This window comes from Artibeus jamaicensis, unplaced genomic scaffold, assembly GCF_021234435.1.
Source record: "Artibeus jamaicensis isolate MK-2021 breed Jamaican fruit bat unplaced genomic scaffold, CSHL_Jam_final contig_511, whole genome shotgun sequence".
NCBI lineage: Eukaryota > Metazoa > Chordata > Mammalia > Chiroptera > Phyllostomidae > Artibeus > Artibeus jamaicensis.
The window spans coordinates 4,324,885-4,609,324 of NW_026521866.1; the positions used below are offsets into that span (position 1 = coordinate 4,324,885).

Here is a 284,440-nt window from a genome sequence, read left to right on the forward strand (position 1 = left end):
ATGATATAATAGTTATAACAATATAATTTATTATTTAATTTTCAAAGACACCTTTCCTGTGAATAGCATCATATCCCTAGAGCTTAACATGCAAAGGATAAATAGCTGATAAGATACATGAGGTCTGTCTGGGAAAAGTCCAGTTATTGTTAATATAATGAGAACAGTTTGTACGACATCGGTGTAATCTGGTGGCCAATGAGACTGAGCTAGTATGTGCATGTGTGAACAAAGATGACTTCACTATACTAGCCAGTGGGGGTGGATGCCATTGAGTAAGCATGGTACTGTGTGGCTATTGCATTCAGAATGACTGAGCAAGTAGAGCAATGAATCTGCATCAAATTTTGCATTAAGCTTGGACATTCCTCCACAGAAACTATTCGGGTGATTTAGAAGGCCACAGCAATGGCCAGCTGGTGACTGGCAGCTTCACCACAACAACGCATCTGCTCATCATCATGTCTGGTGCAGAGTTTTTTGGTGAAACATCAAATTACTAAGTGACTCAGCCCCCTACAGCCCAGATGTTGTGCCCTGCAACTTCTAGCACTTCCCAAAACTAAAATCACCTTTGAAAGGGAACAGATTTCAGACCATCGATGAGATTCAGAAAGATACCATGGGCAGCTGATGGCAGCTGGTAGAAATGTGTGAGGTCTCAAGGTGCCTACTTTAGAGGGGACTGAGGTGTCATTGTCCTATGTACAGTGTTTCTTGTATCTTAGATCTTTTTCAGTAATTGTCTCTATTTTTCATAGTACGTGGCTGGTCACCTTCTGGACTGATCTTGTAATGTATTTTATTTTTAAGTACATTTGAGTTTTGTGTATAATCATTAAAATGTTTTGTTAGTAAAGTTAGCACTTTAGCATTACAATGTAAGAAAAATAATCCTTTATAATAATTCCCAAAGGTCTTCCTTTTGTTGAAGGACTTGTTTTAGACCTGTAGATGGGTTTAGGTTCAAAGCAAGGGGTCTTACTTAAGGCTGGGTCTGGCTCAGAATCATATCTTCTGATTTCAATCATAGAAGTTCCAGGGTTTAGAATGGGATAATGAATTGAGACAGATTCGCACTGCAACTTAATGAATATTGTGTATCTTCTATGTCCAAGATACTTGCTAAAGATTGGAATATGTAAAAATGCCTTTCTATTTTTTATAAGAAGGTAATCTGCACACAAACTGTAATTCTAGTGGGAGAAGACATTTACAGGATTAACAAAAGCTAAAGAGGATTCAACTTTTTAATGAAAGGTTGAGACAGTATAGTAGGCATAAAAGAAAGCGACTTTAGCTGGCAGGATTTTGAAGGGATGTGGGATTTCAAGAGTCAGAGTAATGAATGAGAACAGAGGATAGGAGTTCCAGGATGATGGCTTATGAGGTGAAAGAGGACAAGGGTGTTTTCAGGCAAGAGAAGGAAAGAGTAAGGTTCATTTGGGGAATTCATGGGAGATTAATGTGGAATCATATCTTGTCATGTTAGTAGGCTTTGGATGTTTGCTGAAGTGAAGAGTTACCACTTGGGAGCATTTGGCAAGGGGAGCCATCGGAGAAGTCTGCCTTTTCTTAACTGGATAGGCATCACTTCCAATTCCCTGGAAGACACAGTTAACTATTCAGCTTTTGTAAACTCAATGTCCAAGGAGATTTAGAATGCTCTTGGGTGCTACTCTTCCATTTGAGTTGGCAAATGAGGTTAGATAATACCGAATATTTGTTGAGTACCTCCATGTGCCTCCATGTGCTATTGCTCTTTTAGATACCTTATGCAAATTAATTGATTTAATTCTGACAACAAACCTCTAAGTCAGGTGCTTGAATTATCCCCATTTTATATATCAATGGGCAGAGGCAAATCATCTGCCCAAAGCTGCACAGCTAGAAAGTGAGAGCCAGGATTGAGATCTAGGCAGTATGGCATCAGAGTCTAGGCTTTTCTGCTTGCAGATTACTTTGGATTGTAGAGCCCTGTCACTAGAGTCTTGCTGGGTGTTGTGGCAAGAGCTTTGGTAACTTGATTTTTATGGGGGAAGGACATTTACTGAGTTGGGTACAAGGGCTAGAGTCTGGAACATAGAGACACATTCCAGTAGTTCATCTCCAACATATAACCATGCTATAGAGGAGTTAAAATACCCTGTGAAACAAAGGTGGTTTGTTATACTCAAATAGCATCCTTTCAGTTCTAGAGCTGAGTATTTTTCAGGATTCAGAACATCTTGACATTTTCTCCACTTGTCTTTCTTCATTGAATATGGAGAAAGGTAGAATAGGGGTAATTAATTACACTTTGTAAATGATAAGCAGGGAGGTTTCAAGAAGAGATGTTGAGAACTGGAAACACTACCGTCGTCAAGAAGCCAGATCTGACCAATTAAAACAAATGTTGGAGTAGTGCACAGGACCAACCTGATAACATGAAAAAAGCCAATACAGTGTGAAAGTAGAGGCAGTTAAGGGTAGGAGAGACAGAATGGTCTTTAGGTGATAAAACAAGGAAGGGTGGTTTGTGGTTGAGATGGAGAGAGCATTTCTAAAGGCAGAGAAGAACCAACCAAGAGGGTATCTAGGAATGATGGTTGAGTAACATTTTAGAGGTGGTAGAGTGATCAAATAAACATGCTTTCCCCCCACCAGGCTAAAATTAGGATTTAAATTCAAATATGCCTTTTCTTTTTTTCCCTTCCCAAATGCACCATACATCTTAACTGTTGAATGAATGGCATTAAGGACTTAACTTTGGAAAAGAGACTACCTCTGAGACTGGAAGTTTTGAGATAAAAGAAATGAAAGGTGTGAAATTGAATTACTTATATGGTTTCAGTGACATAGTAACTAGTTAAGGCCTTGTGCTGAGCAGATTGTCGGCGATGTGCCCTCTAAAGAGGCAAGGAAAACGTAGGCTTAATTAGGGATGAACTATGTCTCATAGCCTCACCTTTCCACACCAGGCCAATAAATACGCCATTTTGTAGCTAGATATGAAGCTTGGATCCCCAGGAATGATTTCCTAATTGGAGCCTGTTAGCATTGGGTAACGTGGGCAAATCGTGAGATTTCAGCATCTGCGGAATGGTTATGGATACAAAAGATCTGCGTCAGTTCATTGAGTAAGCACGAACAAGTGGCAACGATACTGAACTCGAAGTAGTATCCAGTTATCACCAGAAATATTTCTGTGTATAAGTTGGGTAACGTTGGTTAGGCTTCCCAAACTGAATCTTGTAGGCATTACTTTCAAATTGGCTTAAGTCTCTCAACGGGCCGCTTCCGGTTTCATTAGAATAAGAAAGCAGCCTGAGGCACTGGTGAGTTCCTCCCGTGCTGCTGAGCGCGCTTCCCTGATTCAAATCTTGAGCGCGCTGTCCTCTTCCAATCGTTGGAGTTAGCACCTGCACAGTCCCTCCGCGCTGTCCAATCCAAAGCCGCCCCTGATTCTGTGCTCTCCGTTCCTGTCGCAAACAGACGTAAATCTGAGGGACTCCCTACGGCCAGTTCGGGCGGTGGCTAGTGCCGAGGGAACGCGCAGGCGTACTTGCAGCACCTTGAGACGCCTCTTTTTCTAACTTTACACGGCTTCCTGAAGTAAAGGTTGAGGGCTTGGTGAGGGGGATCGGGCTTCTGTGTCTTGACGTGAGGTTGGGCAGGAGGCAGTCAAATACAGTTCTGGACGGCGATCGGCTGCGCGGACAGCGGGGCAGGGACGGTTTGGGAGAGGTTGGGAATGGGGCGCAGACTTCCGGGTGGAGGCTGTGGTGAGCCTACTTTGGGCCGCTCAGTTCAATCATTAAAGCGGTCGGGTCGCCACAATTGAATTTCGCTCATTGAGTTTAATTGGACGCCATCGTGTCTGACATTCACGGGTCTGAGATTCTTAGCCAAGCACTAGAGAGCGGCTTTGAAAGAAACGGGCTTTGATTTTATGGGGATCACGCCCCGCGTTCCTCAAGGTGATTAACAAACGCGCCTTGCGCCTTGCTCTTGTTGCTTCGTGTGTGTGATGGGCGGTTCTGTTTCTCCTTTTTCTAAGACTTTGACCCAGGAAATTACATAGCTAAATGTAGAGGGGGTCTGCTAGACAGGTGTCCCTCATTATTCACTTCTGTTTTGATTTCTGCTAAGCCACACTTACCTACATTTCTTGTATCTGATTTCATTATGAATAAAACGTGAAATAAGTCAGTGCTTAATGTCATTCTGTTTTTGCCATTTCTTTATTTCAGACTTTGTTGAGTAAAATACCCCCTTTGGAGGTAGTCGTTTGGAGGACAGCTCTTTTTATGACCGAGTTTCCATTTGCTGTTAACCACTTTGAAATTATTCGATTGGAGTTTTTACTGCGCCCAGATCAGCTCCCTTTTCAAATTGCTGTTTTGTGGATAAAATTTGCAGTAAGTTTTGAAAATACACTTAATTCCTACATAATTATAAGATATATCATAAAATGCCATGGTTAGATATTGGATATTTGGGAAGTGTGACTGTCTTTTTTCCACAGCACATGCTTTTTAAATGTGTTCAATTGTAAAGGTAGCCCTACCATAAATGATGTTTTATATATCCGGAAGTGTAATTAAAACAACTAAATATTAATGAACTCAAATGCAAAATTTTGAGGTTACCACTTTAAGGAAATAGCAAGAGAAATCTCAAAGATGGCTGCTTAGTTCAAGTATTAAAAGGAAAGATAACATGATATTGATTACACTTTAAGTGATGGAGAAGGGGTGAGTAGTGCAATATAGAGGGAAGTCAGGAAATTTTCCTTTTAGGGAAGCTTTAGGAAGGTGATATTTCTACTGATGGTGTAGAACAAGTGTAGTCCTTCCTTGAAATGATAGAATACATCTTAAGGAATCTTACACTAGGTTGTGTTACTTTATTAAAAATATATTTTATTTATTATGCTATTACAGTTGTCCCATTTCCCCCCTTCATGCCCCTCCACCCTGCACACTCCCCACCCACATTCCCCCTCTTTAGTTCATGACTATGTGTCATAAGTTCTTTAGCTTCTACATTTCCCACACTACTCTTGCCCTCCCCCTGTCTATTTTCTCCCTACCATCTATGCTACTTATTCTCTGTACCTTTTCCCCCCTCTCTGCTCCTTTCACTCCCCTGTTGATAACCTTCCATGTGATCTCCATTTCTGTGGTTCTGTTCCTGTTCTAGTTGTTTGCTTGGTTTGCTTTTGATTTAGATGTGGTTGTTAATAACTCTGAGTTTGATGTCTTTTTACTGTTCAGGTTGTTCATATTTTTTATTTTCTTTTTCATAGATAAGTCCCTTTAACATTTCATATAATAAGGGCTTGGTGATGATGAACTCCTTTAACTTGACTTTATCTTAGAAGCTCTTTATCTGCCCTTTCATTCTAAATGAAAACTTTGCTGGATAGAGCAATCTTGGGTGTAGGTCCTTGCCTTTCATGACTTGGAATACTTCTTTCCAGCCCCTTCTTGTCTGGAAAATCTCTTTTGAGAAATCAGCTGACAGTCTGATGGGAACTCCTTTGTAAGTGACTGTCCCCTTATATCTTTGCTGCTTCTAGGATTCTCTCCTTCATTTTAATCTTGACTAATGTAATGACGATGTGCCTTGGTGTGTTCCTCCTTTGGTCCACCTTTGGGATTCTCTGAGCTTCCTGGACTTCCTGGAAGTCTATTTCCTTTGCCAGATTGGGGAAATTCTCCTTTATTATTTGTTCCAATAAGTTCTCCACTTGTTGATCTTCCTTTTCCCCTTCTGGTTCCCCTATAATTCCGATATTGGAACATTAAAGATGTTCTGGAGGTTCCTAAGTCTCTCCTAATTTTTTGAATTCTTGTTTCTTCATTCTTTTCTGTTTGGTTATTTTTTTCCTTCTGGCCTACTCCATTGATTTGAGTCCCAGTTTCCTTTCCATCACTATGGTTCCCTGTACATTTCCCTTCATTTCACTGTAGCCTTCATTTGTTCCTCTAATTTGTGACCAAAATCAACCAATTCTGTGAGCATCCTGATCACCAGTGCTTTGAACTGTGCCTCTGATAGGTTGGCTATCTCTTGGTCGCTTAAAAGTATTGGCTGTGGGGCTTTGAATTGTTCTTGTATTTGAGCTTTCTTTTTGGTCTGGTCACACCTGTTATGTAGCAAGGGGTGGAACCTTAGGTGTTCACCAGGGCTGGGAAACCCAGTCCCTGGGTTGTAACGCTGTATGTGGGGGCAGGGTCAGAGAGGGAACAATGGCGCTTGCTCTGCTCTCTGAGATTTCAGTCCCCTTTGCCGCTTCCCACAAGCAAACTGGGCCTTTCTTGTGCTGGTTCCTGGGTGGGTGGGCTTGTGTATGTCTAGGACCCTGTGGGTCTCTCCAGTAAACTCTCCTGTGAGGCTGGGACCCTCTCCTGGCAACTCAGCCACCACAAGTGTTTTCAATTGGTGCTTTTAGGCTTTATTTTCTGGTGTTGGGGCCCTGGGTTGTGAGGTCTGTCTCACTGCCTGTTTTCACCTGGTCTATTGGCTTGCGAATGTGTGACTGTGGTCAACCAGCCACCTTGTGCGCCTCACTGGGTCTCCTTGTTGCCTCCTCGAGTCTGAGGTCTGCCAGCCACCACTTTTTCCTGCCTGGACCCTTCTCTGCTGGCTACCGACTGCCCCTCTTACCAGTCTGGATGAATGGTTGTCGGACTTCCATACAGTTCAATTTTCTGTCTGTTGGTTGTTTTTTTTGTTTCTAAATTTTTGTTGTCTTTAACTTTCGTTGTGCAAGGAGGCACAGTGTGTCCACCTACTCCTTCATCTTGGCTGGATGTCCAGGTGTGTTACTCTTGCAAGCATAGCAAAGCTCTGTCCAACCACTTAATGCTGTATCATAATTGATAGGGATTGTCAGCAACCTGAAGGGAGCTGCCTTATTTATTTTAGCATTTCTGGTGCCCAGTAGAGTGTCTTTCATGATTTGTGTTTGATAATGATTGTTGAATGAATGATCTTTGCTTAATACATAAATTTTCTTAGATTTGACTCCTAACAGGAATAACCCTTAAAAAGTTTTGTATGTGAATGCAGTTTTTATATCTGTAAATAAATAGCAGAGTAATTACAAGTCTAGACATGGGACGGCTAGTTGGAAGACTCATGGAATGATTTAGATTAAAAGGTAATGAGTGCCTTGACTTGTGTGGCTCAGTTGTTTGGAGCATTGTCCTGTAACCAGAGGATTGTGGGTTCAATTCCTGGTTAAGGCACATACCTAGGTTGTGGGTTTGGTCCTGGTCCAGACATGTACAATCCCTGAGTAGGGTGTGTACGATCCCTGGTACTGGCACGTATGGAAGGTAGTTGATCAATGTTTCTCTTTCTCCCTTTCTGTCTCTGAAAAAATGAAAAATAAAGACATGCCCTCAGGTGAGGATTAAAACAAAATAGTGATGGGTGACAGGTGTTGGGAATATGTAAATGGGTCTTAGCTTTAGAGATATATTTGGACTTAGAAGCATTATAATTTGGTAACAGAGCAGAAAGGATCAGATGGTCCCAGGTATCTGTCTAGCATGTATAGCAAGAGAATATGGATAATATATATCAAAACTAACGATAATAGGAAGAGTGTTGGGGGGGAGGGTGATCTAGTTTTATATATTTTGGCTTTGCAGTACTTGGGAGGTAGTCAGAGTTAAGATAGATGTCAAAGAGCCACTTGGAAATAGAGGTGTCAGTTTTAGAATAGAGGAGGTCTGTGCTGAGGTGATTTAAAGTTGAGTGAGATGGCATTAGTGCAGAAGGAAGAATACTCCGGAGCCAGACTTGTCTGGGTGTGAATCCTCTCCTCCTATATGCACTGTGTGGCTGCCCTGGAAATGTCTCTTAAGCCCCTTTTTTGGCCTCAGCTTCTTCAATAGTAGGGAAAATGACTACCTTGCAATTCTGGTGGAGGAATTAGAGAAATGTATGTATCGGGTTGGCCAAAAAGCTTATTTAATTTTATTCAGCACCATGGTTCTAGTAATGCTTAGCTCTCTTTAACTTCATTTGAAACAATTTGTTAGACTGAATTGTTACGGCTGTCTTATCAGCATGCATTTAAAAAATTTATCAAAATTGATGAATTTTTGTGCAACCATTTTAGTATTGAAGGTGGAAGAAATATGCAACATTTTTTGGTGTTATTATGCTTTATTATTTCCAGAAAGGTAAAAACACAAGAAATGCAATAAAAGATTTGTGCAGTGTATGGAGAAGGTACTGTGGCTAATTGAATGTGTCACAAATGGTTTGCAAACTTTCTTGGTACTAGTGAAATTTTGGCCAAATAATTCTTTGCTCTGGGGCTGTCTTATAAATTGGAAGATGTTTAGCAGCACCCCTGGCCTCTATCCACTAGAAGCCAATAGAGAGAGATAGCCGACATAACTAGAAATATCCAAATTAAAAAAGTTATTGGTGAGAATGAAAAACTGTTTCCTTTTTTTAATGGAGGAAATCATACGGACTTTTGTCCCAACCCCATACATTTCATGACAAGATCTGAAATCAGAATCCTGGCTATCCCTAATATAAGAGGAAGAGGTGTATAAGTAGTAATTTTGGATTTTTCTAAGACTCTTAGCTGTGAATGGAAGGTGAGAATTGGTGGCAGGAAGTGCAAATGAAAGATGGAAGACGTCTGATCATGTTTATAGAAATCAAGAAGAGGAAATAGAAATATTCAAGAGGAAAATGCTGGGGCATTATTTGAGAGGAGCGTACTTACATGATAGTTAGTGGTAAATTTCCTGTGTGTTGACATAGTTTGAAAACATTCATTTAACAAACTTACTGAGGGTCTACTCTGTGCAAAGCACTGCCCTGGATAGGAATTCAATCATGAAACAGGGCGAATCCCTGCCCTCCAGGACTTAATATTCTAATAGAGGGGGAAATAGTTAAACAGGTAAATTATACAGGGTGGGGCAAAGGTAGGTTTACAGTTGTGAGTACATGAAAAACAGAGTTTATTCTTGTATTATTTATTGGTTGTTGTGTTATTTTCCATGTAATTGTAAACCTACCTTTGCCCTCGCTATATAGCATGCCAGATGGTACTGAATATTACAGAAAAAAGAAAACAGGGCAAGGAAATTGTAGTGCATTGCTTAGACTATATAGATATCTGAGGGAAGACCTGACAGGTAAGTAGGCATTTATACCAAGACCTGAAAGAAGTGGAAAAGCAAGATGCGAATATATCTGGGGTATCAGTATGCTGGGCAGAGGTAAGAGTAAGGGCAAAGGCTCTGAAAGCAGGAGCTTTAATATGTTTTGGTGACAACAGGGAGGATAGGATGGCAGAAAGGGAATGAAGAAGAGAGAAGAGTAGTAGGAGACAAAGAGATTATCCTGTCTCCATTGGTCATTATAAGGACTAACATTACTCTAGATGGGAAACCCGTGGAGGGTTTCGAGCTAAAGAGTGAAAGTACTTGATTTACCTTAGCAGCAGGGATGTTCAACATTTTGGCATTTCTGAGCCGTACATTAAATACACAAACAGTAACCAAAAACTGATGAGCAGCAAAAGGTTTTAAATAAATTTACAATTTTGTGTTGGGCCACATTCATGGCCATCCTGGGCTGTGTGTAGCCTGTGGGCTGCAGGTTGGTCACCCTTGTCAGGGATAACTTTAGTGTGGGGTGAATAGACTAGGGGAGGAAGACTAGAGGTATGGAGATGGAAGGCTGTCATAGTGAGTATTCAGGCAGGAGGTTGTGGTGGCTTGACCAAGGTGGCAGCAGTGGAAGTAGTAAGAAATGGCAGGTTCTGGTTATATTGTTACAGCATGACGATTATCATTTCTTTAACAAGCTTATTGATTTTAGAGGTGGGGAGGAGAGAGAGAGAAACATTGATTTGTTCCACTTTTTTATGTAATCATTGATTGCTTCTTGTATGTGCCCGCAACCTTGGTGTATCAGGATGACACTCTAACCAACTGAGCTACCTGACCAGGGCCATTGTCATTTGTTTAGAGATTGCATATGGGGGTGTGTGAATATGAGAGAGAGGAGTCAGTAATGACTAAAGTTTTGGGGTTGAGCAACTAGAGAATGGAGCAACTAGAGAAAGGTCGCAGGTTTGATCCCCAGTCAGGGCACATACCTAGATTGTGGGTTCAATCCCAGATTGGGCACATGTGGGAGGCATCTGATTGATGTTTATCTCTCTCCCTCTCTCTAAAATCAATAAACCTCTCCTCAGGTGAGGATTTTTTTTTTTTTTTTAAAAAGTGAGTCTCATTTTGCTTTTTGGGGAAGATTGGAGATTAGAATTTTTTTGAGGAGGTTGGAATGAAATGTAGTCAAGATCTAAGTTTAGGTGCCTGTTAGATATCTAAGTTAAAATATCAAGTAGGTAGTTGAATATCTGAGGTTTAGGAGAGAGGCCCAGGCCATGTCACTGCATTGGTGAGAGGGGTTGGGATCAAGTACAAACAGGAGAGTTGGGTTTCTGACAGGAGCATGGATACTTCTAAGTTTTTTAGCTCTCTAGTGGTCTTAAAACTTTTTCTATTTTGTAATTAAATTAGTTCATACTACTGAAAATCTATACTTCAGTGCATTTTTCATTGACCCTGGCACAGCCCTTCCTTTTTGTCTGTCTTACCAATTGTGGTAGCTCTTTGAATACCCTTTCAGATTTGAAGCCCTCTCCCTACTGTAGGTTGATGAGATAGTCCTTTTCCTGGGCTGCAACATACATGTCAGACTTCCTAATATACAACTTAAGGCTTTTAGGATCTGGCTCCATGGTTTCATTTATTGTGTTATATTATATGCCCTTTGCCAAAATACACTGATGCACTTGCTGTTGCTACCACACTCTAATAACAAATAGTTATTAGAGTGGATTTTGGAGTCACTCCTGGATTTAAATGTTACTAATTGTACAGTCTTGGCTAAATACTAGTTAAATTTAGTGTCGGAGTTTTATTCTTTATTTGTCAATGAGGATCAATGACTTGAGGTAGTAGGTATGCAGTACATTTTAATTTCCTTCCTCCTTTGCTTGTGTTTATCTGTCATCTTTAAAAGCCCCCATTAGCCCTGGCTGGTGTAGCTCAGTGGATTGAGCAAGGGCCTGCGGACCAAACAACTGTGGTTCGATTCCCAGTCAGGGCACGTGCCTGGGTTGCAGGCCAGTTCCCAGCGGGGGCCAATTCCCAGCAGGGGACGCATGAGACTCAACCATACATTGATATTTCTCTCCCTCTCTCCTTCCCTTCCCCTCTAAAGACAAATAAATAAAATCTTAAAAGCCCCTGTATCTTCAAGGTAAAACACCAATACCCTCTCATTTATTAAGCCTTTTCTAATGTATTGATTTTCTTTACTGAAGTCCACATAGCCCTTGTAAGCACTCTGACATACTTTTGAGATTGAGTAATATCTCCTCTGAGTACTGTGTTAGGGTCCAGTTGAACCAGTTGGCTAATATGGGTCAGTAATATAGGTTCTTTGCCATTGTTTTCTAGACTTAGTTTTTTATATACCACTTTTACCATTTGCCTTGTCCATGTGTCAAATATGCTTTAATTTAAAATTTTTCTTTAAGTGGACTCACTCTTTAAACTGTTTGCTTATCCTTAACAATAATCTCTGAAATCAAGAGCTATATTTTGCTGGTTCTTTTTTTTATTTCCTATTCCATGTTAGAATGGGTACCCTTCTAGTACACTCTTAAGTATATCCTAAAGTCATCTGTGTGCCATCAATGTTGTCCCTTCTTTGCTTCTTTACTGGATCAGTTTGTGATAATTCCTGTTTTTCGCTATAGCAGTCTAAGAGTAAGTTAAGCTGTGTTGTATTTCACTATTATGTTAATATAGTTTGATTTTTATATTCTCAGCTATAAAGTAGCAAAGTATTCTGAGAGTTACTTTAGCTCAGAATGTATCTCTTCTTAGTGCTCTTTCCAAATTATGATTTTTTCCCTATGATTTATTATACTTGTACTCCTATTTGCTGAAGTTTTATAGTAATATTTGATTTATAGAAACTTTTATTGTTGCAGTGAGATGGAAGATTTTCGAGGTATAGCTGACGAGTCATTTCCAAGCTTTTTAACCAATTCATTACTTGGTAACAGTGGGATTTTGGAAAATGTCACGTTTTCTTCAAATCTTGGCTTGCCTGTTGCTGTTTCAACACTTGCTAGAAATAGAGCCAGCACTGATAATAGGTAAGAATTGTTTGAGCAGATGATTGTTTTTTCAGGTCCAGAAACCATCCAATATACTGGTACGCCTGTAAAATTTCTCAGTCAAGCTTGAGTTTTTGCTTTATCTGAGGGAGATGGTCACAGTGATGGAAAATTAATATGGAAAAAGATGAAATCTTATTGTCTCTTTCCCAATGACATTGCCTTATCAGTAGTGAATGGGTGAATTTGGGATTGAGTACCAGTGACCTTTGGTCTAGTAATTATTTTTTCTATCCATAGTGTTTTGACTTTGTATTAGTACAGCCTTAATGGTAGCTAGTAATTTGAGTTAAATATGGTATGTACAATTTGCCCATGCTTAAATATCTAACCGCTTTTCTGTCTTCCCAACATAACATTTGGTAAAGAGCATTTTGTTTACCTTTGGAATGAAGAGGCTAGATTAACCCTGTAAAATTCTTTTAGCTTTAAGATGTCTGAGACTCTTGTTTAATACATACATGCCCCATTGCTGATCCATATCTGATTTGCACATAGGATGATGGTTTTGAACATTGAGGCTCAATTTGTTTTATCACCTGGTTGGTTTCATAATCAGTATGGCTTATGTCACAGTGAATTTTAAATGTACATAATTTAATTAAAAACAGTTTTGTTTTGTTTTTGTGTGTGTGTGTGTGTATAGGTATTCTGATATCCAGGCATCTTATTTAGGAGAAGGGAGGTTTTCAGTTCCATCTGAGTCATCTCCCAGTAGCCAGAGTGAAGCTGAACCAAGAGCAAAGTTACAGCTTAGCTTCCAGGATGATGAGTAAGTTTGTACCTCCATGTTGCTTTTACTGTATTAAAAGTGAGTCTCAGCCCTGGCTGGGTGGCTCAGTTGGTTGGAGTGTTGTCCTTATACACCAAAAGGTCGCAGGTTTGATCCCCAGTCAGGGCACATAATCTAGATTGTGGGTTCAATCCCAGATTGGGCACATGTGGGAGGCATCTGATTGATGTTTATCTCTCTCCCTTCCTTTCTCTAAAATCAATAAACCTCTCCTCAGGTGAGGATTTTTTTTTTTTAAAAAGTGAGTCTCAGTCTTGTAGAAAATGAAAGTCCATTGTGTCTCACTTTCTTCTATATAAATATTTATATTAAACACAAACACTTAAGTCTTTTAAAACACTTTTTCTGATTCTAGTAGTAATGTATGCTCATTGAATAAAGAAAATACAGAGGAAAGAGAGTAGCTGTTGATTACATTTTTTATGTATGGTCTTCCAGACTTTTTTCTTTTTCTTTTTTCCCAGATATTTCAGTGTTCATGGGTGTGTGTGTGTGTGTGTGTGTGTGTATACATACCTATATATTTTTTTAATAAAAGAAGATTAAACTGTACATACTGATTATAACCTTAAAAAAGTTAATACATTGTACTCATCTTTCAGTTACATTGTGTATTTGTATCATAATATTAACTGCTGTACATGTTAGGCATTTAATTATTGGAATTTTGCTGTTATATATTTAATGAACTTCTTTATACATAAATACTCCATACCTTACAGATTATTTTACTTATTAAATTAAATTTCTAGGACTGAAATTGCTGAGTTAAGTATTTAAAGACTGTTAGAAATTGCCACATTGCTCTTAAGAACATTTATGCCAATTTATAATCCCACTAGAAGATAAGTGAGAATGCCTCCTTTTATGAGCTATCCCCTATATTTGGTAGTACTGTTTTTAATCTTTGATTTTAGAAGCAAAAAAGTTTATACACATGCATAAATGCATATTTAAAAGTCCGGAAGTCTGTACAGCAAAATATAAATATAATAAATCAATATCTATTGATATTACATATAATTTTAAAGTTTTCTGTGTGTTAATTTATAATTGAGTATTTGTGGATCAAGCATACTTTTTTCATTTTTTAATCCTCAACTGAGGACATGTTCATTGATTCCAGAGAGAGAGGAAGGAAGAAACACTGGTGTGAGAAACAGCTATCAGTTGCCTTCCTCAAACCTGCAACCTAGGTATGTGCCTTGACTGGGTATTGAACTGGCAACCAACTGAGCCACCCAGCCAGGGTTGGATCAAACATACTTGAATGTTTATTCATTATTTTTATTTGTGTTGTGGCTGGCCTCTTGATAACATTTAGATATAAGCCCTTTCTACATATCAAAGATGTCAAGTCTATCTGTATGCATCCATTCATTGTGTATTCCTGGTAAGTGCCTATTATGTGCCAGATACTTCTCCAGGTATTTAGAAATTACTCGTGAACAAGACCAACTTTAAGAAAAACATTAAAATATACCAACTTTATAGCATTTTATTAGAAGGGAAAAGTGGCAGAAAAATAGAATATGTTAAGGAGGGTTATTAGGAAGGGAAGGGAGTGGTCAGTGTGAGTCTCATTGAGAAGGTTTAAGATAATGAAGTTCAAAGGACATCATGAAGTCAGTTTCACTGAAGTGATATTGGTGATAAGACTGTGCGTGGGGGGAGGCAAGGGTAATATTGGAAGTAACTACCTGACACTCTTTGGAGATGAGGAGGTCTGGGGAAGTGGTCTTTTTGACCTCTGTTGATGGAAGTTAGTCTTAATGAAGTGAAGTCCTAGATGTATTGTGTTGGCCTCATTTTCAACTCCTAGATTGGGTTTCTCCTCTTCCCCACTCACTAAATTTTAATCGACATCAATTCAGAGATTTCTGTGCTTTATTCTAGATTATTAATACTTGGGCAATTTCCTATTTTTATCTCTTTCTGATCCTATTTTGGACTACTTGGATTGATCTGTTTCCATTGTTTTTTCCTTTTTTTATTTTAAAGAAAAGACAGTTTTGTAGATTAAGTTGCTAATTTTTTCTATCCCTCTATTAAATCATAGGCAGTCATAATTTTGAGAGCTTTTTTCCCTGGTTTCTCATTTTTTATAAGGGCTCCTTTTTGTGGATGCAATAGCTACTTGAGTGTTTCTGAAGTTTGTAAATGAATTTTTTCAAAGTTCTATAAATTATTCCTTGTCTCTGGGGTTATTTGTTCATCTTTATTTTTTCCTCTCTTGAGATGCTCCTCCTCCAAATGTATCTGATTGTGGCTGTCTTTTTTTCTTTTAATTAAATTTAAAAATATATTTATTCATTTTAGAGAGAGAAAAAGGGAGAGAGAAAGAGAGAAACACCGATGCGAATCACATTGATTGGTTGCCTCCCATACATGCCCTGTCTGGGGGTTGCACCTGCAGCCATTTGGTGTGTGGGTCAGTTGATTTTCTGTCAACTGACCCACACCATCCAGGGCAGTAGCTGTCTTCTAGGCTGCTAGTGTAGACATGCTCAGCTGTCAGGTGTCATTTTTGTTAGGTCTCTATGTGAGTAGGGCAGCACTCCTGGCAGGCTTCACATTAGGGTGAACTGGCTGTGGTGGGGGTGGGGAGCATGTTTCACGCTACGGGTTTAATGCTTTGTTCTGGGCCTCTGTTACCATCATAGCTTTATTCTGCACAGGTGTTTTTGTATGCTTTGTCTGGAGAAGAACCTTTTCCCCAGGTGTTCAGTGTTATGTTGACACCGTCATTTTGTTTGTGTGGGTTGAGAAGCAGGAGTGGAGTACTGCCTGACAAAGGTGGTCTTGACAGATTTTCAGTCAATCCCTCTCTGCTGCTCTCACTTCCACCCTCCTTCTGACTAGTCAGGAGATATTACTGAGGTTCTTCCAGGAAGATTTGTTTTCTGCTGCTGGATGCTTTGTTTTTATCCTGGACCACAGCTTTCTTTTCCCCTGAATCTCCCATCTGCTTTTCTCAAGCAGAATCAGAGGTAAGGTTGGGCTAGGATTGGTGGATCTTATCTAGATTGCTTCACTTATAGCTGTCCTTACTGGTATTTTAATGGATCCCTGGAGGTTTGACAACTTTACTGGAAGCTTACGACTTAATTTGATAAATTTTGATGGGCTAATAAAAACAAGGGATAGGTGTAGGTTTGAAGAAGATTTTAGGAGTGGTAGTAGTTAGAGTGCCCTTAACTATCTCTGTTATGCTAAAGTTCTCATGGTCACACTACATGCTTTTCTCAAGGGAGGGCTTTAAAATACAAAAATTAACCAGAATGTCCTGACTTGTTTTTTATTTTTTATATTTCATGTCACTGTCTTACTCCCACTACTTTTTCTTTTTATCTTCTCTCTCATATTACTTTGTATCCATTTATATGCTTTCTGCCTACCCATCCCTTCTTTTATCAGCTCTGTTTGATTGGGGTGAAACTTTCCTATACTGGCCTATGAATGCACCATTGGATTAAGCTAGTGGCTTTTAATTTCAGCCCCAATAAAGAGGTGGAGAAACTGGGAAATAAATTAGAGTTGTGGAGTTGCTATAGGCACAAAGGGTTAGAATTTGGAACATATGGAAGGGCTACTTTATTTTCATCCACCCTGGCAGACCTAAGCTTGGCCCTAGATATTAGTTAGTCGGATGATAAATTTGTTCAATTTAGAGGCTTTTTCCTACGGTTCCATCCTTACCCCTCCTCCTATTGGTGAAATGACTCTGTGAGCTGTGACAGACCCAGGAGCTTTTGCTGCAGTAGATTGGGAGGAAAACTGCCTTTAAGGAAAAACATTTTCATCTAGACATAAAACAACAGTTGTAGATAGAAAAATGAAGACAAGAACAGTGTCAGGGGCTAACAATAAAACTTTTAAAGCATTTAGTAATTCAGGTAATTAGCTATTTGGCAAGTCTAGCAGTATCCTTTGAGTCTCTTGTTTTTAGAAAGCTGACTTTCTCTCTAGATATGATAGATTCAGACATCCTTATTTGGGAAAGAAAAAACCCTCATCACTTGAGAGGCATAGTAACAGTGTGATAATGTATTTGGTTTTGGTAGACTGTCTGTCACTGGACACAAAATGATGGCGCAGTTCCTAGGAATACCCACAGTATGACCAGTTGTAATTTCTGGCTGGTCCTAGAAGTGTTTCTTTTCATTGTATTTACTTTTTTGTGAGATAAAATGCATAACTGATTAATTGATGTTTTATAGATTTACCCAAGGTGACTAACATTTCATGATCAATCTGTTCCTTAATTTAAAAAGTTCTGTCTCTAGGAGAAAGAACCACATAGAAAGTCAACATTTGTCGGATACTGTCCTCAAAGAGTCGACTTTTCCCAGCGATATAGCAAAAACAGAAGAGAAGGAGACTAAAACTGCAGAGTCCTTTCAGAGTCAAGATCCTTGTGTTAGGATTTTACCACTGGAACAAGTACAAGGTCCTGAAGTATAAGAAATTATTTTTTAATGTATATATTTTATTTTCCTTTCTCATTTCTCTGACTTTGGACTGGTATTTATCTTAAGCTATAACTTAACAGTTATATTTTAAGCTGTTAACTGAAAATGCTTTGGTTTGATAGTTACCTATTAATATTATGTTTATAATCCTTTATAGGAAAAGGTCTTTTAAAATCAGTTTCTTAATTGTCTTTACTGATTAAGCTGAAATCTCCTTTCCTTTGGAAATCACACTGATAGCCATAGCACACTTTATGTTCAAGACAAGGAGGCTGATTTTAATATACCTTTTACATTTTTCTTTACTAATTAATTTATATTCTTCTTAACAGTCATTTTTGTCCCTAAACTTATTTTTATAAGAATTATAAATTCTAAAAATATTTTTTCTAAGATAACAAAATTGAACACTTTGAATTATATGAAAGATTGCTTCCAATTAGATCTGAGGGAGAAACTACAAAAATGTGGGGAAAATTGTACAGGGCTTCTCCTGTCAGATTGCTTTTAAGTATTCTATATTCTCTTTTTCAAAGAAATAAAGACTAGAATATGAAAAGTATGTATATGCTTACATAACAAAGATACCGTGTAACTTCAACCTGATTCAGTATTCAAAAGGCCTTGCTTGGGCTGTATTATAGGATTGATGAATGAATGTACATTTACGTATTTATGTTAAAAAATTGAAGGATGTTTGTATTTCTCTTTATGGAAAATGTCAAATATGTATGAAAGTAGAATTCTGTTAACTCCTCACATTCATAAGCAAAGAAGAAAAAGTAGATAAATTAGACTTCATCAAATTGAACTTTTGTGCTTCAAAAGACACTATTCAAGACAGTGAAAAGGCAACCATAATTCAGGAGGAATATATGAAAATCTTATATACGGTAAGAGACTAGCATTCAAATACATATAAAGAAGTCTTACAACTAATACAAAGACAACCCAATACTGTGTGTAATGGGCAAAGCATTTCAATAAACATTTCGGTAAAGAAGTTGTAGCCCTGGCTGGTGTGGCTCAGTGGATTGAGCAATGACCTGTGAACCAAAGGGTTGCTGGTTTTATTCCTAGTCAGGACACATACCTGGGTTGTGACCTAAGCTGTACCCCCAGAAGCGGGGTACATGAGAAGCAACCACACACTGATGTTTCTCTCCTTTTTCTCCTTTCCTTCCCCTCTCTCTAAAAATAAATAAATAAATATATATTTTTAAAGTTGTACAGATGACCAGTAAACATGAAGAGATGCTCAGCATCTTTAGTCATCAGGAATATGCAAATCAAAATCATGAGATACCATTTTGCACTTACTAGAATAGCTATAATAAAAAAGACGGGCAATAGCAAGTGTTGGTGAGGGTATGGAGAAATTGAAATCCTTTTCCATTGCTGGTAGGAATATAAAATAGTATAGCTGCTGTGAAAATACTGGATTGGCCAAAAAGTCCATTTAATTTTTTCTGTAAAATAGAAGACAAATTTTTAATTTTTCACCAATAATTTTTTTATTTGGATATTTCTAGTTATGTCGACTATCTCCCTCTATTGGCTTCTAGTGGGTAGAGGCCAGGGTTGCTGCTAAACATCTTCCAATGCCTAAGACAGCCCCAGAGCAATAGTAATGTCAATAGTAATCAAGAAAGTTCACTAATGACATGTGACACGTCAGTCAGCCACAGCACCTTCTCTACACTGCAAAAATCTTTTGCATCTGTTGCATTTTTTTACCTTTTTTGAGATGATAAGCATAATATATTAAAAATGTATCTCTTCCATCTTCAGTATTAAAATGACTGTAAAAATTCACCAGCCGTCACCATACAATCTAACAAAATTGTTTCAAATGAAGTTAAAGACAGCCAAGTTCTACTAGAGCCATTGTATGAACTTTTTGGCCAATCCGATAGTTAGACAATTTTTTCAAATGTAAAACACAGCATTACAATGTTTGTGATTCAGGAATTCTAGTCCTAAGTGTATACCCAATGGAAATGAAAATATATGTCCATACAAAAACTTTAACATGACTATTCATAGCAGCATTAGTCACAATGACCAAAAAGTGGAAACCACCTAAATGTCCATTAAATGATGAGTGTATAAACAAAATAGTCTATGTCCATATAATGAGTAGTATTCAGCCATAAAAAGGAGTGAAGTATTAACAAGTACTCTATCGTGGATTAATCTTGGAAACATTAAGCTAAGTGAAAGAAGACAGACACAAAGGGTCACATTTTGTAGATTTCTATTTATCCATAGGTAAATGTGTGGATACATAATAGGGAAATTGATAGAGAATGCAGATTAGTGGTGTCTAGAGTCTGGGGGAAGGGAGAATGGGGAGTGACTATTGATGGGTATAGTGTTTTTCCAGAGTAATGACACTATTTTAGAATTAGATTAAATATGGTTGCACAACCTTGTGAATATACTAAGAACATTAAATTTTACACTTTCAGAGGGTGATTTTATGATCTGTAGATTTTATATCAGTTAAAAACTTCTACATACCTATCCCACAGTTTCATTTACTATAAGATTTTGTCATGTTTGATTCATCTCTTCTGGTTTTTTATTACTTTTTTTCTTATATTACTTAAAAATTTTAAACATTTTGTTCCTACATATTTCAGTGTACATCTCTGAAAATATGGACATTTTCTTCCATACCGACATGCTATCAAGACTGCTAACAAACTTAATTTTTTTTGTTATCACATAATACTCTAGTTCATATCCAATTTACTAATCTGTTTATTTGGTTGAATTTGGGTTCAAGAAAGGTTATATTATGGTACATTTGTTGTTATGTCTCAAGTCAGTGCCTTGTTGAGATAGGCTAGGTCAGTCACCCTATAGATTGCCCCAGTATTTGGATTCTGTTGCTTACTCATGGGTGTCATTTTTCTTGCTTCTCTCTTCCCCATGTCGTCTAAAGCAAAAGCTAAATTTAAATGTTGCTTAGATTCATATTAAATTATTTGGGCATGTGTATAATTTTTTTTTAAGATTTTATTTATTTTCAGAGAGGGGAAGGTAGGAAGAAAGTGAGGTAGAGAAACATGAATGCGTGAGAAACGTCAATTGGTTGCCTTTCACATGCCCTCCAGCTGGTGACCTAGCCCACAACCTAGCCCTGACCGGGAGTCAAAGTGGCAACCTTTTGGTTCGAATCTGGTGCTCATTCCACTGAGCCACACCAGCCAGGGCTAATTTTGTACACTTCCCATTCTAATAGTTTTCTAACTTAACTGACCAATGGTGGCTTCCAGAGCATCATTTATATGTGCTGTGGTCTATTTAAAGGGAAAAGTGTTTAATAGTTTGATATTTTTAGATGCTGTTGGCTATTTGGTTGATAAAATAACTTGGTCTTTCACTTTTTGTTTTTGCTTTTTTAAATAGACTCATCTGTTGGTTTTCGTTTACAATCATGGATGAATAATAAGGAGAACAAGGTAACTTTATATGTTTGTTACCAATTTCTGGAGTTATTAGGAGAGTGAAAGTTCCTATTTCACATGTAAATGCTAATTGGTACTGATAATAGAAGTCTTCTACTTGCGAATAGGAAAAATCCAAGGTTCTGCTTCAAGTAACTAGAAAGTGGAAAGTAGTGCTGGCCCAGGGACTGTATTTTTGGGCTTCTTGTGTCATCAGTTTTGGTTGCTGGTTGCTGGTTCCCTCTGCTTGCTGGTTCCCTCTAGGATGTTGGCTCCATGAGGGTAAGGAGTCCCCTTTGTTTTGTTTAGTGTCTACTGAGTGCATGGCACATAGTTGGCACATACTTAATAATTTGTTGAATGATAGGGAAGCTGTCTTTATTTGTAGACAACCCAAGCCCACACTCTTAACATCCATGATAAAAAAGAAGAGCATGATCTTTCTTTGGGATAAATTAAAAAAAAAATGGGAGACAACTCTAATGAGCTCACTTGTCTCATGTGTCTTTCCTTACGTAAATCACTGAGCCAAGAGGTGGGTTGAGGTAAAGCACTCTGATTTATGACATGGACCGTATGTTTACTTGTCTGTGTGTGTATGTGAGTATCAGTGTCTGTATGTGCACTGATAGAGCATATGACTGATAACCCTACCAGGACCACATGAAGCGAAAAGACGTGGGCTCCCCAAAGGTAGGGGTGTTAAGCACTTAAACAGTCAACTGGGATTTTAGGCCTACAGGGTCATATTTATATGACTTGTTTATAAAATATAAGCTAAGTACTTTTAAAGCTTATAAAGAAGTTGCAGTTTTTGTTTTATTGAAGAATTTTTAAGATAGTTTTTATATAATGATTATAAGAGTTCAGAAGTAAGAGTTATTTCCCTATGCCAGTTCTATTGGAACACAGCCACACTTACTTGTTTCTGTATTGTTCATGGCTCTTAACAGCTGAGTTGAAAAGTGTGACAGAAACTATGCTGGCAAAACCTGAAATATTTACTATTTGGCCCTTTACAGAAAATAGGTAAATTTGTTGACCTCTGCTCCATAAGCTTGCTCCTTGTATGTCACCACTAGTAAATTTGAAGTATGAGATATACTTTTTTAAAGATTTTATTTATCTTTAGAAGGGAAGGGAAGGAAAGAAGGAGAGAAATATCAGTGTATGGTTGCCTCTCGTGGGTCCCCTGCTGGGAACTGGCCTGTAACCCAGGCATGTGCCCTGACTTGAGAAATACTTTTGATAGGATGTTCAGGTGTAGTCAAACTGAAATTGAGCTAGAAAGCATGATTTCTTTGAACTTTAGAAAAATATGGTTTCTAAAGAGAGAACATAACTTTGTCCTTTGAGAAGTAATTTATTTGCTTAATGGTTGAAGAACTGGCTTCCTGAAAACATTAGAAATCATTGATAATAAAAGAGAGGGACCATAAAACTGGAAACCAGCAAAACAAGTATAGAAACATGAGATATTTAATAAAAGAGGTTGAAGTAGTTAACAGTTCTATAGTTCTAAAATTACATTTGGCCTTTTGAAAGCAACTGCGAGGCCGATGTGGCCCTCGGTGAAAATGAGTTTGATACCCCTGACTTAAACTGTAAGAACTACACCAGTTTAGCAGAATAAGGATGTTTTCTAGGGTCGCTCTAGTTCAGTGGGCCCATATGTAAGGTAACAAGCATGGCAGAGTAGATTGAGTTGTCAGTAGCATCCATATCCAAAAAAGGCAGAGGTGTTTTACATATTGATCTTCCTCATACAGATTTTTTCCTAATTTTTAATTATGAAATATTTCTACACATAGAGCCTATGTTCCACAACAGTAGCCTCTGGTCCCCCTGGTACCTTAGATCTTTATGAGCTCATGTGGTGTGTGTTATTGCAGCACTGCTGTTTACAAGTGTGCAGTTGCAGGGAGAGCCCATGTTTTTAATCTTAAAAATTGGTGTGCATTTTGCAATCTAATTCTGAAATTCATACCGTTTGATAAATAATATGATTGTGAAATAAAATTGACACTTAGAAGGAAATATTATATTGTATTCTGAGCCTGAGTGTACTTAGGGGTACATGGTCCCTGGGTTGAAGGACAGAGAAACCTTTTTCCATTGTAGGTTGCTGAGTCCAACTTTGCTATTATTTTCACTTCCTGTTACAAGCTTGTGTTGCTGAAATTTAGTTATATATTAGTTACCAACTATATTACTAGATCTTATGAACATGTGCATATTTTGAGATACTAAATTTTAAGGATGTGGGTCATGGGAGGAGGTGACAACGGGGTAGGAAAGAGGTACTTTTAGAATTATGTTTTATTGATTATGCTGTTAGAGTTGTCCTGATTTTTCCCACGTTAGCACACTCCACCCAGCACTCCCCACTTCCTCAGGCAATTCCCTCCACCATTGTTCATGTCCATGGGTCATGGGTATAGCTTCTTTGGCTACTCCATTTCCTATACTGTACTTTACATCCCCAGGGCTGTTCTGGAATAGCCTATTTGTACTTCTTTTTTTTTAAGAGATTTTTAAAAATTCTTATTTATTTATCTTTTGAAGGGAAGGAGAGAATGAGAGAAATATCAGTGTACGGTTGCTTCTGGTACATCCCCTGCTGGGAGCTGGCCTGCAACCCAGGCATGTGCCCTGACAGGGAATCGAACTGCAATCTTCTGGTTCGCAGGCCCGTAGCTCAATCCACTGAGCTACTCCAGCCAGGGCCTATTTGTACTTCTTCTTTTTTTTTTTTTAAATTTTTTTATTGATTATGCTGTTACAGTTGTTCTATTCCCCCTTTCATTCCCCTCCACCCTACTCCCCCATCCCCACCATTACCCCCCCCTTTAGTTTATGACCATGTGTCTCAATTCCTTTAGATTCTATATTTCCCATGCTATTCTTGCCCCCCCCTTCTATTTTCTATCTACTGTCTATGCTACTTATTTTCTGTACCTTCTCCCCCCTTCTCCTCCTCCCACTCCCCTGTTGCTAACCCTCCTTGAGATCTTCATTTCTATGTTTCCACTCCTGATCTAGCTGTCCTTTTAGTTTACTTTTATTTTAGGTGTGGTTGTTAATAACTGTGAGTTTGTTGTCCTTTCACTGTTCATGTTTCTTTAACTTCTTTTTTCTTAGATAAGTCCCTTTAACATTTCATATAATAAGGGCTTGGTGATGATGAACTCCTTGAATTTGACCTTATCTGAGAAGCACTTTATCTGTCCTTCCATTCTAAATGAAAGTTTTGCTGGATAGAGCAATCTTGGTTGTAGGTCTTTGGATTTCATGACTTGGAATACCTCTTTCCAGCCCCTTCTTGCCTGTAAGGTCTCTTTTGAGAAATCTGCTGACAGTCTGATGGGGACTCCTTTGTAGGTGACTGTCCCCTTAGCTCTTGCTGCTTCTAGGATTCTGTCCTTCATTTTAATTTTGGCTAATGTAATTATGATGTGCCTTGGTGTGTTCCTTCTTGGGTCCAACTTTTTTGGGACTCTCTGAGCTTCCTGGATTTCCTGGAAGTCTATTTCCTTTGCCAGATTGGGGAAATTCTCCTTTATTATTTGTTCAAATAAGTTTTCCACTGGTGGCTGTGCCTTTGCCCCTTCTGGTACCCCTATAATTCGGATGTTGGAGCGTTTAGAGATGTCCTGGAGGTTCCTAAGACTCTCCTCATTTCTTTGAATTCTTGCTTCTTCACTCTTTTCTGTTTGGCCATTATTTGCTTTCTTCTGGTCCACTCCATTGATTTGAGTCCCAGTTTCCTTTTCATTGCTCTTGGTGCCCTGTTCAATTCCATTCATTTCAATTAGTTTCGCCTTCATATATTTGTCTAATTTGTGGGTATAATCAACCAGTTCTGTGAGGATCCTGATGACCAGTGTTTTAAACTGTGCGTCTGTGAGTTTTGCTATTTCTTCATAGCTTAGATCTATAGGCTCTGGGGCTTTGAGATCTTGCGCCATTTTTGGTCTGTTCGTTCCCTTTAAGTGTGAGAAGCGGCGCCTTGGACTCCCAGGTCGCTGGGTTGTGATGCTGTATGTGGGGGCGTGGTCAGAGCGGGGGAAATGGCGGTACCCTCTGCTGTTTTGCACAGCTGGGTGAGGAGCAGCGCCTTAGGTGGTTCCCCTGGGCTGGGCCACTCAGAGTCGCTGGGTTATGATGCTGTATGTGGAGGTGGGGTCAGAGCAGGGAAATGGCGGCACTCTCCCTGCTGCTTGCCGCGGGAACCTGCTGGGTCCCGGTCCAACCGCCCACTCCCTCGCCTGTCCACCTGCGCACAAATGCGCGACCACAGTCAACACGCAGCCCCGCTCCCCCGCTGTCTCCTCCGCAGTCGCTCGCCTGGTCGCTCGCTCCATCGCTCACTAGGTCCAACCCTGCGCCTGGATTCCATGCATCTGAGTCCGTCTGACCGAGTCCTCCTGTGCAACCCCGTTTCACCAGCCGCTGGTTTCGCCCCTTACCAGTCAGGCTGAAGAATTTGTTGTTAACGGACTTCCGAAAAGTTCAATTTTCCGTGTTCTGGCTGTGTTTTCAGTTGCTAATATTTAGTTGTCTCTAAACTTGGTTGTGTGAGAAGGCACGGCACATCCACCTATGCCTCCATCTTGGCGGAAGTCCCTATTTGTACTTCTTAATCCTCTCACCTCTTTACCCATTCTCCTCCTCCTCCCTCCCATGTGGCAACCTTTCAGTAACTAACTTCTTTTCTCTTGGTTTTAGGATTCTCTTTTTATCTTTACCCTTTGGCCTTTTAATAATTATGTGTCTTGGAGTGGGCCTCTTTGCGTCCATCATAATTGGGACTCTCGGTGGTTCCTGGAGCTGCATGTCTATTTTCTTCCCCAAGTTAGGGAAGTTTTCTTTCCCTATTTTTTCAGATAGATTTCCAATTTCTTGCTCTTTCTCTTCTCCTTCTAGCATTCATAAGAGGTTAATGTTGGACCTCTTAAACTTGTCTTAAAGGTTATTTATACTATCCTCATTTTTGGGGGATTCTTTTTTCTTGTTCTTCTGCGTGGTTGCTTTTTTTTTTTTTTGGCTACTTGTGTTCCAGAGCATTGATTCGATTCTCAGCTTCACCCATTCTACTGTTTTTTCCCTGTTAATTGTCCTTTATTTGTTTTTTTTAAAAAGATTTTATTTATTTATCTTTAGAGGGGAAGGGAAGGAGAGAGGGAGAGAAATATCAATGTATGGTTGCCCCTTGTGCGTCCCCTGCTGGGAACTGGCCTTCAACCTGGGCATGTGCCTTGACTGGGAATTGAACTGTGGTTGTTTGGTTTACAGGCCCGTGCTCAATCCACTGAGCTACACCAGCCAGGGCAAATTGTTCTTTATTTCAATTGGTGTATCCTTTGCTTCTGAGTGAGTCTTTTTTATGCTGTTAAGGTACTCACTAAATTCCTTCCGCATCCTCATAACCAGTGTTTTGAATTCTGCATCCGATAGATTGCTTATCTCCATTTTATTTAGCTGTCTTTCTGGACTTTTGATCTGTTCTTTCATTTGGGCCATGTTTCTTTGTCCCTTTATTTTGGCATCCTCCATGTTTGTTTCTATGTATTAGATGGAGCGGCTTTGACTCCATGTCTTGGTAGTGTGGCCTAATGTAGTAGCTGTTCTGTAGGGTCCAGTGGCACAGTTTTCCCTATCACCCAAACTGGGTACTTGATGTGCAGTTTTCATGTGGGTTGAGTGTACTCTACCCTTGTAGTTGAGTCTTGGTTGCTGTTGGCAGGTCAATGGGAGGGATTTACTCAGGGCAGTCAGCTGCAAGCATTTACTGTGACCACTGTTGATCAACCTCTGCCCTCCATGGAGGATCATCTATGCAGGGGCAGTGTGGTGGTGCCCTAACATGGTCTGTACCTGTTCACTGGGTACATTGCATCCTGGGATTTCCTGGGTGGTATAGGCTCAGGTCCACCCCCACCTTGTGTTTTGCCTGAGCTGTAAAGCAATCTCAGATGACTGTTACTTATGCTGGACTAGGTGACTCCCTGTGGAAGCCAAGCTGTGACTCTACTCTGGCTGCCACTAGGTCTCACTGAGACCAGCTGTTGCTTGTTTAGTAGGATTAGGAGCCAAGACCAGCCATTCTTATGTTCTTATGGAAAAGCAGCCTGGATGGGCCTGTAAATTGAGTGGAGTAGAGCCTCTGTGGATCTCCAGGATGGGTCAGACACTGTTAGGCAGGTTGATGGAGTCCCAGATATGGCACCAGCCTACAGACTGTACAGGGGCAGGCTCAGCAAACAGACAATGTCCTCTGCTCGCCCTGATGCCAGAAACCTCAGTCTCTCCCTTAAAACCACTGCTGCCCTTCAAGCAGCCACCCCGGTCCTAGAGCTCAGAGGGAGTGAGTCTGAATAGGTAAGTCAATGTGTGGGTTCCCCACGAGGAACTGGTGAGGGCTCCTGCAGCCTCCTTCACTGATTTAATCCCCGCTGGTTTTTGTAACCAGAAGTTGTGGGGACTTGTCTTCTTGGCACTGGAATCCTGGGCTCTGGGGCTTGGTACGGGACTGGGACTCCTCAATTCCAAGCTGTGGGTCCTGAATTTTTATCCAGGTGTGTATGGGGCCAGCCCATTCTGCATCTGTGTCCTTCCTACCAGTCTTAATGGATGTGGTTTCCTCAATTCCATAGTTGTCAGACTTCCATTCAACTTGATTTCTCATGTTCCTGAGTTATGGTGGTTCTATATTTTAGTGTAATTTTGCTGTGGTTGTGCAAAGAGGTGAGCCATGTCTGCCTATGTTGCCATCTTTACTGGAATCCCCAGAAGAAAGTTAGTGCATGCAAAACAACTAGGCTTTCATTGCCTAAATTGTGAATTACAGATACTGAGCATATTGGCCGTCCTTTTTGCAGCCTTGTGCTATGGTGTTCAAAGCAGTGAATATACTTCTCTTACATGCGCTTTATTTCTTACAGATTGCTCATCATGATGCTGGAAAACATTTTGAAGATGAGAATCCAAACAATGACTTAAGCCATGCTAGTTTAATAGAAAATGAGAAACTTATGTCACTTACAAGCTTAGAAGATTCTTCTGGTACTGTAAAGTAATTTGTGTTTTCCTAGCCCTTACGTTGCTATTTCATGTCTCTCTGTTTCTTGATTGCAATAGTTTTTATGCCAGCTTTTTGTTTCTTTGCCTTCTCCTTTACTTCTTACTCACCAGCACTCAAATGGCCACTTTTGTTAAGTGATGGAATTTTAAAAATATTTTTATGTATCAATCCTGATACGCTTATCCGAGTTTATTATAATAAGGGTATGAAGTAGTAGCTCTAGGTTCACCACAGTGTAAAGCACTATGTTGAGAAATTGGGTGAACCATGAAATATTTAGTCTCTGCTTTCTAAAAGACCTGCCAAGTAAGAAAAGAGATGCATAGCTAAACATCCCATTGTGTTATGCATATCTCAACAGTATAACTTGTACGTAAACCATGGGAGGGTGAGTAATTCTGATTGGAGAAAATAACTGAAGCGTTACTGAAAGAGGGTACAGTTTTTCCTCTTGAGAAGGCCTGTGAAAGGCTTAATGTAGACATGGGAAGAGAAGTACATTACAGGAAGCAGGAACAACTTCAGCAAAAAGCACTATGGGGTAGAGGGCATATAGAACATGTTTGGGAAATAGCCAGTGGTTTTGTGTGACAGATTTACAGTACTTTTAGGAGTCTGAATTTGGGAATAATCCAGAAAAGTAGTCTGGGGTCAAATTATTCATGACTTTGAAGGCCAGGCCGATGGACTGAGTGGGATCAATAGAAACTAAATTCAGGACAGGTTTTGATGTGATAGTTTTTTAGATAATTTTGAATGGTGAAGTTGTGAATAAGGAATTGTCGACCTGAATTTATATAGATATTTGTTTTAGTAGGCTAGAGTCTTAGAGGTAAGTTAACTAAGTCAAATCTTGTGAGCATTTTTAAGGCTCTTAATGTTGATTGCAAGATTCTCTTGAAAAGGCAGTGATAACTTACAATACCATTACTAGGGAATAAGTGTTGTAGTTTCCTTTGTCCCTGCTGCCTGTTTGTTAAAATTAAAAAATATCACTGCTCCCGACCCCCCAAAAAAACAAAACCTAAAAATCAACACAAAACTACCAGTACTGTTTTATTTATTTATTTTCAACTTTCTGGTTTTGGTACAGGTTGAATATTTTTAATTATACCTATTAATGCTCAAAACTCTGATATGTTATTTTTTTCTTAATTTCTTCTTTCTCAGGATATCAGATATCGTTTGATGTTTCACTTTACAGTTACTGATTAATTCACCTTTTTAAACTTTTACGATGGGCTTGTCTATCCTTTTTTGATAGAGTTACCCATTCGCTGCCACTCCATCTTCATTTTCATTTTTTTAAATTATATTTTATTGATTATGTTATTACAGTTGTCTTGGTTTTTTTCCCTCTTTCTCCACTTCCACCCAGCACCCCTCACTCCTAACAGGCAGTCCTCCACCCATTGTTCACATCCATGGGTCATGTGTATAAGTTCTTTGACTACTCCGTGTCCTACACTGTGCTTTATATCCCCATGGCTATTCTGTAACTGCCAATTTGTACTTAACCCCCTCACCTCTTCACCCATTTTCCTCTCCCCACTCCCATGGGAACCATCTTGTAACTAACGTCTTTTTTCTTGGTGCTTTTAAGAGTCTCTCTTTATATTTTAACATATGTTAAAATATATGTTATATGTTAAAATATATGTTTATATGCTAAAATATAACATTTGACATGTTATATTTCATATGTAATATAACATTCCACTTCATTGGGCCACTTCATTTTCTGAATAATCCACCCTTTTCCCAATTATCTTTAATGCCATATTTATTATACCCTAACTTATGGTACATGCCAGGATTTATTTCTGTGTTGCCCTATCAAAGAAAGTTAAATATTTTATGAAGTCTGCCCGGAAAGTATCCAGCCATGTACTATGAAAAAGAGACATTTATTGAAGAAAATAAAAGACACAAGAAATATTGTACATAGGACAGTGATGTCACAGTCTCTTTAAAATTAAGCACCTTGGGACCTCAAGCAGTTCTCCCAGTCACCATTACTTGCCCCATTATATTTTCTTGAATCTCATCAATGGTCTGAAATATCCTCCCTTTCAAAGATAATTTTAATTTGGGGAAAAGCCAGCAGTTGCAGGGTGCCAAATCTGGGCTGTAGGGAGGCTGAGTTATCTGAGTGATTTGATGTTTTACCACAAAGCTCTGCATGAGATGTGATGCATGAGTGGGTGTGTTGTAATGAAGCTGCCAATCGCCAGTTGCCCAGTGCTGTGGCCTTCTGAATCATCAGAATAGTTTCCACAGAGGGATGTTCAAGCTTAAAGCAAAATTTGATGCAGGTTCATTGTATTTGCTTAGTCTCTTAAATGTAACAGTCACACAATATACAAGCTCACTCAGTGGCACCTGCTGCCCCCAATGACTAGTACAGTGAAGTTGTCATTGTTCACACATGCACATTCCAGTCCACTCTCCATGGTTGCGAGGTTATATCGATGTGTCACAAACTGTTCTTGTCATATTAACAAAGGCTGGACTTTTTCTGGACAGACCTTGTATAAACACACAATATAATATTATTGAGCCATAAAAAAAAGAATCAAATCTTGCCATAACAACATGGATGAACCTTAAGGGCATTGTGCTAAGTGAAATAAGTCATTCTGCAGAGGAAAAAGCAAAATTTGAATCAGATTTGTGGTTCTACTCAGTCATTTTGAATGCTATAGCTACACAGTACACATGCTCATTTATCAGCATCAACCACCGCCATTGACAAATACAGTGAAGTCATCATTGTTAATGCATGTGCATTCCAGTCCACTGTCTTTGGCTGCCAGGTTCTATTGATGTCACCCAAACTGTTCTTGTTATATTAATAATGGCTGGAATTTTTCGGACCAACCTTGTATATTGGAATGCTTATAATAATTCATAGACTGAAATTATAAGATTTTCATGTCAAATGTTAAAACAAATTCACATAAACCATTGACTTATATGTGTTATCAACCTTTGATTAAATTATAGTTAAATCAGTACTTTAAAGCCTGTTCTGTTTTTCCTCCATTTATTAATAGATGGTGATATTGATGATGAAGAGTTTTATGATGATCATTTGGAGGCTTATTTTGAGAAACTGGCAATTCCAGGAATGATATATGAAGACCAAGAAGGACAGAAACTTCCAGAAAAGAATTTTAAGTTACCTATAGGTGATTCTAGTGAGGTATGTTCCATTTGTTATGGGTTTTCAGAAATTCAGTGTTAGAAAGTTATTAATGGTCTCTTTGGATATTAACATAGAACTTAAGCTTTTGTTTTATTTGGACTCTTTTTCCTTTTTGTAAACTGATGATAAACACTTTTTCTGCCTTCTTTTACCTTTTCATTCACATACAGAAAAATTAGAAGAATAGTACACTGAACATCTGTAACATCCCATGTCTAGATTAACTGATTATTAATATTTTTGCCATTTTTGCATTTTCTTTGTTCCCCCATAAGTGCTTTATTCCTGAATCATTTGAAAGTAAGTTGCAGATATATGACATTTTACCTTTGTACTTCAGCATTTATCTCCTGTAAATAAGAATACTTTGCTATAAAATTTCAATTGTTATCTAACTTTGACACAGTAATTTAAAGTAATATACAGACTATATTCAAATTTACTTAGTTGTCTCCAAAATGTTTTTTATTTTTATTGTTTTCTGATCCAGATTTAATCAGAATTACACAGGCATTTGGTTGTCGTGTCTCTGTTCTTTCAGTTTGGTGTAGTCCTCTCAGGTCATTGAACTATTTGTTTATGTTCATCCAAGGACATGTTTATTGATTTTACACAGAGGGAAATGGAGGGAGAGAAACAAGATATTGGTTATATCTTGTATGACGTGTTCTGACTGAAGATCAAATCCTCAGCCTAGACATGTGCCCCGACTAGGCTCTAATCTATGACCTTTCAGTTATTGGAAGATGCTCCAACCAACTGAGCTACACTGGCCAGGGCCATTAATCTATTTTGTAAAATCTAGACCTGTTGTTTTGTAAAATGACCCAATTTTCCTTCTCCTGATTGCATGAAATTTGGAAAGAAGTCAAATTAAACATTTTATAAATAAACAGATTAAGATTTAATATGGGTGATGTTCTGTGCATATCATAGCATCACTCGAGATATTTAAGTCTGTTTGTCCCAATATTGGTGAAGCCGTGTCTGATTATCTTGGTTAATATGTTGGCCAGTATCTCCTTAGGAAGGTGCCTTTTCTCCCACTTTGTTGTAGTAAGTCATTGTGGATGAAGGTCAAGTGAACATTGTGATTCCTGAATGGTTCTTTATGAACTGGTTTTATTATCATTTCTGAGGCCTCCTAGAATTAATGTTTACATTGGTGATTACATTAACTATCTGGTATTCTATAAAGATGACATTTTCTGCTTCCCATATTTTACCCATAAAATGTTTTTAACTTTAAAAATTCATAAAGCTAAGATACTCTTTTAACAGGCAAACGAAAATGGTAGTTTAAACTGTAAATCTCAGTCAGAAAATAACAGCTGTCTGATTTCTCATGTGTCACACTCTTCAAGAAATTCTGAAACAACTCACAAAGAGTCTGAGGAAGGGCATGATTTTTGTCTACCTGGGATCAGTAAGTATTGATATAATTCCTTTGTTCTTAAATTCTACTTGACTTTGCATTTTTACAAAAATACTAATTTTTTTGGTATGATTTAATATGTATTAACCTTTTTGTGTTCCCCAAAATCCTGACAATTTAAAACTTTTCAGAGTGCTTTTTTTCCCACATTTACCATCGCCTCATGTTGTTGATTACTTTCTCTCATGCCAATTGCTATATTTGTCGTGTGAATGTTAAGTATTAGGTTTACATAAAATAAAATGAATAGCAAAAAAAGGTTATTACATTAGATTACTGAAACTGACTTTGCTTTATTATTATTTTTATATATTTTAGGTAATTCTATAGGTAATAGAAACAGTAGAAGGCATGATGGTGTGTTACCATTTTCCTCTAATACTTTGAGAATTGAAAAAGAGAAAAAAAGTGCAGAAAGTTCGAAGGGTAGTGTTTTGCATTGTGACAAAGTAAGTTTATTTGTATTTTCTTTAAATTTTTTATGCAAAGATACAGTCTTTGTATAATAGCATTTTTATTTATTTTTAAATAACTTTACTTTTTAAATAATTGACAAACAGTATAAGTTTCAGATGTACAACTGTGATTTGACATTTATATATACTATGAGTAATAACCCCAATAAATCTAGTACCCATCTAGCACCACATATACTTAAAACAGTATTTTTTTTAAATTTTTTATTGATTATGCTGTTACAGTTGTTCTATTCCCCCTTTCATTCCCCTCCACCCTACCCCCCATCACCACCATTACCCCCCCTTTAGTTTATGACCATGTGTCTCAATTCCTTTAGATTCTATATTTCCCATGCTATTCTTGCCCCCCCCATCTATTTTCTATCTACTGTCTATGCTACTTATTTTCTGTACCTTCTCCCCCCCTTCTCCTCCTCCCACTCCCCTGTTGCTAACCCTCCTTGAGATCTTCATTTCTATGTTTCCACTCCTGATCTAGCTGTCCTTTTAGTTTGCTTTTATTTTAGGTGTGGTTGTTAATAACTGTGAGTTTGTTGTCCTTTCACTGTTCATGTTTCTTTAACTTCTTTTTTCTTAGATAAGTCCCTTTAACATTTCATATAATAAGGGCTTGGTGATGATGAACTCCTTGAATTTGACCTTATCTGAGAAGCATTTTATCTGTCCTTCCATTCTAAATGAAAGTTTTGCTGGATAGAGCAAGCTTGGTTGTAGGTCTTTGGATTTCATGACTTGGAATACCTCTTTCCAGCCCCTTCTTGCCTGTAAGGTCTCTTTTGAGAAATCTGCTGACAGTCTGATGGGGACTCCTTTGTAGGTGACTGTCCCCTTATCTCTTGCTGCTTCTAGGATTCTGTCCTTCATTTTAATTTTGGCTAATGTAATTATGATGTGCCTTGGTGTGTTCCTTCTTGGGTCCAACTTCTTTGGGACTCTCTGAGCTTCCTGGATTTCTTGGAAGTCTATTTCCTTTGCCAGATTGGGGAAATTCTCCTTTATTATTTGTTCAAATAAGTTTTCCACTGGTGGCTGTGCCTTTCCCCCTTCTGGTACCCCTATAATTCGGATGTTGGAGCGTTTAGAGATGTCCTGGAGGTTCCTAAGACTCTCCTCATTTCTTTGAATTCTTGCTTCTTCACTCTTTTCTGTTTGGCTATTATTTGCTTTCTTCTGGTCCACTCCATTGATTTGAGTCCCAGTTTCCTTTTCATTGCTATTGGTGCCCTGTTCAATTCCATTCATTTCAATTAGTTTCGCCTTCATATATTTGTCTAATTTGTGGGTATAATCAACCAGTTCTGTGAGGATCCTGATGACCAGTGTTTTAAACTGTGTGTCTGAGAGTTTTGCTATTTCTTCATAGCTTAGATCTATGGGCTCTGGGGCTTTGAGATCTTCTTGCGCCATTTTTGGTCTGTTCTGGCCCTTTAAGTGTGAGAAGGGAGCCTTGGACTCCCAGGTCGCTGGGTTGTGATGCTGTATGTGGGGGCGTGGTCAGAGCGGGGAAATGGCGGCCCCCTCTGCTGTTTTGCACAGCTGGGTGAGGAGCAGCGCCTTAGGTGGTTCCCCTGGGCTGGGCCACTCAGTCGCTGGGTTATGACGCTGTATGTGGAGGTGGGGTCAGAGCAGGGAAATGGCGGCGCTCTCCCTGCTGCTTGCCGCGGGAACCTGCTGGGTCCGGGTCCAACCGCCCACTCCCTCGCCTGTCCACCTGCGCACAAATGCGCGACCACAGTCAACATGCAGCCCCGCTCCCCTGCTGTCTCCTCCGTGGTCGCTCGCTTGGTCACTCACTAGGTCCAACCCTGCGCCTGGATTCCGTGCACCTGAGTCCGTTTGACCGAGTCCTCCTGTGCAACCCCGTTTCACCAGCCGCTGGTTTCGCCCCTTACCAGTCAGGCTGAAGAATTTGTTGTTAACGGACTTCCGAAAAGTTCAATTTTCCGTGTTCTGGCTGTGTTTTCAGTTGCTAATATTTAGTTGTCTCTAAACTTGGTTGTGTGAGAAGGCACGGCACATCCACCTATGCCTCCATCTTGGCGGAAGTCTAAAACAATATTATTGAGTATATTCCTCATGCCATACTTTACATCCCCGTGGCTATTTTGTAACTACCAATTTATTCTTCTTAATCTATTCACCATTTCACTTCTCCCCATAACCCCCCATTATGCTGGCAACTGTCAAACTGTTCTCTGTGTCTATGAGTCTGTTCCTGTTTGGTTTGTTCCTTTATTTTGTTATTTAGATTGTGTATATAAGTGAAATCATATGGTATTTGTCTTTGTCTGACTTAACTCACTTCACATGATACCTTCCAGGTCCATTATGCTGTTGTAAATGGTAAGATTTCATTCTTTTTTATGGCTGAGTAATATTACATTATATATATCTACCACTTCTTTATCCATTTGTCTGTTGATGGCACTTAGGTTGCTTCCATGTCTTGGATATTATAAATAATGCTACAGTGGACATATGGGTGGATATTCCTGTTTGAATTAGTATTCTAAATTGTTTTGAATAAACACCCCAAAATGGAATTGGTGGGTCTCTTTGTCTCTTGTTGTATAGCCTTTGTTTTAAACTCCATTTTATAAGTGTTGTTGTACCAGATCTTTTTTTATTTCTATTTTCATGAAGTATCTTTTTCTATCCTTTTACTTTAAGTCTGTGTATGTCTTTTGATCTGAATTAAGTCTCAAGACAATATATGGTATGGGCATTGTTTTCTCATCCATTCAGCCATCCTGTGTCTTTTGATTAGGGTATTTAATATATTTGCATTTAAAGTAATTGTGGATAGATATGTACTTCTTGCCATTTTATTGCTCATAGTTTTGGTGGTTTGTTTCTTCAAAAGGATGCTTTAACATATCTTGTAATACTGGTTTGGTGGTGATGAAGTCCTTTAGGTTTTTTCTTGTCTGGGAAGATCTGTTCTTTGATTCTAAATGAGAGCTTTGCTAGGTGTAATAATCTTGGTTGTGGGTCTTTCCTTTTCATCACTGAATATTTCTTGCCAATTTCTTTTGGCCTGAGAAGTTTCTGTTGAGAAATCAGCTGACAATCTTACGAAAGCTCCCTTGTAGGTAACTAACTGCTTTTCTCTTGCAGTTTTAAGATTCTTTGTATGTCTTTAACCTTTTGCATATTAATTATGATGTGTCTTGGTGTGGGTTTCTTTGGGTTCATTTTGTTTGGAACTTTGCATTTCCTGGAATTGTATGTCTGTTTCCTTCACCGGGATAGGACACTTTTTCATCACTACTTTTTTTAATAGTTTTTTAATTCCTTGCTTTCACTTTTCTCCTTCTAGCACCCCCCATGATATGAATGTTGGTATACTTGAGGTTGTCCTAGAGGCTTCTTAATACTATTCTCATTATGTTGGTTTCTTGTTTTTTGATGTTCTGATTGGGTGTTTTCTGCTTTCTTCCAAATTTCTGATTTGATCCTTTGCTTCATCTACCTTACAGTTATCTCCCTGTAATGTATTCTTCATTTCAGTTATTGTAGTCTTAATGTGTTAGTGGTTTTTTTCTTTCCTACATCTTTCTTGAAATTCTCACTAAGTTCATCTACTCTTCCCCTAAGCTTGTTGAGGATTCTTACAGACAGTGTTTTGAACTCTGTGTTTGGTATATTCTTTGCATTTTATTTAGATCTTTTCCTGGAGTTTTGTTCTGTTCTTTCATTTTGGATATGGTTGTTTTGTTACCTCATTTTTGCTGCCTTCCTGTTTTGCTTTTTATATATTAGTTAAAGCAGCTACATCTTCTGATCTTGGTAGAGTTAGCCTAATGTATTAGGTGTCCTATAGGGCCCGGTGGTATATCTACCCTGCTTACCTGAGCTGGCTGCTCCAGATATAGTACCCTCCATGGTCCGTGTATACCGTCCTGTTTTACTTGAGCTTTAATTATTGTTGGCATTTCAGTGGAAAGGATTTACCCCTAGGCTGATTGACTATAGCAGAGAATCTGCTGTGCAAGGGTAACCCCCCTAGAGCAAGACTTGCTGCCAAGTTGTTGCGGAGTGCAGTGTGTCACTCAGGGAGTTGGTTGGCTGATGATTCAGTATGGTGAACCTGTCCAAAAGTTGTCTACTTGGGTGCACTGGCTCTGGGGCCTCCTGTGAAGTGTAGGTCAAGATCAGCTGCCACTTGGGGCTACCTGGTATGAGCTAAAAAGTCATCTGCAGATGGGCTCTGAGGTACCCTAGGAGAGGCCAAGCTGCAAACCAAGGCTGGCTGCCTCTAGTGCAAGGCCTACAGCCAGTTGACAAGAGGTTCAGGGTGCACCAAGGGCAGATGCTGCTTATTTTGAGTTTTTCAACCTTTTGAGAGATTTTAGGAAAATCTGAGCATGAGCCAAGACAGGCTGTTTGTATAGGAAAGCCATTGGCAATGGCTTGAGTAGTGGATCTACAAGTTTGATGGTGCAGGGTCTCAGGGAATCACTGATGCAGGGTGACCAGTATTAGGCATTTTGATGGAGACTCAGATTTATTGCCTACTTTCCAGCTCTGTGAGGGAAGGGCTCAGCAAAGGAACAATTGCTTCTGTTAGCACTTCTGTCTGGGAGATAGCTGTCCCTCCAGCCCTTGCCCTGAAGCCAGAGAATTCATTTTCTCCCCTTTTGTCCCTGGCTTATTATGAGATACTCCCTCAGTGATGGGGCTAAGATACAGTGAATCTAAGTCCATGCACAGACTCTTTAAAAGGACAACCTGGGACTCCAGAAGCCCTCTGCCTCACTGAGCCATAATTCTGTCTGGTTTTCATAGATAGAAGTTATAGAGACTTTTCTTCCTGGCACTGGAACCCAGAGTCCTGTGTGGAGCTGGGACCTCTTGCTCATCAGGGAAACCTCTGCAGCAGTGATATTCTTCCTGATTTTAGTATATGTGCTGCTGAAGTGAGCAGTCTTTCCCAATTTTTAATTGCTATACATGGATGTGGGACTAGCCTGTTCTGTGTCTCTGCACCTTTTACCAGTTATTGTGGCTTCTCTATATCCTTAGAGGACTTCTGTTCAGCTAGATTTTAGTCACTTCTGAATGATAGTTGCTCTGTAGTTTAGTTGTACTTTTTGATGTGGTTTTGGGTTAATTTTAGTACCATGTGTACCTAGTTCTCTGTCTTCACCAGAAACCTTATTGCCATTCTATTTTCTGCACTCACACAGCTGGGAGCATACAGTATTTAACTTTTTGTTATTGACTTATTTCATTTAGTATAATGTTTTTAAGATTCATCTATGTAATAGCATGTTTCAGAATTCCTTTATAGCTGAATATTTCATTGAACATATATACTTCATTTTGTTATATCCATTCATTCATCAGATACTTGGGTTGCTTTCACCTTTTAGCAACTGCAAAATGCTGCTATGAAGAAGAGTGTGCAACAACCTCTTTAAGACATTCCTTTCAATTTATTTGAGTGAACACTCTGAAGTGGAATTGCTGGGTCACATAATAATCCTATATAAAAACTTTTAGCATCCACCATACTGTTTTCCATAGCTGCTATATCATTTTAAATTCCTATCAGCAATGTGTAAGGGTTCCACTGTTTTCACATCCTTTGCACTCATATATATGTTTTTAATACATTACTTAGTTTTAGTTTTTGAGCTTTATAACAAGCATTAGTTTATATACAGTCTTCTGTGATTGGCTTATTTCATTTAGTATAACTGAGATTTTCAATATTGTTGCATCTATCTTTAGTTCTTATAGTTTCCTTAATGTATCTGACTCCATTGTGGCTGTTGTCTTTTCCTTTATTTCTAGGTAACATGTAATTCCCCTTTTTGTTTTTGTGTAAAGTCAATGAATGGTTTTTTATTAGTGTTTTTTAAATTTTAATTTTAACTATATATGTATAAATTAGTGTGTTAAAGACATGTATAGTGTTGTACAATCATCACCAGAATCTATACCTAAACCCTTTTTTTTAGTCCCTACGAAAAACTGTACCCATGCAAAACTAACACGTCCTTCACCCTAAAAGGCCTGTGTTACCTCTCTTCTACTTTCTGTCTCCATGAATTTGCATGTTTTAGGTACCACATATAAGTGGAATCATGCATTGTTTGTTACATGTCTGGCTTTTTGTTTGAATAAATATGAGGTTTTCAGTGTTCATGTTGTAGCATATATCAAAATTTAATTCTTTTAATGGCTGTGTATTCCACTGTATGTATATACCACATTTTATTCATATCTTTTTTTCCCTGAAAATGTTATTTATTTATTTTTAAAGAGAGGAAGGGAGGGAGAACGAGAGGGAGAGAAACACCATTGTGTGCTGTGTCTCATGTGCCCCTTACTGGGGACCTGGCCCACAACCCAGGCATGTGCCCTGACTGGGAATCGAACCAGTGACCCCTTGGCTCACAGGGTGGTACTCAATCCACTGAGCCACACTAGCCAGGGCTCATTTATATATTCATTTGTTGATGAATATGTGGGTTGTTTCCATCTTTTGGTTATTGTGAATTGTGTAGCTGTGGACCAGTGTTTAAATATTTGTTAAGTCTCTGCTTTCAGTTCTTTTAGATCTATATAGCTAAGAGTAGAATTTGTGGGTCATACAGTAGTTCTGTGTTAAATATTTTTTAGTGTACCACAGGTGTGTCAAGCCAGGGAGCTGCTTAAGTGTTTATGATATTCCAAAAAAACCCACCTGGTGGATTAGCTGATGTGGACACCCTGTTTATTACTTATGTCACAGGGGAGTGCACTGATGATGGTGGGTTGGTGTGAAAGAGACCACACCTCCTCCAGTCTGAGGCTTGTTACAAGGGGTCCGAGACAAAGGATTCATTTGTCCTTTTCATGATTTTAAATTACATTACCGAAGTTGGTACGTGCAGAAAGAAAGGTCAAGAAGCAGTCACAGGACCAGAAGCTGCTCCCTCAAGGAGACAAGGAGGGAGTTACTTACAATCCATTGCCAAAACAATACACATTTCCTCTGGTCAGGAGCCCCCTGGCCAGACCTCATCACGGGTTGTGGAAGGTGTCACTCTTGACATACACCACACTGAAGAACTTCCGTACTGTTTTCCATAGCAGCTGCACCATTTTATATTCCACATTAAGAATGTAAGCAGTACTTAAGGTCTCCAGTTTCTCCATCCCATTTAACAGTTGTTATTTTCTCTTTTTTATTATAGCCATCCTAATCAATGTGAAATGGCATCTTGTTGTGGTTTTGATTTGGATTTTCCTAATGTCTAATGAAGTTGAGCCTTTTTTCATATGCTTATCAGACATTTGTATGTCTGTGGAGAAATGTCTGTTAAGTTCTTTACCTATTTTTCAATTGGCTTGTTGGATTTTCATTGTTGAAATGTGAAAATTCTTTACATCATCTGATATGAACCTGGTATCCAGTATTCAATTTGTAAATATTTTCTGCCATCTGTAAGTTGTCTTTTTCTCTCTTAGAGGTTCCTTTGATTTAAAAAAAGATTTTATTTATTTATTTTTAGAGAGGGGAAGGGAGGAAGACAAAAAGGGAGAGAAACATCAACATGTGGTTGTTTCTTGCGCACCCCCCTATTGGGGACTTGGCCTGCAACTCAGGCATGTGCCCTAGACTGGGAATCGAACCATTGATTTGCAGTCTAATGCTCAGTCCTCTGAGCTTAACCAGCCAGGGCAAAAGTCCTTAATTTTGATGAAGTGTGATTTACGTTTGCTTTTTCTTTCTGCTATTGGTGTCATATCTGTGAAATTGTTGTCAAATTCAATTCATAAAGATTTTCCTCTGTTTTCTTCTAAGAGGTTTTTTTTGTTCTTTTTTGTTTTTGTTTTGTTTTTTTACAGTTTTCGCTGTCACATTTAGGTAGCTGATCATTTTGAGATAATTTTCATTTACATTGTAAAATAAAGACCCAATTTTATCTTTTACAGCTGGATATCCAGTTTTCCTTCTGATTCCTTTTATTTTTCTTTTCTAATAGCTCTGACAACAACTTCTAGTACAAAGGTGTATAGCAGTGGTGAAAGTGGCCATTTTTGTTAAAGGAGAACTTTCAGTCTTTCACCATATTGGGTATGATGCTAGCTATGGGTTTAAAAAAAATAAGTTTTATCAATTTCAGCAATTTTCCTTCCGTTCCTAGTTTTTTTGATTTTTATAAATTTTTTATTTAAGTATAGTTATCTCTATTTTCTCCTCACCATGCCCCTCCCTGCCCCACCCACTACCACATCTCACCCTCAACCCTTCCCTTTTTGGCTTTATTCATGTGCCCTTTATACATGTTTTTTGATGGCCTTTACCCTATTTTCCTCCATTATCCTTCTTCCCACTCCCCTCTGGTCACTGTTAGCCTGTTCTCAATTTTAGTGTCTCTGGTTATATTTTGCTTGCTTGTTTGTTTTGTTGATCAGGTTCTTGTTAAAGGTGAGATCATATGGTATTTGTCTTTCACTGCCTGGCTTATTTCATTTAGCGTAATGCTCCCCAGTTACATCCATGCTGTCATGAAGGATAGGAGCTCCTTTTCTTTTCTTTTTTTCTCTCTCTCTTTTTTTTTTTTTCCTGCTGCGTAGTATTTCATTGTGTAAACGTACCGTACTGCCCAAAGTAATTTATAGACTCATTGCAATCTCTGTTAAAATACTGATGACATATTCACAAATACAGAACAAACATTTCAAAAATGTATTCAAATTTTTATTCATTAAATATTTCAAATTTATTCAAAAATTTATGTGGAACCATAAATGACCCAGAATAACCACAGCAATTTTGAGAAAGAAGAACAAAGTAGGAGGGATCACAATATCTGATATCAAACTATATTACAAGGCCGCTGTAATCAAAACAGTTTAGTACTCGCAAAAGAACAGACACATAGACCAATGGAACTATTCTTAGTTTTTAGAGTTTCTATTATGAAAGGGTGTGGAATTTTTTGTATCAATTAAGATGATCATGGGGTTTTTCTCCTTTTTTCTATTAATATGTTTTTACATTGATTTTTTTTATGTTGAACCACCCCTGTGTTCTTGCATATATCCTACTTGGTTCTGGTTAATAATCCTTTTTATATGCTATTGGATTTGATTTGCTAATATTTTTAGGATTTTTTAAAATTTATATTCATAAGGGATATTGGCTTATAATTTTCTATTGATCTCTTTTGTTGTCTTTGATAACAGAGTAACTGTGTTCTTATTCAATGAGTTAGGAAAGTGTTTCTTCCTCTCTTATTTTTTTGAAAATATTTCTGAAGGATTGGTCTTAATACTTTTTTAAATATTTGGTAGGATTCAGTGGGAAAGCCATCTAGTAGAGGAGTTTTCTTTGTTGGAACGTCTTTGATTACTTATTCTAACTCTTGTGTTAGTTTTGTTGAGGCTTTCTATTTCCTTTTATTTGGGTTTTCAAGGAATTTGTCTTTTTCTACTAGATTATGTGATTTGTTGGCCTGTTGTTCATAATATTGTCTTATAATGTTTTATGTCTGTAAAGTTGGTAGTAATGTCCCCACTTTACCTTTCTGGCTTTACTTATTTCAATCTTCTCTCTCTGCTAGCTAAATTATGTCCAGTTTTTGACAATCTCACAGAACTAACTTTTTATTTCATTGATTTTTCTGTATTTTTCTATTTCTCTGTTTTATTTATTTTTACTTCAGTCTTTATTATTTCCTTTGCTAGCTCTGAGTTAATTCTTTTTTAGTTTCTTAAGGTATAAAATTAGGTTACTGATTTGAAATTGTTTTAATGTAGGCATTAACAGCTATAAAATTCCTTAAGAGTAGTGCTTTTACTGCATCCAGTCAGTTTTGGTATGTTGTGTTTTTGCTTTCATTCATCTTTCTAAGTATTTTCTAAATTATTTTGTAATTTTTCTTTGGCTCATTGTTTTATATTGTTAATTGATATATTTTGTGGATTTTCCATTTTTTTAAAATTGATTTCTAACTTCATACTGTTATGGTTGGAGAAAATACTTTGTATGATAGTTATTTTTTATATAATTATTAACACTTGCTTTTTGGCTTATCATACAGTTTATCCTTAAAATGGTTCTGTGTGCCCTTGAGAAAAATCTGTATTTGTTATTGAGTAGTCTGTATGTCTATTAGATCTAAATGATGTATTCTTTTAAGTTCTGTATTTCTTTATCATCTGACTGCTTGTTGTATCTATAGTTTCACATGGGATATTGAAGTTTCCAACTATCATTGTCAAACTAACTACCTATTTCTCCTTTCAGTTCTGTTAATTTTTGTCTCATACATTCTGAGAGTCTGTTTTTAGTTGTATAAATGTTTATTATATCTTCATTTTGTATCAGAACTTTTACTAATGTTATAATGGCCTTTTTTTGTCTCTTGTAATATTTTTTGATTTAAAGTTTATTTTATCTGATACTATTATAGCTACCCCAAATCTCTTTTGCTTACTATATGCATGGAATATCTTCTACCATCCTTTCACATTAACTGGACTTTACTGGCAAAATTTTTCTCTGATAACTGTAAGTGTTGAAATAGTCTCCAGAGTTCCAAAATGATTACTTAAGAAGTTTTTGTCAGTACAGTAGAATTGTCTATGTGGAAAGACAGTTTCCTAATACTTTCTTGTCTGCCATCTTCCCTGACATCACCTCTCATTATCTTATATTTTATCTTAAAGTTTGTAGGACTTTAATCAGAATTCATTTTGAAAAAAAAATCCAATCCTTCTGAATGTTTTAGGTAAAGTATAGATTAATATATATGTTTCATGGACAAGAAAAAATTAAAAACCAAATGCTTTTAATATACCCTGATTAGTCTATTTTCTTAATGAGTCTGTTAATCCTTTAATACTTAGTGTAGTTATTAATATATCTTATATTGTATTTTACTTCATATAATATGTTTTATGTCATTTTCAAATTTTTTATTATAATATTTCTTCCTGCTCTCTTCTCTCTGTACTCAGTTTTTCCTTTTTGTGTAATTCGTAAGTTCTGTTATAATTTTTTTATAGATTCAAACATAAATTTTTCATATTTTAACACTTTTGAAATCAACATGTCTTTCAGCTACTGATATGTCATAGCTTAATATTTTCTTCTTTACTGGTGCATATGATAATGGAAAACATTGAAATCGGTGGTTTAGACTCTTCAAAAAATGCTATTTTTCCATTTTTTGGAGGGTATACTTCCTTTTACTTAGTATGAGACATACTTTTCAGCTATTATTTGAGACAGTATCAGCACATTACTATCAGGGTGCTTTGTTATCTCATTGTTTCTGTAGACTTCAGTAAGATGGGACTTTAAAATATAGACAACCCTTGAACAACACAGGTTCGAACTTTGTGGGTGTACTTAGATGCAGATTTTTTTCAATAAGTATGCAGTTGGTTCTCTGTATCACAGGGTTTTATGTTCTCAGGTTAACCAATATTTGATTAAAAGCAGTGTTTTCAGTTTCTAGTTGGGAATTTATGGATGCAATTATATGGATTGTTGTACACCACTTATGTGAAGGAGTATAACAGACATAGAGTTTGGTATCCATAGGTGTCCTACAACAAATCATCTGTGGATACCAAGGGATTATAGTTAAATTTTGGGAGAGTCAATAGTTATGTGGGGATTTTCAACTACGTAGTTGTTAGTGCCTGTAACAGCATGTTGGTAAGTGTCAAACTGCACTTTGATTGTCTCCTCTTGAAATCCCACCTCCTAAGAGACCTGTAGGTTGCTTTTATTTTTTCCCTTCTCACATTTCCTAATCTTTTTTTATTTTATTTATTTTTAGACAGAGGGGAAGGGAAGTAGAAACAGAGGGAGAGAAACACCAGTGTGTGGTTGCTTCTTGGTTACCCCCTACTGGGGACCTGGTCTGCATCCCAGGCATATGCCCTGACTGGGACTTGAACTGGCAGCTCTTTTGTTTGTAGGCTGGCGCTCAGTCCACTGAGCCACACAAGCTAGGAGATTTCCTAATTCATTTTTTTAAATTTTTTTAATATATTTTATTGATTATGCCATTACAGCTGTTCTATTCCTCCCCTTCATTCCCCTCGACCCTGCACACCCCTCCCCCACGATTCCCCCCTTTAGTTTATGACCATGTGGCTCAAGTTCTTTAGATTCTATATCTCTCCTACTATGCTTGCCCTCCCCCCTATGTATTTTCTACCTACCATCTATGCTACTTATTTTATGTACCTTCTACCCCCTTCTTCTCCCACTCCCCTGTTACTACCCCTCCATGTGATCTACATTTCTATGGTCTGCTCCTGATCTAGCTGTCCTCTTAGTTTGCTTTTGTTTTAGGTGTGGTTGTTAATAACTGTGAGTTTGTTGTCCTTTCACTATTCATCTTTTTTATCTTATTTTTCTTAGGTAAGTCCCTTTAACATTTTATATAATAAGGGCTTGGTGATGATGAACTCCTTGAATTTGATCTTATCTGAGAAGCACTTTATCTGTCCTTCCATTCTAAATGAAAGCTTTGCTGGATAGAGTAATCTTGGTTGTAGTTCCTTGCATTTCATGAATTGGAATACTTCCTTCCAGCCCCTTCTTGCCTGTAAGGTCTCTTTTGAGAAATCCGCTGACAGTCTGATGGGAACTCCTTTGTAGGTGACTGTCCCCTTATCTCTTGCTGCTTCTAGGATTCTCTCCTGCATTTGAATCTTGGCTAATGTAATGATGATGTGCCTTGATAATTGGTGATGTAATGATAATTGGTGTGTTCCTTCTTGGGTCCAACTTCTTTGGGACTCTCTGAGCTTCCTGGATTTCCTGGAAGTCTATTTCCTTTGCCAGATTGGGGAAATTCTCCTTTATTATTTGTTCAAATAAGTTTTCCACTCGTTGATGTTCCTCTTCCCCTTCTGGCACCCCTATAATTCTGATTTTGGAATGTTTAAAGATGTCCTGGAGGTTTCTAAGCCTCTCCTCATTTTTTTGAATTCTTGTTTCTACATCCTTTTCTGTTTGGTCATTCTTTTCCTCTTTCTGGTCCACTCCTTTGATTTGAGTCCCAGTTTCCTTTCCATTACTATTGGTTTTCTGTGCATTTCTATTCATTTCAATTAGTTTAGCCTTCATATGTTCCTCTAATTTGTGACTCAAATCAACCAGTTCTGTGAGCATCCTGATCACCAGTGTTTTGAACTGTGCATCTGAGAGTTTTGCTATTTCTTCATGGCTTAGATTTATCAGCTCTGGGGCTCTAAGTTCTTCTTGAGCCATGTTTTGATCTGTTCATGCCTGTTATGTATGAGGAGCGGAGCCTTAGTTGTTTACCAGGGCGGGGCTACCCAGGCCGCTGGTTTGTGACGCTGTAGGTGGGGGCGGGGTCAGAGAGGGACAATGGCGGTCCCCTCTGCCGCTTCCTGCTACTGGGGCCTGCACCGTCTGTCTCACTGCTCCCTCCTTCACCGGTTTATCTGCACGCAAATATGTGACCATAGTCAGCCCTCAGTGGGTCCACCCACTTCTCTACACCTGGGATCCGCCTATGGCTGCTGACGTGCCTGGGTTGCAACGTGTCCGCGTCCGGCCATTGGATCTTTCCTGCCTGACCCCGCTCTACTGCTGGCTCTGCCCCTCTTACCAGTTTGGCTGAAGCTTTCCTTGTTGTCAGACTTCCATGAAGTTCAAATTTTTTTGGTTTTGGCTGTGGTTTTGTTGCTAAAACTTGTGGTTTTTAAACTTGGTTGTGGGAGGAGGCATAGTGCTTCCACCTACCCCTCCATCTTGGCAGAAGTCAAGATTTCCTAATTTTTAACTGTTGTTGAGAGTTAAACTTTCAAAGTATTAAAAAAAGACCTATTTTGTGTTTGGGTAAAAACTGTTAGAGAAACTGCATTGGTCTTTTTGTTATGTTTTTAAACAAATCCCAGTGTGGAGGGCAGGGTTGTCAAACTCATTTTCTCCAGAGGCCTTATCAGCCTGGAGGTAGCCTTCGAAAGGCCGAAATAATTTTAGATTGTATAAATGCAACTACTCTTTAACTGTTAAGGAGTTGAAATTATATTTGGCCCATTAAAGGCAATCATGAGACTGATGTGGCCCCTAGTGAAAATGAGTTTGACACCCCAGGTCTAGGGCTAACTTTTAATATATAACAGCAAGAGAGCTGCTTTGCTATGTAGAAAATGCCATCCCAGAAGTAGGTCATCTACAAATGGTTTAGCACCAGGTTTCCCACCAATGGTCTCTTGCTTGTGGGGAGAGGGAGTTGACTGTCCAATGCCCCATGCCATTACCCTGTCATTCTGCCTGGATTATGTTATGTCTTGGAGGTTTTCAGTTATAATCTCATAAGTGGTATATAGCTTTACCCCATTGGCTTCTCAACCCAGCACATAAAGGGTTCAAGTGCACTTCATTAAAGAGTAGAGCAATTTTGGAGCCTATCATCACCTTTCTTCGAGATTGGTGTAAGCCACTTTATTGAGGAGAGAGCATTTCCCACATTATGGTTCTTTTTAATCTGTGCTAGTATCCTATGAAAAACAGTTACCTAGTTTTAAGTGGCGTTTGTCTTTTGTCTTTTTTTCTATTAGGATAGTCATTTTAAGTGTTCTTTTTAGAAGCTCTCTGTATTAAGGATCTATTTTGTCCTTATACATTTTATTTCTTTATTTGGCTCAACAGAAATTTATTTTTATTACAGTTCTGGAGAAGTCTAAGATCAGAGTTTTGTCAGGGTTTGTTTCTCCTTATGCTTTACTTTTTGGCTTTTAGGTGGCTGTCTTCTCCTTGTGTCTTCACATGGTCTTCATTCTGCTCATCTTCATGCATTTTATTAAGTGTTTGTATTTGTTTTCCAGGTCCGCCCATACAAATTACCAAACATTTTACTACCTTAACACAACAGAATTTTTTTTCTCTTGTAGTTCTAGAGGCCAAAAGTCTGAAACCAAGATGTTGACTTGCTATTCCTTAGTTATGGCAGCATTACTTCAGTATCTACCTTTGTCTTCACATGGCTTTTCCTTCTGTGTCCCTTGAAGTGTTCCTGTTTTCTCTCTTACAAGTACATTGATTTTTGAACAATGAAGAGGCTGGAGTGCCAGCCCTACCCCCCCACAGAGTAAAAAATTCTTACATCATTTTTTGTTTCTTCCTAACTTAACTATGTCCTTTGGTATCTCACAGTGATTGGTTCCAGAGCTGCACAGATACCCAAATCCAAAGGTGCTCAAGTCTGTTATATAAAATGGTACCTCACAAATCTTACAATTGGTTCCCAAATGTATATGAAAAACATTGTATTCAATTTTTGATTGATTAAATCCATGGGTGTTAATGAAACCCAGGGATATGGAACATTGACTATGTATTTGGTTGAAAACAATTTTTTATATAAGTGGACCTGCGCAGTTCCAACTTGCGTTGTTCAAGGGTCAAGTACACACTACTTGTTTGGTTTAAGGCCCATTCTAAATCCAGAATGATCTCATTTCAAGACCCTTAATTATATCTGCAAACCCCCTGTTTCCAAGTAAGGTCTCAATTTACAGGTACCTTGGTAAGACTCCAGCATATCTTTTTGGGAGACACAGTTTAACCCATGAGAGTGTTAACACTTAAAAGATGTTATTTACTGAAGAATACAAAATTATCCACCCTTATTTTCTCCTAGTACTTTTACATCTAAACCTATAAGCCATATGGAATTTATTTTGATACAAGGTAAAAATATAAGTTTATTTTTTGTATAACATTGTTAGAAAATCACCCAGTTAATAAATGGTGATGCTAGAATTTAAACCTATGTCTTTATTTCAAAGTTAGCATCTTTTTTCTAATAAAGAACTACTTCTTTTAGTATTCCAACTTTGTCCATGAGGCTGTTTTTCTTACACATCTTAGAAAAAGAATGCTATTATAGGCTTTATTGGCCTTTATCATAGCTGAATATCTAAGAGTACTGTAGGCACTTGAGACCCTTTTTAGGAGTTATTATTCTAGGAATAAATAAGAAGTGCCATTTTGGAAAGTATGTTGGAGTATCTTGGTCTTGAAGGACTGAGTTAATTTGCTGTTTCTAATGCAATTGCCATTGGATTCCTCAGGGACTTTTGTAGTATTTGCTGTTTTACTCCTATTAAAAGATGTTAATATCTGTGTTTCGAAGGACTGTTATTCACATTAATTTTATGAAGCTGGTCACACTAGTTGGCTTCTCATCCTGCAGAGACATTTAGTGGTAACAATAAAAATTAAATTGATGTTTCTAACATCCTGTAATGAAATGAATATGTTGGACCCACTTTCAGTACCTGAATATGTTGATTTATGTTTGCCACAACCACAGTATCAATTTTGGTTTTTGTAAATTGAGTATCATTGTGTCTTACATTATCTAGAATAATATAATGTATACTGAATAATCTGTTCTTTTATATAATAAACATTTTATGTCACCTACATAGTTTTTCCCCATAAAATCTTAGAGGGAGTTATGAAAAACAAAACTTACTTTAGACTCTTTTATTGCTTTTTAAAGGAAAACATAAGAGAAGAAGTTCTGGAGAAGACTATTAGGGTTGCTAATGCAAAACCTAATGCTGATTATTTTCATGACACAAATGTCAGGAAAGATGATTTTGACTTGATAAACCCTTTCAAGCTGAAGTCAGAGTCTCCTCATCAAAGTAAGCATTTGGCATCAGCTACAGACACTGAGATTCCTCAAGTGTTTATTCAAAACAATATGAATCTAGCATCTTTGAATCCCATTAGTGACAAAAGAATGAATTCCACTATTTTCCAGTCACCAACTAGTAAAAAACAAACATGTGAATATTATGAGTCTGTTGAAAAGAGTAAAGACCATAAGTTGGCTTCTTTTTTAAAAAAATAAAAGTTAAGAAATATATAAAATGTGAGTGTGAGTGTGTGTGTGTGTGTGTGTGTGTGTGTGTTTTGAATAGAATATATTTCTTCTTTTTTTTTTTTTTTTGGAATAGAATATATTTCTAAGAGGAACTTGCCTAATCTTCATATTAAAATATTTATATATTTTATGAATTTAAAAAATGGTATCTTTAAAATGAATATTGCACTGAAAGTGAAGAAGGAAGCCCCTGCCCCTCTCAAAGTAGAATCCAAAGGAAAGGGTTTGGAGGCAAAGAAGCAATGCTGAAAGGTGACCACAGACACAAAAAATGAAGATCCACACATCACTCACTTTTTGAGAGCCCAAGATACTGTGGCTTGGGAGACAGCCCAAATATCTTTGTAAGAGTACCCCCAGGAGAAACAAGATTGATCACTGTGCTATCATTAAGTTCCCTCTGACTACCAAGTCAGGTATGAAGAAGATAGAGGAATATTTGTGTTCATTGGGGATGTCAAGGCCAACAAGCACCAGATCAAAGATGCTATGAAGAAGCTCTATGGCACTGTCATAGCCAGCACCCTCGTTAGGCCTGATAGAGAGAAGGACACATTTTTGGCAGGCAGCCAACTATGGATCGTGCCAACAAAATTGGGATAATAACTGAATTCAGCTGGCTAGTTCTGAATATAAAAAATTTTCACTATAAATAAATAATAAAAAATAAAAATGGTATCTTTAGTCACAGAACTGGTCCAAATATACCTTTGTAAGTCATCTCTTTCTTTTTCCCCGAAATCTCCATTGGAGACTTTTACAGTAGTTAAGACTGGTTTATCCACCATCAGATACTTTTCTTTGGGGGAAATGAATTTCCCTTTTTTAACTAGTTTTGGGCAGATTTTAGTACCGTGGATAACTAAGATAAGGCAACTAAATAAAACTTTAAGAATGTTATGTCATTTTACTTGTTATAAAAATCATTGGATATTTTTGGAATTTGTTCTTTTTTTAGAATCTGATCTACCACAGAGTGTGGTTTATCAAGATGAAGAAGGTAGTTGGGTCACTGACCTTGCCTATTACACATCCTTTAATGAAGAGCAAGATTTAAATATGCCTTTAACTGATGAGATGAATGAAGACTTCAGAACTGGTTGTAAGTGTCTATTGATAACCACTTCATTGTACCATTTTCCTGGTTTCTGTTGGTGTTCTAATAGTCATATCAAATCCTTTCTGGAATATACAATAGTTACCTCTTCACTTTTTTTGTAGGCACAAAGATTTAATTTAATGCTAATCATTACAGAGTAAGCTGAGACCTTTCTTTATGCAGGGACAGTGAATCAAAGGATGAGCATATTAAGAACATAAATGAACTTTGTGGAATAACAGTCAATGGAAAATTGTAGTAGGTCTGCAAAATATATGATATGTTGCTGGGCTGCTAAGGCCTCTGATCCCTAATACTTCTGAACTGGGGATGAGGAAAGCATGCAGTGGCCTGTCAAGTCAAGTCTTACTTTTAATAGGCTCATTATGTTCTGGAGAAAGAAGGTATTCTAACAGCTCCTTGTACTGAACTCTGAAACATCTGATGATGTGTGAGTACAGAGATAAGGCATTTTTCTGTCATTAAGAAACTGTCCATCAGCTAAGAAGGATAAGACAAGAATACAAAACAGCAGCACCATAAGAAATACAAAACAGTCCAGCCAAGATGGAAGCCTAGGTAGAAGCACTTTGCTTCATCGCACAACAAAAAAATGGATAACAGAAAACAACCAGTAGTGCCAGAAAATAAAATTGTGTGGAAGTCTGACACAGAAGGAGTTAAAGAAGAAACATTCATTCAGACCATTAGGACGGGTGGATACGGGTAGATGGGACAGAGAGGATGTGCAGCAAGGTGGTAGCTGTTGGACAGAATTTTCCACATTTGTGTACAGATTGGCTGGGAGGGACAACTGGGGAGTGAGACAAAAAGCCCAACCCAAGGTCCCAGTTCGAGGAAATAAAGCCTCATGAAGTCTGGCTGTAAAAATCTGTGGGGGTTGTGATGGGGTTAGAAACTCCCAGTCTCACAGGAGAGTCCTTTGGAGAGGCCTGTGAGATCCTAGAATGTACACAAGCTCACCCACCTGTGAATCAGCACCTGCAAAGTCGCAATTTGATTGTGGGAAGTGAAAGAGGTGACAGAAAGTAGGGTGAGAGCGGAGCAAGCAGCTCTGACTGGTCAGTTCCTTCTCTGACATCTTCTACATATGTGCTGTGACAGAGCCAAGTAGGTTGTCCGACACTGACGAATACCTAAGGCTCTGTCCCTTCAAACATAACAGGTGCATAGAGACAAAGAAATAAGGCCAAAATGAAGGAACAAATGAAAACACCATCAAAAGAACTAAGCAATGAGGTGATAGACAACCTATCAGTTGCCGAGTTCAAAACACCGGTAATCAGGATGCCCACAGAAATGATTGAGTATGGCTGCAAAATAGAAGTGAAGGCTATACAAAGTGAAATAAAGGAAAATACACAGGGAACCAACAGGGAAAGGAAGGAAACCAGGACTAAAATCAACGACTTGGAACAAAAGGGAAGTACAAACATCTGACCAGAATGGAATGAAGAAACGAGAATTCAAAAAATGAGGAGAGGCTTAGGAACTTCTGGGGAAACTTTAAACATTCCAACATCCAAATGACAAGGTAGCCAGAAGAAGAAGAAAACCTAGAAATTGAAAGCATAATGAAGGAAAACTGCTCTAAACTGACCAAGGAACTAGACATGTGCATCCAGGATGCTGAGAGAGTCTCAAAGAATTCCCAGGAAATTCTGGGACCATGGGAACCATACATAAGGGCCCATCATAAATACATTACCCAAGATTAAAGATAAGGAGAGAATCTCAAAACCAGCAAGAGAAAAGGAGACAGTTACCTACATAGGAGTTCCCATAAGCTGATTCCTCAAAAGAAACCTTGCATGCAAGAAGGGGCTGAAAAGAAGTATTCAAAGTCATGAAAGGCCAAGACCTACATCCAAGATTACTAACCCCAGGAAAGCTATAATTTAGAATGGAAGGGCAGATAAAGTGCTTTCCAGATAAGGTCAAGTTAAAGGAGTTGAAGTCCTGGCTGATGTAGCTCAGTGAATAGAGCATGGGCCTGTGAGCCAAAGGGTTGCTGGTTCAGTTCCCCATCAGCGTACACGCCTGGGTTGAAGGCCAGGTCCCCAGTAGGGGGTGCTTGAGAGGCAACCACGCAATGATGTTTCTCTTCCTTTCTCCCATCTTCCCCCTCTGTCTAAAAAGAAATAAATCTATTTTTAACAAATGAAGGAGTTCATCATTACCAAACTCTTACTATATGAAATGTTAAAGGGACTTCTCTAAGAAAAAGATTAAAAATTATGAATAGTAAAATGACAACAAACAGATATTAACAACTGAACCTTAAAAACTGAGTTAATGACTAGAAGAGGAACAAAATCACAGAAATGAAGATCACATGGTGGTTATCAGTTTAGAGAGGGAGGCCGAGAATGGGGCAGGTGGAAGGTACAGGGAATAAGAAGCATAATTGGTATGTACAAAGGAGGCAGTGGACGGTTAAGAATCATATAGGAAATGGAGTAGCCAAGGAACTTACATGTGCAACCCATGGACATGAACTAAGGAAGATGGAATGCTGGTGGGAGGGTGGGTGCAGATTTGAGTGGGATAAAAGGGAAAAATACTGGGATGGCTGTAATAGCATAATCAATCAAATATACTTTAAAAATATACAAGTAAAATGCTTTGGAGTTTAGAAGTGAAATAACTTATTCTTGAGTAGGTAGTAGAAGGATTTCACATAGGTTGTTTTTGAAGTAAAGTTTCAAGAAGTAAATATTTGGGTGTGTTAGAAATTTCAAATGGAATGGAAACCCACTGAAAGAGAATGAGATGAGAAAGCATGGATATGTTTTGAAAGTGATTAATAGTTTAATGTGGCTGGCATTTATGGGAAGATATGCAAATGGGAGGGCTGTATAAGATGGTGAAAGGAAGCTGAAGGGGAACAGTAGGGTTTGGGAGTGTGTAGAGCTTTGATTACCCCAAAATACAGGGCTTGTTTGGTAAGTAGTAGGGAACCACTGATGAGTTGCTTTTCCAAGTTGCTTTGGAAGTCCTCTGGCAGCAACGATCAGGTGAATGAGAGATGCCTTAGGGTGTTTTAGAAATCTAGGTGTCATTGTGAGAATGAAAAGAAAGTAGCTAATTAAGGATGTGGAGATAGAATGGTTAGAATTTTGTGGCTGGATTTCAGTGGATAGTAGAGTCAAGAAAAGATTGAGATTGGTGATCTGTTATTTGGGGGAATGCCGATACTATTAAATGAGATGGGGAAGAAACTAGAACTTCGGATGATTGTGTTTTGAGTGGGGAATATTTGGTAGTTGGAAATATGATTCAGAAATTGGAGGTAAAGCTACAGTTAGAGCTTATTCAATGATATCTTGATTTAGAAAGGACTAGGGTGCACATTGGTAGTGAATATTGATTTTGTCAAGTCAGTGGTATTGGATTTCTTAGGTGTTGCTGGTGACAGTGTAAATTAATAAAAACATTATGCAAACTTGTTTGGCAGTATCTTGTGAAGATGAAATTTATAAACTTTATACTTTATGACCCAGTTAGTATATATACCCAGTATATGAGGTGTATATATGCATCAAAGACATATACTAAAAATGTTTGTAGCAGAACTGTATATGAATACCTTAGTTCTACACTAGAAACTCCAAAATTCCCATTAACAGTGGAATGAAATGGATTGTTTTTATTCATATATTTCAGTGCTATGTAGCAGTGGGAATGAATGATGTATAACCACTTGTAGTGTGGATGAATTTCATAAATATGTTGAATAAAATAAGGCTAAGAATGCGTACTATGTAATTCTTTTTGTGTACAGTTCAAACATACTCTACTCTGTGAAGTAAGAAGCAAAGGTAGTGGTTACTGTGGAAAAGGCATATAGTGTCAGAAAGAAGCTCCAGAAACCTTTTGGGTGCTGTCAGTGATTCATTTCTTGATGTAGAGTGTTGATGTGTCTACACATGTGTTCATATTGTGCAAATTCATTGAGTTGTACACTTACATATACTTTTCATAGGTATTTTATGCTTTGATAAAAAGTTCTTTACTCATCAAACTGAAAAAAAATAATTTTAATTCATATTATAGATTAAGGGCTCATTTCCCTAATCTATAAATAGTTCCAATAAATAATAAGAAAAAGACCAACTACTCAGTGTACAGTTGGGAAAGGATGTAAACAGAGTATAGAAAAGGAAATAAAAATGATTGTTAAATATTCAAAATTGTTCATTCTCACTTATAGAAAGATGCAAAGTGAAACCAGTCCAAGATGGTAGTTTTCAGTTATTTCATTGGCAGTGATCCCAAAGTTTGGTAATACAACTATGTTGGTAAGAGTGTGAGGGAAATGAGTATTCTGGCACTTATAGGTATAGCCTCTAGGTGTGGCAATATTTCAGCATCTAACAAAATTACAAATGTATATTTTATTCAACCAAGCAGTTCTCCTGGGAATTTATTCTTCAGATACACTTGCATTAAGGGTATATGATGTATGTGTAATGATATTACTCACACACATTGCTTATAATAAAAGGTAGAAAGCAACATGGATGTGCAAAATAGGGGACTAAGTTAGGTACATCCATATAAGGAAATTTTCTGTGGCTATAAAAAAAGGCAAAGGAGCTCTTTCTGTACTGCTATAGAATGATCACCAAAGTAAAGTCCAACACAGAAAAGCATATAAAATATTTTAACAAATAACCTTAAACATAAATGGATTAAATGCTCCAATCAAAAGACACAGAATAGCTGCATGGGTAAGAAAGCATGACCCTCACATATGCTGCCTACAAGAGACCCATCTCAGGACAAAAGAACATCACAGACTGAAAGTGAAAGGCTGGAAACAAATTTTCCAAGCAAACGGACAAGAAAAAAAGCTGGGGTAGCAATTCTCATATCAGACAAAACAGACTTCAAAAAGAGGCCCATAAAGAGAGACCCAGAAGGTCACTTCATAATACTCAAGGGAAGAATCCCCCAAGAAGACATTAACTTTGTAAATATATATGCACCCAACATAGGAGCACCCAAATATATCAAGAAAATCTTAGAGGACTTCAAGAAAGATATTGACAGCAGCTCAATTATAGTAGGGGATTTTAACACCCCACTGACAAAAATGGACAGCTCTTCCCAACAAAATATCAACAAAGATATTGTGGCATTGAACAATGCCCTAGATGAAATGGACTTAACTGATACATATAGAGCCCTTCATCCCAAAGAAGCTAAATACATTCTTTTCAAATACACATGGAACATTTTCAAAGATAGACCACATGATAGGACACAACACGAGCGTCAACAAATTCAAGAAAATGGAAATCATACCAAGCATCTTCTCTGACCACGGGGGACTGAAATTGGAAACCAACCCCAAAAGAAAAAACCCAAAGCACCCAAAGTCATGGAGACTGAATGGTATGCTATTAAACAACGAATGGGTCAAGAGTGAAATCAGGGAAGAAATCAAAAAGTTTCTGGAAACAAATGAAAAAGATCTCACAACAGCCCAAAACTTATGGGACACAGCCAAGGCAGTCCTGAGAGGGAAGATTATAGCAATACAGGCCTACCTAAAGAAGATAGAAACATTTCAAACAAACAACCTAACCCTACCCCTGCAAGAACTCAAGGAACAACAACAAAGACAGCCCAGAGCAAGCAGAAGGAAGGAAATAACCAAGATCAGAGCAGAACTTAATGACATGGAGACTAAAAGCATAATTCTAAGGATCGGTGAATCCAAGAGTTGGTTTTCTGAAAAGATAAACAAAATAGACTAGCCATTAACTAGGCTCATCAAGAAAAGAGAGAGGACATGAATAAACATAATCAGAAATGAAAGAGGAGAGATTACAACTGACACCACAGAAGTAGAAAGGATTGTAAGAAATTACTATGAAGAACTGTACACCAAGAAATTTGAAAACCCAGGGGAAATAAACACATTTCTAGAAAAATATAATCTTCCAAAACTTAATGAAAAAGATGCAGAAAAGCTGAGCAAACCAATAACAGCAAAAGAAATTGAAGCAGTAATCAAAAAACTCCCATCACACAAAAGCCCTTGACCAGATGGTTTCACAGGAGAATTCTACAAAGCATTTAAGGAAGAGCTAACTCCTATTCTTCACAGACTATTCCAAAAAATCCAGAAGGATGGAAAACTCCCAAATTGTTTTTATGAAGCCTGCATCGTCCTAATTCCAAAACCAGATAGAGACACAACAAAGAAAGAGAACTTCAGGCCAATGTCGCTGATGAACATAGATGCTAAAATTCTCAACAAAATATTGGCAAATCACATCCAACAATATATCCAAAAGATCATACACCATGACCAAGTGGGATTCATCCCAGGGATGCACGGAGGGTTCAATATTTGCAAATCAGTAAATGTAGTACATCACATAAACAAAAAAGCAAAGACAAAAACCACATGATCTTATAGACACAGAAAAAGCTTTTGATATAAGGTACAACACCCATTTATGATAAAAACACTCAGCAAGGTGGGAATAGAGGGAGCATTCATCAACATAATAAAGGCCACATATGAGAGACCTACAGCCAACATCATATTCAATGGGTAAAAACTAAAAACTTTTCCAATAAGATCAGGAACAAGACAAGGATGTCCACTTTCACCACTTTTATTCAATATATTTTTGGAAGTTTTAGCCACAGCGATCAGGCAAAAAAAGGAAATAAAATGTATCCAAATAGGAAAGAAGGAAACAAAACTGTCACTGTTCACAGATGACATGATAGTGTACATGGAAAATCCTTATAGACTCTACCCAAAAACTGCTTGAACTAATTAATGAATTTGGCAAAAACAGCAGGTTACAAAGTCAGAATCCATAAATCAAAGGCACTTTTGTATACCAACAATGAATCAGCAGAAGCAGAAATCAAGGAAAAGATCCCATTCAATATAGCAAAAACAAAAAAAAAATATCTGGGAATAAACTAACTAAGGAGGTAAAAGACCTGTATGCAGAAAACAGCCCTGAAGAAAGAAATCGGGGAAGACACAAACAAATGGAAACATATATCTTGTTTATGGATTGGTAGAATTAACATCATCAAAATGTCCAGACTACCCAAAGCAAATTACAGATTCAATACAATACCTATTAAAGTACCAATGGCATATTTCACAGACATAGAACCAACACTTCAAAAATTTAGATGGAACCATAAACGAGCCCGAATAGCAGCTGCTATTTTGAAAAGAAGAACAAAGTAGGAGGGATCACAATACCTGATATCAAATTGTATTACAAGACCACTGTAATCAAAACAGCCTGGTACTGGCGTAAAAATAGGCACATAGACCAATGGAACGGAACAGAGAGCCCAGAAATAAACCCAACTCTTTACAGTCAATTAATATTTGAGAAAGGGGGCAGTGACATAAAAAGGAGTAAAGATAGCCTCTTCTACAAATGGTGTTCGGAGAACTGGACAGCTACGTGCAAAAAAATGAAACTTGAGCACCAACTTACACCATACACCAAAATAAATTCAAGGTGGATAAAAGACCTAAATATAAGCCGTGACACCATTAAAGTCCTAGAGGAGAACATTAGCAGGAACATCTCAGATATTTCACGCAGCAGCATTTTTACGGATATGTCCCCTAGAGCAAGGAATGTAAAGGAAAGAATAAAGAAATGGGATCTCATCAAAATAAAAGGCTTCTGCATGGCTAAAGAAAGCAGTATTAAATTAAAAAGACAACCAACTGTATGGGAACACATATTTGCCAATGATACCTCAGACAAAGGTTTAATCACCAAAATATACAAAGAAATTTACACGACTCCACTCTAAGAAGACAACTAACCCAATTAAAAAATGGGAAAAGGACTTGAACAGATACTTCTCCGAGGAGGACATACATAAGATCCAGAGACACGTGAAGAGATGCTCAATATCGCTAGCTGTCAGAGAGATGCAAATTAAAACCACAATGAGATATCATTTTACACCGCTCAGGATGGCTATCATAAACAAAGCAACAAACAACAAATGTTAGAGAGGGTGTAAGGAAAAGGGGACCTTAGTTCACCGTTGGTGGGATTGCAGACTGGTACAACCATTATGGAAAACAGTATGGAATTTTCAAAGAAAACTAAAAATGGATCTGCCTTTTGACCCAGCAGTTCCACTGCTAGGATTATATCCTAAGAGTCCTAAAACATCAATTTCAAAGAACCTATACACCACAATGTTCATAGCAGCACAATTTACAATAGCCAGGAGTTGGATGCAACCTAGGTGCCCATCAGTAAATGAATGGGTCAAAAAATTGTGGTACATATACACAATGGAATTCTATGCAGCAGAGAGAAAGAAGGAGCTACTACCCTTTGCAACAACATGGATGGAACTGGAAAGCATTATGCTGAGTGAAATAGGCCAGGTCCTGAAAGACAAATACCATATGATCTCACTTTTAACAGGAAGCTAAACAAAACAAACAAGCAGATTAAAAACAAAGATACTGAAATAAAGAACAAGGGGACAGTGACTCTAGGCGAGAGGGGAGGAAATTTAAGGGGATAAAAAGGGGAGGGATTTGGAGGAACAAGTATGAAGGACACAGGGACAAGAATTAAGGGGGATGGAAATGGGAGAGAGGTGGGGAGCTTGGGGCAGGATGGGCTGGGATGGGAGAAAGAGAGAAAACTACTTGAAAAATAACTAAGTAAAGTTTAAAAAATATTCCAACATTTGCGTAAAAGGGAGGAAGAGGGGAGGCACACAATTGTTAATAAATGCATATAGTGGAGAGAGTTTTTAAAAAAGAAATGGATTGCAGGTATCTCTGTCTACTTGAACTCAAAAATCAAATTGAAATAGCTGGGGTTTCTGGGTACTTAGACACTGGTTACTTCTGTAAGTGTGGTATGTGGGGTGAGAGATATAGGGGAGACATTTCAGTGTTTATTCCCTTTTATGTAATTTGGTTAACTTTTAAAAAGTCTTTATTGAGGCATAGTATACATGCATACACCTTTTGAATTTTGAATTATGTGAGCATGTTATTATTAAAGGAGAAAATAATAATAGAGGAATTTAATGAAGCCATACTTGTGGTATGACTAGCATGAGTGGTAAGGAAATGGAGAACATGAGTATGGAAAACTATTTAAATCTGATAGAAGCTCAGTGGATTGGGGGGGGCGGCACGGTGCAGGGGCTTTTGGGGCCCGTCGGGGGGGGCCAGAAACACAACATATCCTCCCCCCCCAAAAAAAAAAAAAAAAAAATAATAAATCTGATGGAAGAAAACAAAGGATCAAGGGAAATCCAGGCCAGAGGAACATATGAATGGAGTGGGAGACTTAATAGAAATAGGAGCCTTTTAATAGGAATGGGGAAGGGAATTTTGAAAATGTAAGAGTAGATAGATACTCAGAAAAGAATGGCCCAAAGGTATAATTTTTATACTTCAAAGCCATTTTACATTATTTTAATATTTTTAAATACATGTTATTGGTTATGCTATTACAGTTGTCCCATTCCTCCACCTTTCATTCCCCTGTGCCCTGCACACACCCCACCCACATTCCCTCCCTTCAGTTTGTGTCCATGGGTCATATGTATAAGTTCTTTGGCTTCTAAATTTTCTATAGTATTCTTAACCTCCCCCTGTCTTATCTTCTACCTGCCATTTATGCTGCTTATTCTCTGTACTTTTTTCCCCATTCTCCCATCTCCTCCTCCCCACTGATAACCCTCCATGTGAGCTCCATTTCTGTGATTCTGTTCCTGTTCCAGTTGTTTGCTTAGTTTGCTTTTGTTTTTCTCTTAGATTTGGTTGTTAATAAGTGTGTTTGTTGTCATTTTACTGTTCATAGTTTTTATCTTCTCTTTCTTAGATAAGTCCCTTTAATATTTCATATAATAAGGGCTTGATAATGATGAACTCTTTTAAATTGACCTTATCTGGAAAGCACTTTATGTGCCCTTCCATTCTAAGTGATAGCTTCGCCGGGTTGTTATTTACTTTTCCCCTTCCTGCTACTATTCTGAAGTATCAGGCAAAGGCTTAGAGTGTGTAACAGACAGGTAGGTAGTCTAGAGTCTAAACTGCAGACTTTTCTGAATTAGCCAGTATGTTTAAAATTCTCTTTAATTCTAATACGTTGAGCAGGAGCATATGCTTTCTAGTTTGCCATTGTCCCACCGTTTCCTATTGTGATACACCTGGCCCTCTTTGCTTATTCACCCCTAAGGCATTTAGTTTGTGGCCTTGGCTTAGAGGTTGATTTGTGTCCATTCATTTCCCTAAAGTGAAGTGAGTTGCTCATAGGAACTTTGTTGACATAGGAACTGGTGACCACCATCCCCCTTCGCCCAGGCTTTGGGGTTTGCTGGGTTGTGGAACTTTTCCTTTCTAAACCTGGGACAGTTATGGGCAAACAGGTGATTGGGCACCCCTGCTGACATCTTCATGGTGAATTTATGGAATTGTCAGTTTTGATTTGTCCAGGTGAAATCCCAAGGGTATTCATGGGGAAATACATTAACTCGGGTGGGCCAAATCTTTAGAGCTGAAATTAATGTGACTCTTATAAAAACAAATAGCTTACATTGTAAACCCCTGTTGTGAATTGGGGTACATTAGTAGCTGATGAAATCAATTATAGTAGGGTATTGATTAGCAAAAGTTTGAGAACTGTGGACTATGTACTTAATGTAGATGCATCAGTTGTGTGGTAGAAAGCTTTCACATAGTTTTCAAAATTTTAATTTTTTTAGTATTTTATTTCCTAACTAGCTAAGTTTTATTTATATGCTAATATTTAATTGGCATCAGTATAATTTTATATACCTATTCTTTTTAAGCTGAGGCAATGGATTTGATTGCACAACATGAAGAAGAATTTAATAAAGAGCACCAATTCATGCAGGTTTGTATTTTATTAACAAATCAAATTTTAACAATTTTCATGTATTAATTTAAGTGTGGCAAAATTTTTATTTTTATCCAAATAGAAATAGTATGGAATTACTCTTTTCTCATACTTAGATAATTTCTGCTTTTTTATTCACAATCTAAATTATTAGTTTAAAAAAAACTAGCAAACTGAAATAATATTTAATTTGCTTAAAATCACCATATTTCCATAAGTTTTTAACCATGTTTTAAAATGCGGCAATTCTATTTATTTTTATTGAAAATATCTTTCTTTCTAAAGATTTATATTAATGAAAATCAGTGTTTGATTAAGCAACATATTAAAATAATGCATATTATAAATCAAGTTTTAAAAACTAAATTTCTCTTCTTCTGGCCTTCATTACCTGTATTAGCTGGTTAAACTTGAATTTGTCCAAAAAAAAATTTAAATTTTCGTAGCTAAGTTGGGTTTTTTCGTCTTTGTTCTATTTTTTTGTTTTGAATATGAGAACAGAAAAAAATGCTTTCTGGGGAAATAAAATGAAACAATAACTTTCTTTCTAGGAAGAAAATATAGATGCCCAGAATACTTCATTTGCACTAGGGGATGTGTCATGGGGAACTTCAATTAATTACAATTTGTTGAGGAAAGCACATAGCACATCAAATTTGAACAAAGATGATGCCAGTTATTTGCGTCTATCTTTAGGAGAGTTCTTTGCTCAAAGATCTGAAGCTCTTGGTTGCCTTGGTGGTGGTTACAATGTGAAAAGAGTAAGTATAATACATGCGGGAAGTGGTTAAATTGACTAGTCATTATATTTTGGATTTTATGATGGATTTTAAATTTTATACCTACAGCATAGTCTCTCTACAGCAGAGACAGAATGGTGACATGTTAGAATATTTGATTTAATAGACTGACCCAATCTTAGGTCTGCCTTATAACCAGGTCTATGACCTGGGACAATTTATTTAACTCCTCTATGCCTTAATTTTTCAATTTCTAAAATGGAATGTTACTTTATAGAGTTTTATAAGAATTAAATGTGATGGTGCAAGTGAAGTATTTAGCATGAAACCTATCATACAGTAATATTGAATACCTATTACTTGCTATTGTTATGTGATTGGTTGGTTGGAGGAATTTAAAAGTTGGATTTTTAAACTGTTGTTCAAAAATATTTTGAGATATAGGAGTGTTTGAAATAAGATGTTAAGCATGTAAGAAACTAAAATCACAAGCAATAGTGATAAGTTCTGTGGAGAATGGGTAAGGGTAAGGTGCTGCTTTAGCTGTGGTGTTCAGGGTGACATCTTAGGAGATGGCATTGAACTGGGACCTAAATGATGAGAAAGAAGGATGCAGTCATCAAAGATCTTGATGGAACCTATTCCTACTACATGGAGACCATATATATGAAGGTAGGAACTGGAGTGCCATATTGGAGGAAGAAAAAGCAGGCAAATAGAGCTAATATGAATTTATAGAACTTAAGTTTGAAACTAAACTGTGGTGGGGTGGGGAGAGTAAGGGAAGGCAGGATGGACTAAATGGTAAAAGTAGGCAAGGGCCAGATTATGAAGAGCCCATGTAGGATTTGGATTCACCTGAAATTAACTGGGAAGAAGTTCTTGGAGGCAGGGGGCAACTTTGTTGTGGTGCCGGGGCGAATCTCTTGTGGGTGACAGAATGCTACCATATATGGCTGGGGCCTCAGTGGAGAAGGTCAGTGAACCATAGAGGAAGAATAGAAACAGTCAGAAACTTAGTATATGGGAGGAGATGTGATGAATTCAGGGTTCTTGGATGATATTAAAGAAACAAAAATTTAGAGATTCAAGAGTTCTTTCAGAGTTATTGTCAAAGGACTTGTTGATAAATTCCATATAGGGAATTAGGATTATTGGACAGTGTTTACTAATACTGGATTTCACTAAGAGTATAATTTAAAATAATAGCTATAGTGTTAGAATTCATAGTTCATTTACAGTTTGAAAGTGAACTGTGGGTCCCATCTGTGCAGTGAATTAAAAAATGAAAATACTTTAGAGAGGTGGGTTTTTTACTTCCAGGATCAATTGGAATTTTTGACATTGTGAGTGAAGTTGAAGAGTGACTGAATTCCTGTTACACAGTTGAGCAAAGCACTGGATCATGGAAAAATGGACCTATCATTTGATATTTCTATTTTAGTACTAGTTGTGAAATGTTACTTGGATTGAAATTGCTCAACCAAGGGAAGAAATTTCCAAGTGAAGACTGACTAAAAATGGAGTGCATTAAATGAACTCACATTTTTAAAAAGATTTTACTTATTTTTAGAAGAGGAGGAGGAAGGAAGGGAGGAAGAGATAGAGAGAAACATTGATGTAACATCAATTGGTTGCCTCTGGCTTGCCCCCAACTAGGGAACCTGGACAGCAACCCAGGCATATGCCCTGACTGGGAATGGAATCAGTGACCTTTTTTGGTTTGTGGGACAACACCCAACCCACTGAGCCACAGCAGCCGGGGCTAATGAATTCACATTTTAGGTCTATCATGTGAAAACTTTTCTGATAAAAGAAAGGTGGGAATTTCCTGCCTTTTAGCAAGCTCATAGAACATAAACATTTCTGAAACTTTCATCCATGTCAGTAAGAAGGTATCTAATCTTAATATAGATTTTTGTATTTATTGCATACAATACTCATACACTATAAATTCCTGGAAGGCTGGAAGTTTTATCTTTTCTTGCTCATGTTTGTTAACACTTTCAGCACATAATAGATGCTTAGTAATAATTACTGAAGGAACAAAGAGTAATTTCTTGATTATTTTATTTGGGTTTCTTAGTAAGGGCAAGTTACTTGACAATATTCTGATAATTAAAGATAACTAGCAGTAAGGAAATAAAAGGTTCTGTTGGACTTTTAAAGTTCACCTTTACTAACTTAAGTTTAAATAGAAAGAAAATTATGTTGTGAAGTAATTTAGCTAGGTTACCAATATTAAATAAAACAATATAGGATTCCTCAAAACAGTTGAAAATTAAGAAAAAAATTCACATGTTTATTTTGTAGCCATCATTTGGTTGTTTTATTAAATCACCAGAGAAGAGAGAACCTGTTGCTTTAATAAGAAAATCTGATTTATCAAGAAGTAATTTGGAGAATGATACGGCTCATCTTAACCATGATCTATTTTCAGGTAATGAATTAAATGAAGGAATTTTTTGTAGCCTGTTTTAAAACTCATAAATTAAGTAGTTGTGTGACTATGTTCTTAATGAGTGAAAATGTATTAATATAAACCACTTAGAACTTTTTTAGTATTATAGATTTGATAATATAGTCCCACATTGCCTTTTAAACCTAAATGGGAAGTAAGTCATCCAAAATCCATGTAACTATGTTTGTAAAAATTGAAATAAGTGAAATATAATTTATTCAAATAGGCTAGTTAACTTTAGCATATTAAACAACTGAGTTAATGAATTATAGTTATTTACAATTTAGGTAGACTTTTAATTAGAGGTATTTTGAGATTTAGACTATGATGGTCTAAATATTTACCTATGGTAAATATTTAAAATTAAATTCTTTTGGTTAATATATAATGAGCAAAATGCTACTTTTTGGTAGTATAATGCGTGGGGCTATATAGCATATAAAGTTTAATAAGATATGCTCCAGTTCTTAAAGATCCTGTATTCTATCTAATAGGGGAGTTGGAATAAATAGGCTCCACATATATAATTAGTGGAGTTTCTACTATTGTAAAAAAGTAATCATTAAAAAAAATTCAGCTTATTGTGTATTTGTGAAATGTTTAGAGCTGAAAATATTGAATGAGTTTGTCAGTATTTGCAGGGGAGAAATTGAAATCCACTTTGTTCGAAGTTTAGACTGTGCAGAATTTAGTCAAATTAACAATGCTTGGTCCTTTGTATTAGTGACTGTACATTTATTAAGTTTTTCTGAGTATGACTGATACGTGGAGTAAAAGATTTCTTCCATGGCCATTATGTTGAGTGATCCTCAACTTACAGATTGTTTCTGTGAGATAATGTGTAGGTATAAGTTGAGTATTGTATATTTCCTACAGGAGATTTAAAAGAACAATCCAAGCCACAATTAAGTGAAGGATCAGTTACACTTCAGGCTGAAGAACTGGAGAGTATTTCACAAGTAGATGAAAATGATGTCACATTAACTACCAATGAAGGCATAACAGAGGTATCATAAGCCTTTCATGAAGGACGGGTAAACCCACTTCAGTTCTTGCCTAAGATCAAGACAAGGTCACATGTGAAAAATATATACAATATTTGTAGGGTGTTTTTCTTTTGTTGATTCAATTTTATATGTCCTTTAAATTTTTTAAAACATTTTAATCAGTGTAGAATGAACATATGAAATAGTTTATGAAACAAACTTTCAGTCACTGAGTTATCACGACTTGTATACCAGATCAAGAAAGAGCCAACAGTCTGGAAACCATTATTTGCCACTCCTGAACACTACTTCCTCCTGTCTGACCTCAGCAATATGTTAATGTCACCTATTTTAGAACTTTATATACAAGAAATTATGTGGCATGATTCTTTTTCTTTGTTTTTTTTCACACGTTTGTAGATGGAACTGTGTAAGAAGCTTGTTTTCATTACTGTGTAGTATTCTCTTATGAATATTTTTCACTTGATATATCCATTCTACTGTTGATGGATATTTGGGATCTAATATCTGTGTATGTCATTGTGACATGGTTGAATATTGTAGCTTTACAATTAAGTTCTGATATTCAATAGACTGAGTCCTCCCTTTTATATTTGTGTAAAAGTATCTTAGCAATTTTTGGTTGTTTGAATTTTTGCATATATTTTATAATCAAATTCTCACCTTACATGAACCAACCAACCAGCAACTCAGTTGAGCTTTTAATTTGGATTGCATTTAATCTATAAAACAATAAAATTGACATCTTTATAATATTGAATCTTCTTATCCATGAAAATGATACATACTTCAATTTAAGTTTCTAATTCTCTCTCTATTTTATGATCCTTTTGTGTAGAGATTTTTGTACATCTTTTGTTAGATTCCTAAGTTGTTGAAACATTATTTTCATATTATCTTCCTTAACTTCATTTTCCATTTCTTGTGGCTAAACAGAAATATATTTTTTAAATGTACTCACCTTATATTCAGCCACCACGCTAAATTTTTTATTACCTCTAATAAATACCTGTAGATTCATTGGTGTGTGTGTGTGTGTGTGTATCTGAGAATTACAGTTTTATTCCTTTCTAATTAATTTTTTAATTAAATTATCGTTCAATCACAGCTGTCTACATTTTCTCCCTGCCACTCTCTGCCCAACGCCAGCCGAATCCACCTCCCTCCCTTTCTTCCACTCTCCCCCTTGATTTGGTACATGCGTTCTTTATAGTAGTTCCTGAAACTCCTTCTCCCCTCGGTGCCCTCCCCCTTCCCTCTGGCTATTGTTAGGTTGTTCTTAATTTCAACTTCTCTGGTTATATTTTGTGTGCATTTTTCTTTTGATATTTATGTCCCGCTTAAAGGTGAGATCATATGGTATATGTCGTCCCTCACTGCCTGGCTTGCTTCACTTAGCATAGCTCTCCAGTTCCATCCATGCTGTCACAAAGGTTAGGAGCTCCTTCCTTCTCTCTACTGTGTATTATTCCATTGTGTAACTATACCATAGTTTTCTGATTCCTTCATTTACTGATGGGCACTTGGGTTGCTTCCAGCACTTGTCTGTTGTACATTGTGCTGCTGTGAACAGTTGTATGCATAGGTTCTTTTGCATTGGTGTTTCAGGGCTCTTAGGGTATAATCCCAGCAGTAGAATTTCTGGGTCATATGGCACTTCCAATTTTAGTTTTCTGAGGAAATTCCATACTGTTTCCACAGTGGCTGCACTAGTCTGCATTCCCACCAACAGTGTACTCGGGTTCTCTTTTCTCTACGACCATTCCAACACTCGTTTGTTGATTTGTTTATGATGACTACTCTGACTGGTGTGAAGTGGTATCTCATTGTGGTTTTAATTTGCAGCTCTCTGATGGCTGGTGCTGTTGAGCATCTTTTCATGTTTCTGGGCCCTCTATATGACCTCCGTGGAGAAGTGTCTGTTCAAGTCTTTTGCCCATTTTTTAACTTTATTGTTTTTGTTTTTGTTTTTAGTCTTCCTGTAGTGGTGTCATGTAAGTTCTTTATATATTTTGGAGATCAAACCCTTGTCCAAAGTATCATTGGCAATTATGGTTTCCCATATAGTTGTTTCTCTTTTTATTTTAATGCTGTTTTCTTTAGCCATGCAGAAGCTTTCTATTTTGATGAGATCCTATTTGTTTATTCTTTCCTTTATTTCTTTTCCTTTTAGAAGACATACTAGTTTAGATGTTGCTGCATGGAATGTCTGAGATTTTCCTGTTGATGTTTTCCTCTCAGATTTTTATGGTGTCACAAGTTATATTTAATCTTTTATCCACTTTGAATTTATTTTTGTGTATGGTATAAGTTGGTGATCCAGTTTCTTTCTTTTTTTTTTTGCATTTAGCTGTCCAGAGGTCCCAACACCATTGGTTGAAGAGGCTATTTTTATTCCAATTTATGCTTCTTCCCCCCACTGTCAAATATTAATTGACTGTAGAGACGGGTTTATTTCTGGGCTCTCTATTCTGTTCCTTTGGTCTACATGCCTATTTTGATGCCAGTACCAGGCTTTTTTTTTTTTTTTATTACAGTGGCCTTGTAATACAGTTTGATTGAGGTATTGTGTTCCCTCCTGCTTTGTTCTTCTTTCTCAAAATTGCTAAAGCTCTTTAGGGTCATTTATGGTTCCATATAAATATCTGAAATGTTTGTTCTATATCTGTAAAATATGTCATTGGTACTTTAATAGGGATAGAGTTGAATGTATAAATTGCTTTGGGTAGTATGGCCATTTTGATGAGGTTAATTCTTCCAATCCATGAGCATGGTCCATGCTTCCCTTTGTTTGTGCCTTCCTCAATTTCTTTTTTTAACTGTTGTATTGTTTTCTGAGTATAAGTCTTTTACCTCCTTGTTTAGGGTTATTCCTAGGTACTTTATTTTTCTTGTTGCTGTATCAAATGGGATTTTTTTCCCCTGATTTCTGTTTCTGATGTTTCATTGTTGGCATACAAAAATGCCTTTGATTTCTGAGTATTGACTTTGTATCTGGCTGTTTTTCCAAATTCATTTACTAGTTTGAGTAGTTTTTTGATGGAGTCTGTAGGGTTTTCTATGTAGAATATTACGTCATCTGCAAACAGTGACAGTTTTGTTTCCTCCTTTTCAATTTGGATGCCTTTTATTTTTCTTGTCTGATTGCTGTGGCTAGGACTTCCAGTATTATGTTGAATCAGAATAGTGAAAGTGGACATCCTTGTTTTCTTCCTCATCGTAGTGGGAAGGCTCTCAGTTTTTCTCCGTTGAATATAATGTTGGCTGTAGGTCTCTCATATATGGTCTGTATTATGTTGAGGAATGCTCCATTTCCCCTTTTTTGAGTGCTTTTATCATAAATGGATGTTGTACCTTACTAATTGCATTTTTTGCATCTATTGACATGAACATGTGATTTTTGTCTTTTGTTTTGCTTATGTTGTGTGTCACATTTATTGATTTTTTAATGTTGTACCATCCTTGTATCCCTTGGATGAATCCCACTTGATCCTCATGTATGATCTTTTTAACATATTGCTGGATGCAGTTTGCCAATATTTTGTTGAGGATTTTAGCATATATGTTCATCAGCGATATTGGCTTAAAAGTTTTCTTTCTTTATTATGTCTTTATCTGGATTTGGGATTACGATGATGCTGGCCTCATAAAAAGAGGTTGGAAGTTTCCTGTCTTCTTGGATTTTTCTGAGCAACCTCTGGAGGATGGGGGTTAGCTCATTCTTAAATGCTTTGTAAAATTCTCCTGTGAAACTTCCTGGTCCAGGGCTTTTGTGGTTCAGAAGCTTTTCGATTATTGTTTCAATTTCATAAGCTGTTATTGGTCTGTTTAGGCTTTCTGCTTCATTTAATTTTGGAAAATTGTATTTTTTTTTTTTAGAAATTTGCCCTTTTCTCCTAGGTTTTCAGATTTCTTGGCATGTAGTTTTTTGTAGTAATTTCTTACAATCCTTTGTGTTTCTGTGGTATCAGTTCTGACCTCTCTTTCATTTCTGATTGTGTTTATTTAGGTCCTCCTTTTTTCTTGATGAGCCTGCTTAAAGGCTTGTCAATTTTGTTTATCTTTTTTAGAAAAACAGCTCCTGGATTCATTGATCCTTAGAGTTGTGCTTCTAGTCTCTATGTCATTTAATTCTGCTCTGATCTTGGTTATTTCCTTCCTTCTACTTTCCCTGGGATGTCTTTGTTGTTGTTCCTCAAGTTCTTGTAGGCATAGGGTTAGGTTTTTTATTTGAAATGTTTCTATCTATTTTAGGTAGGCTGTATCACTTTGAGCTTCCCGGTCAGGACTGCTTTTGCTGTGTCCCATAAATTTTGGATTGTTGTGAATTCATTTTATATTGTTTCCCGAAACTTTTTGATTTCTTCCTTGAACTCATTCTTGACCCATTCATTGTTTAATAGCATGCTATTTAATCTCCATGAGTTTGAGTGTTTTGGGTGTTTTTCCATGAGGTTGATTTCTAGTTTTAATCTCTTGTCAGAGAAAATGCTTGATATGATTTCAGTATTCTTGAATTTGTTGAGGCTCGTTTTGTGTCCTATCATGTGGTCTATCTTTGAAAATGTTCCATGTGCATTTAAAAAGAACGTGTATTTTGTTTTTTGGGGATGAAAGGTTCGGTATATATCAGTTAAGTCCATTTCATCTAGGGCATTGTTCAATGCAACAGCATCTTTGTTGATATTTTGTTCGGAAGATCTGTCCATTTTTGACAGTGGGGTGTTAAAATTTCCTGCTATAATTGTGTTGCTTTCGATATCTTTCTCAGACCTGTAAGATGTTCTTTATGTATGTGAGTGCTCCTATGTTGGGTGCATATATATTTACAATGTTTACATCTTGATTGATTGATTGATTGATTCTTTCCTTGAGTATTTTGAATTGACCATCTGGGTCTCTTTTTATGGCTCTTTTTTTGAGGTTTGTATTTTTCAATATGAGTATTGCTACCCTGGCTTTTTTTCCTATCCATTTGCTTGGATTATTTGTTTTCAGCCCTTCACTTTCAGTCCGTTTAGGTCTTTTGTTCTGAGGTACATCTCTTGTAAGCAGCATCTGTGTGGGTCATGTTTTCCGATCTATTCTGCTATTGTGTGTATTTTTATTCGGGCATTTAATCCATTTACATTTTATGTTATTGATAAGTACTTACTTACTCATTGCCATTTTTTTATACCCGTGTTCTTCTCTCTTTCACTGTTTTTCTTCCAGTTCTTAAAGCAAACTTTTTAGCGTCTCTTGCAGAGCTGGTTTAGAGAAGGTGTATTTTTTCAGGCTTCTTTTGTCTGGGAAGCTCCTTCTTTGGCCTTCCATTTTAACTGAGCCTTGCTGATAAAGTAGCCTTGGTTGCAAGCCTCTGGTTTTCATTACTTGGAATCTTTCTTGACATTCCCTTCTGGCTTGGAGCATTTCCATTGAGAAGTCAGCTGCTAGTCTTATTGCGTCTCCCTTTTATAGTATTTTCTGTTTCTACCTTTCTGCCTTTAAGATTCTCTCTTTATCCTGAATTTTGCCATTTTAATTATGATGTGTCTTCAGGTGGGCCTCTTTGGATTTTTCTTGAATGGGACTCTCTGTGTTTCCTGTATTTGTGTGACTTTTTGTCTCATCAAAGTAGGGAAGCTGCCCATCATTACTTTTTCAAACAGGTTTTCTATCCCTAGCTCTTCTTCTTTGTCTGGTATTTCTATTATACAGATATTACTATGTTTCATATTGTCCTACATTTCCCCTAATCCCTCTTCATTCTTTTTGAGCCTCTTTTCCTTTTCTTGCTCTTTCTCAGAGCAAGAAATCAAGTGTTTTTTTCTACTTTGTCCTCCAGTCGCTGATCCAATCCTCTTCTTCATCAAGGTTGATTTCGATTTCTTCTGCTGTGTTCTTCAGTTCCAAAATTGTATTCTTCATTTCCCCTTGGCCCTTGTTGATAGTTTCCATTTCCTTTTTCATGTTGATGTAGTTTGCAGTGAGTTCATTGTTGTTAAGTCTTAGTTTCTGGTAATTCTCTGTGAGCTCATTGAGGTTACTTATAGTCATTGCTTTGAGCTCAGTATCTGATCGTTGACTTGCTGCTATTTCATTTAGTGTTCTTTCTGAGGCTTCCTCCTTTCCTTTCATTTGGGGATTGTTTCTTTGTCTTCCCATTGTTTGTGAGACTCTTCTTGTTTAGCCTCTGCTTAAATTGATCATTTCTAACTCCCTGGGTTTATGGCGTGAACTTTTATGGTAGAAAACCTGTGAAATTCAGTGGTGTACTGTCCTTCATTTCCTGAGCTCATCGGTTGTAGGCTATTGTTTATGTTGCCTCTCTGTATCTCTTTGGTTTTTTATTATTGGTAGGTCTCTGTTTGGTGGGTCCTTTCTCTACCTGCTTTACTGAAAATCACTCCATCCACCACCTCTTGTGTTCTGTTGTGCAGGTTTGGGCAGGTTGTGTTGAAGCTGGTTTCTTCCCTGTGTGCCGGGTTTTGCGGATTCTCTCTTGTTTTTGTTCAGTTGTGTGTTCTGATTAATTTCTCCACTATTTAGTTGTATTTCCAGGTATATCCTAGATTGAGGTTGGTGTGGCTTCCACTCCTTTCTTCACCTTCTTCTGTTGTTATGTGTTGGTGGTTCCTTTGTTGGTGGGTTTCCTCTTCCAGGAGGTATCCGTGTGTTCACAGCTTCCACCTACTAAGTTCTCTAGAGTAGCAAAGTCAAGTTTGTTCACTGTCTCATCTGTTAGCATGACCCCTCTTTGGGTCGCTCTGGTCTTTTCACAGTTCCAGATTTTATTTTGTCATGTCTGATTTTTCAATGTCCTCCACAAAATTTGGTGTCCAATCTTCATATATGCTGGGGTAGTGTTGACTGTTAGCCCTGTTCCTTGAAGATTGGCTAGGTGTTCCACCTGTGTGCAGGGGGAAGTGGACCCCACTCCCAACAATCTTGCCACCACCTTCCCTTTCTTTTTTCTAATTTTTATACCTTCATTTTCTTGTCTAGCTTTACTTGACTGCACCTTGGAACATTAAGTAGAAGTGAATATTTTGTGTTTCCTTGACTAAGTGGGAAAGTTTTTCGGTATTTTATCTTTAAATGTTAAGTACACTATATTATTATAAATTTAGGAAATTTCTGTCTAACATTTGTTTGTGAGTTTTGTTTTAGTTTTTACTTGTAAGGAGATTGAATCATGTCAAATAATTTTTTTTTATTTCAAGGATGTGACCATGAGGTTTTTCTTTTGGTATTGAGGTGAATTACATTAAAACATTTTTGAATATTATAACTACATGGATTAAAGACCAGAGACAGAAGTGTGGGTCTCTTAGCAATACAATTATCAAAGAAAGCAAAAAATTTGTTTGCAGTTTTGAAAGATAAGGATGAATTCAATTGCATTGTTGAATTTACTGCTAGTTTTTGGTGGTTTAACAATTCAAGAAATGTTTTTGATTATGTAATCTGAAAGTCAGTGGTGAGTCTGAGTGCTGATTAAAAGGCAGCAGAAGAATTTTTGGAAACTTTAGATAAACTAAAGCTTATCTACATGAAAATTATTATCCACAATAAATACTCAGTATGAATGAAACCTTCTTATTCTGGAAACAGATGCCTGAAAGGACTTTGATCCATGAGCAGACCAAGTGAATGTTGGGTTTCAGGGCTTATAAGGAAAGGCTGGGTCAGTGTTTCAGTGTTGCTGGCTACAAATTGAAACCCTAAGTGTTCTGGCCTAATGAGAACTCCAGGGCCTTCAAGTATAACAGTAAACACATTGTCAGTGCCCTATGGGAGTCATAAAAAGTCATGGGTGACCCAGTACCTTCTCTAAGATGCCCTCCTAAATAGTGATGCCAACAAAATTGAGAAGTAGTGTTTGGAGAAAAACATACCTTTCAAGATTTTGCATATTGTAGATAGCACACTCAGACATCCTTCTTTTATTGGTGTTCTTCATCTTAATATCAGTGAGGTGTTTCTCCAAACACCACCTCTTTGATTTAACCAATAGATCAAGGAGTTACAGTGGCTTTAAGGCCTACTACCTGAAGAGGACCTATTCTGAGGTCTTTAGTCTTTATTTCTCCATGCTGGAAACCTGCGTTGTATGGTCTTTCTCCCCAGTTGTTCCTCCTAGTTTATCTGCATGTAAATATGGGACTGCCTGGTCCACAGGCCCTCGCCTCCTCCACCTGGTTGTCCAGCCAGTGCCTTCACGCATATCCTCTCTGCTCCAGCTGCCTGTCTCCCCCCCTTCTACCAGTCTGAATGAATGTTTCTTTTCCTTAGTTGTCTGACTTCCATAGGACAACAGTTCTGTTTTTTTGGCAGTTCTTTTTTTTTTTTAATTTGTTGTCATCCTATTGGTTTTATGAGGAGGCAAAGTACATCTACCTATGCCTCCATCTTGGTCAGAAGTCCTTAGTGTTGTATTTTCCTTCCTTAATTATGTTGTAGATTTTATGTTAGATCTTTCATTTTAGGTGTTTATGTTTTGATTTTAGATTTGGTTTCAGAGGTTGAGCTGATTTAAAGATGAGCCACAGTCCTCACCAGGATCAGTTTAATTTTGTTTCTCCTTTCCTCCTAGGGTGTAGCCTTTTCTGGTCTTTTCCTAAAGTGAAATGTTGACCAGTTCCGCTCTCTGCTGCAATTGGAATATTCTGAACTGAGGTTTTATACCCTTCCTCTGATAAGATCAGCTTTGCTTAACTTCTTTTTGAAGTTTAATGAGCTACCTTTTTTTTAAGCAGCAGATCTATGGAGAAGTATCTTCCTTAATGGACTTACCTTTTTGTCATTCTTTCTTTTGAGTTTTTGCCTCAGAGTTTAATTAATTAATTAATTTTGAATCTCTTTGATGCCTTTTAAGGGGTATCTCTGAATATGCTCTCCAAATCTTACTGCTCTCAGTAACAGTTTGCATAACTTTGTCTGCTATTACTGGAGGCAGAAGTCTTTACTTGTACATCTGAATATTAAATTAGCTCATTTTTTTCTGGTTCCTTTTTAGTTTTCACCCATGATTTCTGTTTATATCTTGCCTATAAATTATTCCAACAATTTAATGAAATTATCAGGAACTGTACTTGGCTGTCACCCTACCACATTGGCTTCTCAATCTTCTTATCTTAATGTTTTGGTTTTAAATTATTCTCTGATTCAGGTTTAGCATAGTTTTACTCAAGAAGGTTTTTTTTTTAACCAATTGATAATTAGATTATATACATAATTCACTACTGGATTAAAGTTGTTAACAGCTGTCTTGTTTCTTTAGGATGTTCAATTGTTATACCACTAATTTCTTGGTGCTGTTAAATCTTATGTAGCATTTATAAATAAAAATTATATCTCTCTTTCCACTCCTGATCTAGCTGTCCTTTTTTAGTTTGCTTTTGTTTTAGGTGTGGTTGTTAATAACTGTGAGTTTGCTGTCCTTTCACTGTTCATGTTTTTTTAACTTCTTTTTCTTAGATAAGTCTCTTTAACATTTCATATAATAAGGGCAAGGGGGGTTAGCAACAGGTGAGTGGGAGGAGGAGAAGGGGGGAGAAGGTACAGAAAATAAGTAGCATAGATGGTAGATAGAAAGTAGATGGGGGGCAAGAATAGTATGGGAAATATAGAATCTAAAGAACTTGAGACACATGGTCATAAACTAAAGGGGGGAATGGTGGGGATGTGCAGTGTGGAGGGGGAATGAAGAGGGGGAATAGAACAACTGTAATGGCATAATCAATAAAAAAATTAAATAAAAAAAAATTAATATGTGCCTGTCTATGGACCTGAAATAAATTTATCTGATGTAAATTTTCTCATTCCTAGGACACTTTTTTCTTGAACAACAAACCCCAAAGCTGCAAAGGCAAGCTTCCTGAGGGTGGAGATTCTATACTCAGGATAAGCACGATTGCTTCAGCTATTGCAAATGCATCAGTGAGTGCTGATTCTTCCCAACTTGCTGCTGTGATTAAGGCACTTTCAAATAAAACTAGAGAGAAGACTTTGCAGGAAGATGATAAACAAAAGGACTCTTCAGTTTTGTCTCATTTCTTATGTAATGATTCGGAAAGAAGTAATGGATCCAGTGTATTTGATATGGAGAAATACCTTAAAAAAACAGAAATTAGTAGTTGCAAGAGTGGACTGGAGAAGATTTCAAGAGCTGATGTATCTGATATTTGGAAAGATTTATCTTTACTAAAAGAAGGGATGACAAAGGACATCCATACAGTGGACTTAGGTGCTTCTAGTATAAGTATAAGGGAATCAGAAGAAAATACAGTAGCTATTTTTTATGGTGAAAATGGAAAGAGTGAAAACCAGGAATCACTTAGAACAATAAATTCTTCCAATTCAGTTCTTACTAGTATAAGAGAGTGTGAGAGTACAGTGGTTGATGTGAAGACACATTCCATTGGTGACAAATTACCAGATATTGGTAACAGTGAAAAAGTTACCTCAATATCCATTTCAACGTCTAATAATTACTCATTAGTAAAGAGCCCCAGAGTAACATCCCTTTGGCTGTCAGAAGAATGTGAAGAAATGCAAAACAATAGAGGAAAACAGAGGCAAAATGAATATGTTAGTGAAGCAAGTAACTGTGAAAAGCATGTGACTTTTGGAAACCATTTCTTAATCCCCCCTAAAAATGTTGGTAAGTATCGGTAATTGATCACATTCAGAAAACTATGCAAGCTTTTTTTCCCCCATTTCATTAAAAAGTACACCTTTCTGATAGATTTGAAAAATCCTCCTGAGCATGGTGGACATAATTCAGAAGATGACCAGGATAGCTTCAGACCTTCCACTTCTCCACTGAGTCATTCTTCTCCTAGTGAAATTTCTGGAACAAGTTTGTCAGGGTAGGTACTTTTAAAAAAATAATAATACATGCTCAGTATAAGAAAGTTGGGCCCTGGCTGGTGTAGCTTAGTGGATTGAGCGAAGCCCTGCGAACCAGACAATCGTGGTTCGATTCCCAGTCAGGGCACATGCCTGGGTTGCAGGCCACTTCCCAGCAAGGGATGCACAAAAGGCAACTATACATTGATGTTTTTTCCCTCTCTCCTTCCCTTCCCCTCTAAAGATAAATAAATTTTAAAAAAAACATTCAATTTAAAAAAAAAAAATTTCAATTAAAAAAAAAAACGAAGTTGGGAAAAAAGTATCCAGAAGACAATTATAGGTTCATCATTCAAAAGGAACTATTGTAAGTTTCGTGAATTTCATTCAAGCCATTTTTGTGTGCAAATTTTTAATATTCTTGTTTTTCACTTATAATAATAATTTTCCGTATTTAAAAGATAATTAGCCTTGGCTGGTATGTCTCAGTGGATTGTGTGCTATCCTGAGAACTGAAAGGTCACCAGTTTGACTCCCAGTCAGGACACATGCCTGGGATGCGAGCCAGCTCCCCAGTTGGGGGTGTGCAAAGAGGAAAGTGATGGCTGTTTCTCTGGCACATTGATGTCTCTCTCCCTCTCTTCCTTTCTCTCAATGAATGAATGAAGATTAGTAATGTTACACATTGAATAGTGGATCTTTAGCGTTTTACATGCTTCTGGTAGATACAGGTTGATACTTACTATGTACTGTTTCTGCCATTTTAGTGATAGAGGAGGTGGATGAATTTGCTTATAAAAGTTTTCCTGTGTTTTGACCTTATAAACATGTAAACTGGGCTTTGGCCACTTGTTACCCTTTATATGACCCAGCAATTTGTGTTGAAGGAAATAGGTTTCTATTAACAGGGTTCCAACCTAGATGGGGAGCTCAGAACACTCCTGCTCAGAGCCCTTCTCTTCCACAAGACCCAGAAGTTCCCCGTACATTATCTATCCATCAGCCAGTCATGCAAACAGGTCTCCATCCTCTCTGGCATGTGCACTTGTTGGTTTCAGAGTCACCATCTTCTCTCAGAAGCTCTTCTTCATCTGGAGTGTGCTGCTCTCAGTCTCCGTGTAGTGGTCCAGGACCCAGGTGCTATGCATTATTACCCTGAGGTTGGTGCCCAGGGAGGCCCATGTCCCAACATGGGACTCTTCTTTCAGCAGTAGGCTTTTACACATATGGCATCTATGTATCTGGTGGGCCTGGCATCTTCCTGGCCCCACGAGTGTTCCTATCCATGTAGGGAGCAGGGCCAAAGGCCCAGAATATCCAAATGCCAACAGCCCAGAGAAAGAGCTTACACCAAGTTCCAAAATAAGTGTTTGACTTCTCAATACCAAGTGCCTGTACCAACAGTGTGAGAAAGAAAAAGCTTTTCTGCCCTTTACTTTATAAGGCCCTCCCAAAATCAGGGTGCGGGAAACCACTGAGAGTGTCTAGCTTTTCCTAGGGTGAGTCAGTATTTACCTTTTTTGTCAGCCCCTGGTGTCTTTGACCCTCTTTCAACTGCTATCTGTGTCCAGGCAAAAGTTTCCCAACCACACACAGGCGCACATGCATCTGTCCATCCAGGGTGGGGCATTGGGCCTCCGCAGTTCAAGCAGGGTCTGTTTGAACCACCCCTGCCGCTATGTCATGAATAACTCTGCCAATGCAAGCTCTCACAGTCACATTGTCTTTGTTTACAGTCTTTTTCTTTGCCCTGGGCAGCTGCCTCCTTCCACAGCCCATGCCTTCCAGGAAGGCATGAGTTGTGTTAACCTGTCTTTGTTATGCAGTGTTCCTTAAGTAATTTGCCTTCTGTTCTGTGGGTACCCTTCTCTTCCCACCAACATTTTGCAGGACTGGGGCGGGGTTCCCTTGGACCTGCAGTCTCCACTGTTTTCCAGGGACCTCTGGTCTGGTCTACCCAATTGCAGTTGGTTTCCTTAGGATAGATATTTAGAAGTGAAATTACCAGGTTGAGCCTATTTGAAGGCTCTCCATATTAGCAAATTATTTCTAGAGTGTATTAAAGACTTGTACTCTTAACTTCACTATGTGGTGAGAGTTTGGATTTCATTGTTTTGTGATCATAATTTTAAATGTAACTTTGGACTTTTAAAAATCTTATAGTATTTGCATTTTTAATACTAGTAAGATTGATAAATGCTTTTTCTTTTGGAAGAAAAAAGATTTTATTTTTAGGGAGAGGGAGATAGAAAGACAGGGAGAGAAACATTATTGTGAGAAACATTGATTGATTGCCTGTATGTAGTATGCACCCTGACATGGGACTGAACTTGTAACCCAGGTATGTGTCCTGAATGGGAATTTGGAATTGAACCAGAAACCTTTCATTTTATGATACAGTGCCTAAGCAGGTGAGGCATACCTATTCAGGCAGTAAATGCCTTTTTAAGAGTTAGAATCAGAATCCTGTTTCACAGATTTTAGGGACAAATTTATCAGGATACGTGTAAACTACTTCAAGTTATAAGAACTTTTTAAAATACAAGTTTTTGGAAAGGCCATAAGTTAACATTATTCAAAAGTTATGAATGTTTATAGGTATATGTGTGTATGTATATATAATTTTTGAATAGTGTAAATTGTTTAAAAATGTATTTTATGTGTATTCATGGTTAGACGCTCATGTGTGTGTGGGCATATTTCCTTTCATTATGCTTTTCTCATCTGCCTAGTTCATCAGTCCCCTTAACAGAGAATGGCAGTTATTAGTTTCTTAGGTATTGGTTTAGGGTTTCTTTATGCATTTATAAGCAAATATATATGTGTGTGTTCTTTTTTAGGTATGCTTTATTGATTATACTACAGTTGTTCCATTTTTTTCCCATTTTATCCCCCTCAGTCCTGCATTCCACCTCCCACCAATATTTCCCCCACCCCTAGTTCATGTATATGGGTTGTACGTATAGCTTCTTTGGCTTCTCCATTTTGTATACTATTTTTAACCTCCCCCTGTCTATTTTGTGCCTACCATTAATACTTCATATTCCCTGTACCTTTTCCCCGTTCTTCCCTCTCCCCCTCCCCACTGATAACCCTCCAGGTGATCTCCATTTCTGTGATTCTTCTTCTGTTCTAGTTGTTTGCTTTTTCATTTTTGTTTTGTTTTTTAGGTTCAGTTGTTGATAGTTGTGAGTTTGTTGTCATTTCACCGTTTGTATTTTTGATACCTTCTTTTTCATAGATAAGTCCCTTTAATGTTTCATATAATACGGGCTTGGTGGTGATAAACTCCTTTTACTTGACTTTTCCAGGAAGCACTTTATCTGCCCTTCCATTCTAAATGATAGCTTTGCTGGGGAGAGTAATCTTGGATTAAGTGTCTGTCTTTCAAGCCTTTGAATACTTCTTTCTAGCCTATTCTTGCCTAGGTTGTCTAGCATTCATTGCTTAGTTCTATATTTGGAGCTTTGATTTATTCTTTCATTTAGGCCATATTTTTTTTGTCTCAGTGTGCCTGTTATGTACTAGGCAGCAGAGCCTTAGATATTTGCCAGGGCAGAGCAACACACTTTGCATTGTGATGCTGTATGTAGGGGAGGGGTCCAAGTGGGAGCAGTGCCACTTGGTAGGCTCTCAGCCAGCTTTCAGTCACTTCTCCTGTTACCCACAAGCAAATTGGGCCCTTCTGGTGCTAATTTCCAGGGAGGCATGTTTGTGTATATTCTAGGACCCCATGGGTCTCTCCAACGATCTCTTCTATGAGGCTGGGAGTTTCTCTTGTTGCCGCAACCCCCATAAGTTTTTACAGGCATAGGTTTTGTAGTTTTACTTCACTGCACTGGAACCCTCGGTAGCACGGTGTGTCTTGCTCCCCAGTTGTTCCTCCCTGTTTATCTACAATGAAATGTGGGACTGCCTGTCCGGCAAGCTGCCACCTCACCTGGTCTGCCAGCCACCGCCTTACCGGCCTCTGTCCTCCAGCTGCTGCCTTGCAGTGAGACCTCTCTGCCCCAGCCACCCATCTCTGCCCCTCCTACTGGTCTGGATGAATATTTCTTCTTTAATTCTTTGGTTATCAGACTTTCATACAGTTTGATTATTCTGACAGTTGTGGTTATTTTTTTGTTTTCAAATTTATTGTTGCCCTTCTTTTAGTTGTGTGAGCAGGCAAAGTGTATATCTATCTATGTCTCCATCTTGGCTGGCAGTCCTAAATTTGGATACTTGTTCCCTTCTTGCCTGTAAAGTTTCTTTGAGTAATCAGCTGATAGTCTTATGGCATGTCCTTTGCAGGTAACGCTCTTTTCTCTTGCTGCTTTTAAGATTTTCTTCTTACCTTTTATCTTAGGTAATTTAATATGGTGTGTCTTAGTTTGTTCCTCCTAGGGTCCAATTACTTGGAATTCTGAGGTTTCTGGACATCCTGGAAGTCTATTTCCTTCGCCAGATTGGGGAAGTTCTTTATTATTTTTTCAAATAAGTTTTTAATTTCTTGCTCTTCCTCTTCTCCTTCATGTACTCTTATGAATCAGATTTTGGAAAGTTTAAAGCTGTCCTAGAGATTCCTAAGCCTCTCCTCATTTTTTTGAATTGCTCTTTTTTTTATTCTGTTCTGGTTGAACGTTTATTTCTTCCTGTGGGAGCGACTTCCCTCGCAAGTCTGCCCACGTGCCACGGATGGAAAGTAATAGTGACTGAGATATGATGTGATCTGCTTGGGGAGGAGAAGTGAGCAGTGGCCAGTTTCTCAGGGGAAAAGGCCAGCTGCGGCCAGTTTCTCCAAGGAGAAAAAGGCCTCCAGCCTCCTCCTCCAGGGCTTTTATTAGGTTTTAATACACAGGTTATTAGGTTCTAATACACAGGAATTCAGGGCAGCAAGGATCAAACAGTAGATAACATTTCAAAGAAATCTGAGGGCTTACTATGAGTCTGAATCTGTCAGGAACAGAGTTTTAGGGTTTCCTGCTTGAACCCTTAACATATGAATGAAAGCACTCTTAGCAGAGCAGATTTCACAGGTTTATCAGCAAGTCTTTGTGATGCCAGATTTTTCCCAGGACACGCTCTAGCAAGGCAAGGAGCTGCACCCTTCCCCATCAGGTATTCAGGCTTAAGGGCATTAGAGCCAGGAAGCGCTTCTCCGACAGAATATGGGGATGCAGGCTATCTCAAAGCTGGGGCGGGGGGCGAGAGTCCATTGCTCTTTGTTGCAGGCCCCCCCCCCCTTCCTACCATGAAGGCCTCCCAAGTGATTGAGTCTGGCTTAGGTTGCCCCCTGCCCTGAGGGGTCTTACCCATCATTGACTTCTGACCAAGTTTTGGGGGCAGGGAGAGGAAACTGAGGTTGCGTTTGCTACCAGAGACAGGCTTTGTCTCCTGCGGCCTGTACTCCCAAAGGTCGTCCCTTGCCCTTAGCCACAAGGGGTCGAGATACAATTCCTAGAACGATGGCAAAGCAGTCTACAACATCTTCTTTCTTTCCAAATTGTTGATTTGAGTTTTAGTTTTCTTTCCTTCACTGTTGGTTCCCTGTATATTTTTATTTATTTCACTTTTGTATATCCTTCACTTTTTCCTCCATTTTGCTACCACACTCAGCCATTTCGGTGAGCATCCTGATTTATCATTGTTTTGACCTCTACGTCTGATAGGTTGGCTATGTCTTCATCACTTAGTTCTGTTTTGGGGGCTTTGATCTGTTTTTTCATTTGGGCTGTATTTCTTTGTCTGGGAGCACCTGTTACATTGTAAGGGGCGGAGCTTAGGTATTCATCGCAGCGACATAACCCAGGTTGCTGGGTTGTGGTATTGAATGTTGGAGAAGAGTCAGAGAGGAAACAATGCCACTTGCTTGGCTCTTGGCTGGTTTCAGTCACTTCTTCTGCTATCTATAAGCAATTTGGTCCTTTCTGCCGCTGATTCCCAGGTGGGTGGGGATTTGTGAACGTTCTAGGACTGAACCTGTGGTTTTCTCCATTGAACTCTTCTGTGAGGCTGGGACTTTGCCCAGCCGCTGCAACCCCCACAGGTTTTTATTGCCCGAGATTTTGAGGTTTTAGTTTTCCACGGTGGAAACCTGGGTTGTGAAGTCTGTCTTGCTCCTCAGTTATTCCTCCTGGCTTATGACACACAGATGTGAGACTGCCTGGTCTATAAGCTGCTGGCTTACCTACCCGATCTTTCGTCTTGCCACAGATTGTCAGTGCCCTGGCTGTCTATCTCTGCCCCTCTTACCAGTCTGGACAAATGTTTAACTTCTTGGTTGTCGGACTTTCATACAGTTCAGTTTTCTGGCAGGTCTGGTTGTTTTTGTTTTTAAATTTGTTGTCCTTCTTTTGGTTGTGCGAAGAATAAAGGAATATTTACCTATGCTCCATCTTGATCATAAGTCCAAATATGAATATATATTCTTGTTGTCTGACTTTTTTGTGGTCAATATATGGTCCTTTACACACTTAATTTTTGCTATGTAGGATTACTTATTACAGCTTTATCTGTCTTCTTGTCACTTTGGACATGTGAAAATATGTTGATAGAATAAATTCCTGGAAATGAGATTGGTGGGTCAAAGGGTACATATAAAATTGTATTCATATTTAAATTAGTAAAACTCCCTAATTGCGTTCTGTTTTTCCCCCAACAGTATAGTAGAGATGTATTTTTCATAGCCTCACCAACAGAATATCAATTTTTTTGATTGTTGAAGTTCTTGATAGGTGAAAAAACATAGTATGTCAGTATAACTTTAATTCATATTTTTTGTGCATGTGATGAACATCTTTTCACTCATATTTATATTTCCATATCTGTCAAATAACTATCATGTTGGTTGCCCATTTTTCTCATGGACTGTTAGTCTTTTTTGTGTCCATTTCTAGGAGCCCTTTGTGTATTAGGAAGAACAGATGGTCCTTTATTTGGGATATGAGTTATAGTTCCTAGTTTTTAGAAATCTTTCTAAATTGTATTTTTTTACTACATAGAAAGTTCATTAAATTTAACTTATGAATTTTTTTCTGTGGCTCTATAAAGACTATTTTATGTTTCTATATTGAAAGATTTTAATAACTAGAAAAATTTACCTAAACAATGAAATTATCAAAAATGTTTAATACTATAAAATATATTGAAATTATATTTTATTTCGATGTTACCTATTGTTTTCCAAATTGCCCTTGAACTTTTGCATGTTCATCTGAAATGGTGTGGGTAAGCTAGAGCTAAATATCCCTAGAGATCTTAATTCTTTCCTATCAATAAGTCCTAAATGCCTCATTTTGAAACAGTTTTTCGTATACACAGTCACCTCTTATTTAACAGTTCATTTCATAGTTTAGAGGGTTTTAGAAGTCATCCAGCCCAACCATATTTGAAGATCATCTGACTTTGATGTCATCTACTGATTTTTCTCTTTCCTCTCTCCACTAATATTTGCCTATAAAATTATCAAAGTATTTATCTTTGTACTGTTAATAAATATGCTTTTACCTCAGACACTTGCTTTGCCAGTTTTGAAATGATGTTCTTTGATTCTCAGCCGTATTAGTTTCCCAATAACTGCTGTATCAAAGTACCACAAGTGGGTGGTTTAAAACAGCAGAAATTTATCGTCTTGTAATCTGTAGGCTAGGAGTCCAGGGTCATGTTCTCTTTTAAGCCTTTAGGGGAGGATCCTTCCTTGCCTCTTTGAGGTTATGGTAGCATGAGCCTTTCATTGGCTTGTGGATGCATCACTCTCATCTCTGTCTCAGTATTCATACGCTTGTTTTTCAAGTGTCCAAATTTCTTCTAAGGACATCATTTATGTTGGATTAAGGGCCCATCCTAACTTATTACAGTGGAACCCAGTTCTCAAACTTAATTTCTTCCACAAGTCTTTTTGAGAAGCAATTTATTCAGAAACTAAATCATTTTTTTATTAGAAATAATGTATAAGTTGTATTAATCCATTCTAGATCCTCAAATGATTCTGTTTAACCTTTCTTATATACAGTATGTGTCAGAGGTACTCTTTAATCTATAAACACTTTAAAAACAAAAAGGACATGAAATGTAAATGAAAATTTATCAACAAGGAAATAAAATGTAGAGTAAAAAATGAAAAATTTTGTACACTCCGGAACTTACCTTTATGTTGAGAGCTGTTGACTTCTGAATATGAAGAGGAGGGGTGGAAGGATGTTATTGTTTAGAATGAGACTCCCTTCTATAAAAACATCAGGTAGCTAGCTTGTTCTGGGCTTACTCAGCCTCTGTTTCACTAAAAAAGTATCCAGTGATGTTTTTGCCAGCGTTTTAAGACTTGCCTGAAGTGAAACACTGCATTGTCATTGAACATGTTTATTGTGTGGTTTGCTACTTCTTTGTCAGGGTGATATTTCTCAATAAAACTTTGCATTTCTCCCCATTTCTTAAGCATTTCCTTGATTAATGACGTAGGAATATCCTGTCTTCTCTTTTTATCTACCCTCTTTAATTGAACAAATTAAGTTTTAGAACAGCGGTTCCATTGTATCAGCATGAAATGGTTGTTAGCTTGAAAACCAAAGTTTTCTTCAACAATCAGTATAGTTTTCAATGAGCAGCTTGGTCCAGAACCAAATGGTTCAAGATAGGAAACTAGGTTTGACTGCATGTCTGAAATGACCCCATTTCCAAATAGTGAGGCACATTCTGAGGCACTGGGACTACTGTATTTTTAGGACTATAAGGTGCACCAGACCATAAGACGAAGCTAGGTTTTAGAGGAGTACAATAGGGGGGAAATTTTTGAAGCAAAAAATGTGGTAAAATATTTAATAACCTATGACCCCACCCCACCACTGCCCCTGCTTCCACATAAAGCAAGTCAGGTAAGCTATATTCAGACTATAAGACAGGCCCCCATTTTCCTCCCAAATTGGGGGGTGCATCTTACAGTCCAAAAAATACAGTAAGTCTCCAATGTATTTTGTTTTTAATTTAATCTTTATTGTATTTATTCCATTACCATTTAGTCCACTTATACTCCTCCCCCTCCCCCAAGCAGTCCACCACACTATTGTCCATGTCCATGAATCCTCTTTCCTTTTTGCTCCATCCCTCCACCTCCTACCCATCCCCTTCACTCCCCCCCCCTCCGCCACTAGCTGTCATCCGCTCTCCATCTATACGTTTGTCTCTGTTTTTTAGTCTGTTCATTAGATTTTACATATGAGTAAAATCATATAGTATTTGTCTTTGACTGCCTTATTTCACTTAGCATAATTTTCTCCAGGTCTACCCATACTGTTTCAAAGGATAACACTTTTTTTCTTTTTTATGGTTTAATAGCATTCCATTTTGTAAATGTCTCATAGTTGTTTCATCCACTCATCTATTAATGGACACTGGGGCTGCTTCCATATCTTGGTGAATGTAAATAATGCTGCAGTGAAACATGGAGGTGCTTGTGTTCTTTCAAATTAATGTTTTGGGTTCCTTCAGATATATTCCCAACAGTGGGATTGCTGGGTGAAAAGGCAAATGGCCATTCTGAAAGATGTGAGATAGTATTTCATTGTGGTTTTAATTTGCATTTTTCTTCTGATCGGTGATGTTGAGCATTTTTTCCTATATCTCTTGGCTATCAGTATGTCCTCTTTGAAGTGTCTATTCAGGTCCTTTGCCCATTTTTTAATTGGTCAAACATATCTTTTAGGGGAGCAGAGAACAACTCAGCACATAACACTGTTTATTACCAGTGAGAATTAGTGAACTTATTTTCATGTTTTCTCCCTTTCCACTTTTGTTTTAGTTACATAATTTCTACTTTTTTGGATTTATCAGTGTATTTCATTTACATTTTGATTTATCACAGTATCCTACACTTGTTTACTTTTTGTTCTAGAGTTAAATATATCCATCAGTTGTTTCTTCTCTTAATTGACTGAAGAATGTATGTCCTGTGGAAGTTTGCTCAGAGAGGGTCTGAGGGGGCAATATTGCCTATACTTGTTTTTTTAATCCTCACTTGAGGACATGCTTATTGATTGAGATGAGAAGGGAGGAAGAGAAACATCAGTGTGAGAGAGAAGCATTCATCAGTTACCTCTCATGTACCCCTACGGAGGCCCAAACCCACAACTTAGGCATGTGCCCTAACTGGAAATCAAACCCATGACCTTTTGGTTTATGGAATGATGTTCTAATCAATTGAGCCACACTAGCCAGGGCTCTTATACTCTTTTATGTTCAGAAGTTTATCTGTGAACTTTTGTAATAGAAGGATGGCATGGCTGTGTGTAAAATCTTCGGCTTTTACATCCTTTCCTTAAGTTTCTTGTAGAGATTGCTCTACTGTCTCTGGAAAATATGAGGCTACTCTTTTTGATTGCCTTGATCTTTTTGTACGCTAATATCAAAGATGCTTTATCCTTTAAGTCTAGTGATTTTTTTAGGCTTTGTTTTTATGTTGACTCTTCATAATTACTTTGCCCAGCCACAGAATATATGCTTCTGCTATGTGGATCCAAGTGTTATTTTTTATTTTTAAAAAAGTTGATTTGAATTATTTGTTAATATGTTAGTGCTGCTCCATCTCCTTCCTGCCTCTGGGAACTTTAGTAATAGATCTATTTTCCTTGACTTCTGCATTTATTTTCCCTTTGATCCTTTCTTTAAGAACTTTTTATTTTAGCATAATTATAGTTTCTTAGAAGTTGCAAAGATAATGTAGAGAGATCCTGCGTACCCTTCACCCAGTTTCCCTAGGTATTTACATTGTACATCATTATTGCACAATATCACAATTAGGAACTTGTCATGGGTACAGTGTGTGGATATTAGTGTCATTTATCATATTCAGGATTCGGTGTCTTTTTATCATAGGTGTGAATTTGTATAACCACCCTCATAATCAGAACTTTGTCGTTTTCAGAACTTTTCCATCACTACAGTGATCTGGCTCTTTCTTAATCTCTGTTTATTTCATTTGCATTTTATATTTTTTAAAGATTTTATTTATTTATTTTTAGAGAGAGGTAGTGAGGGAGAAAGAGAGGGAGAGAAACATTAGTGTGTGGTTTTCCCTCACGCGCCCCATTCTGGAGACCTGGCCTGCAAACCAGTTATGTGTCCTAGACTGGGAATTGAACTGTTGACTCTTTGGTTCACAGGCACGCACTTAATCCACTGAGCCATACCAGCCAGTGCTGCATTTCATATTTTTGATATCTTGATTTCTTAACAGTGTTTTCTGTAATGTCTTTTTTTCATAAACATTATGACTTTATCTTATTTTTTTTGGTTTTGATATTTTTAAGTTGTGTGTGAAAGCACGTAATAAAAACTGTAAGTAATATATATATACATATATATATATATATAAAGACTTTTATTATGATGATTTTTTTCATACTTCCCTTTTTTATATGATCAGAGAAAAATTGCTGGGCTGGATGGTCTCACTCTTGAACCCACCTGTTTAAATTCTTGTACTCCCAAGAAAATATATTTATTCATTAAGTATAGGAAACATATCTTAGGAAATACTAAACTTTCTCATGAATTTGGCGTATGGCCAGATATTTGGAATTCGGACATCATGTTTACCTTTCTAAAATGCCATGGAATTGGTAAGCTTACTCCATATAGGTAAGCTAGCCAAGTACCTGCAGTCTCACCTCTCAGCCTGGAACAAAACAATAGGGATCTATGACAAAAGGCTAATTTATAAGAGGGTAAATATACTCTGAACTAAAATTGTTGAAGAACATTAAGTGATGTTGTGTGGCTGAGTTGCTTAGCATACTTTTTTTGCTTGTTTGTTTTTTACTGCTATCGTTACCAAAACTGATACTAATTGAGGTCTCTTGGCCAGTATCTGGCACACAGATTAATTTGTGAATCCTTTCAAGAGCACAGTTTAGCCTACCAGCAAGCTTACTGTCAGCATTGTTTCCCCCACTAACTAAATTTTAGTATTTCACAGAATACATTCACATTGTATTTTTTTAACATATATTTTTATTCTATTTATTTATCTTTAGAGAGGAAGGGAAGGAGAGGAGGAGAGAAATATCAATGTATGGTAACCTCTCGTGAGTCTCCTGCTGGGAACTGGCCTGCAACCCAGGCATGTGCCCTAACTGGGAACTGAACCTCAATCATGTGGGTCGCAGGCCCATGCTCAATCCACTGAGCCACACCAGCCAGGACTCACATTGTATTTTTATTAGCATAATAATTAGCATACAATAAAATGCACAGATCTTAGAGGTTCATTCAGTGAGTTTTTGACACTTATATACTCTGATTTAAATACCACCCCTATAATATACATCACCCTTTTGACAACTCCTTGCCTTTTTGCAGTCAATTCTCCTCCTTCCCCCACTCCCACCCTGGTACCCACTTTCTGTTTTATATCACCATAGTTTAGTTTTGTCTGTTCTTGGATTGTATATGAATGGAATCATATACAGTCCACACGTGCTGCTAAACAGTGGAAATATGAGGTCTGTCCAGAAAAGTCTAGCCATTATTAATATAACAATGAGAGAGAGGTTTGCATCACATCAATTTACCTGGCAGCCAAGGAGAGTGGACTGGAATGCGTATATGTGAACAATGAGAACTTTACTAGTCAGTGGGGGTAGTAGACACTGTTGAGTGAGTTTGTGTACTAACTGTGTGGTTGTCCCATTCAAAATGACTGAGTGATAACCCTGGCTTGTGTAGCTCAGTGGATTGAGTGTGGGCCTGCGAACCACACAATTGCGGTTCGATTCCCAGTCAGGGCACATACCGGGGTTGCAGATCAGTTCCCTGCAGGCCAGTTCCCAGCAGGGGACACATGAAAGGCAACCATACATTGATGTTTCTCTCCCTCTCTCCTTCCCTTCTCCTCTAAAGATAAATAAATAAAATCTTTAAAAAAAAATGACTGAGTAGAACAATGAATCTGCATCCAATTTTGCGTGAAGCTTGAACATGCCATGGAAACTATTTGCATGATTCAGAAGGCCACAGCTATGGCTAACTGGTGATTGGCAGCTTCATCAACAATGTGCCCACTCATGTATCACATCTTGTGCAGTTTTTTTCGTGAAATATCAAACCACCCAGGTGACTCACTGTACACCACCCCCCTAACACACAAACACACAGCCCAAATGTGGTGCCCTAAAACTTCTGGCTTTCCCAAAGCTAAAATCACCTATGAAAGGGAAGAGATTTCAAACTGTGGAAGAGATTCAGGAAAATATGATGGGGTAGCTGATGGCGATTGGGAGAAATGTGTGAGGTCCCAAGGTGTGTACTTTGCTACACTGAAGGGACTGTGTCATCATTGTCTTATGTACAGTGTTTCTTGTGTGTTGTTCCTTCTTCAATAAATGTATCTATTTTTTATATTTCATGGCTGGATACCTTCTGGACAGACCTCATACGTTTTGAGAAATGCACTACTAGATGATTTTGTTGTTGGACATACAGGATAGAGAGCACTTACACAAACTTAGATGGTATAGCCTGTTATATACCTAGACTGCTTTTATAGCCTATAGCCCCTTGGCTACAAGCCTGTTCATCATGTTACTGTATAAAGTAAGAGATTAAATGAAGCACAAGAGAAAATGATGCAATTAAGAGATGTGGTAAACATAAGATGTATGAGACTGCTCCTTCTATAGTGTGTCATACTATATTATATAGCAAACATAAGTAGAAAAGAATACACTGTAAAGTAATAATTAAAAATATATAAACCAATAACATAATTAGTATCAAATGTTAGGTACTATACATAATTGCATGCACTATACTTAATATTATTGGCAGCACAGTAGGTTTGTTTATCCAGCATCACCACAAACACATGAATAGTGTGTTGATATCACTAGGTGATAGGAATTTTTCAGTGCCAGTATCATCATGGAAGCACTGCTCTCGTAGATGCAGTCTGTGGTGGATTGAAATATTGTTATGCAGTGTCTAACTAGTACCTTTATTGTGTGTTTAGCTTCTTCTACTTTATGCTTGTTAGATTTCCTATTGTTGCATGTAACAGTAGCTCATCATGTTTATTGCTGTGTAACACTTCATTACATGAGTATGTCACATTCTGTTTATTCATTTTCCCAGTACACAGTATGTATGTATTTTTACCAGCTTCATTTTTATGTTCCTTTTAATGCCTCCCCCTACCTTCTTCCCTCATCAACTTTAATTAAATGTGTTCGTATCTTTTAGTTGATTTTCCTGGATTATTATTACCTCTGTATACACAGCTCTTTCTTCAACTGGGGAAAGCTTTATTTTCTTTCCACTTATTCCCTTCTTTAGGGTACACTGGTTGCCTGTTACTTGATAACTCCCTTCTCTGGTCATCCATGGCTATTTTCTTTTCCCTAATTTCTTGATATATTCACTCTGTATCATGGGACAGCTGTTCAGGTGTTTATCTTCTGTATCATTAATTTTCTGCAGCATCAACTGCTTTCATTGCTGCCAATGTAGACCTTCGTTTTGTATTCATTTATTTTATTGAAAGCCTTGTACTTTTTGTGGTAAAATGGATTTGATGTTTTTATTCTACTTTTTTTCTGGTTTCTACCAGCTCAGGGTCCTTTAACTTTTTTTTATATTCATGGTGAAAGTTTGGTCAGAATTTTCATCCATTCACTGGCAACATTTTTTTAGTGAGTATACTTTATTTGGTAAGTTGTATTGCTCATTAGTATTCTTGCTAGCTGGTCTTCTAGAATCTAGCTAGTTTCTAATAGGTTCATAGAGCTGATGCAGAGCTTCTAATTCCAGACTATTTTTTGAGTCTCTGTGTGGCTGGTACCTTGACTCTTTTCAGATTCCTTTAAAGTCTGACTCAACTTAAATTTCTCTTTTATTTTCATGTGTTCTTACAGTTCACTTTTTATTATTTGAGATAATTTCTAAATGCATTTATTCCTTTCAACCAAAGGAGCCAAACTAATAATCTCCATCACCAGTAACCCAGAAGCTCTTTCATGCCATAACATGGTTCTCTGTGAATATGTATGCATGTGTATGTGCATGTGCATGTAAGAACCCCATTCATACTTGTATATAAGGTATGTAAGGGGAAGTAGAGACAATAAAATCAAAACTTTGAAAACAAACACACAAAAAACCCATATGTCATGCCGTGTCTAAAATAGGCCTCAGAGTTTGGTTAATATTTTCTCTCCATTTGTTAGAAATTCACTAGCTAGTATTTTGTCAATGCTGTCTTATTTGGGGTTTTTATAAATCTGAAATTCAAAGTAGGATTTTCTCTCTGTGTCCACTTCCCAGCTGAGTAGTTTGAACTTTATGCAAGAAAATGATGGGGTGAGTTTCAGTCAAATAAAGGGCTAAATTGAAACTGCTGGTACGTGGCTGAGTATTCAGTGGGTGCAGCAACTGTTTCCAAAGATGGCTGCTGGGACAATATTTCTTATTGAGTGTGACTTTGCCTCATCTCCTCAAGAGGTGGAACCTGTTTCCCCTCTCTTTGAATCAGACTGGGTTGGCCTTGGAATGGGTATTAAGTAATGACATATGGTGTGTGTATTAAACAGAGGTAGGATCTTACTGTGTATTGTTTGTAATTTTTTAAAAGATTTTATTTATTTTTAGAGAGGGGAAGGAAAAGAGAAAGAGAGGGAGAGAAGCATTAATGCGTAGTTGCCTCTCACGTGGCCCCCACTGGGGACCTCGTCTGCAACCCAGGCGTGTACCCTGACTGGTAATTGAACTTGCGACCCTTCAGTTTGCAGGTTGGTGCTCAGTCCATTGAGCCACACCAGCCAGGGTAGTATTAAGTTTTTCTTAGGATAAATTTGTAGGTATAGAACACAGGTGGCAGAGACAAGGCTTGTGGACCATATCTAGCCCTCCACCTTGTTTTATGTCGCCCAGCACCTTGTTTCTATCTGGTGGTAGCATGGGGTTCTTGCTTAACTGTTGAGTAGTTACATTTATACAGTCCTAAAATTATATTTACCCTTTGAAGGCAGCTGGGAGGCTGATGTGCCCCCCCCCCCCACCAAGAAAATGAGTTTGGTTCACCCAATGAGTGAGAATACCCATGGTATTCTGTACCCCTGGTATAGAGTTATTTAAGTCAAGGGGACTCTGATATGTATAGTATTGCTCAGCCAAAAGTTGTACCACTTTATATTCCCATCAGCAGCACATTATCTACATGGTTTTTAAAAAATCTTTACTCTTTGAGGGCAGAAGTTTTTTAACGTTCTGCTCATTGCTCTATGTTAGGTATTCAATCAAGTTTTTCTTGAATGAATGGCTAACATTGTTATGTGACTGTATATGAAATTTATTAATGAAAATGCCACATTTTTTCCACAAAGATGTTCTTTATTTTTAGAGAGAGGGTAAGGGAAGGAGAAAGAGAGGGGGAGAACATTTTTATTTTACAGTAGCTTATCAGGTGCTTCATTTAATAGAAATATAATTTACAATTTTAGATAATTAAGGTTAAAAGAAATGAATCTGTGATTGAGTTGTTATAGTATATTACTGCTGGAGCAAAGTCTGTAAATTAACAAGATTGTAGGCAAAGTAGGATTGGCTTTTGCTAGTATAGATGTTGTTAAATAACAGAATGGACAGCTCCAGTCACAAAGTGTTCTCTCTTTCAGGTGTGCTTTAGAATTTTTTGGTTCAGCAGCTCATTATCAGGAGTCCCCCTGCAAGAATGAGTTGTCTCAGTTGATGGGTCCACAGGCTAGTGTGAGCAGGCTGACTTACATGTCTGAACAAGAGAGCACCTGCCCCACCACAGCTTCAGATCATGTCCTTGAGGACTGCAAGGTGGGCAACCCTTTTATTATTTCTTTAGTAAGGCTTCTGATTATAAAGTGTTACTGATATAGTGCTCAGACTGGTCTGTATAGTATCTTTTGCTATTTTATCTTTAAAATGGAATTGGGCGGAGAAAGGGAGAGAGGGAAGGAGGGAGAGAGAAAGGAGAATCAAACAGCTACTCATGTTATATAGGCACAAGAGGTACAAATATTTTAGTATCTGCCCTCAGAAAGAGCTCAGTTTGGTGGAGGACATACGCAAGACATACTTTGTAATGAAATGCACAGTGATAGACCTATGCTGTGGGTACTCAGGAGGTAACTAAAAATATGACTAGGGTGTTGATGGGAGGGATAGTAAATGTACTGAGGCCATATTTTTCAGACTACTTGGAATTAGGGAAGAAGGAAACAAATGTGGGAAGGAATGGAATTGTGAATAGAGACTGCATTTGAGGGACTCCCAAGAAGTTTGGAATGGCTGCAGTGAAGCATATACTTAGGAGAAAAGATGAGAGACCAACTAAGAAGGGTCTTAGATGTAAAATTTGTGAATTTGAAGGTTCTTAAGCACAACACTGACATGATCTGTGTTGATGTTTTCAAAGTTCATTGCAGTAGCAGTGTGGAGGAGGCATTGAGAGGGACAAGGTGAGAACCAGGAAGACTGACATAAGGCTGCTGTGGTCAGCCAGGTGAGAGTCAGTACAGGCTTGGACAAAGGTAGTGGCAGTGAGTGTGGAAGAAAAGCAGGTCTAAGAGATTTATGTGGCAGAATATTATCTGTGTGTGTGCGTTGTGAATGTGACAATATTATAAATAAGGTGAATATCACTGTTGTTAGTAGGTAGTAACAGGCCTCTTCCATAAAGCTGTTAATAAATATATCAACTAAACATCACATCGTGCTGGACAAACCAGTTATACCCATTTCATTGAAAGCTGTCTTTTAGATGGTGCTTTTAGATGTTGGGTCTCTATGTTTTTAGCATAGTGGTTAAGAGCTGAAATGTGGAGTCAGATGGCCTCTATTTTGCTACTTTCAGACTAATACAGTCTTCCTAAATCTGTTTCTTCATCTGTAAGGAGGGACAGTGATGTGAGGACAGGACTTGGCAGCAAGAATTTACCCACTTGATACATACTGGCTCTTGTTATTTATTTATTTATTTTAATTTTTATATTTTTATTTGAGAGAATGGGAGAGAATGAAAGAGAGAGAAATACCAATTTGTTGATCCACTGATTTATTGCATTAATTGGTTGATTCTTGTATGTACCCTGATGGAGGATGAAACCTCTGACCTAGGTATAGTAGGACCATGCTGTAACCAACTGAGCTACTCAACCAGTGCTTGTTATTTATTTTTACTGATTGATGCATGGATGCATGACTGGCAAATAAGTTGTTTCTCAGTGTCTTTGTTTCTAAAGCTTTGGTCCAGAAGAAATTTTCAAACCAGATACCAAAAATAATCAGTGAGAGTTAAGTACATCTTAACCTCTGTGTAATGGTTGAAGATGTCACCGCTAAGTTGAAACATTATAAAGAAATAAGTATATAATCATTGACTAGGGCTGTTACTTCATACTTAAGAAAAGAGAACCATATAAGTTTAGATGTTAGAAAAGATTTTGGTACTCATAAAAATTAGCATTTTCAAACACAATAGCAATTTAGACAAATACCATATTTTTCAGACTGTAAGATGCACCCCTCCTCCACCCCCCCAGTTTGGGGGTGGAATGCAGCGGCAACCCTGCTCCTGCCTCTTGTCACCCCACTCCACCACTACCCCCCCATGAGCCAGGCAAGCTACCTTTGGACTAGAAGATGCACCCCCTTTCCTCCAAAATTTGGGGGTACATTTTATAGTCTGAAAAATACAGTAATAGGGATGGGAGAGTCTTTAATTTGGATTTGTGTTGATTCCTAAACTCAGTGTTGATGTCATTTGAAAGCTTACTCACCTCCACCCCCATTCATTTGTTATTAATTTACTTAGATTTTTACTGTAGTGTAGAGGGAAAAATCCCTAAGTTTGTACAAAGTTAGTTGTCTCTTGTCCTTGTAAATTTTTTCAGAAATATGATTGGTGTATACTTCCTCTTTACTCTCCTTAATTATTTCCATAAAACAATGAGTGCAATTTTTTTCTAACTTCTAATCCTGCATTTCACAGCTGCAAAACTGTTTCATGTGTAAGTGAACTTTTTTCCAGAGTTAATGTTGTTTAGATCTCTGTATTATATTATTTGAGAGTGTATCAGCATGGTTTGAATTGGTAATAATCTATAAATTATTTCTATAAACATTTTTTGTCACATTCAGAGTGATATCACCAGTGAGTTGAGCACCACAATTATTCGAGCCAGTCCAATTCCATCAGAGGAACAGGCTGTGGAAAAATTGAGAGAAAAAGATCCATTTCAAAGTAAAGGAAAAGGAGCATTATCCTATGTTATTCAGAAAAATTCAGGTACAGAAAAAGTGACTGAAACTACTTCTCTGAGTAGCAGACCTGAAGACATAAAACCTGACTTTAGATTTAATAAAGATCTTTCCTCTAAAAGTGGACATCTGTTGGAAACCACTACAAGAAGTTTGACTATGAACTCCAGTGAATTGGACCAGATTGGCCTGGGTCATCTGACCAAGTCAGGTCTCAGCCACCCAGTTGTGTCAGCAATGCCATGCTTTCCTGTGCCACTCCAGGCATCTGTGAATGAAATTGAGAGAGTAACTTCCGACGATACATCAACTACCAACAGTGCATTGAGTGGCCAGGTGGTGCCTCATCAGATGACCTCTGGAAACCAGTGTGCCCCTATTCCCAGCTCTGTGGTTTATGGCTCTGCTCCTGAGATGCAGAATATGCCCACTTCATTTCCTACACTCTTGACTCGACATTCTTTTACCACAGCTCCCTTTCCCTGGCAGTATTTGGGAACACTACCTGCAGCTGGAAATGTTGCTTTGCCTCAGTGCTATGCCGACAGCACCACAATCTGTGGGTTCTCAGGAAACTGTTCTTACCCTGCTGTCACTGGAGAGCATGTTCAGAACTCTGTGGCCATAGACATTTGTCTAGGACAAAATACTGGCTCTGGATTGATAGGTACCTCTTCTCTTTGTAACCCACCTTCTAATACCGTACATCAGAATCTTCTTAATACAGCAAAATCTTTTCCAGTGCAGTCTTTTGGTACAAATTGTGGAATTGAACCATGGGATTCAGGAATGATGTCAGGATTAGGTGAGATGCTTTTTCTGTTATTGCCTGTTGTTGCTTGCTACTTAAAATGGAATTTTCTCAAATGAGACCATAAAACTAGTTTTGTTTCAAGAAGATACTGAGGGCCCGAATTTCTTATAGGTTTTCTTCCTTTGTCCTGAATTTGGAACACAGACTATACATATTTCTGGGCAAGGGTTCCTGAAGTGGCCTTAAAAAATAATGAAAACTTACTCAGATGAAACTCCTAATACCTTTGTCTTTCTACCTCTTTTATGTTCTGCACTTGTGTTCGTTCTATTATTCTTTCAGCTAGGAAACATGCAGTTTAGAGTCACTTCCCTGAGGAGGGGGAGTGAGTCTCCTAGCTTTTAAGTCTTAGCAGGTTACTGTTGTGGTAGTGTTAGACAGCACCCTTCCACTCTTGTCTGTAGTAGCTGAACGGCCCCCTGATTCTCTTGTTGATGGATACTCTGCTATGCAGAGCTGGATGCTGTGCTTTTTCTGACCCTCAGCCACTGGTGTACTGTCTTCAAGGAAATTCCAGAGAAACTTTGTAAGGATGGTAAAAAGACTGGTTGTATTAAAAATCCAAGTTAGAGCCTCTGTCGTTTTTTTATTAGGTTAGGCAATGGTTTATATTTATGGGAGAAAAAAGGAAGAGATTAGTAATAGGTAATAACATCTGAGAGTTCACTAGCTTTAATTGTTCTTATTTCTTAGCTGGATTCAGCAGGAAAAAATTGTCGACCAGCCTATGCTGAGGCTTATGTAATATGAAGGATGCTTAAAGATATGGGGCACTTTATACCGTAGCCCTGGCTATAAATAAGTAGTCTTCTATGAAAATTTTCACGTAATTAGTTATGCATTTAATCGGGTATTATCTCTAATACCCGATTTCTTGCATTTTGACTGTGCTTTATCTTTACCCAGGGCATGTAAGGGTACCTGAGGAGTTGAAGTTTCCTCACGCTTGCTGTGTTGGCATTGCTTCACAAACCCACCTCAGTGTGCTCAACCCAACTGCCCACTGGTTGCAGGTCAGCATTGGGGTTCTCAGTGTCAGTGTTAATGGTGAAAAGGTAGGTGTTTTATTAACTTTCTGTTTGACTTAGTAATTGCATTATGAGTAATGCCAGATTTCTCCTTTGTCTAGTACTTCCTTTTATTTTGGGAATATGTTTCTTCCCTTATACTTTGCACAGAATCATTGCAGTGGTATCTTTCTTGGTCCCCCTTCGTCATAGTATTTCTAGTACTAGAAGTGAAATCTGAATATGTTTTTTATTTTCTACCTCTTGTTATTATTTAGTCATTATACTTCATTGTTATTTATTTATAAAATTATGTAAATGTCCTTTTAGTGCTATTTATATCACTGAAAGCTCTTGAGTTTCTGGTTTTGCTAAATGTGATTGAATATAAGTTATCATTTATCAAAAAACCAAAGAAGCCAGTTACTCTTAGGGCCTATACCTTCATTTAGTAAGCACTCTTTTTGACTAATTTACCTGATTATGTTTTTACATGACCTTTTGAAATACCTGGAAATACAGTTTTAACATTAACTCTTATAGTGAGGGTCTCATATGACCAATAACGGCTGCTACAGTTCCAGAATCTAAATCTCCTATTATGATTGCAATGACCATTTGACTGTTAGTTAGTAGGGAGGGTAGGAAATATAGACAGCAGCTCCTGTTCTGGAGCATCCTGGTTTTGAAACTGCTACTTGCAAACTAACATTGGTGGATGGACCTACTTTCTCCTTTTACATCCTAGTAATAGCCTTTATTTACCTGATAAAATAAGACCATCTCTACCCAACCTCTCCTTTTTCCCCTAACTTTCCCCCTCTGCTTTCAGATCCTGAGGTTAGATAAAAAGCTGGTGGTTGAAGAAAAGGGTTGAGGGTAGAAGGTGAGATTTCTCAGGAAGTAGTGTTGTCTCTGGAAGTGGGAGTAGAAAAGAAGATCCCCATTTACAGTGAGAAGGGAGGGTTTGGAGTGAATCACAATCATAGACTTAAAGGCCTGACAATGAATATTACAGATTGGTCTAACCATCTGCATTATACCAAAACCTAGGCCCTGGGGCCATGTATAGGGCTGTGAAGTACTGCCATTTTCAGTGTCCTTTTCAAGTAAAATGTGAGTATCAATAAGTGTGTTTGCTTTAAAATAGACTAGGAGCCATAAATTGAACCTATCTTCGTAAGTCTTCATAAAGTTTGACGAGTTATAAGACTTGGATTTTTAAAGAGGTAATAAATGTGTAGATTTGGTAGTCCGAATGACTGAGAAAAGGGATCTTAAAGTAGTTGATTCTACTTCTTGATTTGCAATGTATAGCCCTTTTTTTTAACAAGTCATGTGGTTCTTTTTTGTTCTTTAAGGTGGATCTTTTAGCATACCCTTGTTTAGTTTTCAAGAATAAAGTCATCATAAGACCTCATGCCACAGAAGAGATCAAAGTACTTTTCATACCGTCTGATCCTGGGATTTTCAGATGTATTTTCAGTGTTGCTTCTTGGCCATTTACAGTAGATGCTGAGACAGCAGTGCAAGCAGAAGCCTTGGCAAGCAGGGTCATTCTCACTGCTATTGCCGAGACCCCTGTGATTGAGGTAACTATTTGTAACTGGGTCTTTGTCATACCTGGCATTTTAATGAAGGCCATTTACCTGGAGAAGTAATATTTGGAGGAAAAATGAATTTGTGTGTAAGTATGCCACAAAATTAATTTCCTGCAGACCATTGGTTCTTAATATGTTCTTATTCCAAAATTAAAATTATTTGTTGTTTTTACAGAAACATAGATATACTTAGTCAGATGTTTGTAAAGCAGAGTATAGCATTAAACCTTATTTTCCAAGTGATTTTCATTTTATAATTTGATACTCACTTAGCAAAGTGCCTTGTTCATATTCCTCTTCCTTTTCTGTACCTGAAGATTATTTGCTAGCTGAAAAAGTTTATTTTCTATAGTCATCTATTTTCTAGACTTGAAAGAAATAAGGTCTACAAAAAACTGTACTTGAAAAATAACTAAATAAAATTATTTTTAAAAATAAAAATAAGTAAAAAATAAAAAAGAAATAAGGTCTAGCCCAGTTAAGATAATAAAGTAGCTACTGGGTTACATGCCTCTTTAGGACAGTGGCTCTCAGTCTTAGCTACACATTGGGATACCTTTGGGATTTTAAATGCATCCAATGCCTGAGTCCTACTGAAACCAACTAAATCAGAACTGGGGGATGGAGGCATGGCTAACTATCAGTAATTTTTAGGTCTCTCCAGATGCCTTAGTTCACAGACAGCTGTACAAAAAGTGTCTTGTTCTTAATTGATTGTGAATGAAATCAAAATATATTGAACAAGATTAAGGAATGTGGGAAGGAGAGATGGGGAGGGTACAAAACAAAGGAAAAGTAGAATTGTTAATGATAATAAAAAATTAGTTGATTCCTAATATGTGAACTGAACCTGTTTGTTTAACCATACTTTACAGGTGTTACTGAGCTCCTACTAAAGTTCACTTGTTTCATAAGCTATAATTGTGATTCTGTTTAGAAGTAGAATATGGGGGAATTAGGGGCAGGGTAGTTCCCAAGGAAACTGATGAAAGTCATTCAAAGTTTTTTTCACAGTGCATATGCCTTTTCCAGGAGGAATGCTTAGAAACTTAGCTTCAGAATTTTATCTCCTTGGGCTTAGAGGAGGAGGTACAGTTTTAGAAGTAGTTCTCATATTATAAACTTTTACAGTCTTTTTATTTTTTCATAAGTGTCATTTTCCATACTTTTCAAATCAGCTCTGTAATGCTTGCTGTTATCTGGGGCTGGGTTTTTCAGCCTTGGCACTGTTGACCTTTTGGGCTGGGTAATTTTTTGTTGGGTATGGGGACTATCTTATGCATTATAGAATTTTTAGCAGCATCTCTGGTGCCTACTTGTTAGATGTCAGTTGTGCCTCCTTTTCCTCAGTTTTAACAAGTAAAAATGCCTCCAGATATTACCAGATTACCCCCACTTGAGAACGTATCTCATGAATTTTCTGCATTTCAATATATTCTACTATACTAGACTTCTGAAATAACTTACTGTTTTGTAGCAGACATGAAAAATCACATCTAAGGCATATTTGAAGTTGTCATATTTTAAGTGGCTTATATGAGCAGTGTTTAGTAGTGAAAAGGCAGTGACTCCTAAAACTGTTCATTGGAATCTTCTGATGACCTTCAAAATCTACTGATATCTGTGTCTGCCTATCCCCCAGAGATTATTATTTCACTGGTGTGATTGGGCTTCGAAGCCAACATAGGGATGGTTCAGTGTTAGAACTTAGAGGAATAATTGTGCCCTCAAGACCAGCAGGATTTGACTAGGGTCATATCTATCTATCTATCTATCTATCTATCTATCTATCTAGATTTAAATATTCTATTTATTTTTAGAGAGAGGGCATGGGAAGGAGAAAGTGGGAGAGCAACATCAATGTGTGGTTGCCTCTCATGTGTCCCTTAATGGGAACCTGGCCTGCAACCCAAGCATGTACCCTGACTGGAAATTGAACCAGCAACCCTTTGCTTCACAGGCCCGTGCTCAATCCACTGAGCTACACCAGCCAGGACTATAATATAATATATTTAAGATATATATTTAATACATATACATATGTGTTTGTGTGTGTGTATGTATGTATGGTTTTGTTTTTGAATTACAGCTTACATTCAATATTGTTCTGTATTAATTTCAGATGTACAGGTGCAGCATAGTGGTTAGAAAATCATGTACTTTATAGAATGATTCTCCTAATGTTTCAAGTACCAACCTGACACCATAACTAGTTAATAACTATATTATTGGCTGTGTTCCCTACGCTATAATTTACATCTCTGTAAGTGTTCTGTAACTACAAATTTGTACTTCTTACTCCCTTTACTCTTCTCATCTAGTCCCCCAAATCACTTCTATCTGACATCTGTCAGTCTGTTTTCACTATCTGTGGGTCTGTTTCTATGTTGTTTGTTTATTTTGTTCTAATTTGAAAGGCTATATGAACTCCTGTGTTCACTAAAGCATTATTTACAATAGCCAAGATATGGAAGCAACCCATGAACCCAACAGTGGATGAGTGGATAAAAAGAAAAGCTGTGCTACATATACACAATGCAATATACTACTCAGACATAAAAAAGAATGAAATCTTGCCTTTGCAACAGCATGGATGAACCTAGAGGGTTTTATGCTAAAAGAAGTAAGTCAGAGGAAGACAAATACCAGTCTTCTTTTGATTTTGCTTTATTTTAGGTTTGGCTAGGCCAAAAAGTTTTATGAGTCTATAAAATATTATTCAGCACTTCTGCATGTGTATGAGTGGTCTGTGTTAGATTGCTCTCCTTATTTAAAGAAATCAATGTGTTATGATTATAGACACTCCTTTTAAACTTTGATATGTCTATCTTGATATCACTTTAAACATTTTTAGTATTGTCAGAAGTTTCAGAAGTCAGTATTGTAATATAATTCTTTTTTTAAATTTAATTATAGTTCAAGTACAGTTTTCTGCCTTTTACTCCCATGCCAGCCCAGCCACCCAGTGCTCCCCACTTCCCTCTCATTTCCACACCCTTTAGTTTTTGTCCATGTGTTCTTTATACTTGTTCTTGTAAACCCTTTCCCTTTTCCCCTGAAATTTCCTTCCCTCTCCCCTCTGGTCCCTGTCAACCTGTTCTCTATTTCAGTGTCTTTGGTTATATTTTGCTTGCTTGTTTGTTTTGTTGTTTAGGTTCCTGTTAAAGGTGAGATCATATGGGTATTTGTCTTGCACTGCCTGGCTTATGTCACTCAGCATAATGCTTCCCAGTTCCATCCATGCTGTTTGCGAAGGGTAGGAGCTCCTTCTTTTTTTCTGCTGCATAGAATTCCATTGTGTAAATGTACCATAATTTTTTGATCCATCATTCATTTACTGCTGAGCACATAGGTTGCTTCCAACACTTGGCTATTGTAAATTGTGCTGCTATGAACATTGGGGTGCATAGGTTCTTGTGGATTGGTGTTTCAGGGTTCTTAGGATATAATCCTAGCAGTGCAATTGCCACGTCAAAAGGCAGATTCATTTTTAGTTTTCTGAGAAAATTCCATACTGTTTTCCATAGTGGTTGTACCAGTCTGCAATCCCACCAACAGTGAAATAGGGTCCCCTTTTCCCCACAACCTCTCCAACACTTGTTGTCTGTTGCTTTGTTTATGATGGCCATTCTGACCGGTGTAAAGTGGTATCTCATTGTGGTTTTAATTTGAGCACCAACTTATACTATACACCAAAATAAACTCAAGGTGGATAAAAGAGTTAAATATAAGCCGTGACACCATTAAAATCCTAGAGGAGAACATTGGCAGGAAAATCTCAGATATTTTACGCAGCAACATTTTTATTGATATGTCCCCTATCAATATGCCCCTATCAAGGGACATAAGGAAAGAATAAACAAATGGGATCTCATCAAAATAAAAAGCTTCTGCATGGCTAAAGAAAACAGTATTAAAATAAAAAGAGAACCAACTGTATGGGAAACGTATTTACTAATGATACCTCAGACAAGGGTTTAATCTCCAAAATATACAAAGAACTTACATGACTCCACTCTAAGAAGACAAGCAACCCAATTAAAAAGTGGGCAAAGGACTTGAACAGACAGTTCTCCAAGGAGGACATACAGAGGATCCAGAGTCACGTAAAAAGATGCTCAATATCACTAGCTGTCAGAGAAATGGAAATGTAATAGAATTCTTTAAAGGGAGGCCTATATATTTCAAAAATTGCCATTTGTCTTACAATCTACTAGTTCTTTCAAAGCAGTTAACATGTTCCTTTGTTCTGTAGAATATTTGAGTACACAAACTACCTCAAAAAAAAATTTAACATTTATTTTTTTAGAAATAGCAGTTGTAAAATACCTTGAGGAAACTTAGGTAAGTTTACCTTTAATCCTGACTCTTATAGCTGAAAGGGCAGTGATATGAACATAAGCTACGATACTTATTAATAGATTGCTTTTTATAAATTTTTTTTTCACAATTAGGTAGAAACAGAAAAGAAAGATGTTCTTGATTTTGGTGACTTGACTTATGGAGGCTGGAAAGCTCTCCCGTTAAAATTGATAAATAAGACACATGCCATCGTGCCAATCAGACTTACTATTAATGCTGTAAGTACTAAAATACAGTAAGAAACATTTTACAGAGCATATTGATTTTGAATTTTGGACTGTTAATATCATTCTTGGTTAATACTTATGAAAGTAAATGGTTTTTTTTTTCCCTAAGGATTCTGTGAATAAGCATAATGTTTTACCAACTATTGGCTTTCCTAAAACTTATTCTTCTACTTTTGAACAGAATGCCATAGCCTGGCGCTGCTTCACATTTTCCAGGGAACCCGTCCCTGTTCCTATGAAAGCTCTTCCTTATGCTGATATGATTGCTTACCTGGCAGCTCCTTCTGTGATCAATCACATGATGCCTGCCAGTTATGATGGACAGGTAAGCTGGGTGGATTGACGAACCAGTTTGGCATTAAAAAGGAAGTTTCCAAACTACTTTTCTTTCATTAAGATTTTAATCAATGCCAGTATTCATTTAATTTTTTGTTTCTTTACAGGACCCAGAATTTTTGATTATTTGGGTTCTTTTTCATAGTCCAATGAAGCAGATCACTTCTTCAGGTATCATGTTTATGTTTTATCAGAATTTCTTTGTATCTGAGTAAATTACAAAGTTGAAGCTTATTTTCTTTGTTACTAAATATTAAAATATATACTTTGAGTAATTTGTCAAATATTTTATTTTTAAAATGGGACAGAGAACATTGCTATTTTGGGTCAAATCCTTGTAATTTTGGGTAACTCAAGTACCAGTGAAAACTTGTGGGAGTCTTTTCTGTTAATTGATTTTATCATATCTACCAATTGAATGTTTTCCTTTTTGTCTTTTCTCTGCTGCACTTATTTTTATTTCTCTTTGTTTAAAAAAATCATCTTGCTTAAGACTTCTTGTGATCCCTGAGAGCAGTGTTTGGCCACTCATGGCATTTAGAGTTAAATAACTCTGGTGTCTGAAACTAAAGGAATGAACTTTTTATAGAGATTCTAGACTCAGCAGAAGAATTCTTGGCAAGAGTCGATATAGAAGTTGATAGCCCGAACCCTACACCAGTCATTAAAAGTATTAGTCTTCGAGCTAGAACAGGAATAGCCAGGATACATGCTCCAAAAGACTTACAGGTACTTTAAACTCTTCTTTTGCCATTATTTGATGTTCAGGTTGACTAATTGTGATGATTTTTTAAAATGCCTGTTTCACCCCATCCTCTAGACTATGCATTTGTTTGCCAGTGTGACTTCCTCAACAAAGCAGCACTTACCTTTGAAAAATGCTGGGAATATTGACGTTTATTTAGATATTAAGGTAAGAATTTGTGTTGGTGCTATGACATAGTATTCTCTTAGACTGTGAAACCATAAGTATTTCCTCACATTCTGAAGGTACTCTGCCACCTCCCTTGTCAGAGTGTCATGTGGAGCAAATGTAAGAATTTGTGCAAGTGCTTTAAAAACTGGGTATTACCCTACTATAAAATACATGACAAGGAACTTTAACATGTAATGTTTCTTATAAGAACCAAGTTTTTGATTAATTTCCTAAAAATTCGTGTTCTCCTTTTGCTAGGTAAATTTGGAGGAGAGTAATTGATACATAGACATTATTTCTGAGACATGTTAAGAGGGTAGTGACAAGAAAGTTGGGGATGGGATGTAAGGTAAAGTTTGCTATGGAAGAGGAAGGAAAAGGAAATAGCATTTTCAAGAGAATAAGATAAGATAGGATGGTGTGGATAAGGGGAGGGGAAAATAACCTGTTATAGTAAATGACAAAGGCACATAAGAGTAACTGAGTAAAAGCCATATTTGCATAAGTCGTCATTTAGCTATAATTGTATAAATATTTAGATCCCAGATCAAGGAAGTCACTTTTCAGTGGTTCCAGAGACTCTGTTCCTTAAACCTGGAGAAGAACGTGAAGTTATCGTTTCATTTACTCCAAAGGATCCCAAAGCCTCTGAAGAAAGGTAATATAAAATTGTTTATAATGACAAGTTTTTACTCACTTCTCAAAACAGCCAATTAGCTATGCTTCAGTCCGCAGCCTGAATGATAGAATATGTGTTTTACCTCACTTAACAGATTATAGTCCTGTTGTACCTCTTTGATTTAGCCTCAGAGTTTCTTCTTTTGTTTACTAAAAATCTTTTATTAAACCAGTTGACTAGAGATTTTAAAAAAATCACTATTTCCAATTATATTCCAACAAAAGTAAGTAATAGAATGTCAGTCTTGATGTTTATCGTGAACTATTTTTCTCTCTCGAAGGAAACCATTGTTTGACCTTGTCTGTAGTTAGTTTAGAGTACTTTTTTCCACTCCTTCTCTGGGTCTCGTACTTTATGGCACTCAAGTCATAATGGGTGAATATCACCATACAATGATCAGAGCACCACTGTCTCTAGTATTTGAACTTGCTTGATAAATTTAGTGTCCTGAGACACATACATGACTTATCTACTGCTCTATTGGCAACCGTCCTGCCTGATTTCAGAAGCTGTAACCCTGCTGTCAGGTGAAAAGTCCCCATGTCTAGGGAACCTTGGGACCATAAGCCACTAAGGAGACAAAACTTATCCTCCTGGCAGGGGCACAGCCTGTGCCCCCTTTCCTTCACCCTGCTTGGTCCCTGGAGGATGGCTGGATAGTCAACGGCAGGGAAGATTCCTCAAGGAAGGAACAACCTAAGACAGGCACAGTTGGAAAGGGGCCATCAGGGATGGACTTAGGGGACTATAAAAGGGGGTGATAGACCTTCACTCCTCAGCTTTACCATAGCTTGAGTCCTCATTCTATCTGTAAGAAGTCTCCTCATCTCTTGGCTGCCTTACTTCCCTCACCTGACTTAAGCCTAAAACAGTGTCAGAGGTGGGTGCAGCCCTGTGCTCGAATGGATGCTTAGGGGGGGCAGTCAGGCTTAAGAGAGAATGCATAAAATCCTGTGAAACCTGCTTTGCTAAGAATGTCCACAATTTAAATGTTAAGGGTTCAAGCATAAAAGGAGTTTTTTTTCCAATGTTTTATGGCCCTTTGATGGCACTCTATCTGACCCTGACTCAGAATAAGCCCTTACAGTTTTCTGAATGTTATTTATTGTTTGATCATTACTGGTGAACAATGATTGATGAGCTTTATGTATAAGCCCTGTGTTCCTATGCAAACTAAATCAGATAAAAGCCCATTGAAAAAAGAGGTTTAACACCCTTCTCCTCTGAGAGATTGGCCACCTTTCCTCCCCAAGCAGATCATGTCTTGGTAGACTTAGTCTTGTTCTAGGCTAGGGGAGCTCTGCGGGCAGAGCCTCCCCACACTGCTTAAGTTACAGAATGCCTTAGAGGTTTCAGTCTGTTACTGTGGCCTGCAGCACTTGGCCTCAACTTCACTGTGTTGACTCTTTAATCAAGGAAGCATTCCTCAGCTCTTTCTGTATTCTTCATAAATATTTGTTAATAGTGTTCCTGTAGCCCCATTAACTTCTTTCTCACCTCAGTAGATGGCATTGTCACAGTCTCTGTCCTTATCTGTAGTCTCCTCTATAATAGAAGCTTTAATGGTAGGAAGGGCATTGTATCTGCAGCACCTGGTTCAGACTCTTGAACAAAGGAAACATGTAGGAAATAGTTGTCAGAAGGACTGAATTCTGGACATTCAACTTAGATTATTTTCTTTGTTAGAATCTTGAAAATATTCGTGCATCCATTTGGACCTCAGTATGAAGTAGCGTTAAAAGGTGAAATAGTTCCTTCAAGGAATAAACCTCTGGCACCTGGATCTTGCTGTTCAGATATTCCATCAATTTTATCCAGCAAGCAGTTTTTGGCTTGGGGTGGTGTCCCTCTTGGTACAACACAGTAAGTATGCACACAGAAGCCTCTAAATGCTGAGGTTTTGCTGTTATCTACCTAATGTTATTCTCCACTGTGTTAGTTGTGACCATGTTAATATTTTTAGAATTGAGTAAAGCTGTCTTTTATATTCCTAATATTTCTATTGTAAATTCCATTTTTTTAATTAATATTTTCACCCATTTTTAAATGCAATCTAAAAAAATGGTTTTAAATTTTCTTACCCTTTTTTGGTCAAGTCTTTGCTGATTTCTAAGTTTAGGCAATTGACAGTATCTTTGTTCCTTTTCTGAAAATCACTATAAAGAGATAGGAATTAAAAAATAATCAGACATTGCATTCTGTTTAACGACTTTACAAACTAGTCGGTAAATATTTTGTACTATAAAGTGAAGGGTATAAGGGGAAGATATATTCTGTTACAGGTTATGTGAATTTATATCTCAAATTTTCTTCTATTTATTTTGATTATACATTATGGATAATTGAGTTAATAAAATTAATTAGCATGTAATATATACTGTATATAGTAATATTTTTTGTTCGTATACATAGCAACATAATTAAATTTTTTTATCAACCTCATGTCAGAATTTTTAATAACCTAGGTAATTATTAAACCTCAGTGTTTATTCTTTTATATTTTATGCTTTTGTGTTTCTCCTGTTTTTCCTTTACATCTCTATGGTACCTGAGAGATAAAGTTCTGGCTGAATCTCTACTGTAGGTGTGAAGAAATTACTTCAAAATTACAGTTTTTTAAATGCAAAAAGGATTGCCTTGAACCTCCTTACCTTAGAGTTTATACCACTGCTTAATTACAGTATTTTGCCATGTGTAATATGCACCCACGCTTCAGGAAAAAATTCCTTCATTTCGATTATTTATGTATTTATATTTAGATACTATTTTTTATATTATAAAGAAATTTTAGCATTTAATTTTGAACATATGGTACAAGAAATATTAGGGGGGCGGGGCAGGGGAGAGCAATGGGGAAAAAGATGGGACAACTGTGACTGAACAAAAATTTAAAAATAATAATAAAAAGATTTTATGTACTGGTAACAAATTTATGATACTTACCTATCATAGAGGGCCAAGAACTCTTCATCACTGTCAATATCAGAAGTATCACCTTCAATTTCTATATTACTGGTGTCTTCTGAAGAGTCATATTCATCATCCTGCTAAATTTCATCATCCTCAGCTCCATCCATAGCATTGCTGATGTTGTATTTTTAAATAATTTCACAACCACTTCCTTCTTGACACTGTTACACGATCTTAAGATCCAATCACAAACTTGGGTGAGGCATGTTTACTTGATCCTACCTGTAGGCGTTAAATCTTTACCAGCTGACTGCATCCATGATGTACATTCTTTTTCTTTTCTTTTTTTTTTTAAATTTTATTGATTATGCCATTACAGTTGTTCTATTTCCCTCCTTCATTCCCCTCCACCCTGCACACCCCTTTCCCACCATTCCCCCCTCTTTAGTTTATAACCACGTGTCTCAAGTTCTGTAGATTCTATATTTCCCATACTATACTTGCCCTCCCCCCTATCTATTTTCTAACTACTGTCTATGTTTCTTATTTTCTGTACTTTCTCCCCCCTTGTCCTCCTCCCACTTCCCTGTTGCTAACCCTCCATGTGATCTCCCTTTCTATGGTTCTGCTCCTGATCTAGCTGTCCTCTTAGTTTGATTTTGTTTTAGGTGTGGTTGTTAATAACTGAGTTTGCTGTCCTTTCACTGTCTATATTTTTTATCTTCTTTTTCTTAGGTAAGTCCCTTTAACATTTCATATAATAAGGGCTTGGTGATGATGAACTCCTTGAATTTGATCTTATCTGAGAAGCACTTTATCTGCCCTTCCATTCTAAATGAAAGCTTTGCTGGATAGAGCAAGCTTGGATGTAGGTCTTTGGATTTCATGACTTGGAATACTTCTTTCCAGCCCCTTCTTGCCTGTAAGGTCTCTTTTGAGAAATCAGCTCACAGTCTGATGGGAACTCCTTTCTAGGTGACTATCTCCTTATCTCTTGCTGCTTCTAGGATTCTCTCCTTCATTTTAATCTTGGCTAATGTAATGATGATATGCCTTGGTGTGTTCCTTCTTGAGTCCAACTTCTTTGGTACTCTCTGAGCTTCCTGGATTTCCTGGAAGTCTATTTCCTTTGCCAGATTGGGGAAATTCTCCTTTATTATTTGTTCAAATAAGTTTTCCACTGGTGGCTGTGCCTTTCCCCCTTCTGGTACTCCTATAATTCGGATGTTGGAGCATTCAGAGATGTCCTGGAGGTTCCTAAGACTCTCCTCATTTCTTTGAATTCTTGCTTCTTGACTCTTTTCTGTTTGGCTATTATTTGCTTTCTTCTGGTCCACTCCATTGATTTGAGTCCCAGTTTCCTTTTCATTGCTATTGGTGCCCTGTTCAGTTCCATTCATTTCAATTAGTTTCGCCTTCATATATTTGTCTAATTTGTGGGTATAATCAACCAGTTCTGTGATCGTCCTGATCACCAGTGTTTTGAAGTGTGCATTTGAAAGTTTCGCTATTTCTTTGTCGCTTAGAGTTATGGGGTCTGAGACTTTGAGTTCTTCTTGAGTCATGTTTGGTCTGTTTGCGTCCATTAGGTATGAGGAGCGGCACCTTAGGTGTTCACCAGGGTGGGGCTACCCAGGTCGGTGGGTTGTGATGGTGTATGTGGGGTCGGGGTCAGAGCAGGGCAATGGCTGTCCCCTCTGCTCCTTCCCGCCACTGGGGCCTGCGCAGTCTGTCTCACTGCTTGCTCCTTCGCTGTTTTTTTGTGTTTTTTTTAGATTTTATTTATTTATCTTTAGAGGGGAAGGAGAAAGGGAGAGAAACAACAATGTATGGTTGCCTCTAGTGCATCCCCTGCAGGGAACTGGCCTGCAGGGAACCTGCCTGCAACCCAAGCATGTGCTCTGACTGGGAATCGAACTGCGATTCTCTGGTTCACAGGCCTGTGCTCAATCCACTGAGCTATACTAGCCAGGGCTCCTTTGCTGTTTTATCTGCACTCGAATGTGTGACCTTGGTCAGCCTGCCACCTTGCACCCTCATTGGGTCTGCCCTTCGCAGCCCCACACCTGGGATCTGCCTGGGATCTGCCAACAGCGTGCATGTGCTGGTCTGGCCGAGTTTTCCTGTGCAACCCTGCTCTGCCAGCCGCTGGCTCTGCCCCTCTCACCGGTCTAGCTGGAGGGTTCATTGTTGTTGGACTTTGGTAGTTTAATTTTCTGTGTTATGGCTGCGTATTTGTTTTACTAAAACTTTGTTGTCTTTAAACTTGGTTGTGTGAGAAGGTACATTGTTTCCACCCACGCCTCCATCTTGGCAGAAGTCCCAATGTCCATTCTTTTTCTTCAATAGGGCCTTAAAGGGTTTGTTGACGGACACATCAAGAGGTTGCATTTGGCCTGTTAGCCCACCAGGCAAGTTGGGTTTTCGATCAATGCTGTGATTGCTTTTTCACTTTGTGTAACATTGCCTTTGGAGTGATCAAAAACAAGCAAAGCTGGAATTCTGATTACCAGTAATCCTCCAGGCCTTCCTGACCAGACCTTTTTGAACCAGATTTTTATGCCTTCTTCATTCATCCACCCTGTTTCATGCACATTAACAATAACTCCATTTGGATTCTTTCTTTTGGAAACGTTTTCCTTTTAAACATGATCATGGGTGATAGCTTTGTTCCATGTGTGCAACAGCCTAGAACAGTGAAATATGTTTCCCCATGACCACTAGTTTTAACAGCCACAGTCTTTGCTTTGACATCCACAGTTCTGTTGAATGACACAACAAATGTGAGTGGGACCTCATCCATATTGGCGATTTGGGACAACTCATTGTAAGTCTTTCAAAGATTGATACCATAAGAATGAAATTCCAAAACTCGATTCTCATAAGCTGCTGGAAGTTTTGGGGCAAGTTTTGTTTCTGTCTTCATGCTTAAGCCTCCTCTCTTCATAAAGTTAAATCATCATTTAGGTTTCCTTGAGAAATCATAAATTTTTTCAAACATATTTTATTCATTATGCCATTACAGTTGTTCCATTTTCCCCCATTCATTCCCCTGTACCCTGTACATCCTCTCCCCCCACAGTCCCCCACTTTAGTTCATGTCCATGTGTCCTAAGTTCTTTAGCTTCTACATTTCCCACACTATTCTTGCCTTCCCCCTGTCTATTTTCTTCCCACTGTCTATGCTACTTATTCTCTGTACCTTCTCCCCAACCTCTCCTCCTCCCACTCCCCTGTTGCGAACTAACCCTCCATGTGATCTCCATTTCTGTGGCTCCACTCCTGTTCTAGTTGTTTGCTTAGTTTGTTTTTGTTTTTTGTTTTTTTGTTTTAGGTGTGGTTGTTGATAACTGTGAGTTTGTTGTCATTTTACTGTTCATAGTATTGATCTTCTTTTTCTTAGATATGTCCCATTAGTATTTCATATAATAGGGGCTTGGTAATGATGAACTCCTTGAACTTGACCTTATCTGAGAAGCACTTTATCTATCTTTCCTTCCATTCTAAATGAAAGCTTTGCTGGATAGAGCAAGCTTAGATGTAGGTTCTTCCCTTTCATGACTTGGAATACTTTCCAGCCCCTTCTTGCCAGTAAGGTCTCTTTTGAGAAATCCTCTGACAGTCTATGGGAACTCCTTTGTAGGTGACTGTCCCTTTATATCTTGATGCTTCTAGGATTCTCTCCTTCATTTTAATCTTGGCTAATGTAATTATGGTGTGCCTTGGTGTGGTCCTTCTTGGGTCCATCTTCTTTGGGACACTCTGAGCTTCCTGGACTTTCTGGAAGTTTATTTCCTTTGCCAGATTGGGGAACTTCTCATTTATTATTTGTTCAAATAAGTTTTCCACTTGTTGTTCTTCCTCTTCTCCTTCTGGTACCCCTATAATTCGGATATTGGAATGTTTAAAGATGTCCTGTAGGTTCCTAAGCCTGTCCTCCTTTTTTTGAATTTTTGTTTCTTCAATTTTTTTTGTTTGGTTATTTCTTTATTCCTTCTAGTCCACTCCATTGATTTGAGTCCCAGTTTCCTTCCCATCACTATTGTTTCCCTGTACATTTTTCTTCATTTCACTTAGTGTAGCGTTCATTTTTTCATCTAATTTGCAAACACATTCAACTAGTTCTGTGAACATCCTTATTGCCAGTGTTTTGAACTGTGCCTCTGATAGGTTGGCTATCTCTTGGTCACTTAAAGTTTTGGCTCTGGGGCTTTGATCTGTTCTTCTGTTTGAGCCATCATTTTTTGGTTTGGTTGTGCCTGTTACATATGAGGGGCAGAGCCTTAGATGTTCACCAGGGTAGGGCAACCCAGTTGCTGAGTTGTGACGTTGTATGTGGGGGCGTGGTCAGAGAGGGAACAGTGACACTTTTTCTGCTTTCTCTCGGATTTCTGGGCCCTTCTGGTGCTGGTTCTTGACTGGGTGGGCTTGTGTACATTGTAGGACCCTGTGGGTCTCTCCAACAAACTCTCTTGTGAGTCTGGGAGTCTCTCCTGGCAACTCCGCCCCCGCACATGTGTTTAATTGAAGCTTTTAGGCTTTATTTACAAGCACTGGGGCCCTGGGTTGTGCGTCTGTCTAGCTGTCCATTTTTGCCTGATTCATCCGTGCACAAATGTGTGTCTGTGGCAGCCGACCACCTTTTGCACCTTATTGGGTTTGCTGGTTTTCTCCCTGTGCCCGTGTCTGCCAACCAGCACTTTTTCCTGCTGGAACCCCTCTCCCCGGACCTCCAACTGTGCCCCTCTTACCCGTCTGGATGAATGGTTTGTTGTTGTCGGACTTTGGTACAGTTCAGTTTTCTGTCTGTTCTAACTGTGTTTTTGTTTCTAAATCTTTGTTGTCCTTAAAATTGATTGTGCGAGGAGGCACAGTGTTTCCCCCTATTGCTCCGTCTTGGCTGGAAATCTATAATTCTTTTTTCTCATTCAATTCTTATACCTTATAGTATCGTCTTGGTTGAAACAGAGATCCCAGTTTGACACTCCAGAATCCAATTCTTCACCTGCTCCACCTCCAGCCACTTTGGAGGTTTCCCTGGCATTGCCTTCTTCTGTCCTGGCATCTGAAGAAGCTTTTCTTACTGTTGCCCCACAATCTGTTGACACTTCCTGTGGGAGGAGGTCTGAAATTTCTCTCAGCAGTTCTGTTTCTATGCTTTTTAGCATATGTAATAGCTTTTAGCTTAAAGATTGAAGTGTAGAAAAACCATTTTGACATTTTCCAATGGATTTTCCAATAATTTCTTCCACCTAAACTGTACGAAGAGAAATGTCACGCTGTTCACTTTATGCTAATATTCTGGGCATTACCTATCTTATCAAGTGGACAACAATAGGTGACCTATCTTACCAAGTGGTTAACAATCTGCATTATCTATCTTATCAAATGGGTAACAATCTTGTCATCTATCTTACTCTGTGGATAATAAATAATATATAGCTCTTCATTTTTTGTTTCATCACAGGCTGAAACTGCTTTCCTTGCAAGTTAGTCTCAGTTCAATAAAATCAATGATCTTATTCCAGGGTATTATTCTGCACACAGATATTGTTATTTCTTTCTAGAATTAGACTTTTAACTCATAAGCATCAATAAAAGAATTAAAAGCAGTATACATACAGAGTTAGTACTACCCAGGTATAATGCACATCCTTATTTTTCCCTCAAAAATTTGGGCAAAAATGCACATTAGACACAGTCAAATGTGGTACTCATGTAGTTATCTGTATCTTGTCTTGTTCCAAAAGCAGCTTTCAAAAAGACAAAATAAGATAAAAACAGTTAAGTGAGACATGACATCTGTGGGAGAACGAGACACAGCGTGACCGCTGAAGTCCTATTGGGAGACCCTGTGGACTTGATGTGAGTCTTGGGCTTGGTTCTGACAGGAGTCACAGCATTGAGAGGTTATGAACAAACCAGTTACTATGTGAGAGAGTATAACCATTTCTGTTGCAGACTTCACAGAGATGTTTCTTCCAGGGGTCCTTTTAAAGAGAAATTTGTATAATGTAGTGAATCTCAAGGAAAAATAATTTCATAGTAAATACTCCAGCAGGCTGCTCCCTTTTTGAGGTGCTCCGGTACAGATTAGATGCATCACACTTGAATACCTAAGTGAAATCGTTCTCTGAGTGCTAAAGCATGAGGTAGTTTGGTTTTGAGATGGCTTAGGCACCTAGAAGATTTTACAGACTTCATGTTCTTTAAGCAGCTGTCTGTGAAGCTTTCTGTCAGCTATAGATGTTTGAAAATCCTGAATAACAGTAACTGTGAGGTAATATTCTTTCTTTGGTAGTTCCTATATTATTGGTTATATATATGATATGCTTTTTGTGGCCTATTAAGAGGGAATCGAGATTGACATATATATTGAAAGAAAAGGTTGAACAAGACATTACCTAAAGGGAATGTTTTTCTTGTTCTTTATAGTTGAACCAGAATAGTGTTTATGTGTCAAAATTTTTCTCAAAACATTAATTTCTGGTCTGATCCAGTACTTGTACAAATAGTTGATTGAGGCCTTTCCTTTAAGTCTGTGGTATTGTAAGGTAGCCAAAATAATTAACTTGTTTAGCTCAGCCACCAATGTTAAAGTTTTAAAAAACAAAAGGAAAATTAACTTTGGTGTGCCTTAGCAATCGTAGCACTCTCCTACAACTGTTTTTGTCCATTAAGTCAGAGACAAAAGAAAGCTCTTTAAGAGGCAATCATCATCCTTGTGTTCCTGACAGAATTTCCTGCCTTGTGATAAAATATATAATAAATTATCAATATGGTAGAAATGGCTGTTCTTAAAATTCAGCTGCTCCTCAGATGCCATACCATCCTGAAATCTCACCAACAAAGTTAACATGCATTAATTTTATTTTTAAATCAGAAATTATATTAGTTAAGTTTAAAACAGGGACACTGTTTTCTATGTGTTTTTGAACTTGTCAGCAGCATTTTTTCCTTGGCCTCTGCCTGAGTGGAGGGTCTTCACGGTGTGTTTTACTTGACTTCACTTCCTCATGGAGATTCACAGAAGTCCTTCTAATCTAACAGACCTGTAAGTAAATCACATGCCAGTTCAGGGAACTGATCCAAAAACCCTTTTGCGTCCCCTATTTACTAGAGTTGTTTAGATGTTTTATCTCAGCATTAAGGAGTTTGCTAGTCCTGTGAGATTAGCGCTACTTTTGTTGATGGTATAGCACCACATGGATGGCCAAAAGCTGACTTTTGTGAAAGTAACAATTCCAAAGCACTGGATGGGTATTCAACATGTTGATGTATGTATTTAGGGTAGCATCTAGCTGATTTATGGATTTGCATTTCTTTAGTTCTCCTCATCCTTATCTTGGTATCCTGCATAGAAAATTCAGGTAGCATCTAGCTGAATTATGGGTTTGTATTTCTTTAGTTTTCCTCATCCCATCTTGGTATCCTGCATAGAAAATAATTTTTCCAGTCACAAGTAGCTCTTGCCACTTCTCTGTCAGGATGTTGCAGCAGACTTCATGATAAAGAATTGTATTCCCTGCTTAGAAAACAATCTTACTTTCCTTTCCACTGTGAAATATTTTAGGATGCAGACAGAGGCTGTGACTCAGCGGTTGCTCAGAGGACTCAAATAAGCCGGGAGATGCTGCCGCGCTACTGGGTGCCTTTCTGTGTAGTACTTGCATACTTCCTGCCTTCCCTTGTAGAAGAATGTGCTTGTTTATAGAGGGGAATTTGAAGAGTATGGAGGAAAAACTAATATATAATTGGGGAGGGGCAATGTTCTCACTGACTTCAGTAGTTTTACCTCATTTGCAAATAGGAATGATAATTAATAAATTAAAATTTTGTTTTCCATAGCTAAAGTGGCCCAAAGTGGTTTTTCATTTGAACTTGATATTATTAGATTTCTAAAGTTCTGTATTTCTGCTTTATATTTATTTAATCACTCCAGTTTCTCATAACTCTACTTACATACTTTTAGCTATTTGTTGGTAGGGATCTTAGGATATTTTTATTTTTGTATGGAATTTTTAATATAATTAAGGTGTTAACCCTTTTTATTTTGTATGGTTCCTTTTAAAAACTAGAAACTAAGCCCCACCAGCTTAGTAGAACTGCTACTTGAAAGTGACAACGTTTCCTTAAAAAGAAAAATACATAAACATGAAAATTTTTCAAATGATTTTATTTTTTTCCCAGCCAGTATAACTGTTGGAAGGCTTTTTCTCTCAAGTATGCTGATTAGAGGTCTTATATTCCATTGTGAGGTAAAGGTCAAAATATGTATCCTCTAGAGATGAAAGGATTCATGTACTTTCAAAGATCGAAGGACTTTTTTCTACCAGCTATCTGCCATTAATATGTCCATTTTAAATGGAATGTAACTTTTCAAAAGTAAGTTTTAATTCATTGTATTGTTTAAAAGGCTTCTTCGTGCAAATGAGCCTCTCAGAGTGAAAGTTACGGGCAGGGTGCCTAGGATCCCTGTTTACTTGAATACTAGGTATTAGACCCGAGTGTAGTATTGACTTAATGAATTTGTTAATCTGGATTTTCATTGGACTTCTGGCTAAGATGGAGGTGTAGGTAAATACAGTTTGCCTCCTCATACAACCCAAAGAGGAACAACAACAAATTTAAAAACAAAAAAAACTTCCAGAGAATTGATCTGTATGGAAGTCCAACACCACAGAGTTAAAGAAGAAACATTCAGACTGGCAGTAAGGGTGCAAAGGACTCTTGGATAGGTGGTGGAGGCTGCAGGACTGGGTAGTAGAGGCAGCCTCTGGCAGTCCCATATGGTCCCATATATGTGTGTGGATAAACCAGGAGGAACAACTGGGGAATGCGATAGAATGTGCACCCCAGTATTCAAGCATGGAACCCTGTGGGGTTGCAGCTGTAGGAGAAATGCCCAGCCTCATAGGAGAGTTCACTGGACAGTCCCACAGGGTCCTAGAACGTGAACAGACCCACCCAGCCACCCGGGAATTAGCACCAGAAGGACCCAATTTGCTTGTGGGTAACAGGGGCAGTGACCAAAAGCAGGGCAAGAACCAAACAAGTGGTATTGTTCCCTCTATGATCCCTCCCTCACGTTTAGCATCACAACACAATGAACAGGGATCGCCCCACCCTGGCAAATACCTAAGGCTCCACCCCTTTCAGTGTAACAGGTATACCAAGGCAAAGAAATATGGCCCAAATGAAGCCCTAGAAAAACAGATCAAAGCTCCAGAAAAACAATTAAGCAACGGAGAGAGAGCCAACCTATCACATGCAGAATTCAAAGCACTGGTAATCAGATGCTGACAGAAATGGTTGAGTATGGTTGCAAAATAGAGGAAAAAGTAAAGGCTATGCAAAGTGAAATAAAACTATACAGGGAACCAACAGTGAAGGGAAGGAAACTGGGACTGAAATCAATGGTTTGGAGCAGAAGGAAGAAATAAACATTCCATCTGGGGCTGTTCCCAGCCCCAGAACAGAATGAAGAAACAAGAATTTTTTTAAAATGAGGGGCTTAGGAACCTCTGTGGCAACTTTAAACGTTCCAACATCCAAATCATAGGGGGAAGGAGAACTTCCCCGATCTGGCAAAGGAAAGAGACTTCCAGGAAGTCCAGGAAGCTCAGAGAGTCACAAAGAAGCTGGACTCCAGGAAGCACATACCAAGGCACATCACAATTACATTACCCAAGATTAAAGATAAGGAGAGAATCTGAAAAGCAGCAAGAGATAAGGGGATAGTCACCTACAAAGGAGTTCCCATAACACTAGCAGCTGATTTCTTAAAAGAAACCTTGCAGGCAAGAAGGGGCTGGAAACAACTATTCCAAGTCATGAAAGGCAAGGACCTTCATTCAAGATTACTCTATCCAGCAAAGCTACCATTGAGAATGGAAGGGCAGATAAAGTGCTTCCCAGATAAGGTCAGGTTAAAGGAGTTCATCATCACCAAGTTCTTATTATATGAAGTGTTAAGGGGATTTACCTATGAAAAAGAAGATGATCAAAACTATGATGACAACAACCTCACAACTATCAACAACTCAACCTAAAAACAAAAACAAACTAAGGAAACAACTAGAACAGGAACAGAATCACAGAAATGGAGCTCACACGGAGGGTTATCAGTGGGGAGGAGGAGATGGGAGAATGGGGAAAAAAGTACAGAGAATAAGAATCATGAATGGTAGATACAAAATAGACAGGGGAAGGTTAACAATACTGTAGGAAAGGGAGAACACAAAGAACTATGTGTGACCCATGGACATGAACAAAGGTGGGGAAATGCTGGTGGGAGGGGCGGTTCAGGGTGGAGGGGAATAAAAGGGAGAAAGAAATGGGACAACTGTAATAGCATAATCAATAAAATGTACTTTAACAAAAAATTTTTTAAATCTTTTACTAAAATATTTGGATATGGGAATAACATCTGGATTTTCATCGATTAATGTTGTGTAAGACAGATAATACCTGTATACATAATACAAATAATATGAGCAGCTAAGGAGCTATATTAGGAGCAAGATTAAATCAAAAACCTTCTGATAAGATGAGTCTTTGGCATGTGTTTTCAGAAATGTAGGGTTCTAGGATTGTGGAGAGAGAATTCCAGGCTTTTAAAATGGCATAAACAATTAGTCATTTCTAAGTAGTACAGTTGGTTTTGGCTTTGTTTTTTAATAATGGTAAGCAATACCCATGGAGGAAAACCTCATTTAAAATGTATAATCAGCCCTGCTGTGTGTGGCTCAGTGGATTGAGTGCTGGCCTGCGAACCAAAGTGTCACTGGATCAATTCTCAGTCTGGACACATACCCTGGTTGCAGGCCAGGTTCCCAGTAGGGCGCTTGTGAGAGGCAACCACACATCGATGTTTCCGTCCCTCATTTTACTTCTTTTCCCCTCTCTAAAAATAAATAAAGTCTTTTAAAAGATACGATAAAATGTATAATTGTTTCCAGGCTTCAGAAACTAGCTTTAAGAAATAATTCCACGACTACAATCCAACACTTACGACTGCTAATTAGAGGACAAGATCAGGACTCCTTTCAGGTTTGTAGAACACTTCATTTGTTCTGTTTTATATTCTGTCTAGATCCAGAAAACTTACATATGCATACCATTTTGTGTTGTCTTTGAATTCTTTGTGTTATTGGTATGTTGTATTTGTGCTAATGCTTTGTTTTATACAGTTATTATTTTTAAATCGTAGCTTCAACACACTTTTGGTTCAGAAGAGCGATTAACTAGTAACTGTGAGATCAAAATTCGTCCAAAAGAAGATATTAACATCTTTGTACTATTTTCACCTACTCGATTATCTTCCATGTTAGCTAAACTAGAAATTAAACAACTTGGAATTCGATCACAGCCGGGTATTAAGTTTGCGGTAAGTAATTTCACTGCATTTTTTTTTTCATTTTATGTACTCCATTTTTATAAATCAAAATACCTGATTCTCTGGATTTATAGATTAGAGCATACTTATTTATTTTTAGAATTGTTAGGTTGTAAAAGTAGCCACCATAGTATTTATATAAGTCATAATCTCTTCTAATGGATTTAAGTTTCATTTCAGTTTGAGAACTTTGAAATATACCTATTTTTTCAAGACCACATTTTTTGGCAAATGCACTTGAAACTGCTTAAGATACTGTCTTTCTAAGTAAATTTTATTCAGTCAGTTAAAAATATCTATTAATGTGATTTCTTAAACTCTGTTTTGGATAGTGGTAAACAGAGAATGGAGTTTTTATATTTTGTTTCTTCCATCATAATTTTTTTAAGAATTTCAAGTTATTTCTTAGGTACATTGAACACTATAAGAAAAAAAGTGGTAAATCATTGAGAAAAGGAAAATGAAATTGAAGATTCACTAATGTTCATATCTTCAAACTGCACAGTTGTTTGGTAGTGGGGCTGGGACTAAAATTATGGTTCATTTCCTAGTGAGAAAAGGGAATGGGATAAATGACAGGATTAACAATACCTAAAAGGTTTTTCTAAATAGCTACTACTGACAAATTCAGCTTTATTTAATGTTAGGGCTTGACATGTTCTCTCTAGGACCTTCTTTTGACCCTGTGAAGTGTGGCGGACAAAATTGCCTAAAGATACAAATGGTCGTTTTTATTTTACTTCAGTTTTTAAGTACATTTTATTGATTATGCTATTACAGTTGTCCCATTTCTTTCTCCCTTTTATTCCCCTCCACCCTGAACCGCCCCTCCCACCAGCATTTCCCCACCTTTGTTCATGTCCATGGGTCACACATAGTTCTTTGTGTTCTCCCTTTCCTACAGTATTGTTAACCTTCCCCTGTCTATTTTGTATCTACCATTCATGATTCTTATTCTCTGTACTTTTTTCCCCATTCTCCCATCTCCTCCTCCCCACTGATAACCCTCCGTGTGAGCTCCATTTCTGTGATTCTGTTCCTGTTCTAGTTGTTTCCTTAGTTTGTTTTTGTTTTTAGGTTGAGTTGTTGATAGTTGTGAGGTTGTTGTCATCATAGTTTTGATCATCTTCTTTTTCATAGGTAAATCCCCTTAACACTTCATATAATAAGAACTTGGTGATGATGAACTCCTTTAACCTGACCTTATCTGGGAAGCACTTTATCTGCCCTTCCATTCTCAATGGTAGCTTTGCTGGATAGAGTAATCTTGAATGAAGGTCCTTGCCTTTCATGACTTGGAATAGTTGTTTCCAGCCCCTTCTTGCCTGCAAGGTTTCTTTTAAGAAATCAGCTGCTAGTGTTATGGGAACTCCTTTGTAGGTGACTATCCCCTTATCTCTTGCTGCTTTTCAGATTCTCTCCTTATCTTTAATCTTGGGTAATGTAATTGTGATGTGCCTTGGTATGTGCTTCCTGGAGTCCAGCTTCTTTGTGACTCTCTGAGCTTCCTGGACTTCCTGGAAGTCTCTTTCCTTTGCCAGATCGGGGAAGTTCTCCTTCCCCCTATGATTTGGATGTTGGAACGTTTAAAGTTGCCACAGAGGTTCCTAAGCCCCTCATTTTAAAAAAATTCTTGTTTCTTCATTCTGTTCTGGGGCTGGGAACAGCCCCAGATGGAATGTTTATTTCTTCCTTCTGCTCCAAACCATTGATTTCAGTCCCAGTTTCCTTCCCTTCACTGTTGGTTCCCTGTATAGTTTTATTTCACTTTGCATAGCCTTTACTTTTTCCTCTATTTTGCAGCCATACTCAACCATTTCTGTCAGCATCTGATTACCAGTGCTTTGAATTCTGCATGTGATAGGTTGGCTCTCTCTCCGTTGCTTAATTGTTTTTCTGGAGCTTTGATCTGTTTTTCTAGAGCTTCATTTGGGCCATATTTCTTTGCCTTGGTATACCTGTTACACTGAAAGGGGTGGAGCCTTAGGTATTTGCCAGGGTGGGGCGATCCCTGTTCATTGTGTTGTGATGCTAAACGTGAGGGAGGGATCATAGAGGGAACGATACCACTTGTTTGGTTCTTGCCCTGCTTTTGGTCACTGCCCCTGTTACCCACAAGCAAATTGGGTCCTTCTGGTGCTAATTCCCGGGTGGCTGGGTGGGTCTGTTCACGTTCTAGGACCCTGTGGGACTGTCCAGTGAACTCTCCTATGAGGCTGGGCATTTCTCCTACAGCTGCAACCCCACAGGGTTCCCTGCTTGAATACTGGGGTGCACATTCTATCGCATTCCCCAGTTGTTCCTCCTGGTTTATCCGCACATAAATGTAGGAGTATGTGGGACTGCTCCCCACTACCTCACCTGCCCAGAACTCCAGCTGCAGCATGTCTTCGCTGCCTGCCTGCCTCCACCATTGCTGCCAGTCTGAATGAATGTTTATTCTTTAACTCTGTTGTTGTTGGACTTCATACAATTTGGTTTTCTGGCAATGGTTGTTATTTTTTGTTTTTGAATTTGTTGTTTTTCTTCCTTTTGTTATGCTTGAAACAATAGGTATTTTCCTATGCCTCCATCTTGCCCAGAGTCTGTAAATGGTCATTTTTAGAAGTAACATTTTACACATGAGCCCCAGACACAATTTCATATATTGTGTCTGGTTTCATGTAAGGATCAAGTGGTTTGTGGAGTGGACTGAATGAGTTGTATCTTTTAGACTATCCTGAATATGCTGTAAATATTTTCATGTTTGTTAGCCAAGATTTTGAGGTTATTCCTAAGGAAGAATCTCTGATGATTTAGGGCCCAACCATTTTATGTGACAGTCAGTCAAGCCTGAGGTTCAGGTTAGTGTCCTCTTAAGACCAACCAGGATCCTAATCCAGTCATATTGGTGGCAAATGTCACCCTTCTCTGAGAGTGGGCTGAGTGGGATTTGAAGTGTACAGAATATGGCTCTTATCTCACCAGAAGACTTCTTAGACCATTAACTTTGATAATGTCTTTGTGAAGACAAGTAGCCTGGTGTAGTTATGGAGGAGCACTTTAGTAATGAGAGAATCAGGAACAGTCCTCTTTTCTTCACACTCACCCTGGATCAATTACTTAAAATATGTGCTTTACTCCCTTATCTGAAATGCATATAATTTTCACCACAATTTCCCAGTTTGGTTCTGAGAAGGAAATGAAATGATTTCTGCTCTGTATATACAGCATGGTGGGACTACAATAAATGTATTTATTGCATGCTGAGTATATGCCAGTCACTCTTCTTAATGATTACATGGTCCAGGAAAGGTTCACATTCAGGGTACCTGACTATAGAGCTATCTGTGGGCAGGTTGTAGGCATTCACACTAGCTCTTCTTTTCTAGTGCTATAGAATGGCAGTGCTCAACCAGAGGCCATTTTACCTTCCAGGGGATATTTGGAAACTTCTGGAAATATTTTTGGTGGTCATAATTTGGAGTTGGGAAGATGGTGTGTCTGGCGTCTGGTGGGTAAAGGCCAGAAATGTAGCCAGACACCCTATAATGCTCAGGGTGACCCTCATCACAGCAGTCTGGCTCAAAATGTTCACAATGCTGAAGTTAAGAAACCCTGCTCTAGAGTAATAGTTTTTTCTTTTGAATCTTTGGGTTTACTAGCATTAGTTAGATTTTATTATATTTAGTCATTCTTAAGCTTTTACTTATTTGTGATTTCTTACGCTTTGAAAATACAGATAAAATATTTATATTGAGTCTTTAAAAATAATAGATTTTTCCACCAAAACATTTCATTTCAAAATTTTAGAATGCTGGAAAATTTAAAGAACTGGACAGTAAACTCAGATACCCCACTACTTACAATTAATGTTTTGCTATATTTCTTTTATACATGTCTAACCATCCATCAATTCATGTATTTTTTTAAATGCATTTTGAAGTAAATTACATCAATGCATTTCACTCTCAACTCTTATTAAGTAAGGACATCTATACTGTACCAGTCTTTTTGTTCCTGTATTATTTAAGGTTGGCTTTTATGAAAATGAGGTAATTATTCTTAGCATATTGGAAGGAAAATAATTTTGTACCTCTTTGAGGTGTTTTTCTCTTAATACAGAGTCTTTAATACAGTGTTGGGCTGGAAGTGAGATAACTTCCAAAGTACACAAAGAACAATAATGTTAATTATATTAACTCTAGTGTATATATTTTCTTCTCTGGCCTTAATTTAATCTGATTTCTACTTATATAAAGATAATTTTGAATGTATGTATTTTCTGTTCTTTCAGATACCTTTGTCTGGATATGGAGGAACAAGTAATGTTATTTTGGAAGGTGTTAAAAAATTATCTGACAGTTACATGGTAACAATGAATGACTTAATACCTGGCAAGGAGAGTAGAATTGTTTTTTCTGTTTGTAACACCGGCTCTCGTGCAGCTTTTGTTAAAGCTGTAGGTTTTATGGATTCTCAGAAAAAAGTTTTCCTGGATCCTAAAATATTAAGGATTTTTCCAGATAAATTTGTGCTTAAGGAAAAAACACAAGAAGTAAGTATAAAAGTCTCTGCACTAAAAATATAAACTCATTTTTAGGTTAAATTAGTAAGTGTGTATTTAATGGCCCAAAACTGGAAAAAAAAAAAAAACATTTGAAATATATAGAGGAATAAAGGTACTTATCTTCTTGGAAATGCTATACATTTGCATTCATGTCTACATTGACTGTTAGGCTCATATGACAGTTTATTAAGAGTGAAATTACTTACCCCCCAAATATTTAATATTCAGTTTGACTGTTTTCTTGGCATCAGGTTGTTACCATAATATATAATCCACCAGACAGTGATAGCAATCACAAAATCGCAACAGAACTGTCCACTATATACTTCTTTGGCGGAGATGAAATTTCACGACAACAATATCGAAGGTAGGTTACTTATCTTAGATAGTACTGGTACCTTTTAAATAGAAATAATGAAGACTTAAAAAATTGTTTGAGATTTGGAATTTATAGCACATTTCATTACTTATTAGTGGACCAGTAGATGAAAACAATCTTGGTAAAATTTGTGTAGCCGATAAGTAGAAGTGCCTATAGGAAACTCACCCATGTTCACATAGGACTATCTCTGTAGTGATGGTTGATGATTTCAGAAAAGGCTTAAAAATTACTAAAAGTATGTTGTTTAAACACACCTAATTTGGAATATTTCTAAGAAGGTTGTCAGTTATTTGAAAGGAATTTTAGAACTGCGTGGGATGTTTAATATGACTAGCTACTTAAAGCATGTACTTCTAGAAAATTTGTTACATCTAATTTAAATATAGCTTGTTATGCTGAAATGTCAAGTTTAGGTATTTAAGTTTAGATATAATTTAACATAGGTAACATTCTTGTATGCTGAATTCAGAATTCTTATATTATCAAATTGTGTTCCCTAGCCTAGAAAACTAAATATAAAATAATTGTGAAGTTCATGATGTTTCATCTGGTAGTAGTAAATAATTAACTGCCAGTAGAGGACATGTTATATGCATATGCCAGTCTTTCCTTCTCCCAATTTTTGTGCCCTGCAATGTTTTATTGTGGTGCAGAATTTAGAAAATTTTGTTTAATTTTTAATCTGTTGAGGATAATTGGAATGTTTACACAGAGAGAGAGAGTATAGTGATAAGTAGGTACCTAATGTGAAAATAGACCCAATTGAAGAACTCAACTTTGAACCTGGTTTTGTTTCTCAATTATGTATTTTAGATATAGAAACAGGCATTTGGAGAAATTAGATTACCAGATTTTTTCTTTTCTCCACTGGATTATAGAAATCAAGGTATTGTTTTGGAACTCCAGTTTGCCACAGATTTAGAGTAGTAAGATTTCACTTGCTTATGAATATCTGAGTATTTCAGTGAAATTTACATTTCAGTTCTCACACATTCTCTAGAAGAGGCCAGATAAATGTAGTTATATGGTAATTTAGATGTTTCCCTTTCATATCTTAATTTGTATCATTTTCTTGGCATACTCTTTTTTTTTCACCTGAGGCAAATTTCTGTTACTAAATTAAATATTAAAAATATAAGACCTGAAGGAATCTTAAGTTCATTCTTCTTTCTACTCATGTTAGGGAGTTCTTTTTCTGATGTTAATATTTAACTGAAACTGATGGATGTACTATCATAATTTTTAAGGGAATCTCCAAAACAGATTTCTTTTTAAATTACTTACTAGGATTAGTACATGAGATCTGTGTACTAATATATCATGCTGTTAGTTGAATTTGCCAAATGCACTAATAAAAACAAGGTCATTTCATATGTAAAACCACCTTTGAATGAAAAAATCTCTCTTTGCAGGGCTCTTTTGCATACACCAGGGATTGTAGAACACATATTTCCAGAGCATAGTATGCTTCAAAGCATTGACTTTGCTGAAGGATTTCAAGATGAGCTGCTAGTAACTGAAGGTAAGAATTTCATCATGTCTTAAATCTTTGAATCATTTGTAGTATTTTCTAGATCCATTGATGTGGTAAGAAGGAAGAGTATTAGTTTATGGCAGCAGGCAGAGTTTGAGCCATTGTTTCTGCTATATTACTTTGGACATATTATATCTCTGAAATTCATTGTTCTGTAAAATGAGAGCAGTAATAATAATAGCTAACTTCTCATTTATATAGTTTAAATGTTAGATATCATTAATATATTTTTGCACCTATTCTGTGAGTGGAGTTTTAAACAGGAGGAAAATGGTTATTATTAAACTTAAATTAATTACTACTCAAGATTTAGTGTTTACAAACTTAAACTCGTTTAGAGATTTCGATCCTTTTTTGCCTACTTTACAATTTTGGAGGATGTGATCATGGCAAAATCCTGAATAGTGGTGGAATGACTAACTTAGATATTTAGTTCTGTTTGATATTAACAATTTAAAGATTTAATGGCATTTATTATTCACACAAAAATATATGTATTCAGGCATACAAATTGTATAAAAGTGTACAGATTTTCCCCACACAGTATTTTTTTATCAAAGTAAGAGGAAATTATATAAATGTCCAAAAGAAGGGGATTGTTTCATTTTGCAATATACTATTTTGAAGCTATTAAAAACAGTGATCTAATTCTATATTTTATTGAGAAAAAAATTTTTAAGGTTTGCATAGTAAGATCTTATTTTGGTATAAAAATAATTTTGTGTTTTTATATAGTACATAGGTAAAATTATAGGAGCATAGAATTTTACTTTGTGGTGTTCTCCCCACTTTTGTTTTTTAGTTTTTAAATGATGCAATGTGGATATACATTGATTCTGAAATATGCAATGATAAAATAAAAGGATACTTATACCTATGTAGAGGTGATGTAGTCTGTATTCTTTCAGCAATTAAGAGTTTAGAACATCTGCTCAAAGGGAAGACAGCAATAGGGGTTAGTTAAAGATAATAAAAAGATTAGAAGTGGATTTTGCCACTTCTAATCTTACGTGTTAAGGCAGCAGAGTATGGAAGGAACCTTGGATTTGAAGTTGAAACTCAATTCAAGACCCATCTCAGCCACTTCATCTCCCCTGAGCTTCACCTTTCTTATTTCTTACCTCTAGAAAGATCCCAATAAAAGAATTAAATTAAACTGTGCTATGTAGTTGAAACAAACATTTAGTAACATATTGAAGCAATAGTGAAGACTAACTCAAAGTAGGTAGTTGGAGTTTGTAGTGGTTCAGAACCTGGCACAGTTTCTTAATTCAGTAACATTTCATTAATAGACTGGACATGCATTGAGAGTACAGGGTGTCAGTGTCTAGAGGTAAAAGATGCGGTGCTTGTCCTTTAGAGGCTTTACAGGCTCTGGGGAAGACAGATAATTAAGGTACAGTGTGAAAAGTGCTGTGATAGAGCTGTGTTTAGGATTCTGGGAGAGCACAAAAGAAGGGTGCCCCATGTAGAATGAAGTGACTGTAGAGGAATCTTTTTTCTTTATAAAGATTTTATTTATTTATTTTTGGAGAAAGGGGAAAGGGAGAAAGAGAGGGAGAGAAACATTGATCAGTTCCTTCTCATATGGCTCGTATGCACACCGACCAAGGACTAAACCAGGGCAGTCCAGACATATGCCCTGACCTGGAATCAAACTGGCGACCTTTCAGTCTGCAGGATGATGCTCAACCCACTGAGCTGCACCAGGCAGGGCTGTTGAGGAATCTTGAAGAAGCAGATGGTGAAGGGAGAGGAAACCTCATACAAAATCAGCAAATGTGTTTGTTATATTAAGGGTTATGTTTATAAACCCAAGAGATAAATAAGTAGCATGCCAAATTACCCATCTAAGATGGGAGTTGAATTGGGGCTTTGGAAGTTCTTTGGAATGACAGGCTCTACCTCAAGGAATACTGGGTGTTTCAAGGTGGTATATTTATTGTACAAAGAGAGGAAACAACCCCACTTTATTTTGTGTTGTTTCAGTAGATCACCGACGAGAATGTTTCATTTGAACTTTGTACATGATTATTTTGAATAATTTTTGTTTAAGCATATTACTATTATAAGTATTTATAATCTTGCTTTTGTAAAATGTGTAATTAGTGGCAAGTCACAGTTGATTTAAACTTTTACAGTCATATATTGGCTACTATAAATTTCAATTTGTATTTAATTCTTAATATCTAATTTATATGTAGAATACAAACATGTTCTATAACATTTCAAGTATATGTAAATTCAAGTGGACTAATCTAGAAATGTTTAACCCCAACACCATTTTATTAGTCTACAATATTTAATTATATAATATTGCCTGGTTTCTAGATTTGCAAGTTAAATGTCTGTAAGACTGCTACTTATAAATTTGCTCCTAACCTCTTTGTGCTTCAGATACTTTATCTTTGATGTTAAGATATTACCTATCTCAAAGGGTTGTGAAAACCAACTAGGTTAATATATACAAAGGGAATAGAACATTGCCTGGCCCACAGTATGCTTTATATAAGTTTGTGTCACATCAAGTCCCTGTGTGTCCGTCCATGTCGTGTCATCGTGTGTGTGTCCCTCGCCCCATCACCACCACAGATAAAAGTGAAACTACCAAGACATGAGCTGCTTGGGGAGGAAAGGTGGCCGATCCCTCAAAGGGGAAGGGCCAAGAGCCCCTTCCTCAAGGGGCTTTTATTGGGTTCATTTGCACAAGGATACAGGTAAGGATCAAACAATAGACATCATTCAAAGAACTATGAGGGCTTATTCTCAGTCAGGGTCAGATAGCTAAAGAGCCATAAAACTTTGAGGAACAAACTTCTTGCTTGGACCCTTATCATTTAAATGAGAGCATTCTAAACAAAGCAGGTTTCACAGGATTTTACATATTCTTTCTTAGACCTGATCACCCTGGGGAACCCGCCCTTTCCAGCACAAGGCAGTACCTCCTTCCCCATCATAGGTTTTTAGGTTTAAGTGGATTAGAGCCAGGAAGCCCTTCTCCCAGAGGGAAATGGGGACTCAGGCTATGTCAGAATAGCGGTGGTGGGGGGGAGGGTTGGGGGGGTCCAACACTTCCTCTTTGTCACAGCGTGCCCCCCCCCTCCATGATAGCTTCCCAAGTGATCATGTCTGACTTAGGTTGCCCCCACTCTGAGGGGTCTTACCCATCTCTGACTAACCATTCAGGCACTGGGGGCAGGGGAGGAAGCAGAAGCAGCGCTTGCTACCTGAGACAAGCTTTGTCTTCTAAGTGACTTGCATTCTACAGGTCGCACACTCAGCCTTAGCCATGGGGGACAGTTACAACTCCTGAAACCAGGCAGAGTGGTTCCCAACATTTAGGTTAAGTTGCCAAAGGTTACATAGCTACTAATTGTCAAGGTTGTAGTTCAAATCCAAAGCCAGAGGCTGGACTGTTAATCATTGATGCTTGCTGAACTACCTATAATTTTATGCTTGTCAATAATATTAAAAATTAAAATGTCACCTACCCCCAATCTAACAGAGTCATGTTTTGTGGCTGGTAGACATACACAAGTTTATCTCGTATTTTGTGGTGTGATTATATGGATTTATATATTTCAAACATTGTTTGTATTTCAGTGTATGATCTTCCCCAACAGCCTAATGATGTTCAACTCTTTTATGGAAACATGAGTAAAATTACACTTTCAATAATTGGAGAATTCAGAGATTCCAGTTCTAGGAGAGAATGTCTTCAGCCTTCTTCCAAAGCTAACTTAGAATCAAAAAGGTAAAACAAACAAAACACCTGTCAACAGATTTCAAGGTTATTTGATTCATGGCATAGTTGATCTTTTCCCTGTACTTCATTATTTTTTTTGTCTCAAAGTGTTTATTTTACCTTTCTTTTTTTTTCTTTTTGGTTTCAGTTAAAATAATTTCAAATTTACAGAAAAGTGAAAGATACATTCAGAGAACTTCCATATACTACCTGTACTGAGATTCCCCAGTTAATGTTTTACCACATTTACCTTATTATTTTTCATGTATAAATAGCTTTTTTCTGAACCATTTAAGTGTACGTTGCAGGCATGATGATCAACTAGCCTTAAATTTCTTAAAAACACAACTGTTACAACTGTTACAAAATTATATAACCTTGGTAAACCCATCAAAATTAGGACAGTAATACTGAAACGGGCAGTTCTACAATCTAGTTCACAGATTCCATTAAAATATCCCCAGTTTCCCAATAATGCTTTTCATAATTAAATCAAGCAAATAATCAAGACCCTTTTCTCTTTCCTCTTTGGTCCAGAATTTAATCTAAGGTCACATTTTGCATTTATTTAGTCTGTATCTCTCTCTCTTTTTTTTTTTTAAAAGATTTTATTTATTTATTTTTAGAGACAGGAAGAGAAAGGGAGAGAAACATCAGTGTTTGGTTGCCTCTTATATGCCCCCTCCTGGGGACCCAACCCACAATCCAGGCATGTGCCCTGACTGGGAATTGAACCAGTGATCCTTTGGTTCACAGGCTGCACTCAATCCACTGAGCCACACCAGCCAGGGCAGCCTGTCTCTTCAATAACTTTTAATATAGAACTTCCTCTTTCCTTATCATCTATGACTGAGATAACACAGAGGGTTTTATTACCAAATTAGATCCACAGAATCAAATATATAAGTTTTACTAATAATTAGAATTAAGTTTTACTAATAATTTGAGGTGAAACATGAAGAAATCCAGATTACTAGTGGTGCCTCCTAAGTCCTTTTTGCAATATTAATTCTCCACTCTGGCTCAAACTTAATGCAAGTTGTGCATGTGATATATCACTAACAGAGAAGGTAGAGTGATATTGATCATGAAAGTTTGCTATATTTTGATAAAGTAATAAATCTCAGATTTTTAACCATGAATAATGTTAGACAGACCAGGAATATAACATTAAAATGTTCTGTAGATAAGGACATTAGTGTGTTTGCTAGGAGATGTCATTAACAAGATGATATCTGTATCACAGGTGGCAAACACGAGCTCCACTGGCCGAATCTTGCCCTCCACCTTGTTTTATCCGGCCTGGCACCTTGTTTCTACCCTGAGGCAGCACCGAGCTTTCGCTTAACCGTTAAGGAGTAATTACATTTATACAGTCCTAAAATTACATTTGACCCTTTGGAGGCAACCTCGAGGCTGATGTGGCTCCCAGTGAAAATGAGTTTGACATCCCTGATCGGATTTCACCAAGTCGGTTTTTTTTTTCCCCCCTGGGCATTCCCTGGTAAAATGGAGAAAATAGTTTGTAGACCAGCCGATAGCCCTTTTCTTAACAATGACCTTGATGTTTTTGTAGAGCACAGGCCATTTGCTTTGTAAAATATTCCTCAGTTTGCAGATTTTGAACACCACAGAAATGATGTTGTGCTTTCTCAGTGCATTGTCTCAGGTGGTAAACAATGCTGATTTTGTCCCATTAGTAGAAATATTTGTATCATTTAGTTAAAATAGTGCCTGCCAGGTTTCCTCTGCTGTAAAGTTAGTTAACATCTTGTAGAGAGAGACTTGGAGATGATAAATTATGTTGCTCCTCATCAAACTTTTAAAGCACCAGGTGATGATTGTTGCCTGAATCATATTGTTATTATTAGTATCTTGTTTACCAAATGATGATTTTCTAATTTTATTTTCCTGCATTTGTTAGTTATCTTTCCATTATGAGAAAGAGGTTTACTTTTCCCTCTTTTATGTATTCCCTCACTTACATTAAGACAGACTCATAAGTTTGGTATTAATTCTTTACTGTCATTATTTGGTCTCTTTTGGCTCCTTGATTCTTGTAGTGTGTCCACATCATTCTTTGAGCCCTTCCTTATTTAGTGGCACTACAGGATATTCTAGGCTCATCTTATAATTAACCTTGTCCAAGCTCCAGGATAGCTAGGAATTCTCTTAGAAGTCCTGGTTCTTTTTAGTAGAGAGTAACATTGAAGCCAAGATATGGCTAGTAGGTGTGCTGTTGCTTTTCAGATGCCATTACTTCTAGGCCTCCTTAGTAGACAGAGCTAGGAAATAAATGCATTCATATATAAATCCACATGTATCCATATCTGTCTGTAAATATGTTAAAACTCTGAGTTTATTTACACTGACACTTCCAGTTCTAATCTAGCATAATACAGTGTATTCTTTTTTTTTTCTCTTTCCCTAATTGTCCATTTTTCTGTAATACTGTGAATCCTGGCCTGATTTTCTCAATGTATTTACATTTTACTCAATCTTGCTGTTCTTAACCAATCTTCTCATCACATGGCCTATCTCCCTGGGCCCAGTGTTGCCAATTCATACTGCCTGAGAGTTCCCAGTGCCTGCAAGTGCCAGTGTCACCAACTAACCTCATTCCTGACTCACCAGCACCCACTTATATCACCCTAGTGCCTAGTGTCAGCCAGCTTGTTTTTTTCCCTATACTTGTAATGTTAATTTTCTTATAAGATAGTCAATCAAAGAAGGAATTAAAGATAGTTACATATATTTAAAAATATCTTGAAAATTCTTAGTGCGAGGAATTGGTTCTTAGGAAGTTAAAAGGCCAAGAATAAATTTTTTATTTTTTAAAAATTATTTTTGACACTGAAGACCAGGAAGCAGCATGTTTTTTAAAAAGTGCCAATGATGCAGTAAGATCAGGAATACTGTTAATATCAAAATTCAAGAAGGAGAGAATGACAACAGTAAGGGCTTCTGTAGCTGTAATGCTTCATATACTGAAAATTTTAGGAGACAGAAGCCCTGTGGCTGGACTCTTAGCTGCCATTGCATGTTTGAGTCTCTATGCTGCCAAGTTACTTACTTACTCAGATGGTTGCTGTAGAAATAATTATACTACAGAACTTTGAGGCTGCAAAGCAGATGGATGTTAAAGTAGAAATGCTGTGATCTTTATGTTTTTGTTCTAATATCCTCAAGATTAAAAAAGAGATAAAAGTTTAAAAAGTTATTTCTGACTTTTGGCAGGTGCTTCCATTATTTCCCTGGGGCAGTAGAAGTCTGCTTTGAAAAAGGAATGGGTGAGAGGGCAGTGGTAAAAGTGGAGAGAGGGATGTCTCTTTGCTGAGTGTCAACTTAAAGATGTTCCACTGTAGGGTAGGAGAATTTGGACTCTGCACAGTTGAACTTCAGTTAAGTCATGTGCTCTCATGATTACAAAATTTATTTGAACTACAGTTTTGTATAATCTAAGGCTTATTTGAAAATGCTATTTCAATACTTAATTAAGAACTTTTTAAACTTATTAGCATTGTTTACTGTGGTATTTTTCCCAGTAAAGACTTTTTTACCCAGAAGACTTTTCTTATTTTAGTTATTTTGGTGTTAGCAACATGAAACCAGTTATAAGTACATTAAGAGCTTCGTTTTCAAACAAAAAAATTCTTAATACTGAGTAATTTTCTAGTAAATTCTTATAAGATACCTCAGGTGGTATGCAGAAATTAAGGCAAGAAAGAAATTAAATCATTGAATATTCTTATAAAGATTATTATTATTATATTTGACCTATAGTGTACTTTATTTTTTATACATTAAGAATATACAATATGAAGGGTTTTTAGTCACTGAAAAATACACAGTATGTTAATGCACTTTTATATCACTTTTATTTTTTTCTTTCTCTTTTCCTATAGCGAATTTGACAGTCTTGGGAAACATGATGGCAATGTTTCTTTGGATGTTTTACCAGTTAAAGGTCCTCAAAGTTCTCCACTTTCTCAAGTTGTTCACCCACCTCAAGATAAATCATCCTCTGAGGAAATGTGGACCGTTCAACCAGAACACTTGATTTTGGTAGCTCCTTCTACTTGTAAGTATGTCAGCGATGACATGACAGGAATGCACTCCAAAACCCAGAGCTGTACTTATTTTGTACCCATGACTCATCTAGGAATATATATATGGACTTTATGCACCTATGTCCAGTGGCTTTCATAGGTCCTCCTCTCATCTGCTAGAGACCTAACAAACTTGACCGCAGCATTGTTCTGACACAAGGCCATGGTCCTCAGTCCAAGTTCCCAGTTTCCTGTACAGCAGAGCCACTTATGATCCATTGTCCCTTCATACCACCACATCCTCTGTGCAAAGAACTCATTTGGCACTTGGTTTCTTTTACCCTTAACATCTGTATAGTTGGTTCACAGTAGGAGTAAGTCTGGTATGTGCCTAAGATAAGACCAGGTGGTAACAGTTTCCAGATTTCCTTTTTTTCTCTCCCTTGTTCAGTATTTGAACTTTGTTCCATGTCTTTATAGTTTCTAAGAGTAAACAGGTGGTCTTGTTTTACCAGAGATTAGAAATTCCAAGTAATTGGGCAATTGAGAAAGCAAGAAAATCTGGTTTACTAGTGTACTTATTTAGGATTTTTACTCTTTATTAACTTTATCTTTTTCACTAATGCTAAATGTAAGTAACTTTTATTTATCTGATGTCATAGGTGAACTGGCAAAAACTGGACGTTTCCAGATTCTAAATAATTCTGTTAGGTTATTGAAATTTGAGCTGTACTGGCCAGCACATTGCCTTACAGTAACACCACAATATGGATTTATTCAGCCTGAGTAAGTATGACTTCTCTTTCCTCTGAGTTTGTTATTCAGGTGCTGGCATGGTGACTTTTTAAGGATGAAATGATATGCCATTTTAAATTATTCAGTAAAACTTTGCCATGTGCTGACTGTACAGTGGACCATGTCTGGTTCCATGGTACTTACAGTACGTTTAAGACTCAATGCTGCTTAGAGGAGTAAAGTCCATGTCTATAGCCAGATATCATATATAGCCTGTAAGGGTCAAGAAAGATTTGTGAGGTGGGAAAGTGTTCCTGCAGTAAAAGACATTAGAATGTTTTCTTACATTATTACTCTGACTACAAAACTACAGTGCAAGGGTTATCATTGTGCCTGTGATGAGGGGTGGTGGTCTCTAAAACCTCAAGAATTCTGCCTTTTATTACCTTGCATTGGGTTCACTTACTCTGCTGGTTTGGTCTAAAACACATTTTATAGACAAAGCTTCCTGACTTAGTATTTCTGAGCCATAAGCCCAGCCTGCCTTTTTTTTTTTTTGGCAAAGAAGATTCTAAGAAGGAAGTTTTAGGGGACCTAATGTTGATATTCTTCTGCCCTCTATATGCAGCTTAATTATTGATAGGAGGTAAAACCAAAGCTCTGCAGCTTTTTAGAAACTATATGGGTTGGCACAGAATATTCACATCTGAAAGTTGCTTCATATTTAGGAATAGCAACATTATTGGCAAAACAAGAACATGAAATTTATTTACTTCTGCAAAATGTTGGAGTATGCATTTTAGGAGTTTACTCAACTAAGACCTGAGGTAAGGTATGGTTAGGGACACTCCAGAGAAACATTCCTAGGACCAAAGTTATCAATTAAACATTTGCTAATTAATGGTTGAAAATTTAGGAATGTCATGGGACAGGTTGTTCACAAAAAACTTTTCCCATTGTCCCATGTGTTTAGCTATTAGCACTTGGAAATAATCTTTCTCTTTTTATGACATGTGTACCGAAATAGCTTTTGTGACTGGGGATTATTTTAAGTTGCAAATCTTAACTACATTGCTGGTATTTAAAAGTCGTCTTTGACATCTCATAGCTCTTGAAGAGAACAGTGAACACAGAAAGTGTAGCAACTGGGAAAAAAAGAAACAATCTTTTTTTTCATTCCTTTTTTGGTCTTCTCCCTATTCTTCCACTTTTCTTCCACTTTCCTTCCAACCTATCATGTTTTCTTTGTACTATGTTAGCTTTATTTTTTATTAAGCGTCTCAGAGCTTTTGTGGTATCGGTCTTTTGCACTAGAAATTTTAATTTCAGATTGCTTTTTAAATGCTGTTTCTATGGTGTGGTCTGTTTTCACAGGAGTTTTCCTTTAGATTTATTGGTTCATGCTACTTCTTGTTAGCCACTGATTTGAAGTTGATATAAAATGTGTATGAGATCTCAACTCCATTATCTGTTCTTTCTGAGCAATAAGGAAATAGTTGGTTATTGATAGGACAGTATAACTCTTATACTATTACTCTTAAAGTTTAGGATATTCTTGTTTTACATTATTAAATTCTTTGTTTTAAGGAGTAAGCTACAAATTCTTGTGAGTCCTAATTCCTCCTTATCCACAAAACATTCAGTGTTCCCATGGAGCGGTTTGATCTATATACACTGTGACAATGGACAGAAGGTACTTTTTAAAGATTTTTTGATCAACATTTCTCTTACATCTTAAGTGTTGTAAAACTAACTAGCATTTACATTGTAGAAATCAAATGAAAGTGTCTGCTCTTTCAGCTCAACTAGACTTATTTAAATAGAGCATTTCGTAGAGATTTTCCATTAGTGATCTGAATGATCTCCCAGGTAGAGGCAGGAATGGAGAGTGGGGCCTAGGAGCCATTATTAATTTGCAAAATTTGCTTTGAAGAAAGGGGAGCTTGGGGACAAGGGATAAAGTCAGAGAGTTACTTTGAGTTCTGAATGAACTTAATTTCTAAATTCATCAGTGTTTTCATTATATTACTCATTTCTACCATGACTTAAAAATAGAAATTGTTTCTTTAAAAACGATAGCTATATTTGTCTCATCCCTTTATTCTGCTCATTTTAGAAAATAGTTAAAGTTCAAATTCGAGAAGAATTGACTCAAGAACTTTTCAATCGCTTGGCCTCCAGCTCATTTGGAATTCCTTCAGTAACTGAGCCTTTAATTAGTCATCTGGTAAAACCAATGACAAAACCACCTTCTACAAAAGTTGAGATAAGAAATAAGACTGTAACTTTTCCTACAACAGAACCTGGTGAAACTTCAGGTACAGTATGAGAAGATTATTTAATTCAAATGTTTACTGACATATTGAGTGTAATATTCTTTTCTTATGTTGGTGATAGGTATAAAATATGTATCCCCTTCAGGACAATATCAAGTGGTTATTGGCAAACATTTCAATGATGAGTGGATTTGGGGGAGCTTAAAAATAGTAAATTTTAAATCTAGGCATTTAACAAATTTATGTATTCCAGGAGTCTTAAACATTTTGTTTGGTCACAACCATCCTTTCCCAACTCTCACCATATTTTTGACTAGCTAGTTAGTAGCTGAAGAAGAGAGGAAAGTGGGTAGAGCCTGGTTCTGTCAATGATGTGACTTGAAGAGTTAGCATGTATGCATGTCTTATTCCCCCCATTCCCTCCCCACCCCCCAGTTCAGTCTAAAGGACTAGGATTGTAGGTGGGATCTGCTGGAAAGAATTTGAAACCACCTATCATTTGGCTGTCTAGCTTCTGGCCTCTTTCTTGATTTTGTTTTTCACTCAAGCTTAGTTTCCTACTTTCATAGTCGTTTCTTAGATTTGGTCATCACCAATAGCTGTACTGTTATTTTCACTCTCAGTTTCAAGCCTATTACTTTCTGACCAACACCCTCCTCTCTTTTCAGCTTACTCTAGGAATTACAGCAGTTCTCTGACCTTATTCAGATATTCAGGCTACTGACCCCACTACCCTTTCATTCTCTATCAACTCCACTTACATCCCACTTCTCTAATAACCCTCCTTGAATTTTGTGGTATATCTTTATACTTACTGCTTTATGTTTCATTTAACTGCCTTGTGCCCCTCTCCTTCTACATTTCTGTCTGGCAAAATCTCAACTCTTGTTAGAACCAGTTGTCTACCTCCTTCCTCCATGTCCCCATCTTAGCAGCAGAACATTGGTGGAGAAAACTATAGCCATGCTGACTGATTCTTGAGCTCAGCTCTCAGATCAACACTAGGATGTCTCCCAGTACTCCTTAGTGTGTCCTTTACCCATCTCTAACATTTAACAGCTCCTTTCTTAAAGCTCCTACTCCCCCATTCTCCCCTATTCTCCCCTATTCCTGCTCTCTTTTCAACTCTTGACTTAGCCTCACACGTCATTGAAAATAGAAGCCCTTAGGCTAAACAAAAAAGCCTTCTGTTTCCATCACAGATGACCTCTTCTGCTTCGAATCCAGGCCATCTATTTTCGCCTTCTCCGGGACTTCTAAGCTCTTTCTCCCTCCTGTGTCATCAGTTTTTCTCTGTTTGCTCATTAGTACATTTCCATTAGTACACAATACACTCTACTTTCACCTACTTAAGAAATGCCCTCCTTGGCTTGGCTGCAGCCGTCTGCTACCTCAGCACCCCTTTCTAGTGACATAATTATGCTCCCTACTTTCTCTTCTTTAGACTGTTTAGATGCTTCCACTACCGTACCCTGAAACAACCCCTATCCCGGTCTAAAAAGCTCCACTTTGCCAAATCTGCAGTCTCTTTTACATGTCCTTGTTGATTTGACCTCTCACCACTGTCGACTACTCCTTCCTCCTTGGCATACTTCCTCAGTATATCTCTGGTTTTCCCCTCCCTGCTTTTTGTACTCTGTTCAGGTTCTGCTGACTCCTTCCTGAACCCGTGTCTTCCTGGACCCCTTTCTTTTCTCTCGTACCTTTGCCCTAGATGTACACACTGGTACCTGCTCAGTTTCTGCATGTGAGCATCTCACAAAAATAAAACTCTTGTTTTACATCCACGAAACCTGCTTCTTCTTCAGCTTCACCCGTCTGTCAGTAAAAGACATCACTGTCTGACCATTTTGTTGAGCTAAATTTCTGGATGTTGCTTTTTCCCCCTTCCTCCTCTTATCCAGTCTGTTAGCTAGTCCTTTGCAGTTTGTCTTCAGAATAAGCCCCATATCTGCCCACTATTTTTTCTCCCATTGCCACGATTCAAATGTGATGTAGGCTATCTCATGCATCATCCCTCAACTGAAATACTGCAGTGACGTCTTACAAGGGCTCCTTCTTTTACTCCGACCCTCTTGCAGTCTCTTTTCTCTACAGCAGCCAGTCATTTCTTTAAAATGTAAGTCACCCTTTTGTTCCCTTGCTTAAAATCAAGCCTTTCAGTAGCTTTGCATTGCACTTGGATTAAATCCAAAATAAGATCCTGTCAAAGGTAATTTTGTTGTCAGAAAATACTATAGTTCTTGTTGGACTCCTCCAGGGATCTAATGATTGTATTTTTTTCTTTATGATGAAGTAATCACATTATCACAGTAATCTGCTTATTTACTTATTTTCCAAGAATTTGAGTTGTTACACATGTTTTTTTAGAAAATTTTCTGGAGCTTGAAAATCATGGTAACACAGAAGTGAAGTGGTATCTGTCATCTTTAGCTCCACCTTATGTCAAGGTCAGTAATAATTGCTGCAACTGTACTTGTCTTAATGTTTAAACCTTAGGTAGGGTATTTTAAAAATTGAATTATGAGTATAGGTTGAGATTATTGGCTTTTTGTTTTACTAATTTATTTACTTGATTTTCTCTAGAGGCCAGGCTAATACCTGCCAAATCTTTTTCACAAGGTGGTTTTGAGAGTCAACTTAGAGGATATGTGTGAAAATAGATAGTTGTTCCATTTAATGCTATCTCCTACAGCCCTGATTTTTATCTAGTGAAATAACTTCATTTTGAAAAATATATAAAAATATTATTATCGAATAGAATATTGGTGTGTGCATGTGCATGCTCATTTTCCTCTTCCATGTTCTGAGTACTAGTAATATGTTTTCCACCAGTGGAAGCTAGTGCAGGAGACAGAATTGAATGTTCTTTGCCACTAAGTGTAGCCTACTGTGTACCAGAAGTAGTATCTGCCAATGGGCACTGCTTAAATTGAGTGTGTTGTCATGTGTGTTTAGAACACTGTGGCCTTTTTTACATATATTTTGTGTGATGGTAACAGTTTTGAGCCATAATATTTTTATAAAGACATTATTTATTTTTAGAGAGGGGAAGGGAGAGGGGAAGAGAAATATCAATGTGTTTGCCACTTGAGCACCCCCTACTGGAGACCCAGCCTGCAACCCAGGCATGTGCCCTGACCTGGGAATCAAACTGACAACCCTTTGGTTCAGCGCTCAATTCACTAAGCCGCACCAGCCAGGGCTGAGCCATATTTTTTAAAAAGTGTGTAAAAGATAATGTATCGACTGAAAAGAAATAAACTAGTATTGCATATAATGTTGAAATATACATTCAGCAAAATCTTCAGGGTCGTTGTGGAAAAGGCAGTTTTTTGACATTATGAACAGCATTCTAAAGATCACTATAGCCAGAGAGGAGTGGCTGATGCAGGGAGCAGAGTCAGTGTGAGGCCTTGTGTGAGCCGAGTCTAATAGCACTTTAGAGCTTCCACTCAAGAGTAGGCATTGAGTTCTCCTTGTCTACTGCACAGTGGGTTTGCATGTCCTCGATAACCATAAAGGTAGTAGTGTCACTCAGAATTATTCTACTTACTTTCATTCTTTTGTTTAAATGGTTACTTTTTAGGGAGTTGATGAAAGTGGAGATGTTTTTCGAGCTACCTATGCAGCATTCAGATGTTCTCCTATTTCTGGTATAATGGAAAGCCATGGAATCCAAAAGGTGAGTTTTAACATTGTTTTTATAGCCATCTGGTATTGATTGGATGAGTGTCTCATTTGTTTACACCAGAGCGGTTTGCTTCCCTTGGACCAGTGCTCCTCACAGCCCGGCTGCTACAGGAGAAGAGGCCCAGCACAAGTCAGTGGGTTGCTTTCTGCAGCAGAAAGTCTTGGTCTCTAAATAGCAAAACAAAATACCATGCTTAGTGATATGATTGATTTACATTCTGATATAAGCATTTCATATGGCTGCAGGCTGCTAGTACTTTGAACACACTTCAAGTAGTGCTAATCTAGACAGTAGTTCTGTGGTGATAGTTGCACAATTCTGGAGGTATACTAAAAAGTAGTTGAAATGGGTGGATTGTATGGTATGTGAATTATATTTTAGTTAAGATATAAAGAAAAATGAGGGTGTAGGACTAGATTGTCTACCAGGAATTTCTTTTCACATAATGCTTAACATAGAAATGTAACCTCTGTGATTTTTGTTGTGTTCATACTGCACATCTTGACCTGAAGCAGTGCTTACCCTCTTGTCAAACCACATTTGTCCAATGAATTCCAGGTCTGATTTTTTAATTTAAGGAGGGTGCAGGCAGCAAGACACATCATTCTGGAGCCATTTAGGGAAATATTACCAAATAGTACAATTATTGAGGCATATTATAGTGTTCCAGAAGAAGGGAAATATTAAGTTATACAACCTAATTCTTAAAAATATATACAATAATCTTTTGAAACATTAGCCAGTTTGATGTGGGATTAAATAAGCTAATGATGTTCTCATTTCATTTCTGCTGTGTGACATGCAGTAATACTAGGTTTTTTCTCTTTATTTTTTGGTGTTGGAAAGAGGTATAAGTGGAATTTGTCTAATGCATGGTACTGCCCCTAGTAGTTCTTAATAATTTGTATATTTTCACCATTTAGGACATGGTTCTTCTGTAGTCTTCTCAGTGTCCATATCATCTTATAACAGTTTAGCACCCTAATCTTGATGATCTCATCTCCCTGATCTGTATTCCGCCTTTGTCTCTATGCTTTCAGGCTTGCTGCTGGCTGCATTGTTTCTTATGTTCTATAGTGACAGAAATTAGGTCACTTAAGTGTTTTAAATTAAGTCCAGACTCAAACACTGATTATCACCCTAACTGGTAGTCAGTATTTTTTTAATTTTTATTTTATCGATTATGCCATTACAGTTGTTCTATTCCCCCCTTTTCATTACCCTCCACCCTGCGCCCCCCACCTCTACCATTCCCCCTCCTTTAGTTTATGACCATGTGTCTCAAGTTCTTCGGATTCTATATTTCCCATACTATTCTTGCCCTCCCCCTATATATTTTCTACCTACCATCTATGCTACTTATTTTCTGTACCTTCTCCCCCCTTCTCCTTCTCCCACTGCCTTGTTGCTAACCCTCCATGTGACCTCCATTTCTATGGTTCTACTCCTGATCTAGCTGTCCTTTTAGTTTGCTTTTGTTTTAGGTGTGGTTGTTAATAACTGTGAGTTTGCTGTCCTTTCACTGTCCATATTTTTTATCTTCTTTTTCTTAGGTAAGTCCCTTTAACATTTCATATAATAAGGGCTTGGTGATAATGAACTCCTTGAATTTGATCTTATCTGAGAAGCACTTTATCTGTCCTTCCATTCTAAATGAAAGTTTTGCTGGATAGAGCAATCTTGGTTGTAGGTCTTTGGATTTCATGACTTGGAATACCTCTTTCCAGCCCCTTCTTGCCTGGAAGGTCTCTTTTGAGAAGTCAGATGGGAACTTCTTTGTAAGTAACTGTCTCTTTTGTCTTGCTGCTTCTAGGATTCTCTCCTTCATTTTAATCTTGGCTAATGTAATTATGATGTGCCTTGGTGTGGTCTTTCTTGGGTCCAACTTCTTTGGGACTCTCTGAGCTTCCTGGATTTCCTGGAAGTCTATTTCCTTTGCCAGATTGGGGAAATTCTCCTTTATTATTTGTTCAAATAAGTTTTCCACTGGTGGCTGTTCCTTTCCCCCTTCTGGTACCCCTATAATTCGGAAGATGTCCTGGAGGTTCCTAAGTCTCTCCTCATTTTTTTTGAATTCTTGCTTCTTCATATTTTCCTGTTTGGTCATTTTTTCCTTCCTTCTGGTTCACTCCCTTGATTTGAGTCCCAGTTTCCTTTCCATTACTATTGGTTTCCTGTGCAATTCCCTTCATTTCAATTAGTTTAGCTTTCATATGTTCCTCTAATTTGTGACTAAAATCAACCAGTTCTGTGAACATCCTGATCACCAGTGTTTTGAACTGTGCATCTGAAATTTTGGCTATTTCTTTGTCGCTTAGAATTATGGGCTCCGGGGCTTTGAGATCTTCTTGAGCCATTTTTGGTCTGTTTGAGCCCTTTAAGTATGAGGAGCAGAACCTTAGGGGCTGGGCAGGGCCTCCAGGGCGGGGTCACTGGGTTGTGATGCTGTATGTGGGGGCAGGGTGAGAGCCGGGGAAATGGCAGCCCTCTCTTTTGCCTTCGGTGGCTGGGACCCACTTGGTCCCGTCGAACTGCCCACTCCCTCACTGGTCTGTCTGTGCAAGAATGTTCCAGCACAGTCAACCCACCACCCTGCACCCTCGCTGGGTCCACCAGTCGCTCACTGGGTTGGCCCTTTGCAGCCCACACCTGGGATCTGCGCACCTGTGTCTGTCTGACCGAGTTTTACTGTGCAATCCCGCTCCGCTAGCTGCTGGTTTTGCCCCTCTTACAGGTCAGGCTGAAACATTTGTTGTTATCGGACTTCCGAAAAGTTCAATTTTCTGTGTTCTGGTTGTGTTTTCTGTTGCTAGAATTTTGTTGTCTCTAAACTTGGTTGTGTGAAAAAGCACGGCATCTCTACCTATGCCTCCATCTTGGCGGAAGTGGGGTAGTCAGTATTTTTAACACTGACTTTGATAAAGTTCATTCTTAACTCTGGTAAACTTTATGAAATACTCTTTTTAAGTATTGCAACTTTCTCATTATTGAGCTTTTTACAGGTTGTGTACATACAGTTCATATATATAACTTTGAACTGTATGGTCAGGGTAACTGGTTCTGACTGATGTTCTCAAGTTAATCATAAGAAAAGCCGCTAATATGTACCATAGTGGTACTTGTCTACCTCCTGTTATGTACCTATGTTTCCTTCACATTTTAAATTCTTTCAGTCCTTTCCAATTAGTGGCTCTGTGCTAGGCGTTAGTCCTTTACTGCTTGGCCAGCAGAGGGCTCTATAAGCATTGCAGTGAAAGACTGGATTGTGTGTCTGGAGTTGAACCTTCCTCATTTAGATCTTGTACTTGAGAGCTCTAGAATTTTTTTCTCTTTCAAAGGTGTTTATTGATTATATACAAAATAAAGAAAACCTTACATACCACAACATACACCATGTGCAGCAGTAAGGCACAGGGCAGAGTAGGTGCCAAGGCCAGCTGCCACAGGGAGGCCTCTTATCTACACCTCCAACCCCTACTGCCTGGGCACAACCCAGGGTACCCATCCTCTCTCCCCCTGGCTTCAGCCTTAGGTAGGATGGCCAGGTGTGATCAACTGTGCTTGGATACACTGGGCAGCCCTTGTCCTGTTTCCCTAATATGCTAGGGGAAGGCTTTTTGTACCCATTTCTCTTGGGTTAAAGGGTTTGAGACTAGGAGATTAAGAGCATGGGAAGAAGGGAGGGGCTGGGACACAAGGTTGAGGGCAGGGTTGCTCCTCATAGTTCATTGGGAACACCCATGTACTAATGCTGCTGTTGCAGAATAGGGTGGGAATGTATGTAACTGGCCCAATAGGTACAGCACTCACCTAGGACACACATAGAATTTTTGATAACTTTTTAAATTAAAAAATGTATATTCTTAGGAATATTTTACATAAATCCTTAAAGAAAGATATATTTTGGATCTGGCATAGTAACATCTTTAGATTAACCACTAAAAATAAATTGCTCAAATTCTTTTTTAATTAGTGACAAAACTAACCAATGTAAAAATATTTTAATTTTTTATACCAACATTTTAAGTTGGTAATCTAACTGCATGTCTGTAAGTTTCAGTATCTAAACTTCTCTACTGGATGTGTTGTTTTGAAGGTCTCCATCACATTTTTGCCCAGAGATAAAGGAGATTATGCCCAGTTTTGGGATGTTGAATGTCATTCCCTTAAAGAGCCTCACAGGAAACATACCTTGAGATTTCAGCTCTCTGGACAGGTGAGTATTACACTAAATTTATATATATTATTGTATGTGCATATTAAAAACTAAATGAAACTGAATGCAAAATTGGCCTGAAAATGCAGAATATTTTTCTGGTATTATTCTAATTTTATTAATTATGCCGTATACCCCTATCTTAATTTTCTCATTTATTTTTATTGATTGGTATGTTAGAGGTCTGGGTTTGTCTTTATAAAATATATGTTTGACTTGATACTCTGTGTGTGTGTGTTGTGTGTGTGTGTATCTGAGAAACTGTGAACAGTGAAAATTATAGGGCTTGTGATTTATGGAATTTAAAAATTTTAAGTCTTATTTTAAAAATTGTGAAGGATATATAGTAGAATTCAAAATGTTTTAGTTGTTCATATATTTTCCTAGAATATTTATTTCTCCTCCACTGTATAATTTCTTTTTATATAGAGTATCAAAGCAGAAAATGAGCCTGAAAATTTATGCATTTCTACAAATACTCTTATTAAAATAGACAGTTTAGTAAAGTCCCGAAGACAAGCCATATCAGAAGCTTCTGCTGTCATACCTGGGTATGTTGTTTTGGCATTCTTATAAATTTTTTTCTCAGTACTTTGTTGAGGTACAATTACATTTCGTAAAATGTTCCCTGTCCTTACCTAGGAGTTTACATGTGTTACTAGTACTTGAATTAAGATACTGTTTTTCTTCCCTTGGAAAGTTCTTTATGTCCCTTTGTAGTCAGTCCTAACCCTCACCCCAAGGTTTGTTCTGTTCTAATCTATTACCATAGGTTATATATGCACTCTTTCTAGCAGGCTTCTTTCACTTAACATACTTCCCAAAATTTACATTCCCAAAATTTTTAAAAAATTTCATGAAAATAGGTTCTTCAAAACTTTTAAGAATGTATGTTTTATACCAGTAGCTTACACAACTTTAATGATAATATTCAAGAATTTTACCTAATGAAAATGTTTCTAATAATTCTTAAATAACTAATGTTTACATCTGAGCCAGTTCTGGAGGAAGGTGCTTGTAAGAATATGTTAAATACCTAGTGAATTAAATATTAATGTGTGGTCATTTATTTCTAATAGGAGTAAATATGCACTTTGTAAGAAATGGAATCCTTTAAAGAATAGAATATGTGTTTTTATCTCACTCTATGCTATTTTCTCATCTGCTCAACTCACGCTTACTGAGTGCTCTCTGCATTCTGGGTAGTAGAGATAAGACAATGAGCAAAACTGCCCCAGCTATTGCCTCCACAGACTTCCCTCTGGAAGAGGAGCCACATCACAAATAATCACACTAATAGGGTTGATTACAACCTTCAAAAAGTACTGAAAGAAAACAAATGGGAAACATGGGGAAATATATCTGGGAAGAACCTCCCTAAAATGGGACCTTTAAGTTGAGAATGAATGAAAATGACCTAGGTGAAGAGAAATGTGTAAACAACCAGGGTAGTGGGGATTGTTGGAGCTCAAGGAACTAAAAGCAGCCCACAGGCCTACAGCACAGAGGAGAGAGAGTGGTATGAGGTAAGGTTGGAGAGGGAAGTGGGTAGAGTGCAGGTCATGTAGGGTCTCATGTCAGGTTTTTATCTAAAAGGCCTCTAGAAACCATTGAGTGGCATGATCAGATGCTAGTATTTACAGAAAAATCCTTCTGGCTGTAGTATGAACTGATTAGAAGGAGGCAAGAGTACATACTATGAAACAAATCAGAGGGTATTTTTAAGCAGTCTACAATAAGAGAGAGTCAAGAAAGGTGATGAAAAATAGACACTTTTAAAGTATATAGGAAGGAGATTTGAAGGACTCAGTGATGGATTGGGTAAAGGGGCTCATTGAGAAAGAAATGGTTCAAGGTTAACTCCCAGATACCATTCCTCTAGACAGGAAATACAAATGGAAGATAATGATTGAGAAGAAAGGTGACAAGTTTATTCTGTTTGTGGAGCCTTAAGGAGATAATTGTGAGGTGGTTGGATATGTTAGCCAGAAGCTCAATCTAAGTTGAAAAACAAATCTGGAGGTCACATAGGTGTGAGGTCACTGGATCACCTGAGATGGGATTGTCTAAGGAAAGTGTCATGTGAGCAAGTAGAGATGTCCAAGGCCAAGCTTTGTGGGACAGAAGCATGACAGGTGTGAGGGAGTAGACGTGAGACTGATGAGTGGCCAGAGAAAACCAGTGGACTGTGCTGTGAGGAGCCAGTGAAATAGACTAAGATGAAAGGACCGCCTTTTGGTTTGAGGTGAGTGGAGAACCAGACTTTAGTAAAAAAGAGGGTCCATGGTTGTGCCGCTGCTGTCTTACATAGCAGACAACCCAGCAAGCACCTCTGTAAGAGTGTTCCTGCTGTCAACATTTTACCTTTGCATGACTTAGTTAAATAGCCATTACAAAAGTATTTTTTAATTGAGTTGTAGGGGAAAACACAAATTTAAAGCACTACTTCCTAATTTGATGTATCTAAATTGTTTAAATTACATTTGGGTTTTAAATAGATGACTTTTAAACCTTTTTTCAAAGCAGACAGCTTGATTTGACCCACCGTGGAGTTTATGCCCCAGAAGATGTGTATTGGTTTTTACCGACTAGAGTTGGGGAATCAAGGACATTAAAAGTCAATTTGCGAAATAATTCTTTTATTACACACTTGGTAAGTTATAAATATTACTATGAGTTTTAGAAAAGTAAATGTATTCAACTATTTGATAAATAGTTTCCTGGTAATTAGAAGCTTATGTTAATATTTAAAGTGCTTTAATATATTTGAAATGAAATTAATGGAAAGTCATGACACTTTATCTGAAAATCAAAAGCATGTAGCACTTGTTTTCTTTCATATTTTTCATTTTTTAACTTTTTCTCTTTGTTCTGTAACATCAGACCAACATATTTCTGGATAACATTTACTCTAGTCAAAGTTAGAGTAAATACATATTAAAATTTACTTTTATCTGTTTTTATGAGTATTTATTTTCTTACCCAATTTTGTGGATATACCTAAATCTATAAATGTAAATGTATGTTCAAATATCTCACTTGCATAATTTCATTAAGTGCTTCATATTAAATTGCAGCTGAAGTTTTTAAGTCCCAGAGAGCCTTTCTACGTCAAACATTCAAAATATTCTTTGAGGTGAGTTTATCATAAATTAAAATGTTCTCATGCTAATGCAGAAATTTGTTTTCAGGATATCAGAATATATCACTTGGGAGTTAGGACTTGTGAGGTCTTCCTCTGTTGCATCTCCTCATCTTTACAACCAATACCATAAAGCAGTAAACACGTAGGACTTCTTAAATAGGAAAAGAGATAAGGAGACTGCAGGGATAACATTTCGTGACTGACCACTAGTGTCTTTACAGTGCAGCAATTCAAACTTCACACAATGTTTTGCACTTAACATATGATTCCTGTTACCCAATATTGTGTCAGCCACAAAAATACATAGAATTTTAATTATCTTGTGATTAACTATAGAATAATTTCTTCTTGAAATATTATTTTTACTATGCTGAGAATCAGGGATTTAGATTTTCACTAATTTGGACAAAAATTAGTTTTTCCAGATTAGTTGGGAAAACTTTCATTGTGGTATTTTTCAGTTCTTATTCCTCAAAAACCTTGTATGTTATTCTAAATCAGGGCTTCATTTCCTGTGTCCTTGCTAATTTTCTTTTTCCATATGATGTATGTTTAAGTTGAAACCTCAAACTCATTTGTCCCTGTTAGTTAAGTTTTATTGGACTTCATACTAAAGAGTAATTTTATCTTTAATTAAACCATTTAATTATTATAAGATCTTTCCCTTTTAGCGTTATGAGACTATGCCAAAAACATGTTACATTCTGTGAAAATTCAGACCACTCAGCAAAGATTCTAGGACCATCTTTATGGAGTTACTTAGACCAGCAGTGCTATTCTGTAGGAGCTTACACATATATCTAGATACCGAAAAGGGAGAGGCCTATTCTCTCCACCTCTTACCTTTTCATTCTTTTCCTCTTTTACACCACCCTTTCCCCATCCTGGTACTATGTAACATGTTATTTATGTACTTGGGAGTTGAGCACTTTCTTTGCCTTCCAAGGAGGCTGACCTAGAGGCAAACTGCAACTTCAACAATCTAGAAATTATCATAGACTTAATCTAAGTCTGAGTTTCCTAACAGGTAAAATGGAGCTGATAATGCTTCTGGTAACAGGTAATAGTTATGAGTACATAGAAGATGTGCGTTAGTGCCAGGTCATAGGAAGCACTCAATGGTATCCTCAGCATTATTAATAAAGCCTTTCTTTTTAAGTGGGCCCTACTGGCAGGATCCACAAGACTAACTTCAGAGATTTTTTCTTTCAATGCTTTCCTATTTAATTCCTTCAATAAGTACATAAAAGAGAAAGGCCTAAATTTTTAAAAACTACTACACCCAAGTTTTCCATCTCTGCTCTCCCAGAAGTTTGTTGACCCCTCCAGTTAATGAAGGTTTGTTTGCCTTAATTGGTCTGAGACGAGTGATATACTAATGTATTAAAATAGGTCAGTACTGTTAAATACGTAGTGGCATAACTGCAGAAGCAGTTAGTTTATTTAAAAATAACTGTAATAAAATAATAAAAGATTAAATAAAATGTTTTTAATAACATAAAAATAGATTATTTAAATTACCAATTGTAACTTTTTATAACCAAGTACAAATAGATGCTAAATAAATGATCTATCTGAACAGTTATTATCTGAATTTTAACTTTATCATAACTTCATTATTCTGCTTCCCTTTTATTCTCTGCCTGATTTACATTCCCAATATTAACCAGCTTTGGGTGGAATACTTGTATGTAAACTAGCATGCACCTGGCAGAACTTCCTGGAAGGGCTTCAGATTTTTCTCTCAGGGAGCTCTTACATTAAAAAATATATATTTTTTTAAAATTAAGCTACTTTAAAAGGTTCCAAAAAATCTTGCAGTTCTTTGTCTTTTTATTCCCCTGAACAGCCTAGTACAATTTAAAAAAAAAAAAAACAGAAGATAAGCATTTAGCTCATCTATAGTTTTGATAAGGAATCATTTAAAAATAAGTGTTGAATTGTTTAGCTTTATGTCACTATTCCCTATATTATGGTAGTCAAAACTTGCCTGGAGTTAAGATTTATTTTCTAGCTTTAATCACTGCATACATAGTGGTTTCAAATTCTCTGTTGGTATTATATTTTTTGTGTATTATGATTCACAGATTTTTTTAAATTCTATTTCAGCTGAAATTTATAAGCCAAATTAGTTATCTTCTTGGCCCTTTACAGAAAAAGAAACTAAACCTGTTCCATTATAAGTGTTCCAGGCAGCAGTCTATTTCCAATATGGAGTATAGGAAAAGATGAATTGAATGAAAAGGGATATAAGGGGAAATTGGGAGTGGCATCCTTTTGCAGTGTACAGCAGTTGTCACTGAGGTATTATAATTTTGACATTACCCAAAATCAAGTATAATTTTGGCAATGAAAATGTCAAATTACTCTCATATTAATTTTTTTGTCATCTATATTTTCTAACAAACTAGTAATGATATATTTTTCTGGATTTAATAGTTGTCTTAATAGCAACAGCAACAGCTACCACTGGTCTTCCTCCTCCTTTTCCTGTTCATCCTGACTTCAGTATTGCAGATGTGATGAAAAATTTTAATGAGAAATTCAGTTTTTATAAATGAGATGGCATTTTGCTTAGCTTCAATTTGTTTTCTGAAAACCAATTTTGAAATATAAAATGTATTCATTGCTCGCCATTTAAAAGTAGACAGTTTTATAGCATTGAACTTGTTGACTTATCATTCCAGTGCTAGAAAATTGTAAAATGTCATAAATAAAAACACTGCTTTTCTATGCGGCCTAGATTATGTTAATAGCATCTAAAAAAAACTTTAGAAACATGAGAAAATATTTTAATTCCTGCAAAACTGGAGCAGTTTACATAAGCTAGCATTTAAAATAGCATCATCACAAGATATATTTTCTCTGCTTTATACTTTTTGAACCTGTCACTTAAAAATATTTTTAAATTTTTATGTTTTGAAGATAAACTTAAATAAGATAATTTTGTACTTTATTCGTTTATTAGTGGCAGCTACTTACTGTTCTGAGCATGATGAGTTTTCAGAAACTTTTCATACATATTAACTGTCATTTGGACCTTAGGATAAATATGTAATGTTACAAATTCCAGCAGCAACTCTCATAGCAGCAACTCAGTATAAATTTGATAAGAATGAGAAAATCTTGTGTATAAAGCACTAACTCTATGATCTATTTAACCAAATGGAGTGAACTGACTTAGGAGATGTGAACTGATTTAGGAGATTTAAACTGACTTAGGAAATGTAAACATAAATAGGCAGGAGTTTTTCTTTATAAGTTACAGAGGTCTTGCCTAATGCAGAGCTAGATGAGCATGAATGTATATAGGGATGTGTAACCCACTTAATAATAGATTATAAAGAAGAAAAGTGAAAACATTAAGTTTCTTGTAAAGGTTTTTTTTTTCTGGATTCTAGGTGATCATCCCCTTCACATGTCTTTTTAAAAAGAGTTTATTCATGTTCCCACTTAGACCTAAAAAGCATCCTTCTGCTAACCTATTTTATTCAAGTCTAATCTCTGGTGAGGAGTCAAATTAATGCATTTCCCCTCTTCTGTGCCCAGGCCTCCATGTACATGGTGTATTGCAGGTCCTGGCCAGCTGCAGCCTCTGAACTGACAGACCCTGCCATGTCATTTGAAAGGGACGGGCAGTTCTCACAAAGTCACAGCCAGGGAACAACACTATCATGATCTGTCATTACTTATCAACTATGCACAGGAACCAAGCAATTTGTTACTTTTAAAAAATTTCTTTGATGATGATAGTATTTTGACTATGCTAATGTGCTAGCTTTTCCTACAAAAAGCGATCCTTAAAAAAAAAGATTTTATTTATTTATTTTTAGAGAGGGGGAAAGGAGGAAGAAAGAGAGGGTGAAAAACATCATTGTGTGGTTGCCTCTCATACACCCCCTACTGGGGACCTGGTCTGCAACCCAGGCATATGCCCTGACTGGGAATCAAACCAGTGACCCTTTGTTTTGCAGGCCAGTATTCAATGTACTGAGCTATACCAGCCAGAACTCCTTTTAAATTAAATAAGGAAAATTATGATTTATACAATTTGTAGGTTCTGATAAGCTCTTTATATGTAGATGGGACATGTACCTGAACCAAGTGGTTTAGCATACACTTCCATGACTGCCTCTCTGCTTTCCTAATGTGTTTTTACTTTTGTGTGCCTTTACTGTAAAATTAGTCATTTGCTAACAAAAGGTTTTAAACTAGACCTCTCCATTGTATTCAGGATACTTTACTATTACCTTTTCTGTTGTGTGTGTGTGTATAGAAAGAGAAGAGAGATTAATGCAGTTTTTAATAATAGTACAAGATGACATTTTTTAAAAATGTAACTCTTATTGGTAGTTTTCTATAGCTATATTGCACTTCATGGTTCTTTTTCTGAATTGCACTGAATTCAAAGGATGTATGAATCTAAAGCAGATGATATATGTTTATCATAATGTTTTAAAAACACTTCCTTACTTGAATATAGAACTGTATTCCATATTGAAATTTGTTAATGATGGGATCTTTCAGAAATTTATTTTGGTAATTCAAAATTATTTTTAATAATTCATAAATTATAAATCCTCTAAAGTTGGCAAATAGTACATTATTCTGAGTATTAAAATGCTAATATGAAAGAGAAAATTGTAGTTTGCCAATGCCATGGACTGTGTATCATTTTTTAAAAAACAAACAGCTTTGACATGAGAACATAAGGTATTAATGCATTTGGAGAAAATAAGGTATTAATGCATTTGGAGAAAATTTGGAGACTTTAAGTACAGACAGACAGATATAGGTATATAGAGATATGTAGAGATATATAGATATATATGATTTTTTTGTCTGTGTTAATCAGTTATATTCAGGAAAATTGCTTTGAAATACTTAAATTATTTCCTTAATTCTAGCCATTGGAAACAAAAGCATAATATTAGTTCTGGTTGCTGAACTTTAAAACGTGTAGGTCTAAGGTGAGACTAAGGGGATAGATAAAGTTCCTCCCTGCTGAGGGAATTCTAAAAGCTGTACATTTTCACTGAAAAACAATTAAGACTGAGTGTAGTTAACATCACATAGGCTATGCTAAAGTATATGTAGTCTCATTCTCCATGAAAATAAGTGTATTTTTAAGGCTCTTGGGACCTGATTTTATGAACAGAAACAAACCTGCCAACATACTACTTTTAAACATAGGGCACTCATTATCTGCCTTGATATCATCTGAAAATAAGTTTTCAAGGAGATTTTTGATAAATGGTTCATGTGAGCTTTGGAGCAAAAAATATATATAGTCTGGTTACTGATGGGCATGTGACAAGTCAATTTATATTCTCCCCAGTTGAAGATTGGGATATGTAAAGTGTTCTTGTTTCCTTTGTTAGGTAGACAGACACCTGCCTTTGCAGATGGAATATAAAGTTCCATATACAAATAGGTCAGAACTCTGATTTCCTCTGTGCTGTTTTTATTGGTTAGCCAGGAATACATATAGAGTACTTCTGAATCAGATTTTAAATTTTTCTCTCCTTTTGCAAGTTTTGCATTAAATAATAATGTTAAAGAAATGAGAAATAAATTTAGATTGACTATAACTGGACTAGGTTCCTACATCAAAAAACCTACTGAGCTCTCTGCCAGCTTTTGTGCTTAACTGTGGCAGGTGATTTGTTTGTTGCCATATCATCAGGCTGCTGACACTTTCCTTTCTCTTTACAGAGCCCAGCATTACATCAACATGCCAGTGCAGTTCAAACCAAAGTTGGTGGGCACATTTGAAGCTTCACTTGTTATTCAAACAGACGAAGGCAAGAGTATAGCTATTCGACTAATTGGTGAAGCTCTTGAAAAAAATTAACTCTAATACATTTTGTCTAAAGTAAATGGTATAAGTTATATTTTGGTAACTTCATTTTTCTACACTACAATTTTATTCTTGTATATATTTTATATAATAAATATGTAAGCAGTAGGTATTTTTTTGTTGTTTTGAGAAGTTAATACTAAAGACCTGACTAAAATATCATGTATGTAGCCTACATTATTGTGCTTAATTTTTACAGGGGAAAACAAAAGAGTTTTATTTTTGCATTGATTATGATATTATGAGTAAATATGCTATACCGTTTAATGTGGTATATCCAGAAATAAAGTTAATTATCACTGAACTTGTTTTTTTATATGATATCATACAAAAATGAAAGTATAGCTTTATTGTAATTACTTCCAAGCTCTTGAATCTGTTTTGTGATTTTTCTCTTCCAGTACATAGTTTCCTCTCCTCTAATAAATTCCTTCTCTATTCCTTCTGTCCTTTAGTTGATTGTCCAAAGTAGAAAGGAAAGGTTACTTTTTTTTATGATTCACAATTCAATCATTTCTTTTAAAGATTTTATTTATCTTCAGAGGGGAAGGGAAGAAGAGAGAGAGAGAGAAATATCAATGCGTGGTTGCTTCTTGTGCATCCCCTGCTGGGAATTGGCCTGCAACCCAAGCATGTGCCCTGATTGGGAATCGAACCGCAATCTTTTGGTTCACAGGCCCACACTCAATCCACTGAGCTACACTAGCCAGGGCGAAATGTTACTTTTTAAAATTTTTTTCTCTATAGTAGGAAAACTCTTTATATGCAAATACATTGGAGAGGTTAATGTATTCTAAGATAGCATTTATTGTAAGTAAAGCCAGAGGAGATAACTGCTCCATAATCTGGCATAGACAGGCACTCTGCAGGCACCAGTGCAATCAGGATAGCAAAGCTTTTCTGTTGTGACATCTTGCACTGTGACAAGTTGTGAGATAGAGAAGGTGATGTGGTTACCTGGTTTTAATAATCATGTTTCTCCTATCCAGGAGGAACATGATTATTAACTGCTTTCCAACCTTACTAGTAAGTCTCCTGATAAAGATTTCTGAACCTCAGCTAATATCCTTCCTTTTGGTGCAACAAAATCCCAGATTGTGAACATTTGTGTGGTGGAGTGGGGTTGATCACCCCACCACACAAATATTCACAAATGGCTTATATATTGGTGGAGCAGAAAGACTACGTACGGATTATATAAAAACCTGCCTTAGATGACCTAAAAGCAGTAGTAATTTAGAACCAATGATTGTGAGCTGAAGACAGAAAAACAGATCCCTTCTTTTTTCTTGCACTTTTTTTTTCTTTTTTTTTAAATTGTTGTTCTAGTATAGCTTCCCAACTATTTCCCTTTTTGTTCTTCCCTGCTCTCCCCTATTTCCACAATCAACCTCTACCCTGTTGTTCATGTCCATGGATCATTTATACTTGTTTGTTGATTAGACCCTTCCCCATCTTCCCCCCAACTTCATTTTTCTCTTGCTTGGAAACCCAATTTGTGAAAACAATTTTTACAAGTTAAACAGTTGTTGGTTTCACTGATATTAACCTACTCCAAATCTAGATGTTTTATATCAATTCTGAGAGGCCTTCATGTTTGTGCATTTATTTGATAATAGTCATACTCAAAATTAAAACAGGTACTGCTTTTTAAAAATGCGATGTTCCCATTTCTGTGTAACCATCATTTTGCCTTTTAGATGATGTTCAGGAGGTCACAAAAGAGGAGGGTTAAACCTGTGGTGGTTGATGTGGCAGGAGGAGAAACTCCCAGCCTCACAGGAGAGTTTATTGGAAACACATACAGAGTCCTAGAATGTAAACAAACCCACCCACCCACCTGGGAATCAGCACTAGAAGGGCCCAATTTGATTGTCAGTAGCAGGGGGGGTGACTGAAAACTGGCATAGAATGGAAACAAGCGGCATCGTTCCCTCTTGGAACCCTCCCCCACATACAGCGTCACAATGCAGCACAGAGGGTCCCCACCCTGGTGAGCACCTAAGGCTCTGCCCCTTACTACATAACAGGTGCGCTGAGACAAAAAAAATATGGCCCAAATGAAAGAACAGCTCAAAGCTCCAGAAAAAATACAACTAAGAGACAGAGATATCCAGCCTATCAGATGCAGAGTTCAAAACACTGGTAATCAGGATGCTCACAGAATTGGTTGAATATGGTCACAAATTAGAGGGAAAAAATGAAGGCTATGCTAAATGAAATAAAGGAAAATATACAGGAAACTAACAGTGATGGGAAGGAAACCAGAACTAACATCAACAGTTTGGACCAGAAGGAAGAAAGAAACATTCACTGGAACAGAATGAACAAACAAGAATTCAAAAAAATGAGGAGAGACTTAGCAACCTTCAGGGCAACTTTTAAACTTTCCAATGTTTGAATCACAGGGATGCCAGAAGGAGAAGAGGAAGGGCAAAAAACTGAAAACTTATTTGAAAAAATAATGAAAGAGAACTTCCCCAATCTGGCGAAGGAAATAGACTTCCAGGAAGTCCAGGAAGCTCAGAGCACCAAAGAAGTTGGACCCAAGAAGAAACACAATAAGGCACATCATAATTATGTTAGCCCGGATTAAAGATAAGGAGAGAATCTAAAAAACAGCAAGAGAAAAGGAGACAGTTGTCTACAAAGAAGTTCCCATAAGGCTATCAGCTGATTTCTCAAAAGAAACCTTGCAGGTAAGAAGGGGCTGGAAAGTAGTATTCCAAGTCATGAAAGGCAAGGACTTACATCCAAGATTACTCTATCTAGCAAAGCTGTCATTTAGAATGGAAGGGCAGATAAAGTGCTTCTCAGATAAGGTCAAGTGAAAGAAGCTCATCATCCCCAAGCCCTTATTATATGAAATGTTAAAGGGACTTATCTAAGAAAAAGATAAAAAATATGAACAGTAGCCCTGGCTGGTGTAGCTGAGTGGATTGAGTATGGGCCTGCAAGCCAAAGGATCAGGGTTTGATTCCCAGTCAGGGCACATGCCTGGGTTGCAGGCCAGTTCCCAGCAGGGTACGCTCGAGAAGCAACCATACATTGATATTTCTCTCCCTTTCTCCTTCCCTTCCCTTCTAAAGATAAATAAAATCTTTTTTTAAAATATGAACAGTAAAATGACAACAAACTCACAGTTATTGACAACAGAACCTAAAACAAAAATGAGCTAAGCAAACAACTACAATAGGAACAGAATGACAGAAATGGAGATCACATGGAGGGTTGCCAGTGCAGTAATGGGAGGGGGAAAAGATACAGAGAATAAGTAGCATAAATGGTAGGTAGAAAATAGATAGGGGGAGGTTAAGAATAGTATAGGAAATGGAGAAGCCAAAGAACTTCTTTGTATGGCCCATGGACATGAAATAAAAAGGGGGAATGCAGGTGGGAGAGGGTGTGCAGGGCAATGGGAAATAAAGGGGGGAAATGGGACAACTGTAAACATAATCGCTAAAACTTTTTTTTAAAGAGGGTTAAACAAGCAAACTTGAAATGTGACTCTCCTCTCATAGATCATGTACTTTTGTGGATATGTATTTCTTCCTGTGCATTCATGTTTTGGAAACATGTTGCTTAGAGTTTTAAGAGCACTTGGATGTGAACCAAAGATTTGTTGCAAGCAGTGATCACTACTGATGTAACTACAGACCATTGGCTATAATCTATAATGTGTAAGAGCATCTAATAGGCAAAGTTAGAGAATAAGCTTTTTTTCATTAGCTTCTTGTTTAGAAACCTTTTTTTCTTTCTTCCTATCCATTCCTAGTTGGTATCTTGAATCTTAACCTATCCTCTGAGCTCCAGACTTTTATGTTCAAGTGCGTACATTTCTACTTGCTTATCCAGTAGGCATCTCAAACTTTGGGTTCCCTCCTTGGGTCAGACATGTTTTTCTCTAGCTTTCCTTATCTCAGGAGATGTCACCCTGTCCATTCAATTAGCTAAAACCTTAGGTTTTGGGTCTTTTACTCTCATGCGCCACATTAGCACTCTCCGAAAGTATATCTCAAATAAGTTCTTCAGTCCATGCCCAGTGTTGGCCACAGTGGCCCAAGCCATCTCTCTCAGACCACTGCAGCATTTACTTCGCCAGACTGCTGCTGATTTTGGCTCAAGAACCCTTTCTCCATCAGTGGACAGTTTTATTCTTAAAAGGTAAACCAGAGCCAAGACACCAAGACTACTCTGTATTATGTGTATGTGTGTGCATATATCTATATATATACACATACATACTTGGGGTGTGTGTGTGTGTGTGTGTGTGTGTAAATTTCATGTAGTCTGAAGATTGGACTCTGCTGTGGTCTAGGAGGCCTATCATCATTTGGATCCAGCCTCCCTTCAACCTCACCCACCCTCCCACTGCTTGCTCACTAAGCCCAGCTCTGGGGTACAGCTTGTTCCTTACCTGCCCTGCAAGGCCTTTCCTGACCACCTCATCTAAGGTAACCCCCTGTCTCCTTATTGCATCATTCTGTTTGCATTATAGCCCCTCGTGTCTACCTGATACTTTCTTGAATATTGTGTTTACTAGTTAATTGTCTCCCCACTCTAGAATTATAAGCTCTGTGTGACTATTGACCTGTTCTCCCTCAGTTTCCACTACATCTCCAGACTTCATCAGTGCCCTGTATGTTATGTGACCAACTGGCCAGCAGTGCTCATTGCCCTGTTCCAAATGTCCAAGTTGTCCCTTTTCACCACTCCCAGTAAATATCATCCCATGCTTCCCCCAAGATTTCTTACATGGTTTCTCACCTGTGTCCTATAGACAGTTTTTAATAATAATAAATATTTGCTGAATGCTTCCTATATGCCAAGTAGTGTCCTCAATGCTCTGTATATGTTGTCACCCTTTAATTCCCAATAGCTTTATAGACACATCCCTTGGGGAGGGAGGCCTTCCTGCTACTGCAGCTTGCAGGCCTCCCTGCAGGCCCACCAGGAAACATCTGGTGACTGATTGGTGGGTCAATAGTGGGTGGGGCTGTGGGTGGGGCTGAGCATCTGGAGGGGGTGGGCTGCCATGGGATGGCCTGGTGTAGATGAGCAAACTCAGATCCAAACCTTGGTTTTTCTGACTTTGGTGCTCAGTTGCAGATAAAAGAACTTAATTATTAAAGCTGATAATTAGAGAAAATATAAACTGGTTTATGTCTGCTCTTAAAAGTTTGATTCCCTCTGATTGTAAAGCAACCCTGAGATAGCAAATTAGCATGTCAGAGCTGGGTTGATGCTTTCGGTACACAGTCCTGCTTGTAAACTAGGCAAGATGTTTAGCAGGCCAGACTTAAGTTCTGTAGAGTTCAGTAATGATTTATGTACATCATTACTGATTTAATTAGTCCAGAAATGAGGCTAGATAAAAAGACATCTGCTTTTAGTCTTCGATTAAACTCTGAAATACAGATGATTTTATATACATACATGTATTTTATGGAACACAGACCTCTTGGTATAATTAAATTGGTTTGTTTCTCACAAATATGAACTTGTTATCTTTGCCCTTTTTCTTAAGTGGGTTTCCTCTTTTTTAATTCAGTATTTTCTAAATTTGTATATTTGACATGTTGATTCTGGTATTTTACAAAGTTTTGATACAAACCTTGTTTTGAAGTGAAAAACTATCTTCCTAACATCTTCCTAAATGAGATTTTTTAATGTCTTTTTCACTTAGTAAAACTAATGTGTCACTCTTTTTTTTTAAGATTTTATTTATTTATTTTTAGAGAAGGAGGAAGGTGGGAAGAAAGAGAAGGAAACATTGATTGATTGCTTCTTGCACATGCCCCAAACCAGGGACCAAGCCTGGGTTATATGCCCTGACCAGAAATTGAACTGGTTACTTTTCACTTTGTGGTATGATGCCCAACCAACTGAGCCACACCAGTCAGGGTTAATGTGTCAGTCGTAAAGATACATTCTGGATACCCAAACTGATTGAGATCTACAAACTCTAGCATCAGATTCATTTGGCATCCCAAAATTTTTGCTTTTCAAACTTTGTGCAAATTGTACCTTTTTAGGTTTCTAGTCACTTTTTACTGGATTCCAAAATGCTGATACAAAGTCCTACACAAAGTCCTGTGCAGTATCATCCTGCCTTATTAATGTGGGTTTTTTTGATCTCCAGACACCTTCTTGAATGCCTAAATCCTAGAGGATCACATTTTTTGGACATTGTTTGATAGCACTACTTTCTCCGTCAGTTTTAACAGGTCAATGACAAAGTAGTGAAAATAAACAGTTCAAATATTAAATATATTTTATTTTAAAGAGGAGTAATTTGCTCACTTGTTCTTGTGTTTTTATACCACTTCCTATATTACCCGAGTTTGGATAAAAGAATGAGCAGATGATTTTAAAAAATATTCAGAGCTCTGACATTCTTAAAGCATCTGCTTTTGTAAATAGGGATTATTCAAATAAAGAACAAGGTGGGTGTGATAGGCAGCTTCTAAGATGGTCCCACCTCCTAGTATTCATTGTCCCATGTGATCTCTACTTGAGTAACTTGCTTCTAATACCACAATGTTGATGGAAATGTCACTCCTGTGATTAGATTACATACCTGGCTCGTTAATTCTTCCTTGCTGGCTTTAATGAAGCAAGCTGCTATCCTGAGGAGAGCCTTGTGGTGAAGAATCAAGGGCACCCTCTGGGCAAGACCTGCCTGGGAACTGAGGAGCTTAGACCAGCAGGCCAGAAAGAAGTGAAAGGTACCAATCACCACTTAATGAGTTTGGAAGTGGAGCTTTCCTCAGGCAAGGCTTCATTTGAGACTCTAGTCCTGGCCAACACCTTTTTTTTAAAAAAATATATTTTATTGATTGTGCCATTACAGTTGTTCTATTCCCCCCCTTACCCTCTGCCCTGCACACCCCCTCCCCCACCATTCCACCCTTTAGTTTATGACCACATGTCTCAAGTTCTTTAGATTCTATATTTCCCATACTATTCTTACCCTCCCCCTATCTATTTTCTACCTACCATCTATGCTACTTATTTTCTGTACCTTCTCCCCCCTTCTCCTCTCACTCCCTTGTTGCTTACCCTCCATGTGATCTTCATTTCTGTGGTTCTGCTACTGATCTAGCTGTCCTCTTAGTTTGCTTTTGTTTTAGGTGTGGTTGTTAATAACTGAGTTTGCTGTCCTTTCACTGTTCATCTTTTTTATCTTCTTTTTCTTAGATAAGTCTCTTTAACATTTCATATAATAAGGGCTTGGTAATGATGAACTCCTTGAATTTGATCTTATCTGAGAAGCACTTTATCTGCCCTTCCATTCTAAATGAAAGCTTTGCTGGATAGAGCAATCTTGGTTGTAGGTCTTTGGATTTCATGACTTGGAATACTTCTTTCCAGCCCCTTCTTGCCTGTAAGGTCTCTTTTGAGAAATCGGCTGACAGTCTGATGGGGACTCCTTTGTAGGTGACTGTCCCCTTATCTCTTGCTGCTTCTAGGATTCTCTCCATTTTAATCTTGGCTAATGTAATTATGATGTGCCTTGGTGTGATCCTCTTTGTGTCCAATTTCTTTGGGACTTTCTGGGCTTCCTGGAAGTCTTTTTTTCCTTCACCAGATCAGGGAAGTTTTCCTTTGTCATTTGTTCAAGTACATTTTCAAATTATTGCGCTACCCCTTCTCCTTTTGACACCCTTATGATTCAGATGTTGGACTGCTTAAAGTTGTTCCTTAGGCCCCTAAGCCTCTCATATTTTTTGCGTTTTTGTTTCTTCATTCTGTTCCGGTTGGATGCTTATTTATTTTGCTCCAAATCATTGACTTGAGTCCCAGTTTTCTTCCCTTCACTGTTGGCTCCCTGTATATTTTTCTTTTTAAATTTATTTATTTTGTATTGATTATGCCATTACAGTTGTTCTATTCCCCCCCCTCATTCCCCTCCACCCTACCTCCCCATCCCCATTACCCTCCTTTAGTTTACGACCGTGTCTCAAATTCTTTAGATTCTATATTTCCCATACTATTCTTGCCTCCCCCCATCTATTTTCTATCTACTGTCTATGCTACTTATTTTCTGTACCTTCTCCCCCCTTCTCCTCCTCCCACTCCCCTGTTGCTAACCCTCCTTGAGATCTTCATTTCTATGTTTCCACTCCTGATCTAGCTGTCCTTTTAGTTTGCTTTTGTTTTAGATGTGGTTGTTAATAACTGTGAGTTTGATGTCCTTTCACTGTTCATGTTTTTTTAACTTCTTTTTCTTCGATAAGTCCCTTTAACATTTCATATAATAAGGGCTTGGTGATAATGAACTCCTTGAATTTGATCTTATCTGAGAAGCACCTTATCTGTCCTTCCATTCTAAATGAAAGTTTTGCTGGATAGAGCAATCTTGGTTGTAGGTCTTTGGATTTCATGACTTGGAATACCTCTTTCCAGCCCCTTCTTGCCTGTAAGGTCTCTTTTGAGAAATCCGCTGACAGTCTGATGGGGACTCCTTTGTAGGTGACTGTCCCCTTAGCTCTTGCTACTTCTAGGATTCTCTCCATTTTAATTTTGGCTAATGTAATGATGATGTGCCTTGGTGTGTTCCTTCTTGGGTCCAACTTCTTTGGGACTCTCTGAGTTTCCTGGATTTCTTGGAAGTCTATTTCCTTTGCCAGATTGGGGAAATTCTCCTTTATTATTTGTTCAAATAAGTTTTCCACTGGTGGCTGTTCCTTTCCCCCTTCTGGTACCCCTATAATTCGGATGTTGGAGCGTTTAAAGATGTCCTGGAGGTTCCTAAGCCTCTCCTCATTTTTTTGAATTCTTGCTTCTTGACTCTTTTCTGTTTGGCCATTATTTGCTTTCTTCTGGTCCACTCCATTGATTTGAGTCCCAGTTTCCTTTTCATCGCTATTGGTTTCCTGTGCAATTCCATTCATTTCAATTAGTTTCGCCTTCATATGTTTGTCTAATTTGTGACTAAAATAAACCAGTTCTGTGAGGATCCTGATGACCAGTGTTTTAAACTGTGCGTCTCTGAGAGTTTTGCTATTTCTTCATGGCTTAGAGTTATGGGCTCTGGGGCTTTGAGATCTTGAGCCATTTTTGGCCTGTTTGCGCCCGTTAAGTGTGAGGAGCGGAGCCTTGGACTCCCAGGTCGCTGGGTTGTGATGCTGTATGTGGGGGCGTGGTCAGAGCGGGGAAATGGCGGCACCCTCTGCTATTTCTAGCCGCAGAGCCTTAGGTGGTTCACCAGGGCCGGGCCACTCAGAGTCGCTGGGACTCTGTATGTGACAGAGTTATGACGCTGCATGTGGAGGTGGGGTCAAAGCGGGGAAATGGCAGCGCCCTCTGCTTCCGCTTCCCGCTTGCTGCTTGCTGCGGGGACTCACTGGGTCCTGGTCCAATTGCCCACTCCCTCGCTTGTCTATCAGCACACAAATGCTCGACCACAGTCAACCCGCAGCCCTGCTTCCTCGCTGTTTCCCCCGCGGTTGCTCACTTGGTCTCTGGCTCGGTAGCTCACTAGGTCCAACCCTGCGCCTGGATTCCGCGGGCCTGAATTCCGCGCGCCTGAGTCCATCTGACCGAGTTTTCCTGTGCAACCCCGCTCCACCAGCTGCTGGTTTCGCCCCTTACTGGTCCGACTGAAGAATTTGTTGTTAACAGACTTCCGAAAAGTTGAATTTTCTGTGTTCTGGTTGTGTTTTCTGTTGCTAATATTTAGTTGTACGCTAAACTTTGTTGTGTGAGAAGGTACCCTGCGTCTCCACCCATGCCTCCATCTTGGCGGAAGTTGGCACAATTCCCCTGTATATTTTTGTTTATTTCACTTTGTGTAGCCTTCATTTCTTTTTTCATTTTTCAACAGAGCTCAAGCAATTCTGTGAGCATCCTGATTAGCAGTGTTCTGAACTCTGCATCAAATAGGTTGCCTGTCTTCTTGCTGCTTAGTTCTTTTTCTGGAGTTTTGGTCTGTTCTTTCATTTGGGCCATATATCTTTGTCTTGGCGCACCTGTTACATGGTAAGGGGTGGAACCTTAGGAATTCGCCAGGGTGGGGCAACCCTCTTTTCTGTGTTGTGACGCTGCCTGTTGGGGAAGAGTCAGAGAGGGAACAATGCTGCTTATTCCACTTGGGTCCCACCTTCCATGACTCCCCTAGCTTTCTTCCACAAGTGGATTGCGAACTTTCCTCTGAGGCAAGGAGTTTCTCCCACTGCTGCAACCCCCACAGATTTCTTACATCCGGAGGTTTTGAGTCTTTAGTTTTTCGTGCTGAAAGCCTGGTTTCATGGTCTGTCTTGCTTCCCCATGTTCCTCCCAGCTTGTCTGCGCATGAATGTGTGATCAACCATGCAGTCCGCAAGCTGTTGTCTTGCCACACCCCTCCTCTCCACCCCAGCTGCCCTCTCAGCTCCTACTACCAGTCTGGATGAATGTTTCTTCAACTCCTTGGTTGTGGGAAATCCATGCAAATTATTTTCTGGCAGTTTTGATTGTCCTTTGTTTTTAATTGGTTGTTATCCTTCTTTCAGTTGTGCAAGAAAGCAAAGCGTTTCTCCCTACACCTTCATTGTGTCCAGAAGGCTCACTTTCTATTTTAAATAAAAGCCTTACTGGATACAGTAGTCTTGTTTACAGATCCTTGCTTTTCATTATTCACAATATTTTGTGCCAATCACTTCTGGCCTGTAGTGTTTCTGTTCAGAAATCACCTGATAGTTTTATCAGAGCTCCCGTGTAGATAATTGTTTTTCTCTTGCTGTCTTTAAGATGCTCTCTTTGTCTTTAAACTGCCATTTTAACTGGGATGTGTTTTGGAGTAGGTCTCTTTGGGTTCATCTTGGTTGGCATTCTGTGTGCTTTCTGAACTTGCATGACTTTTTTCTTCAAACTAAGGAAGTTTTCTGTCATTATTTCTTCAAACAGTTTTTCTGTCCCTTCTTTCTTTGTCTGGTATATCTATTATGTGAATATTGTTACATTTAATGTTGTTCCAAAGCTCCGTTACACTCTCCTTGTTCTTTTTAAGTCTTTTTAAAAAATTGTTTCCCTGGCTCGATGTTTTTTCTACCTTGTCTTCCAAATTGCTGGTTTTTTAAAAAATATATATATTTATTTGTCTTTAGAGGAATGGAAGGAGAGGAGAGAAATATCAATTTTTTGATATTTCTCTCAAACTATCAAAACGGGCTATTTTTGAAGTGGTTGCCTCTCATGAGTCCCCTGCTGGGAACTGGCCTGCAACCCAGGTATGTTCCCTGAGTGGGAATTGAACCGCAATTGTGTGGTCCACAGGCCCGTGCTGAATCTGCTGAGCTATACCAGCCAGGGGGTCCAAATTGCTGTTTTGATCTTCTGCTTTGTGTAGTCTGCTTTTAATTCCTTCTAGTGTATTCTTCATTTCAGATGTTGTATTCTTCATTTATGCCTGGTTCTAATTCAATGTTTCCATGTCCTTTTTTATGCCCATGTAGTTCTCTTTAAGTTTCTTGAATATCCTTATAACTTATTTGAACTCTATGTCTAAAATTTGTTTGCCTTAATATCATTTTAACTTTTTCTGGGGATCCCTCCTTTTTTTTTGCTTGGATATTATTGTTGTTGTTATTGTTTTGGTATCCTGATTTAGCTGTCTCTTTTTGTATGTTTCTATATATTAGATAGATCTGCTTTGACTTTCTGTCTTGTGGGGTAGCCTTATGTGGTAGGAGTTTTGCGGTACCCAGTGGTACCATTTCTTTGATCTCCTGATCGGGATACTCTAGGAATGCTCTTTGTGTAGGTTATGTAGACTCTCCTTTTATATTTTGGCCAGGATTGCTTTTGGCCTGTTCATTGGTTCAGTCTCCCCTCTTGCTGTCTGTAGGTTCTATCCCTACCATATTTTGTATGCTAGTGTGCAGGTGCTGACTGAACAAATCAAAACAACACAAAAAAACCCCAAACCCAAACAGGCACTCCCAAACTATAACAGCAACATCAATGACAAAAGTGCAAAGAACAATAAAAGTGAGAAGAGCAACTGAATAGTGGGGAAAGGGGAGATAAAGAGCAAAAAGAAATAGAATGAGAGAAGATCAAAGGAAAGAAAAGTGATTATGTGAGTATAAAAGGGATGAGAACCAATATGACTAATGAATTGAAAGAGGAAAATGAGAAAAAGGGATAAAGAGAATAACAAAAATAAGAATAGAAGAGAAAAATGGGATGATCAAATGTCAGAGTAAAATAAGGATGTGAATGAAAAATATAGCACCAAATACAGAAGAAAAAAATTAAAACAAGGCTATAAAAAAGGAAAAACAACAAAAATAAAAGAACAAAATGAGATTTGCCTCAACGGAGTTTAGTGCTTGCCTGTTAGGTTCTCCCTTTGGATATAGTTTTGATGTGTCCGATGCTGGTGTTATCCAGTATCAGGTACTGTCCATGTCTAGCCCTTGGCAGCCTGTTCAAAACTACAGGTAATCCACAGATTGTGGCTTATTTCTCTGAGCTTCACTGCTCCTAAGATGATGGGTGAAGCTGCTCAGTAAAGCTGGGTTTATCGTAACTGAATCCAGGGGTGTGTCAGCAAACAACCCAAGTCACCGCCAATCCACCTCTGTCTGTCTCTGCCTGCTGGCCTCCTGTCAGACTAGTTGTAGACTCAACTGTTTCTGAGGGGGCTTCTTGTGAGACTGGGAAGGTGGATTCCACAATCTCCCATGGCATGTGCCTTTCAGAATTCAGGGAAGATGGTGGGTGTAGTTTATTCCAATTTAGGAGTCTGAGAGTAGGGTGGTTATTCCAAAATGGGAATGTTATGGCCAAATTGATCCTAATTTTAAGATTTTTTTGTAATACTAATTGAATTTCCTTTAAAGTGGTGGTGTCCAACCTTTTGGGGTCCCTGAGCAACACTGGAAGAAGAGTTGTCATGGGCCACACATTAAATACACAAACACTATTAAAAACTCATGAGCAAAAAAAAAGGTTTTAAGTAAACTTATGACTTTGCATTGGGCTGCGTTCATAACAATCCTGGGCTGCATGCAGCCCATGGTCCACAGGTTGGACAAAGCTTCCTTTTTATGGGGATATTTTTTTCTGTGAGATCCACACCCTTTCTTTTAGGTTAATTTTTATGGGTTGGATGTTAACCAACCTACCTGTGGTTTCATTACCTAAATCAACCTGCTCATAGATCTTGGGTGGGATGAGTTTATCTCTGGATCTTTCAAGGCAAGTCAGAAGAACCTGGAGCTGGAGAACATGTTCCAGTGGGACATAATTGCTGCTTTTTAGGAGAAACAGTTATTTGTGCATGAAATTTTCAGAGTAAATCTTGGCCCAACAATGGAATGGGCAGTCTCACATGCAGAACAAAACATGTATAAGTTTTTGGTCCCCAAGCAGATATTCTAGAGGTTAGAGAAATACTTGTTTCTGTAATTGTCCACTTACTCCAGTAACAGTCACTGCAGCTGAACGTTTCTTGGTTAGTTTTGTATTTACCACTGAGTAAGTAGCTCCTGTATCTGTGAGGAAGTCAATTAGCTTATTCCCCATTGTCAATTATACCTAGGCCTCTTATGGGGAAATAAGAACAGGTTTAAGGAGGTGTCTGGGGGAGCCCCTGGGCCACCTCATTAGTCATCAATTTCATCATTTCTTTTAACATTTCTCATTGAGGGTTTTTACCCTTTTTATTTTTGCGTTCAAGTTTGGACTATCTTTTCTCCAATGGCCTTCCTTCTTGCAATAGGCACATTGACTGGTGCCTAGTGGTTCTTTCCTGTTGCCTTTTGGGTGCCACCTGTCCTTCTGGTATCAATGCACTGTTCCTAAGAAAACAGTCAATGTCCTTGTTTCTGGGGCATAGTAAACTTTAAAGACTATGTCCACCAGTTGGGAGGTATTCATTCCCAGTGCCATGTCTAAATGTTGGGGCTTCCTTGTAATGTCCAGGACATTTTTACCATCTGAACAGTTTCTGGAGTCTATGGTCAGCATCAGTATTCTTTCAATCATCCTGATAAATCCTTCCTAAAATTTCAGAAGGGTCTTTGGTTTCCATCGAATGGCACATATTCAGACTTTTTTGATTTATTAGTTTATTTGTTTAGGCACCCCTTTTTTAAGCCCTTCTAATATACACCTTTTGTAATGTTCTAGGGAGGCTTGGTCATTGCTATTTGGGCCCTCATTGGGCTCTGGCAAGGTAATTCCCCCATTTGGAATGGGGGTCCCATATTAAAGAAGATGATGAGTCTCTTCATTAGTGGTATTTATAACTAGCCACCTTTCACATGCCCAGTTTGGAATGTGAGTGGCAAAAATATGGGTGATATGATCTGCCATTTTCTGAAGATTCTGCCCAAGTGGAGAGTTGAAATTTTTCCAATTCAGTACATCTGAAGTAGAAAGTGTGGTATGGGCCCAGTAGTAGCCAGCAGATTGGCCCTCCTGGTTTATTCCACTTATAGGAAATTGTCTCAAAGGGAATTGTTCCACTCTGGAAAAGGATGCTCCCTGGCCAAATTGGATGCCCTGCTAGGTCTTTGATGGGGAGACCATTTCTCCATTTTAAAGGGGTGGCGCTTTTACTCCACTTGGCCCTGTTTCTGGGATACCTAGCAAAGGTAGTGATTGTGCAAATCTTTCTCCTGCTCATCTTGGGTCCCACAGGTTCAGGACATTAAAGAGACTTATTCATTTTCTTTTTTTTCCTGTGTCTTACTATCACAGAGGGGTTTTGAAGCCACTTCCCTTCTCTGCATCATTAGTATGTGCCCTTTCTTTGCCAAGTCCTTATAAAGGATTTCATCCCATTTTCCTGACTATTGGCAAAACAATTCTAAATGTATGATGGTGCAGTAATTTAGGGAACAGTTTGGGGGCCATTTTTTTTTGTAGTCCAAAGTGTACCTAGGCCAATAAATGTTGCAATAGAAAACCAATTCCTTCTTAGTCATTGGATAATAGCTGTATGTGAACCAATCTGCTAAAATTAGGCCCAGTGGACACCCTTCAGGAGTTGAGACAGAACAAACCCTGATGCCACAAAAGTACAAACCCAAAACCATACCCATAGCAAAACCCCAGACAAAAAATGAAAACACGCACAAAACTTGGATCCATAATTCCATTACTCCAAATGAGTGCTAACAAGCAAGTCTTAGTGTCTTATCTCTGCCAACCAATACACAGGGTATCCTAACCAGAGTCAAATTTCATGAAGCCCAAGTAGCAGGGATAGAGGACTGCTGGTATGTATGCTGGTTTGAGTTACCCAGTCTTAGAGTTTGATTGCTCCCCAGAAACCTGTTTCCTGTTACCAGCCAAATGTTTCAGGTGGCTGATGCCATGAGCAGTTGTGCAGGGAAATTTTCTGAGAAAAGCTCTCAGCAGCTGCTGAGAAATGCCCCCAGTCCCACTCTCCTGGGGTCAGCCTGCCACAGGCACATGGGACCCCAGCCCAGGCCCTCTAGGACTTACCAAGGTCCTTGCTGTCCCAGCAGAGTTGCCCCAAACTGTAAGTGAACAAAACGGAGGTTTGGCTGCCTGCCTCAACAAAAGCCAAACTCATGAGGCAGATGCTGGTGCCAAAGGAAAGAGGATTTTTATTCCAGTGCTGCACAAGCTAGGAGAATGGTGGACTCCCATCTCAAAGACCATCTCAATCTCTCTACTAAAGCCAGACATTCTTATAGGTATAGGGATGGGAGGGCTTTTTCCCCCAATCCAATTATCTTTCTAGGTTTGGGCACAATTATTGTAAAAATGTCCCCATGCCACCATCTTGGCCAATGGAGGAGAGTCCCCATTGCTCCGACTATCTATGGTAGCAAGACCATCCCCTTGTGTGTTCATGAAGGCCTCTGATGGCAGTGCCTGTGACAGTATGCCCCCAGGCAGAACCAGGGCTCCTTTGTGTGGGCAGACCTAAAGGGCTTGCTTTGCACTGCACTCTTAATTTTCTACCATGTTCAAGTATCAACTATTTCTATAGTAAATTATTTTTTAAAGATTTTATTTATTTTTAGAGGAGAAGGGAGGGAGAAAGAGAGAGAGAAACATCAATTTGTGGTTGTCTCTCATGTGGACCCCACAGGGGACGAGCAACCCAGGCACGTGCTGACTGGGAATGGAGCCAGCGACCCTTTGGTTTGCAGCCCACGCTCAGTCCACTGAGTTACACCAGCCAGGGCTATAGTAAATAATTTTTAAAAGTAAACATAACAAGTCACTTATTTTAGTAAGAGATTTTCAAATCAGCTTATCACTTTTTCTGTCAACTTTCAGTAAACTTAATGAAACATATCACTTATTAATTAAGGTATTTGGGGCAATGTATTACACAGTCAAATGTTGCACATTAATATAGTCTACTCAGAAGGCTTTTGAAATGACATAGCCCCGAAAAATTTTAGATCAGTATTTCCTTCTGAAGACTTTCTTCAAGATCCCCCTATATTCTCACAGGCATCACTGCGGAACTGCAGAGGTTGGGATTTCTCTTTCTAGGGCCAAGTGTGTAGACTCTCAGACATCAGAAGTAATCAAAGAGCTTGCTGTTCCATGTCGACTTTGCTTGTGAAGTGTATTCTAATTTGGTGCTCACAATGAAGAAACCAAGGCTTTGAGACTGGGGTGGCTTGGTTTCCTCTGGGCTGGACACCCTGGAAAGCCTTTGGTGAGAGAAAACTCAGGTGCATTTGAGAGATATGAAAGTGTTTTTGCAGTCACACTCATCACAGGACTGTCTGTACCTGCCCTGCCTTTGGAAAGTGTAATTCTATGCACACCTTGATGATGGTGTTTCTGGTCACTCTGTTGCATTACCAGTTTGGTTTTCTTCTTTCTGTTATTTTTATGTCAGTGGCCATTTTAAGGCCACTAAGAGGTTTGCGTGTTTCTAACTATTTACATCTTTGGATAAGAATAAAGCTGCTATTTCTGGGTGCTGAGTGTGAAAGTGAGGGACAGATACCCAGAAACACAGACCACAGGGTTAGGCTTTGATTTGGGGGTTTGCAGACTGTTTTCCCAAGAGTCCAAGCAAAACTTGCCCCTAAAACTGTTGAGAGCTGTTATTAAATAAAACAGTCATCAAAAAATGGCCAAGATAAAATTTTTCAAATGTAAGTTGTAAAACAGTATGTATAGTGCACTCCTTTTTTTACTGTAAGACAAATTACTAACAATAGTGCTGGGGAATTATAAGTGTACAGAAAAGAACATTTGTAGATAATGTTCCATATTGATAACCAGGTTGCAATTATGGGAAGGTGAATACTTTTTTAAATAATAAATATGTATTATTTCTGTATTCCAAAAAAGAAAAGCAAGGGAAAAAAAGACCAAAAGTCAGAAAATGTAACAAACCCCATGTATCAGACACTAGCTAAGCCACCTAAGTGTCTAATCCCAGGGTCACTTACTACATCAGGGTTGGAGCTGGGGATGGGACTGAGAGCATTGGAGCTCTTTGTGAGGCTTAGCACAAGTACAGTTTAGTATATCTGCTTCCAACACAGGAATTTTACATACAGAGAAGCCTTGCACATGGGATTAGTCGTTCTGGGACACTGCATACAGAATCTTGTACAGGGGGTTCCTTAACAGAGTGAGCATCTGGGCACTTGGCTGCAGTGATGTGTGTTGGTGCTCAGCTGGGAGGGGTAAAACACAGGGAAGGTCTGCAGATTTGGCCTTCCTGCTTCATTTTGTTAGTGACAAATGGAATACAAGTGCAGAGGTATTGTATTGAGGCAACAGTGGATGAATTATGTAGGTGTGTATTCAGGAGCCCCTGCTCTCCAGGGCCACCAGGCTATTTATTGAGTTAAAAGCAAGGGACTCCCTCTGGTTGGGAAGGGATTTCCGTGACCAGCACCCTACCCTCCTTATTTGTCCACCCCCTAACCCCCTTCCCCGCCACTCCTGGAATTCCTCAGAGGCTAGTGGTGTGGGACTCATCCTACAAAGGGCTGTCCTTTTGTGGCTGTTCTGTCACCAGCCAGAGCTGTCATTATGTCAGTCATGTTGTTTTGTGGTAGTGTCACCAGCATAATTGGCAAGATTAAGTGGCCACAAAGAGCCATGAATGGGGTGGTAGTGGTGTTCAAGGGAAAAGAGAGTTAAATAAAGAGAGAATTTCCTTTCTCACAAGAACTATGAAAGAAGTGACAGCTAATATTTTAAAGCTGGAACAAGATAATTGCAGTAAGAGATCTTTGTTATTTTTCTCTGACAAATGCTACGCACTCACAGTAAATATTCAAATGCTCAGTTTGTGTTGTGAACAAGATAAGCATTTACAGCAGAACCATTTACACTTACAATTGTGAAAAGTTTAAATCCAGTCCTTGCAGTGTCTGAACAAACAGGCCACACAACCCTGGAGAGTGGACCGAGAGTACCTGAGTCCCACTGCTGGGGCAGCTCTGGGGACACACTGTCCCCCTCTGTATGAGAAGGTGATCTGTGCAACTGTAAATGCATTGCTCCATTGCTGTTCTCCACTTTGATCAAAAAGGAAACCCAACCACTTGAGAGCTGATAGGGAAAGGGAAAAGATAAAGAATATATTAAAGAGTCTGCAGTCAGCATCTTAAGGGGAAAAAAAAACAACCTGTTTTCCGGTATAAAATTAAGCCACAGAATGGTATCAAAACTTTTTGATATAAAAGCTTTTCTCAATAACATCATCTTTAGACAAAAGCTTTCTACCGTGATGGGCAATACGATAGTACAACACAGGGTCGAGGTCTCAGCCACTTTATGCTTATGGAAGGGGTAAGAGTGAGGGAGACCTCCCACAGCCACCAGATTCATAGGCTAGTTTGGGCCTCAGGTCCAGGTAGAGGCATTTTTATACAGATTTATTCCTTTTCTAAAGTTGTTCAGTGTGATGAAGGAAGAAGAAAACCTAACCACAAAACAAAGCCATGCTGAAAACTACTCACAGAAAAGTGCTTTCTTGATTTTTTTTAACATCTCAGATTGAACATTTCGACCCATTGAAGGCTGACATTCCAAGTCTCACATTTTCATTGCAATCCTTCATCAGTCCTTCAAAATTTCTTTAAGAGTTGGTATTGCTAAAGTTGCTGATAACTAGATGCATACAAGCCTCAGGACCATACACAGATTCAGTGAGGCCATATGTGAGCTCTACAAGTTTTTATGCTCCTGTGGGTCTCTAGACAAAAAATGACAGGGGTTCTATTTAGAGTCTTCTAGGAATGTTCAATGAGGAGGGGCAGCTTTTCTCACTGAAGTGGCCTTTCAGCACATGCAGGCAATCCAGTCTGCCTTCATTCACTCTTGGTGCTAGAAAATGCCCATAGGGATCCTGAGACAGCCCCCTTTCCCAGGAGCCTTTCACCATAACCCAGGGGGGGGGTCTCCTTTCAGTTAAGGGTGTCCTGAGTTTCTGCCTTGAAGTGTCTTGAGTCTTGTCACAGAGAGGGTTAAGTGATGTCTTCGCATCCTTCTGCGTATCTGTCCTTCTGTAAATTCTGAAACACTACTTTTCTCACTGAAGTGGCCTCTCACTGATTGCCTCACATGAGACAATCAATATAAAGGCAAAAATAAAATACTACAATAACCTACTTAATTTTCTGGCAAGAACTCCTGCCTCCAAATCCAATTTGTGAATTCTCATTACCATCTCACTGCATGTGGCCTTGGAGGCCTGACTTATTTTGGGAGTCTGCTTTCATACAGAAAGGAATGGAGTTAGCACACAGCCCAGTGTTTCAGGAATTCAAAAGCAGAGGCAGATGTGCTGTTTGTGGGGACCCCTATCCCCACAGTGCTAAAAGTCAAGTAGGGGAAGAGCTAGAGCTGGAAGAATCCTTAGTGAAACAACTAAAATGATGCTGGAGACAAAACAGCTCCCACAGCTTCTGTCTACCTGGGAGGGGGTGACTACCTGGGAGGGAAGGGGTGGGAATGAAGGAGAGCAAGAGGAAACCTGTTTTCACCCCATCCCAGAATTAGAAACATACCTCTCCCCTCCACACACGTGTACATCCTTAAATTTTGGAAGAGGGGATAAAAGGATAACACTTGTTTACCTCATATTTTATTCAAAAGTATAAATTTCAATCTTAACTACAGATGACATGGAAGCCAAAATATTAATAGGTAAAAATGTTTTTCCTGGCTCACCGATCTAGGTTCTAGAGAGGTTGCTGGGCAGTGGGACAGCTCTATGTGCTGGATATGAGGAAAGGAGCTCACTCACCAGTGTTTTTCTCAAACTGGTACAGGGCTGATGGTTAGTGTGGAGCTCATTCCTGACACAGAAGTTTTAGTTGAGAACAGAGGGTTGACACCCATTCTCACATTCATATTCCATCTTTGCTGTCCTGGGCCCCATACCTTGGCTGATGTACCAAACCCTACAACTGTAGACAGTTGCCTACAAAGGAGTGCCCATAAGACTAGCAGCTGATTTCTCAAAAGAACCCTTGCAGGCAAGAAGGGGCTTAAAAGAACTCTTCAAAGTCATGAAAGGCAAGGACCTCCATTGAAGATTACTCTATCCAGCAAAACTATCATTTAGAATGGAAGGGCAGTTAAAGTTCTTCCCAGATAAAGTCAAGTTAAAGGAGTTTGCCCTTACCAGACCTTCACCATATGAAATGTTAAAGGGACTCATCTAAGAAATAGAAGAAGATCAAGAATATGAATTGCAAAAAATGACAACAAACTCACAAGTATGAATAACTGAACCTAAAAAAACAAAAAAATAAACACAATAGAACAGGAACAGATTCACAGAAATGGAGATCACATGGAGTATTATCGGCGAGGAGGGGGAGGGTGGAGAATGGGGGAAAGGTAAAGGGAATAAGAAGCATAACTTGTAGGGACAAAATAGAGAATGTTTATGAATAGTATAGGAAATGGAGAAGCCAAAGAACTTATATAGATGACCCATGGACATAAACTAAAGAGATCACTGGAGGGACTGATGGTACCAGGTGAAAAGAGGAAAAATGGGGAAAAATTGGGACAACCGTAATAGTATAATCAATAAAATATATTAATTTTAATATATTAAACAAGAAAATGAAAAACACCATCCACAGACTAGAAGAAGCTGATATGACATATATTACAAAGGACTTGTCATATATACAGACTTCTTAAAAGTAACTCATAGTAAAAAACATTAATGGACAAAAGATATAAATACACACTCCATTAAAGAATATAGATGTAAACACAGCAAAAGATGGTCAACAATATTAGTCATTCAAGAAATGCAAAACCACAATGGAATACCACTACACTTTTATTAGAATGGTTTACAAAATAAAAAGAACAAAAATTTAATCAAGTGATGATTCAAATGTGAAAAACCGTCATTCTTTGCTGGAGGGCATGCAAAATGGTACAGTCATTTTGGAGACAGTTGGGCAGTTTCTTATGAATTAAATATGTACCCACCATGTGACCAGCAATCCCACTCTTATTTTCCCAAGAGAAATGAAATTTATGTTTCTGCAAAAACCCTTACATGAATGCTTATAGCAGTCTTATTAATAGTAGCCTCAAACTGGAACCAATCCAAATATCTTTTAGCTGGTGAATAAACACTCATGATGGAACACTATTAAACAATAAAAATGAACAAATGGATATGTGCAATAACACGAATACATTTATTTTATTTTCTAAATGTATATCTAATTGATTATGCTATTACAGTTGTTCCATTTTTTCTCCCCTTAATCCCCCTCTGCCCTGCATCCCTCTCCCTCTAGCATTTCCCTTCCCATCTTAGTTCATGTCCATGGGTCATAAATATAAGTTCTTTGGCTTCTCCATTTCCTATACTATTCTTAATGTCCTTCTGTCTATTTTCTACCTACCATTTATGCTTCTTATTTCCTGTACCTTTCCTCCCATTCTCCCCTCCACCTCCCCACTGATAACCCTCCATGTGATCTTCATTTCTGTGCTTCTCTTCCTGTTCTAGTTCTTTACTTAGTTTTTGTTTTTGTTTTTGTTTTTTAGGTTCAGTTGTTGATAGTTGTGAATTTGTTGTCATTTTACTGTTCATAGTCTTGATCATATTCTTTTTCATAGATAAGTCCCTTTAACATTTCATATAATAAGGGCTTGGTGATGATGAATTCCTTTAACTTGACCTTATCTGGAAGAACTTTAACTGCTCTTCCATTCTAAATGATAGCTTTGGTGGATAGAGTAATCTTCAATGGAGGCTCTTGCCTTTCATGACTTTGAAGAGTTCTTTCCAGGCCCTTCTTGCCTGCAAGGTTTTTTGTGGGTTTGTTTTTTGTTTTTTGTTTTTTTGAGAAATCAGCTGCTAGTCTTATGGGCACTCCTTTGTAGGCAACTGTCACCTTTTCTCTTGCTGCTTTTAAGCTTCTCTCCATGTCTTTATTCTTGGGTTATGTAATTATGATGTGTTTTGGTTTCTTCCTCCTTGGGTCCAACTTCTTTGGGACTCTCTGAGCTTCCTGGGCTTCCTGGAAGTCTATTTCCTTCACCAGATTGGGGAAATTTTCCTCCAGTATTTGTTCAAATAAGTTTTCAGTTTTTTGCTCTTCCTCTTCTCTGACTCCCCTATGATTCAGATGTTAGAACATTTAAAATTTTCCTGGATATTTTCCTCAGCCTTTTCTCATTTTTAAAAATTCTTCTTTCTTCTGTTCCAGTTGGATGCTTATTTCTTCTTTTTGTTCCAAATTGTTGATTTGAGTCCTAATTTCCTTCCCTTCACTGTTGATTTCCTGTATATTTTTCCTTTATTTCACTTTATTTTTTATTTCTTCCTTCATTTTGTGACCAAATTCAGTCATTTCTGTGAGCATTCTGGTTACCAGTATTTTAAACTCTGCATCCGATAGGCTGGCTATCTCCTTGTTGCTTGGTTCTATTTCCGGAGTTTTGATCTGTTCTTTTATTTGGGCCATATTTCTTTGTCTTGATGGTGCACCTGTTACATTGTAAGGGGAGGGGTGGAGCCTTAGGTATTTGTCAGGGCAAAGCAATTCTCTTTGCTGCATTCTGGTGCTGTATGTGGTGCATGGGACAGAGAGGGAACAATATTGCTTGCTTGGCTTTTATCCTGCTTTCCAGTACTTCCTTCACTCCACAAGTGGATTGCGCCCTTTCAGGTATTGATTCCCAGGTAGGTGCATCTGTGCATGATCTAGGACCCTGTGGGCTTCTCCAACAACTCTCCTGTGAGAGTGGAAGTTTCTAGACTCCTGCACTGAAACCCTGGGTTTCTCAGTTTGTCTTGCTCCCATTGTTCCTCCTGGCTGATGTGCATGGGAATGTGGGACCACCTGGCTAGCCAGCCCCCACCACACTCTTGCAGTCCACTGCCCTGCACATTCTCTCCAGCTGGCTTCCCCTCTCTACCCCTCCTACCAGTCTGGATGAATGTTTCTTTAACTGCTTGTTTGTTGGAGTTCCATTCAGTTTGATTTTCTGGCACTTCTGGTTGTTTTTTATTTTTAAATTGATTGTTATCCCTCTTTTGGTTGTTTGAGAAAGTGAAGCATTTTTACCTGCACCTCTATCTTGGCCAGACTACATGAATGAATTTTAAATGAAGTTAAAAAAAAAAGTCAGACTCAAAAGCTACCTCAAAATGCCTTTATAAGACATTTTGGAGTAGGCAAAATTACTGGGAGAGAAAGCAGATCAGTGGTTTCCAATGATTGCAAGTGAAAAGTGGGGCAGCATGAGGGGTGAGTATGAAGATGAAGGAAGTGTTTTGTATCTTGACTGTGCTGGGGGTCACAGTCAAGAACTTGCATTTGTTTGAGCTCATAAAAGTAAACACCAAAAAGCATAAATATTACTTTATGTAAAATTTTAAGAGAATAAAGAAGTGAAATGAAGAAAAGGGATGAGGAAGTATTTCAATGAACTTAGTTGGGATGACTTGTAGAAAATAGTATTAGGTAGAGACATCAAGTTCTGAATGGTGTAAATTACATACTACCTTTTATCTAAGAAAGGGGAGGTGGCAAGCTGGATTCTAAGGGGGGCCCCATGTGCCACCCTTTGAGTACATACCTTATATAATCCCTGGAATGTTGATGGCCCTGTGAATATAATCAGATGTCACTCCTGTGATTGTTATGTTACATGACAAAAGGGAGACCTAATCAGATGAGCCCTTTAAAAGCCAAGTTTTCTCCAGTGAGTTCCAGAGAAAGAAGTCAGAAAGATCTACTCTCCCTGGCCTAGAAGAAGCAAATAATTATGGTGTGAACTGACGAGAAGCTGAGAGAAGCCTCTAGGAGTTTACAGTGACTCTCCACTGACAGTCTGCAATTAACTAAATGCTACCAACTGAATGATCTTGAAAGGGCAATGTGAGCTCCAAAGAAGAGTCCAGCCAAGCCCACACCTTGATTTCAGCTTCATGAACACCTGAGCAGAGAACAAGCTGTGCCCTGCTGCACTTTCCACCTACAGAACTGTGAGTTAATCATTGGATATTGTTTTAAGCCTCTGAGCTTGTGGGGAATTGTTATACAGCAATAGAAAACTAATACTGAGCCCTGGCTGGTGTAGCTCAGTGGATTGAGCACGGGCCTGTGAAGCAAAGGGTCGCTGGTTCGATTCCCAGTCAGGGTACATGCCTGGGTTGCAGGCCAGGTCCCTAGTAGGGGACACATGAGAGGCAACCACACATTGAAGTTTCTCCTTCCCTTCCCCTCTTTCTAAAAATAAATAAAAAATATTTTTAAAAAAGAAAAGTAATACTGGATATACATACACAAATATATATGTGTTTACATTTTTTTTAAATAAAAGAAAAAATTAATTAAGAAAAAACTAACAGTAAACAGAGGGGAGGTAGGTGGGGATAATGGGGGGTAAGGGGAAAGGGTTTTTCGGGAACATCATAAAGAACATATGGACCAAACCAAAGCAGAGTAGAATCAAAGGTGGCAAGTGGAGATGGCTGGGGTGAGGGGGAGTGATGGTGGGAAAATGGAGAAAACTGTACTTGAAGAACAATAAAAATAAATTTAAAAAACTAATGGAAATCATCACTTATTGGGTGAAAGAAGAAATGGAAGAAGTTGCGATAATCTGTACATAGCTTCCTTTCTAGATTCAACTTTAAAACAATGTAAATGTTTTAGATGAAATTAAATCAATATTAAATTAAACTTTTAAAAAATCAATTCATAAAAATAAAAAATAATACAAAGAATACTAACTCCATTAAGTAATGGCTTAATGCAATGCAGAAATTACTTTAAATGACTTTAGATTTTGGTAATTACATTGCATATCCCCAGTGGAATAATACCCTAAGGGCAGAAAGTCTTGCAAATATATCTTCAATTTTTTAAATTATAAATTTATTAATTTTGTTTTTGTATATGTATTAGTAAAGTAAAAACTTATTTCAAAACATTACCAAAATCAAGTATATTTTAAAATATTTTCCTTTCTTTTTTTCAGTACCGACCATTGTGAATTTCTCTGTATTAATCTGTTTGCTGAAATTATTTTCTTTCTTTGATCTTGACCATATACTGTGCCTATATTTAGAAAAGCAAAAGACACAATAAATGTAACAGATAGGAATGTTTATAACAAGCCAATATTAAAACATCAGGGTTACTTCATATCTGGTACATTTCATTTCACAAACATTCAACACTTTCAGTAATTACATTATGAAGAATTTTATATTAATGTTATGAATTATGTGATTACTACTAATGTTATTGTTAGTCAGAAGGTGTTATATACAATAAGAAAAACAAATATTTAACTGTCATATGGTATTATGAGCCAAGATTTTTACCATAAGACAAGAAGACATGAACATTGTACATATATATATACCCAACATAGGAGCACCCAAATACATAAAGAACATCTTGGAGTACTTCAAGAAAGATACAGACAGCAACACAATGACAGTAGGGGATTTTGGCATCCCACTGTCAAAAATGGACAGATCTTCCAAATAAAATATTAACAAAAATATTGCGCCATTGAACAATGTCCTAGATGAAATGAACTTAACTGATATATATAGAGCCTTTCATCCCAAAGAAGCAAAATACACATTCTTTTCAAAATCACATGGTGCTTTTGAAACATTTCCAAAGATAGACCACGTGATAGAACACAAAACAAGCCTCAAAATATTCAAGAAAATTGAATCATATCAAGCATTTTCTCATACCACAAGGGACTGAAACTAGAAACCAACCCCAAGGAAAAAAACCCAAAACACTCAAACTCATGAAGATTGAATAGCATGCTATTAAACAATGAATGGGTCAAGAATGAGATCAATGAAGAAATCAAAAAGTTTCTGAAAACAAATGAAAATAAACTAACAACAACCCAAAACTTATGGGACACAATGAAGGCAGTCCTGAGAGGGAAGTTCTTAGTAATACAGGCCTACCTAAAGAAGATAGAAACATTTCAATAAGCAACCTAACCCTACACCTACAGGAACTCAAGGAACAACAACAAAGACAGCCCAGAGCAAGTAGAAGAGAGAACATAACCGAGATCAGAGCAGAATTAAATTACACAGAGATTAAAAGCACAATTCTAAGCACAATCAATAAATCCAGGAGTTGGTTCTTTCAAAAGATAAATAAAATCAACAAGCCTTTGAGCAGACTCATCAAGAAAAAAAGAGAGATGACCCAAGTAAACACAATCAGAAATAAAAGAGGACAGATTACAACGGACACAACAGAAATACAAAGGATTGTAAAAAATTACTACAAAGAACTATATGCCAAGAAATTTGAAAACCTAGGTGAGATGGACACATTTCTAGAAAAATATAATCTTCTAAAACTCAATGAAGGAGAAGCAGAAAGCCTGAACAGACCAATAACAACTGATGAAATTGAAGCAGTAATCAAAAAGCTTCCAAGATCCAAAAGCTCTGAATCAGATATGGTTTCACAGGAGAATTTTACAAAGCATTTAAGGATGAGCTAACCCTTATCTTTCACAGGTTACTCCAAAAAATCCAAGAAGATGGAAGACTCCCAAACTCCCAAACATATTTGCCAATGATACTTCAGGCAAGGATTTGATCTCCAAAATATATAAAGAACTCACATGACTTTATTCCAGGAAGACAAAAAAAAGAAAACAATTAAAAAATGGGCAAGAGACTTGAACAGACACTTCTCCAAGGAAGACATACAGAGAGTTCCAAGACATGAAAAGATGCTCAGTGTCACTAGCCATCAGAGAGATGCAAATTAAAACCACAATGAGATACCACTTCACGCCAGTCAGAATGGTCATCATAAACAAATCAACAAACAAGTGCTGGAGAGGTCATGGAGAAAAGAGAACCCTAGTGCACTGTTGGTGGGAATGCAGACTGGTACAGCCACTGTAGAAACAGTATGAAATTTCCTCAGAAAACTAAAATTGGAACTGCCTTTTGACCCAGCAATTCCACTGCTGGGATTATACCCTAAGAATCCTGAAACACCAATACAAAAGAACCTATGCATCTCAGTGTTCACAGCAATAGCCAAGTGCTGGAGGTGACCCAAGTGCCCATCAGTAAATGAATGGATCAAAAAACTATGGTACATTTACACAATGAAATAATACACAGCAGAGAGAAAGGAGCTCCTACCCTTTGTGACAGCATGGATGGAAATGGAGAGCATTATGCTGAGTGTAATAAGCCAGGCAGTGAGGGACAAATACCATATGATCTCACCTTCAACTGGAACATAATCAACAAAAGATAAAAGCAAGGAAAATATGACCAGAGACATTGAAATTAAGAACAATCTGATAGTATCCAGAGGGGAGGTGGGATGGGATGATGGGTGGGAAGAGGGTTTACAGGAATAACTTTAAAGGACATATGGAGCAAACCAAGGGGTAGTGGAAGCAAGGGAAGGAGGTAGGTTTGGCTGGGGTTTAGGGAGTGGTGGGAAGTAAAACCAGACAACTTTAATTGAACAACAACAAAATTAATTTTTTAAAGATTTATTTATTTATTTTTAGAGAGAAGGGAAAGGAAGGAGAATGAGGTAGAGAAACATCAATGTGTGGTTGCTTCTCATGTGCCCCCTACTGGGGATCTGGCCTGCAACCCAGGCATGTGCCTTGATTGGGAATGAAACTGGAGACCCTTTGGTTCCCAGCCCACGCTCAATCCACTGAGCTACACCAGCCAGGGCAACAACAAAATAATTTTTAAAAAGAATAAATTTGTCAAAAGAAACAAAAAAAGATTTTCAGTATAAGAGAGAGAAAATTTAAAAAATCAATTAAAAGCCCTTTAGTGCTAGATTTGAATTGGGAATATTAGAATGACCTCATAATATACTTTTTAAAAAATATTTTTTGCCTGTATCCATTGAAAAATATTAAAACGTATGTTAACACCAGAGTAAGAAGCAAACCTGACTCCCAACTGAGCTTTGATATGAGAAACAACCAAAACTACTTGGAAAAATACTGCCTTCAGGCTTGAGACCCAAGAGGCCTACAGTCTTGAATATCCTATCATGCCAAAAATCCAGGAAGCATCACAGATGGGGGGGTCACATGAAAAAGACATGGATGTCAACTTGAAAGAGTTTTCTTTGGCCAAACATTCATTTTAAAAAGAATAATAATTACAAAGGTTTGAAACATTTAGTATATCTAAATTTAGGACTTAATACTAAAATAAAGAAACATATAAAAAAACAAGCATGAACAATTTATTATTTATCTTTGGGTGATACCAATAAAAACCAATACTTTTTTTTCCTGAAAACTTGCAAATAATGAAGATGAATCAGGCATTTATCTGGCCTTCATATTATAAACTATAATATGAAGTAACCAAATAGTTGAGAGAAATTTCTTTTGGTAATTAAGAAATTTCTGCTTATTGTCCCAAATAGAGCAGAAATTATAGAACATTATTATTTTGCAACTTTTAATGAAAGAAGGATCAAGGCAAAAATGTTTACTAAAACAAATAGATAAATAGCTGATATGAAGTGATTAGATCAATATGACAACATCAACACCCACTGGTTAGTTAATCTTAACCTCATAAAAAGAGACAGCATGCTTCCTTGCTTGGTGGAAAGGGAAGCTCACAACTATGGCATTGTCTTGCCAAAGAAATCAAGCATGAAAGTATTCAAACCTCTAGATATAGCTACAGTTACGACAATACAGAGTTACAAAGATATGTCAGTGACATGGTGGTAGGCAGAATAATGGTCCCCAAAGGTGTCCACTCTCCTGTGATGTCCCCTGAAACTTTCATGGCAAAAGGATTTGAAGATGTGATTTAGGTTGTGGACTTTGAGTCTTAAAAGCAGAGAACCTTTTCCAGGATGGTCAGAGAAAGATGCCACTATGGTCAGAGGGAAGCAATGTAAGGGCTCAGCTTGCTGTGCTGGATTTAAAGTTAAGGAAAGGTCTAGGAGCCAAGGACTGTGGGTGGGCTTTAGAATCAGGGAATGACTCTCCACTGACAGCCAGAAAGGAGACAGTGACTCTGCCATATAACACTAGGCACTGAATTCTACCAACTACTGAATCAGTGAGGAAACAAGCTTTCAGCAGAGAAGGCAGCCAACCAACACTGTGACTTTAGCCTCATGAGACCGGAATAAGACTTTAGACCTCTGGAACTGTAAGAGAATACATTTGTTTTGATTAAACAACTAAGCCTTCAGTCACTTTCTTTTTCTAGGCAAAATAGAAAAATGAAGGGGGTGGAAGAGCCAGCCAATTGCTGTCTCTTCAAATTTTCGGGAAGTCATGTACAAGGAGGGGGGCTGCACTTGCGATAGTGGAGGGAGGTAAAGCAACAATAGTTGCCTACTTCTTTGTCTCCACCTCTGTGATTAGAAGAAACAATTAATAATGAGTATAGATCCCCAACTTGGAATACCAAGTCTTTTTGCCCACCCTCACATCCACAAACTGCAGTTTGGAATACACACTAGCTGCCTCTCATGTGGCTGGGGGTGGAGGATTGATGGGTAGCTACTACTATGCTGAGTTGAAATTGACCAACATTAACTGCAATTTTTAATCCAAGTCTTCCCTTGGGATTGCAAGCTTTCAATAGACTCCAGAGTTCCAAAAAGGAAGATTCTACAAGTGTATTGTCTAGGTGGGGAGACAGTTTCCTGGCACTTCATACTCTGCCATCTTCCCAGAATCCATGTTTGGTTCTTTTTCATAATTTCCAAGTTGTTTTTGATGTTATTTTGTTCATATATCATTTTCCTGATACTGTTTAGTTGTCTGTGTTTTCTTGTGTGCACCAAACTTCTTTAAGATGACTATTTTTATTTCTTCATGAGGCAGTTCATAGATCATGTTTTTCAGCATCAGTGTCAGGATATTTATTTTGTTCCTTTGATTGGGTCATGTTTCCCTGTTTCTCCATGTGGTTTTTTTATTTTCTGTCTCTACAGACTGATTTTGCATATGGAAAAGATGCTCACCCATCAGAACAGCTAGAGATTCTGGGAGCCTCTCAAACCTTTTCTGGGGAAAGGTTTTTTTTTCCCCAGAAAAAAAAATATTTTCCCTGGGTTTCTATGGTAATCTCCCTATCAGAGGTTTACTGCTTTCTTTCTCTGAAGCTCATAATCTCTTGCTCTCTCTGGTGTCTGTGCTACTGAAAACTTTCTGGCATTGCAGCAAGCTTCTGTGCTCTTTGTTCTCCACAGTCCCCTGGGGAATCCAAAGTATGCTTGTTCTCTCAGTGTTCTGAATCAGAACAAACAGAAACCAGTTCCTCTGAAAAGCTGGAATGATGGACACAAACTGCCCCCTCTTGTCTTTTCGTCCTGTGGAACAAGCTGCATGCTGGGTGCTTTCTCCTTATTGTACTTAAGCTGTGGTATTTTGGGGAAAGGGAAAGGACCCCTGGGATTGAAATTAAAGTTTTTCTTTACCCTTTTAAAGTTATGTATTCTTATCTTTGAGGCTGTCTCATGTACCGTGACTTCTGAAGTGGTGTCTGCAGTTCTCAAAATGGCTTTTTTGACCATATATTGTTGTTCAGTTGGTCTCTCTGTGGGGAAAAGAGGTCTGGGATTTCTGATTCTGCCATCTCCCTGATGTAATTCCCTTGCAGTAGCTTCCTATGACAGCAATAGAAATGAATATGAACATCAAAAGGATGTAATGAGTAAAACCCATGCTGTGAGGAACTGAATGACAAATGATACCTACTAAGGAGTCACCTCACTCTCTTCAGTCTGGACAGAGAAATAAGCCAGCAAACAAACATATGGTGTTGGCTAATGCAGTAGTGGTCTTGTTCTCTGAATTCTGGTGATGGCAGTCCTGTTGGGGAGGCACAATGCCACCAGTTGTTACAGCTACTTGGTGACAGGTGCCCTGATGAGAGGGGAGGAAGGGGGCACCTTGTGAACAGTTGCAGGCCAGAGGAGGTACCTTGAGAGGATAGAACTTGAGCTGGCCACTGAAGGACACCAACAGGTGTATAGGAGAGAGAACAACATCCACGGTTTGGATGAGGAAGTAAAATAACATAAAATGTACCATTTTAACCATTTTTAAGTGTCTACTTTAGTGACATTAAGTGCTAAGTGTTTTTGAGCAGAAGTGATTTTATTTAGGCAATCTGGTATTGTCTGTCTCAATGACTAAAGGGCTAAAAAAACATTTATAGGGAAAATTAGAAAGGCTACTTAAGTGGTGATAAATTTATGAATGGTCAAGGACTGTTTGTAGTATTGGCTAAGGAAGTAATCATTTGAGTTGAGTAATCTTGCAAAATAGGAAGAGCAAGTATTATTCCCATCTCCCAGATAAGGAAACTGAGGGTCAGTGGCTTGCTCCAACTGCACAGTGTAAAGGGGCACAGCCAAGACTAGAACCCAAGTCTTCACATTCTTACCCCAGCTCTCTTTGCCCCATTCCTTGAAGGATGGCCTTCTTTCCTGAAGCTAATTCTTTCTTGCTCTGTGCACAAAATTACCTCCCAGGAAAGACAGAGTCACAGGAAAGTGAGCAACAGGTGACATCAGTGACTGGACTCCTGGCTACTTGAGCTAGACATTCTCTCCTTAGCGTAGCACCACTTTCATTGTAACAGGCAAAGGGAACATGGTTTAGCATGTCAATAAAAGGGGTTTGGATTCATGTTTATGTGAATTCTGTTTGCTGGGAGGCACCATCACTTCAGTCCTCTTATCTACAGCAAGGTCATTCTTGTAGTGCTGATTGCCAGTGGCAATCTGGAGCCCTGAAGTCAGCATGTTATTGTTGGCATATGATGCATAGGAGAACAACAGAAAGTGAGCTGTCTGCTGACTAAAATGCACCTAGCCAGGAAAAAATTTCCAAGAATATATCCCAGAATTTCAGGAAATGAGCAGCTGTTCTGGAGGACTGAAGAATAATGGTCAAGTCTGGTTATGAGCTCTTTGGGTCTCTTTGTGGAAGCCACTCAGCCAGGAATGGAGATGGTCTGGCCATGGGTCCAGATTGTCTCCTCTCCAAGGTGCCTCAGCACAGGCAATATGATTCTGCCTGTCTGTGCAGCAGAAAGTTGAATTCTGGCTGTGAAGGCCATCCAAGTTCATGTGGCCCAGACCTCTCCCAGGGAAAGAATCCTTGCCCTGCCATTGAAAGGGAGTCTGCTGCCTTTGGCCAAAAACAAAGTGAGGGAGCCACTTTGGGAAGGCAAATATTTTTGTTTTGGGATAATAATTATTCCTTTAATAGTTAACTGTTATTCCTTTAATTTCCTCCTCCCCTTTCTTTTATCCTCCAGATAATGAACTCTGTCATGTGCCCTGCAGTGTGGGATACATTCTATCCATGTTACCACATCCTCCAGGAGGAGATGCAGGGAGGGCCTGTGGGTGGGAACCCAGCCCCTCACTTCAGTCAGACTTCACCTTTGTCATGATTAATATTTACTCTAGAGTTCTTCCACCCCTGGAGCCCAGTGCATCTGCCTGTGACTTTGACAGGTTCAGCCTGATCTCAGAAGCCATCGGGAATTCCAGGTGGCCCCAAGAGACTTGGGATTTCATCCTAGTAATGTCACTAGCTGGCTTCAAGACCTCAGGCAAGTCACTGTTACTTCTTTACAACTCTTTTTTTTCTGTTGTACAATGACAGGCTTAGACTAGATATGATTTGCTTGTTTATTCAACACATTTGGGAGCATTTTCCATTGATTGGATTGTGTGCTGGATGCTGATGGTTCAAAGATAAGTAGGCCTAATTTGGTTATGAGGTAGAATGAGGTCAAGTCCAGGGGGAGTTGGCCTTCAAGGGCAGTGGGCCAAACAGACCATTCCAGGCAGGGGTAACATGGTGATGGAATACTGGGAAGTGAAGCAGAACACAACAGCGTGGTGGGGAGTGGTGGGGTGGAATCTGTGGGTTCGGAAACATCCATGGAAACAATAGTGTGCAGTCATGTCCACAGCAGCCAGTGAGTGGAGGGCCTCATTGGGCTAAAGAATGAGTACCTGTGGGAATCAAGGACAGGCTTTCAGGAAACCAGTGGCCTGATTGGATTTGCCTCAGGAAAAGTGGACAGTGAGGAAGTCTTGACATGGATGCTGCAGGCAGAGGGGCAGAAGAGCACTGTGCCAGAGCCTAAGGAACAAGAAACAGGATCATCAGTGGTGCCTGGATGAGAACTATGACAGAAAAGCAGTTACCTTGGGCATGGCCCAGGAATAAGGACAGAGTGTTTTGTAAAGGCTTCTCCTCATCAGGTACCTTGGACCAGAACTGACTTGAAGACATCTGGGATCCTGCCTGCGTCCTATGGCCAGTTTCCTCTATTCCTGGGCTTTGGGCACTGTGCCAATGAAGGAGGACCAGCTGTGCAGGCAGCACTCCAGGGCTCCCTATACCCTTCTCTCTCCCTGTGAGTACTTTCAGGTTAGTCCAGGCATGGTGTTTCTTTCCCCTCAGGAAAGGGCAATACTTTATCTTGGGCTGTAACTGGTTTCAGAAAGAATTTTATTGTAATAATGTTTTCAGTGCAGCTTTCAGACTCACTTAAGCCATTGTCAGACAACTATTAGCCCCCAAAGGTACAAATAAATGTCAGATTATATCAGGAGACCAGTTGCTCACCAGTTGTAAGGTTTCACTACCAAACTGAGGCAGCAGCCTAGTACCCTAGACAGTGGCCCATGTCCAGGCTGCTGGGGAGAATCCCAGGTCAGGTAGGAGAGAGAACTCCAGAGTGTGGAAGCTCCTCTCAAAGCACCCTGGGAGCTGACTTTCTGGAAGCCCAAGGCCTTGGTAGCAGTATACTAGACCAAGTTGCATACCCCAGAAAGGATTGGAGGCTGGTAAGTTTGACCACTTTGTAAGACCCCAGGCTTTTAGTGTGAAGCCTTAGAGGCATAGAGGCTAAGGATCTAGTGCTTTTGAGAGCAACAACATGCACTTTAAAGAGGTTTTCATTTATATTATTTTGTTTGTTTGTTAATAATAAACACAAGCCCAGGACTTATTTAACTCATTGATGAGGGGACAGCAGAATGGTAGAACTGGCTTTAAAAACACTTTAAACATTTTGCCTCCTCATACAACCAAAAGAAGGACACCAACAAATTAAAAAAAAAAGTACTCAGAACTGCCAGAAAATTGAACTGTGTGGATGTCTGACAACCAAGGAGTTAAAGAAGGAACATTCATTCAGACTAGTAGAGGGACAGAGATGGCAGCCTGGGCAGAGAGGATGCAGCGAGGTGGCAGCTTGAGGACCCAGCAGGTGATGCTGTGGCTGGTGGCCCAGATGGTCCCATATTTTCATGCAGATAACCAGGAAGAACAAGTGGGGAGCAAGACAGACTATGCAACCCAGGGTTCCGGTGCAGAGAAATAAGTAAAGCCTCAAAATCTCTGGCTGTAAAAACCTGTGAGGGTTGTGTGGCATAAGAGACTCCCAGCCTCAGAGGAGAGTTAGTGGGAGAAACCCACAGGGCCCTAGAGTGTACACAAAGCCACCAGCTCAAGAATCAGCACCAGAAGGGCGCACATTGCTTTTAGGCAACAGGAGAAGTGAGTGAATCCCAGCAAGCAGCATTATTCCCTCTTTGTCCCATCTCCAACATACAGTGCCACAACACTGCAATATGGGTAGCCCTGCCCTGGTGAATACCTAGGTTCTACCCATTACCACATAACAGCTATGGCAAGACAAAAACAAAAAAAACAACAACAAAAAACCTGACCCAAATGAAAGAACAGATTAAAGCTCCAAAAATAGAACAAAGTGATGAAGAGATAGCCAACCTATCAGATGCAAAGTTCAAAACACTGGTAATCAGGATGCTCACAGAAATGGTTGATTATGGTTGCAAAATAGAGGAAAAAGTGAAGGCTATGCAAAGTGAACTGGAGAGACATATACAGGGAACCAACATTGAAGGGAAGGAAACCGGGACTCAAATCAACAATTTGGACCAGAAGGAAAACATGAACATTCAACCAGAACAGAATGAACAAACTCAAAAAAATGAGGAGAGGCTTAGGAACCTCCAGGACAACTTTAAATGTCCAACATCTGAATCATAGGGATGCCAGAAGGAGAAAAGGAAGAGCAAGAAATTGAAAACTTATTTGAAAAATTAATGGAGGAGAACTTCCCCAATCTGGCAAAGGAAATAGACTTTCAGGAAGTTCAGGAAGCTCAGAATGTCCCAAAGAAGTTGGACCCAAGGAGGACCACACCAAAGCACATCATCATTACATTACCCAAGATTACAGATAAGGAGAGAATCTTAGAAGCAGCAAGAGAAAAGGAGACAGTTACCTACAAAGGCGTGCCCATAAGTCTATCAGCTGATTTCTCAAAAACAAAACATTGCAGGCAAGAGGGGGCTAGAAAAGTGTATTTGAAGTCACCAAAGGCAAGGACCTACATCCAAGATTACTCTATCCACCAAACTATCATTTAGAATAGAAGGGCAGATAAAGTGCTTCCCAGATAAAGTCAAGTTAAAGGAGTTCATTATCACCAAGCCCTTATTATATGAAATGTTAAAGGGACTTATTTAAGAAAAGAAGATGATCAACACTATGAATAGTAAAATGACAGCAAACTCACAACTATCAACAACTAAATCTAAAAGTCATACACAAAAACAAACTAAGCAAACAACTAGACCAGGAATAGAATCACAGAAATGGAGATCACATGGAGGGTAATCAGCTGGGAGGGAGCAGGGGGAGAATGGGGAAAAAGGAAGAGGGAATAAGAAGCATAAATGGTAGGTATAAAATAGACAGGGGGAGGTTAAGAATAGTACAGAAACTGAAGAAGCCAAAGAACTTATATGTACGATCCATGGACATGAACTAAGGTGGGAGAGAATGATAGCAGGAAGCGGGGTGCCCGGCAGAGGGGAATAAAGAAGAGAAAAAAATGGTACAACTGTAATAGTATAATCAATAAAATATATTTAAAAAGAACAAAACAAAAAATATAAGCACATTAGTCACTGAAAGATGATTGGAATGAAATTATTACATTATATAAAACTGTTCATGTCCAGAGCAATAAAACTGCAACCTCTGTGTTGTAATCTTTCCTGTTGGACGGTGGCCATTTTCATGCCTCCAGAACAAACTTCTTCATATTGTCATTGGACAAGCATAATTTATATTGCTATCAGTTTCCTACAAGTTAACTTCTACCTCTATTTTGATTGTAAGTGACCCTAGTCAATGGAAAATGTTAAATGAAAAAAGGCACACCATTAGATAACTGGATTACTGTTTGGTAGTACATTGTGCACTTGGTTCAAATAGAATTGAGTTTCTGTGAATCTCTCTGCATGGCATTGGGTGAGAGGGAGCCCAAAGAGAAATCAGCCTGAAGTTGGGAAGGCAGAGCAATTCAGTAGCTGCCACTTTGTGCGGGTCTCACACAGGTGCCTGCTTGTTCCCTTTGTGATTTCTGGCTGACAGTGCCCAGGCCCAATCCCGGACCAGAGGCCTGTCCACCAGCACCTGCAGGAGCCTGGCTTCCAAGGGACCTAAGCATGTTCATCTTGGAAGTCTGAGTGTCACCAGGGATGTGGCCACCAGCTCAGCCCTGTCTCCACACTGGCTAACCTGCCCCCAAGACTAACTCTTCTCGTGAGTGCCAAGCTTGTCACACCCTTGCCTTTCCATTGTTCTAAACTCTGGTCCCTGAACACACCTGCATGCACACATCCACTCATATATTACATATACATTGTTCAGCTTTTGGTGGCTTTGAATTTATAAATGGAATAATACTCAATTTTTCTGACATTTAGATTTTTCAACATTATTGTTGTTAGTTATCCATATTGATATATTATCACTACAGAAATTCACAATTATTTTTAAATAGCACACTAAGTAGTCCAAGACTGGTTTGTTATTTTAACAGAGAGAAAAAAAATTCTAGTCTTGCATTAATATACTATTTGGCAGTGAAGAATTTGTATGCTTTTACTTTTTTTAGTGAACAAATTCTACCAAAGTTTTAATACATTTCATCGCTTCTTTTCAGACTCATTATTTACAGATGTTTGGAAAATAAAGTTAACTTTCATTAAACCTTCCATAAATGTTTATTTTCATTTCAGTTCTGTCTTTTATAACTTTCTTTCCTATTCTAGAGTAAACAAATAGTTTAGACAAACCTTTTTTTCCTTAACAAACCAAAGTACATTCCATTGAATTCATTGCTTTTTTTTTTTTTTTTTTGCCACTTTTGGTCATAGTGTTGTTTCAATCACCAATGTTAATTATCTATTAGAACCAAAGTCAATAATTTCAATTAAACAGAAAGAATTGAGAGGTGAATGACACCAGCCCACCACCATACAGGCATTTTAGCAAAGAATGTCAAGGATGGGGGTTTCTGGAAGCAGTTGCTGAGAAAGAACTGGGTATGTGCTTTTGGGGTTCCAACATTTGGGAAGGAAGGGAATAAAGCAGGATTGGCAGAGGGAGAAGTCATTCTAGTCCAGTGGAAGCTTTGGTCAGCCCTGAAGGAAACTCCAGGATTAGAGTTGGTAAATGGGCTCTGTACTGGCTGACTGGTGAGGGCCAGGATTCCTCACCTCATTCAGTTGCTGGGTGGCCCAGGAAGTGCAGAGATCAGGTAAGGTGTCTCTCTGTCACTGAGGAGGGGCTGGGCAGCATCTCTTGCTTTGAAGGAGTTCCCAGGCTATAAAATCTTATGTCTACCACAGCCAGTAAAGCTCATAACATAAAAAAGGACTCCTATGACATACACATCAAACTGGCAAAAGGGACGTATTTGTTAACAGTGCCAAAGAAATGACCACTCTATAACATGTACAAATAAGAAAAAAATATTTCAAGATTATTTATTATTTACCTCAACATTAATTAAAGATCTTAAAGTTGATTAAGGACCTTGAAAATTACATGTAAAATGACATCACAGAACATAATTACTGTTGGTATAACAAAGCTTGTTGGATTTATGATTCAATTTACTTGATTTTCATTTTTAGCCTAAAACTTTATATGGAAGTAATATTAGCTTATTTGAGTCTAAAAACCAAATGACAAGTTAGGAACATTCAGATTATCTAGTGTATATAAGATAAAAACAAATTCAAATATTAAAAAAAATGTGTGCTTGTATCATATTCCACATAGATAAATATCAAGAAAAAGTCACATTAGTTGTTTTTATTGTTTTATTTTTCATTTACACTTTACATTCAATATTGACCATATGAGCATGGGTTTATTTATAAGCTCTTTGTTCTGTTATATTAATCAATGTTTCTGCTTTTTTGTTGTTTTAGCCAGTACCATGCTGTTTTGACTACTGTTGTCTTTTATTTTAATTAGAAGAAAATTTATTGACATGGAAAGATAAATAATTATACATATATATATATCAGTATATACACACATATATATGATAAATACATGTGCTTAGAGAGAAATGTGGAGAGATAACCTAGTGGTAACTGTGGTAACCTTGGGGGATGAGAATATGATGTTTTAATTTTCCTTATTGATGTTTTTCTATTTTCCCCTCAGCTTTTATTTATTTACTTAAATATATTTTATTAATTATGCCATTACAGTTGTTCTATTCCCCCCTTCATTTCCCTCCACCCTGCACACCCCCTCCCCCACCATCCCCCCTTTAGTTTATGACCACATGTCTCAAGTTCTTTAGATTCTATATTTCCCATACTAATCTTGCCCTCCCCCTATCTATTTTCTACCTACCATCTATGCTACTTATTTTCTGTATCTTCTCCCCCCTTCTCCTTCTCCCATTCCCCTGTTGCTAACCCTCCATGTGATCTTCATTTCTATGGTTCTGCTCCTGATCTAGCTGTCCTTTTAGTTTTCTTTTGTTTTAGGTGTGGTTCTTAATAACTGTGAGTTTGCTGTCCTTTCACTGTTCATCTTTTTTATCTTCTTTTTCTTAGATAAGTCCCTTTAACATTTCATATAATAAGGGCTTGGTGATGATGAACTCCTTGAATTTGATCTTATCTGAGAAGCACCTTATCTGTCCTTCCATTCTAAATGAAAGCTTTGCTGGATAGAGAAATCTTGGTTGTAGGTCTTTGGATTTCATGACTTGGAATACCTCTTTCCAGCCCCTTCTTGCCTGTAAGGTCTCTTTTGAGAAATCCGCTGATAGTCTGATGGGAACTCCTTTGTAGGTGACTGTCCCCTTACCCCTCAGCTTTTTTAAAAAATTATTTTATTGTTGTTCAGTTACAGTTGTCTGCATTTCCCCCCATGCCCACCCACCACAGCCAAACCCACCTCCCTCCCTTGCTTCCACCCTCCTCCTTGTTTTGTGCATGTATCCTTTACAGTAGTTCCTGAAAACCCTTCTCCCCACTGTCTCCTCCCCGCTTCCCTCTGGCTATTGTTAGATTGTTCTTAATTTCAATGTCTCTGGTCATATTTTCCTTGCTTTTTTCTTTTGTTAATTATATTCAAGCTAAAGGTGAGTTCATATGGTATTTGTCCCTCACTGCCTGGCTTATTTCATTTAGCATAATACTCTCCAGCTCCATTCATACTGTTGCAAAGGGTAGGAGTTCCTTCTTTCTCTTTGCTGTGTAATATTCCATTGTGTAAATGTACCACAGCTTTTTGATTCATTCATTTACTGCTGGGAACTTAGGTTGCTTCCAGCACTTGGCTATTGTAAATTGTGCTGCTATGAACGTTGGGGTGCATAGGTTCTTTTAGATTGGTGTTTCAGGATTCTCAGGGTATAATCCCAGAAGTGAAATTGCTGGGTCAAAAGGCAGTTCCATTTTTAGTTTTCTGAGGAAATTCCATGCTGTTTTCCACAGCGGCTCTGCTAGTCTGTATGCTACCAACAGTGGACTAGGGTTCTCTTTTCTCCACATCTTCTCCAACACTTGTTTGTTGATTTGTTTATGATGGCCATTCTGCTGGTGGGAAGTGGTATCTCACTGTGGTTTTAATTTCCATCTCTCTGATGGATAGTGATGCTGAGCATCTTTTCATATGTCTTGGGGCTCTCTGTATGTCTTCCCTGGAGAAGTGTCTGTTCAAGTTTTTTGCCCATTTTTGAATTTTTTTTTTTTTTGGTCTTCCTGGAGTGGAGTCATGTGAATTCTTTATATATTTTGGAGATAAAACCCTTGTCCAAGGTATCATTGGCAAGTATGTTTTCCCATATAGTTGGTTCTTTTTTCATTTTAATGCTGTTTTCTTTGGCCATGAAGAAGCTTTTTAATTTGATGAGGTCCTATTTGTTTATTCTTTATGTCCCTTGCTTTAGGGGCCATATCAGTGAAGATGTTGCTGCATGGAATGTCTGAAGTTTTCCTGTTGATGTTTCTTTCTAGGACTTTTATGGTGTCATGACATATATTTAAGTCTTTTACCCACCTTGAATTAATTTTTGTGCATGCTGTAAGTTGATGATCGAGTTATTATTAATTTTTTTGCATGTAGCTGTCCAGATCTCCCAACACCATTTGTTGAAGAGACTATTTTTACTCCATTTCATGCTTCTTCCCCCTTTGTCAAATATTAATTGACCATAGAGACTTGGGTTTATTTCTGGGCTCTCCATTCTGTTCCCTTGGTCTATGTGTCTGCTATTATGCCAGTACCAGGCTGTTTTGATTACAGTGGACTTGTAATACCGTTTGATATCAAGTAGTGTGATCCCTCCTGATTTGTTTTTCTTTCTTAATATTGCTGCAGCTATTCGTGGTCATTTATGGTTCCATATAAACTTCTGAAGTGTTTGTGAAACTTCTATATCTGTGAAATATGTCATTGGTACTTTAATAGGGATTGTATTGAATCTATAAATTGCTTTGGATAGTATGGCCATTTTGATGATGTTAATTCTTCCAATCTGTGAACACGGTGTATGTTTCCATTTTTTTGTGTCTTCCTTGATTTCTTTCTTCAGTGTTCTATAGTTTTATGAGTACTGGTCTTTTGCCTCCTTGGTTAGATTTATTCCTAGGTACTTTATTTTTCTTGTTGCTATATCAAATGGGATTTTTTCCTCATTTCTGTCTATAATAGTTCATTGTTGGTGTACAAAAATGCCTTCAATTTCTGAATATGGACTTTGTATCCTACTGTTTTGCCAAATTCAGTTATTCAGTCAAGTATTTTTTTTGGTGGAGTCTATGGGGTTTTCTATATACACTATCATGTCATCTACAAACAATAACAGTTTTGCTTCCTCCTTTCATCGTGGATGCATTTTATTTTCTTTTCTTGTCTGATTGCTGTGGCTAGGACTTCCAATACTAAGTCAAATAGGAGTGGAGAAAGCAGACATTCTTGTCTTGTTCCTGATATTAGTGGGAATGTTTTTTCACTTTGGTCATTGAGTATGATGTTGGCTGTAGGTCTCTCATATATGGCTTTTATTATGTTGTGAAATGCTCCCTTTATTTCCACTTTGCTAAGTGTTTTATTGTAAATGGGTGCTGTGCCTTATCAAATGCTTTCTCCACATCTATTAATATGATCATGCAATTTTTGTTTTTTCTTTTTTTAATGTGGTGTATTACATTTTTGATTTGTGAATATTTACCATACTTGCATCCCTGGGATGAATTCCACTTGATCATGTGGTATGATCTTTTTAAAGTATTGCTGGATGCATTTTGCCAATATTTTGTTGAAGATTTGAGTATCTGTGTTCTTCAGTGATACTGGCCTGAAGTGTTCTTTCTTTGTTATGTCTTTATCTGGTTTTGGGATTAGGATGATGCTGGCTTAATAAATGGAGTTTGGGAGTCTTCCATCTTCTTGGATTTTTTGGAGTATCCTGTGAAAGATAGGGGTTAGCTCATCCTTAAATGCTTTGTAAAATTCTCCTGTGAAACCATATCTGATCCAGGGCTTTTGGGTCTTGGAAGCTTTTTGATTACAGCTTCAATTTCATCAGCTGTTATTGGTCTGTCCAGTCTTTCTGCTTCTTGAAAACCTAGGTGTAATGGACAAATTTCTAGAAAAAATATAATCTTCCATAAGTGAATGAAGCAGCAGAAAGCCTGAACGGACTACAATTGTCTTATAGTAGAGTTTGATATCAGGTAATGTGATATCTCTGACTTGGTTCTTCTTTCTCAAGATTGCTATGGTTATTTGGTGTGCTTGGTGGTTCTATATAATTTTTTGGATTATTTGTTCTAGTTTTGTGAAAAATGCTGTTGATATTTTGATAAGAATTTTATTGAATTTATAGATCGATTTGAGTAGTATGAACGTTTTAATGATGTTAATGATTCCTATCCATGAACATGGTACATCTGTCCGTTTATTTATTTTTGTCTCCTTCAGTTTCTTTCTTCAGTGTCTTATAATATTCTGAATACAGGTCTTTTATCTCCTTAGTTAAATTTTCTTATCTCTTTGGTTAATTTCTTTTTAATTTTCAAGGTACTTAATTTTAAAATCTGGTCACAACACTAAGTTTCTGGCCCATTCTGCCAATGTACAAGTGACAAACACTTACTTGTCACCCGAGGAACCCTCTTTAGCAATGTGTTTGAAAATTCAATAAAAATCTATACATAACCAATATTCAAATAGTTTGTATAGCAACACAGATAAGTGTGACCCCATTTCCTAGCCTTCCATATCGTTCCATCTGTTCCAACCTGACTTACAAAGACATTTCAAAGCTATCAATAATTAATTTAAATTGTTTCTTGAAATCCCTCAATTTAAGCTACACTCAAAATAACAGCTACAGTAATGGTATGTACACATTAATACAAGCTGAAGAACAGGCTGCTGGATGGTGTTTTATCTCATTTTCTCAGGCACAAGACACAGGCAGAGTGCTGATATCCTGCTTTTCTACATTGGGTAGAATGCTGTGGTTCTGAATTTACTGCATCAGTTGCCATGCTATTCCTGACATTACATAGTAGGTAGTCAGCCTCTGCAATTCATTGAAAGTAGAAGCAGCAGAAATTATGTAACACCCATATTTTCAAAGAGCATCCAATTCCTCCACAGGCATCTTGGGTAAGACATAGCACTCTACATGTTGGTCCCCATATGCTGGATGAATCATACTTCTTAGAGAGGATGAATCATACCTCTTATGCAGAAGGGGCTTTAGGTACACATGATCATTGGGAATGCAATTAAATGACTGATTGATGTGGACACTGGCCAGCAGTGTCTGAGGCATTGTGGATGAGACAAGACAAATTCATGACTACCAAGTCCTGTGGAGAAAAAAGGATGGCACTGATGTGGATCCTGTCCTGCAGAATCTTTGTATGTTGTAGCTGCTAGTGAACAAATACATATGGACAACAGAGGTCCTATGGAGAAAAAGGGACAGCATGGCTGCTCTGTAAGAGGGAGAGAGGGTGAGAGGGCCTGGCCCCTTCCTGGACAGGCTTTTATTGCTTCTCTGGGTACATTACATGGAGGGTAGTCCTCATTTACTATGCACAGGTTCACTGCAGGGGACTCCCTTTTACAGATAACAAAGGAAAGATTGCTGCTAATTACTTCAAAGAGAAGGATGTCGCAAACCAAGGGGAAAAGTGATGGAACTGGTCACACTTCATACTTGGAAGGTTTAATACAGACTTTAGGAAGTTACAGTAAGCACTTTCTGCCTCAGTTCAGGGTGAGGGAGTTTTAGCAAAAGCAATTCACATAGCAGTCTAGGTATAATGCAGGCCTGATTCCCAATGGGAAGACCTCTCTGTGGGCATGGTCCTGTGTGCCACTCACCCCCCCACACACACACACTGGTTTTCCATATGGAGGCTGAGCTACATTTCCAAGCTGTGCAAAATGGTTCCCTACATGGCATGACCACTCTCTCAAGGGGAAAGTACCCCGACCCTTGCCTTGACAGGCTTTTGTTGGTTTTCTAATAACATACATCAAAGAAGGTTTTCATTCATTATGCTTAGGTTTGCTTCATGTTATTACTTTTTACAGATAGCATTGGAAGGGATGTTACTGATTACTTCTTACAGACTAACAAGGGAAAATGTTGCAAATGCAAGGGAATGGTAAGAGTAATTGGTCTGGTTACACTTTATTCCTTGGGAGAATTAGCACAGATTCCAGGGGGTTACTTCAAAGATGCGGTAAGCACTTTATGCCTCAACTGAGGTTGAGAGAGTTTTAGCAAGAGCAAGTCACAAAGCAGCCTAGGTATAATGCAGGCTTGAGTTCCTATGGGAGAACCAATCCATGGGTTTTGGCACCCTGTGTGCCACCATGCACTTATGGGCTTTCCCATAGGACTGAGCTACAACTGCCATTGCCAGGCATATTGGTTCCCTACAATCCATATACTCCATCATTCACATAATATGTAAAGGTTTTTTTCACTGGACTTATTTTTATCACAAGAGCCTCTTTGTTCTTTAATACAAGCTTTTGGACAATTATATTTACTGCAAGCATGAAAGCTGATGCAATATAGTATCTGCCTGGCTTAGCTATGAAGGTCACTTCCAAGCCTGATGAAAAATACTTGTCTAGGGCTGGGTTGATTACACTGGTGATCTCTTCAAATTGAAACTTTACATTCTCAGATCAGGAAAGTCTCTATCAATATCAAAAAGATACATGTTGAAACCAAACAAAGATCCCATGTCAAAGACACAATGAGTGTCAGAGATGGCCTGCATGAAAGTACCAGAATCAGTATAGCTACTTCCCACATGGAAGCTGATACCAATGACATTAACATTTCACTCTTTTTCCCATTCTAAAAGGAGCCTGCTGGTTTGTGTGTGGCACCAAATTTAATACTGAGATCACAGACTGCTTTGGAATCATCAAACCAACTTTGGCAATCTTAAAAACCAACTTTGCCTTTGGATGTGCCCTGGCACTTGCATAAACTCAACTTTACTATGGAAAGTCATCATATGAATCCATTATTGGTAGCCTATTTAATCTGAGACACATATTTACAAAGATTTGCATAAATAATTCTCCATGGAGGCACCCCAAGACTATTTACCAATACTATTTACCATATTTTGTCATGTATTATGTGCACTTCCTTTGCCCAAATTTTTTAGGGAAAAATAAGGATATGCATTATACACAGGTAGTACCAATTCCATATCTGTATAACTGTTGTTAATTCTTTCATTTATGCTTATGTGTTAAAATGGTAACTCCAAGGCCCTGGCTGGTGTAGCTCAGTGGATTGAGCACGGGCCTGCGAACCAGACAATTGTGGTTCGATTCCCAGTCAGGACACATACCAGGGTTGCAGGCTGGTTCCCTGCAGGCCAGTTCCAAGCAGGGGATGCATGAAAGGCAACCATACATTGATGTTTCTCTCCCTCTCTCCTTCCCTTCCCCTCTAAAGATAAATAAATAAAATCTTTAAAAAAATGGTAACTCCAGAAAGCAATAACAATCTCTGTATGCAAAATAATACCCTAAAATGCAATAATTGGTTTTGTTTTTAAATATACATTTTTAAAAATTGAATTAAAAAATTAAACCAAAAGATATTTTCCTGAAAATTTGTGACAAAAATATGGGTACACATTATACACAGCAAAGTTTGGTAAGTCTTGCTATCACAGTCAAAGTCTGTCCCTATAGCAGCTAGCATCTTCACCATGGTTCTACTGTCATTGCATTTGACTACATAAAAGGGTGTGACCTGAAGAAGGGTTTTTAATTATTACAAATGTTTCTTTAGAATGTCTCCATCCAAGGTCTGGAACATAGAAGGCATACTTATTGTTTGAAGAAGAAACTTCATTAATTTTTTGGTTCAGATGTCCTTGGCAGCAAAGCCTTCATCGAGGAAATGGCAGTCAAACTCTTCATTACTAAAGTTGTTCATGTTTCTGGTTGTTCTTTTGAAACTCAACAAAAAGGAAAACTAAGTGATGGGGTTTAAATAAATGATTGCCAGCTTTTCACAAAGGAAGTTCTCTAGCAATTCCAAGTCCTGTGGAAGATGGGTATTCTCTCAGTGTAGCAGTGAAAGTGTCCTCAGAGCTCAAGTGTACAAATAGACCCCATGGAGGTGGGGCCCAGCACACAGGACTGCACCCCCTACTCCCTTCCCAGTCAGCCATCACCTGGAGAAGGGGTGGTGGCAGCAGTGGAGGCTGAGGGGACTGACCTTGGTTAAATTTATTCCTAGGTTGTTTTTTTTTCTGATGCAATTGTAAAGGGATTATTTTCTTAGCTCCCCATCTGATAATTCATTATTGGTGTATATAAATGCAACTAATTTCTGAATATTTATTTTGTATCCTACTACTTTACTGAAGTCATTTATTAGTTCTAGTAGTTTTATGATGAAATCTTCAGGGTTCTCTATATAAAGTACCATGTCATCTGCAAATAATGACGTTTATTTACCCCTTTTCAATTTAAATGGATCTGATTTCTTCTTTTTGTCTGATTGCTATGGCTAGTACTATGTTGAAGAAGAGTGGTGAAAGCAGACATCCTTGTCTTGTTCTTTTTTTAAATTTTTTTATTGATTATGCTGTTACAGTTGTTCTATTCCCCCTTTCATTCCCCTCCACCCTACCCCCCATCCCCACCATTACCCCCCCTTTAGTTTATGACCATGTGTCTCAAGTCCTTTAGATTCTGTTTCCCATGCTATTCTTGCCCCCCCATCTATTTTCTATCTACTGTCTATGCTACTTATTTTATGTACCTTCTCCCCCCTTCTCCTCCTCCCACTCCCCTGTTGCTAACCCTCCTTGAGATCTTCATTTCTATGTTTCCACTCCTGATCTAGCTGTCCTTTTAGTTTGCTTTCGTTTTAGGTGTGGTTGTTAATAACTGTGAGTTTGTTGTCCTTTCACTGTTCATGTTTCTTTAACTTCTTTTTCTTAGATAAGTCCCTTTAACATTTCATATAATAAGGGCTTGGTGATGATGAACTCCTTGAATTTGATCTTATCTGAGAAGCACCTTATCTGTCCTTCCATTCTAAATGAAAGTTTTGCTGGATAGAGCAATCTTGGTTGTAGGTCTTTGGATTTCATGACTTGGAATACCTCTTTCCAGCCCCTTCTTGCCTGTAAGGTCTCTTTTGAGAAATCCGCTGACAGTCTGATGGGGACTCCTTTGTAGGTGACTGTCCCCTTAGCTCTTGCTGCTTCTAGGATTCTCTCCTTCATTTTAATCTTGGCTAATGTAATTATGATGTGCCTTGGTGTGTTCCTTCTTGGGTCCAACTTCTTTGGGACTCTCTGAGCTTCCTGGATTTCCTGGAAGTCTATTTCCTTTGCCAGATTGGGGAAATTCTCCTTTGTTATTTGTTCAAATAAGTTTTCCACTGGTGGCTGTGCCTTTCCCCCTTCTGGTACCCCTATAATTCGGATGTTGGAGCGTTTAAAGATGTCCTGGAGGTTCCTAAGCCTCTCCTCATTTTTTTTGAATTTGTATTTGTTCATTCTGTTCTGGTTGAATGTTCTGGTTCAAATTGTTGATTTGAGTCCCAGTTTCCTTCTCTTCAATGTTGGTTCCCTGTATATGTCTCTCTAGTTCACTTTGCATAGCCTTCACTTTTTCCTCTATTTTGCAACCATAATCAACCATTTCTGTGAGCATCCTGATTACCAGTGTTTTGAACTTTGCATCTGATAGGTTGGCTATCTCTTCATCACTTTGTTCTATTTTTGGAGCTTTAATTTGTTCTTTCATTTGGGCCAGGTTTTTTGTCTTGGCAAGTCTGTTACATTTTGAGGGTTGGAGGCTTAGGAGTTCACCAGGACTGGGCAGCCTGTGTTGCTGTTTTGTGGCACTATATGTATGGGAGGGGTCAGGGAGGGAACAATGCTTGCTTGCTTGGGTCTTGGCTGGCTTTCAGTCACTTACCTTGCAACCCACAAGCAAATTGGAGCCTTCTGATGCTGATTCCTGGTGTGCGAGTTTGTGTATGATCTAGGACACTTTGGGTCTCTCCAATGAACTCTGGTGTGAGGTTGGGAGTTTTTCCTACCACTGCAACAACCACCGGTTTTTACCAACAGAGGTTTTGAGGCTTTATTTCCCTGTGCTTGAACCCTGGGTTGAATAGTCTATCTTGCTCCCTAGTTGTTCCTCTCATTTTATTCACACGTGAATGTGGGTCTTTCAGCTGCCACCTTGACAGTATGGTCCTTGAGCCGACACCTTGCTGTGCATCATGTCCCCCCAGCTGCTTGACTCCACCCCTTCTACCAGTTTGAATTAATTTTTTTGACTGCTTGGTTGTCAGACTTCCCTATGGTTGTTTTCTGGCAGTTCTGGTCATTTTTTGTTTTTAAGTTTGTTGTCTCCTCCTTTTGGTTGTGCAAGGAGGATAAGTGTATCTATGTATACCTCCATCTTGGCTGGAAGTCTTTTTTTTAAGTCAATAACTATTTATATTTAGTTACTTGTTTTTTGTATTATAAAGGAATTTTAGCATTTATTTTTGAATATACTCATATTGTTATTGTTGTCTAGAGTTACACTTTTAACACATAAGCATAAATAAAAGAATTAAATACATTAAGAAAACTGCAGGCCAATTTGCTAATGAACATACATGCTAAAATCCTGAACAAAATTGTGACTAACCACATCTAGCAATACATTAAAAGTATACACCAGGATCAAGTGAGATTCAGCCCAGGGATGCAAGGATGGTACAATATTAGCAAATCAGTAAATGTAATACATCATATAAACAAAAGGAAAGACAAAAATCACATGATCACAGCAATAGATGTAGAAAAGCATTTGATAAGGTACAGCACCCATTTGTGATAAAAAACACTGAGCAAAGTTGGAGTAGAGGGAGCGTACCTCAATATAATAAGAAACCTACAGCCAACATCATACTGAACAGGCAAAACTAAAAGCTTTCACACTAAGACCAGGAAGAAGACAAGGATGTCTACTTTCACCAATTTTATTCAACATAGTAGTGGAAGTCCTAGCCACAGCAATCAGACAAGAAAAAGAAATAAAAGGTATCCACATTGGAAAGGAAGAAGCAAAACTGTCATTGTTTTCAAGATGACATGATAGTGTACATAGAAAACCCTATAGACTCCACAAAAATACTACTCAACCTAATAAGTGAATTTAGCAAAACAGTGGGATACAAAGCCAATATTCAGAAATTGAAGGCATTTTTGTACACCAACAATAAAATATCAGAAACAGAATCCAGGAAAAAAAATTGCATGTGCTATAGCAACAAGAAAAATAAAGTACCTAGGAATAAACATCACCAAGGAAGTGAAAGTCCTAAACTCAGAAGACTACACGATACTGAAGAAAGAAATTAAGGAAGACCAAAACAAATAGAAGCATATACGGTGTTCATCAATTGGAAGAATGAACATAATCAAAATGTCCATATTACCCAAAGCAATTTACAGATTCAATGCAATCCCTATTAAAATACCAATGACAAATTTCACAGATATAGACCAAACATTTAAAAAATTTATATGGAACCATAAATGACCCCAAATAGCTACAGCAATTTTGAGAAAGAAGAACAAAGTAGGAGGGATCACAATACCTGTTATAAAGCTATACTATAAGACTACAGTAATCAAAACAGTCTGGTACTGGCATAAGAATAGATACATAGATCAATGGCACAGAATAGAAAGCCCAGAAATAAACCCGTGTCTCTATGGTCAACTGATGTTATACCATAGAGAATTAGATTAACAACTGATATCAATATCACTTGTCAATTAATAACATTGGTTCTCAATATCAATAACAACTTATATTGATATTAGTTGTTAATCTAATCAATCAGGAATTAGCAATCTGGTTTAAGCACCACAAGGTGGGACAGAGTAATTTCTGCAGGTAGGGCTATTGCTTCCCCTCACACTGATGCCACTTGGAAAGCAGAACTCTAGCTGAGAAAGATGGTCTCTGCAGTATGGGTCATGACTCAGCACAGGGATTGTGGTAGCTGTTACTTCAGTCCTCTCCACAGAGCCACCAGCCCCAGACTCTCCTCAAGTGTCTCTAGTCCACTCTCCTTTGCCTCTGCCAGAGTCCCAGGTAATTGGCTACAAAGAAAGTGTTGTGTGTTGGCCCTCAAGAGGCTCTCTGCATGTCTAGCTATCTCTCCCTGGCAGACAGATACCCTGCTACTTTTCACAGCTGGACGTTATCTGGTTTCCTTTCCAGTTCAGATACTGTAGGCTGGGGGGCCCAACTTGGGCTGTAGACCCTGCACTTCTGAGGAGGAACCCCCTGGCTACTGAAATATCCCTTTGGAATCTAAGCTGCCACATATGGGAACCCAACCAGCCCTCTTATATCTCCTTTGCACTGCCTACCAGTCTTATTGTGGTGAAGTGGTTTCTTCTGTGTGTCCATGTTTATAAGGCTTCTCTCCAGCTTGTGTTCAGTTCAGCTTTAGATATTTAATCCTAAAGATAGGTAATCTTTAATCCTTACCTGAGGACATTTTTTCATTGCTTTTAGAGAGAGGAAGTAGAGAGGGAAACATCAGTGGAAGAGAGAAGCATTGATTAGTTGATGCCCATATGTGACAGACCAAGGACTGTATGTACCCAGACTGGGGATCAAGGATGAGGACCAACAATCGAGGATCAGATCCACAACCTAGGTATATTCTCTGTCTGGGGATTGAACCTGCAACATTTCAGTTATGGGATGATGTTCCAACCAGCTGAGCCACTTCAGCCAGGGCAATTAATACACTCTTTTTTGATTCTTCTTTTTGTTTGCTTTTATTAGTGTTTTAAAAACATGTTTTATTGAACAATAATTAAATAAATTTAAAAAATAAAACATGTTTTATTATTTATTTTATAAAGAATTTTCTTTATTGTTTTACTTTTAAAAATATTTTATAGTTTATGGTATTACAGTTGTCCCAGTTTTTTTCCCTTTGCCCCCCTTCACCTAGCCCATGCCCCATTTCCATAGTCAATCCCCATACCATTGTCCATATCCATTATTGTCCATATGAGTATTTTATATATGTTTTTTGACTAATCCCTTCACCTTCTTTCAGTTAGTTACCACCTTCCCTTGCCCCTCTTACAGCTCTCAGTCTATTCCATGATTCTATGCTTCTGGCTTATTTCACTTAGCATAATAGTCTCTAGTTTCATCCATGTTGTTTCAAAAGGTAGGAATTTCTTTTTTGTTTTAGTCCTGCATAGTATTCCATTGCTTAAATATACCACAGTTTTTTATCCACTCATCAACTAATGGGCATGATATAAGAAGATATTTCATGCTGACATCATGGGAGATAAAGTTTCTCAGTTGAGAACACAGTGCCAAGCTCCTAAAGCTTTTATTTTATGGCTTTAGTCACAATTAAAATAAACACAGGAAGATAACAACCCAGTGCTCTAACTCTTAAAAATTCATTCCCTTTTCCCAGGGAAACCAATATATCTTTTTGATGGAGGTGAGCTCACAAATGGAAAGAAAGAAAATGAAAAATCCAGATTTTTTTCATCTCTTTTATCCAGTGAGAATGGAATTCACATACCCCAATAGGGATGGATCACTCAGTGGAATTCATTCTGGGATCCAGCTCCAGCATTTCTGTGGCCCTGAGACACATTCAGGAAGTACAGCTCTGTGGCTCTATTAGGTTTCTCTTCCAGGCTTCTGATGTGGTCTTCAAAACTGTCCATCTAATTTATAAAAAACATAACTTCCATACCAATACAGAATGATACATGTCACAGATTAGTTGAACCCATTAACAAAGGCACCAGGAGGAGGGTTCAACTAGTGCCCATGTTACTCTTTTGAAATATATTTCTAGTGGGCTCAGCTGCATTTTTCCATTTATACATGAGAAAGGCCTGTTAACTGTCTCTGTAAGGTGGCATAACATTACAAAACTCCACTGGCCACAGCTCTCTACCTGGCCTGCTGAAGCACCTAATCAAGAGTGAGAAACTGAAAGACTGCATGTATAGAAACAGCAGGTAAAAGCCAGCTGGTTGTGATTATAGGTTTCTGAGCTTATAAGCTTTCCAAGTCTCCTTACTCTGATGTTGATTGCAAAGCCAGTAGGGTCCTTGGGTACCATCCACTTCAGTGAGACTGAGACCATCATTTCAGAGAAGCTCAGATAGCAAGCCTTTGTCAGCAGCCCCACAGAGGGCTTCTGTCCTATAAAAATGTCTTATCTTTTATTCAGGATTTGTTGTAACAATGCAGAAAAATTCTTTTACATACCAAAATATTACCAAAATTTCCACTCCAAATGAAGAGTGATACTGTCCACACTGACATGTTTTGTAGGCAATAATTTATTTATACCAATAACCAGTTTCTTTCTACATAGTTTATTTCAGAATAAATAATATCAAAATTTCACAATATGCTACTAGGTCATGTTGATATTGTTTTAAAAATTAATATGGGAAGATCCAAGATGGCAGTAGAGTAGGTGGAAGCTATACTAACAACCTCTTAGGACCAAGTGCAATTATAGACAAAATATAGAAAAATTATCCTGAAAAACCAACTGAACACTAGCTGGAAAGAGGCATTACAACAAGGACTTACAGAAGAAACCAATAACCATAGCAAGACTGGTAGGAAATGCAGAGGCACGAGAAGGCTGGCAGGGCCACATGGGTTGTAGTAGAAGTTCCAGAGGGAAATTACAGCAGCTGAGGAGGTTCCCCCTGAGAAGTGTGGTGTCTAAATCCCAAGCTGATCTCCCTGTCCTAGAGAACCAGAACCAAGAAAGGAAACGAAAAAACATCCAGCTGTAAAAAGCAGCATGGTTTCTGTCCACCAGGGAGGGAGGGCTAGGGATCCAGAAAGCCTCTTGAAGGGCCAACACACAACATTTCATTTGCATCCACTTACCTTGGACAGAGGGAGAGCAGAGTAGACTAGAGCCATGTGAGGAGAATCTTGGGGATTGGTGTGTCTAGGGAGAAAGCTCAATGGTCAGCTGCTAGGATCCCTGTACTCCATCATTCCCCAAACTGCAGAAGCCATTTTTGTCAGGCACAGCAGCCTCAGCCTAGAGGATGCAATAGCCACAGCTGCAAGGATCACTCTCACCACACCATATGCAGCTTAAGTCAGGCTGCCGAGGAGTACAGCTAGAAGAATTTTATTGATTAAGCCTAACAATGCCTGCAGGCATAGGTGGATCTCTAGAAGCTTTGAGACTTTAGCTTACTCTCCCCCAGGTCCAATACTGGTAAAAGTCAGCCTTGGTATACTACTAGGTTCTCTCTCCACACATACAGGCCAAAACAAGAGAACCACAAGATGAATATTGCTAATAGATCTAATGAGAAGGGCCAGGGCCAGTCACACGCAGCATCTGACATAGTTCTACACCAGAGTCTTTGTAGATCTACCTAATACATAGAAATAAACACAGAGATGCAACCAAAATGGGAAGACAAAGAAACAGATCCCAAATGAAAGAACAAGTGGTTTCTCTACAAGAAGAACTAAATGAAATGGAGAAAGGAAATATCACATATAGAATTTAGAGTTAATGATTGTGATGTTGCTCAATAACATGAAAAAAGATATAGAAATGATAACAAATCACCAGTTAGAAATAAGGAATGTAATATATGAAATAAATATACACTGGAAGGAATAAACAATAGGTTAAAGAAGCAGAAGATTGAATCACTGATTTGGAAGACATGGTAGGAAAAATACACAAAAGGAGCAGTAAAAAGGAAAAAAATTTTAAATATTAGAAGAATGAAAACTGTTGAAGCTTCTGTGGAAACCAGTATGAAATTTCTGCAAAGATCTGAAAGTGGAATTGCCTTTTAACCCAGCAATTGTACTGATGGGATTATACCCTAAGAATCCTGAAACACTAATTCATAAGCACCCATGCACACCAATGTTCACAGCAGCACACTTCACAATAGCCAAGAGCTGGAAGCAGCCTAGGTATACATCAGACCATGATTGGATCAATAAACTGCAGTATATTTGTACAGTGGAATACTATACAGTAGAAAAAAGGACCTCCTACCCTTCAAAACAACATGGATGGAACTGGAAAGCATTATGCTGAGTGAAGTAAGCCATGTGGTGAAAGACTAATACCATGTGATTTCACCTATAATTGGAACCCGAATAACAAAACAACAATCAAGCAAAATATAACCAGAGACATTGATGTTAAAAACAATCTGACAGTAACCAGAGAGGAGAGGAGAGGGAAATTATGTGGGAAAGAAGGGAAAAGGTCATAAATGAACGTGTATAAAGGACACATGGACAAAGGCAAAGAGGGATGGAATTGAGGGTGGGATGGAGGAAAGTGGTGATTGGAAAATTGAGAAAAGTGTATTTGAATTTCAATAAAAATAATAAAAAATTCAAAATTCAAAAAAATAAAGAAAGAGGCTTTTGGGACAACATGAAGTGTAACAACATCTGCATCATGGGGCTACCAGAAAGAGAAGAGATTGAGCAAGGGATCAAGAACACATTGGAAGAAATAAAGACTGAGAACTTTCTCAATTTGGTGAATGAACGAGATACACAAGTCCAAGAAACACAGAGTCCCAAAAAGATGGAACCCAAAAACCCACACCAAGACATTGTAATTAATATGGCAAAGCTTAAATACAAGAAGAGATCTTAAAAGCCTCAAGAAAAAAAAAACAGTTAGTTACCTATAAGGGAGATCCCATTAGAGTGTCAGCTAATTTCTTAACAGAAGCATTCAGCCCAGAAGGGATTAGCATGAAATCTTCAAGGTGATAAAAAGCAAGGACCTACAACCAAGGCTACTTTACCCAGCAAGGCTATAATTTCATTTATTTATGTATTTATTTATATTGTTTTTCAGTTACATTTGTCCCAATTTTCCCCCCTTTGCCCTCCCATATCCTACCCACCCCACACTTCCCACATTCAATCTTCCCCTCCACCATTGTCTTTGTCCATGCGTCCTTTATACACGTTCCTCCACTTGACCCTTCCCCTTCTTTCCCCTATTATCCCTCCCTCTCCTATGCCCTCTGGACACTGTCAGATTGTTGTTTATTTTCATGTCTCTGGTTCTACTTTTCACGTGGGTTTATTTCATGATTAGGTTCCACTTACAGGTGAGATCACATGGTACTTGTCTTTCACCACCTGGCATTTTTCACTTACCATAATACTCTCCAGTTCCATCATGCTGTCATGAATGGTAGGAATTCCTTTTTCCATTCTGTTGCTTAGCATTCCACTGTGTAAATGTACCACAGTTTTTTTTCTTTTCTTAAAATTTATTTAATTATTGTTCAAGTACAGTTTTCTGTTTTTTACTCCCATCCCAGCCTACCCCCCTCAGTGATCCCCACCTCCCTCCCATTTCCACCCCCCCCGAGTTGTTTTCCATGTGTCCTTTATACTAGTTCCTGTAAATCCTTCCCCTTTTTCCCCTGAAATTCCCTCCCCTCTCTCTTCTGGTCACTGTCCCCCTGTTCTCTACTTCAGTGCCTTTGTTTCTATTTTGCTTGCTTCCTTGTTTCATTGTTTAGCTTCCTTTTAAAGGTGAGATCACATATGGTATTTGTCTTTCAACACCTGGCTTATTTCACTCAGAGTAATACTTTCCAGTTCCATCCATACTGTTGCAAAGGGTAGGAGCTTCTTCTTTCTTTCTGCTGCATAGAATTCCATTGTGTATATGTACCATGATTTTTTGATCCATTCATTTACTGACAGGCACCTAAGTTGCTTCCAGCTCTTGGCTATTGTAAATTGTGCTGCTATGAACATTGGGGTGCATAGGTTCTTTTGGATTGGTGTTTTAGGGTTCTTAGGATATAATCCCAGCAGTGGAATTGCTGGATCAAAAGGCAGGTCCATTTTTAGTTTTCTTAGAAAATTCCATACAGTTTTCCACAGTGGTTGTACCAGTCTGCAATCCCACCAACAATGGGTTAGGGTCCCCCCTTCTCCACAACAGTTTTAAAATATATATATTTTATTGATTATGCTCTTACAGTTGTCCCATTTCCCCCCTCACTCCCCTACATCCTGCACACCCTCTTCCACCCACATTCCCCTTTAGTTCACTTCCATGTATCATACTTATAAGTTCTTTAGCTTCTACATTTCTCACACTATTCTTACCCTCCTGCTGTCTATTTTCTACCTACCATCTATACTACTTATTCTCTGTACTTTTTTCTCCTCTCTCCTCCTCCCACTCCCCTGTTGCTAACTCTCCACGTAATCTCCATTTTTGTGGTTCTGTTCCTGTTCTAGTTGTTTGATTAGTTTCTTTTGTTTTTGTTGTAGCTGTGGTTGTTAATAACTGTGAGTTTGCTGTCATTTTACTGTACATGTTTTTTTATCTTCTTACATAAATTTCTTTAACATTTCATATAATAAGGGCTTGGTGATGATGAACTCCTTTAACTTGATCTTAGCTGGGAAGCACTTTATCTGCCCTTCCATTCTATGACTTTTTTTTAAAGATATTATTTATTTATTTATTTTTAGAGAGAAAGGGAAGGAGAGAAGGAGAGAAACATCAATGTATGGTTGCCTCTTGTGAGTCCCCTGCTGGGAACTGGCCTGCAACCCAGGCATGTGCCCTGACTGGGAATCGAACTGTGATCCCGTGGTTTGCAGGCCCACGCTCAATCCACTGAGCTACACCAGCCAGGGCTTGCCCTTGCATTCTAAATGAAAGCTTTGCTGGATAGAGAAATCTTGGATGTAGGTCTTTGCATTTCATGACTTGGAATACTTCTTTCCAGCCCCTTCTTGCCTGTAAGGTCTCTTTTGAGAAATCCGCTGACAGTCTGATGGGAACTCCTTTGTAGGTGACTGTCCCCTTAACTCTTGCTGCTTCTAAGATTCTCTCCTTCATTTTAATATTGGGTAATGTAATTATGATGTTGTTGGAGCCCAAGGGGCCTGTGAGGGGTCGAGGATAGGGTCTAGCACCGCAGGCGTGGTGACTGGGCCTGGTTTCCGGCCTCGGGGCTATCTTGGGTTGTAACAGTTCTCTGACCCCTTGAGAAACTAGCTGCCTTTCCTTTCCTATCAACTCATATCTTTGGCCTGTGCGTCATATACCCGGAAAGTATGTTAGCTTGGGAACGTCCGGACTCTAAGGGAAAAGATAAACTTTGTAGGTCAAGGAAGTGAGCTACGTGCCAGAAGGCTTCTCCTTTGTCCTCTATGTACTCAAGATTGTATATAAGCCAGAAGACTGCGCAATAAACTTGCCTTATGCCAGCAGAGCATTTGGTCCTCTCCTTTATTCAGTCCCTTGCTCAGCCTCACGACCACCCTTGCTGCAGCGGGCTGCGGCATGATGTGCCTTGGTGTGTTCCTCCTTGGGTCCAACTTCTTTGGGATTCTTTGAGCTTCCTGGACTTCCTAAAAGTGTATTTCCTTTGTCAGATTAGGTGAGTTCGCCTTCATTATTTGTTCAAATAATGTTTTCACTTGTTGCTCTTCCTCTTCTCCTTCTGGCACCCCTATAGTTCCAATGTTGGAATGTTTAAAGATGTCCTAGAGGTTCCTAAGCCTCTCCTCATTTTTTTTAAAATTCTTGTTTCTTCATTCTTTTCTGTTTGGTTGTTTCTTTCTTCCTTCTGGTTCATTCCATTGATGTGAGTACCAGTTTCCTTCCCATCACTATTGGTTTCCTGTACATTTTCCTTCATTTCACTTAGCATAGACTTCATTTTTTCATCTAATTTGTGACCAAATTCAATAGATTCTGTGAATATCCTGATCAGCAGTGCTTTGAACTGTGTATCTGATAGGTTGGCAATCTCTTTGTCACTTAGTTGTATTTTTTCTGCAGCTTTGATTTGTTCTTTTATTTGGGCATTTTTTTTGTCTTAACACACCTGTTATATAGTGAGGGGCAGAGCCTTAAGTGTTTAGCTTGGTGGGTCAACTCAGTTGCTGGGTTGTGATGTTGCATGTGGGGGAGGAGTGTGAGAGGGAACAATGGTGCTCGCTTCACTCTCTGCTGGATTTCAGTCACTTCTGCCACTTCCCCCAAGCAAACTGGGCCCTTCTGGTGCTGATTCCCATGTGGGTGGGTTTGTGTACATCTTAGGACCCTGTCGGTCTCTCCAATGAACTCTCCTGTGAGACTGGGAGTTTCTTCTGGCACCTCAACCCCCACAGGTGGTTTCAATCAGTGATTTGAGGTGTTTTCTATCAGTTATTTGAGGCTTTATTTCCCCATACTGGAACTCTGGGTTGCACAGTCTGTCTCGCTCCCCAGTTTCATCTGGTTCATCTGCATGCAAATGTGGGACCATCTGATCCACCAGCCGCCTTGCACACTGTGCCCCGCCACAACCCACCACCTCACTGGGTCTGCCCACTGTCATCTTGCATGCCTGGGATCCACCAGCCACTGCTTTTTTTTTTTTTATCTCAACCCCTCTCTGTTTGGCCACCTGACTCTGCACCTCCTACTGGTCTGGATGAATGTGTCTACTTTAACTCCTTCCTTGTTAGACTTTCATACAGTTCTATTTTCTGTCAGTCTGGTTGTTTTTTATTTTTAAATTGTTGTTTTCCTTCTTTTGGTTGTGTAAGGAGGCACAGTGTGTTTACCTAAGCCTCCATCTTGTCCAGAAGACTTGTACCACAGTTTTTTGATCCACTCATCTACTAATTGACACTGAGGCTGTTTCTAGCACTTGGCTAATGTAAATAATGCTGCTATGAACATAGGGGTGCATAGATTCTTTTGAATTGGTATTTCAGGTAAAATTTCAGCAGTGGTATTGCTGGGTCAAAAGCCCATTCCAATTTAGTTTTTTGAGGAAATTCCATACAGTTTTCTATAGTCACTGTACCAGTTTGCATTCCCACCAACAGTGCACTAGGATTTCATTTTCTCCACAACCTCACTAGCTCTTGTTGTTTATTCATTTGTTTATTATGGCCACTCATGTTCCTCCTCATGTCCAATTTCTTTGGGGCTCTCTGGGCTTCTTGGCCTTTCTGGAAGTCTATTTCCTTCACCAGATTTGAAAAGTTTTCCTTAACTTTAAAAAAAAATAAATGTCCAATTTCTTGCTCTTCCTTTTCTTCCTCTTGCACCCCTATGATTTGGATGTTGGAGCACTTAAACTTGTCCCAGAGCTTCATAAGCCTCTCTGTATTTAAAAAAAATATTGTTTCTTTATTCTGTTCTGGTTGGATATTTATTTCTTCCTTTTGTTCCAAATCATTGATTGCAGTCCTGGTTTCCTTCATTTCGCCTTGGTTCCTTGTATATTTTCCTTTCCTTTACTTTGTATAGCCTTAATTTCTTTCTCCATTTTTCTACTGAATTTAATTCATTCTGTGAGCATGCTGATTACCATTTTTTAAAAACTCTGTATCAGATAGGTTATCTATCTCCTCATCTCTTAGTTCTTTTTCTAGAGCTTTGATCTGTTCTTTCATTTGGGCCATATTTTTTGTGTGTCAGTGCACCTGTTATGTTGTAAAGGCCTGATCCATATGTATTCACCAGCGTGGGGCAACCCTCTTTGCTGCTTTATGGCACTGCATTATGTGGGGGAAGGGTCAGAAAGGGAACAATGCAGCTTGCTCACTCTCCCCTAGCCTCACTTTTCCATCACTTCCCTTACTTCCCATAGCAGCAAAATCTCCTGTGAGACAGGGAGTTTCTCTTGCCTTTGCAACCCCCACATAATTTTAGTGCTAGAGATTTTGAGTCTTTAGCTTCCAGGTCAGCCAGCCCCCACCTCATCCACAGAGTCTCCCACTTTGCTGCATGTCCTCATCACCCAGCTGCCTGTCTCTGCCCCTCCTACTGGTCTGGATAAGTGTTTCTTTAACTCCTTATTTTAATAGTTCAATGCAGTTTGATTTTCTGGCATGCCTGTTTGTTTATTGTTTTTAAATTGGTTGTTATCCTTTTTTTGGTTGTGTGGCGAAGTGAAGCATTTCTACCTACATATCTATCTTGGCCAGAACCTTCTCCTAGCTCTTATTGATAATTTTATGTCCTTTTTCATGATGATGTATTTTGCAGTAAAGTCCTTGTAGTTTCCTTGGAGTTCTTTGTAGTTCTCACTGAAGCTCATTGAGCTTTCTTATAAACATTATTTTGAACTCAATGTCTGATACGTTGCTTGCCTCTATATAATTTAGCACTTTTTCTGGGGATTCCTCTTTTCCTTTCAATTGGGATTGTTTCTTTGTTTTCTCTTTTTCGGGAAAACTCTTCTTTGTGTCTTAGATTGATCTGGTTTTAATCTCTGTGGCATGAACTTCTATGGTAGACCTGTGGGATTCAGTGGTGCAGTTTCCATGATCTCTTGAACTTGATGCTCTTGGGATGCCATTTATGTAATTTATGTTGGTTTTTTGCTTGCAATTGGGTTTTGATTGTTGTTGGATCATCCTATGGTAGCTCCTTCTCTGCAGATGACTGGCTGAGAGTCACTCTGTCTACCATGTCTTTTGTGCCACTGTGCAGGTACTGCCAGAACAAGATCACAAAGCCCAGAATACAACCCACACCCTCGAAAATAACTCTCACTGGCAACCTCACTATCAACAGCAAAAGGACGAGTATTATTAAGGGTGTAAAGAGATAAGACTCTTATAAGAAATGAGAGTGAATATGCAATGACCTACTGAAAGAAAAATGATTTTGAGAGGATAGAGGTAGGATCACTCCTAAGAGTAGGGACTTGGAGAGAATCAAAGAGAGAAAGTAAAATTTAAACCATGAAAAGGGAAATGAAGGAGGTGGAATGGAGTAGAGAATGGAAGTATATGGTATTATGTTTAAGCAGAAATTTAAAAAAATGAAATAAAGTGAGAGAGAGAAAGAAAAAGACAAAAGTAAATAACAAAAATAGGAAACAAAGTAGAGAATAAGATCCACCACACCACTATAAACAAGTGGACTAAAATTAATATAGGTGATATGGGAGTAAGAGGGGAAAAGAAGAAAGAAAAGCTTAACAGATGTCTAGAGGAAAGGGAAGTGATTTTGAGATAATAGAAATAATAGGGAATACTAAGAATGAGGAATGAAAACCAGGCTAAGACATAGAAAATTAAAATTTGTAAAAGAAGAAAAAGAAAAAAGAAAGAAGGAGAATAAAAAAATTAAAAGGGCATGATGAAACACAAAAAGAAGAAATAAAAAAGCTAAGACAGGGGATATTAAAATTTGAGACAAAAAAAAGAGTGGGAGAGGGGACTGGTAAAATTTGAGATCTGAAATACGAAAATAGTGAAGATGTAGAAATAAAATTGAAAATATATAAGAACAGTTACCCTATCTACAACTAGTGAGTAAAGATTGTTAAAGGTGGGGAGAGAACACGGGCATTTTAAGAGCAAGAAAAAGAATATAAGATGACCATTGACAAAAAAGTTGGTTTTGAGAGCCTGGACAGGGTGAAATAGTGTGTGGAATGGAAACAAGTTGTAGCAAGAGGAAAAACAAAAGTTAAAATGAAAATAATAAGAGAAAGAAGAAAGTGATATGGGGTAGGAGAAGGGAGGAGCAAAATATGAGAATTGAAATAAATCATAATATGAAATCTGGTAACAATATGTACAAAATTGAAGAATGAGAAATGAATGTTAAAGCGCTATGCAGGAAAGAAAATATCACAAATCATGGGAAAGACAATGGTGAATTTCATCTCAGTAGCATCTAATGTTTACCATTGTTTTTTTCTTTCTGAATCCACCTCTGGTGATGTCAGACGATGACCCCTTCTGGTCTTAGGCAGCAGCCTGTTAGATACTTCCAGGGATTTACCCTCTGTGGCTGACTTCTTCAGTTGTTAATTTAGTCACTCTGCACTCAGCAATCAGGCTTAAGCACACAGGGTGGGTCAGAGTCCTTCCTGGGGCAGGCCTATTACTTCCCCTCAGCCTGCTGTCACTTGGAGGAGAGTGGTCTGCCAGAGCAAGATGGCTGCTGCCATATGGGGGATGACTGACCACTGGGATCTCAGTGTCTACTGTCTCAGTTTTCTCCCCAAAACATCCATCCCCAGTCTCTCTTCAAGCATCTCTAATCCACTCTGCCTGATATTTCCTGAAGCCCAGGATAAGTGGCTGCAAATAAAAATTTATGCATTGGTCCTTTGTGTCTCTTGCCATCTGTCTCTGGTGAAGAGCAATACTTCCACTTTTTGCAGCTGAAACTCATCAGTGTAGTTTTTGGGCCCTTGATGCTCTAGGCTGGGGAATCCAGCTTAAGGTTTAGATGCCACACTTCTCAGGACAATCCAACCAGCCACTTAAATATCCCTCTGACTCTTCAGCTGCCACCTATGGGTGCCCAGCCAGCTGTCTCACATCTACTGCACTTCCTACCAGTTACGTTGTGCTGAAACTGTTTCTGCTGTCTGTCATAGTTATAAGGCTTCTCTCTCACTATAGTTCCATTGTTTATTCCAGATGCTTTCTTCATAATTTAGTTATAATTCCCTATTGGTCCTAGGAGGAAGTTATTTTTAACTTCCGCTCACTTCTCCACTATCTTGGATCTCCCCAGCAAAGCTACCATTTAAAATTGATGAAGAATAGCCAATATGGAGGTGTAGGTGGAAACACTGTACCTCCTGGCACAACAAAGTTTAAGGACAACAAAGATTTAGAAACAGAAACACAACCAAACAGACGAAAATTGAACTGTACCAAAGTCTGACAACAATGAACCATTCAACCAGACCAATAAGAGGTGAGGAGTTGGTGGCTGGTGGAGAGGGGTCACAGCAGGAAAAAGTGGCCAGATGGACCCAGGTGCGCAGGCAGTGATTGGCAGATCCCAGGCATGGGGTGGCAACAGGCAGACACAGTAAGGGCACAAGGCAGCTGGCTGACCTCAGTCACACATTCATGTGCAGATAAACCAGGTGAAAAAACTAAACAGTGAAACAGACTGCACAATGCAGGGCTCCAGTGCCAGGAAATAAAGCCTAAAAGTACTGATTAAAAAACTTTCGGGGGTTGAGGTGCCAGAAGAGGCTCACAGCATCACGGGAGAATTCGCTTGAGAGACCCACAGGGTCCTAGAATGTTCACAAGCCCACACACCTTAAAACCAGCATCAGATGGGCCCAACTTGCTTGTGGGAAGTGGCAGAGGGGACCAAAATCTGAGAGAGAGCAGAACAAATGCCATTGCTTCCTCTCTGACCCCATCCCCACATACAGCATCACAACCCAAAAACTGGGTGGCCCCACCCTGGTGAACACCTAAGATTCTGCCCCTCATACATAACAGGCGTGACCTAACCAAAACATTATGGCTCAAGCAGAAGAACAGCTGGAAGTCCCAGAGCCGATACTCCAAAGTGACCAAGAGATAGCCAACCTATACGATGCACAGTTCAAAACACTGGTGATCCAGATGCTCACAGAACTGCTGGATTTTAGTTGCAAATCAGATGAAAAAATGAAGGCTACACTAAGTGAAATGGAGGAAAATGCACAAGGAACCAATAGTGTTGGAGACAAAACTGGGACTCAAATCAAGGGAGTGGACCAGAAGGAAGAAAGAAACATTCAACCAGAACACAATGAAGAAACAAGAATTCGAAAAAAATGAGGAGAGGCTTAGGAACCTCCAGGACATCTTCAAACATTCCAACATCTGAATTATAAGGGTACCAGAAGGAGAAGAGGAACAGCAACAAGTGGAAAACTTATTTGAACAAATAATAAAGGAGAACTTTCCCAATCTGGCAAAGAAAAGACTTCCAGAAAGTCCAGGAAGCTCAGAGAGTCCCAAAGAAGCTGGACCCAAGGAGGAATACACCAAGGCACATCATAATTACATTACCCAAGATTAAAATGAAGGAGAGAATTCTAGAAGCAGCAAGAGATAAGGGGACAGTCACCTACAAAGGAGTTCCCATCAGACTGTCAGCGGATTTCTCAAAAGAGACCTTACAGGCAAGAAGGGGCTGGAAAGAAGTATTCCAAGTCATGAAATCCAAAGACCTACATCCAAGATTTCTCTATCTAGCAAAGCTTTCATTTAGAATGGAAGGACAGATGAAGCGCTTCTCAGATAAGGTCAAATTCAAGGAGTTCATCATCACTAAGCCCTTATTATACGAAATGTTAAAGAGACTTATCTAAGAAAAAGGAGATAAAAAATATGAACAGTGAAAGGACAGCAAACTCACAGTTATCAACAACCACACCTAAAACAAAATAAACTAATCAAACAACCAGAACAGGAACAGAACCACAGAAATGGAGATCACAGGGAGAGTTAGCAACAGGGGAGTGGGAGGAGAAGAAGAGAGGAGAACGTACAGAGAATAAGTAGCATAGAAGGTAGGTAGAAAATAGACAGTGGTGAGGGCAAGAATAGTATGGGAAATGTAGAAGCTAAAGAACTTGTGACACAGGACATGAACTAAAGGGAGGGAATGGGGGAGGGGGTGTGCAGGGTGGAGGGGAATGAAGGGGGGGGAAATGGGACAACTGTAATGTCATAATCCATAAGAAAAAGCTAAAGCAGTTTGTTTATTATAAATAAATAAGGACTTCTGCCAAGATGGAGGCATAGGTGGGTGTGCCGTGCCTTCTCACACAACCAAGTTTAGAGACAACTAAATATTAGCAACAGAAAACACAGCCAGAACACGGAAAATTGAACTTTTCGGAAATCCGTTAACAACAAATTCTTCAGCCTGACCGGTAAGGGGCGAAACCAGCTGCTGGTGAGGGGTTGCACAGGAGGACTCGGTCAGATGGAATCCAGGTGCAGAGTTGGACCTAGTGAGCAACTGAGCGAGCCACCAGGCAAGTGACTGCGGAGGACAGCGGGGAAGCGGTGCTGCGTGTTGACTGTGGTCGCCCATTTGTGCGCGAGTGGACAGGCGAGGGAGTGGGCGGTTGGACCGGCGCCTGGCGGGTCCCCGGGGCAAGCTGCTGTGGAGGGTGCCGCCATTTCCCCTGCTCTGACCACGGCCCCACATACAGCATCACAACCCAGCGACCTGGGAGTCCAAGGCACCGCTTCTCACACTTAAAGGGCCAGAACAGACCAAAAATGTCACAAGATCTCAAAGCCCCAGAGCCCATAGATCTAAGCGATGAAGAAATAGCAAAACTCTCAGACTCACAGTTTAAAACACTGGTCATCAGGATGCTCACAGAACTGGTTGATTATAGCCACAAATTAGACAAATATATGAAGGTGAAACTAATTGAAATGAATGGAATTGCACAAGACACCAATAGCAATGAAAAGGAAACTGGGATTCAAATCAATGGAGTGGACCAGAAGAAAGCAAATAATGGCCAAACAGAAAAGAGTCAGGAAGCAAGAATTCAAAGAAATGAGGAGAGTCTTAGGAACCTCCAGGACATCTTTAAACGCTCCAACATCCGAATTATAGGGGTACCAGAAGGGGCAAAGGCACAGCCACCAGTGGAAAACTTATTTGAACAAATAACAAAGGAGAATTTCCCCAATCTGGCAAAGGAAATAGACTTCCAGGAAATCCAGGAAGCTCAGAGAGTCCCAAAGAAGTTGGACCCAAGAAGGAACACACCAAGGCACATCATAATTACATTAGCCAAAATTAAAATGAAGGAGAGAATCCTAGAAGCAGCAAGAGATAAGGGGACAATCACCTACAAAGGAGTCCCCATCAGACTGTCAGCAGATTTCTCAAAAGAGACCTTCCAGGCAAGAAGGGGCTGGAAAGAGGTATTCCAAGTCATGAAATCCAAAGACCTACAACCAAGATTGCTCTATCCAGCAAAACTTTCATTTAGAATGGAAGGACAGATAAGGTGCTTCTCAGATAAGATCAAATTCAAGGAGTTCATCATCACCAAGCCCTTATTATATGAAATGCTAAAGGGACTTATCTAAGAAAAAGAAGTTAAAGAAACATGAACAGTGAAAGGACATCAAACTCACAGTTATTAACAACCACACCTAAAACAAAAGCAAACTAAAAGGACAGCTAGATCAGGAGTGGAAACATAGAAATGAAGATCTCAAGGAGGGTTAGCAACAGGGTAGTGGGAGGAGGAGATGGGGGGAGAAGGTACAGAAAATAAGTAGCATAGACAGTAGATAGAAAATAGAAGGGGGGGCAAGAATAGCATGGGAAATATAGAATCTAAAGGACTTGAGACACAGGGTCATAAACTAAAGGGGGGGTAATGGTGGGGATGGGGGTAGGGTCGAGGGGAATGAAGGGGGGAACAGAACAACTGTAACAGCATAATCAATAAAAAATTAAAAAATAAATAAATAAATAATGCTCAGATATAATTTATTTATTACAAATAAATAAATCTCAGATGTTAATGGGCTTGATTTAAGAAGCAGAAAGAGAAAAAGGAAAAAAAACAGAGGCAAATGTTAAAAAATAAAAAGCAATAAATACATGTATCAATAATCGCTTCATTTATTTTAATATATTTTAATTACTTTATTGTTCAATAATCACTTTAATTGTAAACAGCTTAAATGCTCCAATCAAAAGACATAGAGAATCTAAATTGATAAAAAAAAAACACCCATATGTATACTGCTTCCAAGAGACTGACATGAGAACAAAAAAATGCAGATGGACTAAAAGTAAAAGGAAGAAAAAAGGCATTTCATGCAAATGGAATGGAACAAAAAACTTGAGGATCAATATGTATATCCAACAACATAACTTTTAAAACTAAGCCTATAGTAAGGGACAAAGAAGGACATTATATAATGATAAAGGGAACAATCCCATACGAGAATATAACCCTAGTAAATATTTATGTACTCAATACAGGAGCACCTAAATATGTAAAGCAAATCTTGATGGAAATAAACGGAGATATTAACAGAAATACAGTCATAGTAGGGGATCTTAACACCTGATTGGCTTCAGTGGATATATCTTCCAGACAGAAAATCAATAAGGAACAGTGCCTTAAATGATATACTAGAACAAATTAGTTTAATTGAGCATTTCACCCCAAAGCAGCAGAATATACATACTTTTCAAATGCACATAGAACATTTTTTAGGATAGACCACAAGTTAGGACACAAAACAAGTCTCAGTAAATTTAACAAGACTGAAAACATATCAAGCATCTTCTCTGACCAGAATGCTATGAAACTAGAAATCAAACACAAGAAGAAAACTGAAAAATACAAAAGACATGAAAGCTGAACAACATGTTATTAAATAATGAGTAGGTTGATCCTGGCTGGCAGGATTCGTGTGTTGTGGCTGCAAGTGACAAATTCACAAAGACTACAGAAGTCTTGTGGAGACAAACGGATGGTATGTCCACTCTCTAAGTGAGAGTGAAGGCCCAAACCCCTGTGTGGACAGGCTTTTACTGATTTTCTGGGTACATTACATTGAGGATGGTCCTCATTTACTGTACACAGGTTCATTGTAGGTGATTACCTCTTACAGATAACAAAGGAAAGAATGTTGCTAATTACTTCAAAGAGAAGGATGTTACAGATCAAGGGGAAAAGTGGTTGAATTGGTTACACTTGTCCTTGGGAGGTTAGGATAGATTTTAGGAAGTTACTTTAGAGATATGCAGTAAGCATTGCCTGCCTCAATTCAGGGGGAGGGAGTTTTAGCAAAAGCAAGTGTCATAGCAACCTGGGTACAATTCAGGCCTTATTCCCCGTGGGAGAACCTATCCATGGGTGTGCATCCTGGGTGCCAGACCTCACTCCACACACAAGCCTTTCCAAGTGGGGGCTGGGTTACATTTTCCATGCCACATGGAACAGTCCCCTATACTAGGTCAACAATGAGATCAAGGAAGAAATCAAAGGATACCCTGAAACAAATGAAAATGAGGACACAACAACCCCAAATCTGTGGGACACTGGGAAAGCAATCCTAAAGAAAATTCATAGCATTACAGGCCTATCTCAAGAAAAAGAGAGAGAGAAACAAGAAAAAGCTCAAATCATCCAACTTTACACTTAAAGAGCTTGAAAAAGAATAGCAAAGAGGTCCAAAGTTAGTAGAAGGAAGGATATAATAAAGAGTAGAGAAGAAATAAACAAAATAAACTCTAAAAAAACAATACAAAAGATCGCCGAATCCAAGAGCTGGTTCTTCAAAAAGATAAATAAGATTGAAAAACCTTTAACCAGACTCACCAAGGAAAATAAAGGGAAAGTTCAAAAATAAAATTAGAAATTAGAGAGGAGAAATAACAACTGGCACCAAAGAAGTACAAAGGCTTGTAAGAAGATGGTAATAATAACTATATGCCAACAAATTGGACAGCCTGAATGAAATAAATTTCTAGAAACATACAATCTTCCGAAACCTACTGAAATTGAAGCAGTAATAATAATAATAATAATAATAATAATAATAATAATAATAATAAAACTCCCAACCAATAAAAACCTTGGTTTCACATTTGAATTCCACCAAACATCTAGAGGAGGACTAACACCTCATCTTCTCAAACTAACCCAAAATAATTGAACAGGAGGAAAGACTCCTGAGCTCGTTTTATGAGACTTCCATATCCTAATTCCAAAACTGGATAAAGAAAATTATAGGCCAGTACCCCTGATGAATATAGATGCTAAAATACTCAAGAAAATATTAGCAAATAGAATACAGCAATCATCAAAAGGACCATACACCATGTTCAGGTGGTGTTTATTCCAGGGATGCAAAGTTGGTACATGATTCACAGATCAGTAAATGTGATAACCACATGAAAAAAAAGAAGGATAAAAACTACATGATCATGTAAATAGATGCAGGAGAAGCATTTGATAAAATTCAGCATCCACTTATGTTAAAAAAAATCTCTCAGCAAAGTAAGAATAGAGGGAACATATCCAAACACAATATAAAGGCCATATATGACAAATACACTGCCAGCATCATACTCAATGGGCAAAAACTACAAGCATCCCCCTTAAGTCTGGGAACAAGAGGGATATCTATCTGCCTTTACCTATCTTATTCAACATTGTACTGGAAGTCTTAGCCATAGCAATCAGAAAAAAATAAGAAAAATAAAAGGCACCTCAATTAGAAAGAAAGGAGGAAAACTGTCTTTATTTGCAGATGACATGATAATGTACATAGAGAACTGTAATAATTCCACCAAGAAACTACTAGGAATGATCAATGATTTTAGTAAAGTAGCAGGAAACAAAATAAATATCCAAAAATATGTTGCATTTTTATATGCCAATAACAAGCTATCAGTAAGAGAAATCCAGAAAACAATCTTATTCACAATAGTTCCAAAAAGGATAAAATACTTAGGAATAAATTTAACCAAGGATATAAAAGGCCTGAACTTAGAAAATTAATTATAAGACAATGAAGAAAGAAGATACAAATAAGTGAAAACATATGCTGTATTCATGGATAGGAAGAATTAACATTATTAAAATGTACATACTACCCCAATGAATCTATAGATTGATACAATTTCTATTAAGAAACAAATTACATATTTCAAAAAACTAGAATAAATACTTCAAAAATTTGTATGGGGTCACTAAAGGCCCTGAATGGCAACAGCAATCTTGAGAAAAAAGAACAGAGTTTGAAGAATCATGCTACCTAATCTGAAACTATCCTTTAAGGTGATAGTAATGAAAACAACTTAAAAACAGACACATAGATGAATGGAGCAGAATAAAGAGCCAAGAAATAAATCCACACCTTTATAATCAATTAATAATCTACAGAGCCCTGCCTAGTGTGGTTCAGTGGATTGAATGCTGGTCTGTGAACCAAAAGGTTGCCAGTTTGATTCCCAGTCAGGGCACATGCCTGTGCTGCAGACTCAGGTCCCAAGTTGGGAGTGTGCAAAAGGCAACTGATCTCACACACTGATGTTTTCCTCACTTTCTTTCTCTCTCCCTTCCCCTCTCTAAAAATAAATAAATATACCTATGTAACATCCGTTTAATTATAAATCCACTTAAACTAAATTTAAACTAGATACTGTGTATTCAACAATAAATTGGGTTCTATCTAAAATAAATAAATAAATAATAAAATCTTTAAAAAATTTGACAGAGGATGCAAGCATATACATTACGTTAAAGATATTCTACTTAGTAAATGGTATTGGGACAATTGGAAAGATACATGCAGAAAAATTAAAATAGACAACTTTTTAATTTAATTTTATTGATTATGCCATTACAGTTGTTCTATTTCCCCCTTCAATCCCCTCCAACCTGCACCCCCACCCCCACCATTCCCCCCTTTAGTTCATGACCATGTGTCTCAAGTTCTTTAGATTCTATATTTCCCATACTATTCTTGCCCCCCTATCTATTTTCTACCTACTGTCTATGCTACTTATTTTCTGTACCTTCTTCCCCCCTTCTCCTCCTCCCACTCCCCTGTTGCTAACCCTCCATGAGATCTTCATTTCTATGGTTCTGCTCCTGATCTAGCTGTCCTCTTAGTTTGCTTTTGTTTTAGGTGTGGTTGTTAATAACTGTGAGTTTGCTGTCCTTTCACTGTTCATCTTTTTTATCTTCTTTTTCTTAGGTAAGTCCCTTTAATATTTCATATAATAAGGGCTTGGTGATGATGAACTCCTTGAACTTGACCTTCTCTGGGAAGCACTTTATCTGTCCTTCCATTCCAAATGAAAGTTTTGCTGGATAGAGTAATCTTGGCTGTAGGTCTTTGGATTTCATGACTTGGAATACTTCTTTCCAGCCCCTTCTTGCCTGTAAGGTCTCTTCTGAGAAATCCGCTGACAGTCTGATGGGAACTCCTTTGTAGGTGACTCTCCTTTTATCTCTTGCTGCTTCTAGGATTCTCTCCTTCATTTTAATCTTGGCTAATGTAATTATGATGTGCCTTGGCATGATCCTCTTTGTGTCCAACTTCTTTGGGACTCTCTGAGCTTCCTAGATTTCCTGGTAGTCTACTTCTTTTGCCAGATTGGGGAAATTTTCCTTTATTATTTGTTCAAATAAGTTTTCCACTGGTGGCTGTTCCTTTCCCCCTTCTGGTACCCCTATAATTTGGATGTTGAAGCATTTAAAGATGTTCTGGAGGTTCCTAAGTTTCTCCTCATTTTTTTGGATTCTTGTTTCTTTATATTTTCCTGTTTGGTCATTTTTTCCTTCCTTCTGGTTCACTCCCTTGATTTGAGTCCCAGTTTCCTTTCCATTACTATTGGTTTCCTGTGCAATTCCCTTCATTTCAATTAGTTTGACCTTCATATGTTCCTCTAATTTGTGACTAAAATCCAGCAGTTCTGTGAGCATCCGGATCACCAGTGTTTTGAACTGTGCATCTGAAAGTTTTGCTATTTCTTCATCGCTTAGAGTTATGGGCTCTGGGGCTTTGAGATCTTCTTGAGCCATTTTTGGTCTGTTCGAACCCTTTAAGTATGAGGGGCAGAGTCTTAGATGTTCACCAGGGCGAGGTTTCCCAGGTCGCTGGGTTGTGATGCTGTATGTGGGGGCGGGGTCAGAGCAGGGAAATGGTGGCCCCCTGTACTGCTTCTTGCCCTTGGGGCCTGCTCAGTCCCGTTTCACCACCCATTCCCTCACTGGTCTATCTGAGCACTAATGCGCGACCACAGTCAACCTGCCACCCTGCGCCCTCGCTGGGTCCGCCAGTCACTCACTGGGTTGCTCACTGGGTCTTCCTGTTGCAACCCCATGCCTGGGATCCACATGCCTGAGTCTGTCTGACTGAATTTTCCTGTGGAACCCCGCTCCACCAGCTGCTGGCTTTGCCCCTCTTACCAGTCAGGCTGAAGAATTAGTTGTTATCAGACTTCTGAAAAGTTCAATTTTCTGTCTTTTGACTGTGTTTTCTGTTGGTAATATTTTGTTGTCTCTAAACTTGGTTGTGTGAGAAAGCAGGGTGTCATCACTTGTGCCTCCATCTTCACGGAAGTCTAAACTAGACAACTTTTTATGCCATGCACAAGAATAAATGTAAAATGGATTATAGACTAAATGTTAGACTCCAAACCATAAAAATCTGAGAAGAAAACATAGGGAGTAAATTCTCAACGTTGCTTGTACCAATATTTTTTCTAATGTATGTCCTCAAGCAAGGGAAAGAAACGAAAATAAATAAACAAATAGGTCTAAACCAAGCTAAAAAGCTTCTGCAAACAAAGGAAACCATCAACAAAATAAAGACAACCTACTGAGTGGGAGAACATATTTGACAATACCTCTGATAAGGAGTTAACATCCAAAACTTGTAATGAATTTATAAAACTCAACACCAAAAAAAATTAGATTGAAAAATTGACAAAGGATCTGAATAGACACTTCTCCAAAGAGGACATACAGATGCCAATAGACATAGGAAAAGATGCCCAATGTCACTAATCATCAGAGGAATGCAAATTAAAACCACAAGGCAACATCACTTCACACCTATCAGAATGGCTATCATCAATAAATCAACAAACAACAAGTGCTAGTGTGAATGGGGAGAAAGGGAAACACTTTGGCATTGTTGGTAGGAATGCAGATTGGTGCAGCCCCTGTGGAAAGCAGTATAGCGTTACCTCAAAAAATTAAAAATGGAACTGCCTTTTGACCCAGTGATTCCACTTTCTAGAATTTATCTGAAGATCCCCAAAACACTAATTTGAAAGAATATAAGAACTTCTATGTTCATTGTAGTGTTATTTACAATAGCCAAGATATGGTAACAGTCCAAGAGTCCATCAGAAGATGAGTGGATAAAACAACTATGATTCACTTACATGTTGGAATACTACTCAGCATGAAAAAGAAAATTACCCCTTGCAATAGCATGGATGGACCTGGAAAGCATTATGCTCAATGAAATAAGCCAGTCAGAGAAAGACAAACACCATATGATTTCAATAATATGTGGAATCTAATGAGCAAACAGGATAAACAAGTAAAATACAGAGTCCGAGATAGAGAACAGGCTGACAGCCCTGTGGTTAGGGAGTTCAATGCTATTGTGAAGGATTGCACAAAAAAAAAGGACTCCTGGACACAGAAAATAGTGTGGTGATTGCAGAAGGAGGGGGATGGGTAGAGGTAGAAAAAGGTATAAGGCGAATAAATAGTAATAGAAACAATAAAATTAAAATTAATAAATAAAACAAAGACTATAACAAGAGACTAAGAAGGACCCAGAAATTCCACTTCTGGGTATTTATCCAAAGAAACAAAGCACTAATTAAAAAGATATATACATCCATATGATTACTGCAGTACTAATTTCAATAACCAAGATATGGAAGCAGCCTGGGTGTCCATCAATAAATGAATGGATAAAAAAGTGGTATATATATACAAGAGAATATGATTCAGCCTTAAGAAAGAATGAAATCTACTATCTAGAATAACATGGATGGACCCAGTGTGTATTATATTAAATGACATAAGTCAGACAGAGAAAGACAAGTACCAGATGATTTTACTTATATGTGGAATCTAAAGAACAGGATAAATGGATAAGTACAACAGAAACAGACTCATAGATACAGGGAACATTTCAATGGTTGCTACATAGAAGGGTGGTTGGAGGGATAAATGAAAAAGATGAAAGAATTTAGAAGCAGAAATGGGTAGTAACAGAATAGTCATGGGGATGTAAAGTACAGCATAGGGAATATAGTCAATAATATTGTAATAACTACATAGGTCAGATGGGTTCTTAGTTATTGGAGTGATCACTTCATTAGTTTTATATGTCTAATTACCACGTTGTACACCCAAAACCAATATAATATTGGATGTCAGGTATAATTTTAGAAGAATAAAATAAAAAATAAATTAAAAAATATAAAAGGAAAACTTTCCAGATCCTTTAACTGTACTTGACACTTAACCAAGTAAGAGGATTTATAGGTGTAATTGTTGAATTGAGAGTGTTAGTGTACCTGTTTGAGGCAGGACTGTGTAAACAAACTATTAACATGGGGAATCATTTCAGTATTACATGAGAAGTTTGAGAAAGACTTCAGCTGGCTATTGCAGAGTGGGTAGTAGTATGTGAAAGAAGGGCTCTGCTTCAAATCAATGTCTCAAAAAAGTACATTAGGACATTTACTTCTCTATGCTAAATATTCAATGTCACAAACTTTAACTCAAAAGAATGTATTACTTATCAAAATGTATAGCTTTTTTGCTAGTCCACATTCAAAATGGCCTTTAAAATTAATTTACACATCTTATAATTTTGATTAATATAATGGTTTTTGTGTATATATATTTAATACATATATGGTTGGCACATATATTAATTTATGATTTACTGTTTTATTTTTTCAATAGCAGAAATCCGTATGTTCACATTTCTACTAGATCTTCAGTAATCTTATCTTCATGGATTTTAAGTAATCTATTAAGTATGTATATCTTTCACTTTTGTTGTTGATTTAAAATCTCAGTGTGTAATTCATCATTAAAGACCAGGTTATTAAGTTTTTGTGTTTTTGTATTCTCACGAAATCTTAAATTATTTGTCAAGAGCATAATACTTTAAATTTTATCATGCTTTAAAATTTTTTTCTTAGTGAATTTAATTTTAAGTAGAATAAGATAATTGAGTCTACATGAGCTATTTTCTGTATTCTTTGTTTAGTTTCATTATTTAACTAGTTAATCTCTCTCATCAGAATATGTGAAATGATATTTTATTATAACGTTATAATTCTTTAACATTCATTATTTATTAGCATGTTAGTACCTTTAGTGTATAAAACTATGAATCAAGCTACATAAAAAGATATATAAATGATATTACTAAAACTTTCCATTATTTTTCAATGTTATGGACAAAGATTTGTTCCCAGGTTTACATATTTGTTATCTATCTCTGCAAGTGTAGGGTTTATTTCAATGTAAAAAGCTTGGACTGAGAATGACTCCAGGGGCCCTGCACTGATGGCCTAAAATGTAGGACTACTCTGAGAGCTGCCTGGGTTCTCCTGGGTCAGAGGGCCTATACAGAGAGCTTGTGTATTGGACACCTCTTATCCTTCTGCATTGGTATGCCTTCTGTACTCCTGGTCTCCCAGAGGGCCTCTCACCCTCCCAGAAGTCCAGTTTCCATTCTGCTCTCATACCAGGCCTATTTCTAAAAAAATGTTGAGACACTATAATATTAAGACACATAGGCAAAAGGGCTCCCAGACAAAAATAGAATCCAGAAACTTTAGAAAGAGGGGTTATAATTGTTTCAAGCAACTGGCATGAATCATTATCACTTTTTGGAGGGGAGTGGGAGTGCTTCTTTGTTTTGACAGCTTTATTAAGATATAATTGACATATGATTAACTGCACATACTTAGCATACACAATTCAATGAATTTTGACATTTATGTGACTTGTGAAACCATTATCACAATCACAAGGTAATAAACACATACATCCATAAGGCAAAGTTAACTCACAGACGTTACTGTTTGGCAGTTCTTCAGGAATACAGAAAAGGGGGTGATTTTCTGGGAAGAAGAAATGCCTTAGCAAGGTACATGGAATGTAAGAATAAGGAACACTAATATTAGCCACCATGGACATACAACTCTACTGGGTGTGAGATACTACTCCATACCTACAAGAATGGCTATGGCAATAAGTGTTAATGGTGATGTGAAAAAATTAGAGCTCTCTCATACACTGCTGGGTGGAATGTAAAATGGTGCAGCTGCTTTTGAAAACAGCCTGGCATTTCCTCAAAAACTTAAACATACAGGTACTATCTGATCCAGCAATTGCACTCCAAGATACTTGTATACACAAGAGAATGAAAGTATGTCCACACAAAAACTTCTACACAGATGATCATACAGCCATCATTCATAATAGCCAAAAAGTAGAAACACCAAATGTCTATCAGTGGATGAATGGGTAAATAAAATATGGTATATCCATGCAGTGGAAAATTATTCAGCAATAAAAAGAAATAAAGTACTGATATGTGCTGTAATGTGGATGAACCTTAAAATTAGTATGCTAAGTGAGAGAAGCCAGACATAAAAAGACCACGTACTGCCCTGGCTGGTGTAGCTCAGTGGATTGAGTGCGGGCCTGTGAACCAGACAATCGTGATTCAATTCCCAGTCAGGGCACATACCGGGGTTGCAGGCCGGTTCTTTGCAGGCCAGTTCCCAGCAGGAGACGCACAAAAGGCAACCATACATTGATGTTTCTCTCCCTCTCTCCTTCCCTTCCCCTCTAAAGATAAATAAATAAAGTCTTAAAAAAAAAAGACCATGTACTGTTTGATTCCATTTACATGAAAGGTTCGGTATAGGCAAATTCATATAGACAGACAGTAAATTTGTGGTTGCCTAGGGCTTAGGGAGGGAGGGAAGATGATAACTAAAAGATATGGGATTTCTTTTTGAGGTGATGAAAATGTTCAAATAATGACTGTGGGAAGGGTGGCACAACTCTGTGAATATAGTAAAAACCAATGAATTGTAAATTTTAAAAGGGGGGCATTGTATAGTAAGTGATTTATATCTCAATAAGGCTGTTGTTAAAAAAAGAGATAACACCAACTAGTCTCCATGGGTTGCTCACAGATGATAAGCACTAGTTTTTCATCTGTGAAAACCTGAGGCTTGGAAAGTCTGATATGTTTTCCAGTACCACCAAGCAATTTTCCAATTTTCAGCAGACACTGACTGGTTTTTGCATACATTTAAGTCCATTCTAACATTGTCTACCTGAAGATAACATAAGATCTCATAGGTTAAAGACTCAGTCCCACAAGAGTGCTCCTACTTGTGTACCAATCCCAATTCCAGGTTGTCATCTGTGCTTCTGACCAACAGGCTGTAAATCACAGGTTCCCGTGACACCCTTCTTGGGTTCAATTAATTTTCTACAGCGGTTCACAGAACTCATAGATACACTTATATTTACTAATTTATTATGAAGAATATTATAAATGATATAAATGAACAGCCAGAGGAAGAGGTACATGGGGTGAAATCCAGAAGGGCCTTGAGTCCATGTGGAACTGGGGTGCACTATTCTCTTAGAATGTCTATTAACCAAGAAACTCATCAAATTTACTAGTTCATGAGCTTTTATAGAGCTTAAGCTCTAGGACCCTCACCTTCCCGGAGGTTGGTGGGTGGGACTGAGATTTCCAACCCTCTTATCATTCTGTCTTGGTTCAGATCTGGCCTCGTACTTCCAAGCTGTTTAAATGTGGCCAGAGTACTTAACATCTCTGTGCCTCCATTTCACATATACAAAAAAAGATATAGCACCAAATTCACAGAGTTTTTAGGTGGATCACATGAGACAATACATGTAAAGGGCTTACAATGGCATGTAGCACATTGTAAGCATTTTAACTAAAATTATTTCTATTATTTTCTACTTATAAATAATAAAAGTTATATTTATTATTTATTACTTTATTTTATTTATATCAATATCAAATAGCAAGTTCTTTTAAAATTTTATTTATTTATTTATTTATTTATTTATTTATTTATTTATTTATTTATTGTTCAAGTACAGGTTTCTGTCTTTTACTCTAATCCCAGCCCACCCCCACCCCGCACCGTGCTCCTCACCTTCCTCTCATTTCCACACCCCTTCCTTAGTTTTTGTCCATGTGTCCTTTATACTAGTTCCTGTAAATCCTTCCCCTTTTCCCCTGAAATTCTCTCCCCTTGGGTCACTGTCAGCTGGTTCTCTATTTTAGTGTCTTTGGTTATATTTTCCTTGCATGTTTGTTTTGTTGCTTAGGTTCCTGTTAAAGATGAGATCATATGGTATTTGTCTTTAATCTTCTGGCTTATTTCACTAAGCATAATACTTTCCAGTTCCATCCATGCTGTTGCAAAGGATAGGAGCTCCTTCTTTCTTTCTATTGCATAGAATTCCATTGTGTATATGTACCATAATTTTTTGATCCATTCACTTACTGACGGGCACCTAGGTTGCTTCCAGCTCTTGGCTATTGTAAATTGTGCTGCTATGAACATTGGGATGCATAGATTCTTTTGGATTGGTGTTCTTAGGATATATAATCCCAGCAGTGGAATTGCTGAGTCAAAAGACAGATTCATTTTTAGTTTTCTTAGAAAATTCCATACTGTTTTTCATAGTGGTTGTACTAGTCTGTAATCCCACTAACAGTGAACTAGGGTCCCCTTTTCTCCACAACCTCTCCAACACTTGTTGCTTGTTGCTTTGTTTATGATGGCCATTCTGACTGGTGTAAAGTGGTATCTCTTTGTAGTTTTAATTTGCCTCTCTCTGATAGCTAGCAATATTGAGCATCTTTTCATATGTCTCTGGATCTTCTGTATGTCCTCCTTGGAGAAGTGTCTTTTCAAGTCCTCTGCCCACCTTTTAATTGGGTTGCTTGTCTTCTTAGAGTGGAGTCACTTGTCTTACACTCTTCTTAGAGTGTAAATTCTTTGTATATTTTGGAGATTAAACCCTTGTCTGAGGTATCATTGGCAAATATGTTGTCCCATATAGTTGGTTCTGTTTTTCTTTTAATACTGTTTTCTTTAGCCGTGCAAAAGCTTTTAATTTTCATGAGACGCCATTTATTTATTCTTTCTTTTATGTTCCTGCTCTAAGGGACATGTCAGTAAAAATGTTGCTGCTTGAAATATCTGAGATTTTCCTGCCAATGTTCTCCTCTAGGACTTTAATGGTGTCATAGCTTATATTTAAGTTTTTTATCCACCTTGAATTTATTTTGGTGTATGGTGTAACTTGGTGCTGAAGTTTCATTTTTTTGCACATAGCTGTCAGTTCTCCCAACACCATTTGTTGAAGAGACTATTTTTACTACATTATATGTTGAGAAGTTTTTGGGTAGAGTCTATAGGATTTTCCATGTACACTATCATGTCATCTTCAAACAGTGACAGTTTTGTTTCCTCCTTTCTGATTTGGATACCTTTTATTCTCTTTTCTTCTCTAATCACTGTGGCTAAAACTTCCAATACTATATTGAATAGAAGTGGTGAAAGTGGACAACCTTGTCTTGTTCTTGATCTTAGTGAAAAAGATTTTAGTTTTTGCCCATTGAATATGATGTTGGCTGTAGGTCTTTCATATATGGCCTTTATTATGTTGAGAAATGATCCCTCTATTCTCACTTTGCTGAGTGTTTTTATCATAAATGGTGCTGTATCTTATCAAATGATTTATTTGCATCTATTCATATGATTATATGATTTTTGTCTTTCCTTTTGTTTATGTGATGTATTACATTTACTGATTTGGGAATATCGTATCATCCCTGCATCCCTGGGATGAATCCCACTTAGTCATGGTGTATGATCTTTTTAATGTATTGTTGGATACAGTTTGCCCATATTTTGTTGAGAATTTTAGCATGTATATTCATCAGTGATATTGGCCTGAAGTTTTCTTTCATTGTAGTGTCTTTATAAATCTGGTTTTGGGATTAAGATGATGCTGGCTTCATAAAAAGAGCTTGGGAGTTGTCTATCATTTTGGATTTTCTGGAATAGTCTGTGAAGGATTGGGGTTAACTCTTCCTTAAATGCTTTATAGAATTCTCTTGTGAAACCATGTGGTACAGGGCTTTTGTGTGCAGGGAGTTTTTTTGATTACTGCTTCAATTTCATCAGCTCTTATTGGTCTGTTCAGGCTTTCTGATTCTTCTTCATCATGTTTTGGAATATTATATTTTTCTAGAAATTTGTCCATCTTACCTAGGTTTTCAATTTTTTTGGCATACAGTTCTATAGTAATTTCTTACAATCCTTTGTATTTCTGTGATATCAGTTGTAATCTGTCCTGTTTCATTTCTGATTGTGTTTATTTGGGTCATCTCTCTTTTTTTCTTGATGAGTCTGTTCAAAGGCTTGTTGATTTTGTTTATCTTTTCAAAAAAGCAGCTCCTGGATTCATTGATTTTTAGAATTGTGCTTTTAGTCTCTATGTCATTTAATTCTGCTCTGATCTTGGTTATTTCCTTCCTTCTACTTGCTCTGGGCTGTCTTTGTTTTTGTTTCTTGAGTTGTTGTAGATGTAGTGTTAGGTTGTTTGTTTGAAATGTTTTTAGGTAGGCCTGTATTACTAAGAACTTCCCTCTCAGGATGCCTTCACTGTGTCCCATAAGATTTGGATTGTTAAAAGTTTATTTTCATTTGTTTCCAGAAAGGTTTTGATTTCTTCCTTGATCTCATTCTTGATCCATTCATTGTTTAATAGCATGCTATTCAATCTCTAAGAGTTTTAGTGTTTTTGAGTTTTTCCTTGAGATTGGTTTTTAGTTTAGTCCATTGTGGCTCAAGAAAATGCTTGATATGATTTCAATTTTTTTGAATTTCTTGAGGCTTTTTTTGTGTTCCATCATGTGGTCTGACTTTGAAAATGTTCCATGTGCATTGGAAAAGAACGTATATCTAGCTTCTTTGGGCTGAAAGGCTCTATATATATCGGTTAAGTCCGTTTGATCTAGGGCATTATTCAATGACATAATATCTTTGTTGATATTTTATTTGATAGATCTACCCATTTTTGACAGTGGTGAGTTAAAATCCCCTAGTATAATTGTGTGGCTGTCTGTATCTTTCTTGAAGTCCTCCAAGATTTTACATATGTATTTGGATGCTCCTATGTTGTGTTCATATATGTTTATAATGCTTATGTCTTCTTCATGGATTCTCCCTTGAGTATTATGAAGTGTCCTTCTCAGTTCTCTTTTTACGGTCCTTGTTTTGACGTCCATTTTGTCTGATACGAGTATTGCTACCCCAGCTTTTCTTTGCTGTCCATTTGTTTGGAATATTTTTTTCCTACTCTTCACTTTCAGTCTGTGTAGGTCTTTTATTTTTAGGTGGGTGTCTTGTATGCAGCATATGTGTTGGTCATGATTTCTGATCCATTCAATTACTCTATGTCTTTGGATTCAAGCATTTAATACATTAACATTGAAGGTTACTATTGATAGGTATTTATTCATCCCCCCCCCTTTGTACCCATGTTCCTCTTTCTTTCCCTCCTTTCTTTTCTCTTCTTAGAGTAGTCCCTTTAGTAAATCTTGTGTGTTGGAGATGTGTTCTTTTAGCCTTCTTTTGCTTGGGAAAATCCTTATTTTGCCTTCCATTTTAGTTGAGAGCCTTGTGGGGTAGAGTAATCTTAGTTGTAGGCCTTTGTTTTTCATTTCTTGACATATCTCTTGTTATTCTCTCCTATGTTGTAGTGTTTCTGTTGCAAAATCAGCTTCTCACCTTATTAGAGTCTCTTTGTATGTTACTTCTTGTTTCTCCCTTACTGCTTTTAAGATTCTATCTTGGTCTTTAATACTTGGCATTTTAGTGATGATATGTCTTGGAGTTGGCCTCTTTGGTTTCACCTTAATTGGGACTGTTTGTGCTTCCTGAACTTCCATGGTTTTTCCCTCTCCAGGTTTGGAAAGTTTTCTGTGATTATTTTTTTCAAACAGGATTTCTATTCGTTGTTCCTTTTTTTCCTGCTTCTGTTATTCCTATGATTTGAGTGTTCTTGCATTTCATTTTATCTTGGAGTTCCCTAAAGTTTTCTTCATATTTTTTAGTCTTTTTTTGGTGCAGTTGCTATACTTGGGTGTTTCTTTCCACCTTGTCTTCTAGCTCACTAATTCAGTCCCCTGCTTCATGTAGCCTGTTTATAATTTCTTGTAGTGTGTTTTATATTTCGGAAATTTTATTGTTCATTTCTTCATGGTTTTTGTTTATAGTTTCCATTTCTTGTTTCATACTGTTGTATTTCTCACTCAGTTCCTTGGAGCTGTCTGTGAGTTTCTTGTGCATCCTTATAACCATTATTTTGAATTCTATATCTGATAATTTGCTTACCTCCATTTCATTTAGGTCTTTTAGTGGAGAGTCTTCCATTCCTTTTGATTGCAGGTTCTTTTATTGACTCCCATTTTAGGTGGCTCTTTTTGTTTGTGTCTATGCTTCCTGATGTTTCACTTTGCTTGTTATCTTTGTAGAGTGAACTCCTATGGCAGGAATTCTATGGGATTCAGTGGTGTGGTCTCTCTGACCTCCTTGTCTGGATGCTCTAGATTTTCCCTTTCTTCTGTTTGTGTGGGCTTTCTTGTTGTTCTTGGATTTTTACATTTTGGTGGTTCCTTGATGGTGGGTTCTCTCCTCCAGTGGGTATACTGATGTTTGCAGCTCCCATCTATTCATGTATATGATCAGCAGCAGGAGGTAGGCAACATGGATTAAGACATTGGGAGAGTATTTTATGGGATTTAAAATACCAATAAGTAGAGAAGAGATAGGACATCCTTTGGATAAGTATAACATTAACCATGCTATTTCACCCAACTATCCACTTTTTATAAAATGTGAAGGAGAGGTAAGACTCTTGTTAAAATGAGAAAGATTGTGAGCTGAATGCAAAAAAAAAAAGCATTTGTGCAAGGTTAGATGATGAGATATAGTGAGATAAAGGATAAAAAGTAGGTGCAGTGTGCAAGAGGATAGCATTAACCACAACAATAATAACACTCAGGAATAAAGTGAAATGTATTAAGTAAGATTATGGAGGGGTGTTGTGTATTATTTACAATGGTATGGAACAACATATGACAAGAAATATATAATTTGGATAACAAGATTAGAAAGTACATGATCAAGAGTAGTGTGTTATTGGACCCTGGCTGGTGTAGCTCAGTGGATTGAGCATGGGCCTGGGAATCAAGCAACCATGGTTCAATTCCCAGTCAGGCCACATGCCTAGGTTGCAGGCCAGTTCCCAGCAGGGGACACACAAGAGGCAACCATACATTGATATTTCTCTCCCTCTCTCCTTCCCTGCCCCTCTAAAGATACATAAATAAAATCTTTAAAAAAAAGAGTAGTGTGTTATTGGAACCTGAGTAGGTGAAAGAAGGAAAATTAAGATAAAATATGAAAGAGAGAATAAGGAAATCAGTCAGACAATGCAATTAAACAGAAATAAAACTAAGAACACTTAACAGAAAGGAGAGAAATTAAAAATACTAATAAAATAAAAAAGGTAAAAATAATAATACATAGAAACAATAAAATGTCAGTTCTATGGGATAGCAAAGTAAATTTCCCAGTTTCTCAGTTTTGGGGGTAGTCTTGTGCCCCCCTTTGGATATGTCTCTGGACCTTTCACAACTCCAGGTGATACTGTCTCACTTGGGGGAAGAAAATAAAAAGAGAGAGGAAAGAAAAAAATAAGCCTCCTGTTGACTTGAAACCCACTGACCAAGTTCTGCTGGTCTTCCTGGATGCCACAGGAAGAGAGGGTCGGGGCTTCACTTTTCTTCCTTCCTGTGTTTTTGGGACGATGGGGGCCAGGTCTGGGCTGCAATATTCATAGTTTACAGCCCCAGCCCAGGTCCTCTGTGAGCTGCCGGGCCCCAACTGTCCATGTGTGCCAGGTCTGTGCCTTTAATCCACCAGTTGCATCAAGGTCTGTGTGGTTTGCCCATTCCTTCCTCTTTGGGATTCCACCATGGCTGGAGCCCATTGCAGGGCAAGCAGTGCTAGTCAGCTGCCACGCATGCTGTGCCTCTCAGCCTTGGGGTGAGTGGTGCCCTGAGCAGCCAGAATCAGCCACAGGGTGATTGGCACCAGTCAGCCTCCAGATAAGTGGTGTCACTCAGCTGCCTGGCAAGCTGCCCAGGAAGCTGCCCAACAAGCTGCTAGAGTAAAGCATGGGTGTGGCTAAAATCCACTATTGGGTGGGGGGACTAGAGCCAAGGGCAGGCAAGCAGCTCAAATTACTCTCAGGGTAAGCCAGCCACTGTGCCAGAGTTCCTTACAAAGTAGCTGTGAGCCTATTTTTTATTTTTAGTAAAAGCCTCTTGTTTAAGTCCACCATTCTTAACAAGTACCCAGCTTTTCACACAGCCCAACTTTCTAACCAGACTGGAGACTATCCAGGTCAGGGTATGACATGGCCCAACTCTTCTCCTTTCTCAAGGTGTTGCCTGGCTCCCTAGTTTCTCTGGTAATGACCTAGCCAGAATCCACAGTCAGAGCTGGTATACACCACCTTTGTGTGTCTCCCACTTCGTCTCTATTCACCTCAGTGACTTTAAGCATCCAGGTCCCTCCTGGTGCTGTGCTGCCCTCACTGCTCCTCGGACCTTATGGGAGGGAGCTCTTGATCTAACTTTTCTCCAAGTATCCTGTGGCAGGTGCCAGGTAGGGGATGCAGCAGCTTAGGTCCTTGTGCAGATCCCAGAGACCTTAGTGTCTCAATGCAATCTCCTCACCATTTGTTTTTCAATGTCTTCCACAATTTTTGGCATCCAAACTTCATAGAAGTTGGGATTCCATTGGCTGTTCACTCTGTTCCTCAGAATACCAGCTAGGTGTTCCAGCTGGGCACAGGGAGAACGGGGCTCCACTCCCACCTACCTCACTGCCATCTTCCAACTTCTCAAATACACTTCTGTAATCCCTATGAAAATACCAATAACATACTTCACAGATTTAGAACAAATACTTCAAAAATTTGTATGGAAACAAAAATGACCCTGAATAGCTGCAAAATTTTAAGAAAGAAAAACAAAGTAGGAGGGATCACAATACTGGTATCAAATGATATTACAAGGCCACCATAATCAAAACAGTCTGATACTGGCATAAGAACAGACACATAGATCAATGGAACAGAATAGAGAGTCCAGAAATAATATCATGTCTCTATAGTCAATTAATAACTGAAAAAGGGGGAAGAAACATAAAATAGAGTAAAAATAGCTTCTTCAACAATGGTGTTGCAAGAACTGAAATGGTACATACAAAAAAAAAAGAAGAAAGAAAGAAACTCAATCACTGACTTACAACATAAAATAAATAAGCTCAAAATGAATAAAAGACATAAACATAAGCCATGACACTGTAAAAGTCCTAGAGAAAAAAATAGAAAATTTTCAGATATCCTACACATCAATATTTTCGCTAATATTGGCAAAGGAAATAAGGGAAAGAGTAATGAAACGCAATTATGTCAAATTAAAATGCTTCTGCATGGCTAAAGAAAACATCATCAAAATGAAAAGGGAACCAATGTATGGGAAGACATATTTGCCAATGATAAGTTGGACATGGTTTGATCTCCAAAAACTATAAAGAATTCATATGACTCAATGCCAGGAAAATGAACAATCCAATTAAAAAATGAGCTAAGGACTGAATAGACACTTCTCCAAGGAGGACATACAGAGGGCCCAGAGACATGTGAAAGGATGTTCAACATTACTAGCTATCAGAGAGATGCAAATTAAAATCACAATGAGATACCACTTTACACCAGTCAGAATGGCCACCATTAACAAATCAACAAATGACAAGTGTTGGAGAGGTTGTGGAAAAGAGGGGACCCTAATCCATTGTTGGTGGGATTACAGACTAGTACCACCACTGTAGAAAACTGTATGGAATTTTCTCAGAAAACTAAAAATGGACCTGCCTTTTGACCCAGCAATTCCACTGCTGGGATTATATCCTAAGAACCCTAAAACACCAATCCAAAAGAACCTATGCACCCCAATGTTCATAGCAGCACAATTTACAATAGCCAAGAGCTGGAAACAACCTAGGTGCTCATCAGTAAATGAATGGATCAAAAAATTATGGTACATATACACAATGGAATTCTATGCAATAGAAAGAAAGAAGGAGCTCCTACCCTTTGCAACAGCATGGGTGGAACTGGAGAGCATTATGCTGAGTGAAGTAAGCCAGGTGTTGAGGGACAAATACCATATGATCTCACCTTTAACAGGAAGCTAAGCAACAAAACAAACAAGTAAGCAAAATAAAAAAAGACACTGAAATGGAGAACGGGGGGATGGCGACAAGAGGGGAGAGGGGAGGGAATTTCAGGGGGAAAAGGAGAGGTATTTAGAGGACCTAGTATAAAGGACACATGGACAACAGCTAAGGGGGTGGAAATGGGAGGGAGGTGGGGAGCATGGTAGGGGGGTGGGCTGGGAAGGAGGTAAAAGGCAGAAAACTGTACTTGAAAAATAATTAAATGAAAAAAAAATTAAAAAATATCCATATAATAGGAATACCAGAAGGAGAAGAGCAAGGGATAGAAAACCTGTTTGAAAAGTAATGATGAAAAATTATTCTAATTTGATGAGAGGAAAAGTCACACAAATCCAGGAATGATGGAAAGTCCCAATCAAGAGGAACCCAAAGAAGACCACTTCAAGACAAATCATAATAAAAATGAAAAAAATTTAAGACAAAGAGAGAATCTTTTCTTTTTAAATTATACTTTTTAAAAAGATTTTATTTATTTATCTTTAGAGGGGAAGGGAAGGAAAGAGGAACAGAAATATCAATGTATGGTGGCTTCTCGTGGGTCCCCTGCTAGGAACTGGCCTGCAACCCAGGCATGTGCCCTGACTGGGAATCAAACCATGATCATGTGGTTTGCAGGCCCGCACTCAATCCACTGAGCTACACCAGCCAGGGCACACAGAGAGAAGCTTAAAGGCAGCAAGGGAGTAACAGGAAGTAACATACAAGGGAGGCCCCTAAGACTAGCAGCTGACTTCTCAATTGAAACACTACAAGCCAGAACAGAATGGCAAGAAATATTCCAAGTAATGTAAAACAATGGCCTGCAATCAAGACTACTCTATCCAGCAAGGTTCTCAATTTGAATGGAAGACAAAATAAGGGTTTCCCAGACAAAAGAAGCCTCCAAGAATACACCTCCTCCAAACCAGCACTGAAAGAGATGCTAAAGGGTCTGCTTTAAAAAAGAAAAAAAAAACAGTAAGAGAGAAAGAGAAATATAGTTAAGAAGAAAGTAAAATGGCAATGAAAAGTACCTGTCAATAATAACTTTAAATGTAAATGGGTTAAATGCTCTAATCAAAGGACATAAAATAGCTGAATGGATAAGAAATCATGATCCACATATATGCTGCCTACAAGAGATTCACCTCAGAACAAAAGACCTATACAGACCAAAAGTGAAGGGCTGGAAACAAATATTCCAATCAAATGGACAGGAAAGAAAAGCTAGGGTAGCAAACTAATATCAGACAAAAGAGACTTCAAAACAAAGGACTTAAAAAGAGATGTAGAAAGACAATTCATAATACTTAAAAGAAGAATCCATCAAGAAGACATAAACATTGTAAATACACATGCACCCAATATAGGAGCACCCAAATATATAAGAAAAATCTTAGAGGACTTCAAAAAAGATACTAACAGCACACAATTATATTTTGGGATTTCAACACCCCACTGTCAAAAATGGACAGACCTTCCAAGCAAAAAAATCAACAGGGATATTGTGGCATTGAACAATACCCTACATGAAATGGACTTAACTGATATATAAAAAACCCTCATCCCAAAGAAGTTAAATACACATTTTTTTCAAATGCACATGGAACATTTTCAAAGATAGACCACATGATAAGACACAAAATAAGCCTCAACAAATTCAAGAAAATTGAAATATCAACCACTTTTTTCTGAACACAAGAGACTGAAACTAGAAACCAACCTCAAGGAAAAAACTCAAAAACAGTAAAACTCTTAGAGATTGAATAGCATGCTATTCAACAATGAGTGGATCAATAATGAGATCAAGGAAGAAATCAAAAAGTTCCTGGAAACGAATGAAAACGAACTCAACAACAACAGTCCAAAACTTATGATACACAGCAAAGGCAGTCCTGAGAGGGAAGTTCTTAGTAATACAGGTATACCTAAAAAAGATAGAGACATTTCAAATAAACAACCTAATCCTACACTTACAAGAACTCGAGGAGTAATAACAAACACTGCCCAGAGCAAGTAGAAGGAAGGAAATAACCAAGATCAGAGAAGAATTAAATGACATAGAGACTAAAAGCACAATTCTAAGGATCAGTAAATGCAGGAGCTGCTTCTTTGAAAAGATAAACAAAATCAACAAGCCTTTGAGCAGACTCATCAAGAAAAAAAGAGAGATGACCCAAATAAACATAATTGGAAATTAAAGAGGGGAGATTACAACTGATACCACAGAAATATAAAAGATTAGAAATTACATCAAAGAACTATATGCCAAGAAATTTGAAAACCTGGATGAAATGGACAAACTTCTAGAAATATATAATCTTTCAAAAATCAGTGAAGAAGAGGGGAAAGACTGAGCAGACCAATAAGAGCTGATGAAATTGAAGGAGTAATAAAAAAATTCCTCACACAAAAGACCTGGACTGAATGGTTTTTACAGGAAAATTTTACAAAGCATTTAAAGGAGGGCTAACCCCTATCATTCACAGATTACTCAAAAAACCCAAGAAGATGGAAGACTCCCAAACTCTTTTTTTGAAGCCAGCATCACCCTAATCCCCAAACCACATAAAGACACAACAAAGAAAGAAAACTACAGGCCAACATCGCTAATGAACATAGACCCTAAAATCCTCCACAAAATATTGGCACACTGCATTCAGCAATACATTTAAAAGATCATACACCACGATCAAGTGGGGTTCATCCAAGGGATACTAGAATGTTGCAATATCCACAAGTCAATAAATGTAATACATCACATAAGCAAAAAGAAAGACAAAAATCACATGGTCATATCAATACATGCAGAAAAAGCATGTGATAATGTACAATGCCCATTAATGATCAAAACATTCAGCAAAGTGGGAATAGAGGGAGCATTCCTCAACTTAATAAAGGCCATATACAAGAGAGCTACAGCCAACATAATACTCAGTGACCAAGAACAAAAAGCTCTTCCACTAAAATTAGGAACAAGACAAGGATGTCTGCTTTCACCACTTCTATTCAACATAGTATTGCAAGTCCTAGCCACAGCAATCAGACAAGAAAAAGAAGTAAAAGGCATCCAAATTGGAAAGGAGGAAGCAAAACTGTCGTTGTTTGCAGATGACCTGATAGTGTACGTAGAAAACCCTACAGACTCCACAAAAAACTACTTGACCTAATAGGTGAATTTGCCAAAACAGTGGGATACAAAGTCAATATTCAGAAATCAAAGGTAGGAACACTGTGTTTCCTTGCACAGCCAAAATGAGGACAACAACAATTTTAAAACAAAAAATAACCAGTACTGACAGAAAATTAAACTGTATGGATGTCTGACAAACAATAAGTTAAAGAAGACACATTAATCCATACCTGTAGGAGGAGCAGAGTCAAGCAGCCAGGCAGAGAGGGCTTGCAGCAAGGTGGTGGCTGGTGGACCCAGCAAGGTGGTACATTGTGGAAGTGGGCGAAGTGCTCAAGGCTGTTGGTGGATCAGGTGGTCCCACATTCACACACAGATAAACCAGGTGAAACTGGGGAGCAAGACAGACCTCAAACCAAGGATCCTAGAGCAGGGAAATAAAGCCTCAAATCACTGATTGAAAACACTTGTGGGGATTGACGTGCCAGGAGAAACTCCCAGCCTCACAGGAGAGTTAATTAGAGAGACCCACAAGGTCCTAGAATTTACACAAGCCCACCCACCTGGGTATCAGCACCAGAGCCCAATTTGCTTGAGGGAAGCAGCGAAAGTGACTGAAAGACAGCAGAGAGTGCAGCAAGTCTCATTGCGCTCTCTCTCAGACCCCTGCCCCACATACAGCTTCACAACCCAGCAACTGGGTTGTTCTGCCCTGGTAAACACCTCAGGCTCTGCCCCTCAATACGTAACAGGCACATCAAAAATTTAAAAAATGGCTCAAACAACTGAATAGATCAAAACCCCAGAAAATATACAACCAAGCGACAGAGAAGTAGCCAACTTACCAGATGCACAGTTCAAAGCACTGGTCATAGAATTGGTTAAATTTGGTTGCAACTTAGATGAAAAAATGAAGGTTATGCTAAGTGAAATAAAGGAAAATGTACAGGAAACCAATAGTGATGGGAAGGAAACTGGTACTCAAATCAATGGAATGGACCAGAAAGAAGAAAGAAACAACCAAAAAGAAAAGAATGAAGAAACAAGAATTTTAAAAAATGAGGAGAGGTTTAGGAACCTCTAGGACATCTTTAAACATTCCAACATTGGAACTATAGGGGCGCCAGAAGGAGAAGAGGAACAGCCACCAGTGGAAACCTTATTTGAACAAATAAGAAAAGAGAACTTCCCCAATCCGGCAAAGGAAATAGACTTCCGAGAAATCCAGGAAGCTCAGAGAGTCCCAAAGAAGTTGGACCCAAGGAGGAACACACCAAGGCACATCATAATTACATTACCCAAGATTAAAATGAAGGAGAGAATCTTAGAAGCAGCAAGAGTTAAGGGGACAGTCACCTACAAAGGAGTTCCCATCAGACTGTCAGCGGATTTCTCAAAAGAGACCTTACAGGCAAGAAGGGGCTGGAAAGTAGTATTCCAAGTCATGAAATGCAAAGACCTACATCCAAGATTTCTCTATCCAGCAAAGCTTTCATTTAGAATGGAAGGGCAGATAAAGTGCTTCCCAGCTAAGATCAAGTTAAAGGAGTTCATCATCACCAAGCCCTTATTATATGAAATGTTAAAGAAATTTATGTAAGAAGATAAAAAAACATGTACAGTAAAATGACAGCAAACTCACAGTTATTAACAACCACAGCTACAACAAAAACAAAAGAAACTAATCAAACAACTAGAACAGGAACAGAACCACAAAAATGGAGATTACGTGGAGAGTTAGCAACAGGGGAGTGGGAGGAGGAGAGAGGAGAAAAAAAGTACAGAGAATAAGTAGTATAGGTGGTAGGTAGAAAATAGACAGCAGGAGGGTAAGAATAGTGTGAGAAATGTAGAAGCTAAAGAACTTATAAGTATGATACATGGAAGTGAACTAAAGGGGAATGTGGGTGGAAGAGGGTGTGCAGGATGTAGGGGAGTGAGGGGGGAAATGGGACAACTGTAAGAGCATAATCAATAAAATATATATATTTTAAAACAGTTGTGGAGAAGAGGGGACCCTAACCCATTGTTGGTGGGATTGCAGACTGGTACAACCACTGTGGAAAACTGTATGGAATTTTCTAAGAAAACTAAAAATGGACCTGCCTTTTGATCCAGCAATTCCACTGCTGGGATTATATCCTAAGAACCCTAAAACACCAATCCAAAAGAACCTATGCACCCCAATGTTCATAGCAGCACAATTTACAATAGCCAAGAGCTGGAAGCAACTTAGGTGCCTGTCAGTAAATGAATGGATCAAAAAATCATGGTACATATACACAATGGAATTCTATGCAGCAGAAAGAAAGAAGAAGCTCCTACCCTTTGCAACAGTATGGATGGAACTGGAAAGTATTACTCTGAGTGAAATAAGCCAGGTGTTGAAAGACAAATACCATATGTGATCTCACCTTTAAAAGGAAGCTAAACAATGAAACAAGGAAGCAAGCAAAATAGAAACAAAGGCACTGAAGTAGAGAACAGGGGGACAGTGACCAGAAGAGAGAGGGGAGGGAATTTCAGGGGAAAAAGGGGAAGGATTTACAGGAACTAGTATAAAGGACACATGGAAAACAACTCGGGGGGGGGGTGGAAATGGGAGGGAGGTGGGGATCACTGAGGGGGTAGGCTGGGATGGGAGTAAAAAACAGAAAACTGTACTTGAACAATAATTAAATAAATTTTAAGAAAAGAAAAAAAACTGTGGTACATTTACACAGTGGAATGCTAAGCAACAGAATGGAAAAAGGAATTCCTACCATACATGACAGCATGATGGAACTGGAGAGTATTATGGTAAGTGAAAAATGCCAGGTGGTGAAAGACAAGTACCATGTGATCTCACCTGTAAGTGGAACCTAATCATGAAATAAACCCACGTGAAAAGTAGAACCAGAGACATGAAAATAAACAACAATCTGACAGTGTCCAGAGGGCATAGGAGAGGGAGGGATAATAGGGGAAAGAAGGGGAAGGGTCAAGTGGAGGAACGTGTATAAAGGACGCATGGACAAAGACAATGGTGGAGGGGAAGATTGAATGTGGGAAGTGTGGGGTGGGTAGGATATGGGAGGGCAAAGGGGGGGAAAATTGGGACAAATGTAACTGAAAAACAATATAAATAAATACATAAATAAATGAAATTATAGCCTTGCTGGGTAAAGTAGCCTTGGTTGTAGGTCCTTGCTTTTTATCACCTTGAAGATTTCATGCTAATCCCTTCTGGGCTGAATGCTTCTGTTAAGAAATTAGCTGACACTCTAATGGGATCTCCCTTATAGGTAACTAACTGTTTTTTTTTTCTTGAGGCTTTTAAGATCTCTTCTTGTATTTAAGCTTTGCCATATTAATTACAATGTCTTGGTGTGGGTTTTTGGGTTCCATCTTTTTGGGACTCTGTGTTTCTTGGACTTGTGTATCTCGTTCATTCACCAAATTGAGAAAGTTCTCAGTCTTTATTTCTTCCAATGTGTTCTTGATCCCTTGCTCAATCTCTTCTCTTTCTGGTAGCCCCATGATGCAGATGTTGTTACACTTCATGTTGTCCCAAAAGCCTCTTTCTTTATTTTTTTGAATTTTGAATTTTTTATTATTTTTATTGAAATTCAAATACACTTTTCTCAATTTTCCAATCACCACTTTCCTCCATCCCACCCTCAATTCCATCCCTCTTTGCCTTTGTCCATGTGTCCTTTATACACGTTCATTTATGACCTTTTCCCTTCTTTCCCACATAATTTCCCTCTCCTCTCCTCTCTGGTTACTGTCAGATTGTTTTTAACATCAATGTCTCTGGTTATATTTTGCTTGATTGTTGTTTTGTTATTCGGGTTCCAATTATAGGTGAAATCACATGGTATTAGTCTTTCACCACATGGCTTACTTCACTCAGCATAATGCTTTCCAGTTCCATCCATGTTGTTTTGAAGGGTAGGAGGTCCTTTTTTCTACTGTATAGTATTCCACTGTACAAATATACTGCAGTTTATTGATCCAATCATGGTCTGATGTATACCTAGGCTGCTTCCAGCTCTTGGCTATTGTGAAGTGTGCTGCTGTGAACATTGGTGTGCATGGGTGCTTATGAATTAGTGTTTCAGGATTCTTAGGGTATAATCCCATCAGTACAATTGCTGGGTTAAAAGGCAATTCCACTTTCAGATCTTTGCAGAAATTTCATACTGGTTTCCACAGAAGCTTCAACAGTTTTCATTCTTCTAATATTTAAATTTTTTTTCCTTTTGACTGCTCCTTTTGTGTATTTTTCCTACCATGTCTTCCAAATCAGTGATTCAATCTTCTGCTTCTTTAACCTATTGTTTATTCCTTCCAGTGTAAAAGGGGTCCTTAGTTCACTGTTGGTGGTATTCCAGACTGGTACAACCATTATGAAAAACAGTATGGAATTTTCTCAGAAAAATAAAAAATCGAGGCCCTGGCTGGTGTAGCTCAGTGGATTGAGCACAGGCCTGCGAACTAGAGGATCATGGTTCAATTCCCAGTTGGGGCACATGTCTGGGTTGCAGGCCAGTTCCCTGCAGGCCAGTTCCCAGCAGGCCAGTTCCCAGCAGGGGATGCATGAAAGGCAACCATACATTGATGTTTCTCTCCCCTCTCCTCTAAAGATAAATAAATAAATTTAAAAAAATCGACCTGCCTTTTGACCCAGCAAGTCCATTGCTGGGATTATATCCTAAGAACCCTAAAACACCAATTCATAAGAACCTATGAACCCCAATGTTCGTAGCATCACAATTTATAATAACCAAGTGCTGGAAGGAATATAAGTGCCCATCCGTAAATGAGTGTATAAAATATTGTGGTACATTCACACGATGGAATACTGTGTAGCAGAAAGAAAGAAGGAGCTCTTACCCTTTGCAACAGCATGGATGAAACTGGAGAGCATTATGCTAAGTGAAATAAAGCAGGTGGTGAAAGACAAATACCATATGATGTTTTTTTAAGTGGCACTTAATCAACAAAATAAACAAGGAAGGAGTATATAACCAGAGACTTTGAAATAAAGAACAATATGACAGTAACCAGAGGGGAGGTGGTAGGGAATGATGGAGGGAAGTGGAGGAAGGTATTTCAGGAACAGCTATAAAGGACACATGGACATAACAAAAGTTGCATGGAGTTGTGGGGAGGAAGGTGGGAATGGCTGCAGTGGGTTGGGGTTCAGTGGGGGGAAGTTCAGACAACTGTACTTGAACAACAAGAAGATTTAAAAAACTGAATCAAAAGCTCTGGCTGGTGTGGCTCAGTAGAGTGAATGACATCCTTAGAACCAAAGAGTCACTGGTTCAATTCCCAGTCAGGGCACATGCCTGGGTTGCAGGCCAGGTCCCCAGTGTGGGGCATGTGAGAGATAACCACACTTTGATGTTTCTCTCCCTCTTTCTCCCTCTTCCCCTCTGTCTAAAAATAAATAAATAAATAATCTTTTAAAAATTGAATCAAAAGTTTTGAAAAAAGTAGAGAAAAAAATAGAGAGATAAACATATTGAAAAATAATATGAAGAAACAAAGATAGGTGATCCAGTCTTTAGATTACAGGTTTTCCATAGAACAATTAAGAAAGAATAAAAGTTAGAATAGAGTTATTAGAACCAACAAGAAAACAGGAGTTAAAATAGTAAATACCTTTATAGAACTAAATTAGCACCTGGTTCATAGATTGAATACATAGCATATGCAGGAAAAATTAATGAGGAAAGAATCATATTCAGACATATTCTTATAGTATTTTTACATTTAGATAAAGAGAAAGATTCTAAAAGGACCCAATCAGAAAACCACAGGCTACCTACAGAGGAATAAGAATCAAGGAGGCCTTGACTGGGTGGCTCAGTTGGAGCATCATCACATACACCAAAAGGTTGCAGGTTTGATTCCCAGTCACCCACATACTGGGTTGCAGGTTGGATTCCCAGTGGGGGTGCATACAAAAGGCAACTGATATTTGTCTCTCTCTCTCTTTCTCTCATCAATAAATATATCCTTGGTTGAAGATTTTAAAAAAATAAAGAAGGCTTAAGACTTCTTAATAGAATTCAGTTTCAGGAGAAATATCACAATAGGTACAGAAATTTGAAGAACAGAATTCTTTACACAGCCAAGTTGTCATTCATATATTTTACATGGGATCAGGAAATGTACTTCTCAAGATCTTGCTTGAATTATTTTAATACATAATATATGCTGTACATATATGACTGTGCACTACATCTGAAAACCAAATACTCAAAATAAGGAACTTGTAATATAAGATACTGTTAGTAAAATTCAAAAGCAATTAAAAATGTACAGACTGAAATAATGCTATGCTTGTAAATGTTTAACAACCAGATCTGGGGTGGAAAGAAAAGCCCTTATTTGTAGTGATTTCTGGGGGTAAGTCCTCCTACTATGACTGGTTTTCAGAATGGAAAAAGATATATGCAAATTAGATGTGTAATAAGGGATTAATATCCAAAATTTACAAAGAACTTTTATAACTCAACAGCAACATAATTTGACAAAAATTTTCTTACTCAAACCATATATGATAATTAATTCTGTAAGTATTAACACATAATGTAAGAAACACGAAAACCTACTACAAACTATAGTAATCAAAATGGTGTGAGCCCTGGCTGGTGTGGCTCAGTGGATTGAGTGTGGGACTGTGAACCAGACAATTGCGGTTCAGTTCCCAGTCAGGGCACATGCCTGGGTTGCAGGCTGATTCCCTGCAGGCCAGTTCCCAGCAGGGGAAGCACGAAAGGCAACCATACATTGATGTTTCTCTCCTTCCCTTCCTCTCTAAAGATAAATAAATAAAATCTTAAAAAAAAATGGTGTGATACTGACATAAAGACAGACATATTGAACAATGGCATAAAATAGAGAGCACAGAAATATCAATAAATTCTTACATCATGATCAAATGACTTTTGAGAAGGGTGTAAAAATGATGGTCTTTTCAACAAATGGTGCTGAGGAAACTGGATAGCCACATGCAAAAGAGACAAATTGGACCCTTACCTAACACCATGTCTAAAAATTCACTCAAAGTGGATCAAAGACCTAAATGTAAGATCTAAAACTATAAAATTCTTAGAAAAGAACATAGGAGAAAATCTCCTGTGGCATTGGATTTGGCAAAGATTTCTTGTATGTGATGCCAGAAGCATACGCAACAAAAGAAAAAATAGCTAAATTGAACTACATCAGAGTAAAAAAACTTCTGCTCACAGAAGGACATAATCAATGGAACTGAAAGGTAATCCACAGAATGAAAAAATATAAGCAAATTAGATATGTGATAAGGGATTAATATCCAGAATTTACCAACAAGTTCTATAACTCAACAACAATAAAGCAAACAACTTAATTAAAATATGGCCATAGCACTTGAGTAGACATTTCTCTAAAGAGTATGTACCAAGGACCAATTAGCACATGAAAAGATGCTCAGTGGCACTAATCCCTAGAAAAATGCAAATAAAATCACAATGAGACAGTACCTTATATCCATTAGGATAGCTACTATTTAAAAAATGAAAAATAAGTGTTGGTGAAGATGTGGACAAATTGGAACCCTTGTGCACTGTTGGTTGAGAAATAAAATGATGCAACTACTATGAAAAACTGTATGGCTTTTCCTCAAAAAATTAAACATAAAATTACCATGTGATCCAGTAATTCTACTTCTGAGTGTATACCCCAGAAAATTGAAAACAGAGTTTCAAAGAGATATTTGTATACCTAGGTTCATAGCAGCATTATTTACACTAGTCAAAATGTAAAAGCCACTCAAGTGCCCATCAATGGATGAATGGATAAACATGTGGCATATATACACAATGAAATGCTATTCAGCTTTAAAAAGTAAATTCTGACACATGCTACAACATGGATGAACCTTGAAGACATTATGCTACCTGAAGTAAGTCAATCACAAAAGACCTGTATTATGTTATCCCACTTACACAAGGTACCTAGAATAGTCAAATCAGAGACAGAAATGGAATGATGGGTGTTGGTGGCTGGTTGTCTAGGGAATAAGGAATTAGTGCTTAATGGGTACAGAGTTTGAGTTTTTTCAAGATGAAAGAACTCTTGGGATAGATGGTGGTGATAGTTGTACAATGATGCCACAGAGCTTTACATTATAAAAATAGTTAAATGTAAATTTTGTGTGTATTTTATCATAATTTAAAAATGTTTAATGTAAGAAAAACCCATAATATAAAAAGCTTTTATATTAATATTAAAAAAAGGAAAGGTAAGAACGTTCCCTACCCAAACCCTAAAGAGTTTAGGGTCAGCTAAAGAATTTAGTTAAAGGTCAGCTAAAAAAGGAGGATTTGGCAAAAGGACAGAAGAATGGATAGGGAGATAAGTAGGAAACTCGGACAGTGCTGTGTCTCAAAGACCAAAGGAAAAGGTATCAGGGAAAGAGTGTGATTCTCTGTATATGTGGGTATTGTGATTCCCATGTGAGCATAACTTTCTCCTTTTATCTCTTTTAACTGGAACATAATCAACAAAAGAAAAAAAGCAAGCAAAAATAACCAAAGACATTGAAATGAAGAACATTCTGATAGTAACCAGAGAGGAGGTGGGAGGGGATAATGCAGAGAACGGTTTTCAGGAACTATTATAAAGGACACATGGACAAAACCAAAGGGAAGGGTGGAAGCAAGGGAGAGAGGTGGGTTTGGCTGGGGTGGGGGGAAAATGCAGAAAACTGTAATTGAACAACAATAAAATAATTTAAAAAATACCTATGTACTTCCTCTCTGTATTTTTCTCTGTCATTCTTTTTCTTTCTCTCCTCATTTTTGTTTCCTTTATGAATTTCTTGTCATGATATATTTCTCCTTTAATTAACCATAAAAAGGAACTGAATATATTATTTTATTTATTATTTTAAATATTTATGTTAATTTTACTAATTAAAACATTAATGAATGGATTGTTTTATATTTAGTACTAAATAAACAATAAATACTGAACCAAATAAGTGTACCATTGGCCCTTGATTGATTTTTTCTGTTAATAAGTGGCTCACTGTTAATGAAAGAAAGATTTACCACCTTATCTGAGAAATAGAGCCATTGTTCAACAACAGCAAAGAATCTACTCATTTCTTTAGGGCAGTTCTTTTTTTCTTTTTTTAAAAATTATTTTACAGCCCTGGCTGGTGTGGCTCAGTGGATTGAACGCGGGCCTGCGAACCAGACAATCATGGTTCAATTCCCAGTCAGGGCACATGCCTGGGTTGCAGGCCAGTTCCCTGCAGGCCAGTTCCCAGCAGGGGATGCACGAAAGGCAACCATACATTGATGTTTCTCTCCCTCTCTCCTTCCCTTCCCCTCTAAAGATAAATAAATAAAAATCTTTAAACAAATAATTTTACTGTTGTGCAATTATAGTGGTCTGCATTTTCCTCTCACCACCCACCCACCGCAGCCCTTCTAAAAATGAAGTTTTCACTTAAAATATTTCAGATATACCAAAGAAATACAAAGAATAATGTAAAAAACCACATACATACTAACATGTTGCCATATTTGTTTCTGAAATTTGTCTTGAGAAATTAAACATAACAACCCTCTTTTGACCTTCTCTTATTCCATTCCCCTTCCCTCCTTTCTAGAGATAACTCTTACCCTTAAGGTAGTTGTCAACAGCTATAAGGAATCCATTCATAAGCTAATAAATTAGTCAGTTGCTGTTTCTTGGATGCTGGTAGAAGCTATCATACTCCAGGAAGAGAAATAAAGAGCAACTTATTATTCACAGCAATAACAGTTTCAGGATATTTGCACCAATATTCTGAAAACAAAGAGGGCAGTGAACTGCATTACAGTAAAGGAGCCCCAAGTTCAGGAACTTGAATCTTTATATTAAGTAATAAGCATGGCTGACTTCACCTTCCCCAAAAAACCCCACTATCTCTGTCATTCAAGTCTATTGACTATACAAAAATTCTTCTAAAGATAGTTCAGAACAAAAGGGCATCAGTAATTCATTTGCAAGATGTGCTGACATATAAAAAACCAATGGAGAACTTTCTTCCAATATTAGTATAGTCCTTCCTATTCATGTTTTTATACTTATGCTGCATACACATGTACTCCTAAAACAAATAAAAGCTGTATTTCTTTGTGTCTCTAAACTTTATATTAGTGCTATCATAGTGTGCATATAACATTTTTTACTCATTACATTCTCAAAATTTATTCAAGTTGACATATATTTTTAGTTCATTTATTTTAAGTTGTAATAGTGTTTTAGTATGTGAATATATTACAATGTATTTTTTAAAATTCCATTCTCCTGTTGATGACACTTAAGAATGTTCATTTTTTAATTTTAATTTTTAAAATGTTTTAATTATTTAATTGTTATTCAATTACAGTTGTCCCCATTTCCCCCCATTACCCTCCTCTGTCCTACCCAACCCACCATATTCAATCCTCCCCCCACCTGTGTCTTTGTTCATGGGTCCTTTATACATGTTCCTTAACCTCACCCTTCCCCTTCTTTCCCCTATTATCCCCCTTCTTCCTCTGGTCACTGTCAGTTTGTTTTTATTTCCATGTCTCTAGTTCCATTTTGCTAGCTTGTTTGTTTTTTCAACTCTTATTATGTTACTGTAGTGAACATATTTGTACACGTGTCTTTGAATACAGGTTAAGAGTTTTTCTTAGTGTCTATATTAGAATGAGATTGCTGGGTTTTAGGTTCATCTTTAATTTTTCAGTTGCTTCTTTTCTAAGCATAATCTTGATGAAATTAAAACTATAGTGGCTGTTTTGTGTAGCATTCAACCCTTCCTGTCAGCAACCCAATTTCCTTTTTGAATAATCTTCCATCATGCCTCCTGCAGGAGAGGCATGATTCCATTCAACAAGAGTGACAACATGTAACCTAGGCAAGGCCCATTTGATACTCTCACAGAGACTGAGTGGTTTAAAAAACTACTGGCAGACAAATTCATCACAAAGGGGTTGCCCAAACCAGGTGAAGTCTGCTGCACGTCTTCAGCTGTGGCACCTGTGTGGAGGCCTCCAGAGCGCTTCCAGTGCCACATCTGTGTTCTAAGCCTAGTTCTTATTCTTCCATTGAGAATATGTGCCAATGAATTCACTTCATGCCTGATAGAACAAAGGGTCAAATCCTGTTTCTGGCAAGTTAGAACTCTGGTTGACAGATTATGAAGAAACACAGAAGATGGTGGGGGGAAAAGAGAAGAAGGAAGAAATGAGAATAAAGAAAAGGGAGGAAAGAGAAAAAGAATAAACACAACTTTCACTTTTTTAATTCAGAGAGCAAACTTTGCTAAGTAAGCAGTAAAAATGTCTCTTCAGCAGTGCTAGTAAGGCTTCACTGGCAAAGTTTTAAAACATGTAAAAGGATAATAAAAACAAAGCAGTTACAATGTACTGCTTATTGAAGTAATAGGCAGTGTAGCTTATTTTGCAAAAAGAAAATTGTTGCCTCTGGTTATGATTTTTTTCAAATAAATACCAATACTATAATACTTTCTACATAAAATGTAGTGTTTCCTTTTGCCTTATTGTAAATTGCCTTTTTGAATCTATTAGTGAGTGGATATAGATCTCTGGTTTTCAAAAAAGCTGAAGAGCATTAATGTTTTATATAAAAAGAAATAAATTATGTAAGCAAGTAGCAGAACAGGTTTTTTTCTCTACACAATAATTTTGTGTACTGTGCTCATTGATTGTTACATCACACACTACCCTCAAACTTAGTGGTTTAAAGTAACCACTTTATTTTTGCACATTTGCATGGGTGAGGGGTGTGGAGAAGGCTCAGCTGGGCAGTTGGTTTGAGACTTCTTCTGCTTTATCGATCCTGCTTTTGATTCCTTCTACTGTGTTCTTCAATTCAGAAATTGTATTCTTTGTTTTCTCTTGGCCCCTGTTGACAGTTCCTATTTGCTTTTTCATGTTGATATAGTTTGCAGTGAGTTTATTTTAGTTTCCCTTTAGTTTCTGGTAATTTAGTGTGAGCTCATTGAGCTTCTTGATAACCACTGCTTTGAACTTAATATCTGATAGTTGAGTTGCCTCTATTTCAGTTGCATTCTTTTTGAGGCTTCCTCCTTTCCTTTCATTTGAGGTTTGTTTCTTTGTCTTCCCATTGTTTGTGATACTTTTCTTGTTAGCCTCAGCTTCTTAAATTGATCTGTTCTAACTCCCTGGTTATGTGGTGTGAACTTTTATGGTAGGAGACCTGTGAGATTCAGTGGTGCAGTCTTCTTGACCTCCTGAATTTGCTGTTCTTGGGCTGTCGTTTGTGTTAGCTCTCTGAATGTATTTGGGTTTTGATTGTTGCTGGGCCTTTCTTTGGTGTTCCCTTCCATCCAGTTGGTTAACTGAGGATCACCCCACCCACCACATCTTATATGCTGTTGTGCTGGTATGGACAGGTTTGTGTTGAAGCTGGTTCTTCTGTCTGTCTATGGTTTTGAGGTTTCTCTCTCACTGTTGTTCAGTTGTTTGTTCGGGGTAATTTCTCCACTATTTAGTTGTAATTCCAGATTGGTCCTGGGTGGAGGTTTGTTTGGCTTCCACTCATTCCTCTGCCATCTTCCTTTATATCTCTTGATGATTCTTTTGTTGGTGGGTTCTCTTTTCCAGCAGGTATATTGGTGTTCACAGCTTCTACCTACTGTTTTATGTGATCAGTTATAGAGGAAAGGCAAAATGGATTAAGACATTGGGAGTGTATTCTATGGGATATAAAGTACCAACCTGTAGAGAAGAGATAGGAGATCCTGTGGAAAATTATAGTGTTAACCATGATATTTCACCCAACTAGCCACATTCTAGAAAGTGGGAAAGAGATAAGTCTTGTGAGAGGGGGGAAGGATTGTGAGTTGAATTCATAAAACAGTGAGCTTGTGGGAAGTGAGATTATGAGATATAGTGAGAGTAAACGATAGAAAGTAGGTGTAGTGTGTGACAGAAGACTTAACTACAACAGTAATAAAGTTCTGGAAGACAGTGGAATGGGCTAAGTTCTGGGAGTGGTGCTGTGTAGTATTTACAATTGTACTGAGTAACATTTATTTACATCAATGCTGGAACAACAATCATATTACAGAAACTATATGATCTGAATAATGAGAATAGGAAGTACATAACCTAGTAGTGGGCTATTGAAACACAAGTGAAGTGAAAGAAGGAAAATTAAAAATACAGTAAGAAAGAGAAAACAAGGAAAACCAGTCAAATAATGCAATTAAACAAAGAAAATGAACAAAACTAAACAGAAAGAAGAGAAATACAAAAATACTAATTAAAGAAGTAAAAATAATTAAAAATAATAATACAAATAAACAATAACATGCAAATTTTTTGGAATAGCAATGTGAAATTTGTCTGTTTCTCAGATGTTTGAATTAGCCATGTGATCCCTCTTTGGGTTTGACTCTGGTCCTTTTACAGCTCCTGGTCTTATTGTCTCACTTGGTGGAAAAATAATAAAAATAAATAACACAATACAAAATAAAAGAAAGAAAAGTCTCTCGCTGACTTTAAACCAGCCATGTGAGTTCTGCTGGTCTTTCTGGCTGCCACAGGCTGAAGGGGGTTGGGTTTTGCTTTTCTCCCTTCCTATTGTGTTGCAAGGATGGGGGCCAGGTCTGGGACACACTCTTCACAGTTGCTGAGCCTCCAGCCCATTTCCTCCATTTGCCGCTGGGCCCCTACTGCCCTTCTATGCCAGTTAGGCACCTTCAGTCCAGCTGTTGTGCCATCCTTGAGGTGCACTAATTAGGGGAAACTTATACACCACCTTCTCACTCTTTGCTGTCCTAGATCCAAGGCACTCTCAGAGTCTCTTCAGGGTAGTTCAGCTCCCCCCACTGAGTTAAATCTTTCTGGAAACTGCTAACTCACTGAACCCTGCTGCTCTCCTCTATGGGGGTGGGGCATCTCCTCCCTCATCTTAGCTAGCCCGTCTCGCCCTGTTGGGTGGGGACACTGCTGTGGAAGCTACAGTGGCGATGGGGGTGGGCTCAGAGGCCTCCAATGCTGAGGCGTGGGATCAGGGGCCATGGCTGTGGTGGGGGGGGCGGAGCATGGCAAAGGCTGTGGCCGCAGTGACAGGGGTGGGGGAGAATTCCCCAAACAGATACCTAGAGCCTCCTTCTGAACAAAATCTCTCTGTTCAGGTCTACTGTCCCTAACAAGTGCTGAGCCTCTCATACAGCAAAATTCTCCAGCCAAACTGGAGACTTTCTGGGTCAGGAACCATCACAGACCAATTCTTCTCCCTTCTGTTGTCACCGAGCTCTCCAATTTTTCTGTAAATAACTCAGCCAGCATCCATTTTCTCAGTGGGTGAGCACTGTCCCTGTGCACCTCCCACTTCATGTTTATTCCCCACAGCAACTTCAAGCATCCAGGTCCATCCTGGTGCCACTCTATCCTCCCTGTTAGGCAGGGGAGGGAACCATTTACTTGGCTCTCACCGAAGTATTCTGGGGTAGGCACTGGTTGACACTGGGTCAGGGGCTGCAGCGGCCCTGGTCCCCACACTGACCCCGGAAACCTTACAATCCCAAAGTAATCTCCTTACCATCTGTTTTTCAATATCCTCTACAATTTTGGCCTCCAACATTCATATATGCTGGGGTACCGTTGACCGTTCACTCTGTTCCACAGAAGATTGGCTAGGTGTTCCACCTGTGCACAGGGGAAGTGGGTTACACTCCCATCTACCTTGCTGCCATCTTCTGACCACCTGATTCAATTTTTATTGAGATGAAATTCACATAACATAATATAAACCATTCTAAAGTGAACAATTTAATGGAATTTAGTGAATTCATGATATTTGCAACCTCCATCTTTATCTACTTCAAAAACATTTTCAGCATTCTAAAAGAAAACTCTGTACACACTAATCAGTTACACCCAACTTCTCCCTCCCTCCAGCTCTTGACCATTACCAATATAATTTCTGTTTCTATGGATTTACCTATTCTGGATATGTCATACAAACAGAATCAAGTAATATGTGACCTTTTTATTAGGCTTCTTTTACTTAAAATAATATTTTCAAAGGTCATTTACACTGTGGGTGTGAATTACTGTCTAGGGTCACTTGCTTTTGGCTGGAAGAAATTCCTTTATTATTCTTGTACAAGAGGTTGTCTGCTACAAATTCTCTCAGTTTTGTTTATCTAGGAGTGTATTTTATCTTCAGCTTTGAAAGATAGCTTTGTTAGATACAAAATTTTTGGCTGACAATTTTCTCCAAGGAGCACTTTGAACATGTTATCCCACTGCATTCTGGCTTCCATTGTTTCTTCAGGTAAATCAGCTTCAAGTCTTATTGTGGTTCCCTTGTAAGTGATGAGTTGTTTTTCTCATGTGGCTTTCAAGGTTTTCTCCTTTTTGACTTTTAGCATTTTTTTCTACAAAGAACTTGTGAATCCACTTGAGCTTATTCTACTTGGAATCCTTTAATCTTCCTGGATGTCTAGGTTAGTATTTTTAAATATGATTGGGAATTTTCAGTCATCATTTTTCCAAATGTTTTTCAGCTCCTTTCTCTCTCCTCTCCTGATCATTTCATTTTGCCCATGTGGTATGCTAGTGGTGTCCCATTTTTCTCTGAGGCACTGCTCATTTTTCCACATTATTTTTCCTTCTGTTCTTCAGATTACATACTCTGTATAAACCTATTTTCAAATTTGATAATTGTTTCTTCTGTTAGCTAAAAGGTACTGTTAAGCCCCTTCAAGGAAATTTTCATTTCTGTTATTATAGTTTTAAACTCTAGAATGTTCCTTTTGTTGTTTATTTAAATGTAGTCATACTTCAGTATTATCAGCTTCAGAACTCATCAAACCCTGTGTACATCACATTATTTTTTATGGAAAACTATATCATATGATATTTATTTATTTATTTATTTATAAAAATATTATTTATTTATTATGCTATTACAGTTGTCCCATTCCCCTCCTTTTTATTCCCATTCACCCTGTACCACCCCTCCACCCCAACCAGCAGTCCCCAAACTTAGTTCATGTCCATGGGTCACACATACAAGTTCTTTGGCTTCTTCATTTCTCATACTATTCTTAACCTCTTCTTGTCTATTTTGTACCTATCATTTATGCTTCTTATTCCCTGTATGTTTTTCCCCATTCTTACCCATCCCCTCCCTGCTGTTAACCCTCCACATGATTTCTATTTCTGTGAATCTGTGACTCTTCTAGTTGTTTGGTTAGTTTGTTTTTGTTTTTGTTTTAGGTTCAGTTGTTGATAGTTGTGAGTTTGTTGTCATTTTACTGTTCAAAGTTTTGATGATCTTCTTTTTCTTAGATAAGCTTCTTTAACATTTCATATAATGAGGGCTTGATTATGATGAACTCCTTTAATATGACATTATCTGGGAAGCACTTTACGTGTCCTGCCATTCTAAATGGTAGCTTTGTTGGATACAGTAATCTTGGATGTAAGTCCTTGCCTTTTAGGACTTTGAATACTTCTTTCCAGCCCCTTTTCCAGCATGCAAGGTTTCTTTTGAGAAATCAGCTGATAGCCTTATGTGAACTCCTTTGAAGATAACTGTCTCCTATTCTCTTGCTGCTTTTAAGATTCTCTCCTTATCTTTAATCTTGGGTAATGTAATTATGATGTGCCTTCATGTGTGCTTCCTTGGGGCCAATTTCTTTGGGAGTCTGAGCTTCCTGGACTTCCTGGAAGTCTAGTTCCTTTGCCAGATTAGGAAAGTTCTCTTTTATTATTTTTTCAAATAGGCTTTCAGGTTTTTGTTCTTTCTTTTCTCCTGGCACCCCTATGATTCAGATGTTGGAATGTTTCAAGTTGTCCCAGAGGTTCTCATCATTTTTTTGAAATCTTGTTTCTTCATTTTGTTCTGATTGCATGCTTATTTCTTCCTTCTGCTCCAAACCATTGATTTGAGTCCTGCTTTCCTTCCCGTCATTGTTGGTTCTCTGTACATTTTTCTTATTTTACTTTTCATAGTTTTCACCTTTTCCTCTATTTTGAGACCATACTCAACCATTTCTGTGAGCATCCTGATTACCACTGTTTTGAACTCTGCATCTGGTAGGTTGGCTATCTCTTCATTGCTTAGTTGTATTTTTTCTGGAGCTTTGATCTGTTCTTTCATTTGGGCCATATTTTCTTGTCTTGGTGCACCTGTTATGTTGTAAGGGGCAGACTGTTAGGTATTTGCCAGTGTAAGGCAACCCATGTTCCTGTGTTGTGGTACTGTATGTGACTTAGGGGTCAGGTAGGAAACAATGCTGTTTGCTCAGCTCTTTGCTGGATTTAAGTCCCTTTCTCTGTTACCCACAAACGAATTGGGCCCTTCTGGCACTGATTTCTAGGTAGATATTTCTGTGTACTTTCTAGGACCCTGTGGGTCTCTCTGGCAAACTCTCCTGTGAGGCTAGGAGTTTCTCCTACCACCTCAACCCTCACAGATTTTTTTGTTTATAGTCAGGGGTATTGAGGCTTTATTTTCCTGCACCGGAACTCTGGGTTGCATGGACTGTCTTGCTCTCCAATTGTTCCTCCCAGTTTATCTGCATGCCAACGTGGGATTGACTGCTCCACCAGCTGCCAACTCACCCAATCCACCAGCCTCTGCCTTGCCCACCCTTGTCCTCCAGCTACCACCTTGCCACGAATCCTCTCAACCCTACTGCCCATCTCCACTCCTTCTAATGGTCTGATTGAATGTGTCTTCTTTAACACCTTTGTTGTCAGACTTCCATACAGTTCAATTTTATGGCAGTTCTGGTTATTTTTTGTTTTTAAATTTGTTGTCTTTTTCTTGGTATTGTGAAGAGGCAAAGTGTATCTACCTATGCCTCCATTGGCTGGAAGTCCTTGTCACATTCTGATGAGAAAAAAAAAAACATTTCAGCATTCGGCGCTTGCTTGCCAGTCAGTGCGCCTACCTTGCACTGAAACAAAGGTCGACACTTCAGCCTCACAGTAGCTCATGAACAGTTTTGTACTCATTGGTTTCAGCACTCAACACGAGTTCCAGAATGAATTAATATGTACCAAGGTACTGTTGTAATTTCTATCTCTTTATTGTTATTCTCTATTCAATGTAACAGTAGCATTATCACCTTTTTTTACTAGCCATATTTTATTAGGTGTTAATTACAATATAAAAAGATTCAAAGGTACTGTGTAAAGATAATGGTCAATAATATGGAGTCCACACTGGGTCCTCTTCAGTGGTACTTGTGTTGCCCCTCATGTTTGAGTTCCTTATAAGAACAGCAGTAGTTCAAAAGCATTGGTGCCAGCACTGTAGAATCTACAGCAACACTCCCTTTTTTCACATTGACATACTTGTTGTAATACTGGTAGTAACCTCTTTGAAATGCTCCACAAATGCCTTTAGGGATGGCATCCCACATAGGTAACCAGTTGGCAACTCCTCTAGTTTGACATTCATGAGCCTATTCTCCTTCAATGGTATGATTGATGCCATCTTGGAGTACAGGGTGTTCTTTTTTTACTTCTTTAAACATGGTTTCCTTATTTTTTTTAATTGGACATTTTTGTTCTTTTCTTCTTGTGTACAGGTCATACTTTCCTGTTTCTTTCAATAATTCATATTTTTTGTTGACAATGGACATTTTAGATACAATATTGTATCACCTCTGTGTACTGGTCTCCTACTCCCACACACTAAGAGCTTGTCCCTGCTTTCACTTGTTTACTTGTTTAGTGAATGGCTGGATTACTAAGTGAAGTCTGTTTCACCCTGTAGTGTTAAGCCTCTGATGATGGTTCCTTGTAGAAGCACAGATTTGGGTATGCCCATAATCATTTTTGTTTATGTTACCCATTACTTTCCTGCCTATTCATGGCAGCAAGTAAGTCTCTTATAAAGTAAGTTAAATAATTTTACTCTTTGGCTTTATATGCCCCAGTAGTCTCCTACATTAGAGTAAAGCCAAGATCCCAGCCATTGACTAAAATGCTCTAATCTCTCTGGTCCCTGTTGATTCTCTAACTTCATCTCATCACCCTGTACTACTCACCTCCATAGTTTCTTCATAGCCACCACACTGCCTAGCTTTTCTTCGCATACTCCATGTGTATTAGTTCACTATTGCTGCTGTAACAAGCAAATTTGTGACAATTTGATGACTTCAAAGAACAAAAATTTATTGTTTTAAAGCTTTGGAGGTAAGAAGGCCATAATTAGTCAGCAGGACTGTATTCCTTCTTGACTCTCTAGGAGAGAACCTGTTTCCTTGCCTTGGTTAGCTTCTAGAAGCTGCCTGTATTTCTTTTTTTTTCTTTTAATTTTTAAATATATATAATTTTTATTTAATTATTGTTTAAGTACAGTTTTCTGTCTTTTACTCCCATCCCAGCCCACCCCACCCACTGTGCTCCCCACCTCCCTCCCATTTCCACACTCCTTAGTTGCCGTCCATGTGGCCTTTATACTAGTTCTTGTAAATCCTTTCCCTTTTCCCCCTGAAATTTCCTCCCCTCTCCCCTCTGGTCACTGTCCCCTGTTCTTTATTTCAGTGACTTTGGTTATATTTTGCTTGCTTGTTTGTTTTGCTGTTTAGTTTCCTGTTAAAGATGAGATCATATGGTATTTGTCTTTCAACACCTGGCTTATTGCACTCAGCATAATGCTTTCCAGTTCCATCCATGCTGTTGCAAAGGGTAGGAGCTCCTTCTTTCTTACTATTGCATAGAATTCCATTGTGTATATGTACCATAATTTTTTGATCCATTCATTTACTGACAGGCACCTAAGTTGCTTCCAGCTCTTGGCTATTGTAAATTGTGCTGCTATGAACATTGGGGTGCATAGGTTCTTTTGGATTGGTGTTTTAGGGTTCTTAGGATATAATCCCAGCAGTGGAATTGCTGGATCAAAAGGCAGGTCCATTTTTAGTTTTCTGAGAAAATTCCATACAGTTTTCTACAGTGGTTGTACTAGTCTGCAATCCCACCAACAATGGATTAAGGTCCCCTCTTTTCCACAACCTCTCCAACACTTGTTGTTTGTTGCTTTGTTTATGATGGCCATTCTGACTGGTGTAAAGTGGTATCTCATTGTGGTTTTAATTTGCATCTCTCTGATAGTTAGCGATATTGAGCATCTTTTTATGTGCCCCTGGATCTTCTATATGTCCTCCTTGGAGAAATGTCTGTTCAAGTCCTTTTCCCATTTTTAATTGTATTGGTTGTCTTCTTAGAGTGGAGTCATGTAAGTTCTTTGTGTATTTTGGAAATTAAACCTTTGTCTGAGGTATCATTGGCAAATATGTTTTCCCATACAGTTGGATCTCTTCTTATTTCAATACTATTTTATTTAACTGTGCAAAAGCTTTTAATTTTGATGAGATCCCATTTGTTTATTCTTTTATTTATATCCTTTGCTCTGGGGGACATATCAGTAAAAAAGTTGCTGCATGAAATATCTGAGATTTTCTTGCCAATGTTCTCCTCTAGGACTTTAATGGTGTCCTAGTTTATATTTAAGTCTTTTATTCACCTTGAATTTATTTTGGTGTATGGTGTAAGTTGGTGCTTGAATTTCATTTTTTTACAGATTTCTGTCTAGTTCTCCCATTACCATTTGTTGAAGAGGCTATCTTTACTCCATTTTATGTTACTGCCCCCTTTGTCGGATATTAATTGACTGTAGAGAGTTGGGTGTATTTCTGGGCTCTCTGTTCTGTTCCATTGGTCTATGTGCCTGTTTTTATTCCAGTACCAGGCTGTTTTGGGTACAGTGGCCTTATAATACAGTTTGGTATCGGGTATTGTGGTTCCTCCTTCTTTGTTCTTCTTTCTCAAAATTGCAGCTGCTATTCATGGTCGTCTATGGTTCCACAAAATTTTTTAAGTGTTTGTTCTATGTCTGTGAAATATGCCACTGGTACTTTAATAGGTATTGCATTGAATCTGTATATTGCTTTGGGTATTATGGACATTTTGATTATGTTAATTCTTCCAATCTGTGAACATGGTGTATATTTCCATTTTTTTTGTGTCTTTCTTGATTTCTTTCTTCAGTGTTGTGTAGTTTTCTGCATACAGGCCTTTTACCTCCTTGGTTAGGTTTATTCCTAGGTATTTTATTTTTCTTGTTGCTATTGCAAATGAGATTTTTTTCTTGATTTCTGCTTCTGCTGTTTCATTGTTGGTGTACAAAAATGCCTTTGATTTCTGGATATTGACATTGCATCCCACTGTTTTACCAAATTCACTTATAGGTCGAGCAGTTTTGGGGTAGAGTCTTTAGGATTTTTTATGTACACTATCATGTCATCTGCAAACAGTGACAGTTTTGCTTCCTCCTTTCCTATTTGTATGCCTTTTATTTTCTTTTCTTATCTGATTGCTGTGACTAAAAGTTCCAATACTATATTGAATAGAAGTGGTGAAAGTAGATATCTTTGTCTTCTTTCTGGTTTTAGTGTTAAAGCGTTTAGTTTTTGCCTGTTTAGTATAGTGTTGGCTTTAGATTTCTCATATATAGCTTTTAATATATTGAGGCACACTCCCTCTACTCCAACTTTGCTCAGTGTTTTTATCACAAATGGGTGCTGTACATTATCAAATGTTTTTTTCTGCATCTATTGCTATGATCGTGTCATTTTTGTCTTTCTTTTTTTATATGATGTATTACATTTACTGATTTGCTAATATTGTACCATCCTTGCTTCCCTGGGATGAATCCCACTTGGTCATGTTGAATGATCTTTTTAATGTATTGTTGGATGTGGTTTGCCAATATTTTGTTGAGGATTTTAGCATCTATGTTTATTGCAATATTGGCCTGAAGTTTTCTTTCTTTGTTGTATCTTTATCTGTTTTTGGGATTATGATGATGCTGGCTTCATAAAAGGAGTTTAGGTGTCTTCCATCATTTTGGATTTTTTGGAATAGCCTGTGAAGAATAGGGGTTAACTTTTCCTTAAATGCTTTGTAGAATTCTCCTGTGAAACCATCTGGTCTAGGGCTTTTGTGTGATGGGATATTTTTGATTACTGCTTCAATTTCGTTTGCTGTTATTGGTCTCTTCAGGTCCTCTGTTTCTTCTTCAGTGAGTTTTGGAAGATTATATTTTTCTAGAAATTTGTCCATTTTACCTAGGTTTTCAAATTTCTTGGCATACATTTCTTCATAGTAATTTCTTACAATCCTTTGTATTTTTGTGAGGTCAATTGAAATCTCTCCTCTTTCATTTCTGATTGTTATTATTTGGGTTTTCTCTCTCTTTTTCTTGATGAGCCTGCTTAAAGGCTTGTCTATTTTTTTTTATCTTTTCAAAGAAGCAGGTCCTGGATTCATTGACTTCTAGAACTGTGCTCTTAGTCTCTATGTCATTTAATTCTGCTCTGATCTTGGTTATTTCCTTCCTTCTACTTGCTCTGGGCTGTGTTTGTTGTGATTCCTCAAGTTCTTGTAGGTGTAGAGTTAGCGTGTTTGTTTGAAATGTTTGTGTCTTTTTTGGTAGACCTGTACTGATATGAACTTCCCTCTAAGGACCGCCTTCACTGTGTCCCATAAGTTTTGGGTTGCCATGAATTCATTTTCATTTGTTTTCATAAATTTTTTGATTTCTTCCCTTAATTTCATACATGACCCATTCATTGTTTAATAGCATGGTATTCAATCTTCATGATTTTGAATGTTTTGGGTCTTTTCTCTTGGGGTTGTTTTTCAGTTTCAGTCCATTGTGATTGGAGAAAATGCTCAGAATTATTTCAATTTTCTCAAATTTGTTGAGGCTCGTTTTGTGTCCTATTACTTAGTCTATCTTTGAAAATATTCCATGTGCATTTGACAAGAATGTGTATTTAGTTTCTTTGGGATGAAGGGTTGCATATATATATATATATATATATATATATATATATACATATAATCAGTTAAGTCCATTTCATCTAGGACATTGTTCAATTTCACAATATCTTTGTTGATGTTTTGTTTGGAAAATCTGTCTATATTTTACAGTGGAGTGTTAAAATCCCCTACTATAATTGTGTTGCTGTCAATATCTTTCTTGAAGTCATCTAAGATTTTCTTTATATATTAGGATGGTCCTATGTTGGGTGCATATATATTTACAATGTTTATGTCTTCTTGGTGGATTCTTCCCTTGAGTATTATGAAGTGACCTTCTGGGTCTTTTTTAATGGCTCTTTTTTTTGAAGTCTATTTTGTCTGATATGAGTATTGCTACCCTACCTTTTTTTTCCCCTGGCTGTTTGCTTGAAAAATTTGTTTCCAGCCTCTCACTATTAGTCTGTGTAGGTCTTTTGTCATGGGTTTCTTGTAGGCAGCAAATGTGTGGGTCATGCTTTCTTATAGATTCAGCTATTCTATGTCTTTTGATTGGAACATTTAATACATTTACATTTAAGGTTATTATTGATAGGTACTTATTCATTGTCATTTTTATACCTGTGTTTCTCATTGTCTCTCTCTTTTCCTTCCTTTTCTGAAAGCATATCTTTTAGTATTTCTTGCAGAGCTGGTTTGGTGGAGGCATATTCTTTTAGACTTCTTTTGTCTTGGAAACTCTTTATTTGGCCTTCTATCTTGATTGAGAGCCTTGCTGTATAAAGCAACCTTGGTTGCAGGCCTGTGGTTCTCATTACCTGAAATATTTCTTGCCATTCTCTTCTTGCTTGGAGTATTTCCAATGAGAAGTTAGTAGCTAACCTTATTGGGGCTCCCTTGTATGTTACTTCCTTTTTCTCCCTTACTGCCTTTAAGATTCTCTCTTTGTCTTGGAATTTTGCCATTTTCATGATGACTGTGTGTACACGGTTTTGAGAATTCTCTTTTACTCTTGTTCAGTTGTTAGCCCTGGGTAGTTTTTCTGCTGTTTAGTTGTACTTCCAGATAGGTCTTGGGTTGAGGTTTGTGTAGTTTCTACTCCCTCCTTTACCTTCTTCTGTTGTTATCTGTTGGTGGTTCCTTTGTTGTTGGGTTTCCTCTTCCTTTGGGTATCCTGGTGTTCACTCCTTTCACCTACTCTTGTGTGTGTGTGTGTGTGTGTGTGTGTGTGTGTGTGTGTGACCAGTTGGAGGGGAAGGCAAACTGGTTTATGACAGCAGGAGAGTATTCTGTGACATTTACAGTAGCAGCCGGTAGAGAAAAGATAGGTGATCCCCTGGCTATGTATAGCAACAACTGTAATCTTCAGCCCAACTAGCCACTTTTGAGAAAGGATGGAAAGAAGATATGGCTCTTGTTGGGGAGGGAAGGTTTGTGATTTGGATCTAGAAAGGAGTGAGGTGGAGGGAGGTCAGATTCTGAGGTAAGTTGATAATAAAGGATGGTAAATAGGTGTAGTGTGAGAGAGAATAGAGTTAACCACTACAGTATTATAGTTCAGGCAACAATGAAGTGGGCTAAGATCTGGGGGGGAATGTTGTGTAGTATTTACAATAGTATGTAACAGCTATTATTTACAATAATATTAGAGCAACAGACATATGACAGAATCTATGATATGCCAAGATTAGGGACTCTTGGACCTTCAATTGTGTGCTAACTGTGCAAGGGGAAGTAAAGGACAGTAAATTAGCAACACACTATGATTGAGGGGATGGGGAAACCTGTCAAGTGATACAATATATCCAGCCAAGGTAAAGAAGACTAAACAGAAAGAGGAGGAATACAAAGATACTATTAAAATAAAAGATGTAAGAATAATGAAAAAAATACAAATATGCAGTAACTTGTAGTTTTTCTGTTATAGCAAAGTAAATTTTGTCTCTCTGTCTCTACTTTTGGCATGCCCCCTCTTTGAGTCCAACTCTAGTTTTTTCGCTGTTCCAAGTCTTTTGTCTCACTTTGGGGGAGGGGGCAAAAAGAAAGAAAAAAAAAGGCAGCAGAAGGGAGAAAAAAGCAGTAGGTTTGGAAAGAAAGGAAGAAGGAATAAAACAAGAAAGAAGAAGAGAGAGGGAAAAAGTATTGTAAGATAAAACAATAATAAAGTTAAAAAAGAAAAGATTATTAAACAAAACGCAACAACAACAAAAAAACCCTTCTTGTTTGTTTCCTGCTGGTCAAACCAATTTTTCTGGTCACACTGGCTGCAGCAGTCTGAGGGGTGATTGGTGTGGCCTTTGTCCCTTCTCGGTGAACTCAGCCGGTCTCACGAGTGCTCTACCAAGATCCAGACCTGTGCCTCTCCCCAGTGCCCCACTGAGAGCAGACTTTCCCCAGGATTCACAGTCCTGGGCTTTGCTGTGGGCACGCGCTCCCTGCCAGGCTTCCCTGGTCCCACAGGCTTGGGCACAAACCTTTCCCAGTGCTATGGTGCAGAGCAAGGGCAACTCTCAATTCTCCCAAGCCTGCGACCACAGACTCCATGGGTGATCAAAGCCCTCTTGTTTGCTTCCTCGTGCCCATTCCTCTCTCTGACACTTTAAGCAAACAGATCTCTCCTGGTGTTTTTCAAACTGTGCCTGGCTGGGTAGGGAGGGAGCTGATGACTGGCTGTCTCCCAAGGACCTTGCTGCCAGCCCTTGGCTCCCAGAGACCGAGGCAGACCAACCTGGGCTCTGGCTTGGCCATGTAGAGGGCCTGTGGCCTCTGCACTGTTCCCTCGAATCTTATTGACCTTCAGCCGTCTCCTCACCATCTGGTCATTCAGTGTCCGCTCCAATTATCGGAGTTCTATTTTCCTATATGCTGGGTCCCTGTTGGCTATTTGCTGTGCTCCTCTGCAGATCAGCCAGGTTTTTCCCTGGTGCATGGGGGGAAGCAGAATCCTTTGTCCTACTCCGCCACCATCTTCCCCGAGATCCTGTTCGACTCCTCTAATGTGGATAATAAGCTCGAAAAGCCAGGTCCTGCCAGGATCTCGCCAAACCCACCCTGCCTGGCCCTCTTCCAGTGAGTTACTATTTTTTTTTAAGATTTTATTTATTTACTTATAGAGAGAGGGGAATGAAGGGGGAAAGAGAGGGGATAGAAACACCAGTTTCAGGTACCATTGTAATTTCTATCTCTTTATTGTTATTCTCTATTCACTGTTACAGTAGTATTATCACTTTCTTTTACTAGCCATATTTTATTAGGTGTTAATTACAATACAAAAAGAGTCAGAGGTGCTGTGTAAAGATAACGGTCAGTAATATGGAGTCCACACTGGGTTCTCTTCAGTGGTATTTGTGTTGCCCCTCATGTTTGAGTTCCTTATAAGAACAGCAGTGGTTTGTGTGAAAGCAAGAAAAGCAAGTGTGAGAGAAACATCGATTGGTTGCCTCTCACACACCCCTTAACCTAGCCTGCAACCCAGACCTGTGCCCTGACCAAGAATCAAACTTCTGACCTTTCATTTTGAAGGATGATGCCCATCCCACTGAGCTATGCTGGACAGGGCTGTATTTTTTTAATTACTCATTTTTTAATTTTTCAATTACAGTTGACATACATTATTATATTAGTTTCAGGAGTATACCACAGTGATTAAATGTTACATAATGTAGTGAGTGATTATCCTGATAAATCTTTCACCCAGATGACACATACATAGCTATTAGAATATTATTGACTATATTCCCTATGCTGTACTTTACATCCCCATGACAATTCTGTAACAATCAAGTTGTACTTTTTAATCCTTTTACCTTTTTCACTCATCTCCCCTGTCAAGCTTCCTACTGGTACCTGTCAAAATATTCTGTCTATGAAGCTGTTTCTATTCTGCTTGTTCATTTATTTTATGTTTTAGATTCCATTGTTGATAGATATGCATTTATTGGAATTTTATTGTTCATTTTTAATCTTTTTATCTTCTTCTTCTTAAAAAAGACTATTTAACATTTTATATAATACTGGTTTGGTGGTGATGAAGTTCTTTGGCTTTTTCTTGCCTGGGAAGCTCTTTGTATGTCTTTTGATTCTAAATGATTGCTTTGCTGGGTAGAATAACCTTGGTTGTAGGTCCTTGCATTTCATCACTTTAAATATTTCTTGCCAATCCCCTTTGGCCTGCAAAGTTTCTGAGAAATCAGCTGACATCCTTCTGGTAGCTCCCTTGCAGGTAACTAACTGCTTTTTCTCTTGCTGTTTTTATGATGTGTCTTGGTGTGGGCCTCTTCAGGCTCATCTTGCTTGGGACTGTCTGCGCTTCTTGGACTTGTATGTCTATTTCCTTCACCAGGTTAGGGAAGTTTTCTGTCATTATTTTTTCAAATAGGTTTTCAATTCCTTGCTCTCTTTCTTCTCCTTCTGGCAGTCCCATGAAACAAATGTTGGTACATTTGAACTTGTCCCACAGCTCCTTACATTATCCTCATTTTTTTAAAATTCTTTTTTCTTTTTGCTGTTCTGATTGGGTGTTTTTTACTTCCTTATTTTCCAAATCACTAATTTCCTTCTTGGCTTCATGTACTCTACTGTTGATTCCCTGTAAATTATTCTTCATTTGAATTAGTGTCCTTCATTTCTGACTTGTTCTTTTTTTATGCTATTAAAGTTCTCACTGAGTTTATTGAACATTTTTTATAACCAGTATTTGAACTCTGTATCTGGTAGGTTGCTTGTTTTAATTTATTTAGTTGTTTTTCTGGACTTTTGGTCTGTTGTCTCATTTGGGACATGTTTCTTTGTCTCCTTATTCTGGCTGCCTCTCTGTGTTTGTTTCTATGTATTAGGTAGAACTGCTATGTCTCCCAGGTTGCTCAAGCTGCCTAATATATTAGGTCTTCTGTAGGGTTCAGTGGCACAGCCTCTTTGATTACCCAAGCTGGATCCTCCAGAGTGAGCCCCCTGTGTGGGTTTAGTACACCCTTTTCTTGCATTTGAGACTTGATTGCTATTGACATATCAATGGGAAGGATTTATCCCCAAGCCAATCAACTGCAAGGACTGGCTGCAACCACCAACCACTGTGGAGGATCAGCTATGCAGAGGCCCACCCTGCACACAGGACTTACTTCAGTGGGGCTTGGTGCTTGCTGAGTGTGTTGCTTGTGGAGGTGGTTTGTTGGTGGTGCTTTGCTGTAGTCTGAAGCGGTCCACTGGATGTGCTGGCCCTGAGGCCTCCTGGGAGGTGTAGGCCAAGGTGAGCTGCTATCTGTATTCTGTGTGAAATCACCTGGAATGAGCTACAAAGCCATCTGAAGATGGCTGCTACTTTTGCTGGGCTTGGAGGTGCCCAGGTGAGGCTAAGCTGTGAACCAAGGACAGCTGCTGCTAGTGCTGGGGCTAGGACCATTTGGCAAGAGATACAGGCATGTTGAAGCCAGAAGCTGCTTATCTGAGGGACTTTAGGAAAATCTGAAGCATGAGCAAAGACAATCCATTCAAATAGAAATGTCACTGCAAGCAACTTGGGTGGGCCTGAAATTTGGGTGTTGTAGGGCCTGAGAGAATCACTAGGGTGGGTCAAATAATGTAAGCCAGGTTGGTGGAGTCTCAGATATGGCATCTGCCTGCAAGCTCTGTGCAGGGCAGGCTCATCAGAGAAACAATAGCCTCCATCAGCACTTCTGTCTGGGAGAAAGCTGTACCCCCAGCTCCCTCCCTATTGCCAGGTAATTCATCCCTCATAGGGATCAAACCCACATACAGGAGTCAACCAGTGGATGCAAAATTGATGAAACATCAAATCAATGTTTCTCTCTTCCCCTCTCTCTAAAAATTCATAAATTAAAAAAATTAAAGAAAACATTCTCTGGTAACCACAAAATGTCCTAGGTGCATCTTAATCTTCCCTGTCCTCAACATTGACTCAGTGACTTTCCAAGAATTTCTGACCCCTATTTGTGGGGAAGAATACCAGAGACTGAGATCTAGGCCTTGGATTCTCTATAAGAACAGACTGTAGACAGGTATTAAGAGAACTAGGGGACTATCCAGTGTTCCTGTTAGTGACAGAATTGGAATCTTTTTAAAGTAAGTGAGTTCATACTAATGTTTTCCATGCAGCTCCAACTTTAAGCCATTTTTAATTTTGTTCTTATGCTAACATATTTTAAAATTAAATTTTATCCTTAAACACACATAAATTTTAATTTTTAAGTTTGTTTTATTTATTTTTCTTTTTAAATTACATTTTTAAAATTACACTATTACAGTTGTCCTGGTTTTTCTCTTTGCCCCCCTTTGCCCAGCATCCCCCACTCCTTTAGGCAATCTGCCAACATTGTTCATATCTATGGGTCATGTGTATAAATTCTTTGGCTACTCCATTTCCTACCTGTACTTTATATCCCCATGGCTATTCTGTAACTATCTACTTGCACTTCTTAATCCCCTCACCTCTTCAATCATTCTCCTGTACCCACCTCCCACCTGGCAACCATCTGGTAATTAGCTTCTCTTCTGTTGCTGCTTTTAAGATTCTCTCTGTCTTTAACCTTTGATATTTTAATTATATTGTGTCTTGGAGTGGGCCTCTTTTTATCCATCTTGTTTGTGACTCTCTGTGCTTCCTGGACTTGCATGTCTATTTCCTTCACCAAATTAGGGAAGATTTTTTTCAGCGTTTTTTTTTTTTTTCCAGATAGATTTCCAATTTCGTCCTTTTTCTCTTTTTCTGGCACCCCTAGGAGATAAATGTGTTGGACTTTTTGAAGTTGTATAGAGGCTGTTTATACTATCAACATTTTTAAAATCTATTTTCCTCTTCTTGTTCTGGGTGATTGCTTTTTGCTTCCTTATGTTCCAAATCATTGATCTGATGCTTGGTTTCATCCACTCTATTGTTGTTTCCCTGTTAATTGTTCTTTATTTCAATTAGTGAAACCTTAGTTTCTGACTGCATCTTTTTATATGCTGCTTAGGTCCTCAATAAGTTCTTTGAGCATTCTTATAAACAGTGTTTTGAATTCTGTATCTGATAGATTGCTTATCTACATTTCATTTAGCTCTTTTTCAGGAGTTTTGATCTGTTCTTTCATTTGGACCATGTTTCTTTGTCTTCTCATTTTGACAGCCTCCCTGTGTTTATTTCTATGTATCAGGTAGATATGCCTTGACTCTGTGTCTTGGTAGAGTGGCCTAATGTAGTAGGTGTCCTTTAGGGTCCAGTGACACAGCCTCCCCCATCACCCAAACTGGGTACTCAAGGCAAGCCCTTTGTGTGGGCTGAGTACACCTTCCTTTTATAGTTGAGCTTTGTTGCTGTTGACAGATCAATGGGAGGGATTTACTTAGGCCAGTCAATTGCAAAGAATGGCTGTGACCACTGACCCACCTCCAGCCCCCATAGAGGATCAGCTGTGTAGGGGCAGGATGATGGTTCTCTAAGTGTGTAGCTGTCCATTGGGTGTGCAGGCCCTGCGTTTTCCCAGGAGGTTTAGGGAAAGAGCAGCCCCAACCTGTGTTTTGCCCAGGGCACCCTGCCTGAGCTATAAGGCAATCTAATATTGCTTCTACTTGTGTTGAGCTTGGAAATTCTCAGGGAAATTTCTCAGCAGTGATTCTAATATTACTGCTGATAGTGCTGGGCCTGGGGCTCACTGAAGCCAGCTGTTGCTTGTTTGATAAAATTCAGGAAATTGTGTAGCATGAACCAAGACCAGCCATTCACATGTAAAAGCAGCTTGGGTGGGCCCATGAATTGGGTGGGGCAGAATCTCTAGGGATCTCCAAGGTGGGTCAGACAGAGTTAGGAGACTCAGATATGGCACCAGTCTACTGGTTCTGTGGTGGGGAGGGTTTAGCAAAGAGAAAATGGCCTCTGCTTGCCCTGATGACAGACTCTTCAGTTTCTCCTTGTATACTGCTGGTACTTTTTCAAGCTGCTACCCTGGTGGAGAAGCTCAGGGAGAGTGAGTCAGAGAGAGGTGAGTCCATGTGTGTATTCTTTAAGAGGAACTACTTGGGGCTCTAGAACTTTCTTCTACTGACTCAATCCCCACTGGTTTTTGCAGCCAGAAGTTGTGGGGATTTATCTTCCTAGCACTGGAATCTACACCTGGGAGCCTGGTATTGGTCTGGTACTTCCCACTCCTGAGAAATCCCACCTGAATTTTTATCCATCACTTGTGAGTGTGGGACCAGCTTGTCCCACATCTGTGCCTCTCCTACCAGTGTGAATAAATGTGGTTTCTTTTTTTAAAATGTATTTTACTGATTATGCTATTACAGTTGCCCCATTCCCCCCTTCACTCTCCTCCACCATGTACACCCTCTCCTACCTATATTCCCCCCTTTAGTTCATGTCCATGTGTTATAAGTTCTTTAGCTTCTACATTTCCCATACTATTCCTACCCTCCCCCTGTCCATTTTTCTACCTACCATCTATGCTACTTATTCTCTGTACCTTTTCCCCTTTTCTCCCCCTCCCACTTCCCTGTTGATAACCCTTCATGTGATCTTCATTTCCGTGGTTCTGTTCCTATTCTAGTTATTTGCTTAGTTTGTTTTTGTTTTTGTTTTAGATGTGATTGTTAATAACTGTGAGTTTGCCGTCATTTTACTATACATGTTTTTTATCTTCTTTTTCTTAGATAAGTCCCTTTAATATTTCATATAATAAGGGCTTGGTGATGATGAACTCCTTTTACTTCAACTTATCTGGGAAGCACTTTATGTGTTCTTCCATTCTAAATGAAAGCTTTGCTGGATAGAGCAATCTTGGATGTAGGTCCTTGCCTTTCATGACTTGGAATACTACTTTCCAGCCCCTTCTTGCCTGCAAGGTCTCTTTTGAGAAATCAGCTGACAGCCCTATGGGCACTCCTTTATAGGTAACTGTCTCCTTTTATCTTGCTGCTTTTAAGATTCTTTCCTTCATTTTAATCTTGGGTAATGTAATGATGATGTGCCTTGGTGTGTTCCTTCTTGGGTCCAACTTTTTGGGACTCTCTGAGCTTCCTGGATTTCCTGGAGGTCTATTTCTTCTGCCAGATTGGGGAAATTCTCCTTTATTATTTGTTCAAATAAGTTTTCCACTCATGGCTGTTCCTCTTCCCCTTCTCGTACCCCTATAATTTGGATGTTGGAACATTTAAAGATGTCCTGAAGGTTCTTAAGCCTCTCCTCATTTTTTGAATTCTTGTTTCTTCATCCTTTTCTGTTTGGTTATTTTTTTCCCTCTTTCTGTTCCACTCCTTTGACTTGAGTTTCCTTCTCATCACTATTGGTTTCCTGTACATTTTCCTTTAGTTCACTTTGCGTAGCCTTTATTTTTTCATCTAATTTGTGACCAAATTCAATCAATCATGTGAGCATTCTGATTACCAGTGTTTTGAACTGTCTATCTGACAGGTTGGCTATCTGTTCATTGCTTAGTTGTATCTGTTGGCTTTGATCTGTTCTTCTGTTTGGGCCGTTTTTTGTCTTGTCACACCTGTTATGTAGTAAGGGACGGAGCCCTAGGTGTTCAGCTGGGTGGGTCAACCCAGTTGCTGGGCTGTGATGCTGTATGTGGGGGCAGAGTCCAAGAGGGAACAATGGCACTTGCTCTGCTCTCTGCCAAATTTCAGTCACTTCCCCTGCTTCCCACAAGCAAATTGGGCCCTTCTGGTTCTCAATCCCATGTAAGTTGGCTGGTGTACATTCTAGGACCCTGTGGGTCTCTCCAATAAAATCTCCTGTGAGGCTGGGAGTCTCTCCCAGCACCTCACCCCCCCACAGGTGTTTTCAATCAGTGGTTTGAGGCTTTATTTCCCTGCTCTTAGGACCCTGGGTTGTACGGGTTGTCCTGCTACCCAGTTTTGCCTGGTTTATTTGTGCACAAATGTGGGACCTCCCAGTCCACCAGCCACTGCCTTGCCAACCAGCTGCACCCTTGTGCACCCTGTTCCACAATCTGCCACCTTGTTAGGTCTACTAGCCACCTCCTTGCCATGGGTCCTCTCTCCCTGGCTGCCCAACTCTGCCCCTCCTACTGATCTGGACGAATGTGTCTTCTCTAACTCCTTGGTTGTCAGATTTCCATACAGTTTGATTTTCTTTCAGTTCTGGTTATTTTTTGTTTTTAAATTGTTGTTTTTCTTCTTTTGGTTGTGCAAGGAGGCACAGTGTGTGTACCTACACCTCCATCTTGGCTGGAAGTCTGGATGTGGTTACTTAATTCTGTAGTTGTCAGATTTCCATTCAACCCAATTTCTGATGGTTCTGAGTGATGGTTGTGCTATATTTTAGTTGTAATTTTAATGTGGTTTTGTGAAGAGGCAAATCATGTTTGCCTATGCCACCATCCTGACCAGCAGTTTCACACATAGATTTTAAAAATGCCTCCTTCAAAATAAATTTAGAGGATCTTTGTGTCATTTAAGCATCTTTGATCACCTTCTTGGAAGGTTCCTTTTTCCAAGCCCACAGCCATTTCCAAGACCTTGAGACCCTCAAAGTCAATTTTTAAAGCTTGGTTAATTTACAACCCATTTACACAAATTACACAGCTTCAAATCACAGTTCATTGCAGAAGATATTCTTGTGTATAAAAGCAGAGAATTTAACTACACATACTAAAACAGAATTAGTCATAGTCAACAGTGGTAATATTCAACCAGAGTAGCCATTTAAAGTGAAATTTTCCTGTAATTGGTCTCTTTTTTGTGGTCTATGGGAAGAATTCAATCTCTGAAATTGTAAAGCTTTTTTGAGTTTCTCTCTTTCTCCTCCCTCTTGAGAAGTCCTCTCAGTTGTTTTATACTGTATGCAAGTCCCTAGTTACAGAACCCTTGGCTTCATCAGGGGTTGATCTGTGATTCCTTCTGTGTTTAATCTTTCACATGGGCTGTGTCTCTACTCTGTCCATTTACCTCTCTCCAAAGCCTGTTTTGTGAACCAATGCTTTTCTTTTATTTTAAATCTGATTCTACATCTAGAGCACAGGTGGCAAACACAAGGCCCATGGGCCTTATCTGGCCAGCACCTTGTTTCTACCTGGCAGCAGCACTGAGCTTTCACTTAACTGTTAAGAAGTAGTTACATTTATATAGTCCTAAAATTACAATAGGCTCTTTGAAGGCAACCATGAGCTGATGTGGCCCCTGGTGAAAATGAGTTTGACACCCCTGCTCTAGAGTAACAAATCCCTAGCACTAAGTGAAAGGATATCCACTGTGCTGAATTTTCTAGAAGCTCCTAGAACTCCTGAACAGCCAGATGTCAATGCCTCCATTAGGCTGTCTTGACATCTGGGGAAACTTGTCCTCCTTACTTTTATGTCACTTTCTAAAAACCATCACACTGCTCATGCCATTACATTGTAATGGGCAGAACAGATTTTACTTGGTTTCTGTCAGACATCCCCTCCCTCATATTTAAAGAAAGAAAAGCTGTATTAAAGGACAGTCTTATCATTGGGTCAGTCAGTTACCAGGGGAGATATCAACATCAGATTCTTAGAGTTTGCCTCATATACTCTGAGTTCAGTAATCTGCAGGTCAGGTGATTATCAAGTGTGAAGAGTGTCTGTAGTTAGCCCTCTCCATCTTTTGCTGCCATCTGCTGCTTGACACTGGGCAGAGAGGATGCCACCAAAGTCTTGGGCATCACTCCACCATGTGCCTCCTCTGCTAGCAATGTATCCTCACGCCCCTGGTTCTGAACAGAAAGATCTCGGGGTGACCATAGAAAGTCATCTTCCTGCATCCATATAACTGCACTTCCTACCCAATGTCCAACTCCTAGCCTTCCCCTTCAGCCTGTTTCTCTACTGGTGACCCTCTGGATGAAATGGTACCATCTTCTATCTGACTGTGTAAGTCAGAGACCTGGATGTTGAAACTACACCCACTGCAGCTCATCTCTTTACTGTATAGGCCTTTTCCCCTGGATATCTCTCAAATATTCCTCTTTGCTCCACTTCAACCTCACTCCCTTGGCCACATCCTCATGGTCTTGCACCTGGCTCTATGTGAAATCCTTCTTTTGGAACTTCTCTCAGCCATTCCCTCCGCAGTGATTATTGCACAGCCCCTTGTGTTTGGACAGTGTAAGTTTCCAGGCCACAGCAGGAAACTAATGTTGAAGATTTTGCAGAGTGCAGAGACTAATAACAAACCAATGCCTCTGTGTCAGGTGGCAATGGTGCTGTGCAAAACATAAAACAGAAGAGAGGTGGTGGAAGACAGTGGCATACTGTTTGATTTAAGTAGGTGGGGGACCAAAGTAACATCTGAGCAGAGAGTTGTGAGAAGGAAGGTTGTGGAGGTCAGCCAGCTGAGCTCCAGGACTAGAGCATGCCAGAAACGGAAACAGCAGATGCAGGGTACAGGGTAGGAGCAACTTTAGCTTGCTCAAGAATTGTGGTGAAGCTGGTATTAACCTAAACATAAAAAGTTAAAATGAGAGGCAACAAGTATTTATTTGAGATTTTTAATAAATGCTGTTTGGGAAGCACTGATTCAGGCAGAAGCACAAATAATATTCCAATTAGGAGACAAAAGAAAGGGGTATTTATGAGAAAGGGAAAGAACAATTACATCAATAGAAGAAAGGCAATTAAAAAATAACTTGCATCCTACATTAAAACTTTTTTATTGTTTTTAGAGGGGGGGGGAGAGGTGTAGATAGATAGATGCTAAATAGATAGATAAACAATGATTTGTTTTCCCCACTATTTATGCATTCATTGGTTGATTCTTGTATGTGTCCTGACTAGGGGATCCAACCCAAAACTTAGGCATAATGAATAATGCTCTAACCCTGAGCTACCAGGCCAGGCAAAAGCATTTTTGTTGATGCAGATAAAGTAACATAGTGACACTAATTCTAAACAATGTTTTTAATTTTCAGTTTAGTAGTCATGAATCAGCAGTCATAATATCTGCTTTCCTGTTATCTTTGCAAACAGTTCTTGGGGACACAATATTGATTTAGACCTAGTCCAAAGGTTATTTTGCTCAGTTTTCATATTCCAAATATTTAAAGCATGAGGTGTGCAAGACATTTACTCTAGGATGGCAGCTCTGACTTCATTTTAAAGTGGCTATGCTTATATTATTTTTTTACATTGGTGTATTCTAGGAGCACAGGGCAGAAGAGGATAATGCAAGAGGTGAGGCCAGAGGGCCGGACAAGGGTTTGGGGGCTCTGTAGACCCTGGAAAGAACTTTGGATAGGATTCCAAGGACTTTGTGTGGGAGCCATGGGAAGGGTCAGAGTACAGTCTTGTCATGTCTTAAATATATTTTTTAAGTTGTCTGTAAGAATAGACCATGGAGGGAAGGGGGGTGGATCCAGGAAAGTTAGGGGGCGTTTTCAACTATCCAGGGAGTAAACTGGTGGCTTGTACTAGTCTAGGGACCTGGCAAAGTAGTGAGAAACAATTGGATCCCAGATGTATTCACCTGAGTTACCATTCAAAATAAGTCCTTAATCCAGCCAGGGTAAACTTTTAAAACTTAAAAAACAAAACAAAACAAAACCCTGAGTCATGCCATATCACTCCCTGATTTCAGCTGGGCAGGAAAAACATCAGGCTCCCAGCCACATCCCACCCACAGGTGGCTACAGTCAAAGCCAACCCTGTTGCTCGGGGATGTGTGCTATGTCTTCCCACTTTTTCAGGAGAAGCAGAAATTTAAAGATTTTATGTAAAATCTCATAATACCCTTTAGATGGAGTTCAAATGAGACATGGCATTGAGAGTTTGACCTCTGCTCATAGGAAGCAGCTGCAATGTTTTATGAATGTAGAAAGTGATAGAATGAATAGGTATAAAAAGGTAAAATATGCCTGTAGCTTATGTAATTAGATTAATGTTGAACTTAAAACTTTTTCCCCTTGATACAACTCAGGAAAAGTACATAACTGGTTGTTGTGAAAGTAAGGGGTGATGGGGAGGAAAGTGGATGGAGAGTTCCCATGAGAAGCAAGGATGCTTCAGATCTTCTGCTTTGGGTGGTCTTAAAGGGGCCTAATAACAGTGACATCCTAGCACTGTGCTGTAATCACAGGCACTGTCTGTGCCTGCTTGTAGGTTGTAAGGGTGAGGATAGGGTGGGAAAATATCTCTGAAGGGGCCCTGGATTTGCCAGAGTCTTGACTCTGAAATGATGCTCCGAAGATGCTCTTTTAGTAGCCACAGTAAAGAGTTAGACATGATTCAAAGAGATCCAAGATGGCAAAAGAGTGAGTGGAAGCTATACTAACCTCATCCCAGGATAAATCTGGAATTATAATTAAATTGTGGAGGAATCATCCAGAATAAACAAATGAACAACAGTGGGAGAGAAGCCTTACAACCATAGACAGAAGAAACAGCTTCAACACAACATGACTGGTATAGAGTGCAGAGGAGACATGAGAGGGCTGGCTGGGGTCCCACAGGCAGCAACTGAAGTGCCAGAGAAATATTTCAGAGGCCATGGGGATTCGCCTGGGAAGTGTGGGGTCTAAACCCCAAGCTGGGCTCCCTAGCCTACAGCACCAGAGCTCGAGAGGTACCCAGATAACATCCAACTGCGAAAAGTGACAGGGTGTCTCTCCACTGGGAATAGATAGCTGGAGATGCAGGAAGCCTTTTAAATGGCCAAACATTAATTTTAATTTGCAGCTGCTTGCTCTGATCTCTGGCAAAGGGAGGGCAGAGTGGACTAGAGACACTTGAGGATACACTGGGGGTGGTGGCTTTGAAGAGAGAACTGAGAGAGCAGGCACCAGAATCCTAGTTCTAAGTCATCCTCCATACTGCAGAAGCCCTCTTGCTCATGCAGACCACCCTCTCCAAATGCTATCAGCGTGTAAAGAAGCAATAGCCTTGCCTGCAGGAATTACTGTGCCCCACCATATGGTGCTTAAGCCTGACTGCTGATTACAGAGTGACTAGATTAGCAATTGAATGAGTCAACCATAAGTGGTGGATCCCTGGTAGTTTTGAACAAGCTGTCTAAGGTCAGAGTAGCACACCACCGGACATCACCAGTGGCAGATCCAGAGAGAAAAAAACAGTGCACCTACACAACAACATACAAGATGTGGTGGGTGGAGTGACTTACAGTCTGCCAGCTGGAGGGAAGGACCTACCAAAGAATGACCCAACAACAATCAAAACTCAATTGCAACCAGAGATCCAACATAAATGGCATAAAGGGCATCCCAAGAGTATCAAGTTCAGGAGACCATGGAGACTGCACCACTGAATCCCACAGGTCTTCTACCATAGAAGTTCATGTTATGAAGACAGTGAGTCAAAGCAGATCAATCTAATAAGCAGAAACAAGAAGAAGAGTCTGTCCTTAAATAGGGAGACAAAGAAACAATCCTTAACTTAAAGGAAAGGAGGGATCCCCAGAAAGAGTGTTAAATGAAATAGAAGCAAGTAAACTATCAGACATTGAGTTTAAAATAATGGTTTTAAGGAAGCTCAATGAGTTCAGTGAGAACTACAAAGAACTACAGGGAAGCTACAAGGAATTTATTGCAAACTAGATCAATATGATAAAGGATATAAAGACTATCAATAAGAGCCAGGAGGAAATGAAAAACACAATATCTGAAATGAAGAACACAGTAAAAGGAATTAAAAACAGGTAAGATGAAGCAGAGGACCGAATCAGCAAGGTGGAAGACAAGGTAAAAAAAATTCCCAGACAGAGCAATGAAACAAACCAAAAGACTCAAAAAGAATAAAGAGGGTTTAGGGTAGCTGCAGGACAACATGAAACATAATACTATCCATATCATAGGAATAGCAGATAGAGAAAAAGAGGAGCAAGGGGTAGAAAATCTATTTGAAAAAGTCATGACAGAAAAATTCCCTAACTGTATTAGAGAGAAATTTATGCAAGTCTAGAAAGCACAGAGGATCCTAATAAGAGGAACCCTAAGAGGTCCACTCCAAGACACATCATAATTAAAATGTCAAAATTCACAGACAAAGAAGATATATTAAAGGCAGTAAGTGAGAAACAGCTAGTAACATCCAAAGGAGCCCTGATAAGGTTATCAGTGGATTACTCAGCATAAAAAGTACAAGCCAGAGGGAATGGCAAGAAATATTAGAAGTAATGAAAAGCAAAGGCCTGCAACCAAGACTACACTATGTAGCAAGATTTTTATTTGAAATAGAAGAGGAAATAAGAAGTTTCCCAGGAAAAAAATAGGCTAAAAAACATATCTCCACCATACTAGATTGCAAGAGATGCTAAAGGGACTGCTTTAAGAACATGGAGAGAGAGAGAGAGAGAGGAACACAAGACTAAAGGGAAACTATGGCAATGAATTAGTACCTATAAATAATAACCTTAAGTGTAATGGATTAAATGCTCCAATCAAAAGACATAGGGCAGCTGAATGGATAAGAAAACGACCTGAATATATGCTGTCTACAAGAGACCCACCTCAGAACAAAAGATCTACATAGACTGAAGAAAGTGAAGGGATAGAAAAAAGTATTCTAAGCAAATGGATATAAAAAAAACAACTCCCAAAAATCCTGGTGTAGCAATACTTATATCAGACAAAACAGATTTCAAAAGAAAGGCCACAAAAAGAGACAAAGGAGGACACTTGCAGACTACTTAAAAGAACAATCCATCAAGAAGTTATAATCCTTGTAAATACATATGCATGCTACATAGAAGCACCAAAATATATAAAGAAAATCTTGGAGGACTTCAAGAAAGATATCGAAAGCAGCATACTCATAGTAGGGGATTTTAACACCCCATTGACCTTCCAAGCAAAGAATCAACAGGGTTATTGTGGCATTGAACAGTACTCTAGATCAAATGAACTTAATTGATAAATTCAGAAACTTTCATCCCAGTGAGGCTTAATATACATTCTATTCACATGCACATGGAACATTTTCAAAGATAGGCCACAGAGTAGGAAACAAAAAAGGCCTCAACAAATTCAAGAAAATTTGTTTTTTTAAATTTATGTTATTGATTGTGCTAATACAATTGTCCCATGTTATTCCCCTCTTTATTCCCCTCCACTCTGTACCCCATTCCCACCAGAATTCCCTCACTTTAGTTCATGTTCATGGGTCACATGTATAAGTTCTTTGGCTTCTCCATTTTCCATACTATTCTTAACCTCCCCCTGTCTATTTTGTATCTACCATATATGCATCTTATTCCCTGTACCTTTTCACCATTCTCCCCCTCACCCTCTTCACTAATAACCCTCCATGTGATCTCCATTTCTGTGAATCTGTTCCTGTTCTGGTTATTTGCTTAGTTTATTTTTTTTATGCTTCACTTATTGATAGTTAAGAGTTTGTTGTCATTTTACTGTTCATATTTGTATCTTCTTTTTCTTAAATCAGTCTCTTTAACATTTCATGGGCTTGGTGAGAATGAACTCCTTTAACTTGACCTTATCTGGGAAGCACTTT

General features: G+C 38.3%; 1 protein-coding gene and 2 pseudogenes across 9 annotated transcripts; 1 reads left to right on the forward strand and 2 right to left on the reverse strand.

Annotated features, from left to right (window-relative positions):
* The first annotated feature begins 3,528 nt into the window (after window positions 1-3,528).
* CEP192 (centrosomal protein 192) lies at window positions 3,529-156,461 on the forward strand. 9 transcript variants are annotated; one of them, XM_053668827.1, is made up of 46 exons: window positions 3,529-3,594; window positions 4,233-4,400; window positions 12,041-12,208; window positions 12,876-13,001; window positions 17,297-17,472; window positions 20,912-20,964; window positions 27,894-28,014; window positions 31,090-31,238; window positions 32,523-32,667; window positions 32,995-33,125; window positions 49,661-49,808; window positions 51,009-51,152; window positions 62,016-62,080; window positions 62,635-62,844; window positions 65,137-65,263; window positions 66,161-66,291; window positions 76,105-76,939; window positions 77,024-77,147; window positions 93,768-93,939; window positions 96,265-97,189; window positions 98,105-98,253; window positions 99,567-99,797; window positions 104,261-104,386; window positions 104,577-104,720; window positions 104,839-104,902; window positions 105,321-105,460; window positions 105,552-105,644; window positions 106,187-106,305; window positions 108,013-108,189; window positions 120,198-120,288; window positions 120,449-120,625; window positions 124,911-125,171; window positions 125,435-125,550; window positions 126,978-127,087; window positions 130,703-130,853; window positions 134,750-134,925; window positions 135,556-135,679; window positions 137,216-137,321; window positions 137,745-137,946; window positions 140,275-140,354; window positions 141,494-141,589; window positions 145,695-145,814; window positions 146,244-146,365; window positions 148,338-148,467; window positions 148,892-148,950; window positions 154,675-156,461. In XM_053668827.1, the coding sequence occupies exons 3-46, from the start codon at window positions 12,045-12,047 to the stop codon at window positions 154,811-154,813; spliced, it is 7,449 nt and encodes a 2,482-aa protein (XP_053524802.1). In that variant the 5' UTR covers window positions 3,529-3,594; window positions 4,233-4,400; window positions 12,041-12,044; the 3' UTR covers window positions 154,814-156,461. The 9 variants fall into 9 exon arrangements, with proteins under 9 accessions (XP_053524802.1, XP_053524801.1, XP_053524800.1 ...); XM_053668826.1 differs by having other exon boundaries at window positions 3,530-3,612; XM_053668825.1 differs by having other exon boundaries at window positions 3,554-3,959.
* Window positions 156,462-198,029: 41,568 nt separating this feature from the next.
* On the reverse strand, window positions 198,030-201,137 carry LOC119035819 (ornithine decarboxylase-like; annotated as a pseudogene).
* Window positions 201,138-262,405: 61,268 nt separating this feature from the next.
* Window positions 262,406-262,668, reverse strand: LOC128627980 (ATP synthase subunit f, mitochondrial-like; annotated as a pseudogene).
* Window positions 262,669-284,440: the final 21,772 nt, after the last annotated feature.

Coding starts and splice junctions, on each gene's coding strand:
- CEP192 (XM_053668827.1), top strand. CDS start 12,045: ATGGAAGATTTTCGAGGTATAGCTGACGAGTCATTTCCAAGCTTTTTA. Junction 32,668..32,994: donor TTTTTGTCTACCTGGGATCA/GTAAGTATTGAT, acceptor TATATATTTTAG/GTAATTCTATAGGTAATAGA. Junction 62,845..65,136: donor GTGGTTACAATGTGAAAAGA/GTAAGTATAATA, acceptor TTTATTTTGTAG/CCATCATTTGGTTGTTTTAT.